At 42.0% G+C, this 245,317-nt stretch overlaps 3 protein-coding genes and 1 pseudogene across 8 annotated transcripts; 3 read left to right on the forward strand and 1 right to left on the reverse strand.

The window, feature by feature from the left end:
• Positions 1-11,902: 11,902 nt before the first annotated feature.
• Positions 11,903-23,501, reverse strand: HBEGF (heparin binding EGF like growth factor; the record flags this gene model as incomplete). The annotated part of the gene is made up of 5 exons (XM_080695973.1): positions 11,903-11,975; positions 13,377-13,532; positions 19,997-20,174; positions 23,084-23,257; positions 23,456-23,501. 5 exons carry the CDS (start codon positions 23,499-23,501, stop codon positions 11,903-11,905), a joined length of 627 nt encoding a protein of 208 aa, XP_080552099.1.
• Positions 23,502-38,132: 14,631 nt separating this feature from the next.
• Positions 38,133-38,517, forward strand: LOC308279610 (large ribosomal subunit protein eL32-like; annotated as a pseudogene). Its single transcript has one exon. The product of its transcript is annotated as a large ribosomal subunit protein eL32-like (transcript).
• Positions 38,518-51,360: 12,843 nt separating this feature from the next.
• SLC4A9 (solute carrier family 4 member 9) lies at positions 51,361-68,044 on the forward strand (the record flags this gene model as incomplete). The annotated part of the gene is made up of 21 exons (XM_080713149.1): positions 51,361-51,578; positions 51,912-52,072; positions 52,310-52,423; positions 52,843-52,898; positions 53,027-53,184; positions 53,445-53,532; positions 54,299-54,453; positions 54,766-54,882; positions 55,053-55,227; positions 55,389-55,522; positions 55,631-55,893; positions 57,046-57,104; positions 57,335-57,523; positions 57,656-57,769; positions 59,329-59,490; positions 59,621-59,799; positions 61,164-61,236; positions 66,234-66,302; positions 66,518-66,691; positions 67,489-67,644; positions 67,991-68,044. 21 exons carry the CDS (start codon positions 51,361-51,363, stop codon positions 68,042-68,044), a joined length of 2,868 nt encoding a protein of 955 aa, XP_080569275.1.
• Positions 68,045-87,513: 19,469 nt separating this feature from the next.
• Positions 87,514-241,579, forward strand: LOC308274910 (ankyrin repeat and KH domain-containing protein 1; the record flags this gene model as incomplete). Of its 5 annotated transcripts, none has more annotated exons than XM_080712874.1 (34): positions 87,514-87,804; positions 110,022-110,175; positions 118,485-118,641; positions 120,975-121,122; positions 122,337-122,484; positions 133,653-133,886; positions 135,950-136,044; positions 137,622-137,859; positions 138,207-138,398; positions 144,152-144,261; positions 162,919-163,006; positions 168,448-168,575; positions 169,453-169,596; positions 173,578-173,680; positions 188,719-189,477; positions 197,730-197,875; positions 197,976-198,087; positions 199,267-199,412; positions 200,388-200,530; positions 203,025-203,238; positions 208,020-208,195; positions 209,786-209,948; positions 214,598-214,693; positions 215,725-215,841; positions 221,460-221,634; positions 224,709-225,165; positions 225,847-225,993; positions 227,696-227,845; positions 227,950-229,562; positions 233,826-234,002; positions 237,117-237,368; positions 239,754-239,902; positions 241,080-241,244; positions 241,520-241,579. In XM_080712874.1, the coding sequence occupies 34 exons, from the start codon at positions 87,514-87,516 to the stop codon at positions 241,577-241,579; spliced, it is 7,647 nt and encodes a 2,548-aa protein (XP_080569000.1). The 5 variants fall into 5 exon arrangements, with proteins under 5 accessions (XP_080569000.1, XP_080569001.1, XP_080569002.1 ...); XM_080712875.1 differs by having other exon boundaries at positions 237,168-237,368; positions 239,754-239,929; XM_080712876.1 differs by lacking the exons at positions 162,919-163,006; positions 168,448-168,575; positions 169,453-169,596; ... (19 more) ...; positions 241,080-241,244; positions 241,520-241,579 and adding an exon at positions 150,381-150,482.
• Between the last annotated feature and the right edge of the window lie 3,738 nt (positions 241,580-245,317).

Below are 245,317 nucleotides of genomic sequence, written 5' to 3' on the forward strand. Positions count from 1 at the left end.
AACTTATTGAGACCCTGTTTCAAAATAAAGGATAAAAAATAGGGCAGGGGTGTAGCTCGGAGGTCGAATGCTCCTGGTTTCCATCCTCAGACCCGCAAAAAAAAAAAAAAAAAAAAAAAAAAAAGACTTATTTTCTTTCCCATTACACTCACTGCATCAAAATGCCCTCCCCTTCAGAGCGTAGATCTCATTCGGATGGCGATAAGGAGGCCTCCACAAATATTTGCTGAATGAATGAAGCTAAAATAAATTACATCAGCAAAGAATGCCAGTCTCTCAACGCATAGCTCTTCCCAGGAGTATTAGCATTCTCAAACAGGAAGCTTGAATTTCAGGCATTGTTGACAAAGGGAAGAATTTCAAGGCAGCCAAGTTGAAGTGATATATTTGGACAGCATTGCTGTTCCGTGGCTGCTTAAATCCACGAATACTTATTAAGACCTTTCTGGGCGCCTTTGAAACCAAAGTTGACGTTAACATGTGAAACCGTGATTGCAAAGCATCCTCGGCATCTACGGAAAGGATGGTGACCTGGTCGGCAGAAGCCTGGGCTGCATCCTAGCTGTGCCGCCGCTCAGCGCCTGGGACAGGTCACTCAACATAACCGCTATTTACTGAGCATCTGGCACACGCCTGAGGCACTGTACACACACATACGACTTTTGCAGCTCATCAGGCAGATATTTTTAGTATGCTTTGCAGTTAAAAGAGGCTAAGCATCAAACATAAAGCAAATAAATAATGGAGCCTCGACTTGGACCCAAGTTTGTGTCAGCCTGCGCTCCTATTCCTTCTGCTGTGCCCTGCACAGGCACCTTGGCTACCGTCATGAAACTGTAAACTGAGGGCAAGAGAAGACTCTCTTGAGCGCTAAGGAGTTGCTCTCTGAGTCATTTACATGTGGGTTCTTCACTACATCGTTCCTGGATATGAGAAAAAGAGAAAACTGGACTGACCGGGAGAACTCAGGAGTGTGTAGAATGGTTAGGGCACATGCTTGGGAGTTAAGTTTCCATAGTTAACATCCTGACTTTACCATTTACCTGCAAGTATATAACCTAATAGCTCTCAGCCTCCATTTACCCCATGTAGCATAGGTACAGTAAGAACCCTAACTCCCAGGCTGCAGTAAATGAAATATTACCTGTAAAATGTGTACGTAGGCTCTGATGCAGTAAGCCCTCCATGATACTGAGGAGGTAGAAAAGGAAATAGGCAGATAGGGAAGAGGCCCGGTAGAAAAAGTTAATTTCCTGAGTTTCCTGAGGGGTGACAAATATCTGAAATTCCAAAGGCTCAGAGCTAAGAGGGACCAGAGCTTCACAAAGCCATCGGTTTACGGTTTACTAATCAACAAACCCAGGAGCAAGTCTGATTCTTCAACTGAAAGGAGATCCTTCAAAGGACTTGCAAATGCCCTATGCAAATTCTGAGAGCTACTTCCCAGAATTCTCCTTGGAATCCCAAAGTCACCATAACCAAAAGAGGATCCACAGGCATCGGCAAAGCCTTAGTCCCACCAGCAGGATGGTTACCCACTCTGGGAACCCCTCCCCTTTTGGGGGGGCTTTTCTCTCTTGCAGGTCGTGTTGGCCCTGAGAGAAGGCAGAGTGCATCTGAGGGCACGTGGCTCGGGCTACTCTCGAGTAGTGACCTGAAGGCCTCTGCTGGACATCAAGGCTGACCAGGACCCTAGGGGTGACCTGCACCTCTTTTCTGACAGATCGCGTGGACTCTGGGAGAAAGTAGTTTGTAATTGACGGCACTTGGCTCGGGTGATACTCAGGTAGTGACCTGAAGGCAGCTACTGGACAACAGAGACCCGACAGCCCCTGTGGGGTGTTCGGCCACATTTCTCTATTCCCTTCTGGCAGATCGCACAGATTCTGGAAGAAAGCAGCCTGCACCTGAAGGCAATTCAGCTTGGGCTACTCTCAAGTATTGTCCTGAAGGCAGCTGCTGGACCCCAGAGTTCCAGCCTCTTTGGGGTGTTCAGCCACCCTCCCCCCATTCTCTGCTGCTTCCAATAAACCTTTTACCCCCTTTCCTGAGGTCTGCAGGTGTCATTCTTCGCTCTCCGTAGACAAGAACCTGGTAAAGAAAAGTCGAGTTCCTTTTTAGGAAACTCTTTCATCTCGAGAAAACGCCAGGTTTCCTTTCAAGAAACACCCGTTTCAATACTACATGTTTATTAACCAGCTGTCTGCAATAGCTGGTAACACCAATACTTGGGAGGCTGAGACAGGAGGATTGCAGGTTTGAAGCCAGCATATAGTAACTTAGTGAGATCTTGTTTCAAAATAAAAAATAAGCCAGGCGTGGTGGCGTAGGCTTGTAATCCCAGCATTTGGGAGGCATCACAGTTTGTGGACAGCCTCAGCTACTAATTAGTGAGGCCCTTTGCAATGCTTGTAATCCCAGCATTTGGGAGGCATCACAGTTTGTGGACAGCCTCAGCTACTAATTAGTGAGGCCCTTTGCAATGCTTGTAATCCCAGCATTTGGGAGGTGGAGCCTGGAGGATCATGGCTCGTGGACAGCCTCAGCCACTTAGAGAGGCCCTTTGCAACTCAGTGAGAATCTGTTTCAAAAACTAAAAATACTAAAAAAAAAAAAAAAAAAATAGGGCTGGAAGTGTAGCTCAGAGGTAGAATGCCCCTGGGTTCTATCTCCAGTACTGGGGGGAAAAAATAGAACTGGGGTGTAGCCTGGAGGTAGAATACCCCTGGGTTCAGTCCCTAGTAACACACACACACACACACACACACACACACACAATTTATTAACCTAATAATGATTATTATAACCATTATTTTGAAAAAACATTTCAAAGGAGGCTGAAAGAGGAACCCAAGAAGAAAAGTTAGATATTTTTCAGAACTCAGGGCCAATCTTGAGAAGTGGCGGCAGGTTCAAAGGCTCCAAAGGTCATAGTATCAACCAAGAAGCCACAAAGACCTCCACGGGGAACTCCCATCAGCAAGAGGGGCAATAGCGGAGAGCAGCTGAAAGGCAGGAAGCCCTGAGGAAACATTAGCTGGAGAAACAAAGTGTGTTGGGAAAAGCCCAGCCCAGTGTAAGGGCTCAATGCTGGAAGCTTGGAAACAGGAAAGGGAACCCACAGAGAGTTCAAAGAAACCCACTACTCCACAGTTATTTCTAACACCTTTGCTCCTCTCTCTGACTACAAAGTCAGACATTTAGAACCATACAGAACGCAATAGTAAAAACAGACCCCATCCAAGTGTTCTAAATCTTTGTATTGACACTCAACATATAGAGAAAAATGCATGAGTCATACTGAGTGAGTTTGCTCAAAGTGAACACACCTGTACAACCAGCAGCTAGGAAAACTATGAGAACACCAGAAGACTCCACTCTACCCCCTTCCAGTCATTACCAGTTCCTTCAGGGATCTCCTTCCATAGGTTAGTTTTGCCTGTTTTCTTAAGGTTCTTTGTTTGGTTTTTGGAAATCTTGTTTTGGAATTTTTTATTTTATTTTTTTTGCAGTACTGGGATTGGAACCCAGGGGCATTCTACCTCCAAGCTACACTCCCCCCCACACACACCTTTTTGTGTGTGTGTGTGTGGTACTGGGGTTCCTGGAAGCCCTTCTACCTCTGAGCTACACTCCCAGATCTATTTTTATATTTTTGAAACAGGGTCTCTTAAGCCAGCGCGGCTGGCTTCGAACCTGTGCGATCCTCCTGTCTCCACCTCCCAAGCGCGAGGATTACAAGCGTGCACCCCACGCCCGGCACTCCCCCCTTTTCTTATTCTTTATTTTGAAACAGGGTCTCACTGAGTTGCAAAGAGCCTTACTAAGTAGCTGAGGCTGGCCACAAACTGTGATCCTCCTGTCTCATCCTCCCAAATGCTGGGATTACAAGTGTGTGCCACCATGCCTGGCTGTTTGTTTGTTTTTTGTTTGTACTGGTATTGAACCAAGGAACATTCTGCCTCTGAGGTACACCCACAGCCCTATTTTTGTTTTTTGTTTTTGTTTTTGAAACAGGCTTTCATTAAGTTGCTGAGAGCCTTGCTGCACTACTGAGGCTAGCCTTGAACCTGGGATCCAGTGGTGGGATTTACCACTGCACCCCAATGTTTTTAAGTTGTTTGGTGTGTGTGTGTGTGTGTGTGTGTGTGTGTGTGTGTGTGTGTGTGTTACTAGGGATTGAACCCAGGGGTATTCCACCTCCAAACTATACCCCCAGTCCTGTTGTTTATTCTTTATTTTGAAATTGGGTCTCATTAAGTTGCAGAGGGCCTCACTAAGTACCTGTGTTCTTTCTGTCTCAGCCTCCCAAGTACTGGGATTACAAGCATATGCCACCACACCTAGCCTTGTTTTAAAGTTTTATGTAAGTATAAGAATGTACTCATTTTTTTGTTAAGGAACTGGGGATTGAACCCAGGGGCATTCTACCTCTGAGAATATACCTCCAACCCTATTTTCTTTTTTATTTTGAAACAGAGTCTTGCTAAATTCCTGAGAGTCTCATTAAGTTGCTAAGGCTTGCTTCAAACCTGAGGTCCTCCTGTCTCAGCCTCCCAAGTACCGGGATTACAGGCATGTGCCCCTATGCCAGCTCAGCCCTCCTTTTTTAATTTTTTTTAATTTTGAAACATTGTCTCATTAGGTTGATGAGAGTCACACTACTTGCTGAGGCTGTACTTGAACTTGCAATCCTACTATTTCAGCCTCTCAAATACTGTATTACAGCCGGGCATGGTGGTGCACGCTTGTAAACCCCTCACTTGGGAGGCGGAGACAGGAGGATCGCGCAGGTTCGAAGCCAGCTGCGCTGGTTTAAGAGACCCTGTTTCCAGCCGGGCGTGGTGGCGCACGCTTGTAATCCGCAGGTTTGTAATCCCCGCGCTTGGGAGGCTGAGACAGGAGGATCGCGCAGGTTCAAAGCCAGCCTCAGCTACTTAGTGAGGCTCTCAGCAACTTAGTGAGAACCTGTTTCCAAATAAAATATAAAAAAAGGTCTGGGAGTATAGCCCGGAGTTAGAAAGCCTCTGGGTTCCACCCCCAGTACCACCAAAAAAAATAAAATAAGAGACCCTTTTTCCGAATTTTTTTTTTTTTATGGTACTGGGGGTAGAACCCAGAGGCTTTCTACCTCCAGACTATACTCCCAGACCTTTTTTATATTTTATTTGGAAACAGGGTCTCACTAAGTTGCTGAGAGCCTCACTAAGTAGCTGACGCTGGCTTCAAACCCATGCGATCCTCCTGTCTCAGCCTCCCAAGCGCGGGGATTACAAGCGTGTGCCACCATGCCCGGCGTCCTGTTTCCGAATTTTTTTAAAAAAGTATAAAAATAGGTCTGGGAGTGTAACCCGGAGGTAGAAGGGTTTCCAGGAACCCCAGTACCTCCAAAAAAAAAAAATACTGTATTATAAGCGTGAGCCACCATATCTGGCTGAAAGTATTCATTTTTATTTTTTTATTTATTTATTTTGGTGGTACTGGGGTCTCTGGAAACCCTTCTATCTCGGGGACCTGTTTTATATCTTTTTATTTGGAAACAGGGTCTCCTAAGCCAGCGCTGCTGACTTCGAACCTGCACGATCCTCCTGTCTTCGCCTCCCAAGTGCGGGATTGCGCCACCACACCTGGCATTCATTTTTAATTTTTTTGGAACAGGGTCTCTCTAGGTTGCTGAGAGTATCAGTACATTGCTAAGACTGTTCTCGAAATTGTGATCCTTCTGTTTCAGTCTCTTATGTACCATGATTACAGGCATTTACCACCACACCTGGCTTGTGATTATACTAATTTTTGAGATGTATCCATTTCATCATCAAATAGTGATGAATATTTGGATAGCTTCCAGTTTTTAGGCATTCATCTAAGTAATGCTAATGCTAAGATCACTCTTGCACATATCTTTTGGTAAATATAGGTATTCACCTCTCTTTTGCAAATGTCTAAGCATGGAGTTTCTGGGTTGCTGGGTCATATGTTTAGATTTGGTAGTAACTGATGCCCAGAATTTTTATTTATTTATTTATTTTGTGTGTGTGAGTCTAGGGATGGAACTCAGGGGCATTCTACCTCTGAGCTACACCCCCTGCCTTATTTATTTATTTATTTATTTATTTATTTATTTATTTATTTTTATTCTTTATTTTGAAACAGAGTCTCACTGAGTTGCAAAGGGCCTCACTAAGGAGCTGAGGCTATCAACAAACCGCAATCCTCCAGTCTCAGCATACCAAATGCTGAGATTACAAGCATACTCCACCGCGCCTGGCTGCCCAGAATTTTAAAAGGACATTTAAATATGTACAAGCTCTCTGTGTGGGACCCCGGAGAAACTTCAGTATGTCACAATTCTCCAAGGGAAGAGGATGACGATGCAGGGGGCAGTCCAGTGGCACTGTCTAAAGGCCTCCTAATGGCACTCTATCTCCAATTCATCCCAGACACCATACCACATTCCACTTTTATCCTGTCATTTAATTCACCCTGCCCCCCTAGATGCCCCTCTCTAAACCTTACCACTTTCAGGACAGTGTTGGATTACATCTGCCCACTTGTTGGCCTTGGACTGATTTTTAATTTTTTTATATTTATTTATCCATGTAACAAGTATTGAATGCCTACAATGTGTGTGTGTGTGTGATACTGGGAATTTAACTCAGGGGCATTCTTCCTCCATGCTATATCCCCAGCCCTTTTTATTTTTTATTTTGAAACGAGGTCTAGATTGCTCAAAGTCTTGCTAAGTTGCTGAGGCTGGTCTCAAACCTGTGATCCTCCTCTCTCAGCTTCCCAAGTACTGGGATTACAGGTGTGTGCCACCACACCCAGCTAATTGTATTGCTTTAGAATCTGAAATTGAGCTGGGCATGATGGCGCATGCCTCTAATCCCAGTACTTGGGAGGCTGAAACAGGCGGATCTCAGGTTTCAGGACAGCCTCAGCAAGTAGTGAGACTCATCAACCTACCAAGATCCTGTTTCAAAAATAAAAATAAAATAAGGTTGAGGGTGTAGCTGGGAGGTAGAATGCTTCTGGGTTCAGTTCTCTGTACCAAAAAAAAAAAAAATCTGAAATTGGAATGACATACACAGCCCTACCTTTAAGGAGCTAATGTTCTAATAGGAATAGATGGACAATAAACAAATGGGAATGTATTAGTGGTTATTAGGACTATGGAGAAATATAGCAATATAAGAATGAAAGTGGGATTGGGGCAGATTGTACTATTGTTAAATAGGGTGGTCAGAGAAGCAAATAGAATCAGAATTATGTTTTGTATTATGTATGTACATGATACTGGAGATCAAACACAGGGCATCTTGAATGCTAAGCATGTGTTCCACCACTGAGCTATACTCTCAGCCATGAATTATATTCGTGTGTGTGTGTGTGTGTGTGTGTGTGTGTGTGTGTGTGTGTGTTTTCCTGGGGATTGACCCCAAGGGTTTTCTAGCTCTGAACCATACTCTATTTTTTTTTTTCAGTACTGGGAATGGACCCCAGGGCATTCTACCTCCTAGCTACACCCCCAGCCCTATTTTTTATACTTTATCTTGAAATAAGGGCTCACTAAGTTGCTGAGAGCCTCACTAAGTAGCTGAGGCTGTCCACAAATCATGATCCTCCTGTCGCAGCCTCCCAAGTACTGGAACTATACACATGTGCCACCACATTATGTTATAAATGATCACTCTGGCTATTTTGTTGGAATTAAGCTATATGGAAATAAAAGAACTAAAAAGAGAAGAGACCATCACAAGAGTCCAGGCATGAGAGGACAGAGCATTGAACTGGGTGATGATAGTAAGTGGTTCCATTTAATATATATTCTTTTTTTTCTTTTTCTTTTTTTGCAGTAATGAGGATGAAACCCAGGGGTATTCTACCTCCGAGCTATACACACAGCCCTATTTTTTTATTCCTTATTTTGAAACAGGGTCTCGCTAAGTTATGGAGGGCCTCATTAAGTAGCTGAGGCTGTCTGCGAATCCACAGTCCTCCTATCTCAGCCTCCCAAATGCTGGGATTACAAGTGTGTACCACCACACATGGCTTCTAAATAATATATATTCTAAAGGGAGAGCTGACAAAATTTTTGTGTATATGTGGTACTGGGGATTGAACCCAGGGTCATCCTACCTCTAAGCTACACTCCCAGACCTATTTTATTTTTATTTTGAAACAGGGTCTCACTAAATTGATGAGGGTCTCACTACTTGCTGTGATCCTCCTGTCTCAGCTTCCCAAGTACTGGGATTATAGAGGTGCACCACCATGCCCAGCTGAGCTGGCAAATTTTGATGATTAGCAATGGAGCTTGAGAAGGGAGTCAAAGATGTCTTGTTCTTGCCAGGAACAATGCTTACTTGCATATATAGCACAGGACCAGGTCCTGAGGCCAGCGCCTATCAGCTGAATGTGTGCATGTCTCTCCTGGTTATAGCCAGCCAAACTTCCAGTGGCAAATGGCTACTTTTTCTTATCTCAGAGGTAGTAATAGTGTGAGTATTAAGAGAAAATTACTGGAGTCAGACTACTAGCCCCAATTTTGGCACTTACTGTGCAGCCTCAGGCAAGTTATATAACTTCTCAAAGACTCAATTTCCTCTTCTGAAAAAATAGGAGTGATAGTATCTCCATCATACAGTTGTTGGGGATACTGACATAGCATCCTGGTACAGAGCCTAACACTAAGATGGGGCTTTGAAAATACCTATGTTAGCCAGGAGTGGCCGCATACCTGTAATCTCAGCTATTCCAGGGGCTGAGGCAGGAGGAATGCAAGTTCAAAGTCAACCTGGGCTACTTGGCAAGACCCTGTCTCAAAACCAAAAATTAAAAGAGCTGAGGATGTAGCTCAGTAGTAGAGCACCCCTGGGTTTAATCTCCAGTATAACATAAAAAATTAGATTAAAAGAGGCTGGAAGTACTAGAGGGAGCTCATCCTCACATACCTCCTCCTGTCCACGCCCCTACTCCACAAAAGTCTCCTATAAATAAGAGTCCTTTACTCCCAAAGGGGCCTCTATCACTTTTGGGGTAGCTTGCATTTTCCCTTGAATATCTATTACCTAAATTCCTAAACTAAACTCTGTTTCTGAAGAAAACAAAGAGTAGGGGGGCTGGAGGCTGGGGGCTCAGTGTCAGAGTGCTTATCTAGCGTGTCTGAAGCCCTGGACTCAATCTTCAATACTGCAAGAAATAATAAGAAAAGACCTATGTTAAACCGGTTCCCAGTTAAAACAAGCAGATTATGGAATAAGGATTATCTTTATTTGGATTGCAAAGTATAAATATGAACCAGGTTTGGAAATACAGTTTGTAACAGTTCAGAAATGGCACCAAAAACTTCCAGAAGGGACCATATACAGCATACCTTTATACTTTGGATGAAATGGGTGGGGTTACCAAAAGCCTTCCTTCCCCACCCCAACTTTCTCTGTAGCAATCAGTAGGTAGCCAATTACCAAAAACAACTCTAATGTTCCCTATTTCGCCTGAGCCTTTTTGTTTACTAATACCTTCTCCAGACTGTCCTCTGCTGCACTGACCCCTGCATGGAGTAGCACCAGAAGAATGGCAGGAGGAAGAGAAATGTCTTGACACAAGGGAGCGAGCGGGTTCCCACTCTGTGGGCCCAGGGGCAGGGCTGAGGGCCAGGAAAGCTGTAGACATGGATGCCCAACCTCTTCTGAGATTGGGTGGGGAGAGAACACAGGGAAACACTGATATTTGTTACACTTTGACATCAGCACCTTGGGCTTTTCAAAACACAAACAGTAGACAAAATTGCCTAGGCAAGACTGCAGTCCAACTCATAGAGTGGTTCTGACCAAGTTAACTCCCACATCCCAACCATACAGAGCACCCCCTGGGCACTATGATCCTGGGAGATCTTCAGAAATGTAGACAGACAATAAATTACTACAGATGGGTCATAGAGTCATCTCAGATTTGTGACAGAAGGGTATGGCACTGAGCCAGATGGTGGGGATGCAAGGAGGAGGGTCGGGACATTGCCAAAGTAACAGTCTAGGCACTTGAAATATTATTGTTAGATTGTTAAAAAGTAAATAAATTAACATACATAGAATAAAATAAATATATAATTTAACAGGCATTTTACAAACAAACAACAACAACAAAAAATAGTTGTTATTTTTTTTTTCCATCTGGGCAGAAGACCCAAAATTCAGAGTTCTCAGGTTTGTGGTAGTTCACAGTTAGCTCATCAAATCCAGCGCTGGAGGGTCCAGAGAGCATATCCCTTGGTGGTTACTTGAGTATGTGGCTTCTCAGTCTTTGTTGCTTTCTTCCAGTCCACACATCTTTCTTTCTTCTCCTTCTTCATTTTCAGTCGAAAATCTTGGAGCATATGGAATTTAACTGGCATTTTAATCCATCCAGAAGTGTTTAAAGAAACTGATGGGGGAAGTGGGTTTGGTGGAGGAGAACCAGAAGAGCCGGGAGTTTCCTTGCTTTTGCTTCCTTCTGATCCAGATCCCATTGGACATGTTCTGTTTGGCACTTGAAGGCTCTGGTATTTTGGCAAAGCAGTTATGGGAGGTTCAATCTAGACAGCAAGTGGGGATGAAGTCTTTGTGGCTACTTGTGAAGTCCTTTCCTCTGCAGAGTTTGCAATCAACGTGTGTCTTCTCAGAGGTAGCCATCCCCCGCAGGTTCCTAAAACCCAAGAGAAGGCATTTAACTAAATAGGTCTTAAGAGTCTCCCAGGACGAGTGTTGAGAAGTGGAAAGATATCTAGAAAGGGGAGGAAGAGGGGGGAGAAGTTGTTCTCTCTGGTTTCTTCCTTGGGAATCTTTCTAGCAACTTTCACCCTAACTGGAGATGACTCACAAGCAGTCTTTTTTTTTTTTTTTTTCTTTCTTTCAGTACTGAGGGTAGAACCCAGGGGCTTTCTACCTCTGGGCTATACTCCCAAACCTATTTTATATTTTATTTGACAACAGGGTCTCACTAAGTTGCTGAGAGCCTAAGTAGCTGAGGCTGCCTTCGAACCTGTGTGATCCTCTTGTCTCAGCCTCTCAAGTACTGGGATTACAAGCATGCGTCACCATGCCCAGATTTCTAGCCCCATTTTATTTTTTTATTTTTTTTGGAAACAGGGTCTCAATAAGTTGTGGAGGGCCTCTCTACATTGCTGAGGCTTGTTTTGAACCTAAGATCCTCCTGTCTCAGCCTCTCAAATAATGGAATTACAAGCGTGCATCACCATGGCCAGTTTACCAACAGGTGTGTGTGTGTGTGTGTGTGTGTGTGTGTGTGTGTGTGTGTTACTAGGGATGGCACTCAGGGGCATTCTATCTCTGAGCTACACCCTCAGACCTATTTTATTATTTTTATTTTTATTTATTTATTTATTTATTTACTTATTTATTTATTTGGTGGTACTAGGGGTACCCAGGGGCTTTCTACCTCCATGCTACCCTTCCAGGCCTATTTTATACTTTATTTGGAAACAGGGTCTCACTAAGCTTCTGAGAGCCTCACTAAATAGCTGAGGCTGGTTTTGAACCTGTGTGATCCTCCTGTCTCAGCCTCCCAAGTGCTGGGATTAAAGTGTGCACCACCATGCCTGACTTATTTTTTTCATTTTTGAAACAGGGTCTCACTAAGTTGCAGAAAGCCTCACAAGTTGCTGAGATCCTCCTGTCTTAGCCTCCCAAATACTGGGATTACAAGCATGTACTACCACGTCCAGTACCAACAGTCTTTTTGAGAACAATTGTGCAATGAGACCCTGATGCCACAGTAATTTGCCTTCTACCCCTAGTTAAGAGAATTCAGCACTGATTGAAATAGACCCAGGATCCATCCATGCCTTGAACTCTTGGTACTGCCAGGGGATAAATGATGGGCCATTACCTTGAGCACATGTCTCTCAGTGGGAGCTAGTCATGCCCAGCTTCACTTTCTCTTCATTTTCCACATCATAACCTCCTCTCCTATGGTACCTGAAGAAGATAAGGTTTGTGAGCAAGCCTTGCATGCTATGACAAAGTGCAGGCCCCAGAGCAGGTCCTTCCAAAAAACTGCACAGTGGTCCCCTCCAGAAGGAATAGCAGCCCCATGGACTTCTGGTCAAAACCCAGCTGCCCTAAGGGATGCCTATCTCTAATAGCATCTAATATATGTAAATTTATAGTGTGTGTGCATGTGTGTATGGTACTGAGGATTGAACCCAGGGGTATTTTACCTCTGAACTACACCCCCAGACCTATTTTTATTTTTATCTTTTTTTTGGTGGTTCTAGGGATGGAACCCAGGGGCTTTCTACCTCCAGTCTATACTCCCAGACCTATTTTATATTTTATTTGGAAATAGGGTCTCACTAAGTTGCTGAGAGCCTCACTAAGTAGCTGAGGCTGGCTTCGAACCCATGCGATCCTCTTGTCTCAGCCTCCCAAGTGCTGGGATTACAAGCGTGCGCCACCACGCCTGGCTTTTATTTTTATTTTGAAAGAGGATCTCACTAAGTTGCAGAAGGCCTCACTAAGTTGCTGAAGCTAGTTGTGAACCTGCAATCCTCCTTCTCAACTTCTCAAGTACTGGGATTCCAAGCATGTGCCACCATGCCTGGCTAGCAAGCTACATTTTAAAAAGAGATTTTGTTTTATTTATTTGCTGTTCACAACATCCTTATGAGGCAGGTGGACAGAGAAAACAAACACCAAAAGGTTACAGTCCTCAGAAAGACAGGTAACTTGTTCCAGGTCTCACAATGGATGAATGGCACTGCTTGAAAACAGGCATAGAGTGTGTGGAGGTCCCTTCCCCCCAACCCCCACAACCTGGAACATACCAGCTTGGAGGTTTGACACAAGGACCAGATGCCTCAGAATTGCTAGTAGAGACCACCTTCACTACCAAAGCACACTCTAATGCCAACCAAGAACAGAGCCAGACATGGTGGCACATACTTATAATCCCAGCATTTGGGAGGCTGAGACAGGAGGATTGCAGGTTCATGGCCAGCCTCAGCTACTTAGTGAGGCTCTTTGCAACTCAGTGAGACCCTGTTTCAAAGTAAAGAAAAAAAAAATAGGGCTGGAATAAAAAAAGAACAAAGCCAAGAGAAAGAAATGTGTGAAGTGGTGGCTCCATGGGTGAGTTGCTGGGCCACAGAGGCAGGAAATGAACTCCGTTGTGGAGAAGACCCTGCCGTGGCTGGCAAGTGTCACCCTGGGCTCTGGTCGCTGGCCTCCTGTCATGTTAGAGGCACTAAGTGCTTGGAGAACCTGCACCCAGAAACTAGACTAGGGCTTGGGGGCATGATGATCACATACATGGAATTCAGTTAGAAGGCCCTGAAGGAGGAAGAAGGGGAGTGATTTACAGGGGCTCCCAACACTCACCTAAACATGAGAAGCCCCACAATGACAAGAAGACAGACGGATGATAGCACCACGGCCACCACGGCCAGAATAGTAGTGTGGTCATATGTATACAAGCGATTTTCCACTGGGAGGCTCAGCCCGTGACACCGCTCTCCGTGGTAACCGGGGTGACAGCTGGTTTAAGAAAGAACAAGGGGGAGACAGGGTTAGTGGTTTGATCTCTCCTCCTGCAATGGCCCACTCACATAAAACAAACCCCCATCTGTGAGCACACCCTCAGTCCGTCAGTCCTGCCCATGACCTCATTCTTCTTCTATCCTGCTCCTTTACTAGAAGACTCTAGAAAACCCCTCTGAACACTCCATAGAATTCCCCCCTCTCTCAGCACCCTTGCCTTCACCAATCCCTCTGGTTGTCTGGCCCCAGAGTCCAGCTCCAGGCAGGGAAAAAGCGAGGGAGGACTTGAAGGTCTCAGTTCAGATATATTCCACGTGTGGCTGATTTATTACATATGTGTTGCGGCATTCTGTTCAAGCTACTTAAGAGGTCTTGGGCATAAGGTAGACTTGGAACTGGGTGGACTGGACCGAGGGGATTCCATATCACTCCCTTCAGTGAGGCCCCTCAACATTCTGACCCAGAAATAAACCCAGCCTTGCCCATCAATGCTCCCAGCGTCCAGTCCCTCCCCACCACTGCCCGGCCTATAAATAGGCTCTGTTCCTTTGCCAGGAGTCATTTTTCTCGTTTCCTTCATTTAACTCCCAGCTCCCCCTGGGTGCAGAGCCTAACCTGGGAGCTTAACTATAGCGTTTGGCCTCTGACCGCTGGGCTATCAGGCCTCCTTCATCACAGGACAAAGCAAACAAACCAAGATAACATCTTCCTGCCCAGCTGCCCTGCCAGAGCATAAAAGAATGTCAGAAACAATTCCTTGGCTCTTCTCACTCAAGAAATAAATCATGTGGCAACTGTTGCCTCTTCTAACACAAAGCATTTCCTTGAAGCTCTCAGGAAGACTTGGAAGAGCAGAGTTGACATTCACACATTCACATCACATTCACATCCCTTCCTTTATCTGAGCAGCCCAGAGATCTTTTGATGTAGGTGGGAGCCCCATCCTACAAAGAGGTGGAGAAGCTTCCCAAGGTTACATGGCAGCGCAGAAGCATGGGTGTGGGCTGTCTGACTCAGCACAGAGTGCTGCCCACTCACACCCACAACTGCCCACCCTCCAGCCAAGGGGTGCAGTGGTGCTGTAAGACTGGGGATGTTAGGCCACTGGCTGCTGAAGGAAGCACCGAGAGCCGGGTGGCCCTCGGTTCTGAGCTATCCCTTCTCTGGGAAGAAAGCTGATGCCTCAGAGCAAGGAAGCCCTTTTCCTGCTGAAAGTACACCAAGAAAGCTCCAAGGAGCAGACCCGAGAAGAGGAGGAGACATAAAGGGCCTCAGATGTAGATGTCTGGATGCTGCTTTGCCTCGAGCCAGGGCAATGGCTCAGCTTGCATTGTGTCCTTTCTGCCTTGAGTAGCTGGCAGTAACAGAGGGATTAGGCTGGGCAGCACTGCATCCATGTCCCTGCTCTCCTGCCCTGCACTCTCCCTGTCCCAGCTGCCCCTGGGTGCTCTAATGAACTACCTCACTGCAAGAAAAATATAGGTCAGATCCTGGTGCACACAGGACGGAACACAGTTCCTTGCCCAGCCCCTCCGCGCCTTGTCCCATCAGCCCAGGTGGGCAAGAGAGTGACCCCAAACCTATTATTACATGGAGGAAGCTCCAGGGGTATATCTGGAAAGTCACTGTGCACAGGAGTTGGGGGTTAGAGAGGTTGAGTGATGCCAAATTTCACAATGAGGAAGCAGCAGGGCCAAGACCAGAAATTACTCTTAGCAAATCCCAAATTCATGAACAAGGCAGGCAGCCCTAAGGAAACAGATACTGGCCAGGTCCCTGGGACAATTATTATTTATAGCTTTAATGATAAGTAGCAAACAGTAAAGACTTACCATGAGCCAAGGACTCCATGTTAACTACTTTTCAAGGACTATTTTATTTAATCTTAAGGCTATCTCTGTGAAATAGGAGTTGTCAATCTCAGTTTAAAGATGAAGAAACTGAGGCTTAACTTGTGTTAGATAATTTACCCAAGGTTACAAATCCAGTGAATGGTCAAACCAGGATTCAACCCAGAAGTCTGGATGCGTGTGGGGGATGGGAGCTGAACTTGAGTCTGTTTTGCAAGTCCAGCCCATCATTCAAACCCCACAGGTAGTTACTCAGATGATAGAAATAAAGCCTGGCCTCAGAGTCCCGCAATCCAGTTACATAATCCCTCCACCTCCACCCTGAGTCAAAAGGATAATAATGTAAACATCCTAATATTACCCACCTCTCCCTCCCTTTGCAGTGACTTTTGGCTTCCCCAGGGAAGTGGGGGGGGAGGTTGAGTACATTCCAAGCATTCTGGGGTGGGGGTGAGATCATGTGTCCTGCCCAGAGCCAAGACCCATCAAACTAGGACACGGTCCTCCTTCCTCTGTCTGTGACCCATTCCAGAACCTGCATTATAATACAAGCAAGAACCCTCTAGGGCCCAGATAGATCTTCCACATTGGATTTCTCTACCTCTACCCAAGAGGTAGAGAGGCCCCCATTTGATGGAGAAGACTCAGAACACATGAGTTTCACACTTGCTCTGCTACCATTTCTAGCCACATGATTTTGGGCAAGTCACATTAACTTTCTTTCTTTCTTTCATCTTTCTTTTTTTTTTTTTTTTTTTTTTTTTTTTGCAGTATTAGGGGTGGAACCCAGGGGCTTTTCTACCTCTGGGCTAACCTCCCAGACCTATTTTATACTTTATTTGGAAACATAGTCTCACTAAGTTGCTGAGAGCCTCACTAAATAGCTGAGGCTGGCTTTGAACTTGCGCGATCCTCCTGTCTCAGCCTCCCAAGTACTGGGATTATAAGCATGCGCCACCATGCCTGGCCTGGCACATTAACTTTCTAAGTTTTGGTATTATAGGGGTACTAAATGTCTACCTCACTTCAGCACTGTGAAAAAAAAATCAAAGGAGATAATGTGGATGAAAGCACTTAATAAAATCCCAGGCCTTATATATGTGTGAGTTACCATATAATTGGACTACAAGGGGTACTGCCTATATCCAGAGGAATAACTGAGTCAGTAGAGCCAAAAGAAGGGGTTCACCATTCCTTCTTGGCACCTGGGCAGTATGGTCAAGTGGAGCCCCCAGGTCTGTCTCTCTTCCAGCTCAGAATCCTTCCTGGCCCAACTGCCTCCAGGCTTTCTCCAGCCACAGGAAATTTCACAGCCAGTTTCTGGGTCAGCAGTCAGTGAAGAGCCCCAGGAAACTACTCTGTGAGGGCAACTTTTCGTTGTGACACACAGGGTTTTCCTGTTGGTGGTGGCTGCAGAGGGTGGTTTAGGAAGCTGGCTGGCCTCAAGCTCACCACAGCAGCCTGGACACACCCCGGCTGGTGGTTCCTGGGTCTGGAAGCAAGAAGGAGCCAGGAAGGTCCCCAGATATAGGTGCACAGATGCCATATTGCCCCAGTGCCAGAAGCTCTGTGTCTTCTTGTTGCTTTCTGCTGCCCCAGTACCAAGGGCTAGAGAATAGAGGCAGCCAGGATCACATACAGAATCCACCCCCTGAAAATCTGCCTAGGAAACGAACATGAAGTCTTCAAATCAGATTGCTGTGCTCTTTGTCTAGTTTGGTTTCGTTGAAACAGAGTCTCACTAAATTGCTGAAGGTCTTGCTAAACTGCTGAGCCTGGCCTCAAATCTGAGATGCTCCTGTTCCAGTCTCCCAAGTACCAGGATTACAAGTGTGAGCCACGATGCCTGGCTGGGTTGCTGTTCTTAGGCTAGTGAAAGCCTTCGAGTCCTCTAGGACAACAGCTGCCCTCTATAAAACCCTGCTTGAACTCTGTAAGGACATGGAAAGGGAAGAATGAAAGCCAACACCCAGCGTGGCCTGGGGGTATGAAAAGCATGCTGGACTAGGAGTGAGGCACCTGAGACCCTGTCTGGTTTCCATCACTTTTTTAGCTATTGATCTCATGCAAGTGACTTCCTACTTGCTGGCTGCATTCTCCTCAATTTTAGCAAGTCCTGCCTATTGAGCTTTTGAAAATCCCAGAAGACTGTATCTCCTCATCCCCTAGAATGGTATCTAGTATCAAGTAGGTGCTCAACACATCTATTGAGCTTAACTCATACTAAATGTAAACCCTGAAGCTCTGGGATAAAGGAGAGATGTCCTGAGACAGGAGGGTCACAGGTTTGAGGCCAAGTACACAATAACTTAGTGGGACCCTATTTCAAAATAAAATATAAGCCAGGCATGGTGGCACATTCTTGTAATCCCAGCATTTGGGAGGTTGAGAAAGGAAGGTCCGGTTCATGGCCGGCCTCAGCTATGAGGCCTTTTGCAACTCAATAAGATCTTATTTCCAAATAAAAGAATTAAAAATCAGGCTGGGGGTATAGCTCAGAGGTAGAATGCCCCTGGGTTCCATCCCCAGTACTGTAAAACAAACAAACAAACAAACAAACAAACAAACAAACAAGGCTGAGAATGTAGCTCAGAGATAGAATGCCCCTAGATTCAATCCCCAGCACCACCAAAAAGGAAGAGGGGGGAGGTGGGGGTGGTGACCCACCCTCGTAAACCCAGTACTTCTGAGGCTGAGACAGGATGATTGCAAGTTTATATCTAGCCTCAGCAACTTAGTGAGGCCCTCTGCAACTTAGTGAGACCTTGTTTCAAAATGAAAACAAAATAAAATAGGGCCGGGAATGTAGAGGTAGAATGCCCCTGGATTCAATCTCTAAAATAAAAACAAAAGGTGGGAGAAGATGGCATCATTATGATGACTATCACTCAACTATCTCCAGGACTATTGGGAAAGTGGCCCTGAACACACTTAACGGGTTCTCTCAGCTTAGGTGGTAAACTGAGCTCCTCTCTCCAAAATCTTATCATGTTTCTCAGCCACGCAGTAGGAGTCCCACATCCACCCACCAAAATGCCCTGGACCAATTTGGCTCAGACAGGTTCTTGGCCTCAGTCCATCTTGACTACCCTCAGAGTCACTTTCTCCACCCTGTGCTAATGATGCCATTTTACAGACTTAAGACAAACATTTCCTGCCCTGTCCCAAGATATTGGGAAGGATAATATGGGACCTTTCTATGCCATTCTTAAACAACCCCCTCCAATACCAAGGTCTTAACAAGGATGCCACAAGGATTCCTCTTAACAAGGAAAGGATATAGTGACTATATGGACAGTGTAAGGAGTCTATCTACCAACTGCCAAATACTGGGCAGCTTGCTGTGTGTGATCAGACAGGACAAAGAAACTTTTAAAAGTCTAGAAATGTATGCTGGGCATGGTGGTATACACCTGTAATCCTAGTAATTGGGAGACTGAGATGGGAGGATAGCAGGTTCAAGGCCTGAGTTCAGCAACTTAGTGGGACCTTCAGCACCTTAATGAGAAACTTTCAAATTAAAAAAATTTTTTTAAAGGAATAGGGTGCAGGTCAGAGGTAGAATGCCTCTGAGTTCAACTCCTAGTACTAAAATAAATAAAAAAACAAAAAAGCCAAGGGTTCTGTACCAATCACAGCTATACAAGACACCAGGCAGCCAGCCTTCTTGACAAGATGGGAGGAGGTGTGCACACGACAGTACTCTGGCTGGTCCAAGGTCCCCTGATCACAAGACCCCGAGAGCTTGCCTCTCCATAAGAAAGGGAGTGAATGTTTGCAGCCTGATGTGGGGTGTTGCCGGGCACAGTGGTGACATTATGCCTACCAGAGAACATGGCAATGTTGTCATCCCTTGAGGTTGCCAAAGCAGCCACTTGATGAGTTTGGCTTAGGAGAGGCTAAGGAACCCATGGCCCCTCCGCCCACATGCCTACCCAGGGAAGGAGTGATGCTGCCTGGCCCAGGCTGGTGCCTGCTGGGCCGAGTTCTAATTCCCCGCTAATCCTACACAAAGGAAGTGTCCTCCCACCCTTATGGCCACAGGCCAATACCCTCCATGTCCCCCACCTCCTAGCCCTTGCTGGGATGAGGAAGAAAGGAGGAGGGACTGAAATTCGGCCCCATGATGATTCCTCTCTGTATAATTCTGCCATGCCTTAAAATGAACCCATGTTTGCTCACTCACATGCACACCCGCCCAAGTTCACAGCATATGGCCAAAGGCACTGCATACCTGCCTGCAGAGCTCCACTCCACCCAGGAGCACACTCTGCCATGTTTCCTACTAGCTTCTCATTTGCAGAGTAGAGCATAAGGCAGGATTGAAGGACTTGCCTCTAGGTGCTCTGCTAGCCATGTGCTCATTTCTGGGCAAGCAGGAAACGTCCCCAAGGATTAAAGAGCGTCATAAACCCACACCACAGGAAATTGCATCCTCTTTGGTGGGGGGGTGTGGAGGCTTCCGCTGACTAAAAATATTTCCCCTCCTCCCAACTTCCACCCAGAGGTTGAAATGAAGTTATGAATTCAAGGAACAGTGACAACAAGAAATAGCCACGTGGCTGACGAAGAGTGTGCTGACAAGATTTCAGCTGGGGAAGGGACACTTACATGCACGAGGGAGCCCGGAGTTCCTTCAGATATTTGCATTCTCCATGGATGCAGAAGTCTTTGTATTTCCGAAGACATGGGTCTCTCTTCTTTCCTAACCCCTTGCCTTTCTTCTTTTTCTTCCCATGCGCTTCTCTGCTTGGTGTGGCCCCAGCTTGTGGCTTGGAGGAGAAAGCAACTGTAGGAGAAAGGCATCCATCCTGTCAAGCCTTTGGCTGAGGGAAGATCTCAGAACATGTGGCATTTGGAAGGTGTATACGACCTTCGAGCCCACCTGAAGTCAGGGGCCTGGGGAGGCCTCTCGGCTCAGTGCCTCCCACGTCCTGAAGGAAGACTGGGCAAAATCGCCAGAAAGGGAACCCCAGGATAAAATAGAGGCGGGGTGGGTCCCAAGGAATGCACTTCACAGTTTAGGAATCTTATTCTGAGCCAGGCATGGTGGCACATGCCTATAATCTCAGTACTTGGGAGCCTGAGACAGGAAGATCACTGGTTAGAGACCAGCAACCTAGTGAGACCCTGTTTTAAAATTTAAAAAAATAAATAAAAGAAAGAGGGCTGGGAGTGTAGCTTAGAGGTGGAATAGCCCTGGGTTTAATCCCCAGTACCACACACACACACACACATACAATTTCATTCCAAAAACACTAGCTACTAGAGTAACTGAAGCTCCCTGGGCAATGCCACCACCCTCCCCTCACCCTCCTGCCTGTCTACCTTCTACCTTATCTATAACTCTGACACCTACTTTGTTGTAGTGTGTGTGTGTGTGTGTGTGTGTGTGTGTGTGTGTGTAACTGGGGATGAACCTCGGGGGCATTCTACATCCGAGCTACAACCTCAGCCCTATATTTTCTTTGTAATTATTTATTTTTGAAACAGCATCTCACTGAGTTGCAAAGGACCTCACTAAGCAGCTGAGGCTGCCCCCAAACCGCGATCCTCCTGTCTTAGCCTCCTGAATGCTAGGATCACAAGCGTGTGCCCCTTCAATCAGTCTCACTTCCTACAGCTGCACTCAGTGGCCCACTTGTAGGAAGATAGTGTCACAGACAAAAATTGTTTTTGGAGAAGGTATTTGGATGTTTTAGGAGTGGAAGGATCCTAAAATAAAAAGAATCTCTGTCTTCAGGTGGCCCCCTCTGGGGTTCTCATTAGTATCAGGAAAACACAGGCTCAAGGCAAAGCTAGGCTCAGGAACAGCAAGCCACGCTATCCCTAGTAGAGAGTTTTGTTTCTGCCAGGCATGGTGGTGCACGCTTGTAATCCCTGTGCTTGGGAGGCGGAGACAGGAGGATCGCGCAGGTTCAAAGCCAGCCTTGCTGGCTTAAGAGACCCTGTTTCCAAATTTAAAAAAATATAAAAATAGGTCTGGGAGTGTAGCCCAGAGGTAGAAGGATTCCATCTTTTAAAAAAAGAGTTTTGTTTTTCTACCTTTGAACAAAATATTTACCCTGCTCTATGCCCTTTACATCATATACCCATTTACTTTTACCCCTAAATGTCCTGTTTGCAGCTCCCTGGGATGGGGAAATACAATGCATACAAGGGGTAGAAAAATGAAAAAGGAATTGGAAAAATGAAAACTCCCTCTTTCTTTCCAGGCTTCAGAGGCTGGGGTGGAACAACTTCACTCTGATATCCGGGGGTACTGATGATGGGCTAAACCCATGAGCCCAGGTGTCTGATGCCAATCTCTTGCCCACGCCCATTTCTTGTAAGAAAAAGGTGCATACTGTCCATAGGTATAGCCTATGTCTGGCAGAAGGGTGAGTGTGGTGCATTAGACTGCACACCTAGAATCCTCAAGATGAAGTGACTTCAATGACTATCATGGCCTTCCATTTGCAAGAAGAGACCCTTGAGATCCCAAAAGGCAGTGGCTTGCCCAAGGTCATGAAAGGTTGGGATTAAAACTGTGCTTCAGTCCTAGGTCGCTTCAGCACTCAGAAGGTAAGGCAGGTGTCAGAGGAACCCAGTGACCAGGGCTGCAGAGAAAGCAAGGCAGGAGGGCCATATCGATCAGAAAGGGGAGGGACAGAGTGGCAGGGTGACAGCCAGACTCCTGCCAAGGAGAGGGAGTAGTGAGTCAGGTCTGCAGAGGTATGAGGAGCAGCCATGTGGGTGGGGGGGGGGTGAGTCACAGCCCAGCCCAGCCCTGCCCAGCATGAGAGTAGAGAGCCAGGGGAATCCAGGCTATTTGGTCGATGGGTGACTCCAGAGGCCACTGAGAGAGGATGAAGTGTGGGAGCAGAGTACCCAAGGGAAGCACTGGGTGAGCAGGTGGGGCTAGAATAGGTGGGTTGCTTTCCAACCAAATATGGTCATCCCGGGGCCACAGGGCTTAGTCCTTGCTCCACCCCTGAGAATCGCTGCAGGTGGCCAGGGGCAGGGAGGCCAGCAGGTTCTGGACTCTGTCCTGTGCCTGTGCTCAGCCACAGCCACATATGCTGGCCAGAGGAACTCACACGGCCTTTCCCCCTGAGAGTTGCCTCAGGGGTTCAAGGTGGTCAGGAAGTCTCCAGGCTTTGGGTAGCACTCACAGACACTCATCATTTCAATACAGCCCCCTCCAGTCACCTTTCATTACCTTCCCCAAAGGTGCCAGCCTCACTTAGGTCAAAAATTCCTCCTTCCATTCTGTATCCCCAACCCAGGGACAGGTAGATGGGGTAGAGTAACAATGCACTTGATATGTGGCTAGGCATTTCCACATCTGCTCTCTTTTACAATAGTCACTGGATGTAGGGAGTAGGATTTGTGCCCATTTTCACATAGAAACTCTAGGGAAAGCATCTCATCCATGCCAGATTCCTGTCACCTAGCCTACCTGGGAGGACCACCTGCCTGTTTCAGTTTGCTCAAAGTATCCAGAAGGGCAGCAACTCAGACAGGTGAGACCCAAGGTCAAGAAAAACAGCAGACCCTCTATTCTAGGATCCTCCCGACCCCTGTTGGGTCATCAGCTTTTTCGTGAGGGTCTCTAAGAACAAACCCCAGCCCACAGAGATACCCAATAGCGCAAGACTCAGATCCGCTTATTCAACTGCCAACTGGGGTCCAAGGGTGGGCGGCCTCCACACCCACCTCTGAGAAGATCCAGGTCTGTCTCTTTCAAGTCCAGGACTTCTTCGACCCGGCCACCTCCGGTGGGCAGTAGCTGGTCCGTGGATTCAGTGGGAGGGTCCGGGATGCTAGTTCCAGCCTCCAGCCCTCTCCGAAGCCGCTCCAGGCTCTCTCCAGTCACCAACGCTGAGAGCACTGCGGGCGAGGGGCGAGGCCGCATCAGACCCCCGCCTAGACCCCGCGCCACCCTGCACCGAAGTCGACGCCCGCCCGCCAGGGCGCACGGGCCCCACCAAGTGGCCCGCGCCGAGGGAGCTGCAGCGACCTTCCCCCGTGCCCCCAGCACAGCGTCCCCATCCCCCCGACCTCCGGGGGCGTCAGCAGCCCTCTTACCTGCAGCCAGAAAGAGCTTCAGCACCACCGACGGCAGCAGCTTCATGGTCCCGGACCCGGCGAAGACGGCGAGGCAGCGGTCACTTTGGAGGCGGCGGCCACCGGGCGCCGGCTCGGGAGCCAGGCGACTGAGCGCTGGAGCTTCCGCCGGGCACCGTCTGCTGCCCGCCTCCGGGTGCAAGCCTGCCTGGGACCCGCGTGCAGCGCGCGGCGGCCGAGAGTCCGTCTGTCTCCCCGCTCACTGTCGGTCGGCTCCTCCGCCCAGCCCCTGCACCTCTGTTAGGCCGACCAGCCGCGTGCCGCGCGCAGTTCCCGGGGCCGACTGAGCGCTCCCAGCGCGCGCGGCCGGGAATAAGGCAGCGGGAGGCGCCGAGCCCCGCCCCGCCCAGGCCCCGCCCCTCGGCCCCGCCCCGGCCCCGCCCCCGGGAAGCGCGCCCGGCCCGCGGCGCCCGCAGCGCAGACCCGGACCCGCGGGCGCGGCGGAGGGGCGGGGCCGCTGGGCGGCGCTCACATTTTTGGGACCTGGCCAGGGCCGCCGTGGGCCGTGGGTCAGGCTGCTGACCGGCGTGGTGGCCGTGACCGGTTCCTACCTTTCTTCAAACGCCTGTCGTGCTGCAGCCTTGTGACTGCTGAGCTGAGAGCTCTGTTCCGGGCCTGGTTCTCTGGGCCGTCCCTGCTTCTTCGTATCAGGATTCTCCATCGGCGTCACCTTGAGTTTCAGGAATCTTCTTTTTTTTTTTTTTTTGTTTTCTTTCCCCCTACCAACATAGCAAGTAGTTAAATAATAGTTCACTTCTCATTTAAAAATTAGACAAACTAGACACATGAATGCTAGCAGGTCTCGTGAATTCGAGATGATCCCAGAGTTGACTCTGCAGGCACTTGGTGTCAATCCAGTAAAAGCAAAGGAAGTTAGGATTTCAGACACTGGAGCGGCTTCCCCCAGCCTTTCCCAAAGAACAGCCTATTTTTGGATTTTGTAGGGGGGGGGCACTGGGGGATTGAACCCAGGGACATTCTAACTCTGAGCTACACCTCCAGCCCAATTTTATTTTTATTTTGAAACAGGCTCTCGCTAGGTTAATGAGAGTCTTGCTGTTTGCTGAGGTTGGTCTCGAATCTGCAATCCTCCTTTCTCAGCATCCCAAGTACTGGAATTACAAGCGTGCACCACAAGTCCTGCTACTTTAGAGTGTGTGTGTGTGTGTGTGTGTGTGTGTGTGTGTGTGTGTGTTGCTGGGAATTAAACCCAGGGGCATGCTACCTCTGAGCTACACCCCCAGCCCGATTTTGTTCATTCTTTATTTTGAAACAGGGGCTCACTAAGTTGCAGAGGGTCTCACTAAGTACCTGCAGCTGACCTCGAACAGATCCTCCTGCCTTAGCCTCCCAAGTATTGGGATTATAAGCATGTACCACCATGCCTGGCTTCTTTAGAATTTTTAAGCTATGAGTTATAATTCCCAGGCTTCTGAAATTGAAGAGATACAGACTAGGAAACAAGCCTGATAAGTAAGTGGTGTGTGTGTGTGTGTGTGTGTGTGTGTGTGTGTGTGTGTTACTGGGGATTGAACCCAGTTTACCCAAGGCTACATCCCCAGCCCCCTGCTTTTTGGTACTAAGGATTGAACCCAATGACATTCTACCTCTGAGCTACACCCCCAGCCCTATTTTATTTTTTTATTTTTATTTTGAAACAGGGTCTCACTAGGTTGATGAGAGTTTCACTACTTGCTGAGGCTATACTTGAACCTGCGATCCTCCTGTCTCATTTTCCCAAGTACCAAAATTACAGGCATGTACTACCACACCCAGCTACCCCCAGTCCTTTTTATTTTTTGTTTTGAAATAGGATTTCACTGGGTTGCTGAGAGCATCGTTATGTTGCTGAGACTGTGAAACTGCGATTCTCCTCTCTTGGCCTCCAAGTACTAGGATTGAAGGCATGCACCACCATGCCAGGCTACAAGCCTCATACTTTTCTGTGCCTTTGAACACCAAATTTCCCAACATTAAAAAAAAAAAAAAAGCAGCCGGGCATAGTGGTGCACGCTTGTAATCCCAGCATTTTGGGAGCCTGAGACCAGAGGATCACGGTTCCAGGACAGCCTCAGCTACTTTGTGAGGCTCTCTGCAACTCAGTGAGACCCTGTTTCAAAATAAAGAATAAAAAATTGGGCAGGGGGTGTAGCTCTGAGGTCAAATGCCCCTGGGTTTCATCTCCAGACCCGCAAAAAAAAAAAAAAAAAGCCTCCCTCCCATAGCACCCAGCTGGTTAACCTGGACTGCAGTGTTCAACAGGGGCTGGATTGATGTGTTCCTCTTCCAACCCATGTATTTTTACAGGGGTCTTCTCCAGTCAATGTTCTGACCTAAACAAATGACTCCCTCCTTAGGTATTTCAACTTCCAGGGACATGCTGGGGAGGGAATAGGTTGACACAGGATGGATTGGCATTCAGAGACCTCAAATTGTGCCAGATGGAGCACTTGCCTGATTGAGTAGTGTGTAGGGATAAAAACAGGCTTTCTATTTATACACAGTTTACCCTACTCACTCCCCACCCCCACCTTTGCAGGGGTCAGTCTGCAAATCTCTTCCTTTGCCCCAGCAGCCCCCAAGCCCTGGAATCACAGCAGATTTGGGTTTATTTTTATTTTTTTATTTTATCTTATTTATTTTATTTATTTTTTTTTTTTTTTGGTGGTACTGGGGGTGGAACCCAGAGGCTTTCTACCTCCGGGCTATACTCCCAGACCCATTTTATGTTTTATTTGGAAACAGGGTCTCACTCAGTTGCTGAGAGCCTCACTAAGTAGCCGAGGCTGGCTTCGAACCTGCGCGATCCTCCTGTCTCAGCCTCCCAAGCGCGGGGATTACAGGCGTGCGCCACCACGCCCGGCTCAGACTTGGGTTTAAATCATGCCTTTGCTATGTGACATTTGACAAGAGACTTAATCTTATTGAGTCTCAGTTTTCACATCTCTCAAATGGAAATAATATCAGTAATCATGCTGCCTGCTTTAGAGAGAACTTATTGAGGATCAGATGGGTAACACATGTGAAGCAGTTAGTTGCTGGGGTTGATTCACAGTATAGTCTTCCTGTCTTAGATTCCTGGGTGCCAGGATTACAGGTGTGTGCCACCATGCCTGGCTGACAGTGTGTGTGTGTGTGACTGGGGATTAAATCTCGGGGCATTCTACCTCAGAAATAGTCCTCTAGCCCTATTATTATCATTATTTATTTTTTAGCAGAACTAGAGATTGAACCCAGGGGCATTCTACCTCCAAGCTACACACACCCCAGCCCTATATTTTATTCTTTAATTTTGAAACAGGTTCTCACTAAGTTGTGGAGGGCCTCACTTAGTAGCTGAGAGTGGCTGTGAACTTGCAATCCTCCTATTTTAGCCTCCATGTACTGGGATTACAAGAATGCACCATAATGCCTGGCCTTATTTTTTATTTTTATTTTGAAACAGAGTCTCAGTGAATTGTAGAGGATCTCACTAGTTGCTGAAGTTGGCCATGAACCTGTGATCATCCTGTCTCAGCCTCCCAAGTACTGGAATTACAGGCATGTGCCACCACACCCAGCTCTCCTATTTTATTTTTATTTTGAGACAGGTCTCTATAGGCGGCTGAGTTTCAGTACTTGCTGAGGCTGTTCTGAAGTCTGTGATCCTTCTGTCTCAGCCTCCACAGTACTGGGTTTACAGGGGTGTGCCATCACACCTGGCTTTTATTTTTTTTATTTTGAAACAAGGCCTAAGTTGCTGAGTGCCTTTCTAAGTTGTTGAGACTGGCTCTGAACATTCTGCCATCCTCTTGTCTCACCTTCCCAAGTACTTGAATTTATAAGTATGTACCACCATGCCCAGCTTCTTTTTTTCTTTTCTTTTCTCTCTCTCTCTTTTTTTTTCTTTTTTTTTTCTTTGTGTGTGTGTGTGTGTGTGTGTGTGTGTGGTACTGGGGGTGGAACCCAGAAGCTTTTCTACCTCCAGGCTATACTCCCAGACCTATTTTATACTTTATCTGGAAACAGGGTCTCACTAAGTTGCTGAGGGCCTCACTAAGTAGCTGAGGCTAGCTTCGAACCTGTGTGATCCTCCTGTCTCAGCCTCCCAAGCACTGGGATTACAAGCGTGTGCCACCACGCCCGGCTTCAGCTTCTAATATATATATATATATATATATATATATATATATATATATATATATATATGTATAATTGCTGGGGATTGAACCATGGGGCATTCTACCTCAGAGCTATACCCCCAGTCCTTTTTTTTTTTTTCTGGGGATGAACCCAGAGGCATTCTACGTCTGAGCTACACCCCCAGACCGATTTTATTTATTTGAAAATAAAGTCTTACTAAATTGCTGCAAGCCTTGCTAAGTTGCTGAGGCTGTCCTTGAACCTGTGATCCTCCTGTCTCAGCTCCCAAGTATTGGGATTATAGGCATGGTCCACCATGTTTAGCATCTACTTTCTTACTGTCCTTTTCTCTCCCTTCCAGAACCCTTGCCAGTTCCTAGGCCAGGTCTGATGTTTCATGCTGTAATTGGACTGGGTTCAGACAGAAGCTCACCTGTCACCTATTTGGCCAAGAGTGACTGTAAAAATATTCCTTTGGCTGATCAGTATCGGGCATCAGTGGACAGTGTCCACTCAGACCATACCTTCATCCTTCCTCAGCAGCTGCCTGGCTCCTTACCCCCCCCACCCCCGCAACAAAGCCACCTAGGGGTCAGGGTTCTCCCCAGGGAAGGGTGGAGGGAAACACTTCCTGACACATGGCCAAATCAGCCCCTTTCTCCCCACCTGCTGTTCACACCCTGCTCTCCTGTCCCAGCCTGCCTCTCCCTTGGTAAGCGCTATCCTTCCGCCTTCTCACCCCCACATCAGCCTCAGCCCCATTCATAGGGCAACTCCAAGTTTTCATCACATCTGGGAGCCTCGCCCTCGCTAGGTTTATGTGTCAGCCAGGTTTTACAGGAAGGGGCCAGAAAAAAAAAAAAAAAAAGACGAAAGGCCTGAATTAGATTTGGGATAGTCACTTCCCCTCTGAGATCCTTAGATGTTCTTTAACAACAAAAATAATATATATATATATTTTTTTTAATATATTTTATTTGGAAACAGGGTCTTGCTAAGTTGCTGAAAGCCTCACTAAGTAGCTGAGGCTGGCTTCGAACCCGTTCGATCCTCCTGTTTCAGCCTCCCAAGCGCGGGGATTACAAGCATGTGCCACCACGTCCAGCTAACAATAATAATAATTTTTAAAAGCCAGGGGTGGTGGCCCATATCTGAAATCCCAGTACCTGGGAGGCTGAGACAGACAGGTCTCAGGTTCAAGGACAGGCCCAGCAACTTAGTAAGACCCTGTTGAAAAAAGAAAAAAATAAAATAGGGTGGTGTATCTCAGAAGTAAAATGCCCCTAGGCTCAATCTGTGGTACCAAAACAAAAAACCCAACAAATTACTTTCATGCTGGGACTACCTCATTAACTCATCTATTCTGCAAATAGCCACTGGACACTTTTAAGGGACTGAGAAGATAGCAGTAAAAAAAAAAAAAAAATAGCCATTGACATGCTTTCAAGGAGCTGACATTCTATAGTAGGGGGCAACAAGCAAACACATTAAGTAAATAAAGAAGGAAAAATATGCCTCATAATGGTAAGTACTAAAATGAAAGTTAAAATAAGGTGCTATAGCCAGGCGTGGTGGCGCACGCTTGTAATCCCTGTGCTTGGGAGGCTGAGACAGGAGGATCACACAGGTTTGAAGCCAGCCTCAGCTACTTAGTGAGGCTCTCAACAACTTAGTGAGACCCTGTTTCCAAATAAAGTATAAAATAGGTCTGGGAGTATAGCCCAGAGGTAGAAAGACCCTGGGTTCCACCCCCAGTACCACCAAAAAAAAATAATAAAAATAATAATAATGTGCTATAGGATAATGCATCCCAATACCCTAGATGATACCTTAAATTTAATGGCAGAGTGATAAAGCCTTCTTTGAGCAGGTAACATGACGTTGAGGCCTGAATAAGATGAAGGAACGAGCCAGGCGTGGTGGCGCCACGCTTGTAATTCCCGCGCTTGGGAGGTGGAGACAGGAGGATCGTGCAGGTTCAAAGCCAGCCATGCTGGCTTAAGAGACCCTGTTTCCAAAAATAAAAAAGTATAAAATAGGTCTGAGAGTGTAGCCCGGAGGTAGAAGAGCTTCCAGGAACCCCAGTACCACCAAAATAAATAAATAAATAAATAAATTAATTAATTAATAAATAAATAAATAATGAAGGAACCAGACTTGTATCATCTGTGCAAAAGTATTTCAATCTGTACAAATAGTGCACAGACTCTGAGGTGGAAATAAGTTCAGAGCATTCAAGGAATAGCAAGAAGACCAGAAAAGGGGGGTATGAGATGACATTGGAACAAAAGCTAGAATGGAGATTAGAGGACATTATATGCCCATGTAGAGACCGGATTTTATTCCTCATTTTGAGAATCAAATGCGATGCCAATGGGAAAGCATAGTTATGCAAGATTTTTCCATATCCTTCCCTCCTCTTGTTCCGGTCTCCCCCATCCACTAGCTGTCAAGTGTCAGAGAAGAGTCCTAAGGAAGCAGAGTTCAAATGGGCAACTATGTTCCCCTTGACTGTCTAGTGACCAAGAGCAAACAGGCTTGGAAACTGACTGACCCTTGTCCACCAGTCAGAAAGGGGCACATTTACCCGAGTGTGTTGGCACACATCTGTAATCCCAGTGCTTGGAGGCTGAGACAGGATGATCGCGGTTTGAGGCCAGCCTCAGCAATTTAGTGAGGCCCTCAGCAACTTATTGGCACCCTGTTTCCAAATAAAAAATAAAACAGGGCCGGGGTATAGCTTGGAGGTAGAATGCCCTTGGGCTTCATCCCCAAGTAACAAACAAAGGATAGACATCCAGAGCAGAACCCCTGGCACCCTGTTTCCCAGCCTGTTCTGGGTTCCCAAGCCTCTGGAAAATCAGGCTCCACAACATTCTGACGGCTGCTGACTCATTCTTATGCCACAGAGTTCTTGATTTAGGGAGAGCTCTTAAAAACCAGTGTGGAGAATCTAGGAGAAAGGGGTGCTGGTGATAACAAGAAAGGGCAAATGGGAGCTGGGAGTGGTGGCACATGTCTGTAATTCCAGTACTTGGGAGGCTGAGATGGGAGGGTTGCAGGTTCAAGGCCAGCCTCAGCCACTTAGTGAGACCCTCAGCAACTTAGCCAGACCCTATTTCAAAATAAAAAACAAAATAGGACTGGGGTGTAGCTCAGAGGTGAAATGCCCCCTGGGTTGAATCTTCAGAACTATAAAAAGAAAAAAGAAGAAATAAAGAAAAAAGAAGGAAGGAAGGAAGGGAGGGAGGGAGGGAGGGCTATATGGCCATGAGTTTGCCAAAGGAAAGATGGTATATGGATGAAGGCCTAGGTAGCCATGAGAAACTTTGTTGGGTAAATTCCACAGGAGGGTCTGGGAGAGGTCCCAAGGAGAGAGCTGGAGTGCAAGAGAGGGAGGTCCAGAGACATGCTGGGCTTTAAAAAAAAAAACCAGAGAAGTGTGGGTTTTTGTTGGGAGGCTAAGACAGGAGGATTCCGGTTCACAGACAGCCTCAGCTACTTAATGAGGCCTTTGCAACTCAATGAGACCCTGTTTCAAAATTAAGAATAAAAAATAGGGCTGGAGGTGTCGCTCAGAGATAGAATGCCCCTGGGTTCCATCCCCAGTACTGTAAAAGAAAAAAAAGAGAGGAGGGCAAAAGGCGCCATGAAGGGCAAGAGCTGAGTGAGTCAGGACTGTGTGGGGTTTTTTGTTTTGTTTTGTTTTTTCAGTACTGGGGATGGAACCCAGGGGCATTCTACCTCTGAGTGACACCTCCAGCCCTATTTTTTTATTCTTTATTTTGAAACAGGGTCTTACTGAGTTGCAAAGGACCTCACTAAGTAGTAGCTGAGGCTGTCCTTGAACTGAAGTCCTCCTGTCTCAGGCTCCCAAATGCTGGGATTACAAGTGTGCACCCACCACACCCCACCATGACTGTGGGGTTTTTTTGTTTGTTTTTTGTTTTTTTGTGGTACTGGGGATGGAACCCAGGGGCCTTCTACCTTCAGGCTATACTCCGAGACCTATTTTATATTTTATTTGGAAACAGGGTCTCTTAAGCCAGCTGAGGCTGGCTTCGAACCTGCGCGATCCTCCTGTCTCTGCCTCCCAAGTGCGGGGATTACAAGCGTGCGCCACCACGTCCAGCTAGGACTGTTTTTGATATCCATTCCTGGATAGCTTGCTCCCTCGGGTTGGACGTCCTCTTTGTTAAGTGTCAAATACTTTTTGCACATGACCTGATATATTGACATAAAAGCAGCATTTTTTGAGCGCAGTGTATATTTTCCCTTTGGCCGCTATAATCAAGTCCAGTGTTTGTAGCCACAGACATGGGCCTAGGAGGAGTTAGAAGCTTATAGTAGCCTTTGAGCTACAGTGTTATAGGAAAACAGAGGAGTCCTTAGGTAAAGGCCATCTACTTATCCCTTTGTCTTTGGAAAAGCAAGGTCTTCTGTGGGTGGGTGTGCAAGATAGAGTTGTTTGTGGGTAATTCTGGGGAATGAACAGCTTTATCCGGTGTGGTCCATGGATTGACCCTGGAGTGGTGGATCCAGCTGGCAATCGCAGATATCTTGTAGAAATGAACAGAAAAACAGGGAGGGACCCTGTTTCAAAATAAAAAATTGCTGGGCATAGTGCCGCACGCTTGTAATCCCAGAACTTGGGAGGCTGAGATAGGAGGATCGTGCAGGTTTGAAGCCAGCCTCAGCTACTTAGTGAGGCTCTCAGCAACTTAGTGAGACCCTGTTTCCAAATAAAATATAAAATAGGGCTGGAAGTATAGCCCGGAGGTAGAAGGACCCTGAGTTCCATCTCTAGTACCACTAAATAAATAAATAAATAAATAAATAAATAAATAAAATTAAATATTTAAAAAATAAGGCTGGTGGTATAACTCGGAGGTAGAATGCCCCTGGGTTCCACCCCAAGTTCTACAAACAAACAAACAAACAAACAAAACAAAGAAAAACTCTGTAATATACCATTTGGGTCATTTGAAAAATTTTCCAGATCTTATTTTACCTTCTTATACCTAAGATCCTGTAAAGAAAGAGGAGCTTGTATTCTAATAGTTTGGCCCCCTTGGGCCTGCCACCTCCTATAGAGAACAGATCTGAAAAACAGATCTGCAGAAGTCAAGGCTGTCCCTTAAGGTCTAAGGCATAGATGTATGGAACCAATGTCCATATTTTTCATGGTGTCAGAAAAGAGATAGCTAGAGTATGGTGTTAAAAATCAGGCTCTCGTTTAAGAGCCATGCTTCTTGATTATTTAATTGGTACTGGGGCCAATTTGAGCTACAAAAGAACATGAATCTCTTTCTTGTTTCTAGAATACATCCGGAGGAGAATCTGGAGGTACCCCGGAGGTACTGTGTTCTGAGGAGAAGACTTTGGGACTTGAGAGAGTGGGTGTCCCCTCCTTCCCTCAAGTATATAATCTCCTGTACCCAGAGCCCTCAGGACGGCTTGCCCGAATGCTAAAAATGGTGCCAGGCCATGCTCAGTGGAATCTGCCTCGAACCTTGTTAGCGTCCAGCCGGGAAGGCGCTGGTTTGGGAACCCTGCGGCTGAAGAGTTGGAATTGTCCGCGTCTGCCTCTCCGCTCTGGTGGAGTAGGTGGTGGAAGGAGGGGGTTCAATAGGGCCACTAAGAAGTGTGAATGTGGACATGAGAACAGGGGAGCCAAGCGGATATCGCCTGCTCATGAGATCGAAATGCACCAAAAGATAAGCCAGGCGTGGTGTCGCACGCTTGTAATCCCAGCATTCGGGAGGCTGAGACCAGAGGATCGCGGTTCGCGGACAGCCTCAGCGATTTAGTGAGGCCCTCTGCAACTCAGTGAGACCCGGTTTCAAAATAAAGAATAAAAATAGGGCAGGGGCGTGAGGCAAGGCCGCTACTAGGGCCTCCGAGGCCGGGTTCGGAGCCAGCTGAGGGGTTAGGCCAGTGTCAGGGCCAGCGAGACCAGAATCGGGGCCTCCCATGAGGCAAGGCCACTGCTTGAGCCAGCAAGGTCTGGATCAGTCCACCGTGTAGCCAGGCCACTACTGGGGCCGTCAAGAGTGGGATCGGTACTTGCAACGCGGCATGCACAGAGAAATATCGCAGAAAATATAAATCAGATGCTTCCCCTAATCAGCAATAACTAGGAGGAAAGGGGCAACAGGAAGAGGTCACGCTATAGAAAGGGCCCTATAGTGAAGCAACTAAGGTGACCAATCAGAGGGTATGGAATAGGGGAGGATGGAGCCTCTCTAAAACGCAGGAGGTACATAAATAGATGTATCAAAGTTAATCACCAAACAAGCATGGGATCAAGGGAGGGGGAGGGAATGGGATGGGGACTGGATGAGGGCTAATTGGATGATGTGTGCTTGTATACCCTCTCAAGTCTTGGACTCCAATGTGATTGATATATGACTACAATGCACCAATTAAAAATAAATAAAATAAAAAAATAAAATTAACAACTAAAAAAAAATAGGGCAGGAGGTGTAGCTCGGAGGTCGAATGCCCCTGGGTTCCATCCCCAGACCCGCAAAAAAAAAAAAAAAAAGAAAAAAGAAAAAGAAAAAAAATGCACCAAAAGTTAAAAACAACAGAAAGTTGCACAGACACTGGCAATTCTACCCGCTGGATCCTGAGCAGCTGGTAAAGTTAGCAGTAGAAATCCAAAAGTCACGACTGAGCCAGTAACATCGTGCAGCCTGACACAAAAAATAGGTGCAGGGTTCACAGCACCGCCCTTGGAGTGGGAGGGTAGGGGAGAAGTGGAGGATGGCACCCGTGAATTATAGATCCAAGTCATGGCACCACTTATGCTATAGGGCCTTGAGTAAAACCTTGATTTTTGTCCGCCAGAGGAACAATTTCAGACATATTCCTAGATAGCCATGACGAACTTTATTGAGTAAATTCCACAGAAGGGTCTGGGAGAGGCCCCAAGGGAGGAATAAGAATGCAAGAGAGAGGAAGATCCAGAGAGAAAGAGAGAGCACCCCCATCACATGGTAGACTTTTTTAAACTCCCAGAGAATCCACCCCCCTTTTATTTTTTTTTGCAATACTGGGGATGGAACCCAGGGGTATTCTATCTCCTAGCTACTTTTTATTCTCTATCTGGAAACAGGGTCTCATTGGGTTGCAAAGAGCCTCACTAAGTAGCTGAGACTGTCCATGTGCCACCACGCCTGGCTTTCCACCCCTTTTAATATATATTCATTTTGGGTTTTGCACCACATCTCACTGCGAGATACAGGACTGTATTTTGTGGGAAAGCTAAAGCTTCAATGTGATAGGCTGGAAGTCTAACCAGGGCTGATTGGATCTGTCTTTCCTTTCAGAAAGATTTTTCTGTCCTTTTTTTTTCTGCCCAGTCTTATTTTTTCTATCTCACTACCTGACAGAAGGAAGGAAGAAAGAAGGGACTTGGGGAAAAAAAAAAAAAAAAAAAAAAAACCTGACAGTTCCTTCCCCACTGTGGCTGAGACATTAACACTAATAGATTGGTTCCTCCAAACCTGGCTATGCATCAGAATTACCTGGGAAGGGTGGGCACATGCCTGTAATCCCAGTACTTAGGAGGCTTAGACAGGAGGATTGCAGTGAGACCTTCAGCAATTTAGCAAGACCCTGTTTTCAAGTAAAAAATAAAATAGAGTGGGGTGTGGTGGCGACTCTTGTAATCCCAGTACTTGGGAAGCTGACACAGGAGGATCACAGGTTCTTGTGGCCAGCCTCTGCAATTTAGTGAGACTCTGTTTCAAAATAAAGAATAAGCCGGGCGTGGTGGCGCAGGCTTGTAATCCCCGCACTTGGGAGGCTGAGACAGGAGGATCGCGCAGGTTGGAAGCCAGCCTCAGCTACTTTGTGAGGCTCTCAGCAACTTAGTGAGACCCTGTATAAATGGGTATAAATATATAATATAAAAAACCCTGTATAAATATATAATATAAAATGGGTCTGGGAGTATAGCTCGGAAGTAGAAAGCCTCTGGGTTCCACCCCCAGTACCACCAAAAATAAAGAAATAAAGAATAAGCCAGGCGTGGTGGCGCTCACTTGTAATCCCAGCATTTGGGAGGCTGAGACAGGAGGATTGTGGTCCACCAAAGGCCTCAGCTACTGATCGAGACCTTGAGCAACTCAGTGAGACCCTGTTTCAAAATAAAGAATAAAAAATAGGGCTGGGGGTGTCACTTGGAGGTAGAACCCCCCTGGGTTCCACCCCCAGTATGCAAAAAAGAAAGAAAGAAAGAAAGAATAACGCTCGTAATTCCAGCATTTGGGAGGCTGAGACCGGAGGATCGCGGTTCACGGACAGCCTTGGCTACTTAGTTAGGCCCTCCACAACTCAATGAGACCCTGTTTCAAAATAAAGGAAAAAAAATTGAGCAGGGGATGTAGCTCGGAGGTTGAATGCCTCTGGGTTCCATCCCCAGACCCGCAAAAAAAAAAAAAAAAAAAAAAAGAATAAAAAATAGAGCTGGAGGCTGAGCATGGTGCCACACGCTTGTAATCCCAGCGCTTGGGAGGCTGAGACAGGAGGATCACACAAGTTCGAAGCCAGCCTCAGCTACTTAGTGAGGCTCTCAGCAACTTAGTGAGACCCTGTTTCCAAATTAAACATAAAATAGGTCTGGGAGTATAGCCCGGAGGTAGAAAAGCCCCTGGGTTCCAGCTGGGCGTGGTGGCACACGCTTGTAATCTCTGCACTTGGGAGGCAGAGAGAGGAGGATCGCACAGGTTCGAAGCCATACTTGCTGGCTTAAGAGACCCTGTTTCCAAATAAAAAAATATTAAAAAAATAGGTCTGGGAGTGTAGCCCGAGAAGGGTTTCATCCCCAGTACCACAAAAAAGAAAGAAAGAAAGAAAGAAAGAAAGAAAGAAAGAAAGAAAGAAAGAAAGCCCCTGGGTTCCACCCCCAGTACCACAAAAAAATAAAAATAGAGCTCGAGGTATAGCTTGGAGGGACAATTTCCCTGGGTTAAACCCCCAGTACCGAAAAAAAAAAAAAAAAACCATAAAAACTACAGCTGAAGGGTTTTGCTCAGATGTAGAATGTCCCTGGGTTCAATCCTCAGTTACACACACACACACACACACACACAACCTAGAAATGTATAAAAGACAAAAAAGCCTAGCATCTACTCCTGTCCTTCTAAATAAAAATCTCCTGGGCTGAGGCCTAAGAATTTGTATAGTAGACAGATAATTCTGACATCACCTAGGCTCAGAATCATTGGACTATATAATTAACCAGGATAACATGCCCACATCTAGACAAAACCTAAACCTCTGAGGCAGAGGCAGAGGAGCCTTGAGTGATGACACCTCCCACATGCTCAAAACTCCACATGCATTACCTTGCTTAATTCTAACAGCATAAGACTAGACACTGTGATTATCATCACCCTCATTGTACGGACTGAAGTAGCTGGGCATGGTGGTGCATGCCTGTAATCCTAGTACCTGGAAAGCTGAGATCGTAGGTTTGAGACTAGCCTCCGCAACCTAGCAAGGCTCTATAATTCAGTGAGTGATATCTTGTTAAAAAACAAAACAAAAACAGGGCTACACACACACACGTGAAAGAAGTACAGGTCAGGCCAGGGTCAGCCAGCTAGTGAGTATCACAGCCTCCCTTTGCATCCTTCTCTTTCACCCAGGCTTTTGCTCTTCAGCTCAACCTCCCTAAACAAAGGGATGAGAAGAGAGCAGGCTCCCCTCTGCTTCTACAGATAGTAAAGTCATCGCTTTACTGAGGTTCCGCCCTTCACCCATCCTGGGGTGTGATGATAAGGACAGAGGATTAATTAAAGGAAGCAGGGCAGTGGGTGACATACACACACTCAGGAGTCAGGCAGTTGTGGATTCAGTTTTTTTTCTAATTTTTTTAAAGCTAACTTTGAACATGCTATTCAATTTCTCTTTCTATAGTGTGTTCATCTGAAGAGTTAAGGATAGTAATAGTAGTTGTTCTTGGAGGGCTCCTGAGACGATTAAACCAGATCACGTGTATAAAGTAGAATATGATGCCTGACACTTAGAAGGTACTAAATGACAGCTGTTGTTATGAATACATTTCTTCCTTACTTCCTTTTTCTTTTTCTTTTTCAAGTGGGAATTTTAATAAAATGTGGTTTTATCATGGGCTATCCTCAGATGAAGTGGTCCCTGCTAGCAGATAGATGGCCATGCTTATCTATGAGATCATGGGTTGGCAACACCCCCAGAAACTTTTTTTTTTTTTTTTTTTTTTTTTACAATTCTGTACTTGCTTTTCTTTATTTTCTAGGCTTCTTTAAAACATATAGACCTCCTGAGATCGCATCTGGAGAGTGTCTAGTATTCTGCCAGCTTCAGAAACAGAAGGGAGAGCAAGCCTAGCAGAGGCACCCATTCCATTCCCAGCCTGCGCAGTAGCTGGTGATTGGAAGATACTCTGCAACACCTGACAAGCCCTGGGCAGGAATCCCTCCTTCCAAGATTCCTTTCCAACCTGGCCCTCTTTCTTAAAGGCACAATGGCCGCCCTCAGACCTCTCGTGAAGCCTAAGATTGTGAAAAAGAGGACCGAGAAGTTCATCCGGCACCAGTCGGACCGATATGTCAAAATTAAGCGGAACTGGCTGAAACCCAGAGGTACTGACAACCGGGTGCGGAGACGATTCAAGAGCCAGATCTTGATGCCCAACATCGGTACGGGAGCAACAAGAAACCAAGCACATGCCTCCGAGGCCTCCGGAAGTTCCTGGTCCACGACGTCAAGGAGCTGGAAGTGCTCCTGATGTGTGAGATAGCCCACAACGTCTCCTCCAACAACCGCAAGGCCATCGGGAAAGAGCAGCCCAGCTGGCCATCGGAGTCACCAACCCCAACGCCAGGCTGCGAAGCGAGGAAAATGAGTAGACGCTATGAGCGTGCTTTCACACGTGTGCTTAAATAAAGCTACAAAAACTTTTTCAGTTAAAAAAATATATATATAATATAGCCAGGTGTGGTGGCGCACGCTTGTAATCCCAGCATTTGGGAGGCTGAGACAGGAGGATCACAGTTTGAGGACAGCTTCAGCTTCTTAGTGAGGCCCTTTGCAACTCAGTGAGACCCTGTTTCAAACTAAAAAATAAAAAATTGAGCTAGGGGTGTAGCTCAGAGGTAGAATGCCCCTGGGTTCCATCCCCAGTACCGAAAAATAAAATTGAACATTATAAAAGGTAATGACAATAATAAAGTATTAAGGTTTTTGGTACTAGGGGTTGAACCCAGAGGCATTCTACCTCCAAGCTATACCCCTAGTCCAATTTATTACTTGGAAACAGGGTCTCACTAGGTCCCTGAGAGCCTCACTAATTTGCTGAGGCTAGCTTTGAACCTGTGATCCTTCTGTCTCACCCTCCCAAGTACTGGGATTACAAGCCAACTGACCAGCCTAAGTATTAAATTTTTAACATATACAGATACAATGTGCCTAACAAGTGAAGCAGGACAGGGAATAAAGTACATAGGAGTAATATTTCTATATAGCTTTGAGCAAATGCAGCATAAATCTATCTATCTATCTATCTATCTATTTTTTTTTTCAGTACTGAGGATGGAACCCAGGGGCATTCTACCTCTGAGCTACACCCCCTATTTTGTATTCTTCATTTTGAAACAGGGTCTCACTAAGTTGCCAAAGGCCTCACTAAGTAGCTGAGGCTGGCTGCAAACCCTGATCCTTCTGTCTCAACCTCTCAAAAGTTGAGATTACAAACGTGTGCCACCACGCCCAACTGTGGCTTTTTTTTTTAAATTGTGGTACAGGAAACTGAACCCATGGGTATTCTACCTCCAAGCTACACCCCCAGCCCTGTTTCATTTTTATTTTTAATTAATTAACTAATTAATTAATTAATTAATTTAGTGGTACTGGGGTTCCTGGAAACCCTTCTACCTCCAGGTTACACTCCCAGACTTATTTTTATTTTTTATTTTTACTTGGAAACAGGGTCTCTTAAACCAGCGCGGCTGGCTTCGCACCTGCATGATCCTCCTGTCTCTGCCTCCCAAGTGCGGGGATTACAAGCGTGCGCCACACCTGTTGTTTTATTTTTATTTTGAAACAGGGTCTTCTCACTAGGTTGATGAAAGTCTCACTACGTACTGAGCTTGTGCTTAAACCTGTGATTCTCCTGGCTCAGATTCCCAAGTACTGGGATTATAGGTCTGCCATGACTTTTGGCCTTTTCCTTTTCTTTTGTACTTAGGGATTGAACTCAGTTGGAGCTATACCTCTGAGCTACATGTCCAGCTCTTTTTTTTTTTTAATGTTGAAACAAGGTCTTCTTAAGTTATGAGGGTCTTGCTAAGTTGCTGAGGCTTCCCTCAAACCTGCAATCTTCCTGTCTTAGCCTTCCAAGCACTGGGAGTGTGCTACCATGCCTAACTGAGTTTTGGAAACTTTATCCCAAGACAGCGATTCTGGCTCAGAGCTCTAAAAGAGGGATTTTCCCTGGGGGAGAAGATGCAGCTGCCTTCTTCTTCCACCCTGACTAGGAGAAGTGAGTATCCCCAGAACTCTGCTGGGGTGGGGAGAGGGCAAAAGGAGGGAGGCTCCACTAGGGGTACCTCTAGCACCAGATGGCCATGAACCCAGAGCTACCCAAACTTGCAAGGTCATGATGAGGGTCATTGTTCTTTGACACAGGCTGGCTTTTATTACCCTATCTAAGGCAGCTGATTACACAGTTTTGCAGGTACATCTGGATTGGAACTTGGGATCCCTTTTGGAGTCCCCTTGCACTTCCTTGCCACTAAATAAATTAAAACACAAAGGGGTGCAGCTCAGTGGTAAGAACCCCTGGGTTCAATCCCCAGTACCACAAAAAGGAGGAAGGACTGAAACAGTTGTGGCATATCCAGGCACTGGCCAGTGATGGCCATCATGAATCTTTTCTGTCATGCTTCTGTCAAAAAACTTGCTGATGCCGGGCTTGGTGGCGCACGCTTGTAATCCCTGCTCTTGGGAGGCGGAGACAGGAGGATCACACTGGTTCGAAGCCAGCCTTGCTGGCTTAAGAGACCCTGTTTCCAAATAAAAATATAAAATAAATAGGTCTGGGAGTGTACACCAGAGGTAGAAGGGTTTCCAGGAACCCCAGTACCGCCAAAAAAAAAAAAAAAAAAAAAACTTGCTGAAAGCTGGGTGTAGTGGAGCACACCTGGAATTCCAGTACTTTGGAGGCTGAGACAGGAAGATTGCAGGTTCAAGGACAGCCTCAGAAAGTAGTAAAACTCTCATCGCCGGGTGTGGTGGCTCACGCTTGTAATCCCTGTGCTTGGGAGGCGGAGACAGGAGGATCATGCAGGTTCGAAGCCAGCTGTGCTGGTTTAGGAGACCCTGTTCCCAAAATAAAAAAGTATAAAATAGGTCTGGAAGAGCCAGGCATGGTGGCACACACCTGTAATCCCCGCACTTGGAAGGCTGAGACAGGAGGACCGCACAGGTTCGAAGCCAGCCTCAGCTACTTAGTGAGGCTTTCAGCAACTTAGTGAGACCCTGTTTCCAAATAAAATATAAAAAAGGTCTGGGAGTATAGCCCGGAGGTAGAAAGCCTCTGGGTTCCATCCCCAGTACCACCAAAAAAAAAAAAAAAAAATAGGTCTGGGAGTATAGTCCGGAGGTAGAAGGGCTTCCAGGAACCCCAGTACCACAAAAAAAAAAAAAAAAAAAAAAAGACTCTCATCCCATCCTCTCATCAATCCATTTCAAAATAAAAATACAAAATAGGGCTTGAGATGTAGCTCACAGGTAGAATGATCCTGAGTTCAATCCCCAGTATCACACACACACACACACACACACACACACACACACACACACACAGACTTGCTGAGACAGTTCTGATAATCTATAGTGTCTGATCTTTCTGTTACTCAGCTTCTTTACCAAAAAGTGGGAAGAAGAACAATCTACTTTGGGGGTGGGGGGTTCTTGAAAACAATTGAAGGAGATAGCATCTTTGAAGTGCTTAGCAAAACATAAAGCTCTGTACAAATAAGTCAGTACTCTTGTTAATTTTTCCACTGTTTGACGTTTGCATGTAATCACATCATACTCTGTAAAACGGAGGGTTAGCAAAGGAGAAGACACTGCCCCCTTGGGGACATTCTAGGAATCTGTGGGAGAGTTTTTCTTTATCGACCTACTGGGAAATTCTCTAGTATTTGGGAGAAAAGGTGGTCAGGCCCACACAGTTAAGATTTGCCAGCTGGGTGTGGTGATGTACCCTTGTAATCCCAGTAATCTCGGTACTTGGGAGGCTGAGACAGGAGGATCATAGGTTCATGGCCAGCCTCAACAACTTGTGAGGCCCTCTAAACTTAATGAGACTTTGTTTCAAAATAAGAAATAAAATAGGGCTGGTAATATACCTCAGAGGCAAAATGCCCCAGGGTTCACACACACACACACACACACACACACACACACACACACACACACACACAGTATTTCTACTAGAAGTTGGGTGTGGTGGTAACCACCTGTAATCTCAATACTTCAGAGGCTGAGATAGGAGAATCAGGTTGGAGGCCAGCCTCAGAAATTTATCATGGCACTCAGCAATTTAGTGAGATACTGTTTCCAAATTTTAAAAAAAAATAGGTCTGGGAGTGTAGCCCGGAGGTAAAAGGGCTTCCAGGAACCCTAGTATCACAAAAATAAATAAATAAATAAATAAATAAATAAATAAATAATAAACCGGGCATGGTGGTGCACACTTGTAATCCCAGAATTTGGGAGGCTGAGATAGGAGGATCATGGTTTGCAGACAGCCTCGGCTACTTATGGGGCCCTTTGCAATTCACTGGGACCCTGTTTCAAAATAAAAAATAAAAATAGGTCTGAGGGTGTTGCTCAAAGGTAGAATGCCCCTGGGTTACATCCCGAGTACCATAAAAATAAAATAGAAAGAAAATTGGGTTGGGGATGTAGATCAGAGGTACAATGCCACTGAGTTCAACTCCCAGAACCAAAAAGAAGCTGGGCGTGGTGGTGCACACTTGTAATCCCAGCATTTGAGAGGCTGAGACAGGAGGATCACGGTTCGCAGACAGCCTCAGCGACTTAGTGATGCCCTTTGCAACTCAGTAAGACCCTGTTTCAAATTAAAGAATGAAAAAATAGGGCCTGGGGGGTGTAAAAAGAACTGGCATGAGGTGCAGTGGCCCACGCCTATAATTCTATGACCTCAGTGGCTAAAACAAGAGTACCACAGATTCCAGACCAGCCTGGGAAACTTATCTTGTCTCAAGATAAAAAAAACAAAAACAAAAAAACAACTAAGAGCCGGGTGTAGTGGTGTACCCTTGTAATCCCAGTACTTGGAGCCGGGCGTGGTGGTGCACGCTTGTAATCCCCATGCTTGGGAGGCTGAGACAGGAGGATCGCACGGGTTCGAAGCCAGCCTCAGCTACTTAGTGAGGCTTTCAGCAATCTAGTGAGACCCTGTTTCCAAATAAAATATTTTAAAAAAGGTCTGGGAGTATAGCCCGGAGGTAGAAAGCCTCTTGGTTCCACCCCAAATACCACAAAAAAAAAAAAAAAAAAAATCCCAGTACTTGGGAGACTGAGACAAGAGTATCACAGGTGTTTGTGGCCAGCACAAACCTTAGTGAGGTCCTCTGCAACTTAGTGAGACCCTGTTCCACCATAAAGGACATAAAATAGGGCTGGGGGTGTAGCTCAGTGGTAGAATGCTTCTGGGTTCAATCCCCAGTATTATAAAAAACAATTTAAAAATTTTAAACATTTATTTTATTTTATTTTTTTATGGTACTGGGGGTGGAACCCAGGGGATTTTCTACCTCCAGGCTCTACTCCCAGACCTATTTTATACTTTATTTGAAAACAGGGTCTCATTAAGTTGCTGAGAGCCTCACTAAGTATCCGAGGCTGGCTTTGAACCCGCGCGATCCTCCTGTCTCAGCCTCCCAAGAGCGGGGATTTCAAGCCTGCGCCACCACGCCCAGCAAAAATTAAAAAATTAAAAAAATAAAAATAAAAAGGACTGGGAAAGTAGCTAAATTGTAAAACACCCCTGAATTCAGTCCCCAGTACCCCCTCACCACAAAATTGCTCCACATTCCATATTTTTAAATTTTGAATTCTAATTTGTTGGTACTGGGGATTGAACCCAGAGTCATTCTAACTCTGCGCTCACTCCCATCCTCTTTTTAAAAAATTTGAAACAAGAAGTCTCGCTAAATTGCTTAGCGTCTCCCTAAGTCGCTGAGTATATCCTCGAACTTGGCGATCCTCCTGTTTCAGCCTGCCAAGTACTGAGATTATAGGTGTATGCCACCACGCTTGGCTCCATTTTGTGTGTGTGTGTGTGTGTGTGTGTGAGTCGTACTGGGATTGGACTCAGGGGTGTTGTACCTCCAAGCTATAACCCCATTCCTTTTTATTATTTATTTATTTATTTTGGGTACTGGGGATTGGGCTCAGGGACATTGTACCTCCAAGCTATACCCCCAGCCCTTTTTATTTTTTGTTTTGAAACTGCATCTCACTAGGTTGCTGAGGCTGGCCTAGAACCTGCGGTTTTCCTGTCTCAGCCTCTCAAGTGCTGGGATTATAGACATGTGCCACAGGCCCAACTGACCTTGTTTCAAAATAAAAAATAACAAGGGATGAGAGTATAACTTGGAGATAGACTGTCCCTTGGTTCAATTCCCTGTAATATCACCACCCAAAAAAGTTTCTCAAAAACTTGTTTTAGAGCCAAGCGTGGTGGCGCACGCTTGTAATCCCCGCGCTTGGGAGGCTGAGACAGGAGGATCGCACAGGTTCGAAGCCAGCCTCAGCTACTTAGTGAGGCTCTCAGCAACTTAGTGAGACCCTGTTTCCAAAGAAAGTATAAAATAGGTCTGGGAGTATAGCCCAGAGGTAGAAAGCCCCTGGGTTCCACCCCCAGTACCACCAAAAATAAATAAATAAATAAATAAATAAATAAATAAATAAATAAAATAACTTTAAAAAAAACTTGTTTTAGCCGGGCATGTGGCGCACGCTTGTAATCCCAGCATTTGGGAGGCTGAGACAGGAGGATCGCGGTTCGAGGACAGCCTCAGCTACTCAGTGAGGCTCTTTGCAACTCAGTGAGACTCTATTTCAAAATAAAAAGAATAAAAAATAGGGCAGGGGGTGTAGCTCAAAGGTAGAATTCCCTGGGTTCCACCTCCAGCACCGCAAAAACAAAAACAAAAAACTTGTTTTAAAGGGTTACATAAAGCCAGGTGTGCTGGCACATGCTGTAATTCCAGTACTTGGGAGGCTGAGACAGGAGGACCGGAGGTTCAAGGACAGCCTCAGTAAATGTGAGACTTCCATCAAATTAGTAAGACCCTATTTCAAAACAAAAACTTAAATAGGTCTGGAGATGTAGCTCAAAAGTAGATTGCTCCTGGGTTCAATACACCAAAAAAAGGGTTTCATGAGAGAATGTGCCAGTGACAGTGGCTGAACATAATTAGCCTTTCAGTACCTAGGAGCGCCTCCCCTCCATGTTCCAGGGTGACTCTCTCATGGACTAATGAGAGCCTCCCTTTTGTGTGTTTACTGAGTACTAAGCCTCTTATGCATGCGTTGTTTGATGTAATAAAGCCTGCACCGTGGAGACTTTATTATTATTTCAGTGCTTCGGTTTCAGCCCAGGGCTCAGCACATGCTAGGCAAGTGTTCACCAATCCAGTCCATGGGCACTTTTTTTTTTTTCCACGGTACTGAGGATTGAACCCAGGGGCTCTGAGCAACACCCTCAGCCCTATTTTATTTTTTTGGTGAGTACCAAAAAATTGTTTAATTTTTAATTTTTAATTTGAAATAGGATCTTGCTAGGTTGATGAGAGTCTCACTACTTGCTGAGGCTGTCCTCTAACCTGTGATCCTCCTGTCTCAGTCTCCCATGTACTGAGATTACAAACTTACACCACATACCCGGCCTTTGTGGCGGGGGGCACTCGGGATTTATCTCAGGAGCTTTCTACCTTCAAGCTACACCCTCAATCCTATTTATTTTTATTATTATTATTATTATTATTATTATTATTATTATTATTATTATTTGGTGGTACTGGGGTTCCTGGAAGCCCTTCTACCTCTGGGCTACCTTCCCAGACCTATTTTATACTTTTTTATTTTTGGAAACAGGGTCTCTGGCTTCGAACCTGCGCCATCCTTCTGTCTCCGCCTCCCAAGCGTGGGGGATTACAAGCGTGCGCCACCATGCCCAGCTTTTTTTTTTTTTTTTTTTTGGTGGTACTGGGATTCCTGGAAGCCCTTCTACCTCCAGGCTACATTCCCAGACCTATTTTTTTACATTTTTATTTGGAAACAGGGTCTCCTAAGCCAGTGTGCGTGGCTGGCTTCGAACCTGCACGATCCTCCTGTCTCTGCCTCCCAAGCGCGGGGATTACAAGCGTGCGCCACCACACCCGGCTTCTTTTTTTTTTTTTTTTTTAATGGTACTGGGGATTGAACCCAGGAGCATTCTATCTTCGAGCTACATCCTTAGCCTCTTTTTTTTTTTTTTTTTTTTTTTGGTGCTACTGGGGAATGGAACCCAGGGGCCTTCTACCTCCAGGCTACTACACTCCCAGACCTATTTTATATATTTTGTTTGGAAACAGGGTCTCTTAAGCCAGTTCAGGCGGGCTTTGAAACTGCGCGATCCTCCTGTCTCAGCCTCCCAAGCGCGGGGAATACAAGCATGCACCACCACGCCCGGCTTCAGCCTTATTTTTTTATTCTTTATTTTGAAACAGGGTCTCACTAAGTTGCAGAGGGCCTCACTAAGTAGATAACACTGGTCACAAACCTGAAATCCTTCTGTCTCAGACTCCCAAGTACTGAGATTGTAAGCATGTGCCACCATGCCCAGCTCCCACAACCCTATTTTATTTTTATTTTTAAATTTTAGGTGCTGGGAATGAAACTCAGGGGCATCTACCTCTGAGCTACACACCCAGCCCTATTTTTTATTCTTTATTTTGAAACAGGGTCTCACTAAGTTGCAGAGGGCCTCATTAGGTAGCTAAGGCTGGCCACGAACTTGTGATCCTCCTGTCTCAGCCTCCCAATACTGGGATTACAAGTGTGCGGCACCACACCTGGCTCTATTTTTTAGTTTTGAAACAGGGTCTCATTAAGTTGCTAAGGCTGACCTTGAACCTGCAATCCTCCTGTTCAAGTACTGGGATGCACCACTATGCCTCATTCCATGGGTACTTTTATGTTTACTTTCCTCTTGCTCATAAGAAAACTCAGGTTCAAAAGAGATAAATCTAGCTGGCCGTGGTGGTACACATCTGTAATCTCGTATATGGGAAGCTGAGACAGGAGTGCAAGTTTGTGGCCAGCCTCAGCAACTTAGTGAGGCTCTTAGCAATTTGGTGAGACCCTATTTCCAAATTAACAACAACAACAACAACAACAACAACAACAACAACAACAACAGTAATAATAATAAGCCGGGCATGGTAGTGCAAGCTTGTAATTCCAGTACTTGGGAGGCTGAGACAGGAGAATCACAGGTTCACAGCCAGTTTCAGTTACTTAGTGAGGCCCTTTGCAATGTAGTGAGAGCCTGTTTCAAAATAAATAAAAAATAGGGCTGGAGGAATAGCTCGGAGGCAGAATGCCCCTGAGTTCCATCCCCAGTATGCAAAAAGAAATAAAGAGAGAGAGAGGGAGGGAGGGAGAGAGGAAGGAAGGAAGGAAGAAAAGAAAGAAAAGAAGAGAAGAGAAAAGAAAAGAAAAGAAAAGATAGGTCTGGGGATGTAGTTCAGGGTAGATTGCCTCTGGGTTCAGTCCCTAGCAAAACACACACACACACACACACACACACACACACACACACACACACACACACACATAAATAAAAGAAAAAGAAAGAAAAAACAGAAAGAGATAACTCTCTCCACTTCTTAGAAAATGACCACACCAGGATTCACACCCAGGCACCCTGGTTTTGAGGGGACTCCCTCCACATAGGGCCCTGCTCAGTGCGTTGCATAAAAATATGGTTTGAGCCCTGGAAATCATCTACCCACTCTCTCCGTGTAAATGCAGGTTAACTGGGCCTCAGAGAGAAGGTCCTTCCTCAAGGACACTCAATAAGTCTGACAGAGCCAGGGTGGGGACCCAGTCTCTGAACTCCAGTGCCCACCTCCAGGGCTGCCCACCCACACAGCACATCTTTCCTGGGTCTGGAAGACCACTGTGCCCACAGGCAGACCTGAGGTTTCTACATAGATCCTCACCGACCTGCCCAGCTCAGGCCAAGGCCTAGGGTGGAAGTGGGGTCTAGGAAGGGCGGAGGCCTGGAGGCCTTGCAACTACACATAACCCTGAAACCAGGGTAATCAGGGCCACTGAGAGGGCAAGGGGAGACTGTCCAAACTTTGGAAAGAGTTTGGGTTAGGAAGGGAGGGTGTGTGTATGTGGGGAGTATTCACCCCCCTCAGGCCTCCTGCAGCCACTTGCCCCTGAGGTTGGAGCACACATTCGTGTGTGTGTGTGTGTGTGTGTGTGTGTTGAACCCAGCGCATTCTGCCTCTGAGCTATACCTCAACTTCTTTTTAATTTTTATTTTGAAACAGGATCTCACTGGTTTAATGAAAGCCTCACTATGTGTGTGTGTGTGTTTGTGTGTGTATGTGTATATTACTTGGGATTGAACCCAGGAGCATTCTACCTCTGAGCTATACCCCCAGCCCTATTTTATGTTTTATTTTGAAACAGGGCCTCACTAAGTTGCTGAGGCTGGCCTAGTACCTGTGATCCTCCTGTCTCAGGCTCCCAAGTACTGGGATTACGGGCCCAGCTGGGACACACATTCTTGAAGGGAGTGGTCACAGGGGTTCCCAGTGGCTCTTTCAGGCCTTAGGCCAGTTTCTGTTCCTCCTGGGACGGAAACAATCTCTCTCCCCTCACACTCAGCACCCCTCCCCAACTAGTAATAATGACTTGCTCCTCTAATTGCTGCCCTGGGACCTCCTTGGACAAGGCCTGAGGTTGGAGGAGAGGGACACCTGGGTCCCATTTTCTCAGGTGATGAATTCCTGCTATCCAGTAGGGGTTTTGACTCACATTCAGATGAGCCTGATTGCTCCTCCATTCCTCATCTGCTGTGCCTCCGCCCCCCACACACTCCATTTCTCCAAACCAATACACGGTGGGACAAACAAGGCAGAAGATCAAGAACCCCTCCTTGGAAAAAAAAAAAAAAAAAAAAAAAAAGAACCCCTCCCTGCATGTGTCTACCTTGGAGCCCTGGTGGGGAAAGTCACTTGGCCTAAGGGAGCCACTCCAAGGAACCCTGGAGAGCAGCGCCCTCGTGTGGCCTTCAGGAAAAACACAGCTCCTTGCTAAGCCCTCCCTCCTCCTCCTCCTCCTCCTCCTCCTCCTCCTCCTCCTCCTCTCCTCCTCCTCCTCCTCCTCCTCCTCCTCCTCCTCCTCCTCCTTTCTTCTTCTACTTCTTTTTCTTCTTCATCTCTCTCACACACACCTCTCCTCTCTTCTTTTGTTAATTTTTGGTACTGGGGATTGAACTCAGGGGCATTCTACCTCCGAGCTACACCCCCACCCATTTTTATTTTTTATTTTTGTTTTGCCAAGTTGCTGAGACTCTCATTAAATTGCTGAAGCTGATCTCAAACACTTGATTCTCCTGCCTCAGCCTCCCAAGTACTGGAATTATCGTGCTCAGCTCCAGCCAACTTTCTTATATGAGCTCCTCCAACAAGTATTTATTTATATATTTATTTATTTATTATTTACTTACTTACTTACTTACTTATTTTTTGGTACTAGGAATTGAACCCAGAGGCACTGTACCTCTGAGCTATAACCCTAGCCCTATTTTTCATTCTTTATTTTTTTGTGTGTGGTACTGGGGGTTATACCCCCAAGCCTTATTTTATCATTTATTTTGAAACAGGTTCTCACTAAATTACAGAGACCCTCACTAAGTAACTGAGGCTGGCTATGAACCTACAGTCCTCCTGTCTCAGCCTCTCAAGAACTGGAATTTCAAGTGTGTGCCACCACGCCCAGCTCAACAAGTATTTATTGAAAGCCATTATGTGTGAGACTGCTCTAGGTGCAGCAGACAAGATAGATAAAATACCTGCTGTACACTTCAGTGTGTGTGTGTGTGTGTGAGCAATAAATAATAAATAAAGGTGGGTATGGTGGCACATGCCTGTAATCTCAGAACTTGGAAGTCTGAGACAGGAAGAGCCACAGGTTTGTGGCCAGCCTCAGCAACTTAGCAATGCCCCCTGCAACTTAGTTAGACCCTGTTTCAAAACAAAAAATAAAATAGAACTGGGGGTGTAGCTCAGAGGTACAATGCCCCTGGGTTCAATCCTGAGTAACACACACACACACACACACACACACACACACACACCTCAAATAAAAAATAAATGAAGCCGGCCCTCATGGTGGTGCAGGCTTGTAATCCCAGCATTTGGGAGGCTGAGACGGGAGGATCGCGGTACGAGGACAGCCTCAGCTACTACTTAGTGAGGCCCTTTGCAACTCAATGAGACCCTAGTTTCAAAGTAAATAATTAAAAAATAGGGCTGGAGGTCTAGCTCGGAGGTAGAATGCCCCTGGGTTCCATTCTCAGTACCGAAAAAAAAAAAAAAAAAAAAAGAAGCAGTTACTAATAGTGATAACTTTTAGAAAGAAAACAAAACAGAAATTTGATGGAGAGTGACCCTACAGGGAAATAAGACAGAAAGGAAACACGTTTCCTTGAGTAGGTCACATCTGATAGGAAACCTAGGTGATGAACATCAATCTCCTTGGTTCATTTGGCACCAGGAGCTCCACACACACCCCTCTTTGTCTCCTCCAGCCTCAGCGGGGAGCTAAGTTAAAGGGGCAGGCCTTAGCCAGGCGTGGTGGTGCATGCCTGGAGTCCCAGTACTTGGGAGGCTGAGACAGAAGGATTGTGGGTTCAAAGCCAGCCTCAACAATTTAGCAAGATCCTGTTTCCAAATAAAATATAAAATAGGGCTGTAAGTGTAGCTCAGAGGTAGAATGTCTCTGAGTTCAATTTCTAGGACCACAAAAGGGAGGCGGGTCCCAGGGACACAGCTAAATTGGGGACTTCCAGATGTTGTTGGACAGAAGAACTTAAGATGCTGGCAGTGTGTTCTCCATGACCTGAATCTGTTACCCATCATTAGCCCACTTAATGGCCAGGGTCTCTACCTGCTGACTACCTAACCCTGCCTGGCTTCAATAGGCCCAATTATTTATTAGGTTTCTATTTGTCCAAATATGTGTATCTGTGGCCCCCAGGGAATGTTGTTGACACCCAAAACTGTTTGGGATGTTCAGTGTTTGTATTTGATACAAGCTAGGGGACAGCATAATCTGGGGTATCAGCACTCAGACAAGGCCAGCCATCTACTCCTGTTTATTTACACAAAACACAATTGGATCAGACCTGACCCCACAGGAAATGCACACATATACTTTGGCCACGGGTTGAATGTTTCTGAAGAGGCTACTTACCAACACTCTCAGGATAGGAAAGCAAGTAGGGGAGGAGATAGGACCTGGTCTACTCCGGACTCAGCAAGTCTTGCTCTGTTTGTGTTGGGCTACAGTGAGAGGTACATTATAAATACAGCCAGCCAGGGGCCCCTAGAACTGCACTGCTCCTGAGATTCTGTGCAGGCTTCACCAAGATGAGAATGCCAGGCCATGAAGACTTTGAAGCCTCCGATGCTCATGAGAATGTTCCTGCAGGGGAAATGGACAGCAGCCTAGGACCTGGCTCCAGCCCTGATGGCCCCTCAGACACAGAGAGCAGAAACCTGGGGGGGTCCAAGGACCCTCTGCTCTTCATTCAGCTGAATGAGCTGCTGGGCTGGCCCCAGGCCTTGGAGTGGAGAGAGACAGGCAGGTGAGTAGGACCCAGGCTAGTTCTACAAAGTCCCTCCCCTTCCCCAGCTGGGGCCTCTTCCATGACCTCCCAGCCCTCTAATGGGGAGTCTCCTCACTCCAAATTAGGATTTTTCCTCTCTGTGTTCTGCCTTCAATGATACTCAGCTTCCGTTGCAGTCTAGTTTTGAGTCCCCCAATTCCCAAGATGAGGGGTAGCTGCCCAAGGAGGGACATACTCTGTCCAACTGAGCCCAAGACTCCCCCATTGCCCTATCTTCTCTGACTCCTGTGTCCCTGCCCCTGGATATAGAAGAGGTTCCCCCAGTAACGCTGTTTACTCCCTCCACCACAGGTGGGTGCTGTTTGAGGAGAAGCTAGAAATGGGGGCAGGCCGCTGGAGTGCCCCCCACGTGCCCACCCTGCCACTGTCCAGCCTCCAGAAGCTCCGTAGCCTGCTGGCCGAGGGCCTCGTGCTGCTGGACTGTCCAGCTCAGAGCCTCCTGGAGCTCGTGGGTAGGCGGGTAGCCTTTGCAGGGAGAGTCTGGGTAGACATGCCATTTCCCTCCAAATCTTAGAATCTTCTGGAACCACTCCACTCCAGTGTAGGGACTGTCCATCCTTGCCACAAAATGAAATTGGAAAAGCAGGATGGATTCCTAGCAGGGGGGAGCGCCTGGGCAGAGGCGAGGGGATGAGTGGTGGGACGGGGCACTCTCAAGAAGAAGCTCAAGCCCCATGTCTGTTTTTCAGAGCAGGTGATCAGGGTGGAGTCGCTGAGCCCAGAGCTGAGAGGGCAGCTGCAGGCCTTACTGCTGCAGAGACCCCAGCATCACATCCCGACCGCAGGTAGCAGGCCTTGCTGGGGTAAGAAACCCTTTCTTTGGCTCAGGATCAAGACTCTGGGGTGGAAAGATCCAAGATGTTCCCTGCACTTTCCTGAGCTAGGAGTGTCTTAGGCTTGGCTCAGACTTCAACCTAGACTCATGGGCGAGAGGAAGTTGGTAATAATGTTTAGGGGAGAAAAATGGGGCAGGGGTAAGGGCGTAACAGTCAGAGCTCTGTAAAGGGATGTACTTTACATGCACAGGATCTTATTGAATCTTCACAGTCACTCTGTCGGGTAGTACCACAATTACCTCCATTTTGGTGATAAGGAAACAGATTCAGAGAGGGGAGAATATGTTCCAGGTGGCCACCATTCACCAGTGGCAAAGCTGGCCAGGTGCCTGGAGGATCTGCTCCCAGAGCTTGTTCTGGTGCTCACTGTGTCACCTGTTTTGTAGGATCTACTCACCGAAGAAAGGTTCCTCATGATGAGGACGTCCCCCTGAACGAACAGGTCTGTGGCCCTTTCTTGGGCAGGGTTGGGAGAGGGGACAGACCCACCTTCCACAGGACCCCCTCATCATTTGAGTCCTGCCAAATCCCCCTCCAAATAACCTCTCATACGCACTCTGTGCCATCCAGCGTCAGAACTCCCTGAGACAGAAGCTGCCTCCAGGGGCTGAGGCCGCAGCGGTGCTGGCTGGCGAGCTAGGCTTCCTGGCACAGCCTCTGGGAGCCTTTGTGCGCCTGCGGGATCCGGTGGTGCTGGGACCACTTACTGAGGTGGCCCTCCCCAGCAGGTGAGGCTACTGAGAGGGGGCCAGGGGTCCTGGAACCCAGAGGAAGGGCCTTTACTGGGGAGGGGTGTGGGGGTCTCTGGACCCAATTCTCATGTATGCGGGTACACAGGGGTGAGGGAAGGTGACAGCATCGGCACTGCAGAGCAGCTGTGCACAAGAGTGTAGGGAGGTGGCGGGGAGGTCAGAGCTGAGTGGCGGTGGGCAGGGCTGCCCTATGGGAAAGGGGTCTTGACTCTCTCTGGGCTCAATTCCTTCTTCAGGTTTTTCTGCCTCCTCCTGGGCCCCCCTATGCTGGGAAGGGGCTACCACGAGATCGGCCGGGCTGCAGCTGTCCTCCTTAGTGACCCGGTGAGCTGAGCGGGCGGGCCTATGTGAATGCTCACATAGGCTTGTGTGCATATTTGAGTATGTGCACAAGCATGTGTGTTCAAGTACAGTAGTGAGGCAAAGTGTGACTTTGTGTCTGTAGTATGGGGACTGACATTTCCATGGTTATCAGCATAACCCCACTACTGGCCCAGTGGGCACTCAGTATCGCTGAATGAATACATGCATGCGTGCAGGACTGGTTGTCTGAGTAACTTATCTACCTATGTGACTTGTGTGTGTCTAGTTTGAGAAACATACAAGTGAAAATGCACACAAAGCTGGGCGTGATGGCCCACACTTATAATCCCAGCATTTGGGAGGCTGAGACAGGAGGATCGGGTTGGAAGCCAGTCTCAGCTACTTAGAGAGGCCCTTTGCAACTCAGTGAGACTCTGTTTCAAAATAAAAAGAATTTTTAAAAAATATCAGAGCCGGGCGTGGTGGCGCATGCTTGTAATCCCAGCATTCTGGAGGCTGAGATTTCAAAAGGATCGCCGTTTGAGGATAGCTTCAGCTACTTAGTGAGGCCCTCAGCAACTTAGTGAGACCCTGTTTTAAAATAAAGAATACAAAATAGGGCAGGGGGTGTAGCTCAGAGGTAGAATGCCCCTGGGTTCCATCCTTGGTACTGAAAAAAAAAAAAAAAAAAAAGAAAGAAAGAAAGAAGGAAAGAAGGAAAGAAGGAAAGAAAAAGAGAAATAGTCTAAATCAGCATTTACTGCCCATTCTGTGCCCGTAAACCCAGCAATTCCAGTGGTCGGCTCGTCGGGTCAGCAACCATCATGACCTTCTGGCAGCGCTGGATGCCTTCCTAGAGCGGGTGACTGTGCTTCCACCAGGGCGGTGGGACCCGACAGCCCGGATTCCCCCGCCCAAACGTCTGCCCTCTCAGTACAAAAGGTACCCGGGGGCCATCATTCCATAGATTCTTCCGCACAAGCAGTGGTGGGTCGGGATCCATCACGGAGGAGGTGCCAGGTCCTGTCTTCAGGTCTGGAGTCAGGCTGACAGAGTCTCTCGCTATGAAATCTGAACCTTGCCCTGGCCTGGCCTGGTTTTCACTGGGCAGGGCAGGACCGGTTACCTTTTTGTTCGCATCTCAGCCCCTCGCCGCAGAGACAGCAGCCGCCAGGGGGCAGAGCGCCACCGGCGCGGGGCCAGGTCGCGGCGAGGGCGGAGACCTAGGCCAACCTGGGCTTCCCTTCTCCTTAGGTTCCCCTCGCAACCCGGTGAGCTCGCCGGCCTCTCCGGCCCGCGTCGGGCCCCCGCAGAGGACCAGCACCGCCGGGGGCCGCACGCGCCCAGTGCGGAGCTGCAGCGGACCGGCCGGTGAGACGAGCTGGGTGGGAACAGGGACTGGGGGGCCTGTGGAGGGGAAGAGTCATAGGGACCCAGGTGTGTGCCCACTGCGGGAGGGGTTCACCTGGTCACAGGAAAAGTAGCTGGGATGCTGGCGAGGGCTGCTGGGACCTGGATCACTGACAGCCCACGGGTGGGAGGCTGTTTGGGGGCTTTATCCAGGACGTGCGCCGGAAGGCCCCGTGGTACCCAAGCGATTTCTTGGACGCCCTGCACCCCCAGTGTTTATCAGCTGTGCTCTACATTTATCTGGCCACCATCACTAACGCCATCACTTTCGGGGGCCTATTGGGAGATGCCACGGAAGGTGCCCAGGTGGGTGGGGTTTGTGGGGTTGGGGGTTGGCACCGGCTTTGATGTCTGGCCTGCTGCGTCCTTCTCCTGGGATTATGAGTGGGTTTAGGTGGCTTCCCCGAAGTTTGGGCTCTTGTGTGAAGGACTCCAGGATCCTGCGCTGAGCCCCTGTCATCTTCCAGGGAGTGCTGGAAAGTTTCCTGGGCACAGCGGTGGCTGGAGCTGCCTTCTGCCTGATGGCAGGCCAGCCCCTCACCATCCTCAGCAGCACGGGGCCAGTGCTGGTCTTCGAGCGCCTGCTCTTCTCTTTCAGCAGGTAGGAGAACCCTCCACCTCAGCAGCCTGGCTAGTCGCACCATGCCTGGTCCTGGCTAGCTCAGCAGGAGAGGGTGAGAACTGGCAGCCACTTATCTCACCCCCACAGAGATTACAGCCTGGACTACCTGCCCTTTCGCCTGTGGGTAGGCATCTGGGTGGCAACCTTTTGCCTGGTGCTAGTGGCCACAGAGGCTAGTGTACTGGTGCGCTACTTCACCCGTTTCACCGAGGAAGGTTTCTGTGCCCTCATCAGCCTCATCTTTATCTATGATGCTCTGGGAAAAATGCTGCACTTGACCCGTGCCTATCCCATCCAAAGGCCCGGGTCCCCTGCCTATGGCTGCTTCTGCCAGTACCCAAGTCCAGAAGGTGGGTGAGGGAAACAGGGCTGTGGGCCAGTCAGGGAAGGGTGTGGGAAGTGACGGGTTCCCCCTGGTTAATTACGTATAAAGCTGAGCACTTACCCAATAACCAGCAGCATTCTTCACCTATATGGTTCTGAATCAACTGAGAAATAAGAATACAAAGCCCAATATTCTCTTTATTTCTGATAACACTTATAGAAGAACATGGGTCATACCTATGGGTGAATGGGCTTCCTAACAATGAAGCTGAAATTAGATTGCTCACCTAGTCATGGCAATACTGGACAGGAATTGTCTTGGCCAGAGGAGCAGAACTAGATACACCAATAGGGCATGCAGCTTACTCCAGAGAAAGAGAGAGAGAGAGAGAGAGAGACAAGAAGGAGGAGGAGGAGGAAGAGGAAGAAGAGGAGGAGGAAGAGGAGGAGGAGGAGGAGGAAGAGGAGGAGGAGGAGGAAGAAATAGCGGCTAGTATTGCTCAGCTTTCTTTCCCATATGCACCAAGAAAATAAGTCATGGCTCTTCTCTTGGGTGAGAGACTGACCAGACAGAGTCCTCCATGTGGAAGGCAACACCAGAAGAAGGGAAGAAATGTCCTTTAACAGCCGGGCGTGGTGGTGCAGGCTTGTAATCCCCGCGCTTGGGAGGCTGAGACAGGAGGATCGCACGGGTTCAAAGCCAGCCTCAGCTACTTAGTGAGGCTTTCAGCAACTTAGTGAGACCCTGTTTCCAAATAAAATATTTTAAAAAAGGTCTGGGAGTATAGCCCAGAGGTAGAAAGCCTCTGGGTTCCACCCTCAGTACCACCAAAAAAAAAAAAAGAAAGAAAGAAAGAAACATCCTTTAACATGTGGTAGACTCTGTGCTAGGCACCAATAAGACCAATTCTTGCCTGCCCTGGTAGAAGCAGAATTGTGACCAGCTCATGCATTCAGCCAACATTTGAGCAACTGTTATGGCCCTGTCCTATGCTCAGCACCAGGGATACAGCTGGGTAGAGACTTTTGGCGGGTGAGGGTAGGAGGCAGGGTCCCAAGGAGCACACAGTCGGTAGTGATGGAGTCAGCAGACAGAGGAGTCAGAACTCAGAACTCTGCTGGAGCTGGAATCAGATTAGGATCCTGTGGGGCTGGAGAAGGTTCTCTCTCCTTTCCAGGAAATGAGACTCACTGGACAAAGACGAAGCCCAAAGACAGAGATGACATCTTAAGTATGGTGAGGGCCTGGGAAAGAAGGGGTGGCAGCCAGAAGTCAGTGGTTCTCTGCTCTTCCCGCTCGTGATCTAGGGAAACCCGCACAGGTCATGGAGGCTTGGCTATCTTCTATGGCCAAGACCTTCTGTCTGATGTCCTTGATGTCTCTTTGTGGGTCCCCCTTTCCTTGAGGTGGCCCAGAATAGCCTAATTACTGTGATGCTCATAACCACCCCCACTACCCCCACACAGGACCTAGGTCTGGTGAATGCATCCTTGCTGCCTCCAGCTGAGTGTGCCCGGCAGGGAGGCCATCCTCGTGGCCCTGCCTGTCATACTGTCCCAGACATCACCCTCTTCTCCCTCCTCCTCTTTCTCACCTCTTTCCTCTTTGCCATGGCCCTCAAACATGTAAAGACCAGCCACTTCTTCCCCTCTGTGGTGAGTACCACCTTTCTTTTTGTGGGAGAGGCCTGCTCCTGGCCTTGGGTCCTGTCTGTGGATGTGAAAGGGGGTGGGAGGAAGGGAGTGGTAGTTTGCCTGAACCTGACTGAGTATCCACTGTGTGGCCAGGTGCGCAAAGCGCTCAGTGACTTCTCCTCGGTCCTCGCCATCTTGCTGGGCTGTGGCCTCGATGCCTTCCTGGGCCTGGCCACACCGAAGCTCGTGGTGCCTAGGGAGTTTCAGGTGAGAGCTGGGGGGATAGGGGGCTCAGGGGAAAGCAGGGTCTTTAAACCCTGGAGGAGCAAGATGCATAAATCCTGCATTTCTCCTATGAGATTCTTTTCTCACTGATAAAATAGAAATAGTATTAATAATGGCCTCACAGAGTTGCCAAGAGGGTTAAATGTGGTACCGTAAAGCTGAGTGTGGTGGCACACGCTTGTAATCCCAGCATTTGGGAGGCTGAGTCAGGAGGATTGCAATTCTCAGAAAGCCTCGGCTACTTAGTGAGGCCCTTTACAACTCAGTGAGACCCTGTTTCAAAATAAAATAAAGAATAAAAATAGGGTTGGGGGTGTAGCTCAGAGGTAGAATGCCCCTGGTTCCATCCCCAGTACCGGAAAAAAAAAAAAAAAGTGGTACTGTAGCAGATAAATAAGTGAGCACTTTCCTCAGTATGTGTTCTTACAGGGTAGGGCTAGGAGGATGGATTCTGGGCAGCCAGCGTGGGTTTTAGCTCCAGTTCTGCCTTGTCCTAACAGTGCATTATGCAAGTTATTGCTCATTTCTGAGCCACAATTTCAATTTCTGTGTGTGTGTGTGTGTGTGTGTGTGTGTGTGTGTGTGTGTGTTGTACTGGGGCTTGAACCCAGGGGCTTTCTACCTCTGAGCTACACTCCCAGCTTTTTCTTTTTTTTTATATATTGGGGATTGAACCCAGGGGGCTTTTTACCTCTGAGCTACACCCCCAGCTCTTTTTATTTTGTTTTCAGACAGGGTCTTGGTAGGTTGCTGGGAGTCTCGCTAGTTGCTGAGGCTGATTTCAAACCTGCCATCCTCCACAGGCGTGCACCACACACGCGGCTTTCTCCCTACCCGTGGCACGTCCCTGCCCACCCCACTACTCCACACTGTCCTCTTTGCAGACCTCTCATTGCCTGCTCTGATCTAGTAGAGCTGGAGCTTCCTCCCCAGTGTGCAGGACCAGGCTTAACACTGATTCCTAGACTCTGCCCACACATTTGGAGACCTCCCCCAGCTTTCCATGATGGGAAAAGCTGGGACAGCCTCAGTGGCTCAGAACCCTGGGCAGCAATGTGGGCCCCACCTCCACACAGACGCCAATAATCAGAACAGACGCAGTCACACCCAGCTCTGACCCGCCCCGCCCCTGCTTCAGATCTGGGCAAGTCCCAGCCTGACTCGCTCCACCCAGGATAAGGGCATGCCTAGCGAGGAGAGCTCTGCATACTGTACCAAGAAGAGCAGGCAGCCTTCATTCATCAACTCCTTTTTTTCCAGGGAGAGAGGGACCCTGAGAACCAAAGTCCAGAGGCCCTGGATCCAGCCAGGCTGGTGTCCCTCCTTCTGTCCTTTTAAGGTATAGGGATAATTGAACCAGTTGTACACACACACACACACACACACACACACACACACACACACACACACCACTGTTCTCACCTAGAATCCAGTGTCTTGGGGAAAGTGATAGGCTGTGCAAGAATGCTAAGGCTGGGGTGTACAGGTGAGGTCCTCTTGGGACATTCTTTCCCACCTGTCCATGGAATTTCCTCCTCCAGCCCACGCTCCCGGGGCGTGGCTGGCTGGTGTCACCTTTTGGAGGCAACCCCTGGTGGCTGAGTGTGGCAGCCACGCTGCCTGCCCTGCTGCTGTCTATCCTCATCTTCATGGACCAGCAAATCACAGCAGTCATCCTCAACCGCACAGAATATAGACTTCGGGTAAGGCCCCGTTCCAAGGGAGACAGAAGTTTCATGGCGGGGTCCAGCCTCCCTCAGTCTTCCACCTGGGAGGAAATAGGGCCCAGGATTGCATGACCTTCCTCTCCCTGCCCCTTGTCACCACCTGCAGAAGGGAGCTGGCTTCCACCTGGACCTCTTCTGTGTGGCTGTGCTAATGCTGCTCACATCAGTGCTTGGGCTGCCCTGGTATGTCTCCGCTACTGTCATCTCCCTGGCCCACATGGACAGTCTTCGGAGAGAGAGCAGAGCTTGTGCCCCTGGGGAGGCTCCCAGCTTCCTGGGCATCAGGTGAGGCCAGTATTCAGGGGGCCAAAGTGCAGGGTGGGCAGCTGGGTGGGGCAGAGGTATGTGGCAGAGTTATTTAGGCAGCTTAAATTCTAAGCCTGTGCCCCATGAGCATTGCAATGGGGTAAATTGGTGACTTCTGGGCTGAGTGATGAGTAAGTCAGACCCTCTCCACTCAGCCATGGGGACTGGGAAGGGTCTCCAGTAGAAGCAGCCAGGGCTGAAGTGGAGGGTAAGGTGTTACTTAATAATTCCTACTCAGAGCATTTGGGAGGCTGAGACCGGAGGATCGCGGTTCCCAGACAGCCTCAGCTACTTAGTGAGGCCCTCTGCAACTCAGTGAGACCCTGTTTCAAAAAAATTGGGCAGGGGGTGTAGCTCGGAGGTCAAATGCCCCTGGGTTCTATCCCCAGACCTGCAAAACAAAAAACAAACAAAAATTCCTACTCAATGTAGACTACATGATTGATGTTACAAAGGAACCCATTACACAAATAATTCTGTAACTATTGGAAACACAATCTGCCTCCATTATATGAAATCAACTTTATAAATTGTGAAATGTAAGTCTTTATGGCAATATAAAAATTTTGGGCTGGGGATATAGCTCAGTGGTACAAGGACCCAAGTTCGATCCCTAGCACCACATTAAAAAAAAAAAAAAAAAAAAAAAAAAAAAAGGCTCTTTTAGCCTGGCAGGGCAAGGTGGTACCTACCTGAAATCCCAGTACTTGGGAGGCTGAGACAGGAGGTTTGAAGGTTAGAGGACAACCTCAGCAACCTAGCAAGACACTATTTCAAAACAAAAAATAAAATAGGGTTGGGGTATAGCTCAGAGGTGGAATGACTCTGGGTTCAGTTCCCAGTACTGAAAAAAAAAAAAGAGCAACCAAGAATTTGAATTGCTGGTGAGGCCTGGTGACCTCATGTTAATTTTTTTTTTTTTTTTTTTTTTTTTTTTTTTTTTTTGGTGGTACTGGGGTGGAACCCAGAGGCTTTCTACCTCCGGGCTATACTCCCAGACCTATTTTATATTTTATTTGGAAACAGGGTCTCACTAAGTTGCTGAGAGCCTCACTCAGTAGCTGAGGCTGGCTTGGCACCTGTGCGATCCTCCTGTCTCAGCCTCCCAAGCGCGGGGATTACAAGCGTGCGCCATCACGCCTGGCATGTTAAAATGTTTTGCCACTTCCTGCCCACCAATTTTCTTCATCAAGCTAAACCCCAACTCTGCCAGGTAACCTACTGGAGGATCCCTTTATTTTTCTCTAGCTGCCAGGGTCTGTACTAGTATTTGGTCTGGATCTCTACCCTGAGCACCCGGGTACTTCCTTATTCCCCAGCTAACTCCTCCTTCTCCCCGGCAGGGAGCAGAGGCTGACAGGCCTGGTGGTGTTCATCCTTACAGGCGCCTCCATCTTCCTGGCACCTGTGCTCAAGGTACCTCTTTCAAAAAGGCCAGGATCAGGGTCAGTGTGGTAATAATAGTGTATATAAGCCAAGTGTTGGTGGCACAACCTATAATCCCAGTACTTGGGGGGTTGAGACAGGATAGGTTCAAATCCAACCTCAACAACTTAGTGAGGCCCACTGCAATTTAATGAGACTCTGTTTCAAAATAAAGAATAAAATTAAAGCTGGGTATGGGGGTGCATGCTTGTAATCTCAGTATTTGGGAGGCTGAGACAGGAGGATTGCAGGTCTGAGGCCAGTCTTAGCTACTTAGTGAGACCCTGTATCAAAATAAAAAATAAAAAATTGGGATGGGCGTGTAACTCAGAGGTAGAATGCCCCTAGGTTCAATCCCTAGTACCGCAAAATAAATAAATAAATAAATAAAATAAAAATAATAAAATAAAAATTAGGGCTGGGGTGTAGCTCAGAGGTAAAATGCCTCTGAGTTCAATCCTCAGTACTAAAGAAAAATAAATAAATAAATAAATAAATAAATAAAATGAGGCTGGGGGTGTATCTTAGTGTTAGAATGCCCCGGGTTCAATTTCCAATACCACTCAAAAAAAAAAAAAAAAAAAGTATAAGAAGAGCTAGCCGGTCTTGGTGGCACATGCTTGTAATTTCAGCATTTGAGAGGCTGAGACAGGAGGATAATGGTTCAAGGACAGCCTCATCTACTTAATGAGGCCTTTTGCAACTCAGTGAGACCCTGTTTCAAAATAAAGAGTAAAAACATAGAGCTGGAGGTGTAGCTCAGAGGTAGAATGCCCCTGGGTTCCATCTCCAGTACTGAAAAAAAAAAAATAAATAAAAAGAGCTGGCACTGGTTGAATACTTACTGTTTGGCAGGTACCATATATTTTTCCATTCCTAGTCCTGTTTAATCCTCCATTAACCCTGAGAGACTTTAAATGAGAAACCTGAAGGTTAAAGAAGTATTTACAGCTAGGCATGGTGGCGCGTGCTTGTAATCCCAGGACTTGGGACAGTGAGACAGGAGGTTAGAGGGTTTGTTGTCACCCTCAGCAATTTAGTGAGATCCTGTTTCAAAATTAAAAAAATAAATGAAAGCTGGGTGTGGTGGTGCACGCTTGCAATCCCAGTACTTGGGAGGCTGAGACAGGAGAATTGCAGGTTTGCAGCCAATCTCAGCTACTTAGTGAGGCCTTCTGCAGCTTAGTGAGACTCTGTATCAAAATAAAGAATAAAAAATTGGGCAGGGAGGGTGTAGCTCAGAGGTAGAATGCCCCTGGGTTCCATTCCTAGTACCAAAAAAACAAAAAACAAGTAACTTACAAGCCCCACCAAGAGAGCCAGTTTCTCACATACATCTGAAAACCCAGTCTCTTATCCTACAGCTTTCTGAAGCTGGGTGTGGGTGTACTACATCGCCTACAGGCCAAATGCTACCTTTTTCCTGCCTCCCAAGGAGGCTGAGACTAAGGCTTGACTGTCACATCTCCCTCACTAGAGGTTTATGGGACATCTGCTGTGCCCTGCACTCTGCTAGGCAGCTGGGAGAAGCGAGGCGAGGGAGCATTGAAAAGGCTCATGAAACAACACACACACACACACACACACACACACACACACCCCATGTAACAGGAGCAGGAAGGTTCAACAAGTGAACATAGGAAAACAGTCAAGGTGGGCATGGAGAATGTGAAACTAGAGTCACCGTTGGCTGGAAGAATGACAACAGACTGGATGTTAGGGAAAGATGATGGCAGCTGAGTGAGAGTGATTCAGTAGAAAGAGCCAGATGAACTGGATGAGCCACTTACTAAGTCGGCGACTCTCAGAAACCAGACGCCAAACACTGTTCCAGGTACTGGGATATGGTGGTGATCAAAAGAGGTCATGTCTCCATCCTTGTGGTCTGATAAGAAGAGACAGATCTTAAAAAATTAAAGTAAGCTGAGCGTGGTGGTGCACGCTTATAATCCCGGTGCTTGGGAGGCTGAGACAGGAGGATCGCACAGGTTCAAAGCCAGCCTCAGCTACTTAGTGAGGCTCTCAGCAACTTAGTGAGACCCGGTTTCCAAATAAAGTATAAAATAGGTCTGGGAGTATAGCTCAGAGGTAGAAAAGTCCCTGGGTTCCACCCTCAGTACCACACACACAAAAAAAAGAATTAAAGTAAGAATCTGGGCACAATGGTACATGCCTATAATCATTCCAGCTACCTGGGAAGCTAAAGCAGGAGAATTGCAAATTTAAGACCAGCCTCAGCAATTTCCCTGTCTCAAAATAAGAAATAAAAGCTGGGCGTGGTGACGCATGCTTGTAATCCCAGTACTTGGGAGGCTGAGACAGGAGGATCACAGGTTCACAGCCAGCCTCAGGTACTTAGTGAGGCTCTCTGCAACTTAGTGAGACCTTGTTTCAAAGTAAAAAGAATAAAAAATAGGGCTGTAGCTCAGAGGTAGGATGCCCCTGGGTTCAATCCCAGTACTGCCAAAAAAAAATAATAATAATAAATAAAAAGGATCTGAGTGTAGTGGTGCATGCCTGTAATCTCAGTACTTGGGAGGCTTAGACAGAAGGATCATAGGTTTGAGGTCAAACTTAGCAACTTAGTAAGACCCTATTCAAAATAAAAAAAGGGCTGAGGTATAGTTCAGTAGTAGAATGATACTGGGCTCAATTGCCAGTACAAAAAATAAAATGCCAAGCTTAGAGAAAGAATGCCCCTGATTGAATCCCCAGTACCAGAAAATTAAAAAGAAAATAGGATAACTCTAGATGGTGATAATTCCTATGAAAAATAAAAGAGGATAAGGTGATTATGATTAAAAGCTCTGGAGGCAGCCAGGCATAGTGATGCACACTTGCAATCCCAGTACTTGGGAGGCTGAGACAGAAGGATCACAGGTTCAAGGCCAGCCTTAGCAACTTAGTGAGACACTTAGGGATTTAGTGAGACCCTGTTTCAAAATAAAAGATAAAAAGGGAACAGGGTTAAGGACAGCCTCAGCAAATAGAGAGACTGTCATCAATCTAGCAAGACCCTGATTCAAAAATAAGAAAAATATGGATGGGGGTATAGAAAAAAAAGGGACACATTAAAAAAGGAGGCCCAGGGGCTACTTTATTTTTTATTTTATTTTTTATGGTTCTGGGATTGAGCCCAGAAACACTGAACCTCCAAGCTACACAACCAGCCTTTTTTATTTTTATTTTATGTTTGGAAGCAGGGTCTTGCTAGGTTGCTGAAAGACTCATTATATTTCTGAGGCTGTCCTCAAACCTGTAATCCTCCTATCTCAGCCTCCCAAGTACTAGGATTACTTTTAGGCATGCTTTACCACCTCTGGCTCAGAGGCTTGGCCCTTCCTTCCCTCCCTCCATTCATCCCTTCCTTCCTTCCTTTCTTTGTTTTGTGGTACTAGAGATTGTATCACAAAACAAACCAGAGACATTCTACCTCTGAGCTACACACTCACTCAGCCCTATTTTATTTTTTATTTTGATATAGGGTTTCACTAAATTGCTGAGGGCCTCACTACGTTGCCGAGGCTGGCCACAAACCTGTGATCCTCCTGTGTCAGCCTCCCACGTATGTGTGAGATTACAGATATGTGTCACAATGCCTGGCTTCAGGGGTTATGTTAGATTGGGTGGTCAGCGAAGGCTGTTCTGGAATGTCATGAGCCATGAGAGAGAACTGGTCATGCAGGAATTTGGAAGATAATTTTATTTTATTTATTTCATTTTATTTTTTGTGGTACTGGGGATGGAATCCAGGAGCATTCTATCTCTGGTCTATATCCCCAGCCTTAATTTTTATTCTTTATTTTGAAACAGGGTCTCACTGAGTTCAAAGGGCCTCACTAAGTAGCTGAGGCTGTCTGCAAACTGTGATCCTTCTGTCTAAGCCTCCTGAACTACAAGCCTGTGCCACCACGCCCAGCTTAGAAGATCATTTTAGGTGGAGAGAATAGCATAGAAAAAGGCTTTTCAAGGGGTAAAAACAAATTTGGTATATTGAGGGAAAGAAAAGAGGCCAGTGAGCAGGCATGACGGCACATGCCTGAATCCTGGTTCTTTAGGCTGAGACAGAAGAATTGCAGGCTCACGGCCAGCCTCAGCTATTTAGAAAGGTCCTCAGAAACTTAGGGAGATCCCTTATCAAAATAACTAATTAGGGCTGGGGGTGTAGCTCAGAGGTAGAAAGGTACTGGGTTCAATCTCCAGTAAAAAAAACAAAACAAAACAAAACAAAACCTCCCATTGTGTTGGTACAGGCTTGTAATCCCAGCATTCAGGAGGCTGAGACCCGAGGATCACAGTTTGGGGACAGCCTCAGCTACTCAGTGAGGTCCTCTGCAACTTAGTGAGACCCTGTTTCAAAAATAAACAATAAAAAAATAGGGCAGGGGGTGTAGCTCAGAGGTCGAATGCCCCTGGGTTCCCCAGACCTGAAAAAAAAAAAAAAAAAAAAAAGGAGGAGGGGAAAGGGGAGGGGAGAGGAGGGGGAAATGGAAGAGGAGAAAGAAGGCTAGGAGCACATAGAGCAGAGGAAATGTAGCCACACATGGTGGTGCATGTTTATAATCCCAGGATTTGGGAAGCTAAGACAGGAGGATCACAGGTCTAAAGCCAGCCTTGGTAACTTAGAAAGGCTCTCAGCAACCTAGTGAGACCCTGTTTTCAAATAAGAAATGAAATCAGGCTGGGGTGTAGCTTGGAGGTAGAATGTCTCTTGAGTTTAATCCCCAGGACCAAAAAAGAGACAAAGAACAGAGGGAATGTAATAGAAAAGATTGGAGAGGTAAGCAAAGTAACAGACAAGTTACTTAGTCTCTCTGGAATTCAATTTCCCCATCTGTAAAATGCAGACAACAATAGAATTTATATAAAAAGGAAAAGAAAGGCCTGGGAAGGCTTTGGATGCTAAAGGCTGGGTTTGGAGCCTAAGGTGGGGCATCTGGGCACTGGCAGAGGCAAACTCCTTTGCAACTCTATTTCTTTTTTACCAGTTTATCCCCATGCCAGTGCTCTATGGCATCTTCCTGTACATGGGGGTGGCTGCACTTAGCAGCATTCAGGTAAGCTTACTAAAATCACCTGGCAGTCTCACTCCTCTTGCCTACGTTTGCCAGTCCTCCTATCCTGTGTTCTTGCCTCCCCTGGCACAGGGACTCTGCTGCCATGCTCTGGGTGGGGAAGAGGCTGTTCTACTCCCCATGCTGGGCCGGGACAGCTAATAACGACATCCTCTTGACTACCCAAGTGCACACTTTCCTTTTCTCTCATCCCCCAGTTTATGAAGAGAGTGCAGCTCTTGTTGATGCCAGCAAAACACCAGCCAGACATGCTGCTCTTGCGGCACGTGCCTCTGAGCAGAGTCCACCTCTTCACAGCCATCCAGCTGGCCTGCCTGGGTCTGCTGTGGATCATCAAGTCCACCCCTGCAGCCATCATCTTCCCCCTCATGGTGATTTGGGCAGGGTTGGCGCGACCCGAGGGGTTCTGCGAGACTCTGAGCCCGGGAGGGTGACCAAGAACTCCACAAGAGGAAGACTGTCCCCTCTTCCACTTGCTCTACCTTTTCCTGATTGGAAGTCTTCAGATAAAGAAAGATAGCTGAGGGGTACTTATAGATGGGGTAGTGCTGAGACACCCATTTCACCACCTTTACCAGTCTCTTTAGGCTAATCTATGAACGCAGAAGAAAACTGAGGTCCCCAGAAAGGCAATGCTATCACTTATTAGTCAGAGTGGCTTAATCCAAAACAGATTAGAGCCATGGATTCTGCAGTAGGACCAATCTAGTTACCTTGTTCCAGATCTCTGAGAAGTTTTTGTTTTGTTTTGTTTTTGTTTTTGCGAGTCTGGGGATGGAACCCAGGGGCATTCGACATCCAAGCTACACCCCCTGTCCTATTTTTTATTCCTTCTTTTGAAACTAGGTCTCACTGAGTTGCAGAGGGCCTCACTAAGTAGCTGAGGCTGTCCTCGAACCGCGATCCTCCGGTCTCAACCTCCCGAATGCTGGGATTACAAGTGTGTGCCACCACGCCCTGCTTCTCTGAGAAGTTCTTATCTCTCAGGGCCACAATTTCTTTCTCTGTACAATGGAAATAATTATTTTACCTACCTTATAGGGATATGTTAACATTCAGTAAAATAATATTCAATGCCTGGTACAAAGGAAGCACTCAGTAAATGTTACCGTTGTTAATGCTCCTGCTGTGGCTGCTGCCAACCCTGGGCTTGTTTCTGTTCCTACAGTTGCTGGGCCTGGTGGGGGTCCGGAAGGCACTGGAGTGGGTCTTCACACCACAGGAACTCCTCTGGCTGGATGAGCTCATGCCAGAGGAAGAGAGAAGCATCCCTGAGAAGGGGCTGGAGCCAGAGCACTCATTCAGTGGGAGTGATGGCGAAGATGTGAGCCTTGGGCTGGGTCCTCCCGGGGAATGGGAAGGGAGGCCTGTCTAGGAGGTAACCCTAGACCCAACATCTCCACTAAGCCTGAAGATCTGATCAGCACTATCCCCCTAACTCAGCACTGACACAAGCAGAGTGAAGGGGCGAGGAAGTCTTTCTTCACAGTGCAGAGGCCTGACTGATGAGCCAGTGTGGGTGGGGAGGGCTGGGGACACAGCTCTGGGCTGTCTTCTCAATTCTCATCTTTGTCTCACAGTGGGTCGATATCTGGTCACTGAGTCTCTTCCTTGTTTCTCTCTGTTTTTCTGTTTATTCCCAACCCCATTTTGACATCGTTCTTCCACAGTCAGAGCTGAAGTATCAGCCAAAGGTTCCAGAAATCAACATCTCTGTGAATTAGCTGGAGTAGGAGGCTCTGAGTGGAGACCCCAGGAAACTGAGCATGAGGTGAGAGTGCAAGGCAAATAGGTGCTCGGCGGAAGGGGAGGTGCGGGCTCAGGCCTCGGAAGCCTCCTGTGTTCTGAACAGCCTTGTGTGCTCTTCATATCCAGTACCTCATCAACCCTAGAGTAGGAAAGGAATTAGTAAGGTCTCTCCAGAGGAACGAACGAGACAGGCAGGAGGTGGGGCAGGGTATATGACTCCATGCAGTTCTAAACTCTTGCCGGTAGAGGGAGTTCAAACTCACACCCAAAGCGATGTGGTGAGATGGGGTTGACAGAGAATGGAGGGATGGGTGGGGATAACTAAAGAATGAAGAGAAGGATAAATAAAAGTTTGGGCTCCTTTCCTTTGTTCCTTCCCTTTCCTTTCCTCTAGGTGTGGTGAGCCACACGCCAGAGTAAGGAGTTCTCTATCCCTTGCTTTCTGTTCCTTTCATATTATTATTATTATTATTATTATTATTATTATTATTACTACTACTACTACTACTACTACTACTACTACTACTAGGGTAGAACCCAGGGGCATTCTACCTCTGAGCTATACCCCCAGACCTACTTTTTATTCTTTATTTTGAAACAGGGTCTCACTGAGTTGCAAAAGGCCTCACTAAGTAGTAGCTGAGGCTTTCCTTGAACTGTGATCCTCCTGTTTCAGCCTCTGAAATTCTGGTATTACAAATGTGTGCCATCATGCTGGCTCCCCCAGCCCTATTTTGTATTCTTTTTTTTTTAATTGGTGCATTGTAATCATACATCATATTGGAATACAATACTTGAGAGGATATATAAGCACACATCATCCAATTAGCCCTCATCCAGTCCCCATCCCATTCCCTCCTCCTCCCTCGATCCCATGCTTGTTTGGTGATTAACTTTGATCCATATGTTTATGTACCTCCTGCGTTTTAAAGAGGCTCCATCCTCCCCTATTCCATACCCTCTGATTGGTCACCTTAATTGCTTCACTATAGGGCCCTTTCTATAGCTCGACCACTTCCTGTTGCCCGTTTCCTCCTAGTTATTGCTGATTAGGGGAAGCATCTGGTTTTAATTTTCTGCGATATTTCTCTGTGCATGCCATGTTGCAAATACCGATCCCACTCTTGACGGCCCCAGTAGTGGCCTGGCTACCCGGTGGACTGATCTAGACCTCGCTGGCTCAAGCAGCAGCCTTGCCTCATGGGAGGCCCCGATTCTGGTCTCGCTGGCCCCGACACTGGCCTAACACCTGAGCTGGCTCTGATCCCGGCCTCGGAGGCCCAAGCACTGGCCTTCCTCACGGCAGGCTCCGATACTAGCCGATGACCCCGACATCGGCCTAACCCCTCGGCAGGCTCCGATCCAGGCCTCTGAGACCCCGGTACCAGCCTTGCCTCGCGTCAGGCTCCGATCCCAGCCTCGCTGGCCCCAGCACCGGCCTAACCCCTCGGCAGGCTCCGATCCCGGCCTCAGAGGCCTCAATAACGGCCTTGCCTCACGGAAGGCTCCAATGCTGGCCGCTGGTCCCGGCACCGGCCTAACCCCTCAGCAGACTCCAATCCCGGCCTCGGAGGCCCCAGCACCAGCCTTGCCTCGCTGCAGGCTCCAATGCAGGCCGCTGGTCCCGGCACCGGCTATTTTGTATTCTTTATTTTGAAACAGGGTCTAAGTTTCAGAAGACCTCATTAAGTAGCTGAGGCTAGCTGAGAACCTGCAATCCTCCTGTCTCAGCCTCCCAAGTACTGGGATTACAGGCGTGTGCCACTGCACCCAGCTGTCTCTAGCTCCTTCGTGGAAAGTGGTGAAGATGGGGTGGTGTGAATTAGAGAAGGTTTCTAACAGGAAGTGGCCTATAATTTGACATTTGAAGGATGAATAGAGGCTAGCCTGGACAAGATGGAGGGAACCTGTACTAAGTGCAAGCCAAGGCATGTGCAAGAGCCTGGGATCGGCTACCCTTGGTAAATTGAACTGTCTTTTTGGCCATAGAATATCCTCTTCTCTGTGCCTCTATAAGGCCAAGAATCAAAGAGCCCCCACCACTTACAATGAAAAACTGAGGTTTAGAGGGAGAAAGGGCAACTCACTGGCCCAGAATACGCTCTCCTTGTCCTCAGCACTCCTCTTGCTCTGTCTTTGACCTACTATGTCCCTGAGCACTTGCCCTGACCTCACGGAATTTCTTCTCAGTTCACAGGTGTTTGCCAGGAAGTCAGGACATTGTTGGCCTTTGTCTTCATTGCCAGATGCTGTTAGCTGGGGACCTGGAACAATGACCCAGGACTGAAGGGCAGCTGGCCAAGACCTTGGTTACCTCCTGAGCCTGGGGTGGAAATTGGCAGGGAGGAGGCAGGTTTGCTGGTGCTTAGGAAAGGCTGGTGAGCCGGAGGAATTGACCAAGCCCCATTTACTCACTCTCTATTCATTAAAGGGAACTGAGTCCAGAAGCCCAAAATGGCCCAGAAGCCATTTTGAACTTTCTCTCCTCACAAATTTTCTCTTACAGAATCTGGTGGTCATCTTTTCTACTTGCAAAATGGAGAAAAAGGCCCTCATTCCAAAAAAAAATTATTTTTCTTTATTTAAAAGAGTCTTTTACACATATAAAATAATCTTTAAAACTAGGTAAGGTGGCACATGCATGTAATCCCACTATTTGGGAGACTGAGACAGGAGGATCATAGGTTCACAGCCAGCTTCTGCTATTTAGTGAGCTCCTCTACTACTTAATGAGACCCTATTTCAAAATAAAGAGTTAAAAATAGCCAGGCGTGGTGGCGCACACTTGTAATCCCCGCGCTTGGGAGGTGGAGACAGGAGGATTGCGCAGGTTCGAAGCCAGCCGTGCTGGCTTAAGAGACCCTGTTTCCAAATATTAAAAAGTATAAAATAGGTCTGGGAGTGTATCCCAGAGGTAGAAAGGCTTCCAGGAATCCCAGTACCACCAAAAAAAAAAAAAAAAAAAAAAAAAAAATATATATATATATATATATATATATATATATATATATATATATATATATATATATATTGGGAGCTGGGCATGGTGGCGCACACTTGTAATCCCAGCATTCCGGAGGCTGAGACCTGAGGATCGCTTGTTCACAGCCAGCCTCACCTACTTAGTGAGGCCCTCCACAACTCAGTGAGACCCTGTTTCAAAATAAAGAATAAAAAATAGGGCAGGAGGTATAGCTCGGAGGTAGAATGCCCCTGAGTTCCATCCCTAGACTGGCAAAATAAATAAATAAAAAAGGGCTGTGAATCTGGGCGTAGTGGCACATACTTATAATCCCAGTTTTGGGGAAGCTGAGACAAGAGGATCAGGATTCGAAGTGTACCAGTATTGGAATGGCCTAGCAAGATTTGGGAAAGTTCTGATTATTAATATATTTCAAAAGAAAATAACTGATATATTTCAAAATAGTTGTGTCAAAATGGCGGCAGACATGGGTAAAGAAAGGACTTGATTTCTGCCTAAAACAGGTAGCTATTTCAATGTAAATTAACCTAGCTCAAAGTAATTAACCAGTCAGTAGGAGAGAAGAACTAGGCCTTTCTCTATCTAAAGACAGATCTTGAGAAGAGGATAACTAGGCTTTTATCTAAAGACAGATCTACATGATGATCTAGGGAGGATGGAGCAGGATTTGACCTTGCCTTTCATGAAAGAAGACACCTTACCACACCCTGCTAGGGGAGGTACCTTTCAGGGTTAAGGGGAGGTACCTTACAGGGACATTCACTACATCAGAGTCACGCAAACAAGATGGAGGTCATGGGTATAAAAGTCCGGTCCAAGTGTAATCCCATTGGTGTATTCATTTTGAGTCACCCCCCTATGCCATTTTGGCATGGGGCTGTATTTCTATATTCTGTATTTCTATCTTTCTAATAAACTTCTTTAAATCTTCAGCAACTGTCCAAGCTATGCATATTTATTCTTAGCTTAGGACAAGAACCCGCGGTAATTTACTGTTTTTCTTCTGTTTGGGGTCATTTTGGGTTTTTGTTATGGGTTGGGGGAAAGTGTGTCCGGGACCCTCGCAGGGGTTCCCGGGGGACAGTTTCCCACAAACCATACTCCAAATCCGTAACACGAAGCCAGTCCCAGCTACTTAGTGAGTTCCTTTGAAACTCAGTGAGACTCTGTTTCAAAATAAAGAATAAAAAAAAAAAAATAGCTGGGTGTGGTGGTGCATGTTTGTAATCCCAGCATTCGGGAGGCTGAGACCTGAGGATCGAGGTTCACAGACTGCCTCAACTACTTAGTGAGGCCCCCCACAACTTAGTGAGACCCTGTTTCAAAATAAAGAATAAAAAATAAGACAGGGGGTGTAGCTCAGAGGTAGAATGCCCCTGGGTTCCATTTCTAGACCCGCGGGAGAGGGGGAGAATATGGCTGGGAGGGTAGCTTGGAGGTAGAATGTCCCTGGATTCAATTGCCAGTACCACACACACACACAACAACAACAACAAAACATAACTGTTGTTCACATGTTAGTGTATGCTGTTCAGATTTATTTTAATGAATACATTAATTTTATTAAAATAGAATTATAAGCCAGGCGTGATGGCACACCCTTGTAATCCCAGTACTTGAGAGACTGAGACAGGAAGATCATGCAGGCTTGAAGTCAGCCTCAGCTACTTAATGAGGCTCTCAGCAACTTAGTAAGACCCTGTTTACACATAAAATAGAAAATAGGAGCCAGGCATGGTGGCGCACGCTTGTAATACCTGCATTTGGGAGGCTGTGACAAGAGGATTGCAGCTTGCAGATAGCCTCAGCTACTTACTGAGGCCCTTTGGAACTCAGTGAGAACATGTTTCAAAAATAAAGAATGAAAAATTGGACTAGAGGTATAGCTCGGAGGTAGAATGCCCCTGGGTTCTATCCCCAGTACTGAAAACAAAACAAAACAAAACAAAAGAAGCAGGGCATGGTGGTGCACACTTGTAATCCCCGTGCTTGGGAGGCTGAGACAGGAGGATTGCAGGGATTTGAAGCCAGCCTCAGCTACTTAGTGAGGCTTTCAGCAACTTAGTGAGACCCTGTTTCCAAAAAAAAAGGTTAAAAAAAAAGAACAGGAGAAAAAAGGAGAAAAAAAAAGATATAGACAAAAACACACATGATGTAGATAAAATGTCTTCTGCAAGTACAAAGATTTTTCCAGAGTATATACCTAGGAGTGGAATTATAGAATAACAATGAAAATCAGTGACAGAGCACTTCTCTATCATGTGTGAGGCCTTGGGTTCCCCAGCACTGCCAAAAAAAGGAAAAGAAAGAAAGGAAGAAAGAAAAAAGAGAAAAAGAATACAATTAAAAGAAGACATATACCCATATATCTGGGTGTGGTGATGCATGCTTGTAATCCCAGCATTCAAGAGGCTGAGACCTGAGGATCACACAGGTTCAAAGCCAGCCTCAGCTACTTAGTGAGGTTCTCAGCAACTTGGTGAGACCCAATTTCCAAATAAAGTAAAAAATAGGTCTGGGAGTATAGCCCGGAGGTAGAAAAGCCCTTGGGTTCCACCCTCAGAACCACAAAATAATAAATAAATAATTAATTAATTAATTAATTAAAAATAGGGCAGGGGTGTAGCTCAGAGGTTGAATGCCCCTGGGTTCCAACCCCAGACCCGCAAAAAAAAAAAAAAAAAAAAAAAAAAAAAAGAAAAGAAAGAAAGAGAAAAAGAAAGAAAGAAAAGAAGACATATATCCAATACTTAGTTAAGAAATAGGATATTTAAGCCGGGCGTAGTGGCACATGTTTATAATCCCAACATTTGAGAGGCTGGGACAGGAGGATTGCACAAATTCGAAGGCAGCCTCAGCTACTTAGTGAGGCTCTCAGCAACTTAGTGAGACCCTATTTCCAAGTAAAAAATAAAATAAAATAAGGCTGTGGGTGCAGCCCAGAGGTAGAAGGTCCTGGGTTCCATCCCCACACACACAAAAGGAAATAGGATAATTTAGTCCAGGCATGATGGCCCGTGCCTATAATCCCAGTAGTTAGGAGGCTGAAACAAGAGGACTGCAGGTTTGAGGACAGCCTCAGCAATATAGCTGGATCTTCTGCAACTTAGTGAGTCCCTTTTCAAAATAAAAAAAGTAAAATAGGGCTGGAGTGTTGTTCAGTTTTAGAATGCCTCTGGGTTCAACCTCCAGTACAAAAAAAAAAAAAGGAAAAAGAAAAGAAAGAAAGAAAGAAAGAAAGAAAGAAAGAAAGAGGGAAAAGAAAAGTCTTGCTAAATTTCTGAGTTGGGTCTCAAACCTGTGATCCTCCTGTCTCAGCTTCCCAAGTACTGGGATTACAGGCATGTGCCACTATGTCCAGTTTAGTAAATTTACTTTTTTTTTTTTTGTAAGCAAGGACTTGCTTATCTCCCATGAATACTTTTATGGGGTAGAGGGTTACTGAGGGTTGAATACCCAGGGACATTCTATCTCTGAGATACACTTTCAGCCCTTTTTTTTTTGAAACAGGATCTTAGCCGGTGTGGATTGCCCTACAATGACAGCCTCAGCTACTACTTAATGAGACCCTTTGCAACTCAGTGAGATCCTGTTTCAAATTTTTTTCCCCCCGGTGGTACTGGGGGTGGAACCCAGGGGCTTTCTACCTCCGGGCTATACTCCCAGACCTATTTTTTTATATTTTATTTGGAAACAGGGTCTCACTCAGTTGCTGAGAGCGTCACTAAGTAGCTGAGGCTGCCTTCCAACCTGTGCGATCCTCCTGTCTTAGCCTCCCAAGTGCAGGGATTACAAGCGTGCGCCACCACGCCTGGCAAGATCCTGTTTCAAAATAAAGAATGAAAAATAGGGCTTGGAAAGCGGGGCGTGGTGGCACATGCTTGTAATCCCCACGCTTGGGAGGCTAAGACAGGAGGATCACGGTTTGCGGCCAGCCTCAGCTACTTAGTGAGGCCCTTTGCAACTCAGTGATACCGTTTCAAAATAAAGAATAAAAAATAGGGGTGAGTGTGTAGCTCGGAGGTAGAATGCCCCTGGGTTCCATCTTCAGTACTGAAAAAAAAAATAGGGCTTGTAGGTGGAATGCTTCTGGGTTCCATTCCCAGTACTGCAAAACAAACAAACAAACAAACAAACAAATAAATAAAATGAAACAGGGTCTTGTTAGGTTGATGAGTCTCACTACTGCTGAGGCTGTCCTTGAACCTGAGATTCTCCTGTCTCAATCTCGCAAGTACTAGGATTACAGTCATTGTGCCATCATGCTTGACCTGCAATTCTACTCCTAAATACATATCCATGAGAACTGAAAACTTATGTCTACACAAAAACTGTACACAAATGTTCATAGCATCATTGTTCCTGATAATGACTCAACAACCTGAACTGGTGATTAAATAAAATATGTTATATCCATTTAGGGAATATTATTTAGCCCCAAATGGAATGAAGCACCAATTCATGCTACAACAATAGTGAAACTTGAAATAGTCTAAATGTATGAAGGTAATAACAAAGGACCACATTATACGATGGCATTTGTATGAAATATCTAGAATTAGCAATTCTATAAATAAAAAATAAAATAAACTAGTAGTTCCCTAGGGCTGGGGGCTAGGGATAATGGCCAACAGATACAAGACTTCTTTTAGAGGCAATGAAAATGTCCGAAAATAGATTTTATGGTTGCACAACTCTGAATATAATAGAAGTCACTGGAATAAATGATAATTATAGCCAGGTGTGACAGAGCAGGCTCATAATCTCAATACTTGAGAGGCTGAGAGAGAAGGATCTCAGGTTTGAAGTTGCCTCAGCAATTTAGGCCCTTTGTAACTTAGTGAAACCGTTTCCAAGCCAGCATGGTGGTACACACTTGTAATGTCAGCATTTGGGAGACTGAGACAAGAGGATCACGGTTTGCAGACAGCCTCAGCTACTTAGTGAAGCCTTTTGCAATTAAATGAGGCTCTGTTTCAAAATAAATAATAAAAATAGGGCTGGGGGTATAGCTTGGAGGTAGAATGCCCTTGGGTTCCATCCCCAATACCACACACACACACACACACACACACACACACACACACACACACACACCAAACAAACAAACAAACAAACCAACGAACCAAAACAACCCTGTTTCCAAATTAAAAAAAAAAAAATCAGGCTGGGAGTGTAACTCAGAGGTAGAGTGCCTCTGGGTTTAGTCACCAGTTATACACACACACACACACACACACACACACACACACACAATAGAGAGAGAGAGAGAACAATTATAAAGGCAGATAAATTATGTTATATATGAATTATACTTTATTAAAGCTGTTAAAAAAATGTAGGGGCCAGAGGCCCTCTAATCAGCAAAGTTACAACAGAGCAATGAAAGGTCTCTAGGGCCTCCAAGACCAAAGGAATTGCCACTGATGGGCAAGAACTAGGGAATTCTTCAATAGCAACTCCAGAAACTTACAAGCTAAATAAACCCAAGGGAAGAACATGACCTTGGGAGGTTTCTCCAGGTTGTTTTCAGAGACTTATATTTGTCTCTCCCATTAATATATCCATGTCCAAAGAGGATAATGTGCAGTGATGCAAAGTAGAGCTGGGTTCCTTCTCTAGCTCCTCTGCTTTTTTCAGTGAGAATGCATTTATTTCAGTTCTTAGTTCTGGACATAACTCTTGCTTATTGATAAGCATGGGATCAGAGAGCTGGGAGTTTTTTTTTTTTTTTTTGTACTTGGGATAGAACCCAGAAACATTCTACCTCTGAGCTATACCCTCAACCCTTTTTATTTTTTATTTGAAAACAAGCTCTCAGCTGAGAGTTGCCTGGAACTTGAAATCCTCCTGTTTTAGCATCCCAAGTACTGTGATTACAAGGTGTGTGCCACCATACTCAGCAACAATTTCATTTTTTTTTTTTTTTGAGAACTGGAGATTCTACCTCTGAGCTATACTCCCAAACCTGTTTTTTTTTTTTTTTTTTTTGAAACAGGGTCTCACTAAGTTACAGAGGGCTCTACTAAGTAGCTGATGCTGGCTGCAAACCTGTGATTCTCCTGTCTCTACGTCCCAAATGCTGGGATTAAAAGTGTGCGCTAGCACGCCCGGCATACTCTTTATTTTTAAAACAGGGTCTCATTAATTTGCAAAGGGCCTCACTAAGTAGCTGAGGCCATCTGTGAACTGTGATCCTCCTGTCTCAGCCTTCTAGATGCTGGGATTACAAGTATGAGCCACTCTGCTCGGCTTCCCCAGCACTATTATTTATTGCAGCACTGGGGATGGAAACAGGGACATTCTACCTCCCAGATACAACCCCAGCCATATATATATATATATATATATATATATATATATATATATATATATATATAATTTTTTTTTTTTTTTTACTACTCGGGATGGAACCCAGGGATATTCTACCTCTAAGCAACACCCCCAGCCCTACTTTTTATTCTTTATTTTGAAACAGGGTCTCACTGAGTTGCAAAAGGCCTCACTAAGTAGCTCAGGCTGGCTTTGAACCTGAGCAATCCTCCTGTCTCATCCTCCCAAATGTTGGAATTATAAGCGTGCGCTACCATGCCGGGCTTTATCCTTTATTTGAAACAGAGTCTCTCACTGAGTTGCAAAGGGCCTCACTAAGTAGGAGCTGAGGCTATCTTCGAACTGCGATCCTCCTGTCTCAGACTCCCAAATGCTAGAATTACAAGCATGTGCCACCACGCCTGGCTTATTATTATTATTTTTTTTTTTTTGGTGGTACTGGGGTTCCTGGAAACCCTTCTACCTCCAGGCTACACTCCTTGACCCATTTTTATATTTTTTTATTTGGAAACAGGGTCTCTTAAACCAGCGAGGCTGGCTTTCAACCTGCGCAATCCTCCTGTCTCTGCCTCCGAAGCATGGGGATTACAATCATGTGCCACCACGCCAGGCTTTATTCTTTATTTTGAAACAGGGTCTCACTAAGTTGCAAAGGGAGTTCACTAAGTTGCTGAGGCTGTCATGAAACCTGCAATCCTCCTGTCTCAGCCTCCAAAGTACTAGGATTACAGGTGTGCACCACCATGCCTGACTCACCATGGTGTACTTCTGGTACTCATAGGAAATATCAGAAGGTAAACCAGGTGTGGTGACGAATGCTTATAATTCCAGCATTTGGGAGGCTGAGACAGGAGGATCACGATTCACAGATAGCCTCAGCTACTGCTTAGTGAGGCCCTTTGCAACTCAGTGAAACCCTGTTTCAAAATAAAGAATAAAAAATAGGGCTGGTGGCCAGACGTGGTGGTGGATGCTTGTAATCCCAGAATTTGGGAGGCTGAGACCTGGAGGATCACGGTTCACGGACAGCCTCGGCTACTTAGTGAGGCCTCTGCAACTCAGTGAGACCTGGTTTCAAAATAAAGAAAAAATAGGTCAGGGGGTGTAGCTCAGAGGTCAGTGCCGCTGGGTTCCATCCCCAGACCCGTGCAAAAAAATAAAAAAATAAATAAAAAAAAATAAAAAATAGGGGTGGTGGTATAGCTCAGAGGTAGAATACCCCTAGGTTCCATCCCCAGTACTACACATAATAAAAAGAAGTATAAAAAATAGGGCTGGGGGTGTAGCTAGAAGGTAGAATGCCATTGGGTTTAATCCCTAATCCCCAGTAGGGAAAAAAAAAAAAAGATGATGAAAAAGTCATGTATCTGAGATTTTCCTGAAAGATATTGACTCTAATGCCCAGTCCTCTACTTACATTCCTATTAAAAAGGGGAATGTAAGCCAGGCGTGGTGGTGCACGCTTGTAATCCTAGCATTCGGGAGACTGAGACTGGAGGATCGATTGTGGTTCACAGACAGCCTCAGCTACTTTGTGAGGCCCTCCACCATTTAGTGAGACTCTGTTTCAAAATAAAGAATAAAAATTATGGCAGGGAATGTACCTCAGAGGCCAAATGCCCCTGGATTTCATCCCTAGACCGGCAAAAATACATGCTTGTAATCCCAGCATTGGGAGGCTAAGACAGGAGGATTGTGATTCTTGGAAAGCCTCAGCTACTTAGTGAGGCCCTTTGCAATTCAGTGAGACCCTTTTACAAAATAAAGTATGAAAAATAGAGCTAGGGGTGGACCTTGGAAGTAGAATGCCCCTGGGTTCCATCCCCAGCACTGTAAAACAAACAAACAAACAACAACAAAAAAAAAACACCAAAAAAAGGGGGGTGGGGGAATTTGGCTAGGCATGGAGGTGCACCCTTGTAATCCCAGTACTTGGGAGGCTGAGATAGGAGGATCTCAGGTTCTGGGCAAGCTTCAGCTACTTAGTAAGGCCCTCTGCAACATATTGAGACCCTATTTCATAATAAAGAATAAAAAATAGAGCTAGGGGTATAGCTCAGAGGTAGAATACCCCTGGGTTTAAGCCCCAGTACCACCAAAATAAATAAATAAGATAAATAGAATAAAAAATAAAATAGGGCTAGGCCTTTAACTCAGAGGATCAGAGGAATTAACACACACACACACACACACACACACACACACACACACACACACACACTATGGTGGGTGACTTATTGGAAGAGATTTTTGTAGTTGTTATTGTACTGGGGATTGAACCCAGGGACATTCGACCTTTGAGCTACACATACCCCAAGGTCTATTTTATTTTTATTTTGTTTGCTTTCTTGTGGCACTGGGGATGGAACCCAGAGGCACTCTACCTCTGAGCTACATCCCCAGCCCAGTTTTCTTATTTGGAAACAGGTACTACTGGGATTATAAGCATGTGCCACCATGCTTGGCTCTTATTTTTATTTTTAAACAGGGTCTTGCTAGGTTGGTAAGTTTCTCTACTTACTGAGGCTGTACTTGAACCTGCAATCCTTCTGTCTCAGCCTCCCAAGTACAGGAATTACAAGCGTGTGCCACTATACCTGGCTTTATTTATTTATAAATCTCTTCCAAGAGATTTAAAGCTCTCAATCCAGCATTCAGTATTCTTTTTTTGGGGGGAGGGGAGGAGGGTGCAGAGGATTAAATATAGGGATACTCCACTTCTGAGGTACATCACTAGCCCTATTTTTATTTTATTCTTTTTTTGTGTGTGTGGTACTGGGGGTGGAACCCAGGAGCTTTTTCTACCTCTGGGCTATACTCCCATACCTATTTCATATTTTATTTGGAAACAGGGTCTCACTAAGTTGCTAAGAGCCTCACTAAGTAGCTGAGGCTGACTTTGAACCTGTGCGATCCTCCTGTCTCAGCCTCCCGAATGCTGGGATTAAATGCGTGAGCCACCATGCCTGGCTTGATTTTATTCTTTTTGAAACAGGGCTTCACGAGGTTGCTAAGGCTGGCTGCAAACCTGGATCCTTCTGTCTCATCCTTGTAAGTACTGGGATCACAAATTTGGGCCACCACACCTGGCTTTTATTTTTTATTTTTTTGTGTGTGTCTGGGGATGGAACCCAGGGGCATTCGACCTCCAAGCTATACCCCCTGCCCTATTATTTTTATTCTTTTTTTTTTTTGGTGGTACTGAGGATGGAACCCTTCTACCTCTGGGCTACACTCCTAGACCTATTTTATAGTTTTATTTGGACACAGGGTCTCTTAATCCAGTGAGGCTAGCTTCCAACCTGTGTGATCCTCCTGTGTCTGCCTCCCAAATGCGGGGATTACAAGCATGTGCCACCACGCCCGGCTTTCTTCTTTGAGACAGGGTCTCACTAAGTTGCAGAGGGCCTCACTAAGTAGCTGAGGCTGTCCGTGAATTGTCATCCTCCAGTCTCAGCCTCCCAAATGCTGGGATTACAAGTATGCCCCACCACACCCAAATCTTTTTTTTTTTTTTAAACAAGGTCTTTGTTTTTTTTTTTTTTTTTTTTTTTTGGTGGTACTGGGGTTCCTGGAAGCCCTTCTACCTCCGGGCTACACTCCCAGACCTATTTTTTACATTTTCATTTTGGAAACAGGGTCTCCTAAACCAGCGCGCGCGGCTGGCTTCGAACCTGCGGGATCCTACTGTCTCTGCCTCCCAAGCGCGGGGATTACAAGCGTGCGCCACCACGCCCGGCTAAACAAGGTCTTTGTAAATTGCTGAGACTGGCCTCAAACCTGTGATCAGTTTTCCAAGTGCTGGGATTACAGGCATGCACCATCACATCCAACTTTAGTCAAATATCTTTTTAATTCTTTCTGATATCTTTAAATTGACAAAATCAATTTTTTTTTTACCACCAGATATATAATTCAAAGGCTTCCAATTTTTGTCATCATTTCTTTCCATTTGGAATGCTTTATGGCATCCATTTCAGTATCCTAATTAAAAATGCTTACAAACTGGGTGTGGTAGTACACACTTGTAATCACTGCTTTTGGGAGGCTGAGACTGAAGAATCGCGGTTTGCAGACAGCCTCAGCTACTTAGTGAGGCCCTATGCAACTCAGTGAAACCCTGTTTCAAAATAAAGAGTTAAAAACTAGGGTTGGGGGTGTATCTCAGAGGTAAATGCCCCTGGGTTCCATCCCCAGCACCACTAAAAAAAAAAAAAAAAAAAAAAAAGGCAGGGGGTGTATGTAGCTCAGAGGTTGAATGTCCCTGGGTTCCATCCCCAGACCCTCAAAAACAAAAACAACAACAACAAAAACCCCAAAAACCCCAAAACACACACCCACACCCACAGAAAACAAAAAACCAAAAAAATGCTTATAATTGAATCCTAGTATCAGTCAGTGTCCTAGTTCAAAATGCTCATAATCGGCAGGCGTGGTGGTGCATGCTTGTAATCCCAGCATTTGGGAGGCTGAGACTGGAGGATGGTGGTTTGCGGACATCTTCAGCTACTTAGTGAGGCCCTTTGCAACTTAATGAGACCCTGTTTCAAAATAAAGAATAAAAATTGGGCAAGGAGTATAGCTCGGAGGTCTAATGCCTCTGGGTTCCATCCCTTGACCTGCAACAAACAAACAAACAAACAAAAAACAAAGTAAAGAATAAAAAATAGGGCAGGGTATGTAGCTAGGAGGTCAAATGCCCCTGGGTTCCATTCCCAGACCCGCAAAACAAAAACAAAAACAAAAACACCACCAACAAAACCCCAAATCCTAATACAACCTTTTTCCTGTATCAACTTTCTTCATTTTGATTATCTTTTTTGGGGGGGTGGATGGGTACTGGGGAGTGAACCCAGAAGCATTCTACCTCTGAGCTACATCGCCAGCCCTACTTTTATTCTTTATTTTGAAATAAGGTCTAAGTTGCAGAGGGCCTTACTAAGTAGCGGAGGCTGGCTGCAAATCTAGGATCCTCCTGTCTCAGCCTCCCAAGTATTGGGATTACAAGTGTGTGCCACCACGCTTGGTCTGATTGTTTTTTATTTTTTATTTGTGGTACCAGTAATGGAACCCAGGAGCTTTCTACCTCTGGGCTACACTCCCAGCCCTATTTTATACTTTATTTGGAAACAGGGTCTCATTAAGTTGCTTAGAGCTTGCTTCACTAAATACCGGAGGCTGGCTTTAAACCTGTGCGATCGTCCTGTCTCAGCCTTCCAAGTGCTGGGATTACAAGCGTGTGCCACCACGCCTGACTTGTGATTGTTTTTTTTAATGTATTCAATACTTCTGTGGGAATTTGGTTTCCTTTCTGGAATTTATATTTTAGTTATTTCAGACTGTTCTCTATTTTTTGGAGTGGTGGTAGAACTCAGGGCCTCAGGAATGCTAGGGAAGAACTCTACTACTGAGCCATACTCCAGCTCCAGTTCCTTAGCATTCCATGTGCATTTTGTGTACCTAATCATCAATCAATAAATATATGTATCAAGATAATAGGAAGGAGACGGGCGTGGTGGCACACCACTGTAATCCCTGCATTTGGGAGATTGAGACAGGAGTTTCGCGGACAACCTCAGCAATTTAGTGAAGTCCTTTGCAATTTAGTAAGGCCCTGTTTCAAAATAAAGAATAAAAAATAGGGCTGGGGGTATAGCTCAGAGGTAGAATGCCCAGTACTGAAAAAAAAAAAAAGAGAGAGGAAGTGCAGTCTTTTTTCCTATTATTTTCTCTAAAGTTACTTGGTACAGTGCCATGCATATAGCAAGAACTAAATAAATGTTGGCTGGATGAACAGATAAGAAATTGCAATATAAAGCTGGATGTTGTAGCACACGCTTGTAATCCCAGTACTTGGGAGTCTGAGACAGGAGGATCTCAGGTTTGCGGCCAGCCTCTGTTACTTAGTGAGGCCCTCTGCATCTTCGTGAGAGACCCTGTTTCAAAAATAAAGAATAAAAGCCGGGCGTGGTGGCGCATGCTTGTAATCCCAGCATTTGGGGGGCTGAGACCTGGAGGATCACGGTTCGTGGACAGCCTCAGCTACTTAGTGAGGCCCTCTGCAACTCAGTGAGACCCGGTTTCAAAATAAAGAATAAAAAATAGGGCAGGGGGTGTAGCTTGGAGGTCAAGTGCCCCTGGGTTCCATCCCCAGACCCGCAAAAAAAAAAAAAAAAAAAAAAAAATAGGGCTGGGGAGTAAACTTAGAGGAAGAATGCTCTTTGGTTCAATCCCTAGTATTGCAAAAAATTTGCAAAATATCTGAAATATTTTAGCATTTTTATACTTTTATTAGTGAGATATATATATATATATTTTATATATATATTTATTAGTGATATATATACTTTTATTAGTGATATATATATACTATATATATCATATACTTTTATTAGTGATATATATATATATATATATATATATATATATATATATATATATATATATAAAATTTGTTTGTTTGTTTTTTGCGGGTCTGGGGATGGAACCTAGGGGCATTCGACCTCCAAGTCTTCTTCAGCTCTATTTTATTTTTTATTTCAAAATAGGATCTCCCCAAGTTGCTGAAGCTTGCCTCAAACCTTTTTTTTTTTTTTTTTTTTTGTGGTACTGGGGTTCCTGGAAGCCCTTCTACCTCCGGGCTACACTCCCAGACCTATTTTTTTAAAAAAAATATTTTTATTTGAAAACAGGGTCTCCTAAGCCAGCACACGCGGCTGTCTTCGAACCTGCCCGATCCTCCCGTTTCTGCCTCCCAAGCGCGGGGAATTCCAAGCGTGCGCCACCACGCCCTGCCTGCCTCAAACCTTTGATCCTTTGGTTTCAGCCCCAATATATACACCATAAATATGTCCACCTGTTTTCCATGGGAAAACATTTTATACTTTTTTTTTGGTAGTGGTGGGGATCTAACTCAAGGCCTTGTGCATGCTAGGCAAGTATTCTACCTATGAGCTATACCCTCAACCCCAAAGTACTTTATTCTAAAGCTTACTTCCAACAAATATATTTGTTTTAAAGTGTGTGCGGCCGGGCGTGGTGGCGCACACTTGTAATCCCCGCGCTTGGGAGGCTGAGACAGGAGGATTGCACGGGTTCAAAGCCAGCCTCAGCTACTGAGTGAGGCTCTCAGCAACTTAGTGAGACCCTGTTTCCAAATAAAATATAAAATAGGTCTGGGAGTATAGCCCGGAGGTAGAAAGCCTCTGGGTTCCACCCCCAGTACCACCAAATAAAATAAAATAAAATAGGTCTGGGAGTGTAGCCCTGAGATAGAAGGGTTTCATCCCCAGTACCACACACACACACACACACACACACACACACACACACAAAGTGTGTGCGGGCACATGTGTGAGTGCATGCCTCTGTGTGTGTGTGTTTATGTGTTACTGGAGACTGAACCCAGAGCCTCCCATATGCAAGCACAAGCACAGTACCTCTGAGCTACCTCCCAGACCCCCCCCCCTTTTTTTTTTTTTTTTTAGATACAGGGTCTCCCTAAGTTGCCCAGGCTGGACTCAAACTTGCAATCCTACCTCAGCCCCTGGAATGGCTCTACATAGCAAACAGCAAAATCTAGAAGACTGAGAGTTCCTAAACTCTCATACTGACAAATGTTTCAAGTAAAGGTCTAGGTGAAACAAAGATTATTACTCAATCATCTAAGTATACTCTGGGGCTAGGCAGTGAGTAACAATGTATTTTTCTCTCTCAAATATACTGGAAAAAATGTATATACTTAAATTTCATTTCTGTCTCTCCTTGAGATTCATTACATTCTTTTAAAGAATTTAATGAGTTTGTTCTGAGAGTTGCATCAGAAATTAAATTTGTATTAGTGGTAGGAATGACAAGTAGTTCCTTTGTAATGTTGCACCAGTCAATACCTGTTTTTGCCTAAGGATGTATCCATACCAATTCTGGATCATCCAGCTTTGAAGTGGGTTGGGCAGTGCTGGGTTTCTTTTGTTGCTGCTTAGTTTGGATTGTGACCTAGTCACACATGCCTTAAAAACTTAAACAGCATCGAGGATATAGGCTAATTAAGTTCCACAAATGCTAAAGACAATGTACATGACAATTACATGAAGATAGTTATCTAGAATAAGACTTTTCTGTTTTCTACTATTTATCTAGAAAGAACATTTACTTCATATGTTATGTTCATAGAAACACTTTTTTCCATGTGAAATGTCAAAATGAACTATTTCCAAGCCAAAGAAATGTTAAAGACTTTCAAAAATAAATGTTCAAAAATAAATGTTTGGTAAGCAGGGTGTGGTGTGGGACACCTATAATACTAGTACTTGGGAAGGTGAGCCAGGAGGATCAATGGTTCGAGGCCAGTTTCAGCGACCTAGTAAGACTGTTTTAAAATAAAAATAAAAAGGGTTGAGGTGTAGCTCGGAGGTAGAATACCCTTGGGTTCAATCCCCAGTAAAAGAGACAGAGAGAGAAGAGTGACAGAGAGAGAGAGAGAGAGAGAGAGAGAGAGAGAGAGAGAGAGAAAAGAAGAAGAAGAAGGAGGAGGAGGAGGGTGAGGAAAGAGAAAAGAGAAAGTGGAGTGATCCTTAAGAGGAGGACCCTCTTAGCTTTGTTTTGTATCAGAGTGATCTGGCTACAATTTATCTGGCTGGCAGAGCCCAGGGAGGGCGGGGAACTCCTGAAGGAAGAAACTAACAAAAATGAAATTTTCCTATAGATTTGGTACTTTGCTATGCACTGTAGGTCATCACCTAAGTTATTTCTAACAACCACCCAATGAGGAGGGCGCTAATATTACTTCCATTTTACAGGGAGTAACACCAAACACGCCAAGGTCACCCGCAAATAAGTGGTAGCACCAGAATTCGAAATTGCCCCCAAGCACGCGCTCTTCACTGCGGTGTTCAACCCTGAGGTCGGATTCTGCGCGCTGTTCTCCGCTTCCCACCTTCCTTCAAGGGACAGTTCCCGGTACTGAGGGATGGCGCTGTCCAGCCCGCGGGCCTGTAGCCTTTCACAGACAGGAGAACGCGGCCCCACTAACTAGGCGATCTCGCCCGAAGGCTGTGGAATCGCTGCGCCCAGCCATGTCCGAGCACGCGGGCGGACCGAGTTGCTTCAGGGCTGCCATCCTGAGCTCTTCCCCAGGCCCCTCAGCTCCACCCGCGGGCTCAACTTTGAAAGGCCTCAGGCCCCCGCGGGATCTGCCTGGGCCGCTCCCGCCCCCGCGCTGCTCTCGGCCCCCTCCTCCCGTTTACGCAGTCAAATGCAGAAGAGTTACGCCGCCACACTGTGTCAGAGGCGGCGAAGGCTCCAGTGACTGACGCGGCAGTTTTCCAACCAGGCAATGGCAGGAAGGCGGGGTTTCACTGAGACCGCCTGCTTCCTTCCTCCAATCCTGGTGCAGCTACTTCCCGGCCACGGTCTCCGCGCTCAGCAGAGAGCGACAGGTGGGAGCTGTGCTCCCTGTCTTGCACCCTCGACGTACGCGCTTCACTAGGAGCAGGGTTAGGTCTAACTCCGAATTTTACTAACTATTGCTGGTCATCATTTCAACCCTTAGCTAAGCAGAAGTAGAATCTTCTCAGCCCTTTCCCGTCACCTCAGCTGGGGGCAGGTCTACTAGTGTCCTCACCGGCCAATTGTACCTCGCGACGTTCTGTGACAAAGTGACCGGCATTTGATGGCACCAATGGAGTTTTCCTTTGTTAGGGGTCACGATGACTGACCACAGGGCCAACTAATCCACTTTAAGGTCGTGACGCGCTTAGTGAGCGAGGCTGGCCAATAGACAAGGGAACAGACCGGAAGTCAGCTTGTGGGTAGGAGGAGGCGGGTGTTCGCAACCGCCTAGGCCTGCGCGGGTCAACGCAGCTTGGAGGCCGCGAGCCAGCGAGCGGCGCGTGACGAAAGCCTGAACGACAGCTCAATTGACCAATGATCTGAAGGCGCCCGGGAGCTGCAGCCAGTGGCGGGCGGAGGGGGCGGGAGGCAGCAGGTTAGGCAGTGAGAAGTTAGTGGCGCTGCTGGGACGGGGGGGAAGGAGAAGCTTCTTCCTCCTGCTGCTCCTCTCCTAACCCGGATCAGCAGCGGCGGTGGCCGCGAGTAGCTCCGCAGCGTCTCCGGCTCCGCGAGCGAACCATGCTGACGGACGGCGGAGGCGGCGGCGGCACCTCCTTTGAGGAGGACCTGGACTCGGTGGCTCCGCGATCCGCCCCGGCCGGGGCCTCGGAGCCGCCTCCGCCGGGAGGGGTCGGGCTGGGGATCCGAACCGTGAGGCTCTTCGGGGAGGCCGGGCCGGTGCCCGGGGTCGGTGGCGGCGGCAGCGTCGCGGGCGGAGGGGACGCGGCTCTGGATTTCAAGTTGGCGGCTGCCGTGCTGAGGACCGGAGGTGCAGGTGGCTCTGGCAGCGACGAGGACGAGGTGTCCGAGGTACGGCTCCAGCACCCGGTTCTCCCGCCCCTCGCGAGTCGGGAGTTCTTCGAGGGCCAGCGCAAGGCTGGGGCCACCCTGGGGCTTGCCGGGCGTACTCGTTCCCTGACAGCGCTCCGCTCCATGGCGGCAGTGGCAGCCATGCGGGCCTGCTGAGCGCTCGGTTCACTCTTCAGTCCGCGGCAGGAGCGGGACGATTCCCGTCGCCGTTAGTAGACCCACAATAGGGAGTCCTTTGGTCTGAGCTTCGCGCGGGAACTGGGACTCCTCAGGCTACCTCCCGCCCACCCAGCTTTGAAGATGGGGGAGGGCGGGGTCTTGCCGGAGTCCCTGCCCTTGGTACTGAGGGAGATCGAGGCCGACTTAGCCAGCTCAGACAGCGATCTACTTCACGCTCTCCACAAAGTCGAAGGGCACATTTATTTTCCTTCTACCTTATATATGTCTTATCTGTGTTTTAAAGCAGAGCTCTTATTTTCCCTCTTTAGTTTCAGACAGGTGAGTATTAAGGAACTCTTTGCTTTTACCCTGGTAAATCACGTGACTTGCTCCTGGGACGTTTTGTGAAGTTAGACAGGAAAAGGAAACTCCAGTGCATCTCTCAGCTTCGGAATAGCCGATAGCTGGACCCTGAGGTTTTTAGACTGCGAGAAGGTGAAGCACCCATGTTTCGGACATCTTTTCTATTGCATTGAGGAGAATGAGTTATCAAATTCTTCCTTTCGTTTTACTTTTGTGTATATGTGCGTGCATGCGCGCGCGCGTGTGTGTGTGTGAGTGTGACTTTGGGTATTGAACCCAGGAGCATTTTTTTTTTTTTTTTTTTTGGTGGTACTGGGGTTCCTGGAAGCCCTTCTACCTCTGGGCTACACTCCTAGACCTATTTTTTTTTACATTTTTATTTTGGAAACAGGGTTTCCTAAGCCAGCACGCGCGGCTGGCTTCGAACCTGCGCGATCCTCCTGTCTAAGCCTCCCAAGCGCGGGGATTACAAGCGGGCGCCACCACACCAGGCTCAACCCAGGAGCTTTTTACCACTGAGCTACATCCTCAGCCCTATTTTATTTTTATCCGGAAACAGTCTCGTTAGGTTGATGAGAGTCTCACTACTTGCTGAGATTGTCCTCGAACCTGTGATATACCTGTCCCAACCTCCCAAGTACTGGGATTACAGGCGTGCACCACCACACCCGGCTTCATTTCTTTTAATTCTTTATGTGTACACATTTTTAGTTATGTGCAATTTAGGATGGTAGGCAGTGTCTTTTGGGCTGTAGGGAAAGGGGTAAGATTCATGCCTTTTTCTCTCTCTTTTTTTTTTTTCTTCCTGTAGTATTGGGGATTGAAAACAGGCATTCTACCTTCAAGCTACACTCCACTCTGATTTTTTTAATGTCTTATTTAGAAACAGGATATTCCTAGGTTGATGAGAGTTTTACTACTTGCCGAAGTTGTCCTCTAACCTGCATTTCTTCCTTCTCAGCCTCCCAAGTACTGGGATTACAGTCATGCACCATCATGCCCGGCCCTGTTTTCTCTTGATAGTGGCTTTAATCTAGTATTGTCCTGTGTTAGCTATCGTTTTAAGTGTTAAGAGTGTTGTTGGTGTGTGTGTGTGTTTTGGTTCTTAGGTACCTGGTTTGTCCCTTGTGACCAATTATTTTAACCTCTGGTCTTGGTGTTAAAGTACAGGAATTTCTCTGTGTGCACTAACAATCCTGCTCTTGCATTGAGAGGAATAAGGAGAAATTATTTGTGGCTTGCTGAGTACAGTTAGTCCACTGTCTTATCATTCTAGGTTTGAACAGGGCTTTCTTTATATTTAAAATCTTAGTGCATTCTAATCCCGACATTTTGCTTTGGAAAAAACTGTGTAGGTTATAAGGGGGATTGTCCTTTTTTCCTCCTTTCTTGTAATCTTTCTTTCTTTTTCTTTCTCATATGTGGTACTTGGGATTGAACTCAGTGGTGTTTTACCACTGAGCTACACCCCAACCCTTTTTTGTTATTTATTTATTTATTTATTTATTTATTTATTTATTTATTTTGCAGTACTGGGGATGACACTCAAGACATTCGACCTTTGAGCTACACTTCCAGCCCTATTTTTTATTCTTTATTTTGAAACAGGTTCTCACTGACTTGCAAAGGGCCTCACTAAGTAGCTGAGGCTGTCCATGAGCCGTGATCCTCTTGTCTCAACCTCTCAAATGCTGGGATTACAAGCATGCACCACCATGCCTGACTTATTTTTTATTTTTTTAAATTAAAAAAAAATTTTATTTTCGCTGGAATAGAACCCAGAGGCATTCTACCTCCAAGCTACACCACCAGCCCTGTTTTTTTTTATTGTTTATTTTGAAACCAGGTCTCACTGAGTTGCGAAGGGCTTCACTAAGTAGCTGGGGCTGTCCATGATCCAGGATCCTCCAGTCTCAGCCTCCCAAATGCTGGGATTACAAGCATGTACTACCATACCCGGTGATTATTTTTTATTTTTGAAACAGTCTCACAGCAGGGCATGGTGGTGCACACTTGTAATCCTAGTACTTGGGAGCCTGAGACAGGAGGATTTCAGGTTCACTGCCAGCCTCACCTATTTAGTGAGGCCCTTTGCAACTTAGTGAGATCCTATTTCAAAATAAAGAATAAAAAATAGGGCTGGGGGTGTAGCTTGGAGGTAGAATTGCCCCTAGGTTCAGTCCCCAGTACTGCAAAAAATAAAATAAAATAAAAAGGAAATAAAAGAAAAGAACAGGGTCTCACCCTGGCCTCAAACCTGTGATCTTCCTGTCTCAGCTTCCCAAGTAGTGGGATCATTGGCAAGCACCACTGTGCCTACTTGAGGCTAATCCATTGAATGTCTGTATTTTTATTTATTTATTTATTTTGGCGTTACAGGGATGGAACCCAAGGGCATTCTACCTCTGGGCTACACCCCAGCCCTACTTTTTATTCTTTATTTTAAAACAAGGTCTTATTAAGTTGCAGAGGGTCTCAATAAATAGCTGAGGCTGTCTGAGAACCTGTGGTCCTCTTGTTTCAGCCTCCTAAGTACTGGAATTACAAGCATGTGCCACCACGCCCGGCTGAATGTCTATATCTTTGAATTTTACTATATGGAAAATAACTTCTAAGCCAAGATGAGACAGCAGTTTTATTTGTTTGTTTGTTTTTTTAGCAATTTTATTTGAATAGGCAGTTATGGGGAAAGTCTGGAGCACCCCAATCTTTGGCTTGTGGATGTCTCTTATCCTTTCAAGGAAACTTGATGAGAAGTGAACCTAAAAGACATGGACTTTTAGTTAGGAAATGGAGTATGGGGGCATCTTTAGACTAAAAATTAGAGTTTATTTTTCTTTGAAACTTGCAGAATCTGAAAAGGTTTGCTTTGATCTTAATGTGATAGAGAGTCTCCTTGATTTTTCTGAACCATTTTTACATAATTGTCATGGGTAAGATGAAAGATCATTCATTTGCTTTTATATAAGTGGTAGTTAAATTTCTTCAGAGGTAGAATGCTGGTGAGCCTTTAAAGTCATAAATCTATCTCTCTTTCTCTCTATATAATTTCATTTGGAGTCACCATACCATGTGGTTAAAGTTATGGACACAATCCACACCTTTTGTGTTTATTTGAAGTTTATGGTAGAAATCATATATTTGTGGATCCTTTATACCCATTTAGTAATAGCTAATTGTAGCAGAATACTTTATTCTTCTGTTTTCTTATATTTTCTGAGCCAGAAAAGAATTTGGGTATTAATTGTATATGTAGATCTCATTTTTATTTTTTGCGGTACTAGGGTTTGAACCAGGCTCATTCTGTCTCTGAGCTACACTCCCTTTTTTTTTTTTTTTTTTTTAAGTACTAGAGATGGGACCCAGGGGCATTCTAACTCTGAGCTATACTCCCAGCCCTATTTTTAATTTTTTATTTAATTTTTTTTTTTTGTGGGTGTAGGGATGGAACCCATGGGCATTTGACCTGTAAGCTACACCCCCAGCCCTATTTTTTATTTTTTATTTTGAAACATGGTCTCACTAAGTTGCTGAGGTCCTCACTAAGTTGCCGAGGGCCTCACTACTTAGCTGAGGCTGTTGAGAACCGCGATCCTCTGGTCTCAGCCTCCTGAATGCTGGGATTACAAGTGTGTGCCACCACGCCCAGCCTCCCCTGCCCTGTATTTTATTTTGTATTTTGAAACAAGGTCTCACCAAGTTGTGGAGAGCCTCATGAAGGAGCTGAGGCTGGCTGCAAACCTGCAATCCTTCTGTTTCAGTCTCCTAAGTACTAGGATTACAAGCATGTGCCACTTAGATCTCACTTTTAGAATAAAAGTTTCTAGGATACCCTTAGACTTTAGTCTCATCTAAGGTGATGTTTAGAGTCTGTGTAGATCTCTCTCTCTCTTTTTTTAACCTATGGAGAAAGAAAATTTTGTGTTTGTGTCTTATTTCTCCCATGTGATAGAGAAAACATTCCTGGAATATCAAGTTTCAACTGTATCCTGTATGTGATAGGGTATGGTCTATGACTTATACTGCCTCAGCATATTTCTTGTTTTAACCTGTTTCTCTCTGATAAAATGAACTGTCTTTTCTCATATTATTGCTTTTAAGTTTTCAATGTGAAGGGATCAGAAATAATGTTTTTTAAAAAAATACTTCCGCCGGGCGTGGTGGCGCATGCTTGTAATCCCAGCATTCTGGAGACTGAGACTGGAGAATCACGGTTGGCGGACAGCCTCAGCTACTTAGTGAGGCCCTCTGCAACTTAGTGAGACCCTGTTTCAAAATAAAGAATAAAAAATAGGACAGGGGGTGTAGCTCGGAGGTTGAATGCCCCTGGGTTTCATCCCCAGACCCGCAAAAAAACAAAAACAAAACGAAACAAATCTTCCTAGCTGGGCATGGTGGTTTATACCTGTAGCCCTATTACTTGGGAGGCCGAGGCAGAATTGCAGGCCAGCCTCAGCAACTTATTGAGACCCTGTTTCAAAATAATAAAAAGGAGCTGGGCGTGGTGGCACACGCTTGTAATCCCAGCATTCGGGAGGCTGAGACTGGAGGATCACGGTTCGCGGACAGCCTCAACTACTTAGTGAGGCCCTCTGCAACTCAGTGAGACCCGGTTTCAAAATAAAGAATAAAAAATAGGGCAGGGGGTATAGCTCAGAGGTCAAATGCCCCTGGGTTACATCCCCAGACCTGCAAAAAAAAAAAAAAAAAAAAAAAAAAAAGGGCTGGAGGTATAGCTCAGAGGTAGAATAACCTAGGTTCAATCCCTACTACCAAAACAAAGTAAAATCCCCTGTCATTTGAATAATTTTAAAATCCTCATTTTTATCTTTCCTACATATTTTATTTTATTTTTTATTTTTTGCAGTACTGGGGATGGAACCCCAGGGGCATTCTACCTCCGAGTTAGATTCCTAGCCCTATTTTTATTTTTTATTCTTTATTTTGAAACAAGGACTCACTAAGTTGCAGAAGGTCTTACTAAGTAGCTGAGGCTGTCCACGAACCACGAACCGGGATCCTCCTGTCTGAACCTCCCAAATGCTGGGATTACAATGCCATCAGGCCTGGCATTTTCCTACATATTTTAGAACCAAATGCCTAGATATCCAGAAAGATGATTTGATTTGTAGCTTTGACAGTGAAGATTATCTTGTTCCCCAAATGGGGCAGGGCAAGGTAAGAAGAAATATGGCCAGGTGTGGTGGCTCATTCTTATAATCCCAATCCTTGAAAGGCCAAGGCAGTAGGATCTCAGGTTCACAGCCAGCCTCAGCTACATAGAGGGGCCCTCTGCAACTTAGACGCTTTCAAAATAAATAAGCTGGGTGTGATTGTGAAAGCCTATAATCCCAGTACTTTGGAGGTTCAGACAGGAGAATCACAGGTTCCAGGGCAAGCCTCAGGAAGTAGTGAGACCCTGTTTCAAAGTAAAATAAAAGTCAAGTTGTGGGCATAGCTCAGAGATAGAATGCCACTGTGTTCCATCCCCAGTACAAAAAGAAATAATAATAATAATAATAATAATAATAATAATAAATAGGGCTGAGGATGTACTTGGAGATAGAATGCCCCTGGATTCAATCCCCAGTACTGCCAAAAAAAAAAAAAAAAGTAAGAAATGTGAAGAACTAGTGTATTTGTTTTAGAACTAATGGAGGTCTTATACATTGTGTGTGTGTGTGTGTGTGTGTGTGTGTATGTGTGTGTGTGTGTGTGTGTGTGTGTGTGTGTGTGTGTATTAGTTGCTGGGGGTTGAGCCCAGGGGCATTCTACCTCTGGGCTATACCTCCAGTATACCCCTAGCCCTTTTAATTTTTTATGTTGAAACAGGATCTTACTAAGTTGCTGAAGACTGGTTTCAAACCTGTGACCCCCCTGTTTCAGCCTTCCAAATACTTGGATTATAGGCATTTGCCACCATGCCAAGTTTATTTTAATTTATTTATTTTGTGGTACTGGGGATTGAACCCCTGGGCATTCTACCTCTAAGCTACACCTCTAGCCCCCCCCCCCTTTTTTTTTTTTTTTTGCGGGTCTGGGGATGGAACCCAGGGGCATTTGACCTCCAAGCTACACCCCCTGGCCTATTTTTAATTCTTTATTTTGAAACAGGGTCTCACTAAGTTGTGGAGGGCCTCACTAAGTAGCTGAGGCTGGCTGTGAACCGTGATCCTCCTGTCTCAGCCTCCCAAATGCTGGGATTACAAGTGTGCACCACCACGCCCGGCTTCTAGCCCTAATTTTTATTCTTTATTTTTGAAACAGGGTCTCACTGAGTTGCAAAGGGCCTCACTAAGTAGCTGAGGCTGTCCGCGAACTGCCATCCTCCTGTCTCAGACTCCTAAATGCTGGGATTACAAGTGTGCACCACCAAGCCTGGCTTAGCCTGGTTTATTTTTATTTTTAGACAGGATCTCACAAAGTTATGGAGGGCATCGCTAAGTTGCTGAGACTGGCCTCAAGTCTGCGATCCTCTTGTCTTGGCCTCCCAAGGAAGTAGAAGCGTAGGCTACTGTGCCCTGCTGAAACTGATTGTGTGTGTGTGTGTGTGTGTGTGTGTGTGTGTGTTGTTGGGGATTTATATTGGAACTGTACTGTCTTAGGGAATGCCATCATTTGGCATCATTTGGTTCTTGTTTTATTTTATTTTATTTTATTTTATTTTATTTTATTTTGTGGTACTAGGGATTAAACCCAGGGGTATTCTACCTCCTAGGTACACTTCCAGGCCTATTTTATTTTTTTATTTGAAAACAGAGTCTCATTTGAAATAAGAATCTCATTGCTTGCTGAGACTGTCTTCAAATCTGTGATCCTGGCCGGGTGTGGTGGCGCACGCTTGTAATCCCCGCGCTTGGGAGGCAGAGACAGGAGGATCGCGCAGGTTCGAAGGAGACCCTGTTTCCAAATAAAAATGTAAAAATAGGTCTGGGAGTGTAGCCCGGAGGAAGAAGGGCTTCCAGGAACCCCAGTACCACCAAAAAAAAAAAAAAAAAGAAACAAATCTGTGATCCTCCTGTCTCAGACTCCCAAGTATGGGGTTTATAGGTGTGTGCCACTATGCCTGGCTTAGTCCTTGTTTTAAACATTGTGTAAATATCTATTTTGTATTTATCCAGATATATTGAGAATGTTCTTTATATATCAAAAACCTTAAAACAAGAGCCAGAACTAGCAGGGTGTGGTGGTGCACACTTTTAGGATTGTAGTTTTTATTTTGTTAGCAAGTGGAAGTAAAACAATTTTTTTTTATATGGTACTTGGGGTTGAACTCAGGGGCCTTCTACCTCTGAACTACACTTCCAGCCCTATTTTATTTCCTTCCTTTCTTTTGCTTGCTTTCTTTTTATTTTGCAGTACTGGGGATTGAACCCAGGGGCATTCTACCTCTGAGCTACACCCCCAGTTCCTTTTTTTATTCTAAATTGCAGAGGGCTTCACTAAATAGCTTAGGCTGGCTGTAAACCTGTGATCCTCCTGTCTCTGTACTGGTGTGTGCCACCATGCCTGGCTTTATTCTTTATTCTGAAACAGGGTCTCACTAAGTTGTAGGGGCCTCATAAGTTGCTGATATTGGCCTTGAATCTGTGACCTTCCTGTCTCAGCCTCCCAAGTACTGGGATTACAAATGTGTGCCACCAGACCTGGCTTGAAAAGTAAAATTTCTAAAAGACTTTAAGATTTATATTTTCTATCTTTCTGTCATAAGAATATTTATGTATACTGTATGTATATATGTATGACATTGCCTTTCAAAATTATTATTACTATTAATTTACTTTTTTGAGGTACTAGGGATTGAACCCAGGGGCATTCTATCTCTAAGCTATACCCTCCAGCCTATTTTGTATTCTTTATTTATTTTTTTAAATTTATTTTGTAGTATTGGGAATGGAACCTACGAGTATTCTACCTCTGAGCTACACCCTGGTCCTATTTTTTTTTTTATTTTTTGGAACAGGGTCACACTGAGTTACGAAGGGCCTTGCTAAGTAGCTGAGGCTGTCCGCAAACCACGATCCTGTGGTCTCTGCCTTCTGAATGCTGGGATTACAAGGGTGCGCCACCACGCCCAGCTTGTATTCTTCTATTTTTGAAGCAGGATCTCACTAAGTTTCAGAGGGCCTCACTAAGTAGTTGAGGCTGGCAGCGAACCTGCGATCTTCCTGTCTCAGCCTCCCAAGTACTGGGATTACAAGTGTGCACCACCATGCCTGGCGTCAAAATTATTATAAAAGTAATACACCTTCAGCCGGGCGTGGTGGTGCATGCTTATAATCCCTGCGCTTGGAAGGCGGAGACAGGAGGATCGCGCAGGTTCGAAGCCAGCCGCGCTGGCTTAAGAGACCCTGTTTCCAAATAAAAAATATAAAATAGGTCTGGTAGTGTAGCCCAGAGGTAGAAGGGCTTCCAGGAACCCCAGTGCCACCAAAAAAAAAAAAAAAAAAAATGCAATACACCTTCAGCAAGTAATGAGACTCATCAATCTAGGGAGTCCCTGTTTCAAAATAAAATAGGGCTGGGGGTGTAGCTGGGCGGTAGAATGCTTCTGAGTTTAGAGTTTAATCCCCAGTACCATACACACATACACAAATTCATTATAGATAGTAGGTATAAGGTAGAAAATAAAAATCCTTTTTCCCACTTCTACCAGTCTTTTTTTTTTTTTGGCGGTACTGGGGTTCCTGGAAGCTCTTCTACCTCTGGGCTATACTACCAGACCTATTTTATACTTTTTATTTAGAAACAGGGTCTCTTAAGCCAGCGCGCTGACTTCGAACCCTCACAATCCTCCTGTCTCCGCCTCCCAAGTGCGGGGATTACAAGCTTGCACCACCACGCCCAGCTACCAGTCTTTTAACTACCACTTTTTTTTTTCCTTGTGGTACTTGGGATGAAAACCAGGGGCATTCTACCTCCGAGCTACATCCCCAGCCCTAGTTTTTATTTCTTCCCTCCCTCCCTCCCTCCCTGTCTGTCTGTCTGTCTGTCTGTGTCTGTCTGTCTGTCTGTCTGTCTGTCTGTCTGTCTCTCTCTCTCTCTCTCTCTCTCATTTTTTGCGGTACTGGGGATGGAACCCAGGGGCATTCTACCTCCGAGCTATACCCCCAGCCCTATTTTTTATTCTTTATTTTGAAACAGGGTCTCACTGACTTGCAAAGGGCCTCACTAAGTAGCTGAGATTGTCTGCGAACCACGATCCTCCTATCTCAGCTTCCCAAATGCTGGGATTACAAGCATGTGCCACCATGCCCAGCTTTTTTTTTTTTTTTTAATATTTATTTATTTATATTTTGCGTGTCTGGGGATGGAACCCAGGGGCACTCGACTTCCAAGCTATACCCCCTGCCCTATTTTCTCATCTTTATTTTGAAACCGGGTCTCAATGAGTTGCAAAGGGCCTCACTAAGTAGCTGAGGCTGTCTATGAACCGTGATCCTCCAGTCTCAGCCTCCCAAATGCTGGGATTATAAGCCTGTGCCACCACGTCCAGCTTCTGGCTGGCTGGCTGGCTTGCTTTCTTTCTTTCTTTCTTTCTTTCTTTCTTTCTTTCTTTCTTTCTTTCTTTCTTTCTTTCTTTTTGGTGGTACTGGGGTTTCTGGAAACCCTTCTACCTCCAGGCTACACTCCCAGACTTATCTCCAAGACTTATTTTTATATTTTTGTTTGGAAACAGGGTCTCTTACCTGTGCGATCCTCCTGTCTCTGCCTCCTAAGCACGGGGATTACAAGTGTGCGCCACCATGTCCTGCTAAATACACCTTTTTTTTTTTGGTGGTACTGGGGTTCCTGGAAGCCCTTCTACCTCCGGGCTACACTCCCAGACCTATTTTTACATTTTTTTTTATATTTGGAAACAGGGTCTCCTAAGCCAACGCATGCGGCTGGCTTTGAACCTGCGCGATCCTCCTGTCTCTGCCTCCCAAGCGCGGGGATTACAAGTGTGCGCCACCACGCCCGGCTTAAATACACCTTTTTAAGGTAACCAATGATAAAGTTTTGTTTTGAGCTGGGTGCTATGGCACGTGCCTATAATCCCAGTATTTTGGGAGGTTGAGACGGGAGGATTGCAGGTTTGAGACCAGAAGTACCTTAGCAAGAGCCTGTTTCAAAATAAAAAAATAAAATAGGGCTGTAGGTATAGGTCAGTGGTAAAGAACCTCTGGGTTCAATTCCTACTATGACAAAAAAAAATGTATACACACACACATACCTATAAATGTGTATATAATTTCAGTAAGATATCTAGGCCTATATGTCTGTGTTCATATACATTCACTTTATTTAAAAAAATTTTTGTTGTTGTACTGGGGATGGAACCCAGGGGCATTTTACCTTGGAGCTACACCCCGGCCCTAAGTTTTTATTCTTTTTTTTTGTTGTTGTTGTTGGTACTGGGGATGGAACCCTTCTACCTCCAGGCTATACTCTCAGACCTATTTTATATTTTATTTGGAAATAGGGTCTCTTAAGCCAGCTGAGGCTGGCTTTGAACCTGCGTGATCCTCCTGTCTCAGCCTCCCAAAAGCAGGGATTACAAGCATGCGCCACCACGCCTGGCTTATTCTTTATTTTGAAACAGGGTCTCACTGAGTTGCAAAGGGCCTCACTAAGTAGTAGCTGGAGCTGTTCATGAACGATCCTCTGGTCTCAGCCTCCCAAATGCTGGTATTATAAGTGTGTGCCACTATGCCCAACTTTACATTCACTTTAAAGACAGATATCAAATTAAAAAAGCATAGCTATATATCATATTGAGCTTTTTTCCTTGAGATGTAGCATATTTACAATTATGTAAAAGCATATAGAAATTGAATATAGCTCTGAAATTATATCACAAGCTTTATAGGTATTTTTTCCCCCCTGAAAATTGTATTTAGAGTCAGAAGCACAGGCTAGATAGAAATACCATCTTGAAACTGGGCATGGTGGTGCAGGCTTGTAATTCCAGTATTTAGGAGGCTGAGATGAGAGGCTTGCAGGTTCGCAGCCAGCCTCAGCTACTTAGTGAGGCACTACGCCACACAGTGAGACCCTTTTTCAAAATAAAAAATAAAAAAAATAGGGCTGGGGGTGTAGTTCGGAGGAATGCCCTGGGTTCCATCCCCAGTACCGGGGGGTGGGGGGAATACTATCTTGATTTTTCTTAAAAAAATAGAGCTGGTTTATTTACATTAGGGTTACTTATGATCTAAAATGTGGAGCAGGATTTCTTAACAGTGACATATTGACATGTTGGGCCAGATAATTCTTTGATTTCAGGAGGGGCTTTTCTATGTATTAGCAGCATCCCTGGCCTGTATCCACTAGACAGATACCAGTAGAACCCCCCTAATTATCATAGTCCCAAATTCTTTAGATACTGTTGTATGACTCCTAGGAGCAAAATCACCCTTAGTTGAGAGCCGCTGGGCTACAGGCCATTCTTGTCAGGTTGGCAATTTTGTCATGAATATTCTGTATTCAAGCTTCAGGTAAACAAGGTGAGTCATTGCTTTTAATAGCATCTCAGGCTTACACTCATAACTTGAACAAGGAAGAAAGAAAGAAGGCACTGAAAGATTTAATGTAAAACCAGCATGTCGCTGGGCCTGGTGGCACATGCCTATGATTCCAGTACTTTGGAGTCTGACACAGGAAGATCACAGATTTGAGGACATTCTTAGCAGTAGTGAGACTCATCAACCTAGTGAAACTGTCTTAAAATAAAAATAAATCAGGGCTGGGCATGTACCGTAGAGGTAGAATGCTCCTGGGTTCAATCCCAGGTATCCCCCCACAAAAAAAATCAACTGACATGCACTAATGTAAATTTTCTACCATTTTGGGGAACTTTAAGATATATTATTCTCAAGACGTACAGTTAATTTCCATGAAAATGAATTAAAATTTGTTCAAGGTAGAAAGGGCTTTATTCCATAAATTATCATTGGTAATAATGAAATAGGAAATATAACTTTGTATTCTAGGGGGCAGATTTTGAAGACATTGGATATATTTATTGAAGTTACATGTTATCACTGTAACATTTTTTTATACACTGCATGTGTATCAACCTTGCACAAACTTTATTCTGTAAAGTCTTAAGACTATATATATATGCTATGAATTGATGATTATGGTTGTATGAATTATGAATGATGGTTCAATGCAGAGTTGATTAGTATGGGTAGAAGAAAGCCTTACTGTAAAACTTGATGTAGGAGGTGGAGTTGGACTTTGGGCACATGCCTGTAATCTCAGTACTTGGGAGGCTGAGTAGGAGGATCCCCAGGTTTGAGGACAGTCTCAGCAATTTAGCAAGCCTCTCAGCAACCTAGCCAGACCTGGTTTCCAAACAAAAAATTAAGCCTGGTGTAGGTTGTGGTGGCACATGCTTGTTAATCCAGTACTTGGGAGGCTGAGAATGGAGGATCTAGTTAAGTTGTAGCCAACTTAACCCCTAGGTTCCATCCCCAGTACAATAGATAGATAGATAGATAGATAGATAGATAGATAGGTAGGTAGGTAGGTAGATATGCATTCATGGCTGGATGTGTTGGTACATACTTGTAATCCCAGTACTTGGGAGACTGAGACAGGATCATCATAGGTTTAAGACCAGCCTCAGCATCTTGATGAGGCAGTAATTTAGTGAGACCCTGTTTCAAAGAAAAAAAATTGAGTTGGATATTGTGGTGCATGCTTTTAATCAGTAGTTGGAAGGCTGAGACAGGTGGATTGAGAGTTCGAGGACAGCCTCAGCAAGTAGTGAGATTCATCAACCTAGTAAGACTGTTTCAAAGCCGAGTGTGGTGGTGCATGCTTGTAATCCTAGCATTTGGGAGGTGGAGACTAGAATTCAGCTACTTAGCGAGGCACTTAGCAACTCAGTGAGACCCTGTTTCAAAAATAAAAGGACTAGCCACTTGGGAGGCTGAAACAGGAGGATCATACAGGTTCAAAGCCAGCCTCAGCTACTTAGTGAGGCTCTCAGCAATGTAGTGAGACCCTGTTTCCAAATAAAAATATAAAATAGGTCTGAGAGGACAGCCCGGAGGTAGAAAGCCTCTGGGTTCCACCCCAAGTACCACCAAAATAAATAAATAAATAAATAAATAAATAAACAAACAAACAAACAAACTAAAAAATAGGGGTAGGGTTGTAGCTCAGAGGTAAAACCCTGGTTCTATCCTCAGTACTGCAAAAAAAAAAAAAAAAAAACTGTTTCAAGATAAAAATAAAATAGGGCTGGGGTGTAGCTCAGAGGTAGAATGCCTTTATATTCAGTCCCTAATACCACACCACACACACATACCCACATGCACAGGACTGGGGCTGTAACTCAGAGGTAGAATGCCCTGGGTTCAATCTCCAGAGCCACATACACAAAATATATACAAACATGCATACACACATACATACATAGGCAAAATAAGAGTGAAGTAGAAGCTGCTTTTTTTTTGTGTGTGTGTGGTACTGAGGATTGAACTCAGGGTAAAAACCTCTAGAGTTAGACCCCCAGCCCTATTTTTCTAATTTGTATTTATTTGTTTATTTTTATTTTTTGCAGAACTGGGGATTGAACCCAGGGGCATTCTACCTCAGAGCTACACCCCTCATCCCTATTTTTTCTTTATTTTGAAACAGGGTCTTACTAAGTTTTGGAGGCCTTACTAAGTAGCTGAGGCTGGTTTTGAATCCGGATCCTCTTGTCTCAGCCTCCCAAGTGCTGGGATTATAAGTTTGTGGTACCATGCCTGGGTAGGAGGTGTTTTCAAAATAAATTTCAACAGGTGACTACATTCATATAACTTTTTTTTTTTTTTTCAGTGCTGGGGATGGAACTCAGAGGCTTTCTACCTTCCAGCTACACTCCCAGACCTATTTTCTATTGTATTTGGAAACAAGGTCTCACTAAGTTGCTGAGGCTGGCTTTGAAGCTGTGTGATCCTCCTGTCTCAGCCTCCCAAATGCTGGGATTACAAGTGTGCACCACCACACCTGGATCATATAACTTCTAAATCAAAGTAGTATTAGGACAGATAAGTGAAGTCTTTTTATTTCACCATCTTGCTCCCACCTATCTTGCCCTTTTATACTTTTTTTTTTTTGTGTGGTATTGGGGATTGTACCTAGGAGCATTCTACCTGAGTTGCGCTCCCACCCTATTTTATTTTGAACAAGGATCTCACTCAATTACTGAGAGTCTTGCTAAGTTGCCAAGGCCAACCTGATATCTTCCTGTCTGACTGTCTGAGGCTCCCAAGTAGTGGGATTATTAGTGTACGCCATGGTGTCCATCTGTCCTCGTTTTTTTTTGGTTTTTTTTTTTTTTTTTTTTTTTTGGTGGTATTGGGGGTTGAACCCAGTGGCATTCTACTTCCAAGCTATACTTCCAGCCCTATCTCTCTTTTTTTTTCTAATACTAGGGATTGAACCTAGTTGGCATTCTACCTCCAACCTATACCCCTAGCCCTATTTTTTATTCTTTATTTTGAAACAGGGTCTCACTAAGTTGCAGAGGGCCTAAATAAGTAACTGAGGGTGAGCTTGGAACCTGTGATTTTTTTTTTTCCTTAGCCTCCCAAATACTGGGATTACAAGCATGTGCCAGCAGGCCAGGCAAAACTAAATAAATAAAAACTTAAAAAAAAAAAAAAGAAATCTGCTAAATTTCTGAAATATTTTTCAGGTTCTGTTCTTTTTTTTCAGATTCTACTTTTGTGTGTGTGGTATGGAGATGAAATCTAGGGGCATTCTAACTCTGAACTACACCCCCAGCCCAATCTGATTTATTTATTTTTTAAATCAGAATCTCTAAGTTCCAAAAGGCCTCACAACTAAGTTGCTGAAGCTGGCCACGAACTGGTGATCCTCCTGTCTCATCAGCCTTCCAAGTACTGAAATTTCAAGCATACTTCCCACACTTAGGAATTGCCAAGCTATTTTGTATAGCAGCTGCCTCTGGCTTAGATTATATTCATTATTTTGGGTTTTGTGGTACTGGGGATTGAACCCAGGAGCATTCTACCTCTGAGCTGTACCCTCAGCCCTATTTTATATTCTTTATTTTGAAACAGGGTCTCCCTGAGTTGCAAAGGGCCTCACTAAGTAGTAGTTGAGGCTGTCCTTGAACCAAGATTCTCCTGTCTCAGCCTCCCAAATGCTGGGATTACAAGCGTGCACCATCAAGCCTGGCTTTTTATTTTTTATTTTATTTTATTTTATTTTATTTTATTTTATTTTATTTTTTGTGGTATTGGGGTTCCTGGAAGCCCTTCTACCTCCGGGCTACACTCCCAGACCTATTTTTACATTTTTTTAAAATTTGGAAACAGGGTCTCCTAAACCAGCGCACGCGGCTGGCTTTGAACCTGCACGATCCTCCTGTCTCTGCCTCCCAAGCGCGGGGATTACAAGCGTGCGCCACCACGCCTGGCCAAGCCTGGCTTTTTAAAATTCTTTATTTTGAAACAGGGTTTCTCTAAGTTGCAAAGCACCTAAGTAGTTGAGGCTGGCTATGAACCTGCATACTCCTGTCTCAGGCTTTAGATTATATTCTTAAAATTGGTATTTATTCACATATCTTTGAATTTGCTGTTTAAATATGCAGTGCATTGGTTTTTTTTTTTTTTTTAAACTTTTATTTTTTTGTGGTGCTAGGGATGGAACCCAGAGGCTTTCTACCTTCGGGCTTCACTCTCAGACCTATTTTATACTTTATTTGGAAACAGGGTCTCACTAAGATGCTGAGAGCCTCACTAAGTAGCTGAGGCTGACTTCAACCTGTGTGATCCTCCTGTCTCAGCCTCCCAAGCCCTGGGATTACAAGCGTGCGCCTCCACGCCTGGCATAATGCATTGGTTTTAAATATATTCACAGCAGGGCGTGGTGGTGCACACTTGGGAGGCTGGGCCAGAAGGATCATAGGTTCTAGGAGCCTCAACAAATAATGAGACTCTCATCGACATCTACCTCTGAGCTACACCCCCAACCCATTGTATTTTTTGTTTTGAAACAGTTTCCCTAGGTTAATGAGAGTCTCACTAGTTGCTGAGGGTATCTTTGAACCTGTAATCCTCCTGTCTCAGCCTCCCAAGTGCTAGGGTTACAAGTGTGTACCACCACATCCTGTGGGAGACCCTTTTTCAAAATAAATAATAAAATTGGGCTGGAAGTATAGCTCGGAGGTAAAATGCTCCTGGGTTTAGTCCCCAGTACCCCCAGTTGTGTGATCATTACCACTGTCTACTTAAAACTTTTCATCATCCCAAAAAGAAACCTTGTATTGTACACATTAGGAGTCATTTCTCATTCTTTTTCTTTATTCCCTAGTAATCTGTATTTTTTTTTTTTTGTGGTACTGGGAATGGAACGCAGGGGCATTCTACCTCAGCTACACCCCCAGCCCGCCAGTTTTTTATTCTTTATTTTGAAACAGGATTTCATTGAGCTGCAATGGGCCTCACTAAGTAGCTGAGGCTGGCTGTTAACCATGATCCTCCCATCTCAGCCTCCCAAATGCTGGGATTACAAGCGTGCGCCACCACACCCAGCTTGTAATCTCTTTGTGTCTTTATGGATTCCTCTTATCTGGACAAATGAATAAAATAATACCATATGTAGTCTTTCTGTCTTTATGGGTTTGGCTAGTCTTGCACATAAACACAACAGTATTATAAGTGGTCTTTTGTGTCTGGTTTCTTTCACTTAGCATAATGTTTTCAGGTTGTTGCATATATCATTACTTTCTTGTAGTAATAATTCATTTTGTGAATGTACCATATTTTGTGTGTCACTTGACATTTGAGTTCATTTCCTGTTTGGGTATTATGATTAACGAACCTCGGAGTTATAGCATTATTATATCTTTTAAGTTAGTATTAGCTTTTGCATATCTTTTAAATTACCTTGGGTATATAGTTAGGAATAGAGTTACTATGACATATGGTAACACTATGTTTAACTTTCTTAGGAATTGCCAAGCTATTTTGTATAGCAGCTACCCCATTTTACATTTCTGCCAGCAACATTTTCCATCCATCCATTCCTTTCTTCCTTCTTTCCTTCCTTCTTTCCTTCCTTCTTTCCTTCCTTCTTTCCTTCCTTCTTTCCTTCCTTCCTTCCTTCCTTCCTTCCTTCCTTCCTTCTCTCTTTTTCTTTTTTTTTTTTTGCAGTACTGGGGATGGGACCCAGGGGTGTTCTACCTCTGAGCTACACTCCCAGCCCTATTTTTTATTCTTTAATTTGAAATAGGGCCTCATTGAGTTGTCAGCAACATTTTCTTCTAAGAGTTTTATAATTTTAGCTCCTATATTTAGGATCTGTTTTGAGGTGTTTTTGTTTTTGTTTTGTGGTACTAGGGATTGAGCACAGGGGCATTTTACCTCTGAGTTACATCCCCCTTCAAGTGTTTAGGTTTTTTTTGTGCTAGATGTTAAACCCGGGGCATTCTACCTCTGAGCTACACCCCCAGATGTATTTTATTTTTATTTTGAAATAGTGTCTTAATAAATTAATGAGAATCTCACTGCTTGTGAGTCTGTCTTTGAACCTGTGATCCTCCTGTCTCAGCCTCCCAAGTACTGGAATTACAAAAGTATACCACCATACCTGGCAACCCCAGCCGTGTGTGTGTGTGTGGGGGGTACTAGGGATAGAACCCAGGGACATTCTACCTCTGAGCTACACCCCCAGTCTTATTTTTTTATTCTTTATTTTGAAACAAGATCTCACTGAGTTCCAAAGGGCATCACTAAGTAGTAACTGAGGCTGTCCTCAAACCATGATCCTCCCATCTCAGCTTCCCAAATGCTGGGATTACAAGCGTATGCCACCACTCCCGGCTACTCTAGCCTTTTTTATTTTTATTTTTATTTATTTATTTATTTTGCAGTACTGGGGATTGAACCTAGGAGCATTCTACCTTTGAGCTATACCCCCAACCCTATTTCTTTATTCTTTATTTTGAAACAGGGTCTCACTAAGTTTGCAGAGGGTCTCACTAAGTAGCTGAGGGTGGTTTTGAACCTGAGCAATTCTCCTGTGTCAGCCTCCCAAATGCTAGGATTACAAGCATGCGCCACCACGCCTGGCTCCTTTTTTATTTTAACTTTGAAACAGGGTCTGGCTAAGTTACCCAGGCTGGTCTTGAATTTGTGGTTCTCCTGTCTCAGCCTTCTAGTTGCTGGGATTATGGGCCTGAACCACCATACCAGGCTATTCTTCTTTTCTAGAACTTTCTTTTAGGAGAGGTGTAATAGGGAGGATTTAATATGCTGCACAATTGGCAGGAACATACAAAAGATCTTCACCAAAAACTTTCTAGCTCTTAAACTTTTTGTTTTATATACTGAAGGTGGGTGGAGGAAATTCATGTCATTTATTTATTTATTTATTTATTTATTTATTTTGGTGGTACTGGGGGTGGAACCCATGGGCTTTCTACCTCCGGGCTATACTCTCAGACCCATTTTATATTTAATTTGGAAACAGGTTCTCATTAAGTTGCTGAGAGCTTCACTAAGTAGCTGAGGCTGGCTTCGAACCTATGCGATCCTCCTGTTTCAGCCTTCCAGCGTGTACCACCACATCCGGCTAAATTCATGTAATTTAATCCTGTCCTTTGTCAGGCTGCCAGAAGATCAAATTGTCATATTATCAGTGTTTGAGGGGTTTATTTTGTGTGTGTGTATCTCCTTCCTGGCAATGCCTGGGTATGTTTGAGAGGAAATAAAGCCAAAGAGGAGTATATGGGTGTAGTCTGAGAGCATCTTATTTTGACGATAGTCTCTAAGAAGACTGGACAGAATTTCATTTTCCAGGATAATAAAGGATTCATGGTATAAAATATAAAATTAGTTTTTGCATCTGGTATCTTCTAACAGCTGCTTAAAAGGTATAAATTCGATAGTTAAGTAACATACAATTTGCTTGACACTCAAGTCAGTGTTAACCACTTCTGTGATTAAATTACAAAAGCAAATCCTGGCTATCACTGCTCAAATGATCCTAATTATGTTAGATTACTAGTTACTTTACCCTATAAACAAGGAAAGCCTGTACTGTACTACCTGTTTTACTTGAGACTTGAATGACAAATTAGCAAAGAAAAATTAATTTATATTTATACGCATACATACATACATACATATGTGGGTTTTTTTTTCTTTAGTTTTAAGAGACCATCGTTATTCTTTTTTCTTTTTTCTTTTTTGCGGTACTGGGGATTGAACCCAAAGTCACTCTACCTCTGAGCTGTACCCTCGGCCCTATTTTTTATTCTATTTATTTATTTATTTATTGCGGGTCTGAGGATGGAGCCCAGGGCATTCGGCCTCTGAGCTACACCCTCTGCCCTATTTTTTTATTCTTTATTTTGAAACCGGGTCTCACTGAGTTGCAGAGGGCCTCACTAAGTAGCTGAAGCTATCTGCGAACCGCGATCCTCCAGGTCTCAGCCTCCCGAATGCTGGGATTACAAGTGTACGCCACCACGCCCAGCTTATTCTTTATATTTGAAACAGGGTGTCACTAAGTTGTGGAGGGCCTCACTAAGTAACTGAGGCCAGCCATGAACCTCTGTTCCTCCTGTCTCAGCCAAGTACTGGGATTACAAGCATGCACCACCATGCCCAGTTTATTACTTTTAATTTTATGTGCTTTTATTTGAGCATTATAGTCTCACATCATAATGTAAATCACATTGACAATGACATACATGCACACAGCACTCGGTGGGGAAGAGACCATAATTTAAAGCTGTAACTCTGCTGATCAAGGAGACCTGTTACCATCCCTCCAGAGGAATGAATGAATGAATGAATGAATGAAAAACTTTATTTTTGTGGTGCTAAGTCATGAACCCAGGGGCATTCTACCTCCAAGCTATACCCCAGCTTTGTTTTATTTTATTTTATTTTTTTAAATTTTTTTGTGGTACGCGGATTGGAACTCAGTGATATTCTACCTCCGAGCTACATTCCCAGTACTATTTATTTATTTATTTATTTATTTATTTATTTATTTATTTATTTTATTTTTTTGGTGGTACTGGGGTTCCTGGAAACCCTTCTACCTCCGGTCTACACTCCCAGACCTATTTTTTATATTTTATTTGGAAACAGGGTCTCCTAAGCCAGCATGGCTGGCTTTGAACCTGTGCGATCCTCCTGTCTCCACCTCCCAACCACGGGGATTACAAGCGTGTGCCACCACACCCGGTATTTATTTATTTATTTATTTATTTATTTTTGTGTGTGGTACTGGGTGTGGAACCCAGGGGCTTTTCTACCTCTGGGCTATACTCCCAGACCATGCCTGTAAGCCCAGTGATTCAGGAGGCTAAGCCAAGAAGATCACAAGTTTGAGGCCAGCCTGGGCAACTTAGAAAGACCCTCTCTCCAAAATTAAAAGGGCTGAAAGCTGGGCTTGGTGGCGCACGCTTGTAATCCTAGCATTTAGGAGGCTGAGACAGGAGGATTGCGGTTTGAGGACAGCCTCAGCTACTCAGTAAGATCCTGTTTCAAAATAAAGAATAAAAAATAGAGCTGGAGGTGCCTCTTGGAGGTGCATGTCCCTGGGTTCCATACCCAGTACTGCAAAAAAAAATTAAAATGGCTGAGAATGTAGCTCAGGGGTAGAGTATTCCAGCTGGATCACTATCTTCAAACAAAACAAAACAAAATCAAATCTGAAAGGAAATTGGAGGAGTAGTTACATTTTAAAAGAATGTTTATTTTTCCTTATACTGTTTGTTTATTTCAGTAAGTATATTGAATGCATACTATGAACCAGGTATTAGCCACAGAGCATTGAACAAATAGATATGATTTCTAACCTCTTGAAGTTTTCTGTCTATAGGACTCTAGCTATTTGGTAGTGACTTAAGTCTTTCTTTTATTTTAGATTCTGAATTGAACAAATTATGAGATAGGAAAACTGCTTTAATAACATATCTGTGTTATTAGTGACCTTTTCTTTATAATGCTCTAGTCTTGAATACATCTTCCTAGAGATTATGTTCATGTACTTAATTAATTAAAAAATACTGCTTTATATGCTCTGTGCTAGGCATAGAAGATACAATGCTCTCCAAAAAACTTCTTTTTTTTTTTTTTGTGCTGCTGGGAATTGAACCCAGAGACATTGAACTCTGAGCTACACCCCAGCACATTTTATTTTGGTTTGAAAACAGAGTCTCATCAAGGTGCTGAGAGCCTCATTAAGTTGCTGAGGTTGGCTTCGAATTTGTGATCCTCTCATCTCATCTTCCCAAGTATTGGGATTACAGGCTTGTGCCACCATGGCCAGCCTGAAAGCTTTAGTGTTTCTGGGTTGTATCTGTTGTCATATCTGAAGATTAGTAGTCACAATGTTTCTTCAAAGTTCCTTCCCATACCCCCATGTTACTGTAATGATTTATCTGGATATTTTAAAATTCCAAATAAGCCGGGCGTGGTGGCGCACGCTTGTAATCCCCGCGCTTGGGAGGCGGAGACAGGAGGATCGCGCAGGTTCGAAGCTGGCCCCGCTGGTTTAAGAGACCCTGTTTCCAAATAAAAGTATAAAATAGGTCTGGGAATGTAGACCGGACGTAGAAGGGCTTCTAGGAACCCCAGTACCACCCAAAAAAAAAAATTATTTTAAATTATCATTGCAATCACATTGATACCAGTTTTATTGATAATGCACCTTTAATTCATAAACAGGTTGAATCATTTATTTTGGATCAAGAAGATTTGGATAACCCCGTACTTAAAACAACATCAGAGATATTCTTATCAAGTACTGCAGAAGGAGCAGACTTACGCACTGTGGATCCAGAGACACAGGCACGACTAGAAGCACTACTGGAAGCAGCAGGTATTTTATTTTTATCTCTCTAAAGTCTAGATTTCAACCGGGCTTGGTGGTACACAATTGTAATCCCAATTTAAGACAGGAGGATTGCAGGTTAACAGCCAGCCTTACCACTTAGTGAGGCCCTCTGCAACTTAGTTGAGACTCTGTTCCAAAATAAAGAATAAAAAAATAGGGCTGGGGGTGTAGTTCAGTGGTAGAAGGCCCTTGGGTTCAACCCCCAAATCTGCAACAAAAAAAGTTTAGATTTCTCTACAGAGCTATACCATATTATCCCAATATTATGTGCAATTATTTAAAATTTGCAATCTCTATAAAATTTGTTTTATTTTTTTTATTCCTAAAGGAAATGTTCGCATTTTATATTTAAAAAATACTTGGTTGAAAGCAATGAATAATTTCTGGACTCTGCGCTAATATTTTTAAGGTAGTAAACATAATCAGGTAATTATCATTATCAAGGAAATTTTACCTATTATCAAATACATTGTAGAATAAAATGTAGGAGATAATTTAGTTCATCAAATTATTATTTTATTTATTTATTTTTTTTGTGTGGTGCTGGGGATTGAACTCCGCATTCTACTTTCTAGCTACACCCCTACTCCTGTTTGTTTTATTCTTTATTTTGAAACAGAGTCTTAACTAAGTTAGAGAGGGCCTCATTAAGTAGCTGTGGGTGGCTGCAAACCTGCCATCCTCCTGTCCCAGGCTTCCAAGTCCTGAATTAAAAGTGTGTACCACCACACCTAGCTTTAGTTCATCAAATTATGACTTTTTAGTTGGGTGTGGTGGCACACACACGTAATTCCAGTACTTGAGAGACTAAGACAGGAAGATTACAGTTTCGCAGCCAACCTCAGCAACTGAGGCCCTCTGCCAACTTAGTGAGACCCTGTTTCCAAATGAAAATGAATAAATTAGGGCTGGGGATAAAATGTCCCTGAGTTCCAACCCCAGTATCCCCCCCAACACACACAATGACTTTTCAGGTGACTGCAGTGGCACATGCCTGTAATCCCAGTTCTTAGGCGAGTAAGACATGAGGATTGCAAATTTGAAGCAAGCCTCAGTAATTTAGTGAGACCCTGTTTCAAAATAAAAAATGAAAAAGATATGTAGGCTGGTTGTGATAGCACATACCTATAATTCCAGTATTTGGGAGGCTGGGACAGAAGGATTACAGGTTTGAGGACAGCCTTAACATTTAGTAAGACCTTTAGCAATTTAATGAGACCCTGTTTCAAATAAATAGTAAATAATTTGGCTGGGGGTATATTCTGAAGGTAGAATGACCCTGGGATAAATCTCCAATACACACATACATACATGTACAGGGGACATAGCTCAGAGGTAGAATGCCCCTGACTTCATTCACCAGGACTTCCCACCCTCACCACAATAAAATATTATGACTTCTCATCCAGGCATGGTGGTGCACACCTGTAATTCTAGAACTTGGGAGTCTGAGACAGGATGATTGCAGTTTTGAGGACAGTCTTAGTAATATAGCAGTACTCAACAACCTAGTGAGATGCTATTTCAAAACAAAATATAAAAAAGCCTGGGGGTATATCTAGCAGATAGAATGCCCCTGGGTTCTGTCTCCAGTACCCCCTCCTACACACACAATTATAACTCATCGGGTGCAGTGGCACACCTGTGATCCCAGTACTTAGGAAGCTGAGATAGGAGGATTACAGGTTCAAGGCTAGTGCACAGACCATTTTGAAATAAAAAATAAAACAGGGCTGTGGGTATAGCTCAGAGGTAGAGTGCGCCTGGGTTCAATCCAAACTACCACCTCCAAAATAAATATATACATAAATAAAGCAAGTAATGACTTTATCTTAACTGATTAGGGAACCATGTGTTGATTTTTCTCTTTAATCTGCTTTATTTAACTATAAGTAGTTATTATTTTCTTAGTATTTATTTAAATAAAAATCGAACAGCCAGATGTGGTGGCGCACGCTTGTAATCCCTGGGCTTAGGAGGCTGAGACCAGGAGGATTGCACAGGTTCGAAGCCAGCCTCAGCTACTTAGTGAGGCTCTCAGCAACTTAGTGAGACCCTTTTTCCAAATAAAATATAAAATAGGTCTGGGAGTATAGCCCAGAGGTTAAAAGCCTCTGGGTTCCACTCCCATTGCCACTACCAAAAAAAAACCCAAAATTGAACAAGCCGGGTATGGTGGCTCGCACTTGTAATACCAGCATTTGGAAGGAGGCCCTTTGCAACCTAGTGAGACTTTAAAACCTGGTGAGACTTGGTTTTGAAATAAAGAATAAAAAAAAAATAGGGCTGGGTGTGTAGCTCGGAAGTAGAATGCCCCTATGTTCTATCCCCAGTACCGCAAAAAAAAAAAAAAAATAAATAAATAAATAAATAAATAAAAATAAAATAAAGGAAAGAAAATTGAACACAAACTTGGACTAAAATATATCAAGCTATATCATCTGTTTGTTCTGAAGTATCAGAAAGAAAAATCTGTGGTAAGCATGTATTTTCAATATATAATTGCCAGGTGTGGTGGTGCACACCTATAATCCCAACACTTGGGAGGCTGAAACAGGAGGATCACATATTTGAGGCCAGTCTCAGAAATTTAGTGATATCTGTAACAACTTAGTAAGTCTCTGTTTCAAAAAATAAATAAATAAAATAGGGAGGGGGATTGTAGCTCAGAGGTAGAATGCCCTTGGGTTCAATCCCATAAGCGCGCGCGCACACACACACACACACACACACACACGTGAATAAATAGGGCTGAGGGTGTAGCTTGGAGGTAGAATGACCCTAGATTCAACCAACTGCAACAAAAACAAACACCAAAAAAAGATACTGTTGAATTTTAAATTTTTATGTATTTTGATAATTTCAGCTCTAGACATTGTTGTATATGATACTGTATCCAAAGAAATTGTCAGGTATATTCTAAAATAGTGAGCCCCAGCCAGGTGTGATGGCACACACTTGTAATCTCAGCATTTGGGAGTTTGAGACCGGAGGATTGCGGTTCGTGGTCAGCTTTGGCTACTTAGTGAGGCCCTTTGCAACTCAGTGAGACCCTGTTTCAAATAAAAAATTATAAAAATAGGGTTGTGGGTGTAGCTCAGAGGTAGAATGCCTCTGGTTTCCATCCCCAGTAAAAAAAAAAAAAAAAAAAAAAAGGAGCCCCTTTCTAAGACCTAAGACCTGTATAAGAAAGTTGTTCTTTCTCTCTTCCTTTGTGTCCTCCTTCTCTTTCTCATTCTTTCTCTTTTTCTTTCTCTTTCTGTCCTGTCTGTCTTTCTCTCTGTCTCTCTCTTTGAGCTAAATCAAGTGCCTTGTGCGTCCTATCTTGTAAACACAAGTATGGTACCACTGGGCTACACATGCCCAGCTATTAAAACATTGTTTAATGAATAATTTTTGTGTTTCAATATTTTACCTTGCGTTTGGATGTTGTGTTGCGCCTATAACATTTTTTTTTTTTTTTTTTTTTGGTGGTACTGGGGTTCCTGGAAGCCCTTCTACCTCCGGGCTACACTCCCAGACCTACTTTTACATTTTTGTTTGGAAACAGGGTCTCCTAAGCCAGCGCGCGCGGCTGGCTTCGAACCTGCGCGATCCTCCTGTCTCTGCCTCCCAAGTGCAGGGATTACAAGCGTGCGCCACCACGCCCGGCGCGCCTATAACATTTTAGAGGAACTTTTTAGACTTATGTTCCAGTTATGAGGTTGTGTTAGATATTACCAATTTTTTTTTGTGTGTGTGGTATTGGGAATTGAACCTAGGAACATTTTACCTCTGAGCTACACCTCTAGCCCTATTTTTATTATGAAATGGGTACTTGCTAAGTTGATGAGAGTCTTATTACTTGCTGAGGCTGTCCTTGAATTTGCTATACCCTTGTCTCAGCCTCTCAAATACTGGCATTACAGGTATACATCATCATACCCAGGTTTACTAACCCTATTTAAGCAAGATAGAATTCTTGTTTTTGTGGTGCTGGGGAATTGAATTCAGGGCCTTCTACATACTAGGCATGAGCTCTACCACTGTGCTCCATCTCCAGCATATTATAGAATTTTCATCATTTTAATTAATTGATTAATTAATTAATTTATTTTTATTTTTTATTTTTTTGTGGTACAGGTTCCTGGAAGCCCTTCTACCTCTGGGCTATACTCCCAGACCTATTTTTTATTTTTATTTGGAAACAGGGTCTCCTAAGCCAGCGCGCGCGGCTGGCTTCGAACCTGTGCGATCCTCCTGTCTCTGCCTCCCAAGCGCGGGGATTACAAGCGTGCGCCACCATGCCCGGCATCATTATTTTAATTTAAAATGTAGTTGAGAGCTGCGTGTTGTGGCACACGCTTGTAATCCCAGTGCTTGGGAGGCTGAGACAGGAGGATTGCACAGGTTTGAAGCCAGCCTCAGTTACTTAGTGAGGCTCTCAGCAACCCTGTTTTCAAATAAAATACAAAATAGGTCTGGAGGTAAAAGGCCCCTGGGTTCCACCCTCAGTACCACAATAAATAAATAAATAAATAAATAAATAAATAAAATGGAGTCGAGAATGTTTTCTTCATTTTTCTTCTTTAAGATTCTTAGAGAAGCCAGACGTGGTGGTGTACAGGCCTATAATCCTAGTACTTGGGAAGCTGAGACAGGAGGATTGCAGGTTGAGGTCAGCAGAACTTAGTGAGACCGTATTTTTTTTAAAAAAAAGGCTGATGGTATGTAGCTCAGAGGTAGAATGTTGCAGCCACAAATAAAAAAAAAAAAATTAAAAAAAGGAAAAAGAAAAAAAAGAGAAAATTAAGAATTAAGGCCATGTCAAAAAGAACTTTCTTTGTGGTACTTGGGATAGAACTCAGGGGCCTTCTACCTCCAGGCCATACCCCCACACCTATTTTATTTTTTATTTGGAAACAAGATCTTGATAATTTGCTGAGCGCCTCATTGAGTTGCCGAGGATGGCTTTGAACCTGCAATCCTCCTGTTTCAGCCTCCCAAGCACTGGGATTACAAGCATGCAACACCACACCCAGCCTTAGAGGAACTTTAAAAAGTTCTATTCTGACTGTGCATGGTGGCACATGCTTGTAATCCCAGTACTTGAGAGGTTGAGATGGGAGGATCATAGGTTCGCAGTCAGTCTCAGCCACTTAGTGAGGCCCTTCACAACTTATGAGATCCTCTTTCAAAAATAAAAAATAAAAAGCCGGGCGTGGTGGTGCACACTTGTAATCCCCGCGCTTGGGAGGCTGAGACAGGAGGATTGCGCAGGTTCGAAGCCAGCCTCAGCTGGCTTAAGAGACCCTGTTTCCAAATGAAATATAAAATAGGTCTGGGAGTGTAGCCCGGAGGTAGAAGGCCCCTGTGTTCCATCCCCAGTACCACACACACACACCAAAAAAAAATAAAAAAATAAAAAAATAAATAAATAAATAAAATAGGGCAGGAGGTTTAGCTCAGAATGCCCCTGGACTCCACCCACAGTACTGCCAAAAAAAAAAAAAAAAATCTATTCTAAGTTATAAGCTAAAACATACTATAAAATAGGTAAAGTAATATGAAATGTAGTAAATAGGTAATTCAATGTCTGTCAAGACATATAAGACTTTTTCTCCAGTGGTAATGTAACTACACGTAGATGTTTGAACATACATCAGTTTTACATCAGTCGCAGACCATACTATACAAAACATCCCTCTCTCTGTCTCTGTCGTCTGTCTCTCCCTCTCCCTCTCCCTCCCTCCCTTCCTCCCCGCCCCTCTCTTTCTTTCTCTTTTGTTTTACTGGAGATCGAATCCAGGGGCAGTCTGCCATTAAGCTACACCCCCAAACCTTCTTAATTTTTTGCTTTGAAACAGAACCTTACTAGGTTGTTGAGAGTTTCTTAAACATTGCTGAGGCTGTTCTTAAACCTGTGATCATCCTGTCTCATCCTCCCAAATACTGGATTACAGGCATGTGCCATCACCCTCATGCGCATGTGCGATCACCTTCTCTCTTTTTTCCAAATAATTTATTGTGGATATTCTTCCATGACAATTTTTTTGAATCCAGGAGCATTCTACCTCCGAGCTACATCCCCAGCCCTCTTTTTTAATTTTTATTTTGAAATGGGGTCTCACTAAGTTGTGGAGGGCCTGAAAAGTAGCTGATGCTGTCTGTCAACCAAGATACTTTTGTCTCAGCCTCCCAAGTACTGGGATTACAAGTGTGAGCCTCCACGCCTGCCTCCCATGACAATTTGTGTCAATTTTTCTCCTTTTAGAGAGTGAGACAATATTTGGTTGCTTAAATGCATCATAATTAACTTTACCAATTCCTTATTGAGGAATATTTGGCTTATATCATTTTTTAATATTAGAAAGAATACTGTGTTTATGTCCTTATATGGTGTTCTTATTTGTGCTCTAATCTCTGTTGGACACATTTCTAGGGAGAGGTATTACTGGGTTAAGGGATATTTGCATTTAAAGTTTTGATAACCGAGCCATGCATGATGGCATATACTTATAATCCCAGTACTTGTGAGGCTGAGATGGGAGGCTCACAGGTTTGAGGACAGCCTCAGCAAGTGAGACTCTCATCAACCTAGTGAGACCCTGTTTGCAAAAACAAATAAACTTTTGATCCTAGTGTCAAATTAGTGTCCCCTCCTCCCTGTTTGTGCCAGCATATACTCCTATTAATAGTTTTGAGAGGTTCTCACTCCTCAGACGTTTTTCAGTTTTATAGCTGAAAAGTAGTATCTTAACCATTTTAGTTTGCATTCATATAATATTATTAGAAATTGTGTAATACTTCTTTAAATCTTTAAATGATGGTATAAATTCATTAAATAGTGTATAAATGTTCTTTCTTACTTATTTTTGTGGTACTGGGGATGGAACCTAGGGACATTCTACCTTTGAGCTATACCCCCAGCCCTATTTTTTATTCATTATTTTGAAACAAGGTCTCACTGAGTTGCAGAAGGACTAAGTAGCTAATGCTGTTCACAAACCGCGATTTAAGCGTGTGCTACCACACCCGGCTCTTTCTCACTTTTTTTTTGTCATAAGTTTATGGTGCCTATAAGACTAAACCTATTTAAAAATGTTGCCCCACCTGGGCGTGGTGGCGCACGCTTGTAATCCCCGCGCTTGGGAGGCGGAGACAGGAGGATCGTGCAGGTTTGAAGCCAGCCGCGCTGGTTTAAGAGACCCTGTTTCCAAATAAAAATATAAAATAGGTCTGGGAGTGTAGCCCGGAGGTAGAAGGGCTTCCAGGAACCCCAGTACCACCAAAAAAAATAAATATAAAAGTTGCCCCAGGTGATGGTTCTAAGTGGATATTTGACTGAAGGGAATATTCAATTGTTTATTATAATAAATGATAGAATATCTCCTTCATTACTACTGAGGATAATGTAAACCGGGCATGGTGGTGCACATTTATTATCCTAGTACTTGGGAGGCTTAGATAGGAGGATCACAGGTTCAAAGCCAGCTTCAGCAACTCAATGAGGTTCCTAGCAATTTAGCAAAATCCTGTTTCCAAATAAAGAATAATCTGGGCATGGTGGTGCGTGCTTGTACTAGTACAAGCATGTACTCCTGTCTGCCTCCCATGTTTGAGTCCAGCTTTAGCTACTTAATGAGGCCTACTGCAATTTAGTGAGACCTTGTTTCAAAATAAAGAATAAAATACAGGGCTGGGAGCTGAGCGTGGTGGCACACGGTTGTAATCCCAGCATTTGGGAGGCTGAGACAGGAGGATCCAGGTTCGAGGGCAGCCTCAGATACTACTTAGTGAGGCACTTTGCAACTCTGACCCTGCTTCAAAATAAAGACTAAAAAATAGGGCTGGGGGTGTAGCTTGGAGGTAGAATGCTTCTGGGTTCCATCTCCAATACTGCAAAATACATACATATATACATAAATGAATAAAGAAGGAAAGAAAGAAAAAAAGAAAAATAAGCTGGCTTGTAGCTTGGAGGTTGAATGCCCCCGAATTCAATCTCCAGTACCACAAAAAAAGTAATGTAGAGATCTTATGGTATGACTGTATAGTTTAAAATCTTATTTGATAAAATAAGTATCATGTTAAGTTATATTGGCAGTTAGGTAGAATATTATGAAGATAGAAACACTAGAACATGGTGGTTATGCCATGGCCTTGACAGTAGTGACAGAATAGAAATGATCAATTTTATATTCTGATGCACCTTTTGGGAGTTATGCCATTTCTTTTCCATAGATAATAATATTTAGAAATTTACACCCTATATATTTTTTTTCCCTTGCACACCTGATTGATGCACACTGAAGGAATTGGCAAATTGTCAACTGCTGATGGTAAAGCTTTTGCAGACCCTGAGGTACTCCGGAGACTGACATCCTCAGTTAGTTGTGCACTGGATGAAGCTGCTGCTGCATTGACACGGATGAGAGCAGAAAACAGCCATAATGCAGGACAAGTGGACACGTATGTATTTAATGACATCTGCTTGGGTATTAGACATTTTCTTGTGGATTTTGGGAGATTAGCCAAATATTTATCTTTCACAAGAGTTTATAAATATTAGCCAAATAAATATTAAAATGAGTATTACATTTTAAGTGAACATATAAATGTAGATATATTATATAGAAATAAACATCGATATATTTAGTCTTTATTTTATTTTATTTATTTTTTGTAGTACTGAGGGTGAAACACAGGGGCTTTTCTACCCAGACCTATTTTATACTTCATTTGGAAACAGGGTCTTACTAAGTTGCTCAGAGCCGCACTAAGTAGCTGAGGCAGGTTTTGAACCTGTGTGACCCAAGTGCTGGGATTACAAGTGTGCGCCACCACGCCCGGCCTAACATTGATATTTTTATTCTTGCATTCACTTCTTACTCTGAGAATTCTTGTGAAATGTACTATACTAGGATAAATATAAATATAAATATACTAGGATAAATATAAATATATAAACTAATGCAGTAGTTTAATTACTTGCTACTCAAGTTTTTTTTTTTGGTGGTACTGGGGGTGGAACCCAGGAGCTTTTCTGCCTCCAGGCTTTACTCCCAGACCTATTTTGTACTTTGGAAACATTGTCTCACTGAGTTGCTGAGAGCCTCACTAAGTAGCTGAGGCTGGCTTCAAACCTGTGAGATCCTCCTGTCTCAGCCTCCTAAGTGCTGGGATTACAAATGTGCGCCACTACACCCGGCCTTGTTTTCTACTTCTAAAGAAATGACTTATTCTAAATGTTATAGTAATAAACTCTTAAGCTGATTGATTGGTTGGTAATAAATAAAATGGTTTACTAATGCAGTAGTTTAATTACTTGCTACTCAAGTATTGTCCATGGACTAGCAGTATCGGCATCATATAGCTTGTTAGAAATGTAAAAAAGGGAGGCGTGGTGGTGTACACCTATAATCCCAGTACTTGGGAGTCTGAGATAGGACAATTACAGGTTTGAGGATAGTATCTCCAACATAGTTAGACGCTCAGTAACCTAGAGAACAGACCCGGTTACAAAAGGGGTAGGGGGGTCAGATGTGGTGGTGTACACCTGCAATCCCAGCACTTGGGAGGCTGAGACAGGAGGATTGCAGGTTCAAGGATAGCCTTAGCAAGTAGTGAGACTCTCATCAACCTAACGAGACCCTGTTTCCAAATAAGAAAAAAAGTTGGACTGGGGGTATAGCTTGAAGGCAGAATGCCTCTGGTTCAATACCAAAATATAAAAGGGCTGGACATGTAGCTTGGTGGTAGATTGAACTGGGTTCACTATCTAGTACTATTAAAAAAAAAAAAAGGTAAATTATTGGGTCTTATTCTAGATTACTGAGTCAGGATCTGCATTTTAGCAAGAAATGTGATTTGTATACATACTAAAGTTCAAGATTTAGAGCCAGGCTTGGTGGTGCACACTTGTAATCCCAGTATTTGACAGGAGAATTGCAGTTTACGGACAGCCTCAACTACTTAGTGAGGCCCTCTGTAACTCAATGAGACCCTGTTTCAAAATAAAGAATAAAAAATAGGGCTGGGGTTGTAGCTTGGATGTAGAATGCCCCTGGGTTCCATCCCCAGTACCACACACACAAAAAAAAGTTCAAGATTTACTGATCTAGTCATTGAAGAGTAAGATTGTTTTCTTAGATTTTCACCTTTCATGTTACCAAATAAGATTTTAAGCCATAGTATCATAAACCAAAGTGGCAATTATTTGAACTACCTAATTTTCCAAAGAGTTTGTTTAAAATTTATCGCAATATGTTCTATGCATGGTGGCGCATGCATAATGGCGCATGCTTGTAATCCCAGTATTTGGGAGGCTGAGACAGGAGGATTGTAGGTTCTTGGCCAGCCTAAGCTACTTAGTGAGGCTCTTTGCAACTTAGTGAGACTGTTTCAAAATAAAGAATAAAAATTAGGGCTGGAGGTGTAGCTCAGAGGTAGAATGCCCCTGGGTTCAGTCCCTAGTTGTGTGTGGGGGATTGTTGCAATATGCTAGATGATTTTGAATTATAAAAAATTAGCATCTATTTCAAATTAATTTTTATTCTTTATTTTGAAACAGTCTCACTAAGTTGCAAAGAGCCTCACTAAGTAGCTTAGGCTACTTTTTTTTGGCTATTGATATTTATAAATAATTAGCATTAAAGACAGAATAATCAGCAAATAAGATACTCATAGAATTTTTTTCTCTTACTATAATATTTGTGTGTGTGTGACTTTATTTAATGAAATTTCTTATCTTAGGATGTTAAGTCTTTCTCTATCAGGTAATTGTTGAATGGTTTTGTTTTTAGTCGAAGTCTGGCAGAAGCTTGTTCGGACGGAGATGTGAATGCTGTTCGTAAATTGCTAGATGAAGGCAGAAGTGTAAATGAACATACAGAAGAAGGAGAAAGCCTGTTGTGTTTGGCTTGTTCAGCAGGGTATTATGAATTAGCACAAGTAAGCAGAAATAATCTTTAATAATAAAAATATGGAAGGGTTTTGATGTTTTATTATTTATAAAGTAAAATATAGACCAGGGTCTCCCCATCTCCCTTGTCTTTTTGGTAGTAGGTAAAATAGAAACAGATACACAATTTATTCTGTTGCTTGTATGTGCAACTGGTCATGGTTTTATTTTTGTGCTATGTAATTACTCAAAGCTAATTCTAATTAATAAGAAACTGATAGAAATAATAATCATATTTTAAGCTTTTTTGAGGGAATAATATGCAGCTATAATGGAAAGTAGTGCTTTATTTTCATTGCATTCGGATTACACTAACACTTTTAATTTTTTTCAATGTTAGCACAATATTGGGAAATAGCCATATTTTTTATCAGTTTTTGTCTGTTTTGCTGCTTTCTTGGTAGATAACTTCCAAATATACTACAAATTATTTGATTTATTTATAATAAATTTATTTATTTATATATGTTTATACTTTTGTTTATTTATTTGTTTACTTATTTATAATAAGATGGCTGAGATTTTACTTTATTTAAAGATTAGTATGGCCAGGCATGATAGTGCATGCCAGTAATCCCAGTACTTGGGAAGCTGATATAGGAGGATCGCAGGTTCAAGGACAGCCTCAGCAAGTAGTGAGACTCTCATCAACCTAGCAAGACCCTGTTTCCAAATAAGAAATAAAATCAAGTTGGTTGGGAGCATAGATTTTTCTTTTCTTTTTTTTTTTGTGGTACTGGGGGTGAAACCCAGGGGCTTTCTACCTCTGAACTATACTCCCAGACCTATTTTATACTTTATTTGGAAACAGGGTATAAGTTGTTGAGTGCCTCACTCAGTCGCTGAGGCTGGCTTCAAACCTGTGTGATCCTCCTGTCTCACCCTCCCAAGCGGGGGGATTACAAGCGTGTGTCACCACGCCCAGCTAGGTTGGGGGTATATCTTGAAGTTAGAATGCCTCTGAGTTCAATCTCCAGTACCACACACAAAAAAAAGATTAGTATATAAATGGTATTGTAAAAGTGTAGCATCTGACCAGGCTTTAGGAGTAGTGAGAATTAACATGTTTTCCCAAAAGGTGATTACCTTTGATTTTTCATCATCCATACTCTTAAAAAAAGTCTTTCCAGATTCAGTATGTTCTCTAGAAATGCTAATAATAGTAAGAATTGACCCTTTTTTTTCTGTGTATATTTTTTTAAAGGTGTTGCTAGCAATGCATGCTAATGTTGAAGATCGAGGGAATAAAGGAGACATAACTCCCCTGATGGCAGCTTCCAGTGGAGGTTATTTAGATATTGTGAAATTATTACTTCTTCATGATGCAGATGTCAACTCCCAGTCTGCAACAGGTTTGTAGGGAATGTTAATATTGATTGAAATAAACAAATTGATGTGATTAACCTGACATAACCTGAGAGATACACACTGGATTTCTAGGAAAATCAATGTAAAATTCATAGAAAAAAATCTTAGCTTTTGTGTACAATCTCTGATTAATAAAAATTAGTTGCCAGGTGTGGTGGTGCATGCTTGTAATCCCAGCATTTGGGAGGCTGAGACCAGATGATCGCGGTTCGCAGACAGCCTCAGCTACTTAGTGAGGCCCTCTGCAACTCAGTGAGACCCTGTTTCAAAATAAAGAATACAAAATTGGGCATTGGGCAGGGTGTAGCTTGGAGGTTAAATGCCTCTGGGTTCCATCCCCAGACCCACCAAAAAAAAAAAAAAAATTACTTTTTTTTTTTTTTGAGGGGAGTGATACTGGGAGTAGAACCTGGGGTTTTTCTACCTCTGGGCTATACTCCCAGACCTATTTTTTTTTTTTTTTTTTTTGTGGTACTGGGGTTTCTGGAAGCCCTTCTACCTCCGGGCTACACTCCCAGACCTATTTTTATATTTTTGAAACAGGGTCTCTTACGCCAGCATGGCTGGCTTCGAACCTGCGCGATCCTCCTGTCTCCACCTCCCAAACGCGGGGATTACAAGCGTGCGCCACCACGCCCGGCCTCTCCCAGACCTATTTTATACTGTATTTGGAAACATGGTCTCACTGAGTTGCTGAGAACCTCACTCAGTAGCTGAGGCTGGCTTCTAATCTGTGCGATCCTCTTGTCTCAGCCTCCCAAGTGTTGGGATTACAAGCATGTGCCACCACACCCGGCAAAATTAGTTATCTTCAAGAGTTTTTCTTTCTTTCTTTTTCTTCTTTTTCTTCTTTTTTTTTTTTTTGTGGGTCTGGCGATGGAACCCAGGGGTATTCTACTTCCGAGCTAGCTACACCCCCTGCCCTATTTTTTTATTATTTATTTTGAACTGGGTGTCACTAAGTAGCTGAGGCTGTCTGTGAACCGCTATCCTCTGGTCTCAGCCTCTCAAGAGTTTTTTAAAACTTAATTTCTATTTAGTCAGGATCAATAGTTGTTGTTGGTTTTTTTTTTTTTTTTTTTGGTGGTACTGGGGTTCCTGGAAGCCCTTCTACCTCCGGGCTATACTCCCAGACCTATTTTTTATTTTTTAGTTTTGGAAACAGGGTCTCTTAAGCCAGCGTAGCTGGCTTTGAACATGCGCAATCCTCATGTCTCCGCCTCCCAAGCGCGAGGATTACAAGTGTGCACCACCACGCCGGCAGGATCAATAGTTTTTCTGCTGCAAACAATTCTTTTTTTTGACACAGTGATATTTAATGTATAAGGAGGCAAAACTATAAATTGTATATTTTATAGTCTTTTATGTCATTTGGAAACAATCACTTGACCCAGCATTTGGGAGGCTGAGAGAGGAGGTTCACAATTCAAGGACAGCCTTAGCTACTACTTAGGCCCTTTTCAACTCAGTGAAACTGTTTCAAAATAAAGAATAAAAAGTAGGGCTAGGGGTGTCCACTTGGAGGTAGAATGCCTCTGGGTTCCATCCCAGTATAGCAAAAAATAAATAAATAAATAAAAACAAGTCACTTGAGCTGGGCATGGTGGCGAATGCCTGTAATCCCATTAGTGGGAGGCTGAGACAGGAGATCACAGATTCTTAGCCAGCCTCAACAATTTAGGGACTCTATGCAACTTAGCAAGACCTTGTTTCCAAATAAAAAATAAAATAGGAGCCAGGCATGGTGATACACACCTGTAATACCAGTACTTGGGAGGCTGAGACAGGAGAATTATAAGTTTGAGGACAGCCTCAGCAAATAGTGAGACTCTATTTCAAAATAAAAATAAAATAGGCCAGGGAGTATAGCTTGGAGATGGAGTGTCCTGGGTTCAATCTCTCAGTGCCACAAAAATAAATAAATAAATAGGACTGGGGTATAGCTTGGGGATAGAATGCCCCTGGGTTCAATCCCCAATACCACAAAAATAAATAAATATATTGAAGTCAACCACTAAGCCAAGCATTGGAAGGAGGGAGGGAATATATTGGGGAGGGAATGGGGTGGGAATTGGGTAGGAGCTAAATGGGCAATGTGTACATGTATGTCCACACAAGTTTTTTACCCCAATATGATGTATGAATACAATGCACCAATAAAAAATTTTTAAAAAGGGAAAAAATAAGTAAATAAATAACAACTTGCATGACTTTAGATTTTAAATTAACCTGAGAATGTTTACCATGTGAAGTATGCTGAATATATTTATCAATATGATATTCTAAAAAATATTTTAGGGTAGCAAAATAGAAGCTACTCTAGTGAGGATTACTCTTAATTATGTGTCACAACGTCATATGTCTTGCATTATAGCTATAGATTAGTAATGTTTCTTTGGATTTAATTTATGTGCTAGTGAGGTGATCACATGACTTTAAAAATATGAAGTAATGAAAGCATATCAGTTTTCTGTGTGCCAGGCGTGGTGGCACATGCCTATGATAACATTACTTGGGAGGCTAAGACTGGAGAATTGCATGTTCGATGACAGCCTCAGGAAGTAGTGTGACTGACTCTAATCAACCTAATGAGCCCCATTTGCCAAATAAAAATAAATAGGGCTGGGGGTGTATCTTGGAAGTAGAATGCTCCCTGGGTTCAATCCCTAGGACCACACATACCAAAAAAAAAAAAAAAAAAAAAGCAGCATATCATTTTTCTATATTATTAAATAAATGTTAAATGTAGCTTAATGTATTTTTTAAAAATGTTCTTAGAAGGTATTGTTGACCATTTTGCTGAGTACTTTGTCCCGATTGTAGTAATGACTTGCATAATGCCTAAGAAGTCCAAGTCATTGGATTCTGAACAGATTGGGTTCTTTTAATTTTTTTTTTTTTTGTAGAACTGGTGATGGAACCCAGGGGCATTGTACCTCTGAGCTACACCCCAAGCCCTATTATTTAGTCTATTTAATTATTTATTTATTTTGGTGATACTGGGGTTTCTGGAAACCCTTCTGCGAACTCTGGGCTATACTCCCAGACCCATTTTTATATTTTTATTTGGATATAGGGTCTCTTAAGCCAACAAGGCCGGCTTGGAACCTGCGCGATCCTTCTGTCACCACCACCAAGCGCGGGGATTACAAGTGTGCACCACCACGCCTGGTCTATTTATTTATTTATTTATTTATTTTTTATTTTCTATTTTTCTGGTGGTACTGGGGGTGGAACCCAGAGGCTTTCTACCTCCGGGCTATACTTCCAGACCTATTTTTTTTAATATATTTTATTTGGAAACAGGGTCTCACTAAGTTGCTGAGAGCCTCACTAAGTAGCTGAGGCTGGCTTCGAACCTGTGGGATCCTCCTGTCTCAGCCTCCCAAGTGCAGGGATTACAAGCGTGTGCCACCACGTCCGGCTGTATTTATTTATTTTTTGAAACAGAGTCTCACTGAGTTGCCAAGGGCCTCACTAAGTAGCTGAGGCAGTCCTCCAACTGCAATCCTCCTGTTTCTGCCTCTAGAATGCTGGGATTACAAGCGTGTGCCACCATGCCTGGCTTAAAATAATAGTTTTCTTTTTTGTTTTTTGTTTTTTGTGGTACTAGGAGTGGAACCCAGGGGCTTTCTACCTCCCGGCTATCCTCCCAGACCTATTTTATATTTTATTTGGAAACAGGGTCTCACTAAGTTGCTGAGAGCCTCACTAAATAGCTGAGGCTGGCTTCAAACCTGCGTGTTCCTCCTGTCTCAGCCTCCCAAGTGCAGGGATTACAAGCGTGCGCCACCATGCCCAGCAAATAATAGTTTTCTTGCTGAACCTTTAAAAATGATTCTCAGTCTTATGCTGTTGAATGGATCAAACCATCTCTATATTTTTTTTTGGTGTGTGTGGTTCTGGGGATTGAACTCAGGGGCATTCTACCTCTGAGCTACGCCCCCACGTTGTTGTTATTATTTTGCAGTACTTGGGATTAAACCCAGACGCATTCTACCTCTGAGCTACATCCAGCCCTGTTTTGTGTGTGTTTGTGTGTGTGTGTGTGTTTCTGCGGATGGAGCCCCAGTGCCCACCTTGTCCAGTGAACCACCACTCCTAGCTTCCCAGCCCTATTTTTTTTTTTTTAGAAATGGGGCCTAAGTTGTGCGTGGCCTTGCTAAGTAGCTGAGGCAGGCCTTGAACCTGTGATCCTCCTGTCTCGACCTCTGAAGTACTGGGATTACAAGCATGCACCACCACGCGTAACCTCCCCCCACCCACACCTTATTTTATTTTTTATTTTGAGACATGGTTTCACTAAGCTGCTGAGAGTCTTGCTCCATTCTTGAGGCTGTCCTTGAACCTATGGTCTTCCTGTCTCAGAGTACTGGGATTACAGCATGTGCTATCATGTCTGATTTTCCATGTCCTCTTTAATAACAATATTTCACAAAATGATATCAATAAATAAACAAGTGGCAGATTAAAGGGTAATGGTCTTTTAAAGAAATGTCGTTTGAGCTGGGCGTGGTGGCGCATGCTTGTAATCCCCGCACTTGGGAGGCTGAGACAGGAGGATCACACAGGTTCAAAGCCAGCCTCAGCTACTGAGTGAGACCCTGTTTCCAAATAAAATATAAAATAGGTCTGGGAGTATAGCCCGGAGGTAGAAAGCCACTGAGTTCCACCCCCAGTACCATAAAAAAAAAAAAAAAAAAGAAATGTTGTTTTTGAAGGAGTTATGCTGAAGAGTCTCTATTCCTCGTTTGCTGGGTCATATTCTAAATATAGGTTAATGATAAATGTCAGGAGGAAAGTCAGCCTAAAACAATGAATTGTCTTTGGAATAAATCTAAAGATAAAGATGAAGCTAAAGACCATTAAGAAATGAATATGCCTGGAAAGAAATTGTTGAGTGCTTCAAAGTTATACAATATTGGCAAAAAAAAAAAAAAGAATAATTGTGACTGATGCTTGGTGGTACTGGGGTTCATGGAAGCCCTTCTACCTCCGGGCTACACTCCCAGACCTATTTTTACATTTTTATTTGGAAACAGAGTCTCCTAAGCCAGAGCACGCGGCTGGCTTTGAACATGCATGATCCTCCTGTCTCTGCCTCCCAAGCGCGGGGATTACAAACATGCGCCACCACGCCCAGCTGCATTAGAATATTTTATGGGACGTATAGACTACCTAATGCTCTAATGAAGCGCAGTACATTAGAATATTTTAGATAGTGCCAGGCATAGTGGTGCACACTTGTAATCCCAGCATTTGGGAGGCTGAGACGGGAGGATCGTGGTTCGTGGACAACCACAGCTACTTAGTGAGGCCCTCTGCAACTTAGTGAGACCCTGTTTCAAAATAAAGAATAAAAAACAGGACAGGGGGTGTGGCTCGGAGGTAGAATGCCTCTGGGTTCCATCCCCAGATCTGAAAAAAAAAAAAAAAAAAGAATATTTCAGATAAAGGTTGAAAGTGATTTTTTGTGGGTGTGGGTGTGTGATACCGGAGATGGGATCCAGGGGCTTTCTACCTCTAGGACAGGCTACACTCTCAAGATTACAAGTGTGTGTGCCAACAAACCCAGCTTTTTTTTTTTTTTAATTAAAAAAATTTTTTTGGCACAGTACCTCTGAGATATACCCTAGCTCTATGTTTTTATTCTTTATTTTTGAAACAGTGTCTCACTGAGTTGCAGAGGGCCTCACAAATTAGCTGAGGCTGGCTGAAAACCTGTGATCCTCCTTTCTCATCCTCCCATAGTGTACTTCACTATGCCTGGGATAAGAAAAGGCATTTTAGAGAATGTTAGTGAACCACTGGATTATTTATTTGCTTAAATTTTTTATCTGGTTATAAAAGTATTTATGTGGTCATAAGAACATTTGAAGCTTAGTACAGTGACTCATACCTGTAATCCCTGCTACTTGAGAAGCTGAGGCAAGAGGATTACAAGTTCCAGGCCAACTTGGGGAATTTAGCAAGACACTGCCTCAAAGTAAATAGTGGTAGGATAGTTTCGCAGCAATGTGGAAGTCCCTGGGTTTAATACCTAATACTAGCAACAATGACTATTGACAAAAAAGAACATGTAAGAAATATGAAGTAGCTGGGCGTGGTGGCGCACACTTGTAATCCCCACACTTGGGAGGCTGAGACAGGAGGATCGCACAGGTTCGAAGCCAGCCTCAGCTACTGAGGCTTTCAGCAATTTAGTGAGACCCTGTTTCCAAATCAAAAAACATAAAAAAGGTCTGGGAGTATAGCCTGGAGGTAGATAGCCTCTGGGTTCCACCCCTAGTATTACAAAAAAAAAAAAAAAAAAAAAAACCAAAAACAAACACTATATCTATATCTATCTATCTATCTATCTATCTATCTATCTATCTATCTATCTATCTATATGAAGAAGTAGAAAGCATGAAAAGTTATTCTTTTTTTATATGTATGTGGTGTTGGGGATTGAACCCAGGGGAATTCTACCTTTGAGCTACACCCCCAGACCTATTTTTTGATTCTTTTAGTTTGAGACAGTGTCTCACTGAGTTGTGGAAGGCCTCACTAAGTAGCTGAGGCTGTCTTTGAACCTGGGATCCTCCTATCTCAGCCTCCCAAGTACTGGGATTACAGGCCTGTGCCATCACACCCATTTTATTCTTTGTTTTTTGAAAAAGCGTCTCACTGAGTTGCAAAGGGCCTCACTAAGTAGCTAAAGCTGGCCATAAACCTCTATCCTCCTGTCTCAGCCTCCATGAATGCGGAAATTACAAGCGTGCCCACCACGCCCAGCTATCAAAGGTTATTCTCTCATGATCTTTGTTGTACATAAGTCACCTCTATTACCATGTTTAGTTCATTTTCTTTTTTCTTTCTTTTTTTCTTTTTTCTTTTTTTTTTTTTTTTGTTACTGGGGATTGAATCCAGAAGTGTTATATCTCCAAGCTACACCCCTAACTCCCTCCCCTTTTCTTTTTGGCAGTACTGGTGTTTGAACACCAGGGGCATTCTACCTTTGAGCTACACCTCTAGCCGTATTTTTTTATTCTTTATTTTGAAACAGAATCTCACTGAGTTGCAAAGGGCATCACTTAGTAGCTGAGGCTGGCTGAAAACCACGATCCTCCTGTCTCAGCTTCCCAAATGCTTGGATTACAAGCATACGCCACCACGCTTGACTGTTTTTTTTTTTTTTTTAATTTATTTTGAACCAGGGTCTCACTAAGTTGTGGAGGGCCTCACTAAGTAACTGAGGCTGGCTACAAACCTGGGATCCTATTTTAGCTTCCCAAGTACTGGGATTACAAGCATGTGTTGCCATGCCTAGCTCATTTCCATATTTTTGAAGTATAAAGGCACATAATTGAAATAATGCCCTATGTACAATTTTGACTTCACTTTTTTTTTTCTTTTTTTTTTTTTGTGGCAGTGGGGATTACATCGCAGGGGCATTCTACCTCTATATCCCCACCCCTATTTTTATTTGTTAATTTGAAACTAGGTTTCTCTAAGTTGCTGAGGCAGGCTTTGAACTCAGATTCTCCTTTATCAGTCTCCTAAGTACTATGATTACAGGCATATGCCACCACACCTGGTGACTTCACTTATTTTTTATTTTATTAACTATTCCTTATCAACATTTAAAAAAATATTATGTAAGTTGGGCATGTTGGCACTCACCTGTTAATCTTCGTACTTGGGAGGCAGAGACAGGCGTGCAAGTCGAAACTAGTCTCAGCAACATAGTGAGACTGTCAGCAATTTAGCAAGACCCTGTTTCCGAATAAATAATTTAAAAAATTGGTCAGGGGGGATAGTTCAGAGGTAGAATTCCCCTGGGTTCAATTCCCAGCAAAACATACACACTACTGCTACTGCTGCTGCCGTCGCCACCACCACCACCGCCGCCGCCACCGCCACCACCACCACCACCACCACCACCACCACCACCATCGCCACTACCACTACTACTATGACCAGGCCTGGTGTCTAATCTCAGTACTTGGAAGGCAGAGACGTGGGAGTGTAAGGTTTGAAACCGGCCTCAAAGCTTAGTGAGGCTCTCAGCAACTCAGCAAGACCCTGTTTCCAAATAAAAATAAAAATAGTGCTGGGGATGAACCTGCTCCTTGGTTGAATTCCCAACACTCCCTCCCCAACAAATTATATATTTTGTTCCATTTTTTAATATAACAACTATTTTTGGGGTGGGGTAAATTCATTGGTTTCTAAATTACAGCAAAAGATGTAAAATTAAGATGATTAAGTAAGAGCTGGTGTAGTGGCCCATGCTTGTAAATTCCAGTACTTGGGAGGCTGGGACAGGAGGATCACAGGTTTGCAGCCAGCTTTAGCTACTTAATGAGGACCTCTGCAACTTATTGAGACCCTAATTGAAAGTAAAGAATTAAAAATAGGGCTGGGGGTATTGCCTGGAGGTAAAATGTCCCTGGGTTCAATCCAGTATAGGGGGGGGGATTCAATAAAAAATTTTGGTTCTGATTATTAGCATAGTGCTATTTACATGTTTCTTTGAGAAATATTCAGAGATGTTGCTGATATCAAGGAAATATAAAAATTTTCCTTGAGGATTCTTAGAGGTCATTTAATTAATTGTGTTTTAAAGTTGTTTTCAGTCAAAGAACCCTAACTTTAAACTAAATAGTATATTGAAACACAGATAAAATGGTATACATAGAAAAAGGGAACTGGTTTAAAGGAGGGTAAAACTGGGCATGGTGGTGCATGCTTGCAATCCCAGCATTTGGGAGGCTGAAACAGGAGGATCGCGGTTCATAGACAGCCTCAGCTACTTGGTGATACCCTTTGCAACTCAGTGTGACCCTGTTTCAAAATAAAGAATATAAAAATAGGGCTGGGGGTGTTGCTCAGAGGTAGAATGCCCCTAGTTTCCATTCCCAGTACCACATGAAAAAAAATTAAAGTAGGGTTATAAGCCAAGTGTGCTGGTACACTCCTTTAATTCTAGCACTTGGGAGGGTGAGGCAAGAGGATTGCAAGTTCAAGTGCAAACTGGGCAACTTAGTGAGACCTTAAAAATAAAAAAGGGCTGGGCGTGGTGGCACACGCTTGTAATCCCCTTGCTTGGGAGGTGGAGACAGGAGGATTGCATAGGTTTGAAGCCCCTCGCTGGCTTAGATCCTGTTTCCAAATAAAAAATATAAAATAGGTCTGGGAGTGTAGCCCGGAGGTAGAAGGGCTCCATCCCGGGTACCACCAAAAAATTAAAAATAAAAAAGGAACATGGGATGTAGCTTATTGTTAGATTACCTCTGGGTTCAATCCCAGTACTTCCCCCCCAAAAAAATGTTGGGATAGTTGGGGTCTTATATTCCTGGTCTCCCGGTCTTTTTCCTCTTCCATGATCTCTGAGGAACCTCCTGTGGTGGTGGCAGTGTGGGAAGTATGGAGAGTTTGAATAATTGGAAGTTATTTGGAATACAGTTGGAAAATCCCCAGATTATAGACTATTCCAGCGTCTTGCATATATGTGGGTGTATTTATTTTTGTACTGGAGATTGAACCTAGGGCCTCATACATGCTAGGCAGGTGTTCTATCACTGAGTTATAGCCCCAGCTTCCACCATCTTTATTTTAAAAATGGAGATAGGATTTTTTTTTTATTTTTTAGTTGAAGGGGGTTAGGGTTAGAAAGGGTGTTATGTATTAGACAGTAAGATTATATTGTATGATGGGTTCCTCCATAAACTCTCTAGATGACCAATGCAAATATTAGACTACTTGCCTTTTCCCACCTCTACTAATGGGTTTAATGTCATTGTAAATATAGAAAATTTCAGAAGAAAATTACTTCATCTTTCTACTAGTGAATTCATAATCAGGTTCATTTTTAATTAAACCATTCATTTTGTTTAACAAACGGCACCTACTGCCTGCATATTAAAGTCACTCAGGAAAATGGTTTCTTTCATACACCAAAGCAGTCAGTTTAGGAAGAGACGAGAACTGAAAACCATAGCATACCAAGCACTATGCACAAATAAAATAACAAACAAAACCCCCAGCTTTATTGAGGTATAGTTCATATATGATGAAATTTACTTGTTTTCAAAATGTACAGTAATGATTTTTAGTAGGTTTTTAAGGTGGTGGAATCATGAACACAATCTAATTTCAAAACATTTTCCTCACCACAAAAAGGTCCCTGAACCCATTTGCAGTCATCTTATTCTCAAACACTAATCTATTTTCTGACTATAGATTTGCCTTTTCTAGACATTTTATATTGTCCAGATAGTTATAGTATGTGGTCTTTTTGTATTGAACTGTTTGTTTGTTTGTTTGTGTTTTTGGTAATAGGGATTGAATCCATGGGACTTTTACCTCTGAACTACACCCTTAACTCATTTTATTTTTTGTTTTGAAATAAGGTCTCTCTAGGTTGCTGAAAGTCTTACTAAGTTGCTGAGGCTGTCCTTGAATCTGTGATCCTCTTGTCTCAGCCTCCCAAGTACTAGGATTGCAGGCTTGTACTACTATGTCCAGCATATATTAGGTTTTTAAGATTTTTTAATAATTATTGAGAAAATTAAAATAATACTTCTTTGTTGTTGTTTTTGTGATACTAGGGGTTGAACCCAGGGGTATTCTATTCCTGACCTGCACCTTCAATTCTATTTCATTTTTTATTTACAAACAGCATTTCAGCTAGATATGGTAGCACATGCCTATAATCCCAGTACTTGAGAGACTGAGTTGGGCGGATCACAGGTTGGAAGCCAGCCTGAGCAACTTAGTGAGGGTTTTGGCAATAGTGAGATCATTTCCAAATAAAAAATATATATAGCTCAGAGGTAGAATCCCCTGGGTTCAATCCCTAAGCTACTACTTAGTGAAGCCCTTTGCAACTCAGTGAGACCCTGTTTCAAAATAAAGAATAAAATATAGGGGTGGGGGTTTAGCTCGAAGGTAGAATGCCCCTGGGTTCCATTCAGAGTACTGCAAAAGAAACCCATAACATATAAATAAATAAATTATAATACTTCTGACCAATGACAACAACAGAAAAACTTGAGATGATAGTTGTAGTGGTTAATGTAAGAAAGTTGAATATGTATAATGATTACTAATAGCATAATCATAATTGTATCTGTATCATTTTGTATTTCTTCTTGTTCTTTGTTAGGAAATACTGCACTAACTTATGCCTGTGCAGGAGGATTTGTTGACATTGTGAAAGTGCTACTTAATGAAGGCGCAAATATAGAGGATCATAATGAAAATGGACATACCCCCTTAATGGAAGCAGCCAGTGCAGGTCATGTGGAAGTTGCAAGAGTTCTTCTAGATCACGGTGCAGGCATCAACACTCATTCTAATGAATTCAAAGAAAGTGCTCTTACACTTGCATGCTACAAAGGTACTCTATATATGTATGGATATTTGTAATTATTTTATAACAACTTTGAAATTGAGTGCTGAATTAATATTTTATAACAACTTTGAAATTGAGTGCTGAATTAACTTTATATTGTTTGTTTTCTCTGTGTTTTAAAATTATTTATTTAGTTGGGCATGGTGCCACAGGCTTATAATCCCAGTACTTGGGAAGCTGAGATGGGAGGATCATAGGTTCATGGCCAGCCTCAGCTACATAGTGAGGCCTTCTGCAACTTAGTGAGACCTTGTTTCAAAATAAAGAAAAAAAAAAGTCTAGTTTATAAGAGATGTAGAAAGCCCATTTTAGCCTGTATTTTCTGTAGAATAGTTTACCTCTGTATATTTCTGTATTATTTTAATTCATATTTATTCAATTAGCTATGGAGTGAACCAAATTAGCACAGATTTGGAAGGTTTTCGTTATTTAATAACTTTTGTTTATATGATTTTTTAAATCTCTATTTAAAAAATAATACATACAACAAAGAGAAATAATAGTATATACTTAATACAGAAAACCTGAAAAAGGTGGAATAGCACAAAGAAATTTTAAAATGACATGTGATGTATAGGTAAAAAGACTTGTGAATAGTATTTTAGTATATATGCTTCCAGTGTTTTGTGAACACTGTCTTGGAAATTCTAGATAAGATTGGTTTATCATGGAAGAACATTCCAGTGTGTTTTCGAGTTTTCTTAAAAACACACACATTTTAAGCAAAACAGTCATATTCTGATTTATAATCTACGTATTTTATTTAGCAGTATGTCATGAACATTTTCAATCTTTTTGCAGCGCAACTTTTGATGATCACACAGTATTTCACTATTTCATTTTGGATTAGATTTTGCTGCATATAAAGCATAACCCAAATTAATGATTTCAACAAAAGAGAAACCTAAGAATATGACATCTAGGTCTAGTATGGCAGTTTGTCTTCAAGATATCAGAATTGTATTTTCTGTGGTTTTTATCCTCAAGGTTACTTAGAAGCCAGGAGGGTAGCTAAGGCCCCAGCAATTCATATTCTAGGAAGGATGAATAGAATAGTCAGGCATGTTGCCATTCAGAAAAATCAGAGCTCTGTTATTAAGAAAGAATAAAAAAATGGTTATTGGGTAGAGAATAGTGGTCTCTGCCAGATACACCAAATGGGTACACCATAATTGCTTACTGTTGGACACTTGAATTGTTCCCAGTTTTTCACTATTATTAAAAGCACTGTGATAACAACCTTGTGCAGACATTTTTGCCTAATCTCTGATTATTTCCTTAGGATAAATTCCTGGAAGTGGAATTGCTGGGTCAAAGGGTATGGACATTTTTAAGGCTTTTGATACATATTGCCAAATTGCCTTCTAGAAAGGTTGAACCAATTTACACTTCCACCAGCAGTGTTTGAGAGTGCCCTTTATCCCACCATACACCCTCACCAACACTGGGTATTATCATTCTTTTAATATTTGCCATTTTGATAGTTTAAAAATGGTGTCTCATTTAATTTGTATTTCTTTAGTAGGAAGGTTTAATATCTTATTTCATCAGTTTAATATTCATTTGTATTTCTCTTTTGAATTACCATTTCATATCCTTCACCCATTTTTCTACTGGAGTGTTTTTCTTATTGACTATTAAGGCTTTTTTATATATTAAGTGTATCAAGAGGATTGAATTATTTTAAATGGCATTTTCTATGTCTGCTCATTGCCACAGTGAATTTATGATTATTTTAGAGTCATTTTTCTAGAAAGTATGATCCAAAGATACTTTACATGGCTATTATATTTGATAATTAGTTTATATAGATTAAAGAATTTAGACTTATTGCTTTACTTAACTAGAATTATGTGTTTTGGATAAATTCGATCTTCAAAACCTAAATAAGACCTTGCTGAGAGAGGTTGGCTCTATAGAACTGTTATTGACTTATTTATTGAATTCAAAATAAGTTTTCCTAAAGTATGTGTAGACATTGAAAAGAAAAATATTCTTCATTTTAATACTTATTAAATTGATAATCAGTTCTTTAATTTTTTTTTAAGGCCATTTGGATATGGTTCGCTTTCTACTTGAAGCTGGTGCAGATCAAGAGCACAAAACTGATGAGATGCATACTGCTTTAATGGAAGCTTGCATGGTAATTTTACTTGTACTCACATAAAATTTTATGGAAAGGAAAAGCGCATGTGTTAAAGGCTCTGAGAACTGGTAGCTGGTGTTTGGTTTGTATAATTTCTTAACCCATTTCTAAATTAAACACAGTTAATACTTGAATATCTGTTCCTTTGAAGAAAACGGTAACATGTAATTCTAAAGCAATATGTTTGATACCAGAAATATTATTATTATTTTGTTTTGTTTTGTTTGTGGGTCTGGGGATGGAACCTAGGAGCATTCTACCTCTGAGCTACACCCCAGCCCTATTTTTTTGTTCTTTATTTTGAAACAGGATCTCACTGAGTTGCAGAGGGCCTCACTAAGTAGCTGAGGCTGTCCTCAAACCCGTATCTTCCTGTCTCAGCCTCCCAAATGCTGGGATTACAAGCATGCACCACCACACCTAGCTAAGTCCTTTTTTCTAAAATAGATTTAATAAAGTTTCTTCATTTGAATCTGACCCTGTGAGTTTGAGGGTACAATGACATTTGACCTGGCAGATATAAAAAAGTAATTATTTTGAGGTACTGTTGAATATGCATTTAACAATGTATTGAACTTCAAAGAATGTGGGAATTTAAAATTATTTAGTACGCCGGGTGTGGTGGCGCATGCTTGTAAATCCCTCACTTCGGAGGCTGAGACAGGAGGATCGCGTAGGTTCTAAGCCAGCATCAGCTGGTTTAAGAGATTCTGTTCCCAAATAAAATATAAAATGGGTCTGGGAGTGTAACCCAGAGGTAGAAGGCCCCTGGGTTCCATCCCCAGTACCACCCCCCCAAAAAAAAAATTATTTAGTACGTTACCAGGTCTGATTCTTTGGGGTTAAATATAAGTTTGCTCAAAACTAAGGTAAAATCATTTAAACATTTTGAAATAATATTAATGGCCAGGTGTGATGGCACGTGCCTATAATACTAGCACTTAGCAGGCTGAGACAGGAGGATTGCAGGTTCAAAGCTAGCCTCAGCAATTTAGCGAGACCTACTTCCAAAATAAAATAAGGTTGGGGGTGTAGCTCAGAGGTAGAATGCCCCTGGGTTCAATCCCCAGTTCTTCTTCTTCTACTACTACTACTACTACTACTACTACTACTACTGCTGCTGCTGCTGCTGCTGCTGCTGCTGCTGCTGCTGCTGCTGCTGCTGCTGCTATTACTACTAGTACCAATTGTAATAATACTAATAATAAATTTGCCATATGGCTTAGATAGTATGCTATCTAAGATAAGTCTTCTAATCTTCCTTTCTCTCGCTTCTGTTCTCCTACTTTAAAATTCCAAAACAAGCTGGGCATGGTGGCGCACGCTTGTAATCCCAATGCTTGGGAGGCTGAGACAGGAGGACTGCACAGGTTTGAAGCCAGCCTCAGCTACTTAGTGAGGCTCTCAGTAACTTAGTGAGACCCTGTTTCCAAATAAAATATAAAATAGGTCTGGGAGTATAGCCCGGAGGTAGAAAGTCCCTGGGTTCCACCCCTAGTACCACCAAAAAAAAAAAAAAAAAAATTCCAAAACAAAAAAATTTTTCTCCTTGTTTTACCTCTGAAAACCTGCAGGATGGACATGTAGAAGTCGCACGTTTGCTTTTGGATAGTGGCGCTCAAGTGAACATGCCTGCAGATTCATTTGAATCTCCACTTACACTAGCTGCCTGTGGAGGGCATGTTGAATTGGCAGCTCTACTTATTGAAAGGGGTGCAAATCTTGAAGAAGTTAATGATGAAGGATATACTCCCTTGATGGAAGCTGCTCGTGAAGGACATGAAGAGATGGTGGCACTACTCCTAGCTCAAGGTAAAGCAGTTTTACTTCTTAAAAAAATATTAAACCAGGCATGGTGGTACTCTCCTGTAGTTCTGCTACTTGGGAGGTTGATATGAAAGAATGACATGAGCTGGTAAGTTTGAGACCAACCTGGAAAGCATAGCAAGACTCTGGCTCAAAATAAAAAAGTTTCCTTTGGGATTTTTGTGTTAGTATCAGTGAAGTTTACTATAACTAGAGTATTTTTTTCCATTAATGATAAAAGATACTCTCAATACTCTAGAAGGAACAAAAACAAAAGATAGAGATGAACTCAGAATAATATCTTTATCATGATTCTCTTTTAAGTATTTTTACTCATTTGTATGTCTTCCCAGGAGCAAATATAAATGCCCAGACAGAAGAAACCCAAGAGACTGCCCTTACCTTGGCTTGCTGTGGAGGATTTTCTGAAGTTGCAGACTTCCTCATTAAGGCAGGGGCTGACATAGAACTTGGCTGCTCCACACCTCTGATGGAAGCTTCTCAGGAGGGACACTTGGAGTTGGTTAAATATTTGCTGGGTGCTGGTATGTGGCTTTAAGAATGTTTATAGCATAGACAGATGAATATAAATAATACTTTACTTACATATGGAATCTGAAAAACTTGAACTCATAAAAATAGAGTAAATGATTACCACAGTGTAGGGGGTGGGGTTTGGGAGGTAAAGGGTGAAAAAGAAAAAGGGGACATGTTGGTCTTAGGGTACAAAGGTTCAGTTAGAGAGGAGGAATTATTTTTAGAAATCTATTGCATAATATGGTAGCTACAGTCAACAATATGTAGCATATATTTGAAAATTCCTAAAACAGTAGATTTTAAATGTTCTCACCACAAAGAAGTGATAGGAATGACTGGATATGCATGCCTGTAGTCCTAGCACTTGGGAGGCTGAGACAGAAAGATTATAGACTCTGAGATTAGCATCAGCAATTTAACTAGGCCTTCAGCAACTTAGTGAGATCCTGTTTTAGAATAAAATATAAGGAACCTGCCTTGGTTCCACACCTATAATTCTTGTACTTAGAGGAGTCTGAGACAGGAGAATCATGGGTTTGAGGACAGCCTCAGGAAATAGTGAGGCTCTCATGACCTAGTGAGACCCTGTTTCCAAGTAAGAAATAAAATTGGGCTAGGGTTGTAGCTTGAAGATAGAAAGCCTCTGGGTTCAATATCCCAATATCATAACAACAACAAAAAAAGCTGGACCTGGTGGCACACGCTTGTAATCCTAGTATTCTGGAGCTGAAACCAAAGGATTGCAGTTTGCGGACAGCCTCAGTTACTTAGTGAGGTCCTTTGCAACTCAGACTCTGTTTCAAAATAAAGAATACAAAATAGGGGTAGGGGTGTACCTTGGAGGCAGAATGCCCCTGGGTTCTATCCCCTGTACCACAAGAAGAAAAAAAAGAATAAGATAGGACCGGAGGTATAGCTTGAAGGTAGAATGCTCCTGGGATCAGCCCCCAGTCAAAAACACTCGCACAGAGATATATGAGCTGATGTTACTTACTTTGAATTAGTCATTTCATAGTATGTACATATTTTTATAACATCATATTGTACCCCTTTAATATATACAAGTATTTGTCAGTAAAAAAAATGAGCCGGGCATGGTGGCCCACACTTAAAATCCTAGCATTTGAGAGACTTAGACAGGAAGATTGTAGTTCGCGGACAGCCTCAGCTACTTAGTGAGGCCCTGTTTGAAAATAAAGAATAAAAAAATAGAGTGGGGGGTGTAGCTTGGAGGTAGAATGCCCCTGGTATCCATTCCCAGTACCACAAAAATAAATTAGTAAGTAAATAAATAAATAAAAATAAAAGTCTTTAAGAAACCTTTATATTGCTTTATTAACTTTGGCAATTAATTTTAACTTTTTCATTTATACAAATTTCAAATACAGCTCTACAATTTTAGGTTCTTAAATATCTAAAAATTTCATTTTGTAAAAGATTACAGCTGGGCATGGTGGCACACACCTGTAATCTCAGTACCTGGGAGGCTGAGATGGAAGGATCACAGTTTTGCAGCCAGCCTTAGCTACTTAATGAGGCCTTCCACAACTTAGTGAGACCCTATTTTAAAATAAAGAATTAAAAATAGGGCTGGAGTGTAGCTTGGAGGTAGAATGTCCCTGGATCCAATCCCCAGTACTGCAAAAAGATGAAAAAAAAATTTAAAAAAGGAAGAAAGATTACTTATAATTAATATTTGCTTAGTGACCGTAAGGTTCTCATCCACCTCTCTCTGTTCATAGTTTGTGGCTTCAGGGAAAAGCTAGTTTCTCCTACTTAGTTTCTATTAATAAAAAGAGGTAGGAGGCCTGGTGTGGTGGCACACACTTGTAATCTCAGCATTTGGAAGGCTGAGATGGAAGGATCAAAGTTCACGGACAGCCTCAGCTACTTAGGCCCTTTGCAACTCAGTGAGACCCTGTTTCAAAATAAAGAATAAAAAATAGGGCTGGGGATGTAACTCGGAGATAAAATGCCCCTGGGTTCCAAGTACCACAAAAAAAAAAAAAAAAAAAAAAAAAAGAAAGAAAGAAAGAAAGAAAGAAAAAAAAAACGAGCTGGGGATGATGAGATTACCCCCCCCCCCAATCTGTCCTCCTTCCCTCCCACACACTCTCTTTCTGTGTACTGGGGATTTAACACAGGGCATTTTACCTCTCAGAAACACCCCTACCTTATTTTTATTTTGAAAGGGAGTATCACCAAGTTGCTGCGTCTAGCCTAGAATTTGTGAGCCTTCTGAGTCTCCCAAGTACTGGGATTACAGGCATGTGCCACAAAGCTTGGCTGATAAGATACTTTTTGTTAGTTTTTGGTACTAGTGATTGAGCGCAGGAGTATTCTACTGCCAAGCTACACCCCGAGTTCTATTTTTTAATTTTTATTTTGAGACAGGGTCTTACTAGGTTGATGAGAGTCTCTCTACTTGCTGAGGCTGTCCTTCAGTCTGTGATGCACCTGTTTCAGCCTCCCAAGTACTGGGATTACAGGCATATGTCACCACACCTGGCTGACATACTTTTAAGTATGTTCATTTCTTAACATTTCTAAGTTGTTTGAATAAAAAAGGAATTAATTTCTTTGGGCAGAGTGCTTAGTTATAAAATATTTGAGGTTTATTCATTAGTTTAGTTTTATTTTTGGCCTGGGATGTGAACCCAGAGATATTCTACCTCTGAGCTACACCCAGAGCCCTATTTTACTTTTAAGCAGGGTATTACTAAGTTACTGAGGCTGACCTCAAACCTATGATCCTCCTGTTTCAGCCTCCCACATACTGGTTTATTTATTCTTAAGCAATAGTAAGCAATAAATATTATATACAATATTTGCCATTTTATAGAGTATGACAAAATCTTATCCAGATATAACGGTTATATGTGTTAGAAATAAAATACAACTTTTCACATTTTTCTAAGTCTGAAATATTTAAAACCTCATATATAAAAATAAATCTAAAGAAAAAATATTTAGCAAAACCAGTCAAACTTTTAGAACTTTTACTGTTAATATTAATTTATCTTATTTATTTATTTTTTCCCTTTTTTGGTGGTACTAGGGATGGAACCCAGGGGTCTTCTACCTCCGGGCTACACTCCCAGGCCTATTTTAGATTTTATTTGGAAACAGGGTCTCTTAAGCCAGCTGAGGCTGGCTTTGAACCTGTGTGATCCTCCTATCTCAGCCTCCCAACCATGGGGATTGCAAGTGTGTGCCACCACGCCCGGCTAATACTAATTTAAATATAGCTCAGCTTTAATTTTTCTCTCTATTTTGGGGGGGGGGGTTGAACCCAGGGAAATTCTACCTCTGAGTTATACCTCCAGTCCTATTTTTATTTTTATTTGGAAACATGGTCTCACTGCTTGCTGGCGCTGTCCTCAAACCTATGATCCTCCTGTTAGAGCCTCCCAAATACTGGGATTACAAGCATGTGCTACCACACCCAATTTTCTTTTTTTGTGGGGGGGGTACTGAGACTTAAATCCAGGGGCATTCTACCTCTGAGCTATGTCCCCAGCCCTATTTTATTATTTACTTGGAAACAGGGCATCACTAAGTTGCTGAGGCTCGTCATGAACCTGCGAGCTTCCTGTGTTAGCCTCCCATGTACTGCAATTACAAGCATGTGTACTATGTCTGGCTTCAATATTTCTTTTATTATTATTAATAGCAGTATTCTTTATTTCATTTTATTCTTTTGTGTGTGTAGGTTAAACTTGACCATTCTGTTTCTGAGCTGTATTTCCAGGAACCCAGGGGCATTCTACCTCCAAGCGACACCTCCAGCCCTGTTTTTTATTCTTTATTTTGAAACAGGGTTTGAATTGCAAAGGGCCTCACTAAGTACCTGAGGCTGTCTGTGAACCATGAGATTCTTGTCTCAGCCTTCCAAATGCTTGGATTATAAGTGTGCACCACTACTCCTGGCTTTTATTTTTTATTTTGAAACGTGGTCTTGCTAAGTTGCTGAGAGCTTTCCAAGTTGCTGAGGCTGGCATCAAACCTGTGATTCTTCTGTCTCAGCCTCCCAAGTATTGGGATTATAGTTGTACACTTCCATGCCTGGATTGAATTTTCCTTATAGATAAAAAACAAAACAGCCGGGCGTGATGGCGCACACTTGTAACCCCTGCGCTTGGGAGGCAGAGACAGGAAGATCGCACAGGTTCGAAGCCAGCCTCGCTGGCTTAAGAGACCCTGTTTCCAAATAAAAATATACTAAAAAAAAAAAAATAGGTCTGGGAGTGTAGCCCAGAAGTGTTTCCAGGAACCCCAGTACCACCAATAAATAAATAAATATCATGAATTTTTTCAGTACTTCCAGCTCAGAATCAGAGTTTTTAACTTAAACTCAACAATATTATATATTTGTTTTCTCTTAACCAGGACATGAATTTTGGTTTAGAGCCAAATTTGATTTATACTACAATATTCATAAAACTGTCTTAGAATACAAAACAACACTACTAATATGTTTTCCGAATATGTTTTAACTTTTTTTTTTTTTACAGATCTTTTATTCCTTAAAATAAAATCTTATTAGAAATGTATACAGAATCTAGGCATGGTGGCACATGCTTGTAATCCCAGAATTTGGGAGGCTGAGACAGGAGTATCACAGTTTGAGAACAGCCTCAGCTACTTAGGCCCTTTGCAACTCAATGAGACCCTGTTTCAAAATAAAGAATAAAAAATAGGGCTGGGGGTGTAGCTCAGAGGTACAATGTATCTGAGATCCATCCTCAGTACTGCGAAAACAAACAAAAAAAGAAATGTATATGGAAGCTGGGCATAGTGGCGCATGCTTGTAACCCCAGCATTTGGGAAGCTGAGACAGGAGGATTGTGGTTTGTGGACACCCTCAGCTACTTAGTGAGGCCCTTTGCAACTCAGTGAGACCCTGTTTCAAGGTAAAGAATAAAAACTAGAGCTGGAGGTGTTGCTCGGAGGTAGAATGCCTCTGGGTTCTATCCTCAGTACTGCAAAAAAAAAAAAAAAAGAAAAGAAAAGAAAAGAAAAATGTATATGGAAATTTCTGAGTTTTTGTAATCATTTGGTTTGGTTTAGAGCTGAGTACGCTGACACACACCTGTAATCTCAGTACTTAGGAGGCTTAGACTGAAGGATCGCTGACTCAGGGCCAACCTCAGCAACTTAGCAAGACCCAGTTTCAAAATGAAAACTAAAAGTGAGGTGAGGAATGAAGCTGAGAATGGTGCTTAGAGGTAGAAGCCCCTAGGTTCAACTCCTAGTATCAAAAATTAAAAAATAATTCAGTAGTGTAGCCCAGTTGTAGAGCACCTTTGGTTCAATTACCAGTTACACACACGCGCGCGCACACACACACATTTGTTTTAGTTCTTTTTTATGTAACTAAAACATTTTTGTAGCACATAAGAAAGAAAATGAGGACCTGGGTTTTGTGGCACACACCTTTCATCTCTAATACTTGGGAGACTGAGACAGGAGGACTGCAGGTTTGAGGCAGTCTCACCACGTTAGCAGGTCCCTCAGTACTTTGTGAGAGCTTGTTTCCAAATAGCAAATAAAATAGGGCTGAGGATGTACCTAAGGTGTAGAATAGCCCTAGGTTCAATCCAAGAAAGAGAGAAAAAAAAAAAAAAATGAATGAGGATACTTAATGCATTCTGAAGATATTGTCACAATTTTAATTTTTCAATTTCAACAGACTGCAAAATTGAACTCTCTAATATAATTGTATTGTTCACAAAGTAAATATGTGATTTTTCTTTGTTAGGTGCTAATGTGCATGCTACAACAGCAACAGGAGACACAGCCCTAACTTATGCTTGTGAAAATGGACACACAGATGTTGCAGATGTTTTACTTCAAGCAGGAGCTGATTTAGTAAGATATTTTAAAATTCAAATATTTTTGCGTGAATGTTAATACTTGTCCATTCATATTTAACATTTAAAAAATACTAGTACAGACCAATGATTTTCCTATCTTATGTAAAAATCACTTTTTAAGAAGTGGTTACTTGTAGTTGTTGTATCTATTAAATGCTTAAACTCAAGTATATAACAGTAATATCAACTACTTGGGAGCCTAAGGCAGGAGGATTGCAAGTTTTAGGCCAGCCTGGGCAACCTAATAAAACCCTTTGTCACCGGGCATGGTGGCACACTCTTGTAATCCCAACATTCAGGGGCTGAGACAGGAGGATCAGGGTTCGCAGAAAGCCTCAGTTACTTAGTGAGGCCCTCTGCAACTTAGACCCTGTTTCAAAAATAAAAAAAGAATAAAAATTAGGGCAGGGGGTGTGGCTTGGAGGTTAAATGCCTCTGGGTTCCATCCCCAGACACCCCCCCCCCAAAAAAAAGACCCTGTGTCAAAATAAAAAAGAAAAGGACAGATGTAGCTCAGTAGTAGAGTGCCCTTGAGTTCAATTTCTATACCACACAAGAAAAAACATTTGAAAATATTTAGTATTTAATAATTGTATATTGAGCCAGGCATGGTGGCACACGCTTGTAATTCTAGCATTTGGGAGGCTGAGATAGGAGGATTGTAGTTTGTGGCCAGCCTTAGCTATTTAGTGAGGCCCTTTGCAACTCAAAAGAGACCCTGTTTCAAAATAAAGGATAAAAAATAGGACTGAGAGTGTAGCTCAGAGGTAGAATGCCACTGGGTTCCAACCCCAGTACCACCAAAAAAAAAAAAGTATATTGTTCTTTTTCCTAGGTAAAACTGTATGTTTTATGTTTTGTTTTTTGGTGGTACTGGGGGTGGAACCCAAAGACTTTTCTACCTCCGGGCTATACTCTCAGACCTGTTTTATACTTTATTTTTTTATTTAAGTAGCTGAGACTGGCTTTGAACCTGTATGATCCTCTTGTCTCAGCATCCCAAGCTCTGGGATTACAAGTGTGCACTACCACATCCAGCTTCCTGTACTTTTTAAACTGCCCTTTATTAAATATATCATAAATTCAATTATGTGTTCATAGAGTATAATAACTTTCAAATCACTTTGATATTTTTTGTTTCACTCATTAAATATTTAAACAAAGCTTCTATTGTTCATCATTGTCCTAACATTGCAATGTTCTCTTCTTTTTCTGTTCTTTTAGTATTTTCTGTGTTGGCTTTTAAACATTTCAAATTAGATGGCATGTTCACATTTGTAATAATTCTTACAATAATAGAAAATTATAAATAATATAATCAGGGATTCTCCCTCTTTCCCCCTGTGGTACTGGGGACTGAATGCAGAAGCATTCTATCTCAGCTACACCCCATGTCCTATTTTTAACTCTTTATTTTGAAACAGAGTCTCACTAAGTTGTGGAGGGCCTCACTAAGTAGTTGAGGCTGTTCACAAACTCAGAATCCTCCTGTACTGGGATTACAAACATGCTCCCTCACACTTGGCCTATTTTTTATTTTTTATTTTGAAACAGGGTCTCACTAAGTTACAGAGGGTCTCACTAAGTACCTGAGGCTGGCCATGAACCGCGATCCTCCTTAGTCTTTCAACTACTGGGATTACAATTATGCATCGCCCTGCCTGGCTTAATTAACAATTTTACTATTTAATCATGCTGAAATTTATGCCTTGGTTTATTTTGTGAGTATGCTTTAAACTGCTTTTAAGAGTTTCTCCTAGAATTCACACACACACACACACACACACACACACACACACACACACTAAGTAGCTGAGGCTGGCTTCGAACCTGTGCGATCCTCCTGTCTTAGCCTCCCAAGCACGGGGATTACAATCCGTGTGCCACCACTTCCGGCTTCATATTTTTTTTTTTTAAAAGTATGAGACATAAATAGCTATAAGTATAAAGATTAACTTTATTTGTTTCAGTTATTCAAAAAACTATAAGATTACATTTTATTTTTTATTTTAGTTTATTGTTTGGTCCTAGAGAGTTAACTCGAATCATTTTACCTGTGGGCTACACCCCTAGTGCTATTTTTATATTTTATTTTGAAAGTGGCTCACTAGGTTGATGAGAGTCTCACTACTTCCTGATGCTTGCCTTGAACCTGCAGTACTCCTGTTTCAGCCTGTATTGGGATTACAAGCATACACCACCATGCCCAGCTAAGCATGGCCATTTATTTGTTTGTTTGTTTGTTTGTTTGTTTGTTTATGCAGTATTGGGGATGGAACTCAGAGGCATTCTAACTCTGAGCTACACCCCCAGCTCTAGTTTTTATTAATTTTGAAACAGGGTCTCACTGAGTTGCAAAGGGTTTCACTAAGTAGCTGAGGCTGGCTGGCCTCAAACCACAATCCTCCCAAATGCTGGGATTTCAAACATGCACCCCCAGCTCAGATTGTATTGTCTTTTAAATAATTTTCAACAAGTGTTCCCAAATAGACACCTGAGAACACTGTTGGAAAATAACTGATTAAAATAAATGTAGCCAGGTGTGATGGCACAGGCTTGTAATCCCCACGCTTGGGACGCTGAGACAGGAGGATCATACAGGTTCAAAGCCAACCTCAGCTACTTAGGCTCTCAGCAACTTAGTAAGACCCTGTTTCCAAATAAAGTATAAAATAGGCCTGGGAGTATAGCCTGGAGGTAGAAAGCTCCGGTGCCCCCCCCCCCCCACTCCTGGTACCACAAAAAAAATACAATAAAATAAGTGTATACTTGTAATTATGCTATCATTTGTTTTTATGAATGGGAATCTGCTTTATCAGTAAAATTTCTTTCTTTCTTTTTTTTTTTTTTGTGGTACTTGGGGATGAAACCCAGGAGCATTCCACCTCCAAGCTGCGCCCCCAGCCCTATTTTTTTATTTTTTACTTTGATGCAGGGTCCCACTGAGTTGCAAAGGGCCTCACTAAGTAGCTGAAGCTGTCCGTGAACCACAATCCTCTGGTCTCAGCCTCCTGAATGCTGGGATTACAAGTGTGCGCCACCATGCCTAACTATTAGTAAAATTTCTGGGTGTACTGTTTTTGTATGAAAATATGTCAGAGAGAACTAGATTTCAGTCTTATGCTTTTATTGTCTTTTTAGAGTTGCATTGGGCCATCTCTGAAATTTAGAAATTGAAGTAATGCATCATGTGAAATAAATAGCATCTAGGATAAATCTTAGATGCTGTAGCCAAATTTAGTACTCTTATCCTCTGAATTCTTATCTAGTCTTTTCCTTCTTCCATTTTTCTATAAAAAAAATTACTCTTTTGCCGGGCGTGGTGGCGCACGCTTGTAATCCCCGCGCTTGGGAGGCGGAGACAGGAGGATCGCGCAGGTTCGAAGCCAGCCGCGCAGGTTCGAAGCCAGCCGCGCGCGCTGGCTTAGGAGACCCTGTTTCCAAATAAAAATGTAAAAATAGGTCTGGGAGTGTAGCCCGGAGGTAGAAGGGCTTCCAGGAACCCCAGTACCACCACCAAAAAAAAAAAAAAAAAAAAATCACTCTTAACCTTTTTGTTGAGGGCTCTGACAAAATTAAAGAACTGTTGTTAAATGTGCACTAATATATAGGAACTGATTTTGACTGAATTAAAAATTTGTTATGAAATATATTATTTTTTATTTTTCCTTTTTTCCTGGGTTGGAGATGGAACCCAGGGTCATTCTACCTCTGAGCTACTACACTCCCTGCCCTATTTTTTTTCTTTATTTTTTATTTTTATTTTTTGGTGGTACTGGGGTTCCTGGAAGCCTTTCTACCTCCGGGCTACACTCCCAGACCTATTTTTACATTTTTATTTGGAAACAGGGTCTTCTAAGCCAGCGCACGTGGCTGGCTTCGAACCTGCGCGATCTTCCTGTCTCTGCCTCCCAAGCGTGCGCCACCACGCCCGGCTTTATTCTTTATTTTGAAACAGGGTCTCACTTAGTTGTAGAGGGCCTCACTAAGTAGCTGAGGCTATCTGCAAACCACGATTCTCTAATCTCCGCCTCCCTAATGCTGGGATTACAAGCGTGTGCCACTGCACCCGGCCTAGGCTAGACTTAATTGACTCACAAGTAACAATCAAACAACTAACAAACAGACAACAATTTAACTAGACCCTGTTTTCAAATAAGAAATTAAAAAAAAAAATCAGGCTGGGGGTATAACTTGGAGGTAGAATGCCTATGGAGTCAATCCCCAGTACCACAAAAAAGTAAAAATGAATGAATGAATGAATATTGGTTTGGGATTGTAGCTCAGAGGTAGAATTCATCTGGGTTCAGTTCCCAGTACCACAAACAAAACAAAACACAACTGAAATTTAGCTAGATGTGGTGGTGCATGGTTATAATCTCAGTACTTGGGAGTCTGAGACAGAAGGATTGGTTTGAGGACAGTCTTAGCATCTTAGTGAAACCTTCCTTAATCTATTGAGACCTTGTTGCTGAGGCTGTTCTTGAACCTGTGACCCTTTTGATTCAGTCTTCTAAGGACTGGGAGAGTAAGCACGCACTGCCACATTGCTGGCTGGCTGTTTGACTACGGGCATGCAATACCATGCCTGAGCAAAGACTTAATTTTCTCCTTTTCGAACTTGTTTTTATTTATTTTTATTTTTGTAGTACTGGGGATGGAACTCAGGAGCATACTACTCCCGTGCTGCACCCTCAGCCCTATTTTTATTATTTATTTTGAAACAGGGTCTCACTGAGTTGCAAAGGGCCTCACTAAGTAGCTGAGGCTGTCCAAGAACCACAATCCTCCGGTCTCAGCCTCCGGAGTGCTGGGGTTACAAGCGTGCACCCCCACACCCAGCTTATTCTTTTATTTTGAAACAGGGTCTCACTGAGTTGCAGAGGGCCTCACTAAGAGTAGCTGAGGCTGGCCGTGAACCCGGATCCTCCTGTCTCAGCCTCCCAAATGCTGGGATTATATGTATGCGCCACCACGCCCAGCTTCATGTGTTCTCTCTATTAGGAAATATAGGAGAATACTTGACTAAAATTTTATTCTGTTTCTGTTTTTGGAAGGACTTCATAAGTTTCATGTTGGATACTTTGTGCTTATTGTTTATGTCTGAATGAGGCTTGCTAGTAGTTGAAAATGTGGGAAGGGTCAGGGAGAGGAAGCAAGCCTTAACAATCAGATTTTTTAATTCATATAAACATCTTTGAATACTTTCTTACTAAATCTATTTCATAGAAACACAAATTCTCTTAGGATCATGCACCTCACTCAGGTAGGAGATTGGAATAACTTAGAGTGAAACCTGTAGACCAAATTTCTTTTATTTGGAGACTTTACTTGTCAGTGACTGAGAAGCTATTTCTGTTTTCCTCAGTTATATACTGGTCTCATCTTTAGGTGTGTTTTCTCTATCAGGAATAAAGATCTAATGAAAATACCGACATCCTGTCTCTCAAGTTTTTTGAAGGTTCTTATTTAGTTAAAATTGCAAGCACTAAATATACTTATTATAGAGGGGAAAGTTGCATAACTAATTATCTTAGAGTATTTTTCTTATTATTTTCCCCAAACTTTTTTTTTTTTGGCAGTATTGGGGATGGAACTGAGGGGCATTCTACTGCTGAGCTACACCCTCAGCCCTATTTTTTATTCTTTATTTTGAAACAGGTCTCACTGAGTTGCAAAGACTTCAGTAAGTAGCTGAGGCTGTCTGCTAACCACAATCCTCCAATCTCAACCTCCAATGTCAGCCTCCCAAATGCTGGCATTATAAGCTTGGGCCACCACACCAGGCTTGGTTAGATATTTTTAAATGTTGCTCTTTATTTTGTGTCTTTAGTTGCATTTGAGACAAAGTCATGAGTACAAATAATTCATCAGAATGACTACTTTATATAAGATTTTTATTGCAGCTTTATTGGAAGAAAGCAACATTATCATACCCTAAAAAAATCAAACCGTACTCATGAGATTATAATTACTACACATGAGCATCTTTTTAGTGGAAGATTCTGAGTTGACAAGCATAGCACCTCAAGTACCAGTCACAAGGTCTTCATGGCCAAATGTGATTTTCATTTTTGGAATAAGATCCGTGAGTTCTTCTTTTTCCTTTCACAGGACAAGCAGGAGGACATGAAGACTATTTTGGAGGGCATAGATCCGGCCAAGCATCAGGTGAGGGTAGCCTTTGATGCTTGTAAGCTATTATATAAAGAGTAGATGTAGGTATTTGAATTTCACCAGAGAAGTTCTAGGACCCCACTGGGTGACAAAAGAAATACCCCCCTTTTTTGTTGTATTGGGGATTGAACCCAGAGGCATTCTTTCCTTGAGCCACACCCCCAGCCTAATTTTATTTCTTATTTGGAAACAAGATCTAGGATGATGAGAGTTTCACTCTTTGAGGCTCTCCTCAAACCTGAGATCCTCCTACTATCTCAGCCTCTCAAGTAGTGGTATTACAGGCATGTACCACCATGCCTGGCAGAAATCCTCTCTAATTATAAAAGATTGTGGTGGAGCATGGTGGCACACACTTGTAATCCCAGTACTTGAAAGGTTGAGACAGGAGGATCACAAGCTTGAGATCAGTCTCAGCAACTTAGGCCCTATGCAATTTAGCCCTAGTTTCAAAATAAAAGAATAAAATAAGGCTGGAGATGTAGCTTGGAATTAGAGTGCCCCTGGATTTCATCCCCAGTACCACACACACACAAAATAAATAAATAAAAGAAAATAAAAAAAGATTCTGAAGTTACAATAAAAAGAGATTTATAGTACAGGTTGTTTCTTTTCTTAGTATTCTTTTTATACATTATTTCTAAAAGAAAATTCTTAGACAGAGTAGATTTTCTTGTTGAGATAGTTCTTTTGCATTTTCCTTTGTTGAAAGAGGAAACTCCAGAAAGTCTCAATTATAAATACTTTGTAGGCCAGACATGGTGGCACACACTTGTAATCCCAGCTTTTGGGAGGTGGAGATCAGGGGAACTTGGTTCACAGACAGCCTCTGCTACTTAGTGAGACCCTTCACAATTCAGTGAGACCCTATTTCAAAAAATAAAAAGATTGCTGAGCGTAGTGGCGCACACTTGTAATCCCAACACTTCTGAGGCTGAGACAGGAGGTTCAAAGGCAGCCTCAGCTGCTTAGTGAGTCTCTCAGCAACTTAGTGAGACCCTGTTTCCAGATAAAATAGAAAATAGGTCTGGGAGTGCAGCCCAAAGGTAGAAAGCCTCTGGGTTCCATCCCCAGCACCCCACCCAATAAATAAATAAAAAGATTAAAAAATAAATATAAATAGGGCTGGGGGTACAGCTCGGAGGTAGAATGCCCCTGGGTTCCATCCCCAGTACTGCAAATAAAATAAAATAAAATCTTTTGTTTTTTACTTTGTTCATCAAAAATCTGAAAGCCAGATTGAAGGTGATATTTTATTTTATTTTTATTTATTTATTTTTTGATACTGGGGTTCCTGGAAGCCCTTCTACCTCCAGGCTACACTCCCAGACCTATTTTTTTATATTTTTTATTTGGAAACAGGGTCTCTTAAGCCAGCGAGGCTGGCTCCGAACCAGCGCGATCCTCCTGTCTCTGCCTCCCAAGAGCGGGGATTACAAGCATGCGCCACCATGCCTGGCTGAAGGTGATATTTTTATATAGTCCTCTTTCTAGTAAGCCAAAAACTAATACACAATTAGTGTTTTGAACATTTATTGTTCATGACCTAATTTCTATAAAGTTTAAATTTTTCTTCAGAAGCCGCCTCCCATTTCATTCTGAAATCCATATTTGAGAAGGTGAATACTCGTCCATTTGAAACATTTTTTCTTTTGAAAAAATGTGAAATTTGTGCCTGATCCCCCCCCCCCAAAACCGGAAATTGAACCCAGAGGCATTCTACTTTTGAGCTACACCCCCAAATTTATTTATTTATTTATTTTTGCGGGTCTGGGGATGGAACCCAGAGGCATTTGACCTCCGAGCTACACCCCCTGCCCTATTTTTTATTCTTTATTTTGAAACAGGGTCTCACTAAGTTGCGGAGGGCCTCACTAAGTAGTTGAAGCTGTCTGCAAACCGCGATCCTCCATTCTCACTCAGCCTCCCAAATGCTGGGATTACAAGTGAGCACCACCATGCCCGGCTCCAACTTTATTTTTTATTCTTTATTTTTTTGAAATAGAGTCTCATCAAGTTGCGGAGAGCCTCACTAAGTAGCTGAGACTGGCCATGAATCTGTGATCCTTTTGTCTTAGCCTCCTAAGTACTGGGATTACAAGTGTATGCTTCCAGGCTGGGCTGATGGTTTTGAAAGTCAGACAGATTTAAAATTATTATAGTCCAGAGAAATTTGTTTAAACTCAGGAGCAGTTTCTTAGTTTTTTTTTAAATTGTTTTTATTTACTTTTTTTGTTTTGTTTTTGGAACTGTATATTGAACCCAAGGGTGCTCTAATAATGAGCTACATCCCCCTGCCCTTCTTATTTTGAGACAAGATCTCACTAAGTTGCTCAGGCTGTCCTCAATCTTGCCATGTTTCTGTCTCAGCCTCTCAAGTACCGGAATTACAGGTATAACCCACAATGACTAGTCGTAATTTTTAAATAGGAATAAATTGCTATTGGATGACAAATGACCTACGCCTAACTAAAATAAATTTTTTAGCTGGTAGTGGTGGTGCAAGTACTTGTACTTGGGAGGCTGAGACAGGAGAATTGCAGGTTTGTAGCCAGGCTTAGCTACTAAGCACTCCACAACCTAGTGAGATCATGTTTGAAAATAAAGAATCCAAATCGGGTTGGAGGTGTAGCTTGGAGGTAGAATGCTTCTGGTTTCAATCCCCCAAACCGCAAATTAAATAAACAATTTTAATGCCAGGCCATTCTTTCTCTTTCTTTCTTTCTTTCTTTCTTTCTTTCTTTCTTTCTTTCTTTCTTTCTTTCTTTTTTTTGGTACTGAGTATTGAATCCAGGGATATTCTATCACCAAGCTACAGCCCCCACCCTTTCGAAGTTTTGTTTTGAAATAGGATTTCTTTATTTTGCTGAGGTTGGTCTTAAACCTCTTATCCTCCTGTGTTAGCCTCCCAAATACTGAAATTACAGGTGTTCACCAGTATGCCCAGCTCCAAGCTCCCCCTTAACTGTGTGTGTGTGTGTGTGTGTGTGTGTGTGTGTGTGTGTGTGTGTGTGTGTTGGTAGGGATTGTACCCAGGGACTTTCTACTTTTAAGCTGGATGAATTTCTAACCCTTTGTATTTTTTGTTTTGAAACAATAGGTTGCTATAAGTTTCACTAAGTTGCTTAGGATGGTCTCAAACCTCTGATCGAACTACCTGGATTATAGGCATGTGCTACCGCACCTGGCTTCCAAGCCACTCTTAATCACAGTGTATGTTAAATATCTTCATTATTGGCTTGTTGGTGGTACTGGGGTTTCTGGAAACCCTTCTACCTCTGGGCCACACTCCAAGACACCTATTTTTTATATTTTATTTGGAAATAGGATCTCTTAAGCCAGCGTGGCTGGCTTCGAACCTGCGCCATCCTCCTGTCTCCGCCTCCCAAGCCCGGGGATTACAAGTGTGCACCGCTACACCCGGCCATTATTGGCTTTTTAAATAAAACAAATGTTATATTTTTCTATTTTGAACTCGGTAAATATATATTTTTTATTTTATTTTTTATTGTGAGAATTATTTTTTATTGGTGTATTGTAGTCATATATCTTAATGGCAGTAAATATTTTCACAAAATATTTTAGAAGTTTGAATTTTTACTCAGTTGAAGTCTATTATTGTAGCTTCCTATCAATTATGTAAAGCCGAGTGTTATTTCAGATAATATTCTTTCTCCCTGGATTTGTTAATAGAAATATGATTATAAATCTCTTTCTCTAATTGTGAGTCTCAGACCTCTTTTTTTATTAAATGAAGTTTGTGAAGCCAGTTATGGTAGCATACACTTGTAATCCAAGTAGTGGAGAGGCTGAAACAGGAGGATTGTAGGTTGGAAGCCTACCTCAGCAATTTAGCAAGACCCTCAGCAACTAAGCAAGACTGTTTCAAAATAAAAAATAAAATAGGGCTGGGGTTTTGGCTTGGAAATAGAATTCCCCTGGCTTCCAAGTGTGCATCATCATGTCCGTGTGGCTGTCATTGAACCTGCGATCCTCCTGTCTCAGCCTCTCAAGTACTGGGATTACAGCTACCACTGGCTCTAACCTCTATGCTTTCTATACATAGACTTTTTACGTGTACAGAAGTAACAAATTAAATATAATAGAAAATCAATTAAAAATATGTAGCTGTACCCAGAAACAAGATTAAAGATCTCTGTGCACTAGCTCCAAGGAGAATTACAGCTTAAAATTGTGGAGTAGGGGGCTCAGATTTTAACTTCTACCGGTGAATAGAGACTACATGCATCTCCCATGTGGCAGGCCAATAGATCGCTATAGTCTTCTTGAATGAAGTAATCAATTGGGACTTTGTTGCTCTGTGAACCTAGATGAAAAGTTCTAAGCAGTTGTCCAGGATTGCAGCTAAAAATTAGCTAACTGTTGTTAGTAGAGAAGCAAATACAATAATTTGACTAAAAACTTGGGGGATGTCATTCTTTAAGTTAGAGAATTGAACTAAAATATCTCCATGGAATAAGATTAAGATGCCAGTGAAAGGTTGTCTACCAGAATGGACTCCTAACAGCCTCAGACTTTTTTTTTTTTTTTTTTTGGTGGGTCTGGGGATGGAACCCAGGGGCATTCAACCTCCAAGCTACACCCCCCTGCCCTATTTTTTATTCATTATTTTGAAACCGGGTCTCACTGAGTTGCATAGGGCCTCACTAAGTAGCGAGGCTGTCCGTGAACCACAATTCTCTGGTCTCAGCCTCCCGAATGCTGGGAGTACAAGTGTCAGTCACCACGCCCTGCGAGCCTCAGACTCTTTAGAGCCTGAGGCAACTTCTAAACCATGTGATGTAAAGGGATAAATTTGAGACTGAAAAGCAAGCAAAACAGTATCTTTCATGCAAAGTGAGCTTTCCCAAATCAAAATATTTACAAAGCTTAAGAGCAAATCTAAGCTGGGTGTGGAGGCACACACTTGTAATTCCAGCATTTGGAGGCTGAGACCAGAGGATCACGGTTCCCAGACAGCCTCAGGGACTTAGTGAGGCCCTCCGCAATTTAGTGAGACCTGGTTTCAAAATAAAAAATAGGGCAGGGGGTTTAGCTCAGAGGTTGAATGTCCCTGGGTTCCATCCCCAGACCCACACACACAGAAAAAGCAAATCTATGTGAAGAAAAATAGTTAAACAGGAAGCTAACAAAAAGCAAAACAATATACACCTAAAGCAATTAAAATAAAAGTCTTTAATCTTGGAGAAGTTTAAACTTCTTTTTTTTTTTTTTTTAAATGGGGATGGAATTCGGAGGCATTCTACCTCTGAGCTACACGGCCAGCCCTATTTTTTTTATTATTTATTTGGAAACCAGTCTCACTGAGTTGCAAAGGGCCTCACTAAGTAGCTGTGACTGGCCATGAACCGGGATTCTCAGTCTCAGCTTCCCAAATGCTATGATTACAAGCATGCGCCACCACGCCCGGCTTAAACATTTTTTCTTAACCTATAACCAGTAACCAAAAAACAGTGAGATAATAAAACCTGATAATGAAATAATCATCACAAGTTCAAGATCAGCTTTCAGTAATCTAGGGAGGCACTGTTTGAAAATAAAAAGTAAAAAAGACAGTGTATTAAATACAGTCAAATAAATCAGTGAATGAATTAGTAAATAAGATAATTAAAGCAAATAACAATTTAGCACAAAGATCAAGAGATGGAAAATATGAAATATAAAAAAGAACAAGAGAGGAAGAGAATAGGTAGATTATTTTGTGTGGTGGGGAGGTACTGGGGATGGAACTTGGGGTATTTTACTTCTGAGCTATACCCTCAGCCCTATTTTTTATTCTTTATTTTGAAACAGGGCCTCACTGAGTTGTAAAGAGCCTCATTAAGTAGCTGAGGCTGTCCATGAACCTGAATTCTTCTGTCTCAGCCTATTGCTGGGTTTACAAGCGTGTGCCACCATGCTCGTCAGAAGAGGATAGATTTAGAAGCTCTACCATACATCTGTTTCTAAAGGATAGGAACGGGGAAAAAGGCAATGCTTGAAGTGATTAATGAGGGAGAACTTTCTAGAACTGAAGCCAGGCATGAGTTTGATTGAAAAAATCATATCACTTGTTAAGGAGATAAATGACCTTGTAGATAAGCCGGGTTTTGTGTGGTGCACGCTTGTAATCCCAGCATTGGGAAGGCTGGAAGAGAAGGATCACGGTTCAAAGACAACCTCAGCTCCTACTTAATGAGACCCTTTGCAACTCAGTGAGACCCTTGTATCAAAATAAAGAATAAAAAAATAGGACTGGGAGTACCGCTCAGAGGTAGAGTTCCCCTAGTACCTTAAAAAAAAAAAAAGAGTCTGTAGAAAAATATTTTGGTAGGAGATACACTAGTGATTCAACTCAGAGACCTTCTATCTCAGTGCTACATCCCTGATTTTATGTATTTATTTATTTATTTTTAAAATTTTTGAAACAATCTTGCTAAGTTGCTGAGGGTCTTGTCATTAAGTTGTTGAAGTTGGCTCAGTACACATGAGGAATTTTGATAAGGAAAAATGTGTTAAAAGCCAAGAAGAAGCTGGGTGTGGTAGCACATGCTTGTAATCCTAGTACTGGGAGGCTAGGACAAGAGGATCACATTTTTGGGAGGCTGAGACCTAGAGGATCGTGGTTCGCGGACAGCCTCAGCTATTTAGAGAGGCTCTCAGTAACTCAGTGAGACTCTGTTTCAAAATAAAGAATAAAATTTTAGGTTTATTATCATTATCTTTTATTTCTTGTGTTGTTATATTCTTTCTTTTTTTTTCAGTAGGAATCATTTTTATTTATTGGACAAACACTTTACTGTTTCAGTACATTCAAAGAACTAGATGAGAGATGTCATTTGACAGCATAATGGCACTAGCGCCTGTTTTGGGTTGTATAATAAGAGCTGTGCTTTGTGTATACTAAGTGTACCCAAATCGAACCTCAGGTGGTTGTTACTACTCTTAACTCTGTGGAATATTTTGAATGATACTGTAAGGTTTTATTCCTTTTGTTTTTGAAGCTTCTCTCACAATAAGGATGCTAATCTTCTGTATGTAATATAAAATAGGATTCAATCAATAAAAACATTCCATAACCAAAAAGAAAAAAAAAGAGGATCACATTTGCAGGCAGATGAGTGTTACTGTCAGACTTAGAAGATAAGGAGTGAAAAGCTGGCCTGGTGGCACAAGCCTGTAATTATAGTCCTTGGGAGGCTGAGAAAGGAGTTCACAGATTCATGGCCAGCTTCATTAACTTAGCAAGAACCTGTTTCAAATGGAAAGTTACAAAAAAAGGAATAGGAGTGTAGCTTGGAAACAGGGTCTCACTGAGTTGCAAAGGGCCTCACTAAGTAGCTGAGGCTATCTAAAACCATGATCCTCCTGTCTCAGCCTCCCAAATGTTGGGATTACAAGCGTGTGCCACCACACTTAGCTAATAATTTTTTAAAAGATGAAGAAAATGGAAAGAAAAAATGACAATGTTGCCTGCCCATGTTCTATTAATAATGCAGATAATAACTTACTTTCAAGTTAGCTACTACTGTTATGTTTTTGCTTAATTTTTTCTTATTTACCTAGTAGAAAATAGGAATATCAAACCTCTACTATGAAAGGGAAGATTTGGGAGTTCAATTATGCTTATGTTCCTGCTTGATAGATAGTGTTCAGTCACTTCATTGTTTTAGACATTAAGTTTATAATGGCAAGCAAAAATTGGACACAGTTGCTCTCAAAGTTCACAGTTTAGTGAGTAGCTAAATATTTACATGAAGTTGTATATAATTACAATATATCAAAGAGATATTTAGAGTTGCAAATCAAATTTTGTAATACCTCAAATGAATGAAGAGATTCAGGGAGGCCTTTATTGAGGAAATAACACTTGACTTGCAAGTGTTTGGAATAAAAAAGACATTAGAGAAGTATTACAGAGAAAAAATACCAACCTGTACATAAAGGTCCTGAGGCAGGAGGGAAAATAAGTTGCTAAAATGTCAGTTTACTTTCAGGATGTGCTTGATTATAATGAAATATTCAGAAATAAATTCAAGGGGAAAATGGACAAATATGGGCTTGGTGGCAACCAAATAACTGAAATCCCTATACTTGGGATGCTGAGATAGGAAGACCACAGGATTGAGGCCAGCCTGGGCAGTGAGATTCGTTCTCAAAATTAAAAAAAGGTCTAGAGGTATAGCTCATTCTTTCATAACTTAGAGTTAAAATTGTTGTCAATTCAACATGTCTAACAATTAACAATTAAATATTATTATATAAACTAATTATAGGGTGAGTTGAGTTGATACTACACGATTAAAAAAAAAATAACCTATTTTGCTGGGCACGATGGCACACATTTGTAATCCCAGTACCTGGGAGGCTGAGACAGGAGAATCACAGGTTCGAGGCCAGTTTCAGCAACTTATAAGACCTTGTTTCAAAAATTAAAAAATTAAAGAATAAAGGCCAAGCATGGTGGCACACACTTGTAATCCCAACATTCTGGAGGCAGAGACCAGAGGATCGCGGTTCATGTACAGCCTCATCTACTTAGCAAGGCCCTTCATAACACAGTGAGACCCTGTTTCAAAAAACATAAAGGCTAGCCGGGCATGGTGGCACACGTTTGTAATCCCAGCATTTGAGAGGCTGAGACAGGAGGATCCAGGTTCACAGACAGCCTCAGCTACTTAGTGAGGCCCTCTGCAACTTAGTGAGACCCTGTTTCAAAATAAAGAATAAAAAACTGGCTGGGTATGTAGCTCAGAGGTAGAATGCCCCTGGGTTCTATCCCTAGTACTGAAAAAATACAATACAATAAAAATATAAAGACTAAAAAATAGTACCAGGGGTGTAGCTCAGAGGTAGAATGCCCCCTGGGTTTCATTTCCAGTACCACACACACACAAGAAAGAAAAATAAAATGCGACTTGGGGGGGATAATTCAGGGGTAGAATGCCCTTGGGTTCCATCCCCAGCACCATACACACACAAAACACATATACACATACCTATTTTCTTTCGTGTATATGTGTGTATGTAGGACAGGTATTGGTTATGTAACCCAGAGATAGTCTATCAACAGGCTATATCCTCAGAACCCCCCTTTTTTGGTAGTACTGTGTTTGAACCCAGAGATATTGTACCTCTGGGCTACACCCCCAGCACTATTTATTTATTTATTTATTTATTTATTTATTTATTTATTTATTTGGAAACAGTGTCTCACTAGGTTGATCAGTGTCTCACTACTTGCTAAGGCTATTCTTGAACCTGAGATCCTCCTGTTTCAGCCTCCCAAGTACTAGGACTACAAGCATGTGCCATCATGTCCAGCTCACTTCCAGCTCTTTAAAAAAATATTTATTTATTTATTTATTTATTTATTTATTTATTTATTTATTTATTTTTGTGGTACTGGGGGATGGAACCCAGGGGATTTTCTACCTCTGGGCTATACTCCCATACCTAATTTATATTTTATTTTTATTTATTTATTTATTTTGAGGTACCAGGAATGGAACCTAGGGGCATTCTACCTCTGAGCGACACCCCCTGCCCTATTTTTTTATTATTATTTATTTTGAATCAGGGTCTCACTGAGTTGCAGAGGGCCTCACTAAGTAGCTGAGGCTGTCTGCGAACTGTGATCCTCCTGTCTCAGCCTCCCAAATGCTACCACGCCCAGTTTATGACCTATTTTTTATTTTATTTATTTGTTTGTTTATTTATTTATTTATTGGTGGTACTGGGGTAGAACCCAGAGGCTTTCTACCTTTGGACTATACTTCCAGACCTATTTTATACTTTATTTGGAAATAGGGTCTCACTAAGTTGCTGAGAGCCTCACTAAGTAGCTGAGGCTGGCTTCGAACCCGTGTGATCCTCCTGTCTCAGCCTCCCAAGCATGGGGATTACAAGTGTGCGCTAGCACGCCCGATTCCTATTTTATATTTTATTTGGAAACAGGGTCTTACTAAATTGCTGAGAGCTTAGCTTCGAACCTGTGTGATCCTCCTGTCTCAGCCTCCCAACTGCTCGGATTATAAGCATGCGTCACCATGCCCAGCTAATTTTTTTCTTGTTGTTGGAACTGGAGGGTGGAACCCAGGGGCTTTTTGGGTTATACTCCCAGATTTTATTTGGAAACAGGGTCTCACTAAGTTTCTGAGAGCCTAAATAGCTGAGGCTGTCTTTGAACTTGTGTAATCCTTCTGTGTCAGCCTCGCAAGTGCAGGGATTACAAGCATGGCTAATTTTCTAATCCCAAGTGCAGGGATTACAAGCCTGGCATAGAGTCTCACTGAGTTGCTGAGGGTCTTGCTAAATTGTTGAGGCTGGTCTCAAATCTGTGTTCCTACTGTCTTAGCCTCCCAAGTACTGGGATTACAAGCGTGTGCCATCATTCCCAGAAACAAAAACAAAAACAAAAACCTCTTTTACATGGAATTTCTGACACTCTAATCCTATCTAAAGTTTCTTTGGGTTGATAATACACTCTAATTTCTTTTCTTTTTTTTTTTTTTTTTTTTTTTGTGGTACTGAGGTTCCTGGAAGCCCTTCTACCTCCAGGATACACTCCTACGGGCTACACTCCCAGACCTACTTTTTAACTTTTTTATGTGGAACCAGGGTCTCCTAAGCCAGCGCTGCTGTCTCCGAACCAGCACGATCCTCCTGTCTCCGTCTTCCAAGCTCAGGGCAAGCGTGCGCCACCACGCCTGGCTCTAATTTCTTATTGTTATTATTTCCCATTAGATATAGTTTCGTAAATATATTAAGTTGTGTTCTTTTGGCAGAGTACCTTTTTTTTTTTTTTTTTTTTTTGGTACTGAGGATGGAACTCCAGGGACATTATACCTCAGAGCTACACCTTAGTCCTATTTTTTTATTCTTTATTTTGAAACAGTGTTTCACTGAATTGCAAAGGACCTCACTACCCAAATGCTGAGATTACAAGTGTGTGCCACCACGCCCAGCCACTCGCCCTATTTTTTATTTTTTGCGGGTCTGGGGATGGAACCCCAGGGGCATTCTACCTCCAAGTTACACCCCTGCCCTATTTTTTTATTCTTTATTTTGAAACAGGGTCTCAATAAGTTGTGGAGGGCCTCACTATGTAGATGAGGCTATCTGCGAACTGCCATCCTCTGGCCTCAGCCTCCCAAATGCTGGGATTACAAGCTTGTGCCACTATGCCCGGCCCTGATATTTTCATTCCTTATTTTGAAACTGGGTTTCACCGAGTTGCAAACGCCCTCACTAAGTAGCTGAGGCTGTCCTCGAACCGCTATCCTCCTGTCTCAGCCACCCAAATGCTGGGATTACTGTATATGCCATGACGCCCAGCTCAGAGTACCTATTTTTAAGTTGATCTTGTGGTAGCTAAAGGATTTTATGAGTTCATTTAGAAGAACAGAGCTAGAAGATTTATCAGGTTTTTCTTAGTAATAAAACAGTTTAAACAACAAAAAATCATGTTTGCATACATAACGAAAGGAAAGAAGTGAGAGAACGTCTCATGGGAGCAAAGTATCAGCTACATTTCAATACTTATTGAATATAATATGTAATAAGAGTTCGCAGTTCTCTCAGTCGTTAGTATTACTTCCAATATAAGCAAATTTATTTAATTGCCATTTAATACCAGGTCTGGTTAGAAGCTGTTTTATTATTTATTCTTCATAATGGCAAACTTTCTAGAATGAATAATGATCTTTCTGCTATTATAAGACTGTATCATTTGCCTCTCAAAGTGTTTAATTTCTACTGTTTATCTGTCCACTGCTTTATTTTTCCTTTCCCATTTGCCTTTTTTCCTAAAATATCATAGTGCTTTCTTTAGAAATTTGTTCTCAGCCAGATGTGGTGGTGAATACTTGTAATTTCAGTACTTGGGAGTCTGAGCTAAGAAGATCGCAGATTTGAAGACATCCTCAGCAAGTAGTGAGACTCATCAACCTAGGGGGACCCTGTTTCAAAATAAAAAATAGGGCTGGGGGTGTAGCTTGGAGGTAGAATATCCCCGAGTTCCATCCCCTATAACAAAAAACTTAAGTTTGTTCCCATCCTTTGATAAAGCTCACAGTACCTTTTGATAAATTATTAGTATTCCTCTAATCCTCTTACAGAAATAAGATTCCTTTTTCACACTTCACATAAGTAGTTAGAAAAATATCTTTTTAACTTTAGAGTTAGAAAAATGCAGTTATTTCTCTTGGGGACCAAGCTAAACATTAGTATTATCTTTAATGATTATTGTCTGGTACACAAAACTGAACTTGCCAATAAAATGTCACACTGTCTGGTATAAACATTAATCCTTCTGGTATGAAGTTAATGCTAGATATTGGAAAAATGGAGGTAGGTAGTGTAAGTGCTATATTGAATAAATATTAAATCCTCATTGTTTCTCTTAGTACTAAGTGCTTAAAATAGATGTTTAAACAGTTGGCTCTGATGGATTATTTTTCTGTTTCTTTAACAGGAGCATGAATCTGAAGGTGGAAGAACACCTTTGATGAAAGCTGCACGAGCTGGTCATTTGTGCACTGTGCAGTTTCTTATTAGCAAAGGTAAAGAGAGTACAGTTGATCATTTCCAAGCGGCTACAATTTCTGGAAAAAAAGATTCCTAAGCTGTTGCAATTAATGAGTGTTTTGTTTTTTTTGTTTTTTTTTTACATTTCAGTGAGACCCTGTTTAAAAATAAAGAATAAAAAATAGGGCTGGGGATGTAGCTCAGAGGTAAAATGCCCCTGGGTTCCATCGCCAGTACTGAAAAAAAAAAAAAAAATTAGCCGGGCGTGGCGGCACGCGCTTGTAATTCCCGCGATTGGGAGGCGGAGACAGGAGGATTGCGCAGGTTCAAAGCCAGCTGCGCTGGCGTAAGAGACCCTGTTTAAAAAATGTTAAAAAAAAAATAAAAAAATAGAAGCCGGGCGTGGTGGCGCACGCTTGTAATCCCAGCATTCGGGAGGCTGAGACCTGGAGGATCGTGGTTCGTGGACAGCCTCAGCTACTTAGTGAAGCCCCCTGCAACTCAGTGAGACCCGGTTTCAAAATAAAGAATAAAAAGTAGGGCAGGGGGTGTAGCTCGGAGGTCAAATGCCCCTGGGTTCCATCCCTAAACCCGCCAAAAAAAAAAAAAAAAGGCCTGGGAGTGTAGCCCGGAGGTAGAAGGGCTTCCAGGAACCCCAGTACCACCAAAAAAAAAAAAAAAAAAAAAAAAAAAAAAAAAAATTAGTTGAAGACTGTTTATAAGCCAGACATGGTGGCTTACTTCTGTATCCTAGGACTTGGGATGCTGAGAAGGAGGATCACAGGTTTGAGACCAGTGTTAGAAACTTAGCAAGGCCCTGCTTCAAAATAAACAATAAATTGGGCTGAGCTCAGAGGGGGAATGCTCCTTCAATCCCTAGTACCCTTCCCCAAAAAAAGACTTGATAGAAAATGCTCCTGAGCCCATGTCAGGTTGAACATTTTTAAATAAAAAAGACTAATGTCAGTCATTATATTTGGCTTAGCCTAATTCTTTGAATAATGTCAGAGGTGTTCTAGCATCTGGTGAAAGACCCTAGAATACAGAACAAAAATGAAAAGAAGAGCCACTGAGATGGAATTATATTATTAAATTTTTATATCTGTATTTCAATAGAATTTTAGTTTTTTTTTTGTGTGTGTGTGTGTGGCACTGGGGTTCCTGGAAGCCCTTCTACCTCCGGGCTACACTCCCAGACCTATTTTGTATTTTTTTATTTGGAAACGGTCTCTTAAGCCAGCGAGGCTGGCTTTGAACCAGCTTGATCTTCCTGTCTCCGCCTCCCAAGCGCGGGATTACAAGTGTGAGCCACCACGCCTCGCTAGAATTTTAGTATTTTGTGACATTAAAAATGCATTGTAGCCAGGCATGGTAGCACATTCTTGTAATCCCAGCATTCGGGAGGCTGAGACTGGAGGATCGTGGTTCACGGACAGCCTCAGCTACTTACTGAGTCCCTTGCAACTCAGTGAGACTCTATTTCAAGATAAAGAATAAAAACTAGGGCTGGAGATGTAGTTGGGAGGTAGAACGCCCCCCTCCCCTGGGTTCCAGCACCAGTACCACAAGGAAGGAAGGAAGGAAGGAAGGAAGGAAGGAAGGAAGGAAGGAAGGAAGGAAGGAAGGAGAATATACACAGAACTCAAGAAACTCAACACTAAAAAAAAAAATTTTTTTAAATGGGCAAGTGAAGTAAATAGACACTTCATGAAAGAAGAAATTCAAATGGTCAATAAATGCATAAAAAATTGTTCAATGTCATTGGCAATAAGAGAGATGTAAATCAAAATTACCCTGAGATTTCATCTTACTTCATCTAGAATAGCAACCATTCAGAGCACAACAACAAATGCTGGCGAGGATGTGAAGAAGTGGGAACTCAAAAACACTGTTGGTGGGATTGCAAATTAGTGCAACCACTTTGGAAAACAGTATGAAGAATACTCAGAAGAATGGGAACAAATTTACTATTCGATCCAGCAATACCACTTCTGGGTATCTACCCAAAAGAAAGGAAACCACAGTACGAAACTAATGCATGTGTATCTATGCTCATAGCTGCACAATTCACCATAGCCAAACTATGGAACCAGCCAAGATGTCCATCAACAGATGAATGGATTACAAAACTGGGATATGTACACAATGGAATTTTACTCAGCCCTAAAAAAAAACACACAATTGCAGCATTTACAGGGAAATGGATGAAACTGGAGGACATTGTGCTAAGCGAGAGTAGTCAGTTGCAAAAAGTTAGGAATCATGCTTTTCCTAATATGTGAAAGCTAAGGTGAAATGGGTCATAGGAGGAATTATAGGTTAAAAAGGAGATCCTATAGAGGAACAAATCAGGCAACCTAACTGTGAGGATGGGAGGGGGGAAAAGGAAACTCTTTAAAGCACATCATGTACTTATTCATATCGTAGACAACCACTAAGCCAAGCACGATGTGGAGGGAGTAGGGTGGGGACTGGGTGAGGGCTGGCTGGGTGATGTGTGCATTTATGTCTACACAAGTTTTTTACTCCATTATGATGTATAAAAACAATGCACCAGCTGGGCGTGGTGGCGCACGCTTGTAATCCCCGCGCTTGGGAGGCAGAGACAGGAGGATTGCGCAGGTTCGAAGCCAGCCTTGCTGGCTTAAGAGACCCTGTTTCCAAATAAAAATATAGGTGTCTGGGAGTGTAGGCCGGAGGTAGAAGGGTTTCCAGGAACCCCAGTAACACCCAAAACAAAAAACCAAAAACAATGCACCAATAAAAAGTTTAAAAAAAAAAACACAAAAAAGAAAGAAAGAATAAAAATAGGGCAGAGGATGTAGCTTGGTGGTCGAATACCCCTGGGTTCCATCCCTAGATAGGCCAAAATAAATAAATAAATAAATAAATAAATAAATAAATAAATAAATAAATAAATAAAATGCAGTGTAAGCCAGGCATGGTGGCACATGCTTGTAATTTCAGTACTTGGGAGGCTGAGACAGGAGGATTGCACAGGTTCAAAGCCAGCTTCAGCTACCTAGTGAGGCTCTCGGCAACTTAGTGAGACCCTGTTTACAAATAAAATATAAAATAGGTCTGGGAATGTAGCCCAGAGATAGCCGCTGGGTTGCATCCCTAGTATCACAAAAAAAAAAGAAAAGAAAAGAAAAGAAAAAGAAATGCAGTGTAACATTTTCTTATTTTTAATGTACTTGAGGTTTGTTTTTTTGGTTTTTGTTTTTTCCCAGTACTGGAGATGATGGAACCCAGGAGTATTCTGCCTACCAGTGCGAGCCCCAGCCCTATTTTTTTATTCTTAATTTTTTGAAACAGGGTCTCACTGAGTTGCAGAGAGCCTCACTAAGTAGTAGCTGAGGCTGTCCATGAACTGCAATCCTCAGGTCTCAGCCTCCCAAATGCTGAAGAGCTAGGTCTATTTTCTTCATATCACATATTTGCTGATAAAGGCATATCTTTACATCATGTTCTGTAACAGACTGTAAAAACTATATACAAAAATAGTTACAAAAAACTATTTATAAAAGCCACATAGAAGAAACAATTAGGTGGCTAACTTTTGGAGTTCTCTTACACTTTTTTTTTTTTTTTTTTCAAATAGGACACCTACTCATGTCCAGCAACAAGCTAGCTAATAATATAATTGGGTTTGTCAAAAATAGAACCGCATTGATGATAGCCTAAACTGTCATAATTGCTAAACAATCCCACCATCTAAATTTATTTAACTTTAAAAACAATCTCATGGCATGGTGGCATGAGTATAATCCCAGTAGTTGGGAAGCTGAAACAGGATTATAGGTTCTAAGCCAGACTTAGCAATTTAGTGAGGCTCTCAGCATCTTGTGAGACCCTATTTATAAAAAAATAAAAATAAAGCTGGGGGTGTAGCTTGGAGGTAGAATGCCCTTGGGTGGTTCCCTCACCAGCACCAATATATGTGTGTGTGTATGTATGTATGTGTGTGTATATGTGTATATATATGTACACACATACACATACATGAACACACACACACACACACACATTTGTACAAGGGATGGAACGCAGGAGCATTCTACCTCCAAGCTACACCACCTCCAGCCCTAGTTTTTTTATTATTATTCTGTATTTTGTAACAGGGTCTCACTGAGTTGCAAAGGGCCTCACTAAGTAGCTGGGCTGTCCACGAACCACGATCCTCCTGTCTCAGCCTCCCAATGCTGGGATTAAATGCCACCACACCTAGCATGTGAATATATATAAGTATATATAGTATATATCTGCAAAAATTACACACACACAGTCGTGTGTGTCTAATGTAAGGTTATTTGTTGCTGTGTCTTTCCCATATTTTTATATCTATATATTTTTATATCTTCATATTTTTCACATAAGATATAGCAATTTGGGACTATGTTCAGTTGGATATTTTATGAAAATTAAATAAATTAATAGTTTCACACTGTTTTATTTTCCTCTTACACAAAATCTGAAATTAAAGAAGAAGAATGAAACCAGGCATGGTGGGACATGCCTATAATCTGAGTTTTTGGGATGCTGAGACAGGAAGTTTGCAGGTTAAGAGCAGCCTCAGCAAATTAGGCCCTCTGCAACTTAGTGAGACCTTGTTTTAAAATAAAAAATAAGCCGAGCGTGGTGGCTCACGTTTGTAATCCCAGCATTTGGGAAGGTGAGACTGGAGGATTGCAGTTTGTGGCCTGCCTCAGCAACTTAGTTCCTTTGCAACTCAGTGAGACCCTATTTCAAAATAAAGAACAAAAAATAGGGCTGGGGCTATAGCTTGGAGGTAGAATAGCCCTGTGTTTGGAAGTCAGGGTAGTAGTTACCATTGGAGGTAGTGGGTAGTGACTAAATGGGGGCACAAGATGGGCTTCTAGTATGTAGACAATGTTCTTTTTCTTGGTCTGGGTGCTGGTTACACACGAGTGTTTTTGTGAGAAAAAAAAATTTAAACTATACATTTATGATTTTATTTTTTGTGTGTGTGTGGTACTAGAAATTTAACTCAGGGGCATTCTTCCTCTGAGCTATACCCCAGCCCAATTTTATTTTTTATTTGAAAATAGGGCCTCACTAATTTGCTGAGACTGGTCTCAAACCTGCGATGCTCCTGTTTCAGCCTCCCAAGTACTGGGATTACAATCATGTGCCACCATACCTAGCTTTATGCTTATGATTTATATATTTTCTTGGTCTATGTTATATTAAGAAAACTGTGTGTGTGTGTGTTATTGGGAAATTGAACCCTGGAGTATTCTACCTCTGCACTACACTCCCAGCTCTGTTTTATATTTTAAGTAAGGTCTTACTAAATTGCTGAGGCTGGCTGTGAACCTGCAGTCTTCCTTTCTCAGCTTCCCAAATACTGGGATTACTGGTGTGTACCACCATGCCAAGCATAAAATAAATTTTTAAAATTGTGAACTGACTTGATTTTATCCTTTGCTAACATTGCTGTTTTTCTTTGAAGGTGCCAATGTGAATAGGGCTACAGCCAATAATGATCATACAGTGGTGTCACTGGCATGTGCAGGAGGCCACCTGGCAGTTGTTGAACTACTCTTGGCTCATGGAGCTGACCCTACTCATCGACTCAAGGTATTCTACTTAAAAATAAGTAACTAAGAGCCGGGTGTGGTAGTGCACGCTTGTAATCCCAGCATTTGTGAGGCTGAGACCAGAGGATCACGATTTGCAAACAGCCTCAGCTACTTAGTGAGGCCCTCTGCAACTCAGTGAGACCCTGTTTTTAAATAAAGAATAAAAAATTGGGCAGGGGGTGTAGCTCGGAGGTCAAATGCCTCTGGGTTCCATCCCCAGACCCGCAAAAAAACAAAAAAAAAAAAACAAAAAACAAAACTAAGCCTGGTGTGGTGGCACACACTTGTAATCCCTGTACTTGGGAGGCTTAAACAGGAGGATCGCAGTTCACGGACAGCCTCAAATACTTAAGTGAGGTACTCTGCAACTTAGTGAGACTCTGTTTCAAAATAAAGAATAAAAAAATATAGCTGGGGGTGTAGCTCGGAGGTAGAATGCCCCTTTGTTTTCATCGCCAGTACCAAAAAAAAAAAAGAAAAAGAAAAGGGTAATTTAGCCAGGCATGGTGGCCCATAGCTAAAGTCCTAGTACTTAGGACACTGAGTCAAGAGGATTGCAGGCTGTAGACCAGCCTCAGCAACTTAGCAAAACCATCTCAAAATAAAAAATGAAAGGGCTGGGGTTATAGCTCAAATATAGAATACCCTTGGGTTCAGTCCCCATTAACACACAGACACACACGCACGCGCGTGCGCACACCCACACACATATATACAGATATTATAATAATATATGTGATCTCTTAGTGCTTAAAAATTATTACTATTAAAATGATATTTGATTTTACATGAGTTGCTAAGAAATTTAATGTGTTTATCAGTCACACTAAGAAGAAATTTACAAAGAATTAATTATGGTGTCAATTCTTTTGCAGGATGGATCAACAATGCTTATTGAAGCTGCAAAGGGTGGGCATACTAATGTTGTTTCTTATCTATTGGATTATCCAAACAATGTTTTGTCAGTTTCTGCCACGGATGTGTCTCAGCTCACACCACCTTCTCAAGATCAATCTCAGGTAAAGTAAAATGAAATTTATTTGGTAATAAAAATATTGTCTAAAGTGATCAAAAGATTTTGCTTAAAATTAGTCTTAAGCAAAATTGGATTGTTTATGTTTTCTGTTACATATTGAGATAGTCATGATTCTAAATTTTCTTTAAGATTTATTTTCATCAAAGCTACCTTGAAAATTTTTTATTGTCTTATGTACTGAAAATAGTGACCTTATAAAACCATTTAAAGCTGTGTGTGGTGGTCCATGCCTGTAGTTCGTGTACTTGGGAGGCTGAGAAAGGAGAATTGCAGATTTGAGAATAGCCTCCCAATGTAATAAGACTCAGTAACCTAGCAAGACTCTGTTTCAAAACAAAAGTAAAACTGGGCATGGTGGCGCACACCCAGGCTTGGGAAGCGGAGACAGGAGGATTGCGCAGGTTCGAAACCAGCCTTGCTGACTTAAGAGACCCTGTTTCCAAATTTTAAAACATATATAAAATAGGTCTGGGAGTGTAGCCTGGAGGTCGAAGGGTTCCATCCCCAGTACCACACACACACACAAAAAGTAAAGCCGGGTGTGGTGGAACACGCTTGTAATCCCACCAATGCTTGTGATCCCAGCATTCGGAAGGCTTAGACTGGAGGATTGCAGTTCGTGGACAACCTCAACTACTTAGTGAGGCTCTTTACAACTCAGTGAGACCTGGTTTCAAAATAAAGAATAAAAAATAGGGCTGGGGTGTAGCTATGAGGTAGAATGCTTCTGGGTTCCATCCCCGGAGTTCCACAGGAAAAATAAATAAATAAAAGGGGGGGAGGGCTGGGGATGTTGGTGGGAAGTAGAATGTCCCTGGATTCAATATCCAGTACCACACGTGAAAAATAAATAAATAAGCCCACTTAATATCGTAAATATTCCAGGTTATCTTACCATGACTAGGTTTTTTGTTTTTTCAATGACTACATTGAGCATAATCTGAACCATGAAAAGCCTTCCCCTGAATACTTCACAAGGCAATATTCATTATCCTAGATGTTGATATTCTTTTGAGCCAGGAATATATAGTTAGCTAGGATATATGCACCAAAAGTTCATAAAAGTAACTTTTTTTTTTCTTTTTGAAGATACTGGGTATTGAACCCAGCAGCATTTTACTTCTGACCTTTACCTCTAGTCCAATTTTTTATTCTTTATTTTGAAATAGGGTCTCACTAAGTACCTGAGGCTGGTTGCAAACCTGAGATCCTCCTGTCACAAGTATTGGGATTACAAGAGTGGGCCACTATGGCTGGCCAGTTCTCAAAGTAACTTTTTTTTGGTACTGGGGATGGAAACAAGGGGCGTTCTACCTCTGAGCTACATTCCCAGACCTATTTTATTTTTTATTTGGAAACAGGGTCTCACCAAGTTGCTGAAAGCCTCACTATCAAAGTAACTTTTTTTTTGCGGGTCTGGGGATGGAACCCAGGGGCATTCGACCTCCGAGCTCAGGGTCTCACTAAGTTGTGGAGGGCCTCACTAAGTAGCTGAGGCTGTCTGCGAACCACGATCCTCTGGTCTCGGACTCTCGAATGGTGGGATTACAAGCGTGCTCCTGCAACGCTCGGCTTTATACTTTATTTGGAAACAGGGTCTCACTAATATGCTGAGAGCTTCACTAAGTAGCTCAGCTGGCTTTGAACCTGTGTGATTCTCCTGTCTTTGTCTCCCAAGCACTGGGAGTAAGAGCGTGTGCCTGGCTCAAAGTAACTTTTAAACCTACCTAAAATCATGGAAATAATAGAGAGCATAGTAAGCATATTAAGTTTAGTGAAATCCTTATTAATACAGAGTTATCCTGAGAACTGCTAACATCCCAATTTGGTAATTTATTTTCTCTTTTGATTCTTGTACTGTGTATGTATATATGCATGCATGTATGCATTTGTAGTATTAGCGATTGAATCCAGGGTTTTTCTACCTCTGAGCCCACAGCCCTGTTTTATTTTTATTTCAGAACAGGAACTAAGTTGCTGTGTCTGGCCTCAAATCTTTGATCCTCCTGTCTCAGCTTTCCAAATACTTGGATAACTGGTGTACACCACCAAGACTCCAAGCCTATCACACGGCATGTGTGCATGTGTGTGTGTGTATGTTTTGTGATCCTGGGGATTGAACCCAGGGACATTCTACTCCCTAGTTACATACCCATTGCCCTTTACTTTTTGTTTGTTTGTTTGTTTTTTGGTGGTACTGGGGTTCCTGGAAGCCCTTCTACCTCCGGGCTACACTCCCAGACCTATTTTATACTATTTTATGTGGAAACAGGGTCTCTTAAGCCAGTGCGGCTGGCTTTGAACCTGCGCGATCCTCCTGTCTCTGCCTCCCAAGTGCGGGGATTACAAGCGTGCACCACCACGCCCGGCTGTTTATTTTTTTAATTAATTAATTTTTTTTTTCTGGTACTGGGGATGGAACCTAGGGACATTCTACATCCTAGCTATACCCCCAGCCCTATTTTTTATTATTTATTTTGAAACAGTCTCACTGAGTTGCAAAAGGCCTCAGTAAGTAACTAAGGCTGGCTGCGAACCTGGAACCTCCTGTCTCAACCTCCCAAATGCTGGGATTACAAGCATGCACCACCATGCCCCAGCTTTTATTGTTTTTTAAATGATTTTGATAGACATTTATTTCAGAAAGTAGGAAAAGTACATTCAAAGGAGAATACAAGCCATCCCAGAAGTGAGAAAGGCCCCTTTTTGTTTTTTTCTTGAAACACAGTCTCATTAGGTTGCTGAAAAATATCACTACTTGCTGAGGCTGTCCTGGAATTTGTGATCCTACTGTCTTAGCCTCCTTTGTACTGGGATTAAAGGTATGCACCACCGCACCCAGCTTCATGTTTAATTAATTAATTAATTAATTAATTTTTGTGGTACTGGTGATTGAACCCAGGGTCATTCTACCTACAAACAGCACCCCCACCCCAATTTTTTATTTTGTTTTGAAACTGGGTCATGCTAGGTCGTTGAGAGTCTCACTATTTGCTGAGACCCCTCAAATTTGCGATGCTCGTCTCAGCCTCCCAAGTACTGGGATCACAGGCATGTGCCACTATAGCTCTTCAAGTATAATTTAAATATGCATAAGCAGGATGTGGTGGCACATGCCTATAATCCCAGTGCTTGGGAAGCTGAGACAGGAGGATCAAAGGTTTGAGGTCGGCCCCAGCAATTTAATGAGGCCCTTTACAATTTAGACCCTGTTTCAAAATAAAATAGGGGTTGGAGGTATAGCCCAGAGATAGAATGCCCCTGAGTTCCATCCCCAGTACCACAAAAAAATAAATAGGAGTAAGTCAGGCTAGGTGGCATATACCTGTAATCCTAGCACTTGGGAGGCCAAGACATGAGGATTGGAAGTTTGAGGCCAGCATGGTGACTTAGGGAGACCCTGTTTCAAAATAAAAGGGCTGGTGGTGTAGCTCAGAAGAACACGCCTGGATTCAATCCCCAGTAACACTCACACACACCCCTATATACACACACACAATTTAAATAAGGGTAAATTGAGCCAAGTATGGTGGAGCATACCTATATCCCAAAACTTGGGAGGCTGATTTGGAGAATTGCAGGTTTGAAACCAGACCCAGCAGCTTAGAGTCAGTGTTTGGGGCTGTACCTCTGAAGTACAATGCCCTCTGGGTTCAATCCCTAGTACAAATAATTAATTCATTAGTTATTGGCCAGTGAATAGAAAGTATGTGGCTTATACTCCTATGGTAAGTTTCTCTTCAGCAAGAGAGTAATATAATTGCATTTAGCTTAAATCATTTATTGCATATAGGTTGACTCTTCCCACTGAATATTCTCAAATTATTCATTGCTGAAGGTTTTCTCTATTTTTTAAATTTCATGAAATAAAGTGAATTTGGTGTATAGGAAGAATATCTAAGACAGTATCTTTGTTTTATTTATGGATCTTTGATCTGAGATTTTTTCTGAGTTGACTTTTTAGGTTCCACGTGTACCAATGCATACACTTGCTATGGTTGTACCTCCCCAGGAACCTGACAGAACTTCTCAGGAGAGCTCCCCTGCGCTTTTAGGAGTACAAAAAGGTTAGTCATTGAATTATTTGCCTTAAAATTTGTGTTTTTTACCTAGTTGATATTTCTAAAATTGTCTTTTAAGTTTAATTGTCCATGGATAGTTACAATTAAATCTGTGGTTAATTGAGGTAGATAGAATGCACATAGTCTTATAAGCTATTTTAAATAAATAAAAAAGACAAACACTAGAAAAAGTAACTTACTGTTTTCGTGATAATATACTACTAGATGTCGTTTTCAACTGGCATAGCTGAAAGCACTTAAAACACAAACCAAGTTTTTTATTATATTATAGTAGAAGTTAGCAGACATTCCTTTCTACCCAACAGTTCTTTAGCTAAACAGTAGTATGAGAATGTGTATTTGTTGTCTATTTAAATATTTGTAGCATCTGTTTAATAAGTAAGAAGTTAAGAATTACATTCATGGTGATTTTTGCTGGAACAGTGGGTTAACATCGAAACTGGACAAATACTATCATAATGCATATAAATGACATCCAAATGAATATTGAGAAAGTATATACTATGTAAAAGACTTAAATTTTTTTATCTGATTTTTTTTTTTTACTGTCTTTCCTATGTAGATACAAAGTACCTTCACTCTATAATCTATAATCAGGGTAGTTCTAATATCTAAGTTCTTTGAAATAAAGGAAATAGGTAATGTGCAGGATTTTAAAAACTATGTAAGGGCTAGGGATGCAGCTTAGTTATAAAGCACTTGGCTAGTTGTGCAAGGTTCTGAGTTTGATCTCTAGCACCACCCACTCCTCCCATCCCCCCAAAAAAAACCCAACATAAAAAATTTGTGTGTAGCCAGGCGTGGTGACACACACTTGTAATCCCAGCATTTGGGAGGCTGAGACAGGAGGATCGCAGTTCACGGATAGCCTCAGCTACTTAGTGAGGCTCTGTTTCTAAATAAAGACTAAAAATAGGGCTGGGGGTATAGCTCAGAGGTTGAATGCTGCCCCTGGGTTCCATCCTTAGTACAAAAAAAATTTCAGAGCTTGGTGAGGTGGCCTATTCCTGTAGTCCAAGTACTTGGCTGGCTGAGATAGGAGGATTGCAAGTTCAAAGGCCAGCCAATAAAAAAGGACTGGGAATATAGCTTAGTGGTGGAGTGTTCCTGGGTCAGTCCTGAGTAAAAGACAGGTATGCATGCACATGCACACACACACTGGTTCATTGAGTGTATGACAGTCAAATTCTAAACTATTAAATCACAAGGAGGGGTATAAGTGTATGTTAATATCTTTAATTTTTTAAGTAATGTCGTTTTGTAATAAGTGCTATAGCAGCAAATTATACCAGTTAAAGTAAATTAACATATTGAAGGACTTCACTAAGAATGACTTAATTTCTAAACTATTAATTTCAGAGATGAAATATCTGTAGTCCTCTTGACTTAGGCTAATTCTAGTAATTTTCCTCTATATACAAGCTGTTCAAACATCTTTTTTTTTAAGGGGGGAAGGTCTTGATATAACCCAAACTGATCTGAAACTCCTGAGTTCAAGCTATCACTCTGTCTCAGCCTCTGAAGTGCTGAGACCATAAATGTGACTCTGCTCAGCCTTTTCTGATAATTTTTAATCTTAGCAATTAAAGGGCAACTTAAATGTGTATTTTTTATTTTATTTATTTATTTATTTAGGGTTTTTTTTTTTTTTTTTTTTTTTGCTAGGGACAATCTACCTTCAAGCTAAACCTCTAGACCTATTTTATTTGAAAACAAGGTCTTGCTAAGTTGCTGAGAGTGGTTGGAACCTGGAATCCTCTTGTCTCAACGTCCTAGTACTGGGATTACAAGTGTGTACCACCACACCTGGCTAGTAAAGTATTTAAAGCTAAATGCCAGCCGGGCATGGGCCTGTAATCCTAGTACTTGGGAAGCTGAAACAAGAAGATCTCAGATTGACAGCTTCAGCAAGTTAGTGAGACCTGTTTCAAAATAACAAATAAAGTAGGGCTGAGGTTATAGCTCAGAGGCAGAATGTCCCTATGTTCAATCTCTAGTACCACCAAATAAATAAATAAATAAATAAATCTAAATACCTCTTTTTATCTTTTATTTAGTTAGTTAGTTTGGTGGTACTGGGGGTGGAACCCAGGGGCCTTCTACCTCCGGGCTATACTCCCAGACCTATTTTATTTTTTATTTGGAAACAGGGTCTCTTAAGCCAACTGAGGTTGGCTTCGAACCTGCGCGATCCTCCTATCTTAGCTTCCCAAGTGCAGGGAGTACAAACATGCGCCACCACGCCCGGCTCTTTTATTGTTTTCTATTTTTATCTTTTGTTTGGCTAAACCCTATTGAAAACTATAGAAATTAAGGAAATTCAATACTAAGTAAGAAATCACTTTAAAAAAATTAACACAGAGACACAAAAATAACCAAGAAATACGCTAAACAGAATATGGGCAGACAGGCCAGGCATAGTGGTACACACTTGTAATCCCAGTACTTGGGAGGCTTGGACAGGAGGATCGCACAGCTTTGAAGCCAGCCTCAGCTACTTAGTGAGCCTCTCAGCAACTTAGTGAGACCCTGTTTCCAAACAAAATATAAAAATAGGTCTGGGATTGTAGCTCGGAGGTAGAAGACCCCTGGATTCCATCCCCAGTGCCAAAACAAAACAACAACAACAAAATACCCCACAGAACCTGGGCAGACAGAACATAAAACATTTTAAACTTAGATTGAATGTGTACATAAACTAAAATATATCTGTTTTTGTCACTGATATTTTATCACTTTTGGGATAGCATGAAAATGAAATAAGGAGTCTTCCATATTACTAAATTATTAAGGAAGGTAAATTAACATACTTGAGTACTTCTGTTGTTAGAGCTACTTATTTTTTATATAGAATCAAACTGCATTATGTTAAGATGTCATATAAATATTAATTATGAAGCCAGGTGTGCTGGCACACACTTGTAATTCTAGCAGTATTGGAGGCTGAGACTGGAGGATCATAGGTTTTAGGACAGCCTCAGCAAATAGTGAGACAATCATCAACCTGTATTAACTGTGCACATCATAAAATATATGATACTGTGAGCTGGGCTTTGGTGGTTCGTTTTTGTATTCTAGTGACTTGGAAGGCAAGTAGGTTGCAGGTTAGAGGTCAACTTTGGCAAGTCAGTGAGGTCCTGTCTCAAAAGAGAAAAAAGCTAGCTGGGTGTGGTGGCACGAGCTTGTAATCCCAGCATTCAGGAGGCTGAGACAGGAGGATTGCGGTCCCGTACAGCCTCAACTACTTAGTAAGGCCCTTTGCAACTCAGTGAGACTGTTTCAAAATAAAGAATAAAAAATAGGGCTGAGGATGTAGCTTGAAGGTAGAATGCCCCGATTCCATCCCAGTGCCACAAAAAAAAAAAAAAAAAAAAAGGCTGGCAAAGCCTTTTTCTCTCTTTTTTTCCAAAAGGTAGAGCACCCTGAGACTAATATCCAGAACATATAAATTTGAAAAAAAAATATGATTGTGAATTAGAAATAAAAAGTCATTTCATGGCGAAAAATACATACTGAATTATCAAAATAGCTAGAAAAGCCTTTCTTAAACAATGATATAAAGTTTTTTAAAATGATGAAATAGCTGTTAGCCGGGTGTGGTGGCACACACTTGTAATCCCAGCATTTGGGAGGCTGAGGCCGGAGAATCCAGGTTCGTGGACAGCCTCAGCTACTTAGTGAGGCCCTCTGCAACTCAGTGAGACCCGGTTTCAAAATAAAGAATAAAAAATAGTGCAGGGGCTGTAGTTCAGAGGTCGAATGCCCCTGGGTTCCATCCCCAGACCCACCCAAAAAAAAAAAAGATGAAATAACTGTTAAATTCTTAATTTTGTCTCTTCTAAGTCAGTGTATTACTTCTTTGTAGTATGAAGTATTCTTTTTCTTAGGAATCTCTTTTTTTTCTAGTAATCATCTTTTCATGTCTTTAAAACATTTCATTCTTGTCTTTTTGTTGTGTGTGTGGTGCTAGGAATTGAACCCAAGGATATTGGTTTTTTTTTTAATCTGGAAATAGGATCTTGTTAAATTTCTAACAATGTCACTATATTGCTGAGGCTCCTGTCTCAGCCTCCTAGAACTGGGATAACAGAAGTGTGCTACCATATGTGGCCCTGTTGTCTTTTTAAATAAATCTTTTTGTTTATATTTCTTTTAAAATATATTCATGCGAGCCGGGTGTGGTGGCTCACGCTTGTAATCCCCTCGCTTGGGAGGCTGAGACAGGAGGATCGTGCAGGTTCAAAGCCAGCCTCAGCTGGCTTAAGAGACCATGTCTCCAAATAAAATATAAAATAGGTCTGAGAGTGTAGCCCAGAGGTAGAGGGCCCCTGGATTCCATCCCCAGTACCACCCCCCCAAAAACAAACAAACAAAACAAAAATATATATATTTATATATTCATGCCCAGGCTGGGCATGGTGTTGCACACTTGTAATTCCAGTTCTTGGGAGGCTGAGACAGGAGGATCTCACAGTTTCGAAGCAAGCCTCAGCTACTGAGTGAGGCTCTCAACAACTTAGTGAGGCCCTGTTTCCAAATAAAGTATAAAAAAAATAGGTCTGGGAGTATAGCTGGAAGGTAGAAAAAGTCCCTGGGTTCCACCCTCAGTACCGCAAAAAAATTAACATAAAATAAAATATATTCATGCCCTTAAATGTTACCCAGTTGCTTAATGTAGAATGTACCTAGTTTTTCTTTTTCTTTCTTTCTTTCTTTTTTTTTTTTTTTTTTTGATAGAGGGTCTCACTGAGTTGCAAAGGGCTTCACTAAGTAGCTGAGACTGTCCACGAACCCTGATCTTCCTGTCTCAGCCTCCCAAATGCTGAGATTATAACCATGTGGTCACCACGCCCGCTCTACCTAGGGATTCTTATCTTCCCTATTTCATGTGTACCATTTGTCCATGCCCTGTTCATCTTGATTCCTATCCTTCTTATTTAGGCAACTAATCTGACTGGTCTGCTATTCCTTTTCACAGATTAAGGATTCTAATAGCATCTAGAGGACTCAGAATAATTTCTATAAATAAAATATAAAACCAAGTGAGAATGATGTGCTCAGTATCCTAGCATTATTTATTAACTATAGTTAGTAGTATTTAATTAGGAATGGATATATAAATAGTGAGCCAGGCCAGGCATGGTGGCGCACACTTGTAATCCCTGCGCTTGGGAGGCGGAGACAGGAGGATCGCGCTGGTTCGGAGCCAGCCTCGCTGGCTTAAGAGACCCTGTTTCCAAATAAAAATATAAAAATAGGTCTGGGAGTGTAGCCCGGACATAGAAGGGCTTCCAGGAACCCCAGTACCACCAAGTAAATAAATAAATAAATAAATAAATAAATAAATAAATAAATAAATAAATAAATAGTGAGCCAGGTGTGGTGGCGCATGCTTGTAATTCCAGCATTTGGGAGGCTGAGACAGGAGGATTGCAGTTTGCAGTAGCCTCAGCTACTTAGTGAGGTCCTTTGCAACTCAGTGAGGCCCTGTTTCAAAATAAACAATAAAAAGTAGGGCTGGAAGTGTAGCTCAGAGGTAGAATCACTCTAGGTTCCATCCCCAGTATCACAGGAAGGAAGGAAGCAAGGAAGGAAGGAAGGGAGGGAGGGAGGGAGGGAGGGAGGGAGGGAGGAAGGAAGGGAGGGAAGGAGGGAGGGAGGGAGGGAGGAAGGGAGGGTGTTTCTCATTTTGATCTACAGATTGTATAGTGTAGTACTGATCTGCAGCAAGTATTTAAAATTAGGCCTATAAAGCCAGGCTTGATGGCATACACTTGTAATCTCAGTACTTTGGAGGCTGAGACAGGAAGATTACAGGTTCAGAGCCAACCTCAGTAACTTCATGAGGCTCTCAGCAAACTAGTAAGATAAGACCCTGTCTCCAAATACATAAAATTGGGCTGGGAGTGTAGTTTGGAGGTTAACCTCTGGGATCAATCCCCAGTACCTAAATAAATAAATAAATAAAATTAGGCCTTTAACCCCAGTACTTGGGATGCGGAGACAGAAAGATTGTAGGTTTAAGGCTAACCTCAGTAACTTAGCAAGACCCTGTTTTAAAATTAAAAAATAAGAAAGACTGGGTGTTTAATTCAGAGATGAATGCCCCTGGGTTTCACTCCCAGTACTAAAAATATATTAATTAATTAATTAGTTAAAATTTTGTCAGTGGTAGAATACTTACTTGCCTAACATATTGCAAAGCACTGGGTTCAATCATCAGTTCCAAAAATAATTATGTCAGGATAAACAAAACACATCTATTGTGAGTACCTAAAGCCCTCTTAAGAAGTAATTTGTTTTTTCTTAACTTCTACAGTACTTTGGTGGACCTTCCTTATGGCTATCACTTCTCACCCCCTCCCCTTTGTACCTCAAGTATAGAGGGTTGAGTTTATCGGACTTAATTCTGTGGCTTTTCTTTTACTTTATTTATTCTCTCTTATTCCTCTTCCATTCCCCAACTTTCACCATAGTCACTTAGTCTAATTTGTGTATATTCCTTTTTCTTTAAGTTCTTAGGAAATGTTTATTACTTTGTGTTTTTAATTTATACAGATAATATTGTGTTATAGATCTATTTTATTTTTTTCACTAAATACAGTTTTTAAGGTCTATCCATGTCTTCCTCTAGATTGTTTATACCTGTAGTTCTGTGCTTTATCCTGTTATTTGTCCCTGTTTTACCTGTTCTCTTTCCCAGAGATGGATACCAAATGGCCTCTAATTCCTCACCACCACTGACAGTGCTATAATGAAAATCTCTTTACTGTCCCTTTATGAATCTGCATAAGAATTTCTTGGGGATATTATCTTCTGTTTTAGATTGTAAGCTCCTCAAGGGCAGGTTTATGTATGTGTGTGTGTGTGTGTGTGTGTGTGTGTGTGTGTGTGTGTGTGTGTATATATATATAGAGAGAGAGAGAGAGAGAGAGAGATTTATTGAATAAATTAATGAATACTGGGTAAGAATATAAATTATTTTGAAGGCAGAAGACATTTAAGAATTATTAAGAAGAGACACATATGTAACTAAAGAGGATGGTTAAAGAAGAAGAGCTGGGTGTGGTGGTACACACTTGTAATCCCAGCATTCAGGAGGCTGAGACCGGAGGATCGTGGTTCACGGACAGCCTCAGCTACTTAATGAGACCCTCTGCAACTTAGTGAGACCCTGTTTCAAAAGAAAGAATAAAAAATAGGGCAGGAGGTGTAGCTCGGAGGTCCTCTGGGTTCCATCCCCAGACCCCTTCCCCCCCCAAAAAAAAAAGAAGCTGGGGGTGATGGGTGCATGCTTATAATCCCAGCATTCAGGAGGCTGAGACTGGAGGATCTTGGTTCACAGACAGCCTCAGCTACTTAGTGAGGCCCTCTGCAACTCAGTCAGACCTGTTTCAAAATAAAGAATTAAAAAAAATAGGGCTGGAGATGTAGCTTGGAGGTAGAATGTCCCTGGGTTGCATCCCCAGGACTAGAAAAAAAAAAAGGAAAAAGAAAAGAAAACCACAACAATAAGTAGTAGTATTATAGAATTGTGGGAAAGAGATTGAAAACAAATGAGTGTAAAGTAAGCATTAAATGCTTCTTTATATTCCAGAGTTATTACTGGATTAAGGATCTTGAAGTTCTCGCATTTTTATGCCAAATAATTATATATAAAAATTATATATGGAGCCGGGCGTGTTGGCGCATGCTTGTAATCTCAGTACTTGGGAGGCTGAAACAGGAGGATCGCCTCAGCTACTTAGTGAGGCCCTCTGTAACTTTATATATGTAGTGAATGAAATGGAAGATTCTTCTGTAAATTTTACTAATTTTCTAAAGTCAGATTTCGCTATGTAGTTATGCTTATGTGAATTTTCTTATTCTCAAAATCAATAGTCTTTTTTTTTTTACATATAATTGCTTTTAATAAAAGGAGCAAGATTAAACAAATCTGCTAGCATGTAGAGTAGATGGCCTATCTTTGGACATTTTGTTAAGAGATTTTTTACAGTACACCCCATTACTTTGAGAAAATGTTTTTTTCCCAGGTCTGGGTATGGAACCCAGGGGCATTAGACCTTCGAGCTACACCCCCTGCCCTATTTTTTATTCTTTATTTTGAAACCAGTTCCACTGAGTTGCAGAGGGCCTCACTAAGTAGCTGAGGCTGTCTGTGAACCATGATCTGCCGGTCTCAGCCTCCCGAATGATGGGATTACAAGCATGCACCACCACACCCAGCTACTTTGAGGAATTTTGAGACAAATATATAGACATAAAAGAAAATTAATCACTTATGGGCCAGTGGCTTCAGTTTTTGACTCTGACAAAAAAAATATATATATATATAAAATTTATATATTTATTTTGGTGGTACTGGGGTTCCTGGAAACCCTTCTACCTTTGGGCTACACTCCCAGACCTATTTTATGCTTTAAAAAAAATTTTTTTTATTTGGAAACAGAGTCTCTTAAGCCAGCACAGCTGACTTCGAACCTGCGCAATCCTCCTGTCTCTATGTCCCAAGTGCGAGGATTACAAGTGTGCGCCACCACACCCGGCCAAAATAAGTATTTTATAATAAATTCCGGATTATATGCCAGGCATGGTGGCACTTCCTATAATTCCAGGTACTCTGGAGGCTTGAGCAATCAGGCAGCCTAGGCAACATAGCCAGACCCCAGTCTCAAAAAAGAAACTTAGGACACAACATTATATCTATTTACAAAAAAAAATTTCATTAGATAATATATACTGGAGTACATTTGACATAGTTGTGTCATTTTCATTTCTTTGACCTTTTTTTCTATGGAAGAACCAGCTGGGAATGCTGTTTAGTTAAAAATCCTTCTTGCTGGGCATGGTAATGTACACATATAATCCCAGTACTTAGGAGATTGAGACAGGAGGCTCTCAGGTTTGAAGCCAGCCTCAGCAATTTAGTAAGATCTTGTTTCCAAATAAAAAATTAGATTGGAGCTGTGCCTGGTGACGTGTGATTGTAATCCCAGTGTTTGGGAGGCTGAGGCAGGATGATTGTAGTTTTGAGAACAGCCTCAGCAAATAATGAGACTCTCAACCTAGTAAGACCTTGTTTTAAAATAAAAACAAAATAAAGCCGGGCATGGTGGTGCATGCTTGTAATCCCAGCATTCGGGAGGCTAAGACTATAAGATTGCAATTCGCAGACAGCCTCAGCTACTTAGTGAGGCCCTTCGTAACTAAATGAGACCCTGTTTCAAAATAAAGAATGAAAAATAGGACAGGGGGTGTAGCTTGGATGTCAAATGCCTCTGGGTTCCATCCCCAGACCCACAAAAATACATACATACATACATACATACATACATACATACATACATACATACAAACAAACAAAATGGGGCTGGGAATATAATTTGGACGTACGATGCCCCTGGGTTTGATCCCCAGTGTTACTAAATAAATAATAATTAATAAATAATTAAATAAATTTGGTCTGGGAGAGTAGCTTGGAGGTAAAATATCTCTGGGTTCAATCCTCAGCACCACAAAAAAAAAAAAAATAAACAACCATTTTAGCTAGGCATGGAAATAAGCATCTGTAATTTCATTATTTAGGAAGCTGAAACAGAATTACAGGCTTGAGCCCAGCCTCAGCAACCTAGCAAAACACTCAGCAACATAGTGAGACCCCATTTTAAAATTTAAAAAGGGCTAGGTGTATAGCTTGGAGGTAGAATGCCCTTGTACTCCAACAGGGAAAGAAATCATTCTTGTACTGTGTGACGATGTAAGATGTAAGCTATGTGATAGTGTAAGAAAACAAGGAACTGCAGAATAAGCTTTAATATTGTAGACAAAACCAAGTAAACAAATGTGAAGCCAAGTCTGTATCTATCTGTAGATGATGCATTTTTTTCCTTTGGTCATTATTTATCTGCTACACAATATACTGATTATTTTATTCCCCAAAATAAAATTAAACTTATTTCTGTATTAAAGTAAATATTAAGCAAATATATGTTTGCTTCATTCCTTCACTGCCCTTTAAAATAAATAAACAAATAAACAAATAATAAATTGCCAGGCATGGTGGTGCACACTGGTAATCCCGGCATTTGGGAGGCTGAGACAGGAGGATCGTGGTACGCAGACAGCCTCAGCTACTTAGGCCCTTTGCAACTCAGTGAGACCCTGTTTTGAAATAAAGAATAAAAACTAGGGCTTGGGGTATACCTCGGGAGTAGAATGTCCCTGGTTTCCATCCTCAATACTGCAAATAAATAAATAAATAAATAAATAAATAAATAAATAAATGCCATATTTAAGCTATTATCATGGTTTCTGGTACAAATTATTTCTAATTTTGTTCTTGGAAATAACATAGTAAAAGGGCAAAAACCAAATCAAAAAAGGTGAGATGCTGGGCATGATGGCACATGCCAATAATTCTAGGATTTGGAGTTTGAGACAGAAGGATTGTAGGTTTGAGGATAGCCTTAACAACTTAGCAAGACTCTGAGAAATATACAAGTTCCTATGACCAAACAAAATAAAAATGGCTAGGAGTATAACTCAGAAGAAGAGTGTCTCTGGGTTCAAGCCCTGGTACTACAAAAAAAAAAAAAGTGAGTGTTGACTTTACCTGTATTTCTAAATTGTGCTTTCTGGTGTCATTGCATGGTGCCAATGAATACATTCATTTATTTGTATCTGAGAGATCATTTAAAGGAGATGGAACTCTTATTTTCTGGTGTTATAATATTATTACCTATTGAAAAAATTTTGGTGTTAAATTGTCACAATCTTTACCCAATAATTGATGTTGCTAAAGATGCTAGGAATTATTAGGTAAAATTATCTGGTTTTCACCAGACTGATTTATTATTGATGTTGTAGCTTGTGTTGATGCTTTATTGGGAAGAACAATTTTTTGTACATTATTTCAGTATCTTACATTTTTAATGCTATATATGTTCTGGGTTTGTAGTCATTCTACTCATTTAAATAAGTTACTTTTAGTAATGTGCTGCAAACTTCATTTATATACTTGTCAACAAGATAGTGCCATTTTTGTTCTTGTTCTCAAAATTATAGTCTTATTTTGGGTCCTATTAATACCTATAAAGTTTAAATTTGTGAATGTCCAGTGTGATCATAAACATGATTACCAGTCTGGTTAGTATTATCCTAACTACAAATTACATAGTAGCTATAAAAAGGTGTTTTGAAATGAAAAACTATTTAAAGAATTCATTCTCTTTAGAACTTCTAATTTTACTCTTCTGGTGTCACTGCATTTTTTATAAAGCAGAAAATTTCCTTACTGTGTTAGTGGGTTTATACATTACTATTTGTGAATTTCAGTCTCCCTTTTTTTCCGTGTTGGTTATTATGAAGCACTTTAAATGGATAAATCAGAACATGGACTCCTATAACGTCTTATGTAAATAGTAATAAAATTATCTCATAAATCCAGTAGCTTTTGCTATGAAAGAAAGAATTTTTCTCCATCACTTACTTAGCTCAGATCAAAATAAAAAATTGAATATAAATAATAATACACTTTGCTAAAAGTTTACTTTTAAGAAAGAAGCAAGCCAGTTAGGTATGACTGTTATCTCAGTACTTGGTATACACCTGTTATCTCAGTATTTAGGAGGCTGAGATAGGAGAATCTTGGGTTCAAGGACAGCTTCAGAAACTTAGTTTCTATTTCTACATAAAATAAAAGGAGTCGGGAGGTGGCGCATGCTTGTAGGCCCTTCGCAACTCAATAAGACTCTGTTTCAAAAAAACAAAAAGACTAAAAAATAGGACCTAGGGGTAGCACAGAGGTAGAATGCCCCTGGGTTCCATCCCCAGTACCACTAAATAAATAAGTAAATAAGTAAATAAATAAATATTTTTTTTAAAAAAAGGGTTGGGGATGTAGCTTAGAGGTAGAATTCCAAATAACTGGTAGCATAACACCAAGAAAAAAAGAAAGAAGTAAGTCTTTGAAAGTGGTTGCAGTGATAGTAGAACTGTTATCTTATCATGTCAAAACCATTAGGGAAAATTTAACCTCTTTTAGTCAGCAATAATACCTGATGCATATGTTTGAGCTGCCTGCAGTTTTTTTTTGTTTGTTTGTTTGGTTAGTTGGTTGGTTGGTTTTGTGATACTGGGGATTGAACCCAGGGGCATTCTACCTCCAAGCTACACCCCCAGTCCTATATTTTATTCTTTATTTTGAAACAGTGTCTCCCTAGGTTGCTAGATCTTCCCTAAGTACCTGCTGTGAACCTGCAATCCTCCTGTCTCAGCCTCCCAAATACTGAGATTACAAGCATGCACCACCAGGCCCGCCTTTTATTCATTATTTTTAAAAGGGTCTCACTATGTTGGAGAGCACCTCACCAAGTAGCTAAGGCTGGCCTGAACCTGCCATCCTCCTGTCTCAGCCTCCCAATTTCTGGGATTGCAGGCATGTGCCACCATGCCCAGCAAATTCACTCACTGTAAATGTACAATGCAGCAAGCTTTTACCAAGCTGCTTAATCTGCAACACCATCTAGTTTTAGAACAATTCCATCACCTCCAAAAGATCAGTAATGCCTATTTATAGTTGAGCCTCATTCTCAATGCAATAACCCTAGGCAACTGTTGTCCTTTCAGCCTCTATATATTTGCCTTTTCTCTATAGAATGTGAAGGTTTCTGTGCCTGGCTTCTCTTCACTTAGTGTAATGTTTTTGAAGTTCAACTTATACTGAGAAGCATGTTATCAGTTTTTTTTTTTTTTTTGCTGTTATCTCCTCCCAAGCCAGATTAAGCCCTGTGTTTATCTTAGTGGTACATCAAAAAGTACCTTTCTTCTCTTTCATGTCCAGGTATTAAGGCTTAATATTGATATTTTTCAGCTGACTTGTTACTATAGCTTTTTTTCTTTTCTTTCTTTTTTTTTTTTTTTTTTTTTTTTTTTGTAGTCTTGGGGATGGATCCCAGGGGCCTCTACCTCTGGACTATGCCCCTGAACTATTTTATATTTTATTTTGTAACAGGGTCTCACTAAGTTGCTGAGGGCCTCACTAAGTAGCTAAGGCTGGCTTCAAACCTGTGCAATCCTCCTGTCTCAGCCTCCCAAGTACTGGGATTACAAGCATGAGTCACCATGCCTGGCAACTTGTTACTATAATAATAAGTACAATTTAATATCTTAACATATTTCCTTTGGTTTTAATATATACTGTCAATATGAATAATCCTATGTGAAAAGTCTGGTTTTCACCTAAGAACATTTGTGGTTTCTCTCATAGATAAACTTTAAGGGTTTAATAAAACTCAGGATAATTATCTTTGTGATATGTTTAATATAATATTCAGGTACAGAAATGCTAAGGACTTTTTTTTTTTTTTTTTGGCAGTACTTCATATGAAACCCAGGGACATTCTACCTCTGAGCTACACCCCTAGCTCTATTTTTATTTTTTTGAAACAGGGTTTTACTGAGTTGCGAAGGGACTCCCTAAGTAGCTAAGGCTGTGATCCTCCGGTCTCTGCCTCCTGAATGCTAGGATTATAAGCATGCGCCACCATGCCCAGCATGCTAAAAACTTACTTAATGAAAAATTTTAGAGATCTATATCTTGAGAAAACTAATATCATACATATTTTAATATAAGAGAAATATTTTGACAACATGAAAAACACTTTCCCTACTTGGATAAATAAGTTTTGGTGTCTTGTAGTAACATTTTCTTGCATAGTTACTGCTAATGGAACAGTTTCTCTGAATGGACAGATAAGCTAGCATTGACATTAATGTTCTCTTGAACATCATTTTGATTCTGCTTTATATTTGATGTTCCTTTAGAAGTCCAATCTAAGCTGGATGTGGTGGCACACGCTTTTAATACCAGCATTTTGGAGACTGAGACAGGATCATGGTTTAACTACTTAGCGAGGCCTTTTACAATTCAGTGAGACCCTGTTTCAAAATAAAGAATACAAAAATCAGGCTGGGGGTATAGGTTGGAGGTAGAATATCCCTGGGTTCCATCCCCTGTACAATCTATTAGTGAGGTCCCCTACAACCTAATGAGACCTTGTTTCAAAATACAGGTTAAAAATAGGGCTGGGAGTATAGCTCAGAGGTAGAATGGGCCTGGGTTCAATCCCCAGTGCCACAAAAATAAACATTAAAAAAATAATAAAAGTCCAGCCAGATGTAGTGGAGCATGCTTTTAATCCCAGCATTTGGGAGACTGAGACAGGAGGATCCGGGTTCACGGACAGCCTCAGCTACTTAGTGAGGCCCTTTGTATCTCAGTGAGACCCTTTTATCAAAGAATAAAAAATAGGGCTGGGGGTGAAGCTTGGTGGTAGAATGTCCGTGGGTTCCATCCCCAGTACCACAAAAAAATAAATAAATAAAAATAAAAATAGTCCAATCTAACCAGCAAGATTTAGGGTTCTTTTTTCCCTGTATTTTCCTTTCTTCTGTGTCCTGTCTTAATTTCCCAAACCCTCCTAACGAGTAGATATTTTTGCTGGGCGTGTTGGCACACACTTGTAATCCCAGCTTTGGGAGGCTGAGACAGGAGGATCACGGTTAGCAGATAGATTCAGCTACTTAGTGAAGCCCTTTGCAACTTAGTGAGACCCTTTTTCAAAATAAAGAATAAAAATAGGGCTTGGGGTGTGGCTCAGATGATGAATGCCCGAGTTCCATCCCCAGTATCGCAAAAAAAAAAAAAATAAAAATAAAGAGTAGATGTTTAAAATTCATACTTTTAAATTGACAACATCCTAGTTTATATGGTGCAGAATTGTGAGATAAATGCAATAGCAAAGGCTTTAATCTACCTAACCCTGAAGTGACTCTTGAAACATTCATTCTGCAGCATTAGTTATAATGTTTTGGGAGGGAGAAACATTTGTTGGGGGGAAGGGAGGCTTTTTCTTTTTTCTTTCTTTCTCTCTCTCTTTCTCTCCCACTCTCCCTCTCCTCTCTTTCTCTCTCTCTTTTTTTTTTTAGCATGGCACTTTTTCAAACATTTTTCATGTGCTTAGGTACATCCAAGCAGAAGTCCAGTTCCCTGCAGGTAGCAGATCAGGACCTACTGCCACCTTTTCACCCATACCAGCCTTTGGAGTGCATAGTAGAGGAAACTGAAGGCAAGCTGAATGAACTGGGACAAAGAATTAGTGCTATTGAAAAAGCACAGCTTAAGTCATTGGAGTTAATTCAAGGTGAACCTCTGAACAAAGATAAGATAGAAGAACTTAAAAAGAACAGAGAAGAACAAGTCCAGAAGAAGAAGAAAATACTGAAAGAACTTCAGAAAGTGGAAAGGCAGTTGCAGATGAAAACACAGCAGCAATTTACCAAAGAATACTTGGAAACCAAAGGTCAGAAAGACACAGTATCTCTACATCAGCAGTGCTCTCATAGAGGAGTCTTCCCAGAAGGGGAAGGAAATGGTAGTCTCCCAGATGATCACTTTTCAGAATTACCTCAGGTTGACACAATCTTATTTAAAGAAAATGATGTTGATGATGATCAACAGTCTCCTGCATCAGCAAAACAAATTGATTTTGTCCCAGTCCACCCTTTATCATCTCCAGAGTATAACTTTTCCAGTGACTTAGGTTCTAATGGGACAAATTCTGTTGAACTTCAGAAAGTATCAGGTAATCAGCAACTTGTAGGACAGCCTCAGATTGCTATTACTGGACATGATCAGGGGCTATTAGTTCAAGAACCCGATGGATTAATGGTTGCAACTCCAGCCCAGACGCTTACCGACACTCTTGATGACCTGATGGCAGGTGGGTTAAGATATATATCTGTAATAATTTCTCTTAATCTGTGTGCTCAGCTGCTTTACACACCCCTCCAATTAAGCTCAGTAGTACTGACATATAAAAAAATGTGTTTGTCCCCTTTTTCTGTCACATTTCAAAGGCAAAGAATAAGTTGCCAAAATCCTTTATTTTAGATTTTTGATATCAAAGCCATGCTATGTTATATTTTGGGTAGGAATTTTTACTATAAAATTACTTTTTAGGATTTAAAGGTATTCACTATGGTTATATATTAAATTTTCTTGCTATTGATTTTCATGTTTGGAAATCATAATATTAAATCATGCTGCTTTTTTAACTCATAATTTATTGAATAATTTATTTCTAATTAAATGAATTGTTTAGAGAAAACCAAACCTGCCATGTTTGTGGTCAGAAGATAAAACTATATTTAAATTATCACTCAATGTTTTATAGACTGGAATTTTTGCATTAACTCTTGATAAAAGCGTGCGCGCACACACACACACACACACACACAAACACAGAAAAAAAGAAAGCCCTAATAATCTTAAAGTATGTATTTCTGTATATTGTTGTGTGGAAAATTTCAACTAGATATGAAATGAGATGCACAAGTTTACTTTCCCTTTCATTGTCCTTGCAGCAGTGGGAAAACAGTGCAATTAATCATTTACCTTCCTAAAGATGGCTGGTGAATGTATCACCTCCATGAAAGCCCAGTTCAGAATGCAGCCAGAATGGCTGTTGACAGTGGATGAAGATCAAGAACTAAGATGTAGCTGGAGTGATATTCAAAGGCAGGCCAGTCCTCTGTCTCTTGATTGCAACATTTTTTTTCCTTACTGTTGTCTGTTTCCTCTTGTCATATTCTCCTCCCCTCCCCTATCCCAATTATGCTATCCTAGTTTCCTTTCTTCTTTTGTAAGCCTTCAGTCTTCCTAATCTTTACTGAATCTTTAAAAATGTGGAATAAGATTACTTAAATCAGAAATTTTAATGGGCATGCATATAGAATCCATTGGTTATAGAATTGTGACATTGCCTTTGAGGCTGTTCTGTAACTAGCATTATAATGTTCCTAATTAAGCGTTCAATTTGTAGTTATGAAACACATGTTACTTACTGATCATTATAGATAGAACCTTTTTAAAACACTACTGTAGAAACAGCTCATAGTTGTTAAACTCAGGGTAATATTTACATATTGCTTCTTACAGGGAAATTTTTTATTCACTGACGTGTTAAATGAAAATGTTCTTTTAAAAAATTATCTTAGAAAAAACATCTTCTAATTTTGCATAATGTTAATATGAGTTAATAAAATTTATATTGTGCATTAATACCCATCACATCTTATAAAGTTCTTTTTAACAAGTTTCATCTTTTGAATTAGACAACTTAAAAATTATCTTCATGTAAGATAATAACCTGAGCTGAGTGTGGTGGCTCGAACCCATAATCCCAGTACTTGGGAGACTGAGACAGGAGAATCCTAGGTTTGCAGCCAGCCTCAGCAACTTAGGGAGGCCCCTTTGTGACTTAGTAGAACTTTGTTTAAAATAATAAAATAGGTCTGGCTGGGTAGCTCAGAGATAGAATGTCCCCAGGTTCCATCCCCAGTACCACACATATACAAAAAAAGATAATAACCTTTCTCACTTAAAATTTTAAAATATTATTTTTTCAAGTCTATTTCTTTTAGTTTTCATAACTGAAGATGAAAAAATTATATAAGGATATTGCCTAATTCTGTGAATTATAAAATACATTAACATAATGGAACAGGCTACAGATATAATTAATTATACCTAAATTAAATTTAGTTATCATCCTTCACAAGGAGAGACTACTCAATATTATCTTACCTTAGAGAATATCTATGTATAACAGTAGTAAATTTGTGTGTGTGTGTGTATGTGTATGTGCGTGTGCGCGCGCGTGCAGGTGTATTTTACTGGGGCTTTAGCCCAGGGGCATTCTACTTCCAAAGTATACCTCAAGCACTATTTTTTATTTTTATTTTGAAATAGGGTCTTGCTAGGTTGATGTGAGTCTCACTACTTGCTGAGGCTGTCCTCGAACTTGGGATACTCCTGTTTCACCCTCTCAAGTACTAGGATTACAAGCATGTGCTACCATGCCTGGCAACAGTGGTAAATTTTCTGCTTTTAATACAGCAGTATTTTTCTTTTCCTTTTTCTATGGTACTGGGGATTGAACCCAGGGGAAAGTTACCTCCAAACTACACCCCAGTTCTTTTTATTTTCAAGTAGGGTCTCACTAAGTTGCCAAGGCTGGTTTCAAACCTCTCCTATCTCCTGAGATTACAGTTATATACTCAGCAGGAATGCTTTTTTTTTTTTTTATTGCTGTCCTACTCTTAAAATATTTCTCATGATAATGAGGTAATTATTAGCTTATTAATATTGTGACTTGTGGTGTCACAGTAGATATAGTCCTAGTTGGAATATATATGTTACATACATATATACGTATATATTATATATGTAATATACACATACGCGTGTGTGTGTGTGTGTGTGAATGTGTGTATATTTGTTTGGTTTTTGGTACTTGGAATTGAACTCAGGGACATTGTATCTCTGACCTACACCCCCATCCCTATTTTATTTTTTATTTGAAACTGTCACACTAAGTTGCTGAGGCTACCCTTGAGCCTATGATCCTCCTGTCTCCGCCCCCCAACTACTAGATTACAGGCATGTGCCACCATACTTGGCAGTATATAAACTCTTGATTAGGAATATGTCCTCAGCTCCTTTTCTTCTGCAAGTGAATGTTGCACTCTTAAACAGTTACCATAATAGCAAATGATTCTCAACGGTTCTTGTATCTAGAAATTTAAATCACTTTAAAGAAATTCAAAATTGCTTTGGCCAGAAACATTTAGTAAAAATTTCATTCCTAACTGTAAGAAGATTGGTTAAGCCAGGTGTGTGGTGACACACACTTATAACCCCAGTTATTTGGAAAGTGAGACAGGAGGATCATAGGCTGGAGACCAGTCTCTGAAATTTAGCAATCTTCTCAGCAACCTAGCAAGCCTGTTTTCAAAACAAAAAATAAAAAAGGGTTGGAGTATAATTGGAGGTAGAATGTCCCCAAATTTAATCCCTGGTACCCCACACATACACACACAAAGGATTGGTGGCTGGGTTGGTGGTACAGGCTGGTAATCCCAGTACTTGGGAGGCTGAGACAGGAGAATCAAGGTTCAAAGGCTGAAACCTCAGCACCTTAGTGAGGTTCTCAGCTACTTAGTGAGACCCTGTTTCCAAATAAAATATAAAAATAGGTCTGGGGGTGTAGTCCAGGGTAGAAGGGCCCCTAGGTTCTACCCCCTGTACCACAAAATAAAAAATAAAATAAAAGTAAATAAAAAATAACAAGCCAGTGCATACTTGTAATCCCAGTACTTGGGAGGCTAAAACAGGGAGGAATGCAGGTTCTTGGCCAGCCTCAGCTACTTAGGACCTCCACAACTTAGTGAGACCGTTTCAAAATAAAGAGTAAGAGATAGGGCTGGGGGTGTAGCTCAGATGTAGAATGCTCCTGGGTTCAATCCTCAGTACCGCAATAAATAAATAAATAAATAAATAAATAAATAAATAAATAAATAAATAAATAAATATAAATTAACAAGCCAGGCATGATGGTGCATGCTTGTTTTGTAATCCCAGTATTTGGGAGGCTGAGATAGGAGGATAGCAGTTTGCAAACAGCTTCAGCTACTTACTGAGGCCTCTTAGTGAACCTTTAGCTACTTAGTGAGACCTTGTTTCAAAATAAAGTATAAAAAATAGAGCTGGAGGTATAGCTCAGAGGTAGAAAATCCTGGGTTCAATCTCCAGTACAAAAAAAAAAAAAAAACCCCACAAAAACAAACAAAATCAGTAGGGCTGGAAGTATAGCTCAGAGGTAGAATGCCCATGTGTTCAATCCTTAGTACCATTAAAAAAAAAAAAAAGAAGAATAGGGCTTGGAATGTAGCTTAGAGGTAGAATGCCCCTGGGTTTAATCCCCAGTATCCCCCCCCCCAAAAAAAAAAGAAAAGAAAAAGAAAAGAAAAAAATTTTTTTACAAAAAGCATTGGTTAAAAAATCAACAACTAATATCAACTTATTTATGTTCATTGAGCACTTATGCATGTGCCAAGATTTGTGCTAAAAGCTTATTTTACATATATTATGGCCTACTTAAAATTGTATTTTATAAGCTTTTTAGCCACCTCTGTTTTTCTGTTGAAAACCTGAAGCTTATGGAAATTATTAGTAAGTGTCAAAATTCAAACTCAGTTTAGCTCTGCTTAACCTTGAATCTAGTATGCATACATCTGATTCAATTTAAGTTTTAAATTTAACTTAAAGATATTTTAGCGTTTTAGGCTTCTAAATTCTATTTTTCTTACTGTATTAAGATTTGATATACATACATGTAAGTTTTAATACAGTCTTGTGAGTTTTTGATGCATTATTCTTATTTGTACCATAATATGTTCTCTTAAAACAAATTTCAATTTTAAACATTCTTACTTTAAGTTTGGTGTGGTAGTGAACACCTGTAATAGCAGTATTTTGGTGGCTGAGATAGGAATATTTCAAGTTGGAGACCAGCCTTATCAATTTAGGGAGATTCTCAGCAACTTAGTGATACCCTTTTTCAAAATAAAATAAAATAGGGACAGGAATGTAGCTCAGAGTTAAGATACCCATGGGTTCAAATCTCTACTGCCCAAACACAGTCTTTCACACACACACAGAATCTTACTTTAGCTGGCTTGATAATCCCAGGGTTTTAGAGGCTATAACAGGAGGATTAATAGGCTATAGGCCAGCACAAAATAATTTAGCAAGACCCTGTTTCAAAAATAAAATAGGACGGGATGTATTTCAGCGGTAGAATGCCACCACCACCACCACAAAATATGAGAGAATCTTAATTTAAATATCTTTATGGTAGTCAATGATGTAGATTAGGAAATTTACTTACTTTGAGTAGATTTACAATTAAATTTCTTTCTTTTCTTTTTTTTGGTGTGTGTGTGTGTGTGTGTGGTACTGGGGTTCCTGGAAGCCCTTCTATCTCCGGGCTACACTCCCAGACCTATTTTTTACTTTTTGTATTTGGAAACAGGGTCTCTTAAAGCTAGTGCATGCGGCTGGCTTCGAACCTGCACGATCCTCCTGTCTCCGCCTCCCAAGTACAGGGATTACAAGCGTGCGCCACCATGCCCAGCTTACAATTAAATTTCTTTAATAATTTTCTCTAGTTGATGATAACATATCTTTAGGTTTTAATTTAAATGTAACTTTAATAAAGTTACTATTATATACAACAGATTTATAATAATTTTTGTGTAGGGGGGTACTGGGGATGGAACCCAGGAGCATTCTACCTTCAAGCCACACCCCAGCCCTATTTTTAATTCTTTATTTGGAAACTGGGTCTCACTGAATTCCAAAGGGCCTCACTAAGTAGCTGAGGCTATCTGCATACCACGATCCTCTTGTCTCAGCCTCCTAAATGCTGGGATTACAAGTATATGCCACCACGCCTGGCTAGCAGTTAAAAATTTAAAACCTAACATATATATTATGTACATATGAGTTTTTCATAATAAAACTATTTTTATATCACCTAGAAAGCTTTCTTCAACTTCATGTAGTAAAGTTAGAATATTACACCTAGTTTTTCCATCACTCCCTTTTAGAATAATGTATAAATTAAATTTGAATTAAACATTGAACTTTATGGTAGTAGTGTTAGTAATTTTCGGAAATATTTTATTCAGAAGTAGGAAACATTGTAGCATTTATGAAAATGTCTTAGTATAATGTTCTCATACAACCTTTATTCCACATATACCTTTTAAATTTCTTGCTACTTTCTAATTTTATTTTATAACTTTTTATTTGTAATTAATTCTATTAAAGTCACTTTCTATGGAATGTTTCTGATTGTCATTATTTGAAGGAGAAAATATGCTTCTAGGTTGAGGTAGTACAAAAATGTACAGTAAAAGATGTAACTATTTTTGGTAACAGCTGTTATGCAGTGAAGTATTTGTTAAAAACCAATTTTGTAAAGAAATCTTTCTTAGCATCAAATTCTGGCCTAGCACCCTAAGCATATTTACATTTTTTTTAAATATCTGAATTTCATAATAAAAATTTATTAAACAAAATAATGACAGAAAAGTAGTTGTTTACTAAGGCATATGTTAATTATAAAGCGGATGAGTGTTAAAGTCCATCAGTAAGGTACTATATATCTAATACATTGTTCTGAGCTGTTTTCCAAACTTTTTTTTTTTTTTTTTTTTTTGGTGGTACTGGGGGTGGAACCCTTCTACCACCGGGCTACACTCCCAGACCTATTTTATATATTTATTTGGAAACAGGGTCTCTTAAGCCAGCAAGGCTGGCTTCGAACCTGCGTGATCCTCCTAGCTCTGCCTCCCAAGCGCGGGGATTGCAAGCATGCACCACCACGGCCAGCAGAAACATATCATTTTTAAGGAGGTGTAACCCACTACTCTCTACTTTTAATTGATTGAATGATGCAAAACTTTGAACCTTTTTTTCCATTATGTATATTCTTATAGGTGAAACAAATATAATCATCCTTATTTGTAATTGGATAGTTGAATTATGTTATTTATATGGTGACAGAAGTTGTTAAAATTTATATTGCTGAGATGGTTTTATATATTGGTTTTGGTGGGGATATCTCATACAAAAACATGCAAGCATCTTAAATTTTGCTAAATTAGCTAATCTAGTAACTTAATAAACTGAAAAATTTATACTTAGTAAACTGAATCATACATACAATATCCTTGATTGGGATTCAGTCATATCAAAATTTTTGAGAGAAGACATTTTCCAACACTTGAAACAATTGCAATTTTCCTTCAAGTCTTGTGTGTTTTTGACTGACTTTTAATAGGTGCAAATATTAAGTTATTGCCATCACTAAAGCTTTGTTTTTTAATGTGTTATTCATGATTATATTTTTTGAGTTTTTCATCGAATGTTTTTATTTTTCAATATAGTGAATAATAATACTAAAGTCTTTTTAAAAATATATTTATTGAATACTCACCATGTGCAAAACACTGTGTTAAATGCTTTACATTGTCTCATTGACTACTACTCATCTATCCTGAAATAGGTCCTGTTTCCTCCTCAGTAAGTCAAACTCTATGCCCTATGAAATATAATACATATTCAGAGACATAAAAGCTATTAATTCAGTTTCCAAACACCACATCTGAAACTCCCACATGTAAAGTTCTAACGTTCATTTTAATACTAGTTTGAAGCTGGGTGTGGTGGCACACACTTGTAATCCCAGCATTTGGGAGGCTGAGACAGGAGGATTGTGCAGGTTCAAAGCCACCCTCAGCTACTTAGTGAGGCCCTTTGCAACTCAGTGAGACTGTTTCAAAATAAAGAATAAAAAATGGGGATGGGGGTGTATCTCCGAGGTAGAATGCCCCTGGATTCCATCCCCAGTACTGCCCCCCCAAAAAAATAATAATAGTAATATAAACAATAATAATAGTTTGACTTTCAGACAGTGATTTATTTTAGGAAGTTTTCAAAGGAGATATTTCATTTTAAAAACACACCTAGCCAGATGTGGTAACACCACTTGTAATTCTAGTATTTGGGAGGCTGATACAGGAGGATCTGGGGGTATAGCTCAGAGATAGAATGCTTATTTATTTGAGAAATATTCTAATTTGTCCCATCCTTTTCCTCCCACTACTTTTTTGCATTGTCCACAGGGTATTTTTATCTAATTGGTCTTTTCAAGCTAAGATATAAAACTCCTTTTAAAAAGAATTGGTAACCATATTCTCACTATTGACAATATAAAAAGTTATCATTTATTGTATGTGCACCAAATATCCAGTACTGTGTTAAGTATTTTACATGCATTATCTCAAGTGGTCTTTTCGATAACCTTCCAAGGCAGGTAATATTTATTTCTGCAATAAGAAAAATTGATGTTCAGACAAGTTAATTACTCGTTTAAGGTCAGAAAATCAGTGGTAGAGGTAGGATTCAAATATTGGTCATTCTAATTCCAAACCTTGAGATGTTACTGCTATATTTATCTCTACTATAGAAATTTTTTTTATTTTTGTACTTTTCTTTGTTACAAATGACCTTATTAAATGGAATTATTAAATGGAATTTAGCAATATGAATATTATTTTTCAGCTGTGAGTAGCAGAGTGCCCACTGCTTCAAATGGTTCCTCTCAAACCACAGAATGTCTTATACCTGAATCCTGTTCACAGACTCCAAGCAATATGGTTTCCCAGTCTATGCCCCCTATGTATCCTTCAGTTGACATAGATGCACATGTGAGTAAATTCCTTTAAACTTATTTTGTACAACCTATTTATTCATGGCAAAAAGAAATGTTCAGTTGGTAACCCTTTAAAAAATGCTTTTTTCATTTAGACTGAGAGCAATCATGACACAGCATTAACATTAGCTTGTGCAGGTGGTCATGAAGAACTTGTATCTGTACTCATTGCACGAGATGCTAAAATTGAGCACCGAGACAAAAAAGGTAGGAAATGTCAATCACAAAATATAAGCATAGTTACATCAGAAAATAGTAGCTATTTCAACATCAATAAGTAGTTACTACACTCTCAGTGATAAAGTGAATAAACAATATCCAGATTCATTAGTCTGCAGAGCCAAATCTCCATAAAGAAAAAGTTACATGTAAATCTTCAGTGGCCAGGTGTGGTGGTTCACGCTTGTAATCCCAGCATTTGAGAGGCTGAGACAAGAGGATCTGGGTTTGTGGCCAGCCTCAGCTACTCAGGCCCTTTGCAACTCAGTGAGACTCTGTCTCAAAATAAAGAATAAAAAAATGGGGCTGGGGGTATAGCTCAGAGGTAAAATGCCCCAGGGTTCCATCCCCAGTACTGAAAATAAAAAATTATCAGTGATGATGAGTAAATTTTAGTTGTAGGGGTAAGGGTGTGGCTTAGTGGTAGAGGTCATGCCTAGCTTGCCCTAGGGCCTGGGTTTAATCCCTAGCACCTTTTTTCCCCTCTTTCATCAAGTTTTATGGGCTTTTGTCATCATATATATATATATATATATATATATATATATATATATATATATATATATATATATATATATATATATATATTATATATATATTATGCCTGGCATGGTGGCACATACCTGTAATCCTAGTACTGGGAAAGCTAAGACAGGAGAATCATGGGTTTGCAGCCAGCCTCAGCAACTTAGGTCCTCTACAACTTAGACTCTATTTCAAATTAAAAAGTAAAATAGGGCTAGGGGTGTAAGCTGGGCGTGGTGGCGCGTGCTTGTAATCCCCGCACTTGGGAGGCAGAGACAGGAGGAGCACGCAGGTTTGAAGCCAGCCGTGGGCACTGGCTTAGGAGACCCTGTTTCAAAAAAAAAAAAAAATGTAAAAATAGGTCTGGGAGTGTAGCCCGGAGGTAGAAGGGCTTCCAGGAACCCCAGTACCACCACCACCCCCCAAAAAAAAAATTGGGCTAGGGGTGTAACTCAGAAATAGAGCAACTCTGGGTTTAATCCCCACTACCACCAAAAAAAACAAAAAGTATTTAGAAAAGTTTTATGCTGAATGACCATCACTGTCTGCCCTAAAGATTTTATTAAAACAATAATTTAAAGCAATAGCTTTAAAATAAATAGAAACCACAGATTTGTTAGTGATTTTTATTTTCTGATTTAGGTTTTACACCACTGATCCTGGCAGCTACAGCAGGGCATGTTGGAGTTGTTGAAATCCTTTTGGATAAAGGTGGAGATATAGAAGCACAATCTGAACGAACTAAGGATACTCCACTTTCATTGGCATGTTCTGGTGGACGTCAGGAGGTGTGTTAATGTTATTTTTGTTTATATTCATTTTGCTTGTATTTTTAAATATGCATATAATTAGTGCTTTAGCTACATGAACAAAACATGCATATGTTTTGACATGTTATATATACCTTTTAAGAGGTAGTATACTTTTGTTAAGTTAGTATATTTTTGTTCATTTAAATAAAGGAATCTACATTTACTCGGGTTTTCATTGCTGTGACCAAAATATCTGACTAGAACAACCTAAAGAAGGATGAGTTTATTTATGATCAAGGTTTCAGAGATTTCAAACTATGGTCTCCTAGCTCACAGGTAGAAACATCATGGCAGGATGTAACAGAAGAAAATTGTTTATCTTATGGCTACCAGGAAGCAGAGGCAGGGCAGTGGCAGGAACAAGATATACTTTCCAAGGGTATACCCCCCCTCAATGACCTACTTCCTTCAACCATGCTCCAACTGCCTACAGTTTCCCACATCTCTTATTAGTCCACTCAACTTTCGATGGGTTAGTCCACTGATGAGGTCACAGCCCTCTTGTTCCAAACATTTTCCCAAAGCTCCCACTTCTAGATATTGCTGCAGTGGGTACCAAGCCTTCAACACAGCTTTTAGGGGACATTTCAAACCCAAACAATAATACTCTTTCTTTCCCTGAAGACCAAATAAAAATTATCTTTATTTTTACACTTATTGAGGTTGAATGAACACAATTTTAACATGTAGGAAATGCAACTTCATTGCTAAATAATTGACAAGTGGAAAGGGTGACCTTTTTTTCAGTATACTTGGGATTTCAAAGTTCTAAAATCCTTGATATGAAATTGAACCCATTTCTCTAATCCTGTTATTTTTTTTAATATTTAGGAATTAACAAAATAAATTGTCAGATATTTAGACCAGGAAGTTGTAGGTTCTATTTCTTTGTACTATTATAAGTTGAGCTCTTGGTATAAAATGAGTTTCTGTTTATATTTTACTTTATAGGTAGTAGACTTGCTGCTGGCTCGAGGTGCAAATAAAGAGCATAGGAATGTGTCTGATTATACACCGTTGAGTCTAGCTGCATCTGGAGGATATGTTAATATTATTAAGATTCTGCTTAATGCTGGTGCAGAAATTAATTCAAGGTACCACCTATTCATTGATTTTCATTGCTCTTGTTAGAATTGTCTTTCCATAAATGTTTGGACAGATACCATTTTATTTTACTTTATTTATTTATTTATTTAACTTTGTGGCACTGGGGATTGGATCCAGGGGTATTCTATCTCTGAGCTACAACCTCAGCCCTATTTTTTTTTTTTTTTTGAAACAGACTCTCCCTAAGTTCTGACAAACTCACTATGATGCCGGGGTTGTCTCAAACTGGTGATTTTTCTTGGAGCCTCCCATGTACAGGCATGCACTACCATGCCTGGTGACCAATACCATTTTATTTTATTTTATTTTATTTTATTTATTTATTTATTTATTTTTTTTTATTTATTTTTTTTTTTTTTGCAGTACTGGGGGTGGAACCCAGGGAAGTTCTACCTCCGAGCGACACCCATAGCCCTATTTTTTTATTCTTTATTTATTATTATTATTGTTATTATTAGTAGTATTGGTGGTGGTACTGGGGATGGAACCCTTCTACCTCCGTGCTACAGTCCCAGACCTTTTTTATATTTTTTTAATTTGGAAACAGGGTCTCTTAAGCCAGCGAGGCTGGCTTCGAACTGGCGCGATCCTCCTGTCTACGCCTCCCAAGTGCGGGGATTATAAGCGTGTGCCACCACACCCAGCTTTTATTCTTTATTTTGAAACAGGATCTCACTGAGTTGCAAAGGACCTCACTAATAGCTGAGGCTGTCCACGAACCGAGATCCTCCAGTCTCAGCCTCTCAAATGCTGGGATTATAGGCATGTGCTACCACACCCAGCTTAGATACCTTTTTTTTTTTTTTTTTTTTTTTTTTTTTTTTTTTTTTTTTTTTTGCGGGTCTGGGGGTGGAACCCAGGGGCATTTGACCTCCGAGCTACATCCCCTGCCCAATTTTTATTTTGAAACCTTGCAGAGTACCTCACTAAGTAGCTGAGGCTGTCTGCTAACTGTGATCCTCGGGTCTCAGCCTCCCAAATGCTGGGACCACCATGCCCGGCTTAGATACCATTTTAAATTAAGATAACAAGGGTTCTTCCAAGGTTCTTTTTTCTTTTTCGTGTGTGTGTGTGTGTGTGTGTGTGTGTGTGTGTGTGTGTGTGTAATACTGGAGATTGAACCCAGGGGCACTGAGCTATACTCCCAGCACTATTCTTTATTTTGAAACAGGATCTCTAAGTTGCAGAGAGCTTCACTAAGTAGTTGACGTTGGCTTCGAATCCATGAATCCTCCTGTCACAACCTCCCAAGTAGGATTACAAGCCTGCGCCACCTTGCCTGGCTGTTTGTTTTGTTTTTGGTACTAGGGGTTGAAACCAGGGGCATTCTACCTACAAGATACACCCCCCAGTCAGTTTGTTTTGAAACAGGTTCTTGCTAGGTTTCTGAGAGTCTGACTAAATTGCTGAGGCTTGTCTACAACCTGCAATCCTCTTGTCTTAGCCTCCCAAGTACTGGAATTATAGGTGTATGTCACCCTGCCCCAGCCCTATTTTTTATTTTGAAACAGTGTCTCACTAAATTGCAGCAGGCCTCACTAAGTAGAGGAGTCTGGCCACAAACCTGCAATCCTCCTATCTCAGCCTCCCAAGTACTGGGATTACAAGTGTGCACTGCCACACCCCGCTCAATATGGCTTCTTTTAAAGCGACCTCATAGCTGGGAATGTTGGCGCATACTTGTTAATCCTAGTACTTTGGAGGCTGAGACAGGAGGTTCACAGGTTTGCAACCAGCCTCAGCTACCAATTAATTAAGGATCTCTGCAACTTAGTAAGAACCTGTTTCAAATAAAACAGGGATAGGATGTAGCTATGAGATAGAATACCCCTGGGTTCAATCCCCAGTATCATCATCATCATCATCATCATCATAATACAAATAAAGAAAACTCATTTCAAAAAGTACTTTGTACTTTGTTGGAAATTTATACCCATAAGCAGGTAATACGGGTTTTTGTTGTTGTTGTTGTTTGTTTGTTTTTGTGGTACTGGGGATGGAACCCAAGGGCCTTCTATTTCTGAGCTATATTCCCAGCCCTGTTTTTCATACTTTATTTTGGAACGAGGTCTCACTAAGTTTTGGAAGGGCCTAAATAAGTAGCTGAAGCTGGCCAGTAACTTGCAGTCCTCCTATCTCAGCCTCCCAAGTACTGGGATTACAAGTGTGTGCCACCATGCCTGCCTCAGGTAATATGTTTTAAATGATGAGATCTTCCTATTACTTATTGGTGATCTAAACAAAACCTTATCAGTTTTTTTTTATTGGTGCATTGTAATCACATATCTTAATGGGGTACAAGATGGTAGAGGCATACATGCACACATCACCCAATTAGCCCTTAACCAATTCCTGCCCCGTTCCCTCCCCAGTATTCATCAATATTAAACCTTTCTTTTTACTGCGACATTTTCATCTTTAATTTTTTTTTAAACAAAGCAACATATTATTTTAATTTTCTGAGGATATTTTTCCTTATAGGACTGGGAGTAAACTGGGTATTTCTCCTCTGATGTTGGCTGCAATGAATGGACATGTTCCTGCAGTGAAACTACTTCTTGATATGGGTTCAGACATTAATGCCCAAATAGAGACCAATCGGAACACAGCCCTCACCCTGGCCTGTTTCCAGGGCAGAGCAGAAGTAGTGAGTTTGCTTCTGGACCGCAAAGCCAATGTTGAACATAGAGCAAAGGTAAGCATTTTATAATCTGTCAACTGTTGCAGAAATATTTCTATAATCTGATTGACATAGTATTTTAAGTTGTCATAAGTTAAAACTGGGGTATTATGTTATAGAGTGATCGGTGACATTATCATTTATGCCTTTATTTTTATTTATTTAGTGGCACTGGGGATTGAACCAAGGGACATTCTACCTGTAAGCTATAACCTCACCTCTATTTTATTTTTATTTGGAAACAGGGTCTCACTTGGTTGGTAAGTCTCACTACTTGCTGAGACTGTCCTCGAACCTATGATCCTCCTGTCTCAGCCTCCCAAGGGATTTTAGGCATGCACTACCATGCCCAGCTTCATATATGACTTTCTTGAAGGAAAGGAAAGAAAACAGAATCACTATTTTTCCTCACCTTCACCCTTGAGTGGCTTTTTATTAATATATCTTTTTGCAGTGTTTTTTTTTTTCTTTTTCCTTTGTTTCTTGTGGTACTAGGGATGAACCCCAGTGGCATTCTACCGCCAAGCTATACTCCCAGCCCTGTTTTTATTTTATTTATTTTTGTAGTACTTGGGATGGAACCCAGAGGCATTCTACCTCCAAGTTATACCCCCAACCCGATTTTATTTCTTATTTGAAAACGGCTTCACTAAGTTGCAAAAGGCCTTGCTAAGTTGCCCAGGCTGGCTTTGAATCTGTAATTCTCCTGTCTCAGCCTCCCAAATTCTGGAATTACAAGCATGCACCACCATGCAAAGCTTATTTTTCAATTTGAAATTGAGCCTCATATAGCTGAGCGTGGTGGCGCACACTTATAGTCCCCACGCTTGGGAGGCTGAGACAGGAGGATCACACAGGTTCAAAGCCAGCCTCAGCTACTTAGTGAGGCTCTCAGCAACTTAGTGAGACCCTGTTTCCAAATAAAGTATAAAATAGGTCTGGGAGTATAGCCTGGAGGTAGAAAGCCTCTGGGTTCCACCCCAGTTCCACCAAAAAAAAAAAAAAGAAAAGAAAGAAAGAAATTAGGCCTCACTAAGTTCCTGAGGTTGGCTGCAAGCTTGTGATCTTCTTGTCTCAGCCTTCAAGTACTAGGATTATCAACATGTTGCAAAGGTTGTCCTTAAGTAGCTAAGGCTGGCCACCAACCTGTGATCCTCCTGTCTCAGCCTCCCACATACTGGGATTACAAGCTTGTGCCACCACACCCAGCTATAAAATCTAATTTGATGTTAAAGATTCATTCAGTTTCAGGATTTTTTTTTTTTTTGATACTGGGGATTAAACCCAGGGGCATTATACTTCCAAGTTATATCTACAGCCCAGCTGTTCAGTACTTTTCAACCCTAGAAAAATGCAATTTAGGACAGCCTCAGTAACCTCATGAGGCCCTTCATAGTTTAGTGAAACCCTGTTTCCAAATAATTTTTTTTTCTTCTGGTACTGGGAACTGAACCCAGAGGCATTCTACCTTTGAACTATATTCCCAAATTGATTTTTTAATTTCTCATTTGGAAACAGGATCTCATTAGGTTGCTGAGAGCCTCACAAAATTGCTGAGGCTGTCCTTGAACCTAGGATCCTCCTGTCTCAGCCTCCCAAGTACCAGGATTTTGCAAGCATGTGCCACTCCACGCCCAGCTTACCAAATTAAGAAAGAAAGAAAAAGAAAGCAAGTTTACATGGAATTCTTTATAGTTAGATGACAGCCAATTTGGTATCATTTCAAATTAGAAACATTTGAATAGAAATTTAATATTTCCTCCCTTGACTCCATCAGTTAATGTCTTTAAATTTAATAAGATGGACATGGTGACAACACACATGTGATTCCAGTACTTGCAAGGCTGAGACAAAAAAGAAAAAGAAAAAAAAAGAGCGTCTAAGTTGCAGAGGGCCTAAGTAGCTGAGGCTGGCCATGAACCAGCAGTCCTCCTGGGTCAATCTCCCAAGTACTTGGGATTATAAGCATGTGCCACCATGCCCAACCCCACTTATTTACCATATTTTTAGAGACTAATTTATACAAGGCACGTCAAAAAATAAACTTTAATACTCCTCTTTTTTTTTTTTTTTTTGTCATTGTAGTGGTGGTTGTATTAAGGATTGAACCCGGGGCATTTTATCTCTAAGATATACCTCAGCCCTTCTTTTTGTGTGTGTGTAGTACTGGGAATTGAACCCAGAGACATTCTACCTTTAAGCTACACCTTCAGCCCTTTTTTATTTTGAAATAGGGTCTCACTAAGTTGTAGAGGGTCTAAGGCTGTCTGTGAACCTGTGATCCTTCTGTCTCAACTCTTGAAATACTGGGATTACACTGCCATGCCCAGCTCCCAGCTTTATATTTAAGTTTTATTTTGAAACAGGTCTCACTGTATTGCTGAGAGTCTGGCTAAATTGCTGAGACTCAGCCAGGCATGACCATGCTTATAATACCACTACATGGGAGGCTGAAACAGGAGGATCACGGGTTTTTACCCAGCCTCAGCTATTTAGTGAGGCCCTCCGCAATTTATTGAGACCCTGATTCAAAGTAAAGAATGAAGCTGGGCATGGTGGCGCACGCTTGTAATCCCAGTATTTGGGAGGCTGAGACTGTAGTATCACGGTTCACAGACAGCCTCAGCTACTTAGTGAGGGCCTCTGCAATTCAGTGAGACTCTGTCTCAAAAATAAAGAATAAAAAATAGGGCAGTAGTAAACCTCGGTGTTCGAATGCCCCTGGGTTCCATCTTCAGACCTGCAAATAAATAAAGAGAATGAATGAAAGCCAGGCATGGTGGCGAACGCTTGTAATCCCAGCATTCAGGAGGCTGAGACCAGAGGGTCGTGGTTCATGACCAGCCTCAGCTGCTTAGTGAGGCCCTCTGCAACTTAGACTCTGTTTCAAAATAAAGAATAAAACAGCCAGGCAGGCATATTGGCTCACGTTTGTAATTCCAGCGCTTGGGAGGCTGAGACAGGAGGATTGCACAGGTTCAAAGCCAGCCTCAGCTACTTAGTGAGGCTCTCAGCAACTTAGTGAGACCTCTTTCAAAATAAATTATAAAATAGGGCTGAGGGTATAGCCTGGAGTTAGAAAGCCCCTAGGTTCCATCCTCAGACCTGCCAGGAACAAAGGGAGGGAGGGAGGGAGGGAGGGAGGGAGGAAGGGAGGAAGGAAGGAAGGAAGGAAGGAAGGAAGGAAGGAAGGAAGGAAGGAGCAAGCCAGGCGTGGTAGCGCATGGTTATAATCCCAGTACTTGGAGGCCGAGACAGGAGAATCACACAGGTTCAAAGCCAACCTCAGGTACAGTGAGGCTCTCAGTAACTTAATGAGACCTTGTTTCCAAATAAAATATAATATAGGTCTGGGAGTATAGTCTGGAAGTAGAAAACCCCTGGGTTTCATTCCCAGTACCACAAAATAATAATAGTAATAATAATAATAATAATAATAATAATAATAATAATAATATGGCTGGGGAGCCAGGCATGGTGACACAGGCTTGTAATCCCAGTACTTGGGAGACTGAGATAGGAGGATAATAGCAGGTTTGTGGCCAGCCTCGCTGCTTAGCCTCTGCATCTTAGGAAGACCCTATTTGAAAATAAAGGATAAAAATCAAGGCTGGGATATAGCTCGGGGTAGAATGTTCCTAGGTTGTTTCATCCTTAGTACCAATTTTTAATTAATAATTACTGACGCTCTCCTCTTAACTTACAGTCCTCCTTTATCAGCATTTTAAGTACGGGTATTACAAGCGTGCACTACCACAACCAACTCTAATATTCTTCATTTTGCACAAAAGTTGCGCATGCCTGTAATCCCATTACTTGGAAAGCTGAGACCAGAGGATCACAGATTTGAGGATAGCCTCAGCAAATACTGAACTCTTGTCAACCTAGCAAGACTGTGTTTCAAAATAAAAATATAATAAAGCTGGGGGTATGGCTCAGAGGTAGAATGCCCCTAGATTCAATATCTAGTACCACACACACACAAAATAAAAATAAGAAAAGGAGAGCTGGGCATGGTGGCGTACGCTTGTAATCCCAGCATTCGGGAGTTTGAAACCAGAGGATTGTGGTTCGCAGACAGCCTCAGCTACTTAGTGAGGCCCTCCGCAACTTAGAATAAAAATAGGGTAGAGGATATGGCTCGGGGGTCAAATGCTCCTGGGTTCCATCCCCAGACCCACCAAAAAAAAAAGAAAGGAAGTAATAAAGAAGAAATTCTTTTTATTCTTCAGAGAAACTTCTCTAGTAACAAATTATAGAAATGATTCATCCAAGCGTGATGGCACAGGCTTGTAATCCCAGCATTTGAGAGTCTGAGACAGGAGGATCGTAGTTCGCGGACAGCCTCAGCTACTTAGTGAGGCTCTTTGCAACTCAGTGAGACCCTGTTTCAAAATAAAGAATAAAAAATAGGGCTGGGGGTTTAGCTTGGAGGTAGAATGACTCTTGTGTTCCATCCGCATTACAGCCAAAAAAAAAGATGTAATTATTAATTAAAAAGTAATTATTAATTAAATTATTCATTTAAAAGGTAACTATTAATTAAAAAGAAAGAAAGAACTAAGTAATTCCTGGAAGCATATTCTTTGCAAAGAAGTTATGTAATGAATAAATTTATAATAGTATAGAACTGCTTTTCTTTTTGCATAAGGTAATAGGTTATAAATAAATTCATTCTGGCATGTCTAAATCTAACAGTTTTTATTTAATATTTAGTAAAATTTAAGACAATATTGCTTAGCTCTTTTAGAGCAAATCAGAAGTAGAATCTAAGCATAATTTATTGACTTAAACAGACTGGTCTTACCCCTTTGATGGAAGCTGCTTCTGGAGGATATGCAGAGGTTGGAAGAGTTCTCCTTGATAAAGGAGCAGATGTCAATGCCCCTCCTGTTCCTTCCTCAAGAGATACTGCTCTAACAATAGCAGCGGACAAAGGTCATTACAAATTTTGTGAGCTCCTGATTAACAGGTGGGTAATTTTCTATCCATAAACATTGCAAGTTTGAATCCAACCTTAGCAACTTAACAAAAAGACCTTGTCTCAAAATAAAATTAGACCTGGGGGTGGTGGTGCAAGCTTATAATCCCTGCGCTTGGGAGGTGGAGACAGGAGGATCGCGCAGGTTTGAAACCAGCCTTGCTGGTTTAAGAGACTCTGTTTCCAAATAAAATACAAAATAGATCTGGGAGTGTAGCCCGGAGGTAGAAAGGTTCCATCACCAGTGCCACAAAGAAAAAAAAAAGGAAAAAAAAATTATTAAGGGCTGGGAAGTTGGATGTGCTGGCCCACCCTCATAATCCCCACTTACTGAGAAGGTTGAGACAGGAGGATCACAGGTTCAAGGATAGCCTCAGAATGTACTAAAACTGTCATCAACCTAGTGTAACTTGTTTCAAAATAAAAATCAAAACCCAGGCATGGTGGCTCAAGCTTGTAATTCCAGTACTTGGGAGGCTGAGACAGGAGGATTACAGGTTCGGAGCCAGCCTCAGCTACTTACTGAGACCCTCTACAATTTAGTGAGATTCTGTTTCAAATATAAAGAATAAAAAATCGGACTGGAGGTATAGCTCAGAGGTAGAACGCCTCTTGGTTAAGTCCCCAGTACCACAAAAAATTAAAAATAGGGCTGGGGATTGTAGTTCAGAGGTAGAATGACCCTGGGTTCAATCCCCAGTGCCACCCCCCAAAAAAAAGAATGAACAAGCTGTGCTGGGCATAGTGGCATGTTCTTGTAATCCCATTACTTGGGAGGCTGAGACAGGAGGATCTCAGGTTTATAGCCAGCCTGAGCTACTTAATGCCCTCTACAACCTAGTAAGGTCCTGTTTCCAAAATAAAGAATAAGCTGGGTGTGGTGGCACACATGTGTAATCTCAGTACTTAGGAAGCTGAGACAGGAAAATCACAGGTTCACAGCCAGCCTCAGTGAAGCTGAGTGAAGCGCTCTGCAACTTAGTGAAACCCTGTTTCAAATTAAAAAATAAAAATAGGGCTGGGAGTGTAGCTCGGAGGTAGAATGCCAGGTTAAATTCCTAGTGCCATGAAAAAAAATGAGCTCAAATATAGCTTAGTGGTAGAGCACTTGCCTTGCATGTGTGAGGCCTTGCATTCAATATCCAATACTCTCAAAAGTAACCCAAAATGAACAAAAATTTTGTGCTTCCTTTAACTTTTTAGAGCCTTCAAAATGAGTAAAATTGTTTTCCACCAGACATGGTAGCACTCACCTGTAATTCCAGTACTTGGGAGACTGAGGCAGAAGAATCTCAGATTCAAAGCCAGCCTCAGCAACTTAGTGATAAGGCTGTTTGCAACTTAGCAAGACCCTGTTTGCAAATAAAATATTGTTAATAGGGCTGGAGGTCTGAGATAGAATGCCCCTGGGATCAATCCCTAGTACCACACACAAAAAAATAATTTTTCCTTTATTGACTTTTTAAAGAATAGATTATTTGCATGTTGTTTTTTTATAAGGTAAAAGATGATACAGTAAAGTAGAAAAATGTCAGCCTTTTCTTATAAGAAACAAACTATATTAAAATTCTTTGTTTATAGGGGAGCCCATATTGATGTTCGTAACAAGAAGGGAAATACACCACTTTGGTTAGCATCCAATGGTGGTCATTTTGATGTAGTACAATTACTAGTGCAAGCTGGTGCTGATGTGGATGCCGCAGATAACCGGAAAATCACACCCCTTATGTCAGCATTTCGCAAGGTAATTGGATATGGGAGAGAGAAAATTTCCTAATTTTAAGCCAATTCTAAGTAGCAGCCATGGAAAATGATAAATTAATATTGGAAAATGGTGTATTTTCATACAAAAATCACTGATAACTTCATTCTCTTGTGAAATCTAAGAACTACATGGAAGTTCACTATAAATTTAACATTGTTAAATCATTTGATATCTTGACTATTTTCGTTATGATATTGTGTGTAAAACATGAGGTTAAATGAAAGTTGTTACATACATATGGATGTTTTCATTACCTGAATAGGAACAAAAAGGAGTGCATTTCTATAAAAACGTTTACCTCTCATATATAGTAATGCTCATTTGTTTTTGCTATATTTTAAACATCCTTACGTTGCAGTTAATGATAAACATAACTATTTAAGATGGCTTACAAAGTTCTACATAATTTGGTTAACAACCACCACAGACTAATTATGCTGCCTTACTGCTTTTGCTTACTATACTGTATGGTCACGGTCCTCAAATGCACTAAATTTTTAACTGTTTCATGCCTTTTGCTTGCCAGTTTTCTTTTCTTAGAATGTTCTCCCTTAACTTCTCTTAACTCCACTCTCTACTCATTCTTTACCTCCCATTTTAAATGTCACTATTCAGATTTGTTTGTTTTGTTCTTTTTTTTTTTTAAATTTTGGTGATACTGGGAGTGTGATACTTAGTGAGAGCCTCACTAAGTAGCTGAGGCTGGCTTCGAACCTGTGGAATCCTCCTGTCTCAGCCTCCCAAGGGCAGGGATTACAAGCGTGTGCCACCATGCCCGGCAATGTTTGTTTTTACCTGTTTTGCTGACTTGGAGGTCCATGAGGACTGAGAATTATGATTGTTCTTTTCACCACTGTTTAAACCCAGTTGTTAGCTGGATGTGGTAGTTGATGCTTGTAATCCCAGTACTTAGGAAGCTGAAACAGGAGGATCACAGGTTCACCCCCAGCCTCACCAATTTAGTGAGGCCATCTGCAATTTATTAAAACCCTGTTTCAAAATAAAAGAATAAGCTGGGTGTGGTGGTGCATGCTTGTAATCCCAGCACTTCGGAGGCTAAGACCGGAGGGTCACAGTTCGCGGACAGCCTCAGCTACTTAGTGAGGCTCTTTGCAACTCAGTGAGACCCTGTTTCAAAATAAAGAATAAAAAATAGGGCAGGGGGTGTAGCTCAGAGGTCTAATGCTACTGGGTTCCATCTCCAGACCCACTAATAATAATAATAATAATAGAATAGAATAGAATAAAATAATGCCAGGCATCTAATAGCTCAGAGTTAGAATGTGCCAGGGTTTCATCCCCAGTACCACATACACACACAAAACTAAATAAGTAAAGAAACAAATCCAACCATTGAGCATAGTGCCTGACATAAACTAAGTGATCACAGAACAACTATTAGAGAACAGCAGACACTTTGTACCCCAATACAATGTGAAACTAGAATCCACCCAAAATAAAGAAAGAGAAATAAAAGTGGCCCATAATAGACCAGGCATGGTGACACACCATGTACCAAGTAATCCCAGTACTTGGGAGTCTGAGACAGGAGGATGACAGGTTCAAAGCCAGTCTCAGAAACTTAGTGAGACTGCAGCAATTCAGTGAGACTCTGCTTCCAAATAAAAAATTGAGCTGGAGGTGTAGCTTGGAGGTAGAATGTCCTTGGGTCCAATCCCTAGGACAAAAAAAAAAAAAAAAAAAAGCCAATAAAGCAGGGTATGCTTGCGCACACTTGTAATCCCAGCATTTGGGAGGCTGAGACCAGAGGATCGCAGATCGCAGATAGCCTCAGCTACTTAGTGAGGCCCTCCACAACTTATTGAAACCCTGTTTCAAAAAATAAAGAATAACAAGGCAGAGGCTGTAGCTTGGAGGTTGAATGCCCCTGGGTTGCATCCCCAGACTTGGGGGTAAACAAAAGCCAATAAGCACAACATAAAAATAAAATAAAATTTAAAACAAATTAAAGTTAAATGTTTTAAAAGAAAATCTTGTCAGATGTGATGGGCCCATTTCTGTACTCCCAGTCCTTGGGAGGCTGAGATAGGAGAATCTCCGATTCAAGGGCAGCCTCAGCAACTCAGTAAGGCCCCCAGCAACTTAGTGAAACCATGTTTGAAACTAAAAAAGTAAAGAGTTGGGTGCATAGTTCAGAAATAGAACACCCCTGGGTTCAATCACCAATACCACATACACACACCAAAAGAAAAGAAAATATTTGTAGAATTAGTTTGAGTTATTTCTTTTTAATATTTTTATGTTTTGATTGAAGTATAATTTACATATACTAAAATGTGTGGATCATAAGGTACATAGCTTGTTGGGTTTTTATAAATGCATACACTCATGTAATCCGCACCCCAAAAAGTATATAATATTTCCACATCCCCAGGTTTCTCCAAGATTATTTGCAATCATTTCTCTAGCCCAAAGGCAACTACTTTATTGATTTTTTTTTTTTTTTTTTTGTCTCCAAAAGAATCCTTAAGGATGTTTTAGAACCTAACTAGTAGGGGAAAGTAGTTTCATTTTATTGAAATAGATATACTTAAGCCGGGCATGGTGGCGCATGCTTGTAATCCCCGCGCTTGGGAGGCTGAGACAGGATTGCATAGGTTCAAAGCCAGCCTCAGCTACTTATTAAGGCTCTCAGCAACTTAGTGAGACCCTGTTTACAAATAAAATATAAAATAGGTATGGGAATATAGCCCGGAGGTAGAAAGCCTCTGGGTTCCACCTCCAGTACCACCACCACACACAAAAAAATAGATATATTTAGCTGGACATGGTGGTTCATGCCTCTAATCCTAGTAATTGAGAGACTGAGAAAGGAGAATCACAGGTTCAAGGACAGCCTCAGCAATGTAGTGAGATTCTCAGCAACCTAGTGAAACCCTTTTTCAAAACATACATACATACATATATACAGAAAGAAAGGGCTGAGGGTGTAGCTAAGAGGTAGAATAGCTCTGGGTTCAATCCCCAGTACAACCCCCCCCCAAAAAAAAAAATAGGTAGGTTTAGAATTTATTTCAGATCAGCTGGGAATGGTGATACATGCTTATAATGCTGGGTGTACAGCACAGTGGTAGAGCACTTGCCTAGTATGTGTGAAGCTTTGACTTCAATCCCCAACACCATATATATACAAAAAAGAACTTATTACAGATCATTCAGACCCTGTTAATGGCATTTAGAAAGTGTTTTATCTAGCCAGGCATGGTGGTGCATGTTTGTAATTCCAGTACTTGGGATGCTGAGACAGGAGGATCACAGGTTCAAAGCCAGCCTCAGCAATATAGAGTGTCTCTCAACAGCCTAGTGAGACCCTGTTTTCAAATAAGAAAGAAAATGGAACTTTTCTTGGGGATAGAATGCTTCTGGACCAAAAGGGGGAAAGAAAGAAAAGCAAAGAGTTTTATCTAGATTCAAGTCGTGAGGCTAAGAAAAATGAGATGGTTCACCTTGTTTAGTAAGATAGAGCCAAAATAATGCTTTTAATTTTAGAAAATCCACTTTAGGATTAACTTCCCTTTTATACTGAGGTTCATTTTACATTGCCAATTTTCATTTTATTAATAGAATGATTCTGCTAAGCATGGTGGCAGATGCTTGTAATCCCAGCATTTGGGAGGCTAAGACAGGAGGATCATGGTTGGCAGATATTATCAGCTACTTAGTGAGGCCCTTTGCAACTCAGTGAGACTTGTTTCAAAATACAGAATTAAAAATAGGGCTGAAGGTATTCCTCGGAGATAGAATGCCCCTGGGTTTCATCCTTAGTACCACACACAAAAAAAGAGTCTAGGCTATGGTGTTTTCTGCCGAAACTTTTCTACTTTCTGTGAGAAATGACTAATTAAATTCAAAAGGAATGCCTTTTGGCCCACCATATACTCCTAAGCATAATATATTTATATTTTTGTTTATAAACTGAATACTATTCGTATTTTCATAATTTAGTATATAGCTTTGTGGTAGAGTACTTGCCTAGCATGCATGAGGCACGAGTTTGATCTGTAACACTGAAAAAATATATCTTTAGGAATATTGTCCTTTGTTTAGTGGGGCATGGTGGTTCATGCTTGTAATCCTAGTACAAGGGAGGCTGAGACAGGAGGATCATAGGTTTGTGGCCAGTCTCAGCTACTTAGTGAGGCCCTTCATAACTTAGTGAGACCCTGTTTCAAAAAAGAATAAAAGTCTAGCATGGTGGCGCACACTTGTAATCCCAGCATTTGAGAGGCTGAGACAGGAGGATCATGGTTGGCAGAAAGCATTAGCTACTTAGTGAGGCCCTCTGCAACTCAGTGAGACCTTGTTTCAAAATAAAGAATAAAAAGTAAGACTGGGTGTGTCGCTGATAGGTAGAATGTCCCTGGGTTCCATCCTCAGTACCACATGCACAAAAAAAACCCAAAATAAATAAATAAATAAATAAATAAATAAATAAATAAATAAAAAAGAATAAAAAATAGGACTGGGGGATGTAGCTCAGGGTAGAATGCCCCTGGGGTGGTGGGGGGCTGTTCTTTTTTTACTTCTAAGTTGTCATGCATGTGAGCAAAATTTTAAGAAGGGATTCTCTTATGTTTTTTTTTTTTTTTTTTTTTGGCTTCTTACAGGGTCATGTAAAAGTTGTTCAGTATTTGGTGAAAGAAGTCAATCAGTTCCCTTCTGATATAGAATGCATGAGGTATATAGCAACAATTACAGATAAGGTAAGTTTACTCTGTTGTCAAAACACATTTTAGCCCTTGTGTAACTTAGTGAGACCTTCTTTCAAAATAAATAAAAAATAGGGCTGGGTTGTAGCTCGTATGAAGAATGGCCCTGGGTTCCGTTCCTAGTACCTCAAAAAAAAACTTTTTTTGTTCTTTGTGAAATTATATGCCAACATTCAATTAAGAACTTGTTTTTTGGCTGGATGTGATGGCACATGGTAATACTAGTACTTGGGAGGCTGAGACAGGTGGATTACAGATTTGAGGATAGCCTAAGCAATTTATCAAGGCTGTCAGCAATGCAATGAAATCCTGTTTTAAAATAAAAAATAAGGTTGGGGGTATAGCTCAGAGATAAAATGCCCCTAGATTCAATTTCAGGATCATACACACACAAAAGAAGAGAACTTATTTTTGTCCTAAAAGAAATCAAAAGCCAGACATGGTGGCACATGCTTGTAATCCCAGCATTTGGGAGGCTGACACTCTCCAATCGGGGTTTGCGGACAGCCTCAGCTACGTAGTGAGGCCCTCTGCAACTTAGTGAGACCTTGTTTCAAAATAAAGAATAAAAAGAAGGGCAGGAGTATAGCTCGGAGGTCAAATGTTCCTGGGTTCCATACCCAGAACCGCCAAAAAAAAAAAAAAAAAAAAAAAAAAGGAAGAAAGGAAGTCAGTCAGAAGCATAGATATTTTTATGATTTAGTTTCTCCATTTGCAAAGTAGCAGAGTATGTTGAGATTTTCTTCCTGCTGTGAACCATAATGGTAGTGACTGCAGCTAAAGTTAATTAGTAAATCATTAGCCTGATTAAAAGGTTTTCTACATACATGGAAATATTTTAGGAAAGACTTTTCAGTTTGATGAAAGATTGAAACAGGACTGAACTCTAGGATAGCTTAATTTGTTTTAATTAATTTTGAATTCTTTGAGCTTTAACCCATAGATTATAGGATATTTATCAGTTCCAATTTTGTCTTCTGTATGTTACGTTTTCTATATTCATATAATTCCATTTTTTACTTTAGGAACTATTGAAAAAGTGTCACCAATGTGTTGAGACGATTGTAAAAGCTAAAGACCAGCAAGCTGCAGAAGCAAATAAGAATGCAAGTATTCTTTTAAAGGAACTTGATCTGGAAAAGGTGAGTGGAAAAAATATTTTTTATTAGCAATCTTTAAAAATTATCTAGAATAGCCAGGCATGGTGGCGCAGGGAGGCTGAGGCAGGAAGATTGCAGGTTCATGGCCAGCCTCTACAACTTAGCGAGACCCAATTTCAAAATAAAGAATAAAAATAGGGCTGGGGCTGTAGAATGTCCCTGAGTTCAATGCCCAGTTCCACAAAAAAAAAAAAAAAAAAAAAAGGAGGCGGGGAGGGAGGGAAAGAAGAAAGAAAACCCATGATTACATAAATAGACAATTCACAGAAAAAAAATATAAATGTCCAATAAATAGGTGAGAAATGCACAAGATTTGCACAGTAAAAGAATGACTTAATTTCTTTGAGTGTTTTTTTGTTTTGTTTTTGACATGTTGGGGATTGAATCCAGGGGCATTCTCCCTCTTGAATTACACCTCTAGCTCCATTTTATTTTTTATTTGGAAACAGGGTCTTGCTAAGTTGCTAAGAGTATCCTTGAACCGGTGATCCTCCTTCCTCAGCCTCCAAAGTACTGGTATTACAAGTGGCTTGTAATTTTTATTGATGGCAAGTGTATATAGAAATTAGCACTCTGATAGGATTTTTAATATATAGTGTAAATTATAACTATGAATGGAATTGCTTTGACAAATCAAAGAGTAAAAGAGTTTACATACTTTTACTCCAGCTATGCCATTTTAGAAATTTAATCTATGGTAAATAATCGAATAAAAATGCTCAGAGATCCAAGTATATAAAGACACTTATTTGTCACGTTGCTATTATATTGAGGGAGGGAGTATAAACCTTAGTCTTATCATTAGGACATTAAGTAAATTGTAGTACTTCATGATAAATTTGATTACTCCCCCCCACCCCCTTTGTACTGGGGCTGGAACCCAGGGGCATTCTACCTCTGAGGGACAACCCTAGCCCTTTTCTTTTTTTCTTTTTTTTTTTTTTCTTTGTACTGGGGATGGATGGAACTCAGGGGCATTCTACCTCTGAGCTATACCCCCAGCCCTATTTTTTATTCTTTATTTTGAAACAGGGTCTCACTGAGTTGCAAAAGGCTTCACTAAGTAGCTGAGGCTGTCCTCAAGCTATGATTCTCCTGTCTCAGCCTCCCAAATGCTGGAATTACAAGCCTGCACCACAATGGCTGGTTTGATTACAGTTTAAAACTAAAAAGAAATGCCAGATATGGTGGCACATGTTTGCAATTCTAGTACTTGGAATACTGAGACAGAAGGATCACAGGCTAGGCGTGGTGCCACATGCTGTAATCCCAGCATTTGGGAGGCTGAGACCAGAGGATCATAGTTTGTAGACAGCCTCAGCTGACTTAGTGAGGCCCTTTGCAACCTAGTGAGACCTGGTTTCAAAATAAAGAAGAAAATAAACGGCTAGGGGTGTAGCTCAGAGGTAGAATGCCCCTGGGTCCTATCCCCATTACCGCAAAAAAAAAAAAAAAAAAGGATCCCGGGTTCATAACTAGCCTCAGTAATTTAATGAGACCTTCTTTCAAATTTAAAAAATAAAAATAGGGCTAGTAGCTGGGCATGGTGGTGCACACTTGTAACCCCAGCATTTGGGAGGCTGAGACCGGAGGATCACCATTCACTGACAGCCTCAGCTACTTAGTGAGGCTCTGCACCTCAGTGAGTCCCTGTTTCAAAATAAAGGATGAAAAATAGGGCAGGGGATGTATCTCAGAGGTAGAATGCATCTGGGTTTCATCCCCAGACCTGCAAAAAAAAAAAAAAAAAAAAAAAAAAATAGGGCAAGTGATATATAACTTACAGGTAGAAACCCCCTGGGTTCAATCCTCAGTACCACAAAAGGAAGGAAGGAAGACATTTATTTATATATTGTTCATTTTTTTTTTTGTATGTATGCACATATTTTTCAATGATTGGGATCCATCTCTGGGCCTTATAAATGCTAGACAAACACTCTACTACTGAGTTCCATACCCGGCTATATATTCATTTTCATTTTATTTCTTTCCCTCCCTCCATCCTTCTTTACTGGAGATTGAACCTAGGAGCTTTCTCCCTCTGCACTACATCTCTAGCCATTATTTTATTTCATTAAAGTAGGGTTGGGGGTATAGCTTGGAGATGGAATGCCCCTGGATTCAATCCCTGTACCACACACATACCAAAAAAAATAAATAAATAAAATAAAGTGAAGGAGCCAGACATGGTAGCGCACACTTGTAATCCCAGTACTTGGGAGGCTGAGATAGGAGGATCGCAGGTTCATGGCCAAGCTCAGCTACTTAGGGCAGCCCTCTGCAACTGAGACCCTGTTTCAAAATAACGAATAAAAAGTAGGACTGGTGATGTAGCTTGGAGGTAGAATACTCCTGGGTTTAATCCCTAGTACCTCCCCTAAAAATGTAAAAATGAAGTTTGAAATTATCTGACTACCAAGGTCACTTTGTGTGTGTGTGTGTGTGTGTGTGTGTGTGTGTGTGTGTGTGTGTGTGTGTAACTACCCAAGGACATGGTTAGCAATTCCCTACATCATCAAACTGCTCTTATGCCAAAAGTAATGTATACCTCCCCCAAAAAGTAAGAATAAAAAAATAAAATGAAGTTTGAAATTATCTGACTACTAAGTCAGATAATCCCTACATCATCGAATTGCTCTCATGCCAGAAGTAATGTAATCACTTTTAGCTAAATATGAAATCTCTTCCTAACGTCTTCCCCCCTTTATTTACATTAGAGATTGGTATACTTTTTCTATAAAATGCCAAATAGTAGCTGGTTGTGGTGGCTCACACCTATAATTCTAGCACTTCAGAGGCTGAGATGAGAAGATCTCAAGTTCAAAGCCAGCCTCAGCAATTTAGACCCTGTTTAGATAAAAATAAAAAGAGATAGGGGTATAGCTAGGAGGTAGAATGCCCCTGGGTTCTTTTCCCAGTACCCACCCTACATACACACACAAAGCCAAATAATGAACATTTATACTGCATATCATGTGGTCTATGTCATAATGACTCATCTTTGCTTTTATAACACAAAGGCAGCTGTAAACAGTTGGTAAATGAATGAACGTGACTATGTTCCAATAGAACTTTAAATATGAACACTGAAATATTAAAAATTAAATTAAAAAACAGGCAGAAGACAAAATTTGGCACTCAGTTCATAGTTTGCCCACCCCTGGTTTGGTAAATAAAAACTTCAAAAAATAGTTTATTTGTAGCCAGGCGTGGTGGCGCACACTTGTAATCTCAGCATTTGGGAGGCTGAGACTGGAAGATCACAGTTTGGGGACAGCCTCCGCTACTTAGTGAGACCCTCTGCAACTCAGTGAGACTCTGTTTCAAAATAAAGAATAAGCCTGGCATCGTGGCGCACGCTTGTAATCCCAGTATTCGGGAGGCAGAGACTGGAGGATTGTGGTTTGGGGACAGCCTCAGCTACTTAGTGAGGCCCTCTGCAACTCTGTAAGAACCAGTTTCGAAATAAAGAATAAAAAATAGGGCAGGAGGTGTAGCTCGGAGGTCGAATGCTCCTGGGTTCCATCCCCAGACCCGCAAAAAAAAAAAAAAAAGAATGAGCCGGTTGTGGTGGCGCATGCTTGTAATTCCAGCATTTGGGAGGCTGAGACCAGAGGATCGCAGTTCGCAGACAGCCTCAGCTATTTAGTGAGGCCCTTTGCAATTCAGTGAGACCCGGTTTAAAATAAAAAATAAAAAATAGGGCAGGGCAGGGGGTGTAGGTCAGAGGTCGAATACCCCTGGGTTCCATCCCTAGACCCACAAAAAAAGAGGAAGGAAGGAAGGAAGGAAGGAAGGAAGGAAGGAAGGAAGGAAGGAAGGAAGGAAGGAAGGAAGGAAAAAAAATAAAAATTTGGACAAGGGGTGTAGCTCAGAGGTCAAATGACTCTGGGTTCCGTCCCCAGACCCGCAAAAAAAAAGAGAGAAAAAAAAAGTTTATTTGTACCTCAGAATGTTAAGTTACAGTTTTCAGGGAAATGCTTTTCTTAATTATAAGAACTGGGCTCCATGGAAAAATTCTTTTGATGAGACTTTTTGCATAATTTCCATGCTTGTAAACCCAGTATTTGGGAGAACAGCCCTATTTCATTTTTTATTTTGAAATAGGGTCTCACTAAGTTGCTGAGGCTGGTTTTGAACATGTGATCCTCCTGTCTCAGTCATACAAATACTGGAATTACAGGCATTCACCACCACAGTTGGCTCTTGTCAACATATTTTAATTGAATTGTCTTTTCATTAGTGAGTTGTCAAATGTCATTATATATTCTAGACACCTGTGCCTTACCAGATGAATGATTTGTAAAAAAAAAATATTTATTCCCTCTTGTGGGTTGTCCTTTTTTGTTTTTGTTATTGTTGTTTTGGTGCTAGGGATTGAACTCAGGGCAGCTATACCCACAGCCCTCTCCCTACCCCAGCCCTTTTAATTTTTTGTTTTACTGCAGGTCTTGTTAGGTTGATGAGAGTGTTGCCATACTGCTGAGGCTAAACTCAAACCTGTAAACCTCCTTTCTCAGCCTTCCAAGTAGTGGGATTACAGGAATGTACCACAGCATTTGTCTTTCTTTTTACTTTCTTGATGTTTCCATTGAAGACAAATGTTTTTAGTTTTGATATGTTTAGTATATGTTTTCTTTTGTTGTTTTTGTTTCCTTTATTTTGTGGCATTTTGGGGGTTGAATCCAAAGGCATTCTACCTCCACACTATACTCCAGCCCTATTTTATTCTTTTATTTTGAAACAGGTTTGCACTATTTGCTGATGTAGTCCTTGAATTTACAATCCTGTCTCAGCCTCTCAAGTACTAGGATTACAAGCATATACAATCATACCTGGCTCTTTTGTTACTTTTAAAATGTGTTTTGAAATTGAAACCCTTTGTATAGTGAACAAAAATGTCACTTTATATTAAAATGTTGCAACCCGGCAGTGGTGGTGCATGCTTGTAATTCCAGTACTCAGAAGGTCAGACCAGAAGATCACAAGTTCAGCGCTAACCTTAGCAAGGCCCTCAGCAACCTAGTGAGATCTTGTTTCAAAATAAAATAAAATAAAGCTACAAATGTAGCTTGGAGGTAGAATGCCCCTGGGTTCAATCCCTAATACTCAACTGGGTGTGGTGACACACACTTGTAATCCCAGCGTTTGGGAGACAGAAACAGTAGGATTGTGGTTCGTGGACAGTCTCAGCTAGTGAGGCCCTTTGCAACTCAGTGAGACCCTGTTTCAAATAAAGAATAAAAAATAGGGCTGGGGGCCTAGCTCAGAGGTGGAATGCCCCTGGGTTCCATCCCCAATACGGAAATTTTTTTTTTTTTTTTGGGGGGGTGGTACTGGGGTTCCTGGAAGCCCTTCTACCTCCGGGCTACACTCCCAGACCCATTTTTACATTTTTATTTGGAAACAGGGTCTCCTAAGCCAGCGCGCGCGGCTGGCTTCGAACCGGCGCGATCCTCTTGTCTCTGCCTCCCAAGCGCGGGGATTACAAGCGTGCGCCACCACGCCCAGCGGGAAAAAAAATTAAAAAAGATCCTTAGTACTCCCTCTAAAATTTTGCATTATTGGTAAAATTCATTATTGGTATACTTCATTTGTAGTCAAGAGAAGAGAGTAGAAAGCAAGCTCTTGCAGCTAAAAGAGAGAAAAGAAAAGAGAAGAGGAAAAAGAAAAAAGAGGAGCAGAAAAGGAAACAGGAAGAAGATGAGGAAAACAAACCTAAGGAGAACTCAGAACTACCTGAGGATGAAGATGAAGAGGAAAATGATGAGGATGGTAAGAAATGACTGAGTGGTAACTTCTTCCTTTATTTATCAACTTCATTACAAGTGTTTTTTGCCTTTAACTCTTATTTAATACTTGATTACTTTAATCTGAAGTTGATACTTGATTCTAGATGTTTGAGGTTGTAAATGATTCTAGATGTTTGTTTGTTTTCTTTTTGTGGTAATGGGAATTGGACCCAGGGGCATTCTACCTCTGAGCTACACCTGTAGCCCTATTTTTTATTGTTATTTTTTGAAACAGAGTCTTACTAAGTCATGGAGATCCTCACTAAGTAGCTGAGGCTGGCCAGGAACCTTCAATCCTCCTGCCTCAGCCTCCCAAGTACTGGGATTACAAGTGTGTGCCACCATGCCTGGATAGATATTTTGTTGTTGTTGTTTTGCGGTACTGGGGATAGAACCCAGGGGCTTTCTAAGAACTCTGAGCTACATTCTCAGCCCTATTTTTTTATTCTTTATTTTGAAATAGGGTCTCACTGAGTTGCAAAGAGTCTTACTAGGTAATAGCTGAGGCTGTCTGTGAACTGCAATCATCCTATTTCAGCCTCCCAGATGCTGGGATTACAAGCATGCACCACCATGCCTGCTTTTTTTATTTTTTTATTTTTTATTTTTTTGTGGGTCTTAGGATGGAACCCAGAGGCATTTGACCTCCAAGCTACACCCCCAGCCCTATTTTTTATTCTTTAATTTGAAACAGGGTCTCACTGAGTTGCAGAGGGTCTCACTAAATAGCTGAGGCTGTCCGTGAACCACGATCCTCCAGTCTCAGCCTCCCAGATGCTGGGATTACAAGAGTGTGCCACCATGCCTGGCTGCCTGGCTTTTGTTCTTTATTTTGAAACAGGGTCTCACTACGTGGTAGAAGCTGGCTGTGAACCTGAGATCCTCCTGTCTCATCCTCCCAGGTATTGGGATTACAAAGGTGTGCCACCATGCCCAGCTTGATTTTAGATGTTTTACATTATAAATTGATATACAGAAACAGAGGGGAAAGGCAAGCACATAATTTGAATAAATTCAGCTATAATTTTTCACCTTGTAAAATATTGTTTACATACCAATAGCAACACAATAAAAACAGTTTGCTAGCTTTTCCTCAGGTCTTCTCTACCTCTAACTCCCCTTATGAAAAGCATAAGAAGAAGCTGGGCATGGTGGTGCATGCTTATAATCCCAAAACTTGGGAGGCTGAGATGAAAATCAAAGTTGAAGCTGGCCCTCTACAACATAGTGAGACCCTGTTTCTAAATAAGAAATAAAATCAGGTTAGAGGTATGTATAACTTGGAGGTAGAGTTCCTCTGGGTTCAATCTCCAGTATAGCCAAAAAAAAAAAAGCTAAGAAGAGATACAATTTCTTGGTAAATTCTTAGCTAAGATTCACCCTTGAAGCTACAGAAGGCAAATATCAGTAGCAATTGGGTTTTATTACTCTCATGAGTTGTTTATGGTACTGACAGTGCTTGTAGTAAGCAAATAATTTTGCTTTACTTGAATCCCAATTCAAAAATACCATTTGCCCAGCACTTAGGAGGCTGAGACAGGAGGATTGCACAGGTTCGAAGCCAGCCTCAGCTACTTAGTGAGACTCTCGGCAACTTAGACCCTGTTTCCAAATAAAATATAAAATAGGTCTGGGAGTATAGCCTGAGGGTAGAAAGCCCCTGGGTTCCATCCCTAGTACCCCCCCCACACACACACACACACACAAACACCATTTGAAAATCTTTCTCGCAGGGCATGGTAGCGCACGCTTGTAATCCCTGCGCTTGGGAGGCTGAGACAGGAGGATCGCGCAGGTTCAAAGCCAGCCTCCACTGGCTTAAGAGACCCTGTTTCCAAATAAAAAATATAAAATAGGTCTGGGAGTGTAGCCCGGAGGTAGAAGGCCCCTGGGTTCCATCCCCAGTACTACAAAATAAAAAAAGAAAATCTTTCTCAATTTACACTGTATTGTGGTTTTTGTTTGTTTGTTTGTTTTTTGGTGGTACTGGGAGTGGATCCCAGAGGCCTTCTACCTCTGGGCTATACTTCCAGACCTATTTTATATTTTATTTGGAAACAGGGTCTAATTAGTTGCTGAGAGCCTCACTAAGTAGCTGAGGCTGGCTTGGAACCTGCGCGATCCTCCTGTCTCAGCCTCCCAAGTGCGGGGATTACAAGCATGTGCCACCACACCCGGCTTGTATTGTGGTTTTTGATTAGTTCATGAGACTGAGACTAGAATTGCCTATCTTAAGAACTTAATGGCCAGTCATGGTGGCTCACAACTGAAATCCCAATACTTGTGAGGATAGACAGGAGGATCACAGATTTGATGACTGCTTCAGCAATGTTGCAAGATTCTCAGTAACCTAACAAGACATTGTTTCAAAACAAAATTTTAGCTGTGTTTGGTGGTGCACATTTGTAATCCCAGTACTTTGGAACTGAGACAGGAGGATCCAGGTTCTCAGACAGCCTCAGCTATTTAATGAGGCCTTTTGCAACTTAGTAAGGCCCTGTTTCAAAATAAAGAGTAAAAAATCAGGCTGAGGGTATAGGTCAGAGATGGAATGCCCCTGAGTTCAGTCTCCAGTACCACAAAATAAAAGAGATGTTAATATTGTGTATATTGTATACCAGCTTAGACATCAAAATATAATACTGCGGTCAGGTGTGGTGGTGCACACTAGTAATCCCAGCATTCAGAAGGCTGAGACTAGAGGATTGCAGTTTGCAGACAGTGTCAGCTACTTAGCGAGGCCCTTTGCAGCTCAGTGAGACCCTGTTTCAAAAATAAAAAAGACTAAAACACTAGGGCTGGGGTTATAGCTCAGAGGTACAATGCCCCTGGGTTCCATCCCAGTACCGGGAAAAAACAAAACAAAAACAAACTAAATATATATATATATATATATATATATATATATTTCTTAACAAAAGGAACGATTTCTTTATTAGTGAACACTAGTGAAAGGAAAATATGACAGAAAGGATTGAATTATTAAGTACATCTTGTCGCCATTTGTTTTGAGATTTATACTTTCAATGTAATTTTTATCCTTTTTTATAATTTCAGTGGAGCAAGAAGTTCCCATAGAACCTCCTAGTGCGACTACCACCACCACAATTGGGATCTCTGCAACATCTGCAACATTCACAAATGTGTTTGGGAAAAAAAGGGCCAATGTGGTGACAACCCCCAGCACTAATCGGAAAAATAAGAAGAATAAAACAAAAGAAACCCCTCCTACAGCACATTTAATTTTACCAGAACAACATATATCATTAGCACAACAAAAGACAGATAAAAATAAAATAAACGGAGAACCTAGAAGTGGTGGTATGGGTGGGAATAGTGATTCAGATCATTTAGACAGCACAGACTGCAACAGTGAAAGTAGTAGTGGTGGTAAAAGCCAAGAGTTAAATTTCACTATGGATGTGAATTCCACTAGTGATAGGAAATATCCCTCACTACTCCTCAATTCCCAAGAAGAAAAGACAATTTCTGCTTCTTCCAAAACTCAAATACGGTAAAATTTTCTGATTTATTAACTCCATATTAACCTATCATTTTTAATGCTTGGTACAAGAACTTATCCAACCACAAGTTATGTTAAATAATTGAAGTCTGTCGTGTTACCTAGTCTTTAATATTCAAAACTAAAATTTACCTGTGTTTTAAGTCATGTGTTAAGTAAGATCATAAGCTAATCTTATAGGGGTGGTAGCATACACCTATATTCCTAATAACTTGGGATGCTGAGGCAAGAGGATCAAAAGTTTGATGCCAGCCTGGGCAACTTAGCAAGACCCTACCTCTAACTTAAAAAAAAGAGCTAGATATATAGATCAGTGATAAAGCTATGTCTATACTGGTTTTAATTTCCAGTGTTGAAAAAAGCAAACAAAGAAAAAAGTAAGAATATTAGAAATTTTAGTAAGATTCCTAGTCTCAAGTTGAAAGTATTAGCATGCCTTGATTTTATTTAACTGTTATTTTTATTAATTATGGCTTAAGTTTTGGCTTCTGATCCAATTGTAATACTAAAATATGGTCTCTGCTCTAGTTCTTTTTTTTTTTTCACTTGATTATTTGATGTGCCAAACTTTAATTCAAGTACTCAGCATAACATTGTCTATAAAGGAATAGTCTTCCAAGTTTTTATCTTAAAATTTATCTTTTTGTTGACTTGATGGTTCTCTCTTTTCAGACTTGAAGGTGAAGTGAGTCCTAATTCTTTGTCAACAAGCTATAAGTCAGTGTCACTGCCATTAAGCTCTCCAAACATAAAACTGAATCTCACTAGTCCTAAAAGGGGTCAAAAAAGAGAAGAAGGGTGGAAAGAAGTTGTACGAAGGTAAACAGAATGAGTCATCTTTTGAAGTCTCATAAATTATAAAGGTTCTCATTCTCTTACAAGATGGTTATCTAGTTAATCAGTGAGTAATTTGAATGTGTTCATTATTGCAAGCCACAGTGCTATACTAAGTCCAAAATATACTAAAATAAAATTAGAAGCTGGGAGAGGTGGTGCACACTTGTAATCCCAGCATTCGGGAGGCTGAGACCGGAGGATTGTGGTTCGCGGACAGCCTCAGCTACTTAATGAGGCCCTCTGCAACTAAGTAAGACCCTGTTTCAAAATAAAGAATAAAAAATAAGGCAGGGGTTGTAGGTCAGAGGTCGAATGCCCCTGGGTTCCAGACCCCCCCAAAAAATTAAAAGCAATATATAAATTTTTCATTGTGTGTGTGTGTGTGTGTGTGTGTGTGTGTGTGTGTGTGTGTGTGTGTTACTGGGAGTGGAACCCAAGGACTTTTCTACCTCCAGGCTATACTCCCAGACCTATTTTATACTTTATTTGGAAACAGGGTCTCACTAAGTTACTGAGAGCCTCGCTCAGTAGCTGAGGCTGGCTTCGAACCTGTGCGATCCTCCTGTCTCAGCCTCCTACGCACTGGGATTACAAGCATGCACCACCATACCCAGCTGTGGGTTGTTTTTTTTTTAATACAACAGATGTTGATTTTTTTTTTGATAACCTATGAATTGTTTTTTTATGTGGATCAAATTTAATTTTTTTTTTTTTTTTTTTTTTTTTGGGTCTGGGGATGGAAACCAGGGGCATTCAACAAGTTGCAGAGGGCCTCACTAAGTAGCTGAGGCTGTCAGCAAGCGGCAATCCTCTGGTTTCAGCCTCCCAAATGCTGGGATTACAAGTGTTTGCCCACCATGCCTGATTTTAAACTTTTTAATTGCTGTATATGAGCTGTCAGCATTGTCTTAACATGGGTAAGCTAACAATACTATTCAATATGGAGTTTAACAATATGGCATACATTATTATAATTTAGAGTTAGCCAGGCATGGTGGCACACGCTTGTAATCCCAGTGCTTGGGAGGCTGAGACAGGAGGACTGCACAGGTTTAAAGCCAGCCTCAGCTACTTCGTGAGGCTCTCAGCAATTTAGTGAGACCCTGTTTCCAAATAAAATAGAAAATAGGTCTAGGGGGTTTAGCCCAAAGGTAGAAAGCACCTGGGTTCCATCCCCAGCACCACACACACAAAAAAAGTCAAACATGGTACTGGAATTTTAGTTGATATGTGTGATATTTTGGCTTTATTTGAATGCTTGGATTATGAGTGAGTTAAATATAATTTTTGTCTTCAATGGCAATATAATCTTTAACTTAGGATAAAAGATATATTTGTAAAATAAAAACAATTATATTCTTATTAAAATTTGAGAAATATTCTGTAAATGTTCATCAATTTATTGAGATATCTTTTTTGTGTGTGGTATTGGGGATGGAACCCAGGGGCATTCTACCTCTGAGCTACACCCCCAGCCCTATTTTTTATTCTTTACTTTGAAACAGGGTCTCACTGAGTTGCAAAGGGCCTCACTAATTAGCTAAGCTGTCTACGAATCGCAGTCCTCCTGTCTCAGCCTCCCAAATGCTGGGATTACAAGCATGCACCCCCATGCCCGGCTGAGATATCTTTTTTAATAAAGAGATTTTATTTCATAAGCCTATGGGTAATCTTCATTTTGTAGGTCAAAGAAGTTATCTGTTCCAGCCTCAGTTGTGTCCAGAATAATGGGAAGAGGAGGATGCAACATTACTGCAATACAAGATGTTACTGGTGCCCATATTGATGTGGATAAACAAAAAGATAAGAATGGCGAGAGAATGATCACAATAAGGTAATTGTGAAAAATTTACATTATACTCTTGACAAATACAATTTAGAGATTTGATGGTTAAGATTACCTTTTTTTTGTTTTGTTTTTGATCATTTTCCCCCCAGGGGTGGTACAGAATCAACAAGATATGCAGTTCAACTTATCAATGCACTTATTCAAGATCCTGCTAAGGAACTGGAAGACTTGATTCCAAAAAATCATATCAGAACACCCACCAGCACCAAATCCATTCATGCAAACTTCTCTTCTGGAGTAGGCACCACAGCATCTTCTAGCAAAAATGCATTTCCCTTGGGTGCTCAAACTCTTGTGACTTCACAGGCAACAACATTATCTACGTTCCAGCCCACTAATAAACTTAATAAGAACGTGCCAACAAATGTACGTTCTTCTTTCCCAGTTTCTCTTCCCTTAGCTTACCCCCACCCTCATTTTGCTCTGCTGGCTGCTCAGACTATGCAACAGATTCGGCATCCTCGCTTACCCATGGCCCAGTTTGGAGGAACCTTCTCTCCTTCCCCTAACACTTGGGGACCATTTCCAGTGAGGCCTGTTAATCCTGGCAATACAAATAGCTCTCCAAAGCATACTAATACAACCCGTCTACCAAACCAGAACGGAACTGTTCTACCATCAGAGTCTCCTGGACTAGCTACTTCCGGTTGTCCTATCACAGTCTCTTCTGTAGTTGCTGCCAATCAGCAACTGTGTGTGACTAATACTCGGACTCCTTCATCAGTCAGAAAGCAGTTGTTTGCGTGTGTGCCTAAGACAAGTCCTCCAGCAACAGCGATTTCTCCTGTGACAAGCACTTGTAGTTCCCTGCCTTCTGTCTCCTCTGCACCTATCACAAGTGGGCAAATTCCCACCACGTTTCTGCCTACAACTACTCCTCAAGCACAGCTTTCTTCGCAAAAGATAGACTCTTTCTCTGCTGTGCCACCTTCCAAAGAGAAGATGCCCACACAGGACCAACCCATAGCAAACCTATGTATCCCATCTCCAGCTTCAAATAGTTGCAGTAGCTCTGCCAGCAATACCCCAGGAGCTCCAGAAACTCATCCATCCAGTAGTCCCACCCCTCCCTCCAGTAACACACAGGAAGAGGCACAGCCATCCAGTGCATCTGATTTAAGTCCTATATCAAAGCCTTTCACCTCTAACTCAGAACCTGATCCTGTGACTTTGGTATCACCCAGAATGGTTTCTGCTGATAATCAGGATACCAGTAATTTACCTCAGTTAGCTGTACCAGCACCTCGAGTCTCTCATCGAACACAGCCCAGAGGTTCATTTTATTCAGTGGTACCAAATGCAACCATACACCAGGATCCCCAGTCTATTTTTGTTACCAATCCAGTTTCTTTAACACCATCTCAAGCCCCGGCTGCTGCAGTGCAGCTTTCTTCAGCTGTGAACATTATGAATGGTTCTCAGATGCATATAAACCCAGCAAACAAATCTTTGCAACCTCCATTTGGCCCAGCCACACTTTTTAATCACTTTAGCAGCCTTTTTGATAGCAGTCAGGTTCCACCAAACCAGGGCTGGGGAGATGGTCCACTGTCCTCACGAGTTGCTACAGATGCCTCTTTCACTGTTCAGTCAGCGTTCCTGGGTAACTCTGTACTTGGACATTTGGAAAATGTTCACCCAGACAACTCCAAGGCACCTGGCTTCAGACCACCTTCCCAGCGAGTTTCAACTAGTCCAGTTGGTAAGTTATCATTAAGTACCACTATTGCTCATTTTCATATTCTCACAGCCTAACCTCATCTTCCAAGATGATAACAAAGCATATATTTTTACCTAATATTGCATGACGTTATAAAATAGAAGTGTGACATAAATAATTATGATGCTTTAATGAGTGCTGATTAAATGGACAAAAAAGTACTGAAAATCACATATAATAAACATTGTTTATATCCTGTGATATTTCTCTCCCTTTTATCAGTTCATTTTCTTGGAATTGGTGTTAGATTATACTGATAAAAAGGACTTATGGAATGTGCAGGGATTCCAAATTTATAGACTTTTGAGCCAGGCGTGGCAGCGCACGCTGGTAATCCCAACATTCGGGAGGCTGAGACCGGAGGATCATAGTTTGCGGACAGCCTCAGCTACTTAGTGAGGGCCTCCACAATTTAGTGAGACCCCGTTTCAAATTTTAAAAAAGAATAAAAAATAGGGAAGAGGGTGTAGCCTCTGGGTTCCATCCCCAGACACACACACACACACACACACACACACACACACACACACACACAAAAGGACTTTTGCAAAATTACAGTGAGAGCCTGGTGTGGTGGCACATGGTTGTAATCCCAGTACTTGGAAGGTTGAGAGAGGAGGATCAGCAATTCTTGGCCAGCCTCAGCTATTTAGTGAGGCTCTCTGCAACTTAATGATACCCTGTTTCACACATAAAGAATAAAAAATAGATCCGGGCATGGTGGCACGTGCTTGTAATCCCAGCATTTGGGAGGCTAAGATCAAAGGGTCACAGTTCGTGGACAACCTCTGCTACTTAGCCAAGCCCTTTGCAACTCAGTGAGTCCTTATTTCAAAATTTAAAAGACTAAAAAAATTGGGCTGGGGATGTAGCTCAGAGGTAGAATGCCCCTGGGTTCCATCCTCAGACCCACAAATAAATTAATAAATTAATAATAAGAATAAGAATAAGAATAATGACTGGGAATATAGCTCAGGTTGGAATTCCCAATGTCACCAAAACAAAAAACCTAGTAATGGAATAAGATGTGATTCAGTAATTCCACTCTTGGTTTACTCAAGAGAAGACATATGTCTATATAAAAACTGGCACACAAATGATCATAACAGCATTATTCATAATAGCTAAGAACTGGGATCCCAATGTTTACCTAAATAAAATGTGATATCTCTATAACAGAATAATTTAATTTAGCAATAAAAAGAAATGAAGTACTGATTCATGCTACAACATAGATGAACTTTTAAAACATTGCTATGTGAAAGAAACCAGTCTCAAAAGATGAAATATTATGTATAATTCCATGGGGTATTTTGGGGGTGGATGCTGGGGATTGAACCCAGGGGCAGTCTACCTCTGAGTTATGCTCCCAGCCCTATTTTATGTTTTATTTTAAAACAGGGTCTCATTAAGTTGCTGAGGCTGATTGTGAACCTTCAATCCTTTGTCTCAGCCTCCCAAGTACTGGAATTACAAGCCTGAGCTACCATGCCCAGCTGTATAATTCCATTTATATGATAAATCCAAAATAGGCAAATCTATATAGAAAATAGATAAGTAGTTGCTTAGAAGTGGGGATATTGAAGCCAGGTGTAATGGTGCATCCTTGTAATCCCCATGCTCAGGAGGATCACACAGGTTCGAAGCCGGCCTCAGCTACTTAGTGAGGCTCTCAACAACTTAGTGAGGCCTTGTTTCCAAATAAAATATAAAATAATATAAAAATAGGTCTGGGAGTATACCCCAGAGGTAGAAAGCCCCAGGGTTCCACCTCCAGTACCACCCAAAAAAAAAAAAAAAAAAGAAGTGAGGATATTGAGCCTGGTTTGGTACATTTTTGTAATCCCAGTACCTCTGAGGCTGAGACAGGAAGATCTCAGTTTTGAGGATAGCCTCAGCAAGTAGTAAGACTCTCATCAATCTAGTGAGACTCTGTTTCAAAATAAAAAATAAAATCAGACTGGAAATGTAGCTTAGAGGTATGCTAGAATGCCCCTGGATTCAAACCCCAGTGTCCCCCCCCCAAAAAAGTGGGGATATTGTGTGATGGGGGCTGGGAGTGACAGGTAATGAGTGGATATGGAGTTGTTTTTATGGGAGACAGTAATGTTCTAAAATTGATTGTGGTGATGGTTGCACAAACCTGTGGATTAATGTACTAAAATTCTTTGAATTTTATATTTTAAATGGTATGTTAATTACATCTTAAAGCTATTTTTTATGATGGGGAAATCAAATGGGTTAAAAATGAGACCTAAGCCGAGCATGGTGGCACACGTTTGTAATGCCAGCATTTGGGAGGCTGAGACAGGAGGATCACATTTCACGGACAACCTCAGCTACTTAGTGAGGCCGTTTGCAACTCAGTGAGACCCTTTTTCAAAATAAAGACTATAGAGCCGGGCGTGGTGGCGCAGGCTTGTAATCCCCGCGCTTGGGAGGCGGAGACAGGAGGATCGCGCAGGTTCGAAGCCAGCCGCGCAGGTTCGAAGCCAGCCGCGCTGGCTTAGGAGACCCTGTTTCAAAAATATAAAATAGGTCTGGGAGCGTAGCCCGGAGGTAGAAGGGCTTCCAGGAACCCCAGTACCACCAAAAAAAAAAAAAAAAAAGAATATAAAATCAACCGGGCATGGTGGCGCATGGTTGTAATCCCAGGGCTTGAGAGGCTGAGACAGGAGGATCACAGAGGTTTGCAGCCAGCCTCAGCTATTTAGTGAGGCTCTCAGCAAATAAAGTATAAAATAGGTCTGGGAGTATAGCCTAGAGGTAGAAAAGCCCCTGGGTTTCACCCCTGGTACCACAAAAATTAAGTAAATAAAACAAAATAAATGTATACTTATGATTAGTGAGGCTCTCAGCAATTTAGTGAGACCCTGTTTCCAAATAAAATATAAAATAGGTCTGGGAGTATAGCCTAGAGGTAGAAAAGCCCCTAGGTTCCACCCCCAGTAACACACACACACACACACACACACACACACACACACACACAGAATTAAAAAATCAGGCTGGTGGTGTAGCTCAGAAGTAGAATGCCCCTGGGTTCAATCCCCAGTACTGAAAAAATAGGGGAAAAGAAAAAAAGAACATTAAGATGGGCATGGGCATGGTGGCACACGCCTGTAATTTCAGTACGTGGGAGGCTGAGACAGGTTCGTGTGTTCAAGACAGCCTCAGCAACTTACCGAGACTCTCAGCAACTCAGCAAGACTCTGTTTCAAAATTAAAAAATAAGATGGGAGTGATGGTACATGCTTGTAATCGTACTACTTGGGAGACTAAGGAGGATCACAGGTTCACAGCCAGCCATAGCAACTTAGGGAGACCCTATTTCCAAAATAATAATAATAATAATAATAATAATAATAATAATAATAATAATAATAATAATGTATACCTCAGAGGTAGAATACGCTGCTTAGAGTGGTGGTGCATGGCCTATTCTTGGAAGGCTGAGATAGGAGGATTGCAGGTTTGAGGACAGCCTCAGCAGGTAGTGAGGCTCTCATTAACCTAGTGAGACCCTGTTTCCAAATAAGTAAAATTGGGCTGGGGGTGTGATGTAGCTCAAAGGGAGAATGCCTCTGGGTCTAATCCCCGGTACCACCAAAAAAAAAAAAAAAGGAAAAAAGGTAGAATGCCCCTTGGTTTAATCCCCAGTACAATAAACAGGGCTAGGGGTATGGCCAGGAGTTAATGTTAGTTAGTGAGATAGGAAAAATAAGACTGTGCAGAGAAAAAAAAGACAAGAAAGCCTTCCTGAAAGGAAAGACAGATCCTACCCCATCCTGGCTGTGGTAGACTCCCAGCCTATCACATTGCAAGTTTAAGTTTCCCACCGGATACAATCCTGTGCAGCCCCAGTGAAGTGTGGCTCAAAACCCAAAATGAATATAAAGGGGTAAATTTTCCGGAGGTTTTATAAAGTCTACCATGTGGCAGGAAAACTCTTTCTGGATCTCTCTCTCTCTCTCTTGCCAGTGCACTCTCTTCCTGAGGCAGACAACCAAGGCCCTATATCATTATAATGCCCCTGGGTTCAATTCCCAGTGACACATATAACAATAGTAATAATAAGATGTTGACGATGATGATGATAAAGAAGGGATAGGAATGTAACTCAGAGATAAAGTGCCCCTGAGTTCAATCCCCAGTACCACCAGAAAGAAAAAAAATTAAGTAAACCTTAAACTTTCCATTTTAAAACCTTGGCTAATTGAATGCCTTGAACCTGTTTTATTTCAGGGTTACCATCCATTGATCCATCAGGCAGCTCCCCATCTTCCTCTTCTGCTCCACTGACGAATTTTACCGGCATACCAGGAACAAGGGTTTTCCTGCAAGGGCCAGCTCCTGTTGGGACTCCTAGTTTCAACAGACAACATTTTTCTCCCCATCCTTGGACAAGCACCTCAAACTCATGTAGGAATCCCGGAGGAACTCTTTCCAAGAGTCTTGAATAATTTACTAGGCCATTTTGTTCAGGGAAAACTAAGTTAGAAGTTTAGTAAGGTAAATGGTGTGCAGATATCCAAGGTTTGTATTATCAGGCATTTAGAGGATAGAAAACTTGAGACAGGTCAAGCTTTCTTGTAAGCCAGAAATGTTTACATTGGGACCTGGATGAAGAATAATTCATACAAATCAGAGTGCAGTAGCACACACTTGTAATCCCAGCTACCCAGGAGGCTGAGGCAGGAGGATTTTAAATTCAAGGCCATGGGCAACTTAGACCCTATCTCAAAATAAAACTTAAGCTGGATGTGGTGTTGCATGCTTGTAATCCCAGCAATTGGGAGGCTGAGACAGAAGGATCATGGTTCAAGGACAACCTCAGCTACTTAGGCCCTTTGCGACTCAGTGAGACCCTGTTTCAAAAGAAAGACTGAAAAATAGGGCTGAGGGTGTAGCTCAAAGGTAGAATGCCCCTGGGTTCCATCTCCAATACAGAAAAAAAAAAAAATTAAAAAAGCTACTTGGAGCCAGGCATGGTGGTGCATGCCTATAATCTCAGTACTTGGGAGGCTTAGACAGGGGGATTGCAGGTTCATGGCCAGCCTCAACAATTTAGACTCAACAGCCAAGCACAAGCCAGACTTGTATTCCCAGGACTTAGGCTGAGACAAGAGGATTGCAGGTTCAAAGCCATCCTCATCTACTACTTAGTGAGATCCTCCCTAATTTAGACCCTGTTTCAAATTAAAGAATAAAAAGGCTGGGCATGGTTGTACACACTTGTAACCCTACTACATGGGAGGCTGAGACAGGAGGATCACAGGTTCGTAGTCACCCTCAGCTACTTAGTGAGGCCTTCTGTAATTTAGACTCTGTTTCAAAATAGTAATAAAAATAGAGCTGGGGGTGTAGCTTGGAGGTAGAATGCCCCTGAGTTCAGTCCCCAGTACCACACACCAAAAAACAAATTAAAAATGGGGCTGAGGATGTAGCTCAGAGGCAGAATGCTGCTGCCCCCGAGTTCAATCCCCAGAACAAAACAAAACAACAACAACAAAAAAACCCTAGCATGACCCTGTTTCAAAATAAAAAAGGGCTAGCCATGCAGCTCAGAGGGAAAATGCCCTGTCTTTAATCCCTAAAACCACCCCCCCCAAAAAAAAATGCTACTTGGAAGGCTAAGGCAGGAGGATTGTGAGTTCAAAGCCAGCCTATGCAATTTAGTAAGGCCCTGTCTCAAAATAAAAAATGAATAATTGGAATCTGGATGTGGTGGCGCACGCTTGTAATCGCAGCATTCAGGAGGCTGAGATAGGAGGATCTTGGTTTACGGACAGTCTCAGCTACATCGTGAGGCCCTCTGCAACTCAATGAGACTGTTTCACAATAAAGAATAAAAAATAGGACTGGCGGTGTAGCTTGGAAGTAAAATGCCCCTGGGTTCCATCCCCGATTCCAAAAAAAAAAAAAAAAAGAATTGGACATGATGATGCATCCCTGTACTGAGACAGAAGAATTATAGGTTCAAGGCCAGCCTCAACTAATTTAACAAGACCCTCAACAACTAGCAAGACCCTGTTTCAAAATAAAACATTAAAAGAGCTGGGGATGTAGCTTAGAGGTAGACTGTCCCTGAGTTCAATCTCAGTATAAAAAAATAAGTAAAAAATGCAAAGGATAGAGATGTAGCTCAGTGGTAGAGCACCCCTAAATTCAATCTCAAGTACTTGAAAATAAATAAAACAAAAGGGATGGGATGTAACTCAGTTGTAGAGGACCCCTGCATTCAACCCTTAGTACCACATACACACAACAGGAAATGCAAGTCATTTTACAAAAAGACCCTATGGGACAGTGTCATGACATATTTTCTCAAATCTGAAGAGATTGATTTATATATAGTCAGTTTGGTATGATTTCTCATTTATTCTTACATTTCATAAATGTGTTATTTTCCTTTATAGGTATAAAAATTCCCTTGTTCTTTTTCATTTATTTCAATATTTTAAAATGATGAAGTATTTAGTATTGAGTTTTACTTTAATGATCATTTTAAAGTAGTCAATTTGCCTTTTTGGCAAGGAAAACTACCAAATTATTTGAGTCAAATTAAAAAAAAGAGCTGTCACCTGGGTGTGGTGGTACACACTTGTAATCCCAGAATTCAGGAGGCTGAGACCAGAGGATCACAGTTTGCAGACAGCCTCAGCTACTAAGTGAGGCCTTTTGCAACTTAGTGAGACCCTGTTTCAAAATTAGAAAGAATTAAAAAAAAAAAAAATAGGGCTAGGATTGTTGCTCGGAGTTAGAATGCCCCTGGATTCTACCTCCGGTACCATGAGAGAGAGAGAGAGAGAGAGGGAGAGGAAGAGGGAGAGGGAGAGGGGGAGAGAGAGAGAAAGAGAGAGAGAGAGAGAGAGAGAGAGAGAGAGAGAGAGAGAGAGAGAGAGAGAGAGAGAACAAAGAGCTTTCAGTTGAATCCTACAATACTTTGCAAACATTTAATGTTTCTTCCTTATGGGGGGAAATAAAAGGATAGCAGAAAGAGAAAAAGGAAAAGAACTAACAAATATAAAGGTGTTTTCTAGACAGTAAGTAGATACTGTACAAACAGTGCCATATCTGAATTAATTTAATATATAAAATTATGTGTTTTGAAATTATTCAGAACTAGAATAAGAATAAATAGGATCTTCCTTTTTAGGCTTGCTTAATCCAACTAGGAGTCAGGTGTGGAGGCACATATCTGTAATCCCAGTACTTGGGAGGCTGAGACAAGATCACAGGTTTGAGGAGAGGCTCAACAAGTTGAGACTTTCATCAACCTAGTGAGACTCTATTTTAAAATAAAATTAAAAATAGGGCTGGGTATGTAGCTCAGAGGTAAAATACCTCTGAGTTGTCCCCAGTACCACAAAACAAAAAAGGAAGAAAGGAATCACACATTTTCATTTAAATTATCTTATAAAAAGAATTTTTCCTTTACAGAACCTGTTATAGAACAGATCTTCCCAACAAGGGTTCTCATAATCCTATAGTTTTTGTATGTAATAAAACAAAAGAGGAATATTTTGCCACCAGGTGACTCTCCTATTCCATCTGTTTCTTCGGGATCATCTTCACCTCTTTCAGCCCCTTCTGCTCCACCAACATTGGGCCAACCAAAAGGAGGCAGTGCCAGTCAGGATCGGAAGATACCTCCCCCCATTGGAACAGAGAGACTTGCCCGAATTCGACAAGGAGGCTCTGTTGCCCAAGCTCCTGTGGGAACCAGTTTTGTTGCTCCTGTTGGACACAGTGGAATCTGGTCATTTGGTGTCAATGCTATGTCAGGTATACTTTCCTTGTCCTTTCTTTTCAGAGAACTCTCAAGTAAGTTGTGTGAGTTTGCCATTAAAATTTAGTTCCTTAAAAAAAATTTTTTTTTTTTTTTTTTTGGTGGTACTGGGGTTCCTGGAAGCCCTTCTATCTCCGGGCTACACTCCCAGACCTATTTTTACATTTTTATTTGGAAACAGGGTCTCCTAAGCCAGCGCGCGCGGCTGGCTTCGAACCTGCGCGATCCTCCTGTCTCCGCCTCCCAAGCGCGGGGATTACAAGCGTGCGCCACCACGCCCGGCTCCTTAAAAAAATTTTAACCAAAGAACTTAGTTCCTGTGCTTAAGAATCAAGGAAGAGCCAGGCATGGTGGCACATGCTTGTAATCCCTGCCCTTGGGAGGCGGAGACAGGAGGATCACGCAGGTTCGAAGCCAGCCTCCCTGGATTAAGAGACCCTGTTTCCAAATAAAATATAAAATAGGTCTGAGAGTGTAGCCCAGAGGTAGAAGGGTTCCGTCCAAGACCACCAAAAAGCAAACAAAAAAAGAATCAAGGAAGAGAGCCAGGCGTGGTGGTACACACTTGAAATCCCAGCATTTGGGAGACTGAGACAGGAGGATTGTGATTCCTGGCCAGCCTAAGTCTGGGAGTATAGCTTAGAGATAGAAAGCCTCTGGGTTCCACCCCCATTACCACCAAAAAATAAAAGAATAAAGAATAAAAGCTGCACATGGTGGCACATGCTTTTAATCCCAGCATATGGGAGACTGAGACAGGGAAGATGGTGGTTTGCAGACAGCCTCAGATACTACTTAGTGAGGCCCTTTGCAAATCAGTGAGACCCTGTTTCAAAATAAAAAATAAACTAGGACTGGGGTTGTAGCTCTGAGGTAGAATGCCCCTGGGTTCCATCCTCAGTACCACAAAAAAAAGAATATAAAAGTAGGGCTGGAGGTGTAACTCAGAAGTAGAATGCCGCTGGGTTCTATCCCCAGTACCGCAAAAAAGTATTTAAGCACTGTGGAACGCCTGGTGTGGTGGCACACACTTGTAATCCCAGCATTTGGGAGGCTGAAACAGGAGGATAGCGGTTTGCAGACAGCCTCAGCTACCTAGTGAAGCCCTTTGCAACTCAGACCCTGTTTCAAAATAAAGAATAAAAAATAGGGCTGGGAGTGTAGCTCGAAGGTAGAATGCCCCTGGGTTCCATCTCCAATACTGAAAAAAATCAAAATAAATAAATAATGTGGAAGAATTCAGTCCAGTCTCTGAGTTTGGAATGTTAGTTGGGGTGATATATATACTTTATCAGAAATAAAGATTCAGCTGGGTGTGGTGGTGCAGGGCTGAGTGAGACCCTGTTTCAAAATAAAAGAATAATGCCAGGTGTGATGGTGCATGCTTGTAATCCCAGTACTTGGGAGGCTGAGTCAGGAGGATCCAGGTTCGCGGCCAGTGTCAGCTACTTAGGCTCGCTGCAACTTAGTGAGACCCTGTCTCAAAAAAAATGAAAAAACGGGCTGGGGGCGTAGCTCGGAGGTAGAATGCTCCTGGGTTCAATCCCTAGTACCACATACCAAAAAATAAACAAACAAACAAACAAAATAAAGAATAAAAAATAGGGCTGGGGGTTTAGCTCAGAGGTAGAATGCTCCTGGGTTCCATCTCCAGTACCAATAAACAAACAAACAAAAAAAAAAACAAAAGAAATAAAGATTCAGAGCATGCTTCCTTTCTCTCTTAAGCTTTCCAGTGTAGAATAGACAATCATTTGCATTCTTTCAGAGAGATAAGGTAGTTGGGGTATTCAGATGACTTAATCTAGTTTTCTAGGAACTTACTTTGTTGGCCTGCAAGATTGTGATTAATGTTCCTTGAGCTCTTGAGAGGGTGTGTTTTTTGCTAAAATTTGCTATGGATGGCTGGGCATGATGGCACATACCTATAATTCCAGCTGAGACAGAAGGAGTTCAAGTTTGAAGCCAATCTAGACAACATACTGAGACCCTATCTCAAAATAAAAGGGTTGGGGATATATCTCAGAATTAGAGTGCCCTGGGTTCAGTCCTTAGGGGGAAAAAGATTAAATTGGTTTGAAAAGCCAGGTGTGGTGGCACACGCTTGTAATCCCTGTGCTTGGGAGGCAGAGACAGGAGAATCGCGCTGGTTCGGAGCCAACCTCGCTGGCTTAAGAGACTCTGTTTCCACATAAAATATGTTAAAAAAAAATAGGTCTGGGAGTGTAGCCCGTGGGAGTGTAGCCCGGAAGTAGAAGGGCTTCCAGGAACCCCAGTACCACCAAAAAAAAAAAAAATTGGTTTGAAGAAAGAATAAAGTGATGGGTTTTTGTTGTTGTTTTATCCAAATACTAAACCCTGTTTTCACTTCTTCTTTCCAGAAGGCTTATCAGGTTGGTCCCAGTCTGTGATAGGGAACCATCCAATGCATCAACAATTATCAGACCCAAGCACATTCTCCCAGCATCAGCCAATGGAGAGAGATGATTCTGGAATGGTAGCCCCCTCTAACATTTTTCACCAGTCTATGGCAAGCAGTTTTGTGGATTTTTCTAAAGTGAGTTGAAAAACATCATTGTTTGACATTTGCCAGCCAGTGTAGTCACATGTTAAGGAATAGTTTGTATTAAAATAAGTCTCCCATTTATTTTCATGTCTTTTGAATCTTTTCTTCAATTTCAGTACGGGCTAGTGTTGTCTACAGTAATTTGTTATCACACTGTCCCTATCCTCCTAAAACACCTGAGGACTTTGAGTTTTCCTGCTTTTTGTGTTCTGCCACATATTTGAAGGAGGTCTCTGCCCCCACTGAAAAGCTGGCTGGGACCTCTACAATGCCTTTTGTCTGCTCTGACAAAAGACATTCTGGCTGCCATAAAGGAAGATTGTAGCTATAAATATTCAATTAAATATAAACTTTTCTTTGTACAAGCTTATCCATGAAAGTGAAAGTAAGACAGGAAAGGTGACAGTATTGTGTTTTTATCAAATACCAAAAGTTTTCTGCTGTTCCTTTTTATTTATTTATTTATTTATTTATTTTTCCTTTTTCTTTGTTGTACTGGGGATTGAACCCAGGGGCATTCTAGCTCTGAGCTACAACCCCAGCACAATTTTTTTGGGGGGGAGGTTGTTTTGTTTTGTTTTGAAACAAAAGGTTTTTTTTGTTTTTTTGTTTTTGGGTGGTACTGGGGGTGGAACCCAGAGGCTTTCTACCTCTGGGCTATACTCCCAGACCTATTTTCGATTTTATTTGGAAACAGGGTCTCACTAAGTTGCTGAGAGCCTCACTAAGCAGCTGAGGCTGGCTTCGAACCTGTGTGATCCTCCTGTCTCAGCCTCCCAAGCGCTGGGATTACAAGCATGCGCCACCACGCCTGGCTATGAAACAAAGTTTTACTGGGTTACTGAGAGTCTCACTACATTGTTGAGACTGTCCTCCTCTCTTAGCCTCCCAAGTACTGGGATTACAGGTATGTAACACCATGCCTCACTGATGATTTCATTTTGAATTTACTTTTTTTCTCCTGTTGAAAAATGTTGCAGATACAGAAAACTTTTGGTTTGTCAACACTGTACCATGCTGTATTTACAGTATTCTTTGGAGTTCTTTGAATGAAGGGAAATTAGAGAGGTCTAAGTTGTTATTAGGAATTATTACTGATAATCATTTTGCAATTACACCTTTTGTTTTTCTGCTGTTTTAGGGTCTGCCAATTTCCATGTATGGAGGCACCATAATACCCTCTCATCCTCAGCTTGCTGATGTTCCAGGAGGCCCACTGTTTAATGGACTTCACAACCCAGATCCTGCTTGGAACCCTATGATAAAAGTTATCCAAAGTTCAACTGAATGCACTGATGCCCAGCAGGTAAAATGGGCTTAATGTTCTTTCTTTTTTGATATTTGTCCTGTTACTCTTCTAATTCTGTTTGTAGTGCAAATTCTGAGTATCAAAATTCATGACTGTCCACCTTAATCTGAGTTGATACTTTTCAGTATCAAATGATACTACTAAACATTTTATTTCATGTATGTGTGTTCTTCCTAGGCAAAACAGTGATTTACCATTGCATTTATATATTAATTTTATAAATGTCTGAAGATTCCTAATTAGAAATTCCAATTTTTCCTCCCCCTTTTCAGATTTGGCCTGGCACGTGGGCACCTCATATTGGAAACATGCATCTCAAATATGTCAACTAAGTTAGAAGGTCTTTACTCTTTAGCCTTGTTTGAGAAATCTAGGACCTTGGAAGAACCTTGGGGAATTTCTTTTTTTCTTGTTTTTTTTTTTTGTTTGTTTGTTTTTTGTTTTTTTTGTTTTTGTTTTTTAATGTGCCTAAGAAATTCTCTGAGGCTTTAGCAGTGAAAATTTGATTGCCCATTGTATAAGAACAAATTGAATCCACCTGATTATGTTCTCTGGTTAGTTTAGCCATTTTCAACTTAAGATCAGATGAACTTAGTGTTTTTGGCTAAACATACCGAATACTACTTGTATCCAGAAAAAAATTAGATGATTACATGTTTCAACCTTTTAGGGTGGTAAATACATGTATAATTGTTTACATACTTAAAAGGAAAAATTTGAGTAAATTTCTTGTCATATAGTGGCTCTACTTAATGTAGCCTGTATTAATGTGAAATATTTACCAGAATATTCAATAAAAAGATGAACAGTGTTTAGAAGTGGGGTGTGATCCTTTCAGTGGTCATGGAGGTACCGCCCAAACCACAATCATATTGAACCTGATCATTAATACCTTATTTGTAACATGCTTCTCACATTTTATACCTTAAAATTCATTCTTTGACTGTCTTGAAAAAGCACTTCTTAAACTTATATCTGTTTATTTTGTGTTAAATATTCCTGTTTCCCTGTTGTTTTATTACGTGAAAAGTTCAAGCACTGGTAATAATATATCATCTGACTTTAGCAGATAGGTTTTGCTTTTTAGCATAGGTCATGATTATGTCATTAAGAACTTTTGGAGTTAAATCAGAATTCATATTGAACAAATTTAGGGCCACCCAAATCATCACTTTAGATTCCTTTTGTGCTTCCTGACTTTTTTAAAAATCTAATATATGTACTTGGTTATGGGTGTTTTTTAAATTTTGAGTTGGGACATTAAAGGGGTATGACTCCTATTACTATGTTGTACTGTTGAATCAGCTAAGTAATACTTAGAAATATGTGACTAATTCTGGGCTTAGTTCCATAGTCCCAGGTATGAAAAGCTAATGTGTTTAACAAGCTAAATAGAGGAACAGTGGAATGGGTTGGTGAAACCATAGTGTATGCCAAGAATCTGATGCAATAGACAAGGAAAAATTTATCTCACTGAAAAATGTAGTCATCACTTTGTGTGTGTGTGTTGTTGTTGTTGTTGTTGTTGTTGGTTTTGGTGGTACTAGGGGTGGAACCCAAGGGCCTTCTACCTCCGGGCTACACTCCCAGACCTATTTTTTATATTTTATTTGGAAACAGGGTCTCTTAAGCCAGCTAAGGCTGGCTTCAAACCTCAGCGATCCTCCTGTCTGCCTCCCAAGCTCGGATTACAAGCATGCGCCACCACACCTGGCTTAGTTTGTGTGTGTTTTGTTGTTGTTTTTTGTTTTTGGTGCTAAAGATGAAACCAGTAGCGTTTACTTTTGAGCTCCACCCCCAGCCCTATTTTTTATTATTTTATATTATTTTATTTGGAAACAGAGTCTCACTAAGTTACCAAGGCCGTCCTTGAACCTGTCATTCCTTCTCAGCCTCCTGAGTACTGGGATTACAGGTGTACACCACCACACCCAGCTTGTTTTTATTTCAATGCTGGTGTTATGAATAGGCAATATAATAAGAAAATGTTTCAGGCTGACAGAGAAGACAAGAGGAGGATGCACAGAGCAAGAGGAATGACAAGCAATCTTCTCTGCCCAGGTCCTAAAGCCAGCACCCAATCAGATACATGTTTGTTCTGTTAGATACAACCTGATTCTTTTGTGTTCATTTCATCTTAGGTGTGAGAAAGATTAACTTCATTTCTTTTTTTGTTTTTTGTTTTTTGCGGGTCTGGGGGTGGAACCCAGGGCATTCTACCTCCGAGCTACACCCTCTGCCCTATTTTTTATTCTTTATTTTGAAACCAGGTCTCACTGAGTTGCAGAGGGCCTCACTAAGTAGTCTGTGAACCATGATCCTCAGGTCTGAGCCTCCTGAATGCTGGGATTACAACCGTGCGCCACCATGCCTGGCTTGATTAACTTCATTTATTATTTTGCATTTTTTACGGGTTTTGTAAAATGTTGGTGGGGTTGAAGTTATGTCTGTGTAGTGGTTGATAGCCTCATCAAATATTATCCAGAGGCCTCCTGGTCCTAGGCACAAGTGGGAGAACAAAAGACCTCTTGGAGAGAACCTTACATCTATATTCTGCACCTTGAGGACAAAAAATTTTATATCAAGTCAGCAATTAGCTGGGTGTGGTGGCGCCGCCTTGTAATCCCAGCATTTGGGAGGCTGAGACCAGAGGATCACGGTTTGCAGACAGCCTCAGCTACTTAGTGAGGCCCTCCGCAACTTAGTGAGGCCCTGTTTCAAAAATAAAGAATAGCCGGGCGTGGTGGCGCATGCTTGTAATCCCAGCATTCGGGAGGCTGAAACTGAAGGATCGCGGTTCGCAGACAGCCTCAGCTACTTAGTGAGGCCCTCTGCAATTTAGTGAGACCCTGTTTCAAAATACAGAATAAAAAATAGGGCAGGGGATGTGGCTTGGAGGTAAAATGCCCCGGGGTTCCATCCCCAGACCCGCAAAAACAAAATAAATAAAGAAAGAAAGAATAAAAGCCAGGCGTGGTGGCACACGCTTGTAATCCCGTCGCTTGGGGGGCAGAGACAGGAGGATCGCGCAGGGTCGAAGCCAGCCACGCTGGCTTAAGAGACCCTATTTCCAAATGAAAATATAAAAATAGGTCTGGGAGTGTAGCCCGGAGGTAGAAGGGCTTCCAGGAACCCCCGTGCTACAAAATATATATATATATATATATATTTTTTTTTTAATTTAAAAATAAAGAATAAAAAATAGGGCAGAGAGTGTAGCTCAGAGGTCGAGTGCCCCTGGGATCCATCCCCTGACCTAAAAAAAAAAAAAAAGAGGGTGGGGGGTATTGGCTTGGTGACACATGCTTTTAATCCCAGTACTTGGGAGGCTGAGACAGGATTGTAGTTCATAGCCAGCCTCAGCCATTTAGTGAGTGAGACCCTGTTTCAAAATATAAAAGATACAATTTTATCTATATTCTATAACAAACATATTTTGTTTCAAAATACAAAAGATAAAATTGGGCTGGGGGTTTAGCTCAGAGATAAAATGTCCCCCTAGGTTCAATGCCCAGTTCCACCAAAAAACAAAAAAGAGAGAGAGAGACAGAGAGACAGAGAGACAGAAAGAAAAAGAGAAACCACCCCTAGTTGAATTAGGGGAAAAAAAGGAATTGTTCAGTGGAAGTAGTTCCTTAGGATACCCTCCTCCTTTCCCTCTTACCATCACTGCCTTTCATTCTTTCTGTTTGGGTCCTGGTAGCTTACTCCCAACCCCATTTTGCCTGCTATAATCTCTTCTTCCTCTGCCTGCTTCTTCCTGGCATTACTTTACTGCTATTTTACCAACATGAACATTGGATAAAAACCTAACTCAGGTAAGAACTTGATTACTTTCAAAATATACAAGGGATATGGTGGGAGGCAGTATGGGTACGCTGGAACAAGAATCAGAAGCCTAAATCCTATTTTCATTTCTGCCACTTGACATTATATGACTAGGCACATAATTTCACTTTTTTGGGCTTCACATTCCTCATCTGAAAATGAAACTCAGAAGAGTCATCTAGTTCTAACACAGGTTTTCTTCTTTTTCTTGTGAATGAGAATATAAGGTATGGGAATACTGG

The sequence above is a fragment of the Muscardinus avellanarius genome, assembly GCF_963383645.1.
Source record: "Muscardinus avellanarius genome assembly, chromosome: 1".
In the NCBI taxonomy this organism is placed as follows: Eukaryota; Metazoa; Chordata; class Mammalia; order Rodentia; family Gliridae; genus Muscardinus; species Muscardinus avellanarius.